Source organism: Melozone crissalis, unplaced genomic scaffold (genome assembly GCF_028551555.1).
Source record: "Melozone crissalis strain CALT ecotype California unplaced genomic scaffold, PUWL_Pcris_2 ptg000061l_1, whole genome shotgun sequence".
In the NCBI taxonomy this organism is placed as follows: Eukaryota; Metazoa; Chordata; class Aves; order Passeriformes; family Passerellidae; genus Melozone; species Melozone crissalis.
Window position 1 is genome coordinate 323,722 of NW_026535839.1, and position 278,287 is coordinate 602,008.

At 54.1% G+C, this 278,287-nt stretch overlaps 7 protein-coding genes across 11 annotated transcripts; 3 read left to right on the plus strand and 4 right to left on the minus strand.

Annotated features, from left to right (window-relative positions):
- Positions 1–6,103: 6,103 nt before the first annotated feature.
- PPP2R2B (protein phosphatase 2 regulatory subunit Bbeta) lies at positions 6,104–46,617 on the plus strand. The gene is made up of 9 exons (XM_054287943.1): positions 6,104–6,276; positions 35,211–35,308; positions 36,576–36,741; positions 38,186–38,298; positions 42,457–42,634; positions 43,617–43,781; positions 44,994–45,163; positions 45,636–45,727; positions 46,240–46,617. The coding sequence occupies exons 1-9, from the start codon at positions 6,207–6,209 to the stop codon at positions 46,517–46,519; spliced, it is 1,332 nt and encodes a 443-aa protein (XP_054143918.1). The 5' UTR covers positions 6,104–6,206; the 3' UTR covers positions 46,520–46,617.
- Positions 46,618–49,630: 3,013 nt separating this feature from the next.
- On the minus strand, positions 49,631–77,776 carry TCERG1 (transcription elongation regulator 1). Of its 3 annotated transcripts, none has more exons than XM_054287675.1 (20): positions 77,552–77,776; positions 75,086–75,238; positions 74,347–74,584; positions 71,569–71,811; positions 67,975–68,037; positions 66,545–66,742; positions 65,204–65,319; positions 64,006–64,091; positions 63,540–63,700; positions 62,687–62,753; positions 62,118–62,253; positions 61,134–61,223; positions 60,293–60,411; positions 58,195–58,345; positions 53,998–54,162; positions 53,123–53,305; positions 52,394–52,573; positions 51,481–51,564; positions 51,128–51,228; positions 49,631–50,811 (listed from the first exon to the last, which is right to left on the minus strand). In XM_054287675.1, exons 1-20 carry the CDS (start codon positions 77,774–77,776, stop codon positions 50,610–50,612), a joined length of 2,961 nt encoding a protein of 986 aa, XP_054143650.1. In that variant the 3' UTR covers positions 49,631–50,609. The 3 variants fall into 3 exon arrangements, with proteins under 3 accessions (XP_054143650.1, XP_054143649.1, XP_054143652.1); XM_054287674.1 differs by having other exon boundaries at positions 64,006–64,094; XM_054287677.1 differs by lacking the exon at positions 67,975–68,037 and having other exon boundaries at positions 64,006–64,094.
- A 9,833-nt stretch (positions 77,777–87,609) lies between these two features.
- POU4F3 (POU class 4 homeobox 3) lies at positions 87,610–88,858 on the minus strand. The gene is made up of 2 exons (XM_054288134.1): positions 88,739–88,858; positions 87,610–88,470 (listed from the first exon to the last, which is right to left on the minus strand). The coding sequence occupies exons 1-2, from the start codon at positions 88,856–88,858 to the stop codon at positions 87,610–87,612; spliced, it is 981 nt and encodes a 326-aa protein (XP_054144109.1).
- Positions 88,859–97,305: 8,447 nt separating this feature from the next.
- Positions 97,306–117,469, minus strand: RBM27 (RNA binding motif protein 27). 3 transcript variants are annotated; one of them, XM_054288066.1, is made up of 22 exons: positions 117,360–117,469; positions 114,645–114,763; positions 113,787–113,911; positions 111,891–111,997; positions 111,134–111,324; positions 110,634–110,717; positions 110,064–110,327; positions 109,288–109,521; positions 108,043–108,177; positions 105,935–106,084; positions 104,014–104,161; positions 103,578–103,731; positions 102,781–103,038; positions 102,572–102,700; positions 101,630–101,752; positions 101,019–101,093; positions 100,746–100,910; positions 100,222–100,326; positions 99,944–100,135; positions 99,607–99,693; positions 99,046–99,156; positions 97,306–98,456 (listed from the first exon to the last, which is right to left on the minus strand). In XM_054288066.1, the coding sequence occupies exons 1-22, from the start codon at positions 117,416–117,418 to the stop codon at positions 98,370–98,372; spliced, it is 3,102 nt and encodes a 1,033-aa protein (XP_054144041.1). In that variant the 5' UTR covers positions 117,419–117,469; the 3' UTR covers positions 97,306–98,369. The 3 variants fall into 3 exon arrangements, with proteins under 3 accessions (XP_054144041.1, XP_054144039.1, XP_054144040.1); XM_054288064.1 differs by lacking the exon at positions 110,634–110,717; XM_054288065.1 differs by lacking the exons at positions 105,935–106,084; positions 110,634–110,717.
- A 415-nt stretch (positions 117,470–117,884) lies between these two features.
- On the plus strand, positions 117,885–142,665 carry LARS1 (leucyl-tRNA synthetase 1). Its single transcript, XM_054287895.1, has 32 exons — positions 117,885–117,922; positions 118,796–118,914; positions 120,337–120,424; positions 121,222–121,302; positions 121,733–121,873; positions 122,981–123,142; positions 123,800–123,912; positions 124,311–124,374; positions 124,905–124,972; positions 125,317–125,542; positions 126,616–126,703; positions 126,788–126,864; positions 127,511–127,564; positions 128,238–128,378; positions 129,105–129,182; positions 130,066–130,151; positions 130,234–130,299; positions 130,391–130,473; positions 131,428–131,566; positions 132,972–133,184; positions 134,080–134,137; positions 134,854–134,917; positions 135,521–135,704; positions 135,918–136,008; positions 136,822–136,962; positions 137,495–137,635; positions 137,713–137,823; positions 138,668–138,778; positions 140,791–140,895; positions 141,041–141,136; positions 141,512–141,644; positions 142,302–142,665. Exons 1-32 carry the CDS (start codon positions 117,917–117,919, stop codon positions 142,505–142,507), a joined length of 3,534 nt encoding a protein of 1,177 aa, XP_054143870.1. The 5' UTR covers positions 117,885–117,916; the 3' UTR covers positions 142,508–142,665.
- Positions 142,666–145,732: 3,067 nt separating this feature from the next.
- SH3RF2 (SH3 domain containing ring finger 2) lies at positions 145,733–170,491 on the minus strand. Its single transcript, XM_054287955.1, has 8 exons — positions 169,925–170,491; positions 156,963–157,220; positions 154,354–154,659; positions 150,519–150,601; positions 148,284–148,454; positions 147,880–148,085; positions 146,957–147,291; positions 145,733–146,169 (listed from the first exon to the last, which is right to left on the minus strand). The coding sequence occupies exons 1-8, from the start codon at positions 170,294–170,296 to the stop codon at positions 145,885–145,887; spliced, it is 2,016 nt and encodes a 671-aa protein (XP_054143930.1). The 5' UTR covers positions 170,297–170,491; the 3' UTR covers positions 145,733–145,884.
- Positions 170,492–180,570: 10,079 nt separating this feature from the next.
- Positions 180,571–184,010, plus strand: GRXCR2 (glutaredoxin and cysteine rich domain containing 2). Its single transcript, XM_054288225.1, has 3 exons — positions 180,571–180,915; positions 182,602–182,817; positions 183,831–184,010. Exons 1-3 carry the CDS (start codon positions 180,571–180,573, stop codon positions 184,008–184,010), a joined length of 741 nt encoding a protein of 246 aa, XP_054144200.1.
- Positions 184,011–278,287: the final 94,277 nt, after the last annotated feature.

Here is a 278,287-nt window from a genome sequence, read left to right on the forward strand (position 1 = left end):
GCTATGTCTGTGTGCTCCACTCTGCTGCTGGTGGGCGACATCTGAGGACAAGCACAATGATTTTTATGACATAGTAATCCCAGCATCAGGTTCCCAATGCTCTGAAACTTACTGTGTTTGTGCTGCAAGACATGGGCAGCCCTATTTTAATTTATAGCATGATTTCATTACTTTTTGATGTGGGACATACTCAATTAACTGAAGGCTGTGAAGTAATTGCAGTTTAGGAAATACAATTCACAGTGACCTGGATGTGTTTCATTGGTGAACATTCTTTCAAGTAAAATCCACCTTTGAGACCATATGAAATTTTGCATATTAATTGCTAATTTAAGAGAATAAATACTAAATATTCATTCTTGCAAATAATATCCCAGGATATGTGGGGAAGCATCTGAGTGTCCAATGTAAATACATTATATGACAAAGTTTTGCCTTTTCAGCACTCAGATTGATTCCAGTTTCTCTTTTGTTGGTTCTGATCATCAGCTGGTGGATTAACAGTTTGCAAATTGTTGTTTGTTTAATAGTTTTAAAGGTTACAGGTTTTTCATTTGTTTGTTTGTTTGTTTTATTACTGTGGTGTGTGATTGCCATCTCTGCTCTGTGGAGCTGGTTTTTGCCTTTGCCCTGGTGCCTGACGTGTTTGAGGCACAGGGTGGGGAAGGCAGAGCCACTGCCCTGATGCCCATGGGAGGGTCTGGCTGGGCTGTGAGGGGCTGGGCAGGGGCTCCCACAGACCCAGCTCGTGCCCAGGGCTCACACAGACCCAGCTCGTGCCCTGAAATGAGTTTCACTACAGACACCCTGTCCGTGCCTGTCAGTTTTGGCCTTCCACTGTCACCTGCGGTGGGGTTTGTCACTCCAGGTAAAACCCAAACCCAGAGGAGCAGACAGAACACAGGCTTGGACAAGCCTTGACTGCAGCATGGCTCAGAGTAGCTGTTTCCAAGAAAAAACTTCTTCCTCAGCATGGACTGTGCTGCACTGGCTCAGATGCTCCAGTGCTGAAGCATGTGGCCTTAATCTCCAGAAGTGGCAAATCCTATTTACTGTGTAAGTATTTAAGCTAATTATATCTCTGATGTGAGGAACATGTGACAAACTGTTCACACTGTATCCTTTAAAAGACATTGATGTCTCAGACCCTCATGAAATGTTGTGTGCCTCATTCCGTTCTCGGCATGTGGTATGTGCTCTGCAGTGTAATTAGCAATAGTATAACTTACTAATAATATAGAGGTAATAAGTATGTTATGGCTGGATCATCTGTAGAATAGAATAAGAAATAATTCATAGCAAGTTTTTTCCTGCAAGCACCATGTTTATGTTGCTGTTGCACAGGTGCATTATATTGTTGCTGTGCAGCTGTTGCATTATAGGAGAAATCTGAGGAACAGGAACACGTCTGGGCTTTTCCAGATCCTGGCATAAAATGCTTAGCAGGGAAAGACTGAACGTGAAGAAAGCTGCTAAAATGTGGCAGAAGCTGGTTGGTCCAATGCAGCAGGAGGGACAGCCCTTGGGGCCAGGCTGGTGTGGGCCAGAGCTCGTTAGTGGCACGCCGTTAATCACGCACAGCCTGTACCAGCACCTGTAACTGCACGGTCAAGGCCAAGCAGATCAATTTATCATTTGACCTTTGGGAAGCACAGGTCTTCACCTGCTTTGCATTCAATGAACTGATTCTTCCCTTTCTGCCCCGAGGCCCCGACTCTTGTTCTCCACCATATGGGAAGGGGAGGGCTGCAGCTTGTCCTCTGCATGCAACCTGGCTTCCCAATTTTCTTGATCTTGGTTTAATCTGGTAAATTATTTGCCTTCCTCCAGTCATGCTAATCAAGGTTCATATGATTGGGAGTTCATCACAGATGTGGGTTATGGCTTCCCCAGCTTGCTTATGTGACTTACAGGAGAAAATGTGAAAAACAAATTGGCTTAGTCAGTGAAATCCCAGTCAGGTCCTGCTGCAGGAGCATGAAGGTAGGGCTCCAGAGGAGCTATCCCTCAGTTCAACAACAGAAATAAATCTTACAAGTTTAAAAGAAATTTTGTTATCTATATTAACGGTTAAAGGATGAGGGTATTGTTCAAAGAGTAATTAGGAAAATAGATTGAGTGCTCATGGATGGGAGAGTAAAATAAATGCTGTGAAGGAAGTTCTGTACTGAGCATAAAATTGGAAGTTTGATTCAATTATTCTTCACACACTGTTAGATCCCACAGAAAGCTGAGCATGGAACTCTTCAGGCTCTCTAATTGAAGCAAAAATCATTGGAGTGAAAAGTGTCCTGGCTCTTGAGGAGATGTCAAAGTACAGAACATGGCAGGCACCTGGGGGTTTGGGAAATTGTGACAGCTACAAGCCGACCTTTGGCAAATTTAATCTGCAAATGGATTCCTGCTTAGGACAGCTAATGCTTTTAGTTATTGTAAAGGCTTGTTCCTGGATTTTAAAAAGCTGAGAATAAATGGATTTCATGATGCAGCTCCCATGCATGTTGCATAACAAACAGGTAACTTCTGGATCTGTTTAAATGATACACTGTACTGAAAAACTTTGCAGAACTTATGAATATGTAAGTAGAGTTCATGCACAATGGGGGAATGATTTTTGCTACTTAAAAAAGGAGAGGGGACTTGGCACTTGTTAAAATGAAAATACACTGAAGATGGTGCCTACTGAGAAGGAAGGGAAGGAGGTCACTGGTTGTGTTTATGATGTTCACGGGCCTTGCAGGGGCTTGTTACTCAGCTGGGCATTGCCTTTGGCATCTGGGGTCTGCTGGGAGGAGGTAATATGCTAACTATTGCTTATTCAAAGTCTGTCTTGATTTTCCTTGTCTGAAGCTGCTGTTGCCTCTTGCAGGACAGCTGCAGGTGAGTGTGGCTGGCAGGCAGTTCCTGGGGACAGTGCTGTGGTGCGGTTTTACCTTTCCTCTCCATCTCTCTCTTCCTGGGCAGGTCCCTGTCCTCCCCTGGGCACACAGGGCTCCCGGTGCCGCTCCCCTGCCCCGAGCTTTGGTCAGCATTTCTGTGCTGTGCTGTGCCATGGCCAGGGCCTGTGCCTTCCCACAGGGAGTGAATTCGCACTGGCCTGTGGCTCCCACCCACTGCAGCCAAGGGCAGCCTCAGCCTCAAATACAAGGTGTTTGCTTGACCTAAATGTGTGCCTGGTGATTACAGCAAGTAAATCACATTGCAGTAGAATTCAGTGGAGGCTTGGGCAGGGAGACTTCAGGCTTATACCTGTCTGATGAATGCTTCTGGCTTGTCACATTAGTAATCCCTGTATTAATGAGCGGCCTGTGACATGGTGTGGTTGACTGACAAATCCTGAACTTATATATGCATATGAGTAGTGAGTGCCGGAGTTCTCCAAGGTGCAGTTTTACAATGTCTTGTATCAGCCTCTGTGTGACAGAAAACATGTGGGGAGGCAGGCAGCTGTGGGCCTGGGAATTCACCTTTCCTCATAAGGCCACAATGGCTAGAACAAGATTTCCCTCTCTTGCCTCTTGTCTGAGAGTATCCACACACTCCTCCAAGGGACGTGAGGTGCCTGTGTGGCACAGGGGTGATGGGTGTGCAGCTGTGGATGTGCTGGGTGTGCAGCACAGGTGTGCTGGGTGTGTGGCACAGGTGTGGAACATGCTGTCCAAACGATGAACATGCTGTCCAAAAGATGAACATACTGGACGTACTGGAGTCCTTGAGTCCTCTTGTTCAGAGGTGCTCTCTCCTGTGCTTCCCCTAGAATAAGCAGCCCCCAAGCAGGCAGTGAATCTCAGCAGAATAATAGTAAATCTTGCACCTTCCCAATGAGCTTTTAATTATGATCCTACAGTTGGGAGAGGAAATCAAGCTGCAGTGCACCACTGTATTCACAATGTTATCCACCATCTCTGTCCGTTCCCTCTGCATCCTCCTGTTCCAGTAGCAATCACACTCCCCGCTGAGGTGGCCCTGGGCTGCCGAGCAGCTCCTGTGCCGAGCTCTGCTGTTCCCCCATGGTGTGGGGGTCTCCAGGGGTGCTGGCTGGGTGGGCACACAGTGGGAAGGTGCCATGGGCCTGTGCCCACGTGTGCCAGCTCGTGCTGCACCCGGCCAGTGCCAGCACCGGTGATATTCCCGTGCACAGTGAACCAGGACAGTGCTCAGGTGGGTCTGACAGCAGTGGGGTGCTGCGGGGTGCTGCAGGGTGCCGTGGGGTGCTGCGGGGTGCTGCGGGGTGCTCTGGGGTGCTGCGGGGTGCTGCAGGGTGCCGTGGGGTGCTGCGGGGTGCTGCGGGGTGCTCTGGGGTGCTGCGGGGTGCTGCAGGGTGCCGTGGGGTGCTGCGGGGTGCTGTGGGGTGCTGCGGGGTGGAGTGGGTTGCTGCGGGGTGCTGCGGGGTGCTGCGGGGTGCTGCGGGGTGCTCTGGGGTGCTGCGGGGTGCTGCGGGGTGCTGCGGGGTGCTGCAGGGTGCTGTGGGGTGCTGCGGGGTGCTGTGGGGTGCCGTGGGGTGGAGTGGGTTGCTGCGGGGTGCTGTGGGGTGCTGCGGGGTGCTGCAGGGTGCCGTGGGGTGCTGTGGGGTGCTGTGGGGTGCTGCGGGGTGCTGTGGGGTGCTGCGGGGTGCTGCGGGATGCAGGCCCCAGGCTGTGTCTCTGTGTGTCTGTGCCCGTTTCCCTTCAGCAGCTGTCTGAGGGTGACAGTGGGGGCCAGGAGGGACACTGTGGGTCAGGGTAAGAGTGGGGAGTAGTGGCTGTCCTCTCTCTGCTGCCCAGAGTGTGCACTGCTCCTGGCTGGGGATTTCTAGTGCCCTGATGCTGCGGTTGGATGTTACTTCCAAATTCAGGCGCTGGAGTTGAGGGAACTTTTCCCCTGAGAGTTTCCTCCCGGTGTCTGTCAGGGGCTCAGCCAGTGCCAAGGCTTCTTCCTGGACCCTGCCAAGACGCACAGCCCTTGCAGTGGGCCATTGCTTCCCTTTGGTGAGCACCAGATGATGAGTCCAGAGTACAGCCTGTGCTTTCACAGACGTGCCCTGAACAGGAAAGCCCTCCCTTCCCCCATAGCCCTTGGGTTCATTATCTTCTCTGGATGCCACCAGAGTCATAAATGGTCATAAATCACTGACCATTCCTATCCCTTCCAAAGTCAAGGCAGGGTGAGCCTGGACCAGCCGCCCGTGGGCACTGCTGGCACGGCCGCCTGCATGGTCCTTACTGCATCCCCTGTCCCGGGACTCCCACCGTTCGAATGCTCTAGCTCTGCCAAAAAAGGCTCTGCTGCCAGCCTGGGCTGGGACCTTGTGTTTGGGCAGGCGGGTCAGGGCGCGGCATTTCTTCTGCCTGAAGGCTGCAGGAGCTTCCCCATGGACAGGGGTGTCCAGCAGGGCCAGTGACGCCCCGGGCAGGAAGGAGCAATCCCCGGGACAGGTGCGTCACCGGGTGAGACAGCATCCCGCGGCAGGAGCGTCCTGGGCAGGAGCATCCCCGGGCAGGAGGGCGCGTCCCAGGGCAGGAGCATCCCCGAGCAGGAGCATCCCCCGGGCAGGAGCATTCACCGGGCAGGAGCATTCCCCGGGCAGGAGCATTCCCCGGACAGGAGCATTCCCCGGGCAGGAGCATCCCCGGGCAGGAGCATTCCCCGGGCAGGAGGGCGGGTCCCAGGGCAGCAGCATCCCCGAGCAGGAGCATCCCCGAGCAGGAGCATTCCCCGGACAGGAGCATTCCCCGGGCAGGAGCATCCCCGGGCAGGAGCATCCCCGGGCAGGAGCATTCCCCGGGCAGGAGGGCGGGTCCCAGGGCAGCAGCATCCCCGAGCAGGAGCATCCCCGAGCAGGAGCATTCCCCGGGCAGGAGCATCCCCGGGCAGGAGCATCCCCGAGCAGGAGCATTCCCCGGGCAGGAGCATCCCCGGGCAGGAGCATCCTCCGAGCAGGAGCATTCCCCGGGCAGGAGCATCCCCGGGCAGGAGCATCCCCGGGCAGCAGCATCCCCCGAGCAGGAGCGTCTCCGAGCAGGAGCAGCTTCGGGGCTGGGGCCGCGGCGCGCTCCGCCCGCCCGCGCGGTGCCGGTCGGTGCCGTATGGGAGGAGCCACCGGGCACCGCCGCCCCTGCGCCCCCCCCGCCGCATTTGGCGGCCGCCGCCGCGGAGCAGGGCGCGGGGGGGGATGATGGATCCGCGGCTGCGGCTGCTGACGCCCCGCGCCCGCCTGCCCGCCGTCAATGGAGGAGGACGCTGAGACCCGCAAGATCAGCAGCAGTTTCCTGCGAGACCACAGCTATGCCACGGAAGGTGAGCCCGGCCCGCGGCCCCCGGCCCGCCCGCAGCAGGTGAGGCCGCCCCGCAGCGGCCCCGGCCCCCGCTCCGCGCCCTCCCCGCGGCTGTCCCGGCACCGGCCCCGGCCCGGGCTGCTCGGCCCCGCGGCGGCGGCCCCGGGGCTCGCTGCGGGCGCGGCGGGGCCGCTGCGGTGACTCAGCAGCGCCGGTGCCCTGGGCGGGCTCCCGGGGCCGGCCGGTGCCCGGCGGAGCGGGGCCGCTGAGCCCGGGCCCCGAGAGCCGCCGCAGCAGCGCTCGGGACGCAGCCGCCCCCAGCCCCGCCGGGCCCCTCCGGGAGCTCCCGCTCCTCCTGATCCGGGAGAAAGGGGGTCCCGACCCCCACAGCCCTTCCCCGCCGGAGCGCGCCCGCGGGGCCGGGGCGATGCGGGCGGCGGCCGCGGCTCGGGAGCGGCTTCCCCGGCCCCCGAGGGCGTTCGCGGCGCTGCAGGTGGCTGAAGCCGCTGCGGGGTGCGGAATACGGCAAACGCTGGTGCAGATCTCGTCAATGGAGCAGTGGTTTCGGGGTTATTTTCAGTACAAACTGCTCCAGGAAGGTGTAGCGAAGTGCATCCCGACCGGTGCGTTGCAGATGCAAGGAGATGCCGAGGCTGTTGCACATGGATAATGTCACAGCCCCGGTGAGGCTCACGGTGCATTTGAAAGTGGCTTCCCATAATAGCTCAAGAGCAGAGAAGATGGTGTGGCCATGTTCGGTTCAGGCATCAGAACATGAGCTCAGCCTGCACATGCTGCTGCAGCCACCACAAAGGCAGCTCCGGCAGCGAGGGGTGAAGGAGGGATGGGGATGGAGCTGCTGTTGCCTCTGCTATCTTCCCTGGTAGCTGAAGAGCTGTCAACTTCACATCAGCTCTGCCATAACCTCCCTTTGCTCCCTGGCTTCAGGAGGAAAGTGCAGCTGATGTAAAGCAAAACTGAACCCCCACCCCTTCTGGTAGCACTGACACCTTCAATGAGGCTTCGAAAACCAGACTCCATACCAGAGCCTGAGCAGGCTTATTTGTAGCTTAATTAGTAGCCAAAGAGGCTTTCACTTATGGTGTCATCCTCATGAGACTTAGAGGAAGCCAGACTTTGGGAATTTTGTCACATGGCTAAAGGAGGGTTTATCTCGTGGAAAATCTTTGGCTTGATATAGTAATGGAAAGCTTTGAATACCTGATGAGCCAAAGAAATGTTTTTTGTGTTGCTTGTGTGTAGCTGGAATGCAAGCGCTCAGTGTGACAGCCCCCAGGTGCTGGGGAGGGCTTGTGCTGGGCATCCCTGGCTCTGCTGCTCTGCTCGGGAGCGCCACACGGTGGGCTGTGGGGTGCCCCATAGCAGGGCGTGCTGTGGGGCCGGCAGGATGGGCTGTGGGGTGCCCCATGGCAGGGCGTGCTGTGGAGCCGGCAGGGCGTGCTGTGGGGTGCCCCATGGCAGGGCGTGCTGTGGGTTGCCCCATAGCAGGACGGGCTGTGGGGTGCCCCATAGCAGGACGGGCTGTGGGGCCGGCAGGATGGGCTGTGGGGTGCCCCATAGCAGGGCGCGCTGTGGGGCCGGCAGGATGGGCTGTGGGGTGCCCCATAGCAGGGCGCGCTGTGGGGCCGGCAGGATGGGCTGTGGGGTGCCCCATAGCAGGGCGTGCTGTGGGGCTGTGGGTTGCCCCATAGCAGGGCGCGCTGTGGGGCCGGCAGGATGGGCTGTGGGGTGCCCCATAGCAGGGCGCGCTGTGGGGCCGGCAGGATGGGCTGTGGGGTGCCCCATAGCAGGGCGTGCTGTGGGTTGCCCCATAGCAGGGCGCGCTGTGGGGCCGGCAGGATGGGCTGTGGGGTGCCCCATAGCAGGGCGCGCTGTGGGGCCGGCAGGATGGGCTGTGGGGTGCCCCATAGCAGGACGGGCTGTGGGGTGCCCCATAGCAGGGCGCGCTGTGGGGCCGGCAGGATGGGCTGTGGGGTGTCCCATAGCAGGGCGTGCTGTGGGGCCGGCAGGGCGTGCTGTGGGGTCCCCCATGGCAGGGCGTGCTGTGGGGTGCCCCATAGCAGGGCGTGCTGTGGGGTGCCCCCTAGCAGGACGGGCTGTGGGGTGCCCCATAGCAGGGCGCGCTGTGGGGCGGAGCGGGCAGCCCTGCCCTGGCCCCACTGACGGCCCTGCGGAGGCCGCACCGCTGCCGCTGCCGCTGACAGGGGTGGCGGGGCCGGTGCTTGCAGGAGGATGCTGTGGCCCCGATGGGACCTCCGGGGTGTCTGGCTCACATCGCCATGTGCTGTGCTCTCTGGAGGATGATTTTGCTGTTGCTGCATTCCGAAAGGCAGCTGCAACAGCCAGCAAATGTGAAATGAGGCTACAGCTACCTTGTTGTGACCTGCTGAGAGCTCAGGTTTCCCGGTGGGGAAGGGTGGAGATGAGCCCGCAGTGATTTCTGCCGGTGATTTCTGGGGGTTTTCAGCGGTAAGATCCAGGATGTCTGCAATCTGTGGCCGCGTGCTGGCAGTTTCAGAAGGACCTTGTGCCAGGGAAGCACGGCAATCCTCTCGGTGGAAATGAAACACAGAGGCATTTGTGCAGCAGAGGACAGGAGCGGCCGGTGAGATCCGTGCTGCGGCGGCAGGGCAGGGGCCAGTGCAGGAGGGGATTTAATGGCTGTCTGCCAGCTGGGAGTTTTTCTTCCCTTCGTGCTGAATAGAACTCCTGACTCCATGCAGTGGTTCTGCTAGAGGGAGGCTGACTGCACGTTGAAATGGTAGATTCTGCTAAGATAAAAAATTTAGATAATTGAGTTTTATTTTTTCCTGCATGTGAAAGCAGCATATTCCTCTAACGGTCTGGTATCTGGTTTAAGAAGAAGCAAATCCTTCCAAATGCTGTGCAGCAAGTGCAGACTTGCTTTGGAAATGAAGGTGTCTCTGGTGTGTCAGCTGAGGGAAATAGCCGGTTATGTAATTTGCTTTAGTGAAGTGTCGTTGTCACTTAAATAGGTCTGGTATTTTCATGCAAATGTGAGGCGAGGATGGTATTTCACAAGCGCACATTTGAATGCCTTGTTCCTGTGCAGCTCGGAGCATTGCTGAGCAGAAGCGGGGCCCTTGTACCGATGGCCTCGGGTGCCAGGGCGGCGCTGGGCGCAGCCCCGGCCCCGGCTGTGCCACAGGGAGCGGGGCGAGCGGCTCCAGGGCAGCGCCAGCTCCGACCCCAGAGCGCCGCTGCACAACGGCAGATCTCACGGGAAAAGTGTCCAGAAAATATGCTAGATTTGTTCTTGTTTTGCTTAAATCTATCTTCATTGGCAATTCTGCTGAGCGCCCAGCCAAAAGTAGGACAAATTGAGACATTTGAATACAAACAACCATCGGAGCAGCTTCCACCTCTAGACGCGCTCGTTGCAGATGTGTCCTCGCGGGTCCTGGCGGGGAGGGGGCCCGGCCGGTGGCTCCGCTGTTGGAGGAGGGTCCCGGGGAGCGCTCGTGTCCCCGGCCCGCGGTGCGGGGCCCGTCCCTGGGGGTGTCCGTGTTTCCCAATGGCTCTGCCAAGGGACCTTCTCCCCTGCGGGCCCGGGCTGGCCCTGCTGGAGCTGCGTGGCCCTGGGGACGTGCCAGGGCTGGCCCTGCTGGGCAGGACAGTCACCACACCCTGCAGCCACCCATGGCTGCTCCCTGCACCCTTCCCTGGGCCTGGCTAATGCCCCTGCAGGTGTGTCATCTCCTGAGGGGGTGTTTCCCAAACCCAGTGGGTTTTGCTGTTGCAAAATCTATCACTAAGCCTTTATTTCCTTTTCCTGCTTTAATCTTGTTACTCCCTCTGTAAGAATCTGTCAGCATCTCAGTCATTCCCATCCTGCCCTGCCATGGTGCTGCAGGAAGGGGCCCTGATGCCAGGGAAGTTTGCCTCGAGCTCTCTGTGGTACAGTGATTGATTTTTTAAAAATCTGCAGGTAGTCTCCAGGAAAGCACCAAGTGAAGCATCTCCCAGTGCTGGTTTAGGGCAAGAGCTGTTGGGTATTTCTGTTGTTGCAAACGATGCAAGTTGTTGTTTGGAGCTCATCTGGGTTGAGATTTAGTTAATCTGGGAACCTCTGTGAAGTTGTTTTATCACATGAGTACTTTGGTTACGAAACACAGTCACATCCTTTGTGCTTTTTGTTTATACATGTGCACTGTGTTTAGACATCCCTTCCTGTTCCTGAGCCACAGACATGTGGGTCCATCCCTCATTCTGTCTCATATGGGATCTCTGCAGAAGCACAGCATAACTCAACTGTTTGCAGTGCTCTACGTCAAAGCCGATTTGGGGATGCTTTAATCTACAGATTAATGAGAGAATAGATGTGCCTAGGGACCCTGTAATCTAGAGATTACTGAGAGGACTGGGAGCAGGCAATGATGTGGCTGACCCACTGCAGATGGACTGTGAGGAGGGTGCCTGGTCACTGGTGATGCCTTGCATCTGCCTCTGTCCCCTCAGCTCTGTGCAAGAGCCAAGCTGCTGCCTCTCGGGGCTGGGGAAAGCTGGGGCACTTGCAGGAGACACCAACAGCACCCAGAGGGGTCTGGCCTCACAGCCTGGGGTTACCCTGGTCCCTGCTGCTGTGGGGTCTGCAGCTGCAGCAGGTCTGAACCCAGCCCTGGTCAGGCCCTCAGGCCCAGCACCCCGAACTATGCTGTGGGTGCTTGCAGGTGTCAGCAAGGACTGCCCCATCATCAGGTTTTACAATGGAATTGAGGGCCTCGGTGGAGTGGTCAAGATTTACTAAATGTAGAGAGACCACCTGTGGTTGAAGAGCCCCCTGAGCTGAACACTGCAGAGGGCAGGAGAATGTTAGTGGAAATGTTGCTGGTTGCTGTTTGTGTATCGCCTGCTGTCTGTTGGAGCCAGGATGCTGGGTGGGATATGCTCCTCATCTGACCCAGCAGGGCGCTCCTGTGGCTGCTGGTGGGAGCAGGAGCCTGCAGGGCTGTGCCAAAGCCCCGACGCCTCCTCCCAAAAGAGCTGCTGAGACCTGGTGCCTGGAATGTCGGTAGGTGGAAGGGTCTAATGCTGTGGCAGGCAAGGTGATCATCAGCTTCCCTAGCTCTGCGAGCTGGAGCAGAGCTGTACCCCTGCCAGCAGGCTTAGACCCATAGAATCATAGAATCATTAAGGTTGAAAAAGACCTCCGAGATTATTGAGTCCAGACTTGTTGTTAGTGATTGGCTGGGGCAATAAATGCTTGTGGAAAGAATCCTTTGAGAATACGCGTGCCAGCTGCTGGGTGGCCGGGAAGCGCCGCTGCCGGAGCCGGTGCCTCTCCGGGCACGGTGAGCGAGAGGTGCGTGTGGCGGTGCAGCGGGGCGAGCCCGCGGTGTGGCGGTGAAGCGGGGCGGGCCCGCGGTGTGGCGGTGCAGCGGGGCGGCGTGGCGGTGAAGCGGGGCGGGCCCGCGGTGTGGCGGTGAAGCGGGTGATCCCGCGGTGTGGCGGTGCAGCGGGGCGGTGTGGCGGTGCAGCGGGGCGGGCCCGCGGTGTGGCGGTGAAGCGGGGCGAGGGCGCGGTGTGGCGGTGAAGCGGGTGATCCCGCGGTGTGGCGGTGCAGCGGGGCGGTGTGGCGGTGAAGCGGGGCGAGGGCGCGGTGTGGCGGTGCAGCGGGGCGGGCCCGCGGTGTGGCGGTGAAGCGGGTGATCCCGCGGTGTGGCGGTGAAGCGGGGCGAGCCCGCGGTGTGGCGGTGAAGCGGGGCGAGGGCGCGGTGTGGCGGTGAAGCGGGTGATGCCGCGGTGTGGCGGTGAAGCGGGTGATCCCGCGGTGTGGCGGTGAAGCGGGTGATCCCGCGGTGTGGCGGTGAAGCGGGGCGAGCCCGCGGTGTGGCGGTGAAGCGGGGCGAGCCCGCGGTGTGGCGGTGAAGCGGGGCGAGGGCGCGGTGTGGCGGTGCAGCGGGGCGAGCCCGCGGTGTGGCGGTGAAGCGGGGCGGGCCCGCGGTGTGGCGGTGAAGCGGGGCGAGGGCGCGGTGTGGCGGTGAAGCGGGTGATGCCGCGGTGTGGCGGTGCGGGTGATCCCGCGGTGTGGCGGTGCAGCGGGGCGGTGTGGCGGTGCAGCGGGGCGGGCCCGCGGTGTGGCGGTGAAGCGGGTGATCCCGCGGTGTGGCGGTGAAGCGGGGCGGGCCCGCGGAGCCGCGCCCGGCCGGGCAGGACCCTGCTCAGGCGGCTCACAAACAGCGGCTGCCGCTCGCTGCTGCTCCCGGGGCGGCGCTCGCCGCGATGCGCTGAGCCGGCACAGCGCCCCAGCTGCGGGCACGGCCGGCCCGGGGCGCGGGCAGCGCGGGAGCGGCCGGGCAGCCCGGGGGGAGTGCCGGGCACGTACCGGGACACGTATCGAGCACGTACCGGGGGGCAGTACCGGGCACATACCGGGGGAGTGCCGGGCACGTACCGGGGGGCAGTACCGGGCACGACCGGGGGGCAGTACCGGGCACGTACCGCGCCTCCGGGCAGTGCCGGTGGGCACTCCGGGCTCCGGGCACGGCGGGGAGTGCCCAGGCAGCCCAGGCACGTCCCGGGGCTCCGCGCACAGGTGCTGGTGCAGCTGCGGCACAGCCGCTCTGCCTGGCGCTGACCAAAAGACCCCCGAGTTCTCAGCTCAGCATCCCTGTGCAGAGCTGCCCTGGGCAGCGGCCCCTGAGCTCTTTGCAGCCCTCCCCAGTCCCCATCGCCTGGGGAGCAGGCCATTGCCCTGCCCTGTGGAGGGGCACTTGAGGCACAGCAAAGCTGGAACTGGTCTGGCCTGACCCCAGCGCTCTGGGAAAGGCTGAGATGCCGCCGTGGCCACCTGCCCCAGCAGCTGGGCACCGGAGGCCAGATGTGCACATTGGTGTGTTGTGGTGTGATGTTTGTGAGCTGTTGGGAATGCTGCCCCCAGCTCGCCTCCCTGCCGTCCTCCCAGAACAGCTGTGACTGAGCTGTTGGAGGCAATGAGGGCAGCACAGGTTGTTGTTTTTCCCTGGTGCATTATGCACCTGATTTCTAGAGGGGAAAAGGTTGCCCTGTCTGGCCCAGGGGGTCCCAGGATGGGGCAGGTGGCTGTGTGGTTTGTCTGGAGTTTCTGTTGTTTTGGTTTTCAGCTTTTATCTGCTGAAGCCTCCAGAGCACAGTCCCCACTGCAGCTCAGCTCGCTGTTTCAGGGTCAGCTCACAGAGGGTGCTGTGGCCTTCTGGGGTGCTTTGGGAGGGAGCTGAGAAGCCAGGCGGGTCAGGAGCTCTGTGCTGCGGCACCCGGGCAGCTGCAGGGCCCCGAGGGCTCGGGGAGGGCAGGGTCGGCTCCTGAATGCCCAGAAGGATCCTGCTCCCCGGCAGTGCTGCCCGCCTGCATTGCACACAGCGCTTGTGCAGCCCGTTTGTTTCCTTCAAAGCCTGTTTCCTCACTTCCTCGGGTGCCACGAGTCAGCTGTTGGACCATCTCTTCTAATGTCATGCTAAGGCAGGGCCTGGGAATGGAAATGTAACCGGAATATAAACCAGAAACCAAAGCAGCCGATTAATCCCTCATTTTGATCTGCTCTGTCCTGCGTTTCAGCTGATTCCCTGGTGTGGTCATAAAACACAACCATTATCTCAGCTTCCCCAATGTGCAAACAAATTGCTGTGATTTTCCTATGCTTGGATCAGTCCATATCCATGTTCTCTGAACAACAATAAAACATTAATGGAGATAAAGACTGTTATCTCCCTCATGTCTATTTTGTCATTAGAATAACAACTTTAAATATTAAGAGTGCTGAGATTTATAATGCCAAGCCTGCTCAGCAAAAATAAATCACGTTTCATAGAGCACATTACCATTTATTGCTGCTGTATTATCTGAAGCCAAGAGTGGGTGTTAACCCTGTGATAACGTCCTCAAAGGGGATTTTAAATAATTTTGTAGTTTAATTTAAAAATTCTGTTGACTGCCTGGTTTGATCTGCAACTCATTTTAGTGCAAGGGGTATCAAAGCTGAACCTCTCCAAATGCTGATAACGAGCTTGCTGAGATGTGCAACAGTGGGGGAACCCCTGGACCCTAAAATGGCTCCTGGTTCATCTGTGGCCTCAGTGAACCCAGCCCAGAGCAGCCACACAAGCAGGGCTCCCTAAACGTGCTCACTTTCAAGGTGCTGTAGGCTTTGGAAGACCAATGGGTTTTTAAAGTTTCATCTCGGTGTTTTCGTTCTTGATATCTGGGTCCTCATCAGCTGATAGCAAGCTCATGGCAAGAGATGTGTGTCAGTTGTGATTTGATGTGTGACCTGAGCTGGTGTGGCTCCAGTCAGTGCCCTTGGGCTCCTGCCCTGCTCTCACCCTGCCCTGGCCCCCTGACTGCTGTTGGGGATGGGGCAATGCTGTGCCAGCAGTGCCCAGTGATGGTCAGCAATGCTGTGCCCACAGTGCCCAGTGATGGTCAGCAATGCTGTGCCCAGCAGTGCCCAGTGATGGTCAGCAGTGCTGTGCCCAGCAGTGCCCAGTGATGGTCAGCAATGCTGTGTGCCAGCAGTGCCCAGTGATGGTCAGCAATGCTGTGCCCACAGTGCCCAGTGATGATCAGCAATGCTGTGCCCACAGTGCCCAGTGATGGTCAGCAGTGCTGTGCCCAGCAATGCCCAGTGATGGTCAGCAGTGCTGTGCCCACAGTGCCCAGTGATGGTCAGCAGTGCTGTGCCCAGCAGTGCCCAGTGATGGTCAGCAATGCTGTGCCCAGCAGTGCCCAGTGATGGTCAGCAGTGCTGTGCCCAGCAATGCCCAGTGATGGTCAGCAGTGCTGTGCCCAGCAATGCCCAGTGATGGTCAGCAGTGCTGTGCCAACAGTGCCCAGTGATGGTCAGCAGTGCTGTGTGCCAACAGTGCCCAGTGATGGTCAGCAATGCTGTGCCCACAGTGCCCAGTGATGGTCAGCAGTGCTGTGCCAGCAATGCCCAGTGATGGTCAGCAATGCTGTGTGCCAGCAGTGCCCAGTGATGGTCAGCAATGCTGTGCCCACAGTGCCCAGTGATGGTCAGCAGTGCTGTGCCAGCAGTGCCCAGTGATGGTCAGCAATGCTATGCCCACAGTGCCCAGTGATGGTCAGCAGTGCTGTGTGCCAGCAGTGCCCAGTGATGGTCAGCAATGCTGTGCCCAGCAGTGCCCAGTGATGGTCAGCAGTGTTGTGTGCCAACAGTGCCCAGTGATGGTCAGCAATGCTGTGTGCCAGCAGTGCCCAGTGATGGTCAGCAATGCTGTGCCCACAGTGCCCAGTGATGGTCAGCAATGCTGTGTGCCAGCAGTGCCCAGTGATGGTCAGCAATGCTGTGCCCACAGTGCCCAGTGATGGTCAGCAGTGCTGTGTGCCAGCAGTGTCCAGTGATGGTCAGCAGTGCTGTGCCCAGCAGTGCCCAGTGATGGTCAGCAGTGCTGTGTGCCCACAGTGCCCAGTGATGGTCAGCAATGCTGTGCCCACAGTGCCCAGTGATGGTCAGCAGTGCTGTGCCCAGCAGTGCCCAGTGATGGTCAGCAGTGCTGTGCCCACAGTGCCCAGTGATGGTCAGCAATGCTGTGCCCACAGTGCCCAGTGATGGTCAGCAGTGCTGTGTGCCAGCAGTGCCCAGTGATGGTCAGCAGTGCTGTGCCCAGCAATGCCCAGTGATGGTCAGCAGTGCTGTGCCCAGCAGTGCCCAGTGATGGTCAGCAGTGCTGTGCCCAGCAATGCCCAGTGATGGTCAGCACAGGTGGAGGTTGCTCCAGCCACAAGCTGTCGGTGGAAATGTGCATCTCTGTGGGATCTGGGGAATGGAACAGAGAGAATCAGAGAGGCTGTTTTGGAGAGCCCTCCCTCACAATCCCTAAATAAACTTGGCCTCCGTTTCAGCAGGCTGACAGATTCTTAATTATAATAACAGCGTGAGCAGTGTTGCTTTGTACCTGGTTCCCCATTGAACGTTTCTGGCTGGCAGTGCTGTGTGCCAGATGTCTGCCTGCGATTGCCTCTGCTTGGGAAGATCTGTTCGGGCAGCGCTCTCAGCTGGAGGATTCGGCTCACGCGGGGATCCAGGGCAGGCTGCTCGTTTGCCTGATTTCTTGGCAGAAGCCAGAGTCCCACCAGAATCTCCACAAGCATCTCTGCAGCACTTTCCTCCTACAGAACTGCTCTGTTTGAAGGCCCCAGAGCAAACAGGGCCCTGCGCCTCCCAGCAGTGACAAACTGTTCGGTTTTGGCCAAGTTTTGGTGATGGTGTTTCTCCACCCCGGCCTCGGGTGAGGGCTCTGGTCTGGGGGTTCGTGCAGCCACCAGAGCCAGCATGATTTCCATCTGCAGGTCGTGGCCGGAGTGCAATGGGACCCTGCCTGTCCCTGGTGATGCCTGTGAGTGCCAGCAGCTTTGCTGGCTTTGCTCAGCAGTGCTGTGAGCTGTGAGCTGGGCTGCTGCTGTGTTCTGTGTGGAGAGCAGCCAGGGGATGGGCATGGGGCCGGAGCCGCAGTCAGTGTGGGGAGCCTCCGGACTCCTGCTAGCAAGTGTGTTAGGTGATGGAGCAGCCCCAGAGCGGCCGGGCTGTCACGCTGCTGGCATCCTGCAGGTATGAGGGGAGCCCTCTGCCCCTGCAGAGCTCAGCTCTGGCGCTCCTGCAGCAGATCCTGGCTATGGGTCCTGTTTCACACTGGCATTTGGCAACTCGATGCAATGTTTTTCATTAGGAGCCCTGCAATGTGCAGCAGCGAGGTGCTACTGATGGAGCAGCTCCAGCTACAACAGGGTATTCAGCTTTTTGATGGAAGTCATCAGGCAGAAAAACATTGGGCATAAAAGCAAAGCCAGCGGTCAGTACCCGTGGCACTAAATGGCTGAATTCACCCAAGATTCTGAGGATGATGCTGTGCAGAGATTGCCTTGCAGCTGCGGCTGTTCCTGGTGACAGCGAGGCCGGATCCACGTCTCCCGTGGATCTTTGGATGGTCAGAGTTCCTCACCATTGCCATCAGTGGCAGCATTTCCGCTGACAGGCTGGTTTGGAGGTCAGCCCGAGTCAGAGAATTCATCTGGGTGTAGCGTAGAAGGGAGAAGAGCAGCTCTTGGTTCTCATCCCACACACCTCCAGCAGCAGCTCTCAAAGCACTTCATAGACAGCATCTTACAGATGCCAGGCTGGGCATGGGCCTTGCTTTGAAGTTGGAGCTGAAGTCTGCTCTGTTTCCTCGTTTGCATGGGGCTCTGGGGAGGACACTGAAGTCTTGTCATATGTGGACATTTGATTGAATGTAAGGACTTTCTAATTAGGATGTTTATGAGTTAATCACATGTGACACTTCATTTGCTCCCTGCTGCAAGCGTGAGATGTGTGTGAGGATGTGGGGAAGTGGATCATCCTTTTTTTGGCTTTGTGTCACCCTAATGCATTATCTCCATCTGCTTGTCTCCTCCCTCCTTGTGTCCCTCAGCTGGAAGCGTGTACCAGTGGCTATTAATAGCTGAATCCTGCAACAGTCTGTTCCTGCAGATGGGACTCAGCTTCTGAAGCCTAAAACTCATTACAAATAAAGCAATACGCTGTGTGGTCCTTAATACAATTAGCCCTGCTCTGAGTTGGGCTCTCAGGGCCAAACGCTGCTGTCAGTTCCCATGTGAAGCTGCCTGGGCGTGTCACGGGCTGTGGATCCCATCCCAGAGGTTCCCTTGCCCTGGCTGATGATGGGCACACTGCTAAATGCAGCTCCAAACGTGCTCGTGTCTGGTGTGTTGGCCTTTCCCAGGGACCCAAGCAGCCTGGGCAACCAGAGGGGCTTTGGAGTACTGTTCTTAAAGGCTTTGTTTCTTTAATTAGCAGGGCTCTGCTTTCTCTTGAGAAGGAAGCTGCGAGGCTGTTTTCAGATCCATTTACTGCACCTTGCCTGTTCTGGAGGGCCTCATCTCAGCAGGAATGCTCATGTTCCCATGTGCAGGAGGTGTCTGTCCCTGTCAGGCCGGGTGCCTTGCCCTGTCTCAGCGTTTGCTGGGGACGGGCAAAGCACCTTGCCCCCTTGTTCAGTGTGTTCAAGCAGTTTGCCCCTTTGTTCAGTGTGTTTAAGCAGTTTGCCCCCTTGTTCAGTGTGTTCAAGCACCTTGCCCGCCTGTTCAGGGTGTGTTTGGGCTGTGGCTTGGCCCGGGCAGTGCCCACAGCAGTGAGTGGGTGGCAGTGCCAGCCCTCCTCCCCAAACAGGGCACTGCAGCACCAGCTCTGCTTTGCGGGGCACGTCCCACAGGGGCGCAGCAGCCAGGCTGAGCAGGAATGTGTGTGCTTTCCCTTCCCTGGCTGGGAGTGCCTTTCCTGGCCCCAGGGAGGAGCCGTGCCTGTTTGGAGGTACTGGGGTACAGCAGAATCCCAGATTGGGAGCCACCTTGTTCCTGATCTCCTGAGAGCTGCTGCTTCCCCAAACCTCTTTCTTTCCCTGCCATCTGCTTCTGACAATGTGCAAAGTTATTGATGAGGTGATGAAATCGAGGACAAGGGTTTGCCAGAAAAGGGTTTTTTCCTCTGCGTATGCAGTCTCAGGCCTCCAAATGAAAGCCCCCCCTGGAAAAGCTGTGTGTCAGGCTCAGGCAGCAGCTGATGGGCAGTGGGTCCAGCCGGGACCCTCTCAGTGCCCATCAGGGCTGGCAGGGCTGTGGGTGGAAACTGGCAGTGGAGAAACGCCCCATGGTGTCACCCTGGGGTGCTCAGTGTGGGCTCCCACATCACTGCCTCCCATGGGAGCCTGCTCACGGGCACCTGGGCTGCCTGGCTGGGTTTCTGTTAGCCCTTGGCAGTGCCCTTTGGAGGCTGCAGAGCTGCTTTAGGTATTTTTAATTACAGTTTTTTCTTGCTTAGTGAATTGCTGCAGTTATTGACATGCAGTGGAAAGGGTTACAGGAGGTGGCAAATATTCAAGGCATTCTTTTGTCCTGTCTTCCAAAAGACAGAGAAAACAGTTACATTTATCAGCAAGTGCTGTTTTCTGACTGTCAGAGTTTGCAAGCAGTTTTCTGTGCTTCTTTTACTTTTCAAAAGCCATTGATTTTTGCAGTGTTGCAACTAGAAAACAAGCATATAAACTGATGTATTCCTGCATTTTAAAATGGACTTTCAGTCTCCTGCTGCTTTTTCATTGGTTTCCCAGCCCTGCTGAATGTTGCTTAAGTCAGCATGTTGTAATTGGCCTGTGGAGATCCAGGTCTGGCTGGTGTCACTTAAAACCCAAATGGCTTTGCAATAATGTCAGTGTTTCTGGACTTGCTGCTCAGGAGCAAAGGTGCCCACTCCTGCACCGCTTGTGCTGCATCTCTATTGACTGGGGGCACTTGGCTAATCGCTTCCTGTAATTAAATTCTTCACTAAGAATAAAGTTAATCTTCTCAGAGCATATGAAACCCGACCCGCAGCCTGAGCAGGCAGAAGTGCTGCTCTTTATAGGCACCTTTATCCGAGTGTAAAGGGCCCATTCCCAAAGCAGAAGCAATTGCGATAATTAGATAATCCTTGTCCTGAGTCAGGGATATGTAATAATGAACTGGAAGTGATATGGTAGTTTTCTGCTTGGGATTCCATAGACTCTTGAGGTTGGGAGGGACCATTTTGCCCATTCCTCAGGACTCTGGTAAGACACCATGAGCCCTGGATATGTGATGGGGTCACAAGTTCTCCTTGTCAGGGTGCTGGGGCTGGCTGGGGCTTTGCTGGGTTTTAACGTTTCTTAGATTTGCATTTTCTCTGTTTGGTGATGCTCAATAAGTTTGGCAGAGAGAAATGGATGAGACTTTCCCCAACTTTTTTTCTCTTTGTTTACATAAACACATTAATAAACTAATTGCCCAAATCCTTGCTGGCTGGCAGAAGCATTAAGCTTGCTATAGGCCGCTGACTTAAACCATATGGTTTGGTCCCAAGGCTTCTTTGGGTTTTTAAAAGAGGTTTAAAAAGGGCCTGTTTGCACCATCTTGAAACATTAACATTCCAAGCACAAAGAGTTTTGCATAATTTATTACTCTCACAGTAGCTTTGCTCATACTCCCAAGTTCAACTTCAAAGTACTGCATCCTCACTCATCATTGCTTATGTACAGCAAAACAAAACAACATAAAGGGCCAACCAGGCATTGCTGTGTTTCATTGGATGGAGAAACTCAGACTTCTTCTGTGGCCGTATCATTTCTTGTTCCATTATTAAAAGCCAAATTGAGAAGGAAGGTGACATTTCCAGCATCCTTTCCTGGAATGCAGGAGTGCTGCTGGAGAGAAAGTGTGTGGTACCCAGAGGATGCCAGGCACTTGCCATCAGCTGCTCAGTTTGGACAATTACAGTACATTTGTCAGTTCCACTTCCGTTCAGAGTGAAATCCACTCGCCAGTTTTCACACTCATTTCAGTGCAGCAGTATTTCATCAACAAACAGTGTCAACGGTGCCCAATAGCACAGGGCTGATATCAATTCTCCTAGTTTATTTTGTGATACCCGTTATCTTTGCAGCAAATATTGTATCTGAAATCAGAAATGTGGGTGAAACATGCAGCCATGCCCCCGTGAGGAGAGCATTAGGGAGAACTCGAAAGCAGAACCTGCCCTGCTTCACTGTGAAAGCTGGTGGGGCAGCTGGGTTCCCCTGCCATCATGTGGGGTTCCCCTGCCCTCATCTGGGGTTCCTGCCCCTCAGCTCTGCCCCAGCTGATGGGCTGGCATGCAGAGGCTCTCATGGTCTGCATTCCTCCCATCGTTGTGCAGATATGGGTACCAGGAAGATGCCAGCCACTGCGCTAGATGGGGGCTGAATAAATCAGAGTGCACGGATCATTGAGCCTCTTTGTTGCAAAACAAATGGCCTGTGGTCAGTTAATCATATAAAGAAACATCTCCCAGACCTCATGGCATTATTCATAAGTACTAAATCCTCTTGCAGTTTCATAAACAGAATCTCTGTTAAAATATGGGGAAATTACAATCTGGAACAGCGTTCAGAGATGTGGCTGCCACACAGTGTGGGAAAAAGGAGCGAGAGATTTCTTTTTTCTTGCAGAGGTCTCGTCTCTCCCTGATCTGAACCATCCCTTTGCCTTCAGCTCACAGGTCTCCTTGTGCTGGACACCTGTGCTTGCCGTGTCTGCCCACCTTGTCAGGTGCTGTGGGAGCCCTGCAGGGGACAGCACGAGCCCTGGCTGCTGGGCCAGGGTGTCCCTGTCCCTGGCTGGTGGCAGGGGAGCCTTCAGTCCCCCAATGTCCCCTCCCTGTCCCTGGGTGGTGGCTGTGCAGCCTTCAGTCCCTCAGTGTCCCCTCCTTGTCCATTGATGGTGGCTGTGGAGCCTTCAGTCCCCTGTGTCCCCTCCTTGTCCCTGGCTGTGGAGCCTTTGGTCCCCTGTGTCCCAGGCCATGGTGGGATGCCCGTGGGCTCTCTGCCCTGTGGCCTGAGCGAGGGCTGCACAGCCTGGGCCCGTGTGCTCTGGTTTGTCTTGGCACTGCCCCTTCCCTGTGATGTGCCCATCCTGTACTGATAACTCCCCTTGGTTTCCTGCCCTCCCGTCTCCCTGCTGGAAGGGGAATGGGTGTGCTGGAAGGTTCCCTGTTCCGATGGTGACTCCCAAAGGCTGTCCCCCCTGTGCTTCAGTGCCGTCCCCACTGCTCTGCGGTGAGTGCCAGACAAGGGGGCGCAGTGCAAGGTCACAGATTCACTGTGTTGTGTTTATCCAGATTTACCTAATTCTGCATTAAATGGCTTTGGGGCAGCTCCCAGCCACGTGGAGCCGGGATCTCTGGGCCATGTCCAAAGGGGCAGCCACCTTCCCATAGCACCTCTCTGCCTGGCCTGTGCTCCCTGAACATCCCTTTCTTCTGCTGAAGGCCTGGAATCCATGTCCATTGGTTTTCCACCATGATTTAAAACAAACCCCCTAACTGTGGTGTCCCAATTTACAGTTGGTGTTTCAAGAAAGTGGCTCTTATGTGCTGCCAGCCCTCAGCACGTTCACTTGTTAAATTATGCACATGCTAATGAAGTGTGAAAATCAGCCAAATAACAACTCTCTGTAATCGCTTAATGTCCCCAGAGCATTGTGGCTTTTTTTATTATTATTATTTTATGATTTGTGACCCATTCTGAATAATGTTTCTGCAAGGCGTTCTTCCAACTGGGGTTAATTAGTATTTTCACTTTTCCCCCTTCCGAATGAAGCCCAAACTTGCTCACAGCCCAGAGTGCAGCTTGCTTTCTGTTTTGAATTAAGTTACGCCTAGATTTCCCTCAGAATGGGAAGCTGCTTTCCAGCAGAACTGTTAAAATCCACACCCTTACCCCCAGCACACCCCTGGGCACGGGGGCAGGGAGCGTGTCCTGCTGCGTGTGGCGCAGCTGCTCGTGCTGGGATGCTGTTGTGCAGCAGTGTGCTGCTGCTTGTGCCCTGGCAGCGCTCCCATCCCTGGGTGACGCCTGCCCTGGGACGTGCCATGGCAGGGGCAGTGGCAGTGGCAGCGGCAGCGGCAGCGGCAGCGGCATTGGCAGTGGCAGCAGCAGGGGCAGCGGCTGTGGCATTGGCATTGGCAATGGCATTGGCAGCAGCATTGGCAGTGGCATTGGCAGCGGCTGTGGCATTGGCAGCAGCATTGGCAGTGGCATTGGCAGTGGCAGCGGCTGTGGCAGTGGCAGTGGCATTGGCATTGGCAGCGGCTGTGGCATTGGCAGTGGCAGTGGCATTGGCAGTGGCAGTGGCAGTGGCAGTGGCAGTGGCAGCAGCAGGGGCAGCGGTTGTGGCATTGGCATTGGCAGCGGCAGGGGCAGCAGCAATGGCAGTGGCAGCGGCAATGGCAGTGGCAGTGGCAGCAGCAGGGGCAGCGGCTGTGGCATTGGCATTGGCAGCGGCAGGGGCAGCAGCAATGGCAGTGGCAGCGGCAACGGCAGTGGCAGTGGCAGCAGCAGGGGCAGTGGCTGTGGCATTGACATTGGCAATGGCATTGGCAGCAGCATTGGCACTGGCATTGGCATTGGCAGCGGCTGTGGCATTGGCAGCAGCATTGGCAGTGGCATTAGCAGTGGCAGCGGCTGTGGCAGTGGCAGTGGCATTGGCAGTGGCAGTGGCAGTGGCAGTGGCAGTGGCAGTGGCAGCAGCAGGGGCAGCGGCTGTGGCATTGGCAGTGGCAGTGGCAGTGGCAGTGGCAGTGGCAGCAGCAGGGGCAGCGGCTGTGGCATTGGCAGCGGCATTGGCAGTGGCAGTGGCAGTGGCAGTGGCAGCAGCAGGGGCAGCGGCTGTGGCATTGGCAGCGGCATTGGCAGTGGCAGTGGCATTGGCAGTGGCAGTGGCAGTGGCAGTGGCAGCAGCAGGGGCAGCGGCTGTGGCATTGGCATTGGCAGTGGCATTGGCAGCAGCATTGGCAGTGGCATTGGCATTGGCAGTGGCATTGGCAGCAGCATTGGCATTGGCATTGGCATTGGCATTGGCAGTGGCATTGGCAGCAGCATTGGCATTGGCATTGGCAGTGGCTGTGGCAGTGGCAGTGGCAGTGGCAGTGGCAGTGGCATTGGCAGTGGCAGCAGCAGGGGCAGCGGCTGTGGCATTGGCAGTGGCAGTGGCAGTGGCAGTGGCAGTGGCAGCAGCAGGGGCAGCGGCTGTGGCATTGGCATTGGCAGTGGCATTGGCAGCAGCATTGGCAGTGGCATTGGCATTGGCAGCGGCTGTGGCATTGGCAGCAGCATTGGCAGTGGCATTGGCATTGGCAGCGGCTGTGGCAGTGGCAGTGGCATTGGCAGTGGCAGTGGCAGTGGCAGTGGCAGTGGCAGCAGCAGGGGCAGCAGCTGTGGCATTGGCAGCGGCATTGGCAGTGGCAGCAGCATTGGCAGTGGCATTGGCAGTGGCAGCGAGTGGTGGAGGCCACGCAGCCGTGGCTGATCTGGCTGTACCCGTGTGGGGAGCGTGTTGCAGGGGCAGCATGTCCCTTGTCAGTGGAACTGCTGGAGCTGCTGCTCCACCTGCCTGGCGCAGCTGGTGTCAAATGCAGCGTGGGGATGCTGCTGTGCCGCCCGAGGGGGATGTGACCCTGGCACCGTGCCGTGGTGCTGACCCCTCTGGTAGCAGAGGTTGTCCCAAACGCCTCAGCGCTCCAGGACACCTGCAGGCTTGCAGAGCCCGGCTGGGCTGGCAGTGACAGTGAGAGTGCCTGGAGGTTGATGCGCATCAGGTGAGGCTGTGTTTGGGTGGGGAGCTTTGGGCTAAAGCTGGGTGTGACTGAGGCAGCTGAGATCAAACAGTGTGACTCGCTCCTGCTGAGCCCCAGCAGGCAGGAGCAGAGAGAGGAAGCCCAGTGCCTTGTCTTTGGGTAAGTATTGGGCAGACATGGAAGCAGCATTACCTAATGTCAGGTAACATCCAGTAACCTGCCTTCTCACTGACAAGGAGGAGGAAAAGAGATGAAGCACCCAGCTCTCACCTCGTTTTTAGAAGGTGAGGGCTGTAAGACAACATACTGTTTATCTCTGCAGCTTTTCAGTGGAAGTTGCTGGATGTTGTGTAGTTGTGTCTATTGGCTGCTGACCACCTGATGGGAAGAGGGTTCTCACTGGATCTAGTGACCGTCCACGCTTCTGTTTGGAAACCTCTGACATCCCAGAATTTATTCCCTGTAACAAACAAGGGTTTTGTTTCCACTAAAGATAGCTGTATTTACGAAGTTTGTTATTTTCCAAGCAGAAATGTTTGTTATTTACACTTGCAGTTTATGAACAAGTGTTCTTCACTCTCTGTAACTTACCAGCAGGAGCCAGGAATGCTGCCTTGCCCACAGAGACCCTGGGCCTACCCCGGGACTTGAGGCTTTTGGGTGCCTTCTGCACCCCAAGTGCAAAACTTGTAAAGTTCAAAGACAGGCTCATTTATAGCTGCAATCTGCTCCTTCAAGCTGCTGCACAAATCACTTTTAAGCAATTCATTTCAGCGGCTCAGGACATCACTTAATGAACCCAACTAAATTGAAAGAAAGAAAGTTTAATTAAAATACTGCAAGGAAAATGTCTCGAGACAAGCTCTTCCAGGAGCAGATTGAAAATGATGGCACAGACATCTGTCTTCCATGGGAAGAAATGTTAAAGTCGGCAGAAAATTTAGTTTGTGATGGGTTTCAGAGGGAGCAGTGTGTTGTGGTGTGGCCCATGCAGGGCTCTGGGTTCCCCTGAGCTCTTGCAGAGCCTCGTGGAGGGTTTGTGCCCCAGCAAGGAGGGCTGGCAGTGGCTGGCAGTGGCCTTGGGCCACGTGTGGAGGCAGCACCCGGCAGTGCCCACCTGCCACGGGCACCCGACTGTGCCCACCTGCCATGGGCACCCGGCAGTGCCCACCTGCCATGGGCACCCGACTGTGCCCACCTGCCACGGGCACCCGGCAGTGCCCACCTGCCATGGGCACCCGACTGTGCCCACCTGCCACGGGCACCCGGCAGTGCCCACCTGCCATGGGCACCCGGCAGTGCCCACGTGCCACGGGCACCCGACTGTGCCCACCTGCCACGGGCACCCGGCAGTGCCCACCTGCCATGGGCACCCGACTGTGCCCACCTGCCATGGGCACCCGGCAGTGCCCACGTGCCACGGGCACCCGACTGTGCCCACCTGCCACGGGCACCCGGCAGTGCCCACCTGCCATGGGCACCTGGCAGTGCCCACCTGCCACGGGCACCTTTGGCACTCTGGGAACGGGGCACGTCCCGGAGGGAGGGCCCTGAGTGGCACCAGCTCCTGAAGGCACCAGGAGGGCAATGGGGAGTGCCAACAGGCCGTGCCACCTCCCAGAGAGGGTCTGTGGGCTCTGGGACTGGCTGCACACAGGCAGGGGAAATGCTGCTGGGAGCACTGGTGTCAGTGTGAAATATCCTGTCTGTCCAGACACGGGCACTGAGGGGGGCTGGCACAGCCCAGGGCTCTGGGTGGCACTGCCTGCCCCAGCCCCATTGTGCTGCCGTCTTAGGACAGCCCCAGATGCTGGATTAAGCCATCTTGGGCTGATTAAATTCAAATCTGTGCAGCACATGCCAGGGACTGCCTGCACGGTGTTGGTGCGTTTGCTTTCCTGTAGAACTGGAATTGGAGCGTTAAGAACATTTTTCAAATGCCGCCAGCGTGCCGGGCGTGGCTGCTGTGGGTGCTCCCTGCAGAGAGGGGCGTCATGGCACAGAGTTTCCCATGCAGAAGGTGTTCCTGTTCCATCAGCCGCATTCCCTTTTGCCCTCCCCATCGCCCTTCATGTGCCCTTTGTGGCTGACCCAGCTGTGTTCCTGTGCTGGTGCTGCCCGAGGCTGGCCCACCGAGGCAGCTCGTTCAGCCCCCCGTGCCCATCCCTGCTTCCCCGGTGTGCCATGTGCTTTGTGATCCTCTCTCTGGCACCAGGGCCCGGCTCCTGTCAGAAGCTCCTGTGGCAGAAGTGCATGTGGTGCCTCCCATGTTCAGCCAAGGGCTTGTTCCAGGGGCACCAAACTGGAATAATGTGACAGAGAATGACATCAGAGCAAGATGGTAACAAAACTGGGCTGTAAGCTGAAAATAGCTGCTCTACATGAGAGCAGAGATTGCTGCTTCTGAATTTCACTCGCTTAGCTGACATTTGGGTACTTCTAATTAAAATTTTTCAACAGTCAATAGTTTTTGCTGATCAGCTAACAGATGGCTGCAGCAAGATGACCAGAAAGACAGACTGCATGGCACATGAAGAGTGTTGGAAAGCATCCATCCCATGTCTGCATCCGAGCCCTGGTCTGTGAGAGCAGTCGGATGCAGGGCGTGCCCTGAGAGCCCCTGGGCCTGCAGGCAGCCCCCAGGACACCGGGCTGTGCTGAGGGTCACACCTGCTGCTGCAGGGCTCAGCACAGGTCAGCTCTTGGGAAAAGCAGCTTTTGTGCTCCTGTTGCAGACAAAGATCCTGTAAATAGTAAGAGCTCCGTATTGTTACCGTCTGTGAGTATCTTCCTCTGTCAGATGTTCAGGTTTTCAGCAACCAGTGATGTCCCTGGAAATCATAGGTTTTCAGAAGCTATTTTGGAACCAGGGCACTTTTTGGGTTGCTGATGCCTTTATGCCCAAGCACGAGAAGTGCCCAGACAGTTTTGTGGCAGAAATCATCGGAGTTTTTAAAGATTTTAATGTGGAAAGGGTGGAGGACTTGATCAATGCTCAGCTGGTTTTTACAAAGTCTCATTATTTTAAGGGTGTATTTTGCAGATGGGCTCGGATTTTCCATCACTATTCCTAAGCCCAAATCAGCCATTTTGAGGAGGCTGTGTCTGCTGTGCAGCTAAGCCTCTTGGCACAGGGATGGCGGCTGGATCCTGCCGTGAGCCGAGGGACAGAGCGGTGGGATGGGCTGCCTGCAACGCTCCGGCAGTGTGAGGGTGTGGGGGCAGCCCAGCACAGGGCAGGCTGTGCCAGCCTGGGTCACTGCCCAGTGCTGCCCCTGACCCCAGCCTGGCACACTGGGGAGTCACTGAGGGCTGCCCTGGTGTGCCCGAGTGTGTGTGCAAGATGAATAATGTAGAAAAGAATAGTAAATAGAGAAAAACAATAATTCAGGAAACGGTGGGTTTCGGTAACTGCCCAGCTCTCAGTCAGTTTGCTTTTAAGCCCCTAAGGTTAGCTCTGTTGGTTAGAGCATGGTGCAAATATTGCCAATTGTGAGTTCAATCTCTGTATGGGACAGTCACGTGAGTGATGGACTCAATGACCCTTGCAGATCCCTTCCAACTCAGAACATTCTGTGATTCCTTAGAAGAAGCTGCCGTGCTCTGCAGACCATGGTTTGTGGTTATCTCGGGTGTATGAGCAGAGGGTTTCTGTCCTGCCACAGCCTGGGCTGTAGCTGAGGGAGCCCCTGAGACCCTCTCGCAGAGCTGGGCTGGGTGGGGCTGCCTGCTGGGGCGCCTTGGCTCTCAGCAGGGCGTTCTGGGCACCCAGGGCAGCTGCTGGTTTTCCTCACAAGGCCGGGGTTATTTGCACTGGCAGAGAGATCTTTGAGTCCCGGGCTAATTGTCTTCATTTACATGCGGTTCTGCCACCACAGGTGTGATGTGTAACAGCTTAATAAGGTGTTCATAGCCTGACAAATTAAAAATTGCCATTAATCCAAGAGCTAATGAGTTGTGCATCTTGGTGCAGATGGAAGCGTTTTGTGTTGCGTGCACAGCCAGGAGCCAGCAGCACGGGTGGGCAGGGATGGGCGCTGGGTGTGCCAGGGCAGCTGGGCCAAAGGCAGCTCTGCTGCTCTGCCTCCCTCTGCCCACCTGCTCAGGTGGGCTCGGTTGTGGCTGTGCCTGAAATCTGCCCTGCCCTTTCCTTTCTGTTTGATTGTTCTGCTCGTGTCCGTGACCCAGCCCATGCAGGGTCTCTGCTGCTGCGCTGGGCTCTGGAGCAGCGCCTGCCCCCCTCCTTCCATGTCCTGGCCCTGGGCACCTGGGGCTGTGAGAGCCTCTGTGCTGAGCCCTTCCTGACGTTGTTTCCTCCTGAACTCTCCTTTCCAGCAGTTCCAGTAAATCACACCTGGCCAGGATGGTGGGGTGGTGTAAATTCACACTCTTGCACGCAGGCATTCTGGAATGGGTGCTTTGGTTTGCTGGGGGATGCTGAGTGACACGGGGGCTGCTGCCAGATGGGAGTTTCTGTCGTCTAGGTTGGGTAGCATGAAATTCCTCTTTGCTGCAACAAGGGCAGGGAAATTTGGAATGTGCCAGTATTTTTAGCTGCTCAGTCTAGGAGTGTTTTTCCATTTTGGGAAGAGAAGCAGCAGCATGTTGTTGTGAGGAGCGGCACAGCAGAGCTCCAAGGTGCTGGGGTCCTGTGTGAGCCTGACCCAGCCTGGTCCCTGCAGGAATGGGCAGAGGGACGGGCAGAGGGACGGGCACAGGGACGGGCAGAGGGATGGGCACAGGGACGGGCAGAGGGACGGGCAGAGGGATGGGCAGAGGGACGGGCAGAGGGATGGGCACAGGGATGGGCACAGGGACGGGCAGAGGGACGGGCACAGGGACGGGCAGAGGGATGGGCACAGGGACGGGCAGAGGGACGGGCAGAGGGACGGGCACAGGGACGGGCAGAGGGATGGGCACAGGGACGGGCAGAGGGACGGGCACAGGGACGGGCAGAGGGACGGGCAGAGGGACGGGCAGAGGGATGGGCACAGGGACGGGCAGAGGGATGGGCAGAGGGATGGGCACAGGAACGGGCAGAGGGATGAGCACAGGGATGGACAGAGGGACGGGCACAGGGACGGGCAGAGGGACGGGCACAGGGACGGGCAGAGGGATGAGCACAGGGATGGACAGAGGGACGGGCACAGGGACGGGCACAGGGACGGGCACAGGGACGGGCAGAGGGACGGGCAGAGGGATGGGCACAGGGACGGGCCTGGGAGCTCCTCAGGCACGGTGCTCTTCCACTAAACCCATCCCTCCCTCCCCACAGCCCTGCCTGACTGGGATGGAAGGAGTTGGGCAGGTGCCGTGCCATGCCGTGCCATGCCGTGCCATGCTGTGCCAAGCTGTGCCATGCCATGCCATGCCGTGCCAATGCCGTGCCATGCCATGTCATATCGTGCCATGCCATGGCTTGCTGTGCTTCAATCGGTGGTGTCAGCAAGCTGTGGTGTTTCAGGGCACTTTGCTGATGCTCCAGACCCTTACTGGGCTTAATGCAGTGGAATTGATTTCTGTTTCCCGGGCTGTGATTCCCCTCGGCAGGGGATAATCAATGCCAATCAATCACATGTGATTTTGCATGCCATTAGATTGCAGTTTAACCTCTGCTGTCCCCTGGCCTCCCGCCTCACCCCCGGTTTGGGGCAGGACTGATGGCCCAGGCTGCCCACACCAGCTGCACGCTGTGCCCAGCCCTGCTCTGGTGGCACCTGGGTGTCTGTTCCTTGTCCCCCTCAGACCCACAGCCTGTCACTGAGGGTCACACCTGGGAGTCCTCCTTCAGAGGCTGAGGATTGGGCTGCGTTAGTCAGTTGTAATTTTAATGTTTGTGTCCTCAAACCCCTTTCTGAGCTCAGGGCCCATCTCCTGCATGGTGGGATGCACTGAGACCTCCACAGGGGATCTATGGCTGGATTTGTGCTCTGGCTCTCCCATTACCAGACACTTCCTCCACAAGCCTCCTAATTTTTCATTGCCTCTTTGCTTTTCTTCACTCTGAGTGGTTTCAGATGGAGGTGTTGTCCTCAGTTATGGGACCCGTTGTTGTCCCACTGGCTTTCTCCCTGGTGGGCAGGCAGAGTCAGGAGCGGCCACTGAGCCACTGGTTGTGCCCCAGTCAGGGTCCCCTCCCCATCCCCCTGGCAGAGCCCCCACTCCCCCGAGGGCTCCAGTGGGGGATGAGGGAGGAGGCTGTGCTGAGTTATTGCCCCACACTTATCAGTATTAAACTCCATTTGGCAACTCATAGCCTGGGATTTGAATGACCTAAATCCTTCCTTTGGCAGCCTGGTTTGCTGTTATTTATGGTGCTTCCCAATTTATTATCATCTGCAGTCGGAGGCTTTGTGTGTGGTGCTGTGCACGCAGTGATTTACACACACAGGGAAGAGAGCAGAGCATCCAGAGCATCCAGAGCCCAAACCCCTCCTGTCCCCTGTCCCCAGCCCTGGGGGCAGAGCTGAGCGGGCAGGGGTTTGAGCCCAGGGGTTTGAGCCCAGGGGTTTGAGCCCAGGGTGTCCCTGCCATGCCCAGGGTGTCCCTGCCACCCCAGAGTGGCTGCGCTGCTGTGGGCAGGGGCACCACCCCGTGTCCATGGGGCGATGGGTGCTCCTGGCACAGGTGCTGGCACAGGTGTGCTGTCTGTGTGTCCCGTGGCCTCCCCGCACGACAGGCGGGACCAGGGCCCTTTGCACGGAGCTGTGCTGCAGCTGGGGCAGACGGGATGTGCCAGGAGTGGGGTGATGTGCCGGGGCGCTCTGGGAGGAGGGCAGTGCCCGGGATGTGCCAGGGGCGGGGATGGCACCCGGCCCCTGCAGAAGGGCACAAGCAGAGGGGTGCAGTGTGGGCAGTGCCAGGGATGTGCCAGGGGCGGGGATGGCACCCGGCCCCTGCAGAAGGGCACAAGCAGAGGGGTGCAGTGTGGGCAGTGCCAGGGATGTGCCAGGAGCGGGGATGGCACCCGGCCCCTGCAGAAGGGCACAAGGAGAGGGATGCGGTGTGGGCAGTGCCAGGGATGTGCCAGGGGCGGGGATGGCACCCGGCCCCTGCAGAAGGGCACAAGCAGAGGGATGCGGTGTGGGCAGCTCCCTGCTGCAGACCGGGCTGCTCAGGGAGCCAGGGCTCAGCGCCGGCTGCAGCTTCCCCGGTTTATCTTCTTTCTTTTCAATACCAGATTCATTCCCCGCTGCTGGCAGAGAGCATGCCTTCCTCCACGCTGCGAGAGGGGGAGGGGGGTGTTGTAAATTTGCCATTTTTCTGATAAAACTGTATCGCTACGGCGGAAATCAAATCCCATCTTGGATATTTTTAGCATGAGAGCACGAAGGCTCAGCGATGCCGAGGGAAGGGAGGATGGGAGCGGAGGGAGGACGGCGGGCTGGGTCTCCATGGAAACTGTTTGCTTTAAATTCCCGCATTGGGGCACTGAGTGTGTAGGAGGTGATGAAGGAAATGAAAAAGCAAAAAAGAGGCAAGGTTTTTTCCTTTCTGTTGTCACAAAACCGCTGAAGGAACCTTAGGAGAAAGGGGCATCAATTATCGATCACCTCAACAGGAATGCGTGTGCGTTTTCACTGGTGACCACCCTGCCTGTCCCTCGAGGGCAGCAGGCGCGGTGTCAGCGCCTGGCACACCTCAGTCTGTGCAGGGCACCTCTGGGCAGGAGCTGCTGCCCCTGCTGGGCTGGCACCTCCCCAGCTGCCCCTGGGTGCCCTGCTGTGCCAGGCTGCTGCTGCCCCTGGGTGCCCTGCTGTGCCAGGCTGCTGCTGCTGCTGCCCCTGGGTGCCCTGCTGTGCCAGGCTGCTGCTGCTGCCCCTGGGCGCCCTGCTGTGCCAGGCTGCTGCTGCCCCTGGGCGCCCTGCTGTGCCAGGCTGCTGCTGCTGCCCCTGGGCGCTCTGCTGTGCCAGGCTGCTGCTGCTGCTGCCCCTGGGTGCCCTGCTGTGCCAGGCTGCTGCTGCCCAGCACAGCAGGGAGAGGCAGTGCCCAGGCCGTGGGGAATGATGCTTCTGCCAGCTGGGCTGGGTTTGGGCGTGCCTTGGATGCTCACAGGAGGGTTTTTGACTGTTTAGGGCGTTTTTGTAACCTGTGCAAGGCGTAGCCAGCCGGGCTCTGTTGGTGTCCTTGTCTCAGTCCTGGTGATGGGCTGAGCCAGCAGCAGCTCTGGGGGTCCGTGCCGTGGGAGCCCCTTCCCTGCGGGGCAGTGGGAGTGGGGCTGGGCCGGGGGGCACAGGGGGGTCTGTGGGGCCCGGCCCTGCTGTCAGAGCACAGCCCTGCCCACGGGCTGGGGCATTGGATCGTGTCTGGGAAACGCCTCGCTGCAGCACACAAAGTTATTTTAATTCATTGAAAAGGGAATGACCTAAAACCGGCAGCTGGTAATGGAGAGGATTAAATAGAGCAAAACAGGTACATTTTCAATTGAGTAATTTTAGCAGGAAGCAGCACGTCTTATGACGAGGTGCACGTTGGCACTGCCCAGGCACAGGCACTGAGTGCCCAGCTGCTGCCAGTCTGTTCCCAGAGCCATCCCCTGACACCTGGGGACACCTGGGGACACCTGGGGACACCTGGGGACACAGCTCAGCCCCTGGCTCCACAGTGATGCTCCCCAGGCTGGGGTCACCTGCTGCAGCACTGAAACCTCTGTGAGAGCCAGGGCTGAGCTGGGGCTGCTGGGCACACTTGGTGCCAGATAGAGGTCCCTTGCCCAGCTGGGATGCTGTCTGGGGCACACAGGTGCTGTCTGGGGCACAGAGGTGCTGTCTGGGGCACACAGGTGCTGTTGTGGGGCACACAGGTGCTTTTGTGGGGCACAGAGGTGCTGTCTGGGGCACACAGGTGCTGTTGTGGGGCACTGAGGTGCTATTTGGTGCACACAGGTGCTGCTGTGGGGCACACAGGTGCTGTTGTGGGGCACACACATGCTGTCTGGGGCACACAGGTGCTGTTGTGGGGCACTGAGGTGCTGCTGTGGGGCACACAGGTGCTGTTGTGGGGCAGCCCACAGGTGTAAGGGGCTCTCAGGGGCCCTCTCTGGGTCATGCTGCAGCATGGTGTGGGTTTGGTGGGTGCTGTCTGGGCTGCCATCCTGGAAGACAAAGCCTCAGTGCTGCTTGAGCTGCACCAGGAGCTTGGGCCACTTGCTGCATTTTGTCTTGTCTCGTTTGCTGAGGTAGCATTCCAGTCAGTGTCTGGGATGGAACTCCTGGGGAGGGAGGGGACACAGCTCAGTTGTGTTTCCGAGGCTTTCTCTGCTGCACACACCAGAGCTAATGTGCAGGAGGAACCAGAGCAGTGCCCACAGGGCTCTGAGTGCTGGTGGGCACAGCCCGGGCAGTGCCATGGCCTGAGGGCACAGCCAGTGTTTGACCCGTGCCAGCCCCCAGCCCTGCCTGAGCCCTGGGCTGCACCCTGGGCTGCAATCCTGGGCTGCAATCCTGGGCTGTTCTGCAGCAGTGAGGAGGGCAGGAGTGCCCATTCAGCCCTGGGCTGGCAGCTGTCGTGGCCAAGTGCTGTTCACTGCAGATCCACCCTGCCCCATGCTGTTCACTGCAGATCCACCCTGCTCCAGTGCTGTTCACTGCAGATCCATCCATTGCAGATCCACCCTGCCCCAGTGCCTTCACTGCAGATCCACCCTGCCCCAGTGCTGTTCACTGCAGATCCACCCTGCCCCATGCTGTTCACTGCAGATCCATCCATTGCAGATCCACCCTGCCCCATGCTGTTCATTGCAGATCCATCCATTGCAGATCCACCCTGCCCCAGTGCCGAGGCTCCAGTGCTGCAGCCATGCTCCCAGTCCCAGCCTCTGCTGCTGGAGCCTGGCTCCCAGGCACTGGGTGAGCACCAGTTGGGCACTGATTGCTGTGCAATTAACCTCTGACATTCTTCTAACAATAGGCCAAATAAATCCAACCATTAGCAGCTCTGCCTGCGCTGCCTCGAGGGTAAACGCTGCAGATTAAAGCAGTCACAGGTCCCTGTGTGTCCCCTGGCCTCTGCCACCGAGCCCCGACCCTGGAGATGGCTCCTGGTTTGTGGGGAAGGGCAGTGGGGTGAGCGCAGCGGCTTCTCAGCCGATGGAGGGCTGAAAGGCAGCGCCTTAATTTTCCTTGGTGGGTGATGGTGGGTCCAGCGATGTGCGGGGGAAAGCAGCGATGGAGATGCGGTCACCTGGGCTGTTCTGGCTGAGGGGCTCAGGGACAGAGCACAGAGGGGTCCGTGTTTGTGCGCTCCCTCTGCTGCGCGGGTGAAGGCAAAGCAGCGCCCAGGCAGGGGGGCACAGGGCCGGGGCACCGAGCTCTGCCCGGGGCTGGGGTGAGACGGGCACCGAGCTCTGCCCGGGGCTGGGGTGAGACGGGCACCACTGGCACCAGGCCCTCCCCAGGTCCCAGGGATTGATTGGGTCACCCCAAATGGGGTGGGCAGCTCCCCAGGTCATGAGGGGAGTCTGCCGTGCCATGCCATGCCGTGCCATGCCGTACCATGCTGTGCCATGCTGTGCTGCCCAGCCCTGCGCCCTGCTGCTGACAGGAGTCCTCAGGCTGCATTTAGCACAGGCACAGCCCCTGGAAATCCCTCTGGAACCGGGGCTGGGGCACAGGCCAGGGCAGGGGGCCATGGCAGCATAATGCCCAGCCTGTTTAGTGTTGAAGATGGTAGAAAAGCAGGGATTTATGGAGGTGCCACAGGGTACCAACGGGGCATGCCACTGTGCGGGGCACGGTGCTCCCTGGATGCCTGTGGAAGTCAGGCTGCAGTGACTGAAATTGTCTTTGTCTCCCCTTTGCCAGCTGACATCATCTCCACAGTCGAGTTCAACCACACTGGGGAGCTGCTGGCCACAGGGGACAAGGGCGGCCGCGTGGTGATATTCCAGCGTGAGCAGGAGGTGAGTGCCACGCACGCACAGTGCCCGCTTTATCCTTCAGCGCAGCGTCCTGCTGCTCCCTAACCCGCCCGTGTCATCCCGAGCTCGGGGCTGCCCTGGCATTCTACAAACTGAGGAGCAGCTATTGACATCGGCAGGGCCAGATTCCCTCCTGCCAAACTCCTCCCAGAGGTCCCACTGCCTGCATTCTCCTGCTCCAGGTGTAACAGGGCTCAGGCAGCACACCTGAGTGTGTGGCCAGTGCCCACCTGGGAGATGGCACCACGCCAAGAACCCCTCACACCGCCAAAATTCTGGAAAGTGTACATGGATGCAACAATTAAATTTCCCTTGTAAAACCTTGCTCAGGAGGTGCTAGCAAATGCTTTGTTGGAACCTGGAGGTTGTGCCTGCTGGGGAAGCGTGTTTGGCCCTCAGCATGGCCCTGCACTGGGGGCACCCTGCCAGCCTGGCTGGGGCAGCTGTGCCAACCCCTGCACCTGGGATGGCCCCACCATTTCCAGAGCCGTCCCCGTGAGCTGCTCTGCTCTGAGACATGGGACCTGTCCTCAGCTGTGCTGGAAGGAATGCATCAGACCTGGGCATGACACAGGTCATTGTCCAATGGTGGTTTTACATTTTTCTCAAAGTTAAGGCTTTAAAATAATTTCTACATACACTGAAGAGAGCTCAGTGGTTAACCATCACATGTGCAGACACCTCATCAGCCTTTCCAGCACTAGTTCATTTCTCCTTTTACTCTCATTTCATTATTCTAATGCTTCTCCTGAACTTTCCAGCATCATTCTGAAAGTATCCACTGAGCTCCTGTTGAAGGGGACATGTGGGGCTTCACCCACCCACCCAAACCAAGGCTGCCCATCCTGGTGCTTGTGGCTGCTGCCAGCAGCTCTTCTGTGCTGGGTTCGGCGCCTGGCAGGAGCTGGCACTCGGTCCCAGCCGTTCACTGGGGACACACTGTGGGGTGGGATCCATCCCTGGTACGTTCCCTCTCATTCCACTCTGTTTCCACTCCGTTCCCTCTCCATTTCCTCTCCATCCCCACTGTGTTCCCATTCCATCCCCTCTCCATTGCCACTCCATCCTTGCTCTGTTTCTGCTTCATTCCCTCTCATTCCCTCTCCGTTTCCCCTCCATCCCTGCTCCCTTCCCTCCGAGCACACCTGGAGCCCAGGTGCCAGCCTGGCTGTGCCCGGGCACTCAGCCCTGCCCTTGCTGCCCCAGCCCGGAGCCGCTGCCCACCCTTGCTCCCGCTCTGTCCCTGCAGAGCAAGAACCAGCCCCACCGCAGGGGAGAGTACAATGTCTACAGCACCTTCCAGAGCCACGAGCCCGAGTTCGATTACCTGAAGAGCCTGGAGATCGAGGAGAAGATCAACAAGATCCGATGGCTGCCGCAGCAGAACGCGGCCTATTTCCTGCTCTCCACCAACGGTACGTGCCATGCTGAGGCCCTGGGCTCCCTCTGCCAGCTGTGCCCTCTCTGTGCTGTGTGCTCGGGGAAATACCTACCAAAAACGCTCCCTGCAGGGCAGCACAGCGTCCTGGGGAATGGCTCGGGCAGAGCTCAGTCCCCGTGCACCGGGTGAATTTCACACAGCCCCTCCCTTTGAGGGCTTCTGCCCTGACAACAACTTGTGGCTTTTATTCTCAGGATCACGGGAATTTTATTTATTGTTTTTTTAAGACAAACTGCAGGTGTTTAGTTTCAATGTTGGGCTCAGCAGTTCCATGTTACGTTCTGATAAATATCATGAGGATCTAGGAATATTACTTGGGATGAATGGAACCTTAAGATGGATGTGACTTAATTACTTCAGGGGAAAGGGAGGGGTCTAATTATATTCCATAACCAACTTACTTTGTGTTATAGAATTGACTCTATTGATCATTGTAATAAAATTCAAAGACTTATTAAACTCATTTGGGGGAGAATCATTGAAATGAAATGAAGATTAATTATACAGCATAATGTTCTGTTAATTGAGTTTTTAAATAGTTTTTTGATTAACAGGGATATTACACCTTCCATTTGGGTTGTGTTCCATATGCAGACAGGTTATCAAAACATTAGTTTGGAAAAACTCCTGTTTTATTCTGTTTCTTTTTGTTCTTACTGTTATACTAACATTTTATAGTGAACCCCCCCACCAAAATAGAGCATGTTAATAAAAACAAAATTAATTGGCACTGCTTTGAAGTTGCTGTGTAAGAGAGAAAATGAAGATGGATGATGGGGTTTTCTATGAAACCTGGTGGAAGTGATGATAAACTATGGATGGAGTCCCTGCCAGGAGGGAGCGAAGAAAACACCATTATTCAGAACAACCCCAGGTGTTCCTGGTGTTCTTTCTGCGTGGGGTTTTGTGGCACAGGGGGCAGGATGCTGGGAGGAGACAGGGAGCTGATGGGCTGGGAGCTGATGGGCTGGGAGCTGATGGGGTGGGAGCTGCCCTCAGTGCTGTGAGTGCTGGGCTCTGCACAGCTCTGATGGGGAAGGTCAGTGTGGCCCAGGGTGAGCCACAGCCACCCTGGCACTGTGGATGGACAGACACCCTGGCACTCTGTGTTAGCCACAGCCACCCTGGCACTGTGGAGAGCCACAGCCACCCTGGCACTGTGGACGGACAGACACCCTGGCACTGTGGACGGACAGACACCCCACCACAACTCAGGGGCACATCCAGGGCTGGGGTGCCCTGCAAGGCTGCGTTCCTGCTCAGGGCTCTGCACCAGCAGCCCGCTGTGGGCACAGGTGCCTCCATCACCATTTCCAGCAGTGGCACTGGGGGCACAGGAGGTTTTTCCAGCCTTGGTGCATCCATCAGCGGGTGGCTCAGGGAGCAGCCGCCTTGATGCTGTCCCCTCTCCTCCCCAGATAAGACAGTGAAGCTATGGAAGGTCAGCGAGCGGGACAAGAGGCCGGAGGGATACAACCTCAAGGACGAGGATGGCCGGCTGCGAGACCCCTCCATGATCACCGTGCTGCGGGTGAGTGTGGGGGCACCAGGGTGGCTGAGGATGTGGGGCCTTGGATGGAAAGTGCTGCTGGTGTCAGCTGTGTGCCGTGTCCCCTGTGTGCCCTGGGACCTGTGTGCCATGTCCCCTGTGTGCTGTGTCCCCTGTGTACCCTGGCACCTGCAGTGCCCCATGCCACACTTGGGGGTGTCCAGGGCCATCCTGGCGCCCTGGCACTGTGGCTGGTGCCCGGGCAGGGCAGTGGGCAAGGGAGCTGCCAGGGGTGTCTGGGCTGTGCTGGTGCTGGGCAGAGGTGCTGCCAGTGCCGTGTGTGCCCCTGTCTGGCGCCCCGGTGCCACAGGGTGCTGTGCTGTGCTGCCCCACGGGCCGGGCCCATCCCAGTGAGGAGCCGGGGCAGAAGCTCTCCCAGCTTGGAGCGTTCCCAAATGTGGCTGCTGCTGCAGGAGCACAAGTGCTTCCTCCAAATGAGTTTTCCTCCTGGTCATGACCTTAATCAGACCAGCTTGTAATTTATTAACACCCTGTCAGAATTTGCATTTTGAGTACTTGTGGGTTTTCTATTTATACATATGAGATTATTACTATGATTGTGCTTGCCTCACTTTATGGGTCCCAGTTCCGTTGTGCATGAAGCCGCTGAGAACCCTGGGCAGGCAGTTAATTCTTGTCTCTGCACGGGGTTGCTCCTGGGGACTGGCAGCGTTTTTCTTCACAGAACCAGGGAGCATTCATTTCATGTAGATGTGTGTCTGCTGTTCTGTCTCAGGCAGCATTTCCAGCCTAACCTGGTGGTACCTGGCAGCCCGTGGGAGAGGTTTGCTCGGTGCCTGGCTGTCAGAGCTGGGGCTGTCAGCCCTTGGCGGGCTGGGAGGCAGGATTTGAGAGGCAGCAGTGTGAAGGGTGTTATCCCAGGTGGTGCTTCCTCTCTCCCCTGTAAAAAGTCATGCTGAAATATCAGAGAACCCAACAGGGTTGGAGTCCATTCACTGCCGTGAAAGCTTCAGCCTCTGTTTTACTCTCAGCCCTGCACTCGTGGCAGCAGCTCAGTGCTGTGTGGCTGGAGGAGCTGCTCCTTGGGGTCTCCACTGCCCTGGGGCCGGTTTGGGGTCTGCCCCTGCTCCGGGGCCGGGCACTCCATTCCTGCCCAGGGAGTTCTGCCCTGGCGAGGGGCTGGCAGAGGCACTGCGAGGGCAAACACGTCTCAGGTGCTCGGTGTGATGCTTATTGGTACCTGCTGTGCAGTGCCTCTGGTCCCTGAGGACAGAAGACTGAGGAGTCTTCCAGCAGCCCTATTTTATCTAATGTTTTGATGATTTTACTTAGACAGATATTTACAATAGCTGTAACCGTTTTGCTGCAGCTTGGTGTAAATCTGATGTGTAATTGTCCTGTGATGGGTATGCTTTAAATTAAAGCCACATCCATCCATGGTTTATTTTCAACCACAGATAAGTGAAAAAAGGATTTTAATGCACTTTGCTGCCATAATTTCTCATCCATTTGGCTAAATGGTTTAAATGCATTTGATGAGCATCATCCTCTGAGGAATTTCTAACCCACACAGTGCAAAAGGAATATTTAACTCTGCTCAGGCTGTGTAGTGAGGTGTTTGCAGTCATCAGAAGAGCTCTGGTGATTTGAATCACCCCAGTCTAATAGCTGCAGCCTCTGACCTTGTGTGGCTGCCTTGGTGTGCGCTGAGCAGCACTCTGTACCTGAGCCTTGGGACATGCTAGGAGATAATTAATTAACAAGTGATATCCAGGGCTCAAAGCTTTCCAAAGAGGGATGTGTTGGCTTTGGTAGCTCCCAGCACGGGGCACTCTGGGGTGACAGGTGCTGGGTGCTGTGGGTGCTGTGGGTGCTCTGGGTGCTGTGGGTGCTCTGGGTGCTCTGGGTGCCGTGGGTGCTGTGGGTGCCATGGGTGCTGGGTGCTGCGGGTGCTGCGGGAGCATTCCAGCGCGTCTGCCTCAGCCAAGGGATCTGCCTCTTCTCCTGGTGCACGTTCTGCAGAGCATTCCGGGAACAAGGCAGGGCCCAGAGATGGGAGCAGCAGCTCCATCAGCTGCGTGGAGGAGCAGTGAGCAGCAGCTTTGTCCTCCTGCAGGAGGGTCCCTTCTGCATGTCACAGGGCAGGTCAAACGGGACACAATTCTGTTGTCACTTCACTCTGTGAATCTTGCCATGAAAACAGAGTTTGGTGCTCATTTTGTCGGCAAAATGTCGGGGTGGCATTGGGCAGTCACATAATGTAACTAATGTAGGTAGGAAATGAATTCTGGGGGTGTGCCTGGAGGAGCTGGGCCTCTGTGGCAGGTGGAAACCTCACTGGATTTATCCCTGAGCACCTCCCTGCTCCCTGATTTGCCAGGGACCGGATTACGGCTTCCTTCTCGGAGACTCGAGGCTGGGGTCAATCCGAGCTTCAGCTTGGCTAATCCCCCGGAGCAAATCCTGTGCAGCTCCCTGAGCTGGGCTGGAGGGGAGCAGGGGCTGGGCTGGCACTGCTGCTCCCCTTGGCTGCAGGATCCCTGTGCTGCTGCTGGGGAATGAACTCACTGCTCCCAGCGAGCTCCTGACTGCTCCTGCCTCAAAGTTTCAGTGCTTTCAGGGTTAAATCCTTATTGCTGATCCCTTAAGCAGGAGTTTGCAGCATGTGGGCACGCTGGCTTCCATATTTCTGTGCAGATTCTTGCCACTGTAGCAGATAAAAATCCCTGCTTTAGCAAACCACTCATGTATAACCAGGTTTGTCCCTCTTGTGGGATTTTACCTGGTTTTACCTGGTGACAGGCCAAGTCCCAGACAGAAAAAAGCGTCCCCAGGACTTGGCTCTGAAGTAATGTGTGGAGAATGTTCTTGGCTTAAGAATTTGTTGTAGCTCTCTGGTTGAGAGTGGCTGCAAGGCAGGAACGAGCAGGGAATTGTGCTGGGGCACCGGGAGCTGCAGGTGCCAGCCTGGGTGCCAGCCCAGCCTGGGGACAGGAGCTGGCCCGGGGTCTGGCTGCGGGCTGTGCTGCCACAGAGTCCTCTCACCGAGCAGAACCCACTGCCCAAGCCCTCGCTGGGCTTGTTTGCATGGCCAGGCAGGCCCAGGGCAGTCAGGGAACCCTTTCCCTTTGCACAGCCCCCGTGCTCTCCCAGCGTGCTGACAGCCAGTCCCTGTGGTCCCTGTGGTCCCTGTGGTCCCCGTGGCCCCCATGGTCCCTTGGGCCCTGTGATCCCCATGCTCCCCATGGTCCCTTGGGCCCTGTGGTCCCTGTTGTCTGGGTGCTCCCCGTGCTCCCTGTCCCCGTCCCAGCTGTCTGAGCAGGACCTGGCAGTGCGCACGATGCCTCTTTGCCCACGTCAGGTGCAATTAGCTGCAGGCTCGTCGCGGGCTCAGCTCTGAGCTGGCAGCACCAGCGCTCTGCGTCACTCGAGCTGGCTGTCACTGCCCTGCCCACCTCTGCAGCCAGGGGAATCTCTTCAGGCAGCACTCACACGGTACAAGAAACGGAGCAGCTGGTGAATCACCCCCCTGGTGAGCAGGAGCACGGGCTGGCACATTCCTGGTGTGCTGAGTTGCCTCCAGAGCCCTGTGTCCAGAGTTATCACTGACCCCACTCCTCACACACACAGTCCCCTCTGCATCCCCCCCTCCCCGATGGGTTATGCTGATCTATCTAAAGGCAAACACCCACAGCTCTGTTCCTGGTCCTTCCCTCTGTCCCGTCTCATCTCTTGCCTCCATCACTTCATTGTGAGACAAATGCAAAAACGTTTAAAGAAAAAATGTTCTGGCCTGGCTCTATCAAGCAAGGTATTTCTGTCAGAAATGCTCCAGGAATTTCAGAAACTGGCTAACAGTGACAAAATGAGGCAGAAGAGGTTCTTTGGTTGTTTTTTTGTTTCAGAGCTGGAACATTTGCTGCAGCAAGATCAGAGCCGGGTTTACTGGGCTCTCACTGCTTCACTATGCTCTAAGCATCCTGGAAAGTATCTCAACATCAGATGGCTTTTGGGTCTGCTTGTCCCTCTGTCATATCATCCACATGGAAGGCATTAGTTTTCCCTGGAGGAGCCCGTTGGGAGGGAGAGGAGGAAGCCCTGGCAGCTCAGAGGGCCCCGTGGGGCCGCCCCCGTGCCAGGCCCTGTGCCCGGCTGCTGACGCTCTGTGCTCGCCCGCAGGTGCCCGTGCTGCGGCCCATGGACCTGATGGTGGAGGCCACTCCCCGCAGGGTGTTTGCCAACGCGCACACCTACCACATCAACTCCATCTCCGTCAACAGCGACTACGAGACCTACATGTCGGCGGATGACCTGAGGATAAACCTGTGGAACTTTGAAATCACAAATCAAAGTTTTAGTATCCTTTGCTGTGTGTGGCTCTGGCGACGGCCCTGGGCCCCAGTGAGGAGCAGCCCCAGGGGAAGCAGCCGGGCTGTGCCCATGCCTATGGGAATGGGGACAGAGCGTGCAGTGCTGCAGCTCCTCCACTGCTGCTGTCCCCTGATGTGTGGGTGGCACGTTTCTGAATTGCCTGCAGGGATGGTGGGGCAGGCAGAGGGGGGTGGTCTGCAGGTGATGGAGGAGACAGATGCCTTGGGGAGGATGGAAGCAGTGATGGTGCCCTGGGGAGGATGGAAGCAGTGATGTTGTGGTCCCGTTGCACCCTGCAGCGGGTGACAGGCTGCCAGTCACTGCTCTACAAATGAGGTTGTGGCAGTCACGCTTGTAACAGCCACACTGGAAATAATAAACAGGGCACGAATCATTGATGGTATTTATATGGTGTTTCCTGCTGAGAAATCCCTGGGGCATGATTTAGGCAGATGGAGAGGATTTTGGCAGTCACAGGGATGTGGCTATGGGAGCTCTGAGCAGCTGCAGGAGAGTAGGGCTGTGGTGCCTGCTTATTTGCAAGGATGAGGGTGAGCAGTACTGAATCTGTGACAAACCTCAGGGAGTTATCATGGCCCAGGGGACTTACACAGGGGGTTTCTGTTGGTTGTTGTGCCCCGGGCTTTGCTGCCATTGCTGTTTTCAGTATGGTTACTCACCATGGCGGAATGTTGCGCTAAAGGACATTTACTGAGGCCTGGCGTGGGCGGGCAGATCAGGTCTCGTGTGCCACAGAGGGTCTCCAGGCTGTGGTACCAGGGCTGGGGTTCCCAGCTGGATCTCGGCCTTCCCCTGCTGGGGTGGCTGGTCCCACTCTGTGCTGCAGCTTTGCCCTGCGATGGCGGTGCCTGCCCAGAGCACACGCTTGGCACGGCTGAGGGGAGGCCCCGGTGCCCAGGGGCACCAGCACGGTCCGGGCTCGTGGGCTCCTTGACTGGCCCTGCCAGACATCGTGGACATCAAGCCGGCCAACATGGAGGAGCTGACGGAGGTGATCACGGCGGCCGAGTTCCACCCGCACCACTGCAACACCTTCGTGTACAGCAGCAGCAAGGGCACCATCCGCCTGTGCGACATGCGCACCGCGGCGCTCTGCGACCGCCACGCCAAGTGTGAGTGAGCGCTGAAACGGGGCAGGAGAGGGACAGGAGAGGGACAGGAAAGGGACAGGAGAGGGACAGGAGAGGGACAGGAGAGGGACAGGAGAGGCACCGCAGAGCCCCCGGGCTGGGCTCTGCCCCGGCGCCCCATTGCCTTCCCCCTGGTGTCCCCAAGGCCGCTCACACTGCCCTCAGGGCCGCCCCGGGCTCACCTGCTCCCCGGGGACAGCGAGCTGCGGAGGAGCTGGTGCGGGCAGGGCAGCACCTCTCGGTGCCAGAGAAAGTAGGTTTGTTGTGTAAGAGGGAATTAGTGCTCAGAAATCCTTTCCATGAGCTCAGCAGCCCAGATCTGCTTCTGCAGCAGGAGCAACGCCACACAAAAGCCTTCAGCCCAAAGCAAAAATAGCTGGCCCGAGCCCCAGGCCTGCCCGGCCACTGGCTTTGGGTCACAGACACACTCAGGGGCTGGGCAGCACCAGCGGCGGGCTGGGACCCCCATCCTGGCATCTATCTCCCCTGTGTGTGTGCGCTGGGGGCCCCATCCTGGCATCCCCTCTGTGTGTGCTGGGACCCCTGTCCTGGAATCCCCTGTGTGTGTGTGTGCTGGGGGGCCCATCCCCACCCTGGCATCCCCTCTGTGTGTCTGTGTGTGCTGGGAGCCCGGTCCTGGCCCTGCCCGTGTGCCAGGAGCCTGGTGCCAGCGCAGCCCCTGCTGCTGCCAGTGCGGGCACCGAGCAGGGGCCACATGTCCCCCAGCAGAGCTGTGGCCATGGCCCTGTGCCCATTCCCCGAGCCCTCACAGGGAGACCAGGGCATCATGACTGACCCGCTGTGAGCAAGAGACACGTCCTGGGTTCAGCTGCTTTCTGCCTGCCTGAGCTCTTTGCTTTTTCTTGTTGCTACCACTTTTTATATGGAAAAAGGCTCCAGGTTTCTGCTGGTGGTGAAAGGCTGTAGCCCTGCGTCCTGCTGTGGGCAGTGCCTTTTCTGCATTGTAGAGATCATTTATATGGGCACTTCAGACATTCTTCCCACTGTAGTGGAGCTCCAGGGCTTGGTGGGGGGGTGATAAACCTAAGCACGTGTGGGTGCTGGGCACAGCATCATGCAAGGACTCTCCCAGAAGCTTCCTGTGGTGCCAGGACAGGGTGGCAGCTCCCTGATGAGGGCCTGAGATGAGGGACCTCCCGCCTCAGCTAATGCTTGTTCTTTCCTCCTGCACAGTTTTTGAAGAGCCCGAGGACCCAAGTAACCGGTCGTTTTTTTCTGAGATCATCTCCTCAATCTCTGATGTCAAATTCAGCCACAGTGGAAGGTACATCATGACCCGGGACTACCTCACTGTCAAGGTGTGGGACCTGAACATGGAGAACCGGCCCATCGAGACCTACCAGGTGAGCGTGGCGCGGCCAGGTGCATGCAGCAGTGGGGCACCCAGAGCTCCTTCCCGAGCCACGCTCTGGGCCAGTGTTGTGTGGGAGCTTTATGCCCGCAGATGGTGGAAAGCAGGGTGGTTAAATGTGGGCTCAGGTGGCCTGGTGAGTTGTCACAGTGTCCCCAGGCTGGGGGCGGGTGAGGAGAGAAAGCTCAGGTGCTGGCAGCTGGGAGAGCCATGTGGGAGGCCTGGTGCAGAGCAGTAGCCCTGTCACTGGCGCTGCCTGGGGGTGCCCAAGCCGTGTGCAGAGTGTGGCTGGAGGTGCTTGGAGAAGAAGGGTGGCTGTGGGAGGGCACAGGATGCCAGGCAGTGCCCAACGCTGCCAGCTGGGCTGTGGTGAGTGTGGGGCACCCCCTGTGAGCCAGGCTGAGCGTGCCAGCCCTGGGCTGCGTGGCCACCGTGGGGGCTCATCCTGTCCCTCCCACCCGCAGGTCCACGACTACCTGCGGAGCAAGCTGTGCTCGCTCTACGAGAACGACTGCATCTTCGACAAGTTTGAGTGCGTCTGGAACGGCTCTGACAGGTGAGCACAGGCTGGGGTGCCTGCCTGCAGCCCCGGCAGGCTGGCTCTGGTTTGGCACAAGGGCTCCACGGCCCCTTGGCAGCCCCTTCCCTTTGGCTGGGTGCGGGGTCTGGGCAGGGGCAGCGGGAGCCACCTACACCTGCAGCCTGTGCGCAGGTGGGGATGTCTGAGGGTCCCACTCTCTCCTGGACAGATCGGTCCCACCTCTCCGTCACCCACGGCTGGAGGAAGGTGGTGAGGGGTTTAGCTTCAGATTGCCACAATGTGGGGATAATGAGCATCTGGGTGTGACTTACACCCAGCTAGGTGGCAGGAAGTGTGTGAGCCCCTGGCAGGGCTGTCATGGTTTTTGTCTGAGCCACCAGAGTGAGCTGACAAAGCACAGCTGGGCCCGAGACAAATTCCAATGCTTACCCAAATCTCATTATGCCTCTGAATGTTCAGTCTTGCTCTGGTCACCAGCAGTTTGCCTCTAAAAAGGTGTGAAAATCACCTGTCCTTCCCCGTTGCAGTGTCATCATGACCGGCTCCTACAATAACTTCTTCCGCATGTTCGACCGCAACACCAAGCGCGACGTGACGCTGGAGGCGTCGCGGGAGAACAGCAAACCCCGCGCCATCCTCAAACCCCGCAAGGTCTGCGTGGGTGGGAAGCGCAGGAAAGACGAGATCAGTGTGGACAGTCTGGACTTTAGCAAAAAGATCCTGCACACAGCTTGGCACCCCTCCGAGAACATCATCGCTGTGGCAGCCACGAACAACCTGTACATATTCCAGGATAAGGTTAACTAGGAGGACCAGGTCTTCTTTAGGAGTCTCATGTACTGGTACCAGTAAACACAACGTTGCAACTGTTCCTTTTCTCTTTCTTTCTTTCTTTCTTTCTCTCTCTCTCTTTCTCTCTCTCTCTTTCTCTCTTTCTTTCTCTCTTTGTTTTTCCTTTCCCTCCTGTTCTTGGTTCAGTTCCTGCTCTGCAGATCGCGGTTGTGCAGAGGAGCGCTGGGCCACTCCGGCCCAGGGGCCACTGGGGGCACCCCCAGACACCAGATTTACACAGGGAGAGCTGAGACTTCTCACAGGGCAGAGTGAGGATGCCAGGCCTGGCTGTCCCCGTCCCCAGGCATGTCCCCATGCAGTGCTGGGGTGGCAGCAGCAGTGATGGGGAGGGGGCTGTCAGCTGGGAAGGGATTGATGGGGTAACACACCAGGGGCTCTGGCCAGCTCTGGTGGCAGTGGTCCCACTCCAATTGCTTTCAACCTGATCCCAGAAATATTCCACCTGTTGTGTGGAAGATTGGAATGTTGCCTCCCTTTGCCATTTTCCACATTTGTCTTTTTATTACAAATATTTTGTTTTACTAACAGAGACAGCAAAACCAAACGTAAAATGGAAAAGTTCAGTTTTGCAAAGGACAAGCTTCAGGGGCAGGGGGATGTGCTGCACCTCCAGCTGCGTCTGCTCCAGCCAGGTTGCGCCCCCAGCCCCAGAACCCTCCTGAGGATTTGGCTTTGTAGATACTGTGGTGCCTTCTTTGGTATATGAAATACCTTTATAAATGATGCTTCCGACCTGCATTGATCGCAAACCAAACCAACCCTGGGCTCTGCTGCAGTTCTGGGCTTTGCTTTGGTCATTTTTCTCATTCTGTTGTGAGCTCTTGCATGTTGTGACTGACTGTCTCTCTCTCTCTTTCTCTCTCTCTTTCTCTCTTTTTTAATTAATTTATTTATTTATTCAATTTTTTTAAGATAAAGTATAAGTTGCTAATTTATGACCTAAAAAAAAAAATCCAACTGTATATTGCTGTTAGCCCCTGACTGTGTCAGAGAGAGGCTGTCTGCAGTCCTACATTATAATAACAATGATAATAATAATAAAACCGGTAACTCTTTCTCTTTGCATGGCGAGGCTGCCTCTTTCTACTCAACAGATTGGTCAGGTCCCTCTTTACTTGAGCAACTGTTCAATAAAAAGAGATTGACTGGATTTTCTGTAAATCTGAAAACTGCTCCCGCAGCAAGAAACAAACGAAGTCAATTACAAAATCCAACACCGTCACTTTGGCAGTGGCGCCCCAAGGGTGACCCTGTTGCCATCCTCCTGAGGGGGCACCTGGCACCCCCAGCACCCAAGGCCTTCAGGGATCGGACACGAGGCACCAAGGCCAGGTGTGCCCGGGACAGCCTCTCTGCGGGCACCGTGAGGATCACAGCACGCCCCGACCAGGGAGAGGGACTCTGCACACCCACAGAGCTCATGGACTGCACGGAACACCTGGAGCTGCTTGGAGACAGGGCCCCCAGGCGCCACTGTCAGAGGAGCCATTCCAAGGGAAGAACAAAGTGCACTGGCTTATGAATTTATTCCAAGGGATGGCTTTCAGGAGTAACTTTTTTTTAAAATGAAATGGTAAAATAAAATAGCAAGTAAATGCACCATTTTATAAGAAAATGCTCCTTTTTGGTTGTGTAAGGAAAGCCTGCGCTGCAGTGTCAGAAGTAAAGTTGTCCCAAACGTGTCTGTGTGCAGTCCGTGCTGTTGTGCCTCTCGTGCGGCGGGACGCGGCTCCGCGGGTGCCCAGGGCTGTGCTGAGAGGGGGGAGCAGGGGACCCCCAATCCCCAGGGCTGGGCTGAGGGGTGAGAGGGGATCCCCAAAAACGCCCAGGGCTGGGCTGAGAGGGGTGGGTGAGCAGGGGACCCCAAAAACGCCCAGGGCTGTGCTGAGAGGGGTGGGTGAGCAGGGGAGGATCCCCAAGCCCCCGAGGATCCCGGGTCCCCCCGAGGATGCAGGACAGTGGGGCACTGTGCAATGTGGGAGTGGGAGCACTTGCAGGTGCCCCACTGCACAGGAACCCCGGTACTGGGTACAGCCCCTCCCCTAATTCTGGGCTGCTGCTGGTGATGAATTCAAACAGCAGCCCTTAATGAGCAGCTGCAGGGCACGGACTGTGCAGTCAGGGAGATGTTCCTCAGACACTCCTGTACCTTCACATTAGCTGCAGGACCTTAATCAGCTGAAGCAGGAGGAACCCAGCCCTGGCTCTGCTCCCTCATCTACAGCACGTTCTGGGTTGCTGGATCTGGCTGCTCCACAAGGCAGAACTCAGTTCAGCTTTTTTCAAAGTGGAGTTTCTTTCTCTTTCTTAAGCTTGCTTGGATTTAAGCTCTGCCCTGCTGTGAGTGCTTGGCCACAGAGGGCAGGGCCAGCCAGGGGACCTCCTGGGCTACCACAGGAATGGTGCTAGGGAAGATGTCAGCATCCCTCAAATCCAACCCTCTCTCTGGATGAGGATTCCATGGGCTGTCACCTCTGGGGAAACTGGGGACTCTGCCTAAGGGGCTGCCAGGGGGGACCAGCTCCCTGGGCCACCAGCAGCACCCCCAGCCAGGAGCCCTGCACATGGGCATGATCGTGATTTTATCCACAGAATAAGCAAATAAATAAATCTTTATGAACATCTGGTCTCCATAAACCAGATCAATTAAAATTAATAGCCATCTTATGTAATAAACAAGTTCACGATATTCTAAACCAGCCATAACAAACACATGGCTTCCCGCTGGGCTGTGCTGAGCAAGAGGACCCCTCTTCTCTTGAGACTCAGCCTGCAAGTTCTGGCCCTGGCCGCCACCACCACCAACTGCTGACAAGAAGTCACTTGTCAGGATGAGGGAAGAAGAGACTTCTTCCCCAGCCCTCCTCTAAGAGCAAGAGACACGTGTAAACACAACCAGCAGAAACAAACCGGCTCTGCAAGCACTGCCAGCTGATGTTTAAGCAACAGACAAAAGAGCTAAACTGGAAAATCATTCTGCTCACCCCCCTGGCCCACATGCTGACCCCACACTGCTCAATGCCACAGGCCCTGTTCTGCCCAGCACAGCCAAGAATGTAGGCAGTATCACTTCAGTCACTTGCTTTACTCAGAAATTCACAAATCCAGCAAAATCCAACACAAATTGGGATTAGGCCTGTACAATCCATATATAAAAAGGGTTGGTTTATTGTAGTTCAAATACATAAACTGAACAATCCCAACATTTCAAAATTAAACTTTAGAAACACAAGTTTAACATTCAAAACAGGAGTATAGTTTACAAGAATTGCCCAGAGGGGGTATGCACAGTCTAATCCAGAAGTATGTAAAGATCACTTTATCGTAAATAAAAATGTGTTTATACAACCGTCCTGGCCCGCTCGGTCACCTCTGGGATTTCCAGCTTCGAGCAAAACTCATTAGACAGAACTTCACTTGGGCAGAGCAACCTGACTGCTGCAAATCAATGGCTGGGGGCAGGAACAGAGCAGCCTGTGAATAAACCTGGTCTGGTCTCCAAGTCCCTGCTCTCCGCTCAGCTCTAACCCTGGCTCTAGCAGATTTCGTTCCATTCCCAAGGGTGGAAGCAGAGAGCTGGGCCTGGGGCTCCCAGAGCGGGCTGTCAGTGATCAGCAATGTGAGCGTGTCCCCTCCTCCTGCCCGGGCTGCGGGCACCAGGAGGCAGCTGGTGGCACTCGTGCAGGACACGCTCAAACCGCAGCACCGCCACCCTCGGGGCTCACGCGGAGGACACTGCTGAGAGGAGAGCCCCAGGTGCCAGACTCACACCTCACACACACACACCACTCTGAGACCCACAGCCACCAGACAGCCCACACCTTGGGATTTGTCACTCGTGCTCCAATTAACTCATAAATATTTTTAATGTGAGTTTTTGCGGTTGGTTTTCCCCCCGGAGATCATTCTACGTTCACTAAAGCTGCTTCTGCCTCTGCTCCTCAGATGTTTGGATATATTCACGGCAATGGATGTGTGTAACCTGACGGATGGCTCATGCAAGCGTTTGGATTTACCAGACACCCGTGGCGAGGAGCCCTCGAGGCTATTTGGTGGTTCTGCGCGTGGGCTCGGAGGCCGTGGGCGGCGGCGGCGGCCCGCGCCGGTCCAGGTCATCCACGTAGGACACGATCAGCTTGCGCCGCTCCTCGGGCACGCAGTCCAGCACCAGGTACCGCTTGTCGTTCTGCAGGATCTTCTCCACGTCCTTCAGGTGCTGGTCCGACTCCTGGATCAGCTTTTTGGATCTGAAAGCAAGGGTGAAACAGCGCTGCGGCGGGCTGGAGGCAGGGAGCCCCGGGAAAGCTGCCCCACGGACAGGGCGCAGGGCTGGGCCGTGCCCTGAGCAAGGAGGATGGCACACCAGCTGGGGACTGGGCACGGAACAGTGCTCCGGGCACAGAACACACAGGCTCCTTGCCTACACTGGTGCTGTGCTAATTAAGCACCGTTAAAGATTTCAGCAGCAGACATCAACTAGGAAAAAACAGACATCGGTTTGCTGCTGTTTGGATGGCAAAGTAGAATAAAAGCCACGTCCTGCACTAGCATGGCAGTGCCCACCTGTAAGTGATGAATTTGGTCTCTTTGAGCAGCGTCCGGAAGTCGGCTTTGGCAGTGATGTATTTGTCTCGGATGTACTCCTCAAACTCCCTCTGCTTTTTCTGAAAGACCAAAGATAAACACAAATCACTGGGCGCAGCTCCAGTACTTGCTGCAACTGGACACACTGAACACCAGCAGCAATTACATGTTAATTATACTTTTCCTTACCTTCTACATTTTTAACCTTATTTAATATTTAATTACTAACACCTGTGTCCACACAGAGGTGAACCCATTGCAGCAACCCCCAAGTCGCTTCTCTGTACCCTGCACCAGACTGGAAGTTGGCAAGAGCAAGGCAAACCACTCACCCTGTCGCTCGAAGAGAACTTAATGCACCTTGGATCTTCTTTAATGATTTTTTTCACTTCCTTCCATGTTGATGTTAAGGTTATCTTTCAAAATAAGCAAAAACAGTTAAATTAAAAGTAAATTAGACTCTATGAATAAGCAATGCAAACACTACTAACCTCTGAAGCCTTTCAATATATCCCAAGTCCACTGATGAACTTGCTGGGTTCTCATTACTTATCCTATTACAGTTGTATTTCTAAAATGAGTTGATTTTCCATAGCAACTCTTCTTTCACATTTTGAGATGGCATTTTCAGATCAAGGTCCTCCAAATACAATTTACTTTCCAAAGTCTTTTTCTAGTACATTAAAAACTACCTGCAGAAAGCTTGCCTCTAAACTAAAATAACTAATGCATTAAAAATCAGGTTAAAACCTCCAGTTTAAATGAAAGCTGTCTGAAGCTGGCAGAGAACTAAAAAAGAGGAAACCTGACTAAAACCCCAATACACAGAATCAGGGATGCATTCCACAGCACGAGCAGAGTAAAAGTTCAGGTTCAGCAGGAGAACAACAGAACAGGTGAACTGGGTAAGACCACACTGGTGGCCATTAAGGCAAACACCCTGCATATCTGAAGAAGCCAGACAGTGAAGAGTATCAAATAACTCAGTACTGAAGAAATAACAAGAAGATTAAAAGATCACTGATTCAAAGTTTATATGCAAATTAACTGTATGTTCAATCAAAGTAAAACTCCAGATAAACAGGTAAGGAAACATAAGGCACAAATTTTGCTATGAAGGAGAAAAGAGAGCAATGCAGCAAAAAGGCCCTGAAAATAAAACCAAACCAATCAGACTGTGGGACAGAAAAACAGAAACGCCAGTGGGCTGCAAAGATTGTCAACTTGAACATCAACAGCTCTCACCGCTGAAGTTTCATCCAGAAGTTGCCTGAAATGTTCCCTCTTCTTTTTGGTAAGTGCCTCAATGTGTTCATTAAAGAGCTTCTCCTTCTCCTCTCTCTCGAGCAGGGACCCCGACTCCCAGCGGTGATCTTTGCGCAGGGTCCTCCTGGTGTCGGACCAGGACACATCTGAGGAACGCACCTGAGACAAAGATGATTTGCTTTAAACCAGCTTTTCCACAGCTCACTGATAATAATGCTTATTTTTTCATCTCATTTGAAGTTAAGGTTGAAATAAAACAGAAACCCTCAGCTTTTAAGAAGAGACTGTAGCAGGTTCCCCACACACACTGAACAGGCAGTGGCAGAAGGAATCCCTCTGCATTGGTTCAGAGCAGATGGAGATGTCCCACTGACCCAGCTGAGCATTCCCAAAACCAGAAAACCCAAGCACCCTCCTTTCCTTCCTGTAACACGCTGCGTTCACCAGAGTGCTTGGAAAGGCAGCCTGGAGATCATTATTTCCAGAGACACCAGGAGCTCTGCAGAGTTTCCAGAGCCCTGTTTCCAGCCTGGAGAGCACCCTCTGCATGAGACCTCTAAATGCACAGCCTTCTCTTCCAACCAAGGCAAAACTCTCAGCGGGATTTCACCTCTTTGGAGCCGAACTCCAAGGGCGCAGAGGCTTTGAGAGGGCGCAGGCAGCAGCTCAGCCTGCCCCGAGGAGCCGAGGCCGCTGTCAGTGCCTCACCATGTCCGAGAGCAGCGCTTTGAAGTTCTGGATGGCCTCCTCCCGCTTGTGCTGCTCCCGCTCGCGGTCGATCTCCTTGGTCTGCTCCGAGCGCGCCTTCTGCACCTCGCGCTCGCGCTCCCGCAGGCTCGCCTCGATGCGCGCCTGCCGCTCCAGCTCCTTCTCCTTCTCCGAGTCCAGGTTCTGCAAGGCAGCACACCCTCGTCTCAGTGAAAGCAACACTGCTCATTAGAACGAGAATTAAAGGGCTATCAAACTAAAGGCAGCTCAGAACAAAAGACTTTCAAGGGATTTGGGTTCTATGATTACAAAATTTTGCTTAAAGAGCCACGCTGAAGCATTACAGGGTTACAGCATTGGGAGAGAGACAAATTTGGTCACAGATCAACTATTCCCAGGAGCTGTGTGCAGTGACAGACTCTGAAAAAGGGACGCCAAGGGGATCACTGTTTGTTGGCCCAGTTTCACATTCTGAACCATTAACTGCCTGGAAGAGAAAGGCAGTAATATTGGATTAAGAAAGGAGCACCACTGAAGGAACTGGGTATGAACACACATCCCTGAAGGAAGCTCAGCTGACAGGGAAAATCACAGCAAAGGAAATGCAGCCCATCCTAGGAGGAAGTAATCAATATGGTGTCTGTATCTGCTGCAGTTTTACCACCAGTGATTTCATAGGAATCTCTGAGGCATACGTTCTCCCAGATATCATGTGTGTGCCTGCACACAAATCTCACAAACATCCCACCAAGGACAGAACTTCTAAGTTCCAAGCTGCTATTCTGGGGTACTCCTACAGCAGCTCTGGTATGGAATTCTCTTCAGCACAGACCAGTCTACCCTCAGCACACCCGCAGCCACTGCTCCCCGCCCACCTTGGCTATTTTCTCAATGTACTGCTTGAACAGGTCCTCCCTCTGTGAGGAGCTGTCCACCGCCTTGTACCGTGGGTCAGTCTCCACTTTGTCCTTCACTTTGCTCCAGCGAGACTGACTATCCAGGTGGTGGTTTGCCAGCAGCTCAAAGAAGTCCATTTTGATCTGTTATACAGACAGAAACAGAAAGACAACACTTGAGAAAGACACCTTAATATTCCACAGTTTGCTCTATGACAAAAGGAGTCAACTTACCTTCATCAGAGGGATCACATTAACATTACATACCATTGCAATTTAAAACAATCACCAAAACTCTGAATTTAGTCATAACTGCAGCCCAAATTCACTGTTCCTTGAGACAATTTTGCCAAAGCAGATACATTTACACCATCTGCTACAACTAAGATGAACTCTATAAAGAATGATCCACCAATACACTCTTTATTATTTTACTCCAATTTAAGCTTATTTTTTAGTTTTTACCTATGTCAAATTAACAAGTTACTGTTGCTGCATGATAGCATTTTGCCTATCAGTACTCCAGAAGCCATGCAGCTTGAAACAAGGTTCTAGAGGAATCAGGTGCTTATGGATTCATCCTTCAGGTGTACAATTAGCAGAAGTAAATGCTTGGATCTGCTAACAAAGACTGATGTCTTAAGATGGATGTAACCAATAAAGAATTATGCACATATGGCAATTAAGTAAACTATATTTAGGATGGACATGCACATTTACGACACAATTGAAAGAAAATGTTTTAGTCTACTTTTTCAGTTGGAAATGGCATGTCATGTTTCTGTCGGTAGCAACAGCCGCTGCAAGGGCTGGCAGAGGATCCATCAGAGCAGTTTTATTTCAATACAACTAGCAACATGTTTTCATCCAACGTCCCAGAACCAGCAGCGGTAAGGGCAACTACTGTGCCTTTATTAGATAGTTGATTTCTGGGGAAGGTGATCTCCCAGCTCCTGCTGCACTTTGGCTCTTGGGTCACCATCCACTCCTGGCAGGCTGGCTGGCCTTTCAGCCTCCCCTCCCAAAGCAGAGGCGAGGGGCTGGGGCAAAGGGCTCTGCCTCCACAGCACCCCACACCCTGCCGGGCCACAAACAACACAGCTTTATGGCACATGGATTAAAAACACAAAATCCAGGAGGAGGACTGCTGTTCCTTGCTACTTATCTCCCCTCCCCATCCCTTAAAAAAGGGAAACGAGGAGAAGCAGTTTAGCTGCAGAGCACTGAGGTTCCTCAGGGAAGGGAGCAGATGGACAGAGCAGGCTCCAGCTTGCCAGAGACCTGGCACATCCTTTTCCTCTAAAATGTGCTCAGTTTGTGCTCAGAACGCAAGAATGGAATGAAGATCAGCACCAACATTCTGCAACCTTGCCCACCAATAATTTTAGTTCTTCAAAATATTAACATATAAACATAAAAGGCTCTATAGGCTTTCTTTACTATATACCAAAGGAGACTAAGACAGTAAAGCAGAGATCAGAAACCAGCCCCTTAGTGCCAGTGGGATGTTGTGCTACAGCTACAGCACTACTGCTTTATCTTAAAGGAGCTCAACAAAATGCTAGGCAAACTGTTTATTCATTCTAAAATTACGAATGTTGTTTCAAAACATCATAATAAAACATGCATGCAGTTTCAAAATATGAAGCTTTCTAAGCCATGGCATTTGAAATATTTGTTAGAAACCGAACAGTTCCCAGCTGTTACTACAGAAGTCTCTAAGGTAAGGGTATCCCCAAGCTCTTGCTCAAATCACCCGTGTGTGTATTCCAGAGGATGAGGTGCCACACACAGCTCCACCCGAGGCCACCACCAGGGCCTGCAGGAAGGTGCCCCTGCGGAGCTGCCTGTGGCACCCGTGCCCAGCTGTGGGGCTGCCAACAGAGCCCTCACTCCCTGAACGCCCTGAGCTCCTGCCCAGCCGTGCAGGGGGCAGTGCGACCAGCTGCAGCCTTGCCAGCTCCCACGGGCAGGAGACAGGAGGGCACAGCCAATTCCCTCCCAGGGATAACAATGGCACTTCAAGCCTTGGCGCTCTAAAGCAGTTTTCACTTCACTCGGGTGCCCTGTACACAGCACAGGTGTTGCCAGCTCATTTTAAATTTTAAAAAGATGAAAATGCCGCAAATAATTGAGTCTGAAGCATCTCACCAAGGAGTAATGTTTTCAGATGCCAGCTGTGGATGGTGATTTCACGTGTCTGCACACAGGGACTGCTCTGGGCTGGGGACAGCCAGCAGCACGAGGGGCAGGGCACCTGCAGCCCAACAGCCAGCCAGGCCGTGTCACTGGGACAGCTCACACACTCACCCCAGGGACACGGCACAGGGAGCAGCTAGGGCACCCCGACATCCTTAACCCCTGCTACTCCTCTCTGCCATCTGAGAAGCACGGCATGGCATGGATTTTACTCACTGAAAATGGGATTTACTCACTGAAATCAGGCACAGGAATAAAACTAGCCATTGGAGAAGCTGGCTCTTCCATCCCCATCCCATAAGCCATAATCAAACATTATATATATAAAATCTAAAACCCTTACGTTAAAGATTTCTGTAAAGTTGATTCTCCCTAAGTAAAGATTTTGGACAGACTGAGAAAGCTTCAGGTTAAATGCCTTAAATTTTCTTTTGTTTTAAGCACTTTCAAAGTCAAAGGAAAATAAGGCTGAAAACATTTCAGGTGTATTTAGAAGTCTTTTTTTTTTGGCAGTTAACACATTGCAGGTACAAGTCTCATCACTTCACAAGGAAAAAAACTAAAAAAATGTAAAGTACCGGAACTGCGGGAGGCTAAAGTCACCACACAGAGATACCAATGCTTTCCTCACTAGGGAATCCCATAATATTTGCGTGTCAGTGATTGACAGCTGTCAGACTGAACTGATTGACAGGCCGCACAGCACATAACTGTAAAGTCTATCCACTTGTTATAAAACAGAATACATAAAATGGTTACAAAAGGCTTTTGGAGAAAAAAAAAACATTATTTAAAGCAAACAAATACAATCTCTTCTTTTAACTTTTCAACTTTAGAACAATCATGCAACAACAAAACCAGTATTCATTCTTTAAAGTCTTCAACTGCACTATTAAGATGCAAAAATGCTTTAAAATTCCATATTCACAATCAAACTGCAGTATGTAAATTCTAGTCTTGAACTACATCAGTTCCCCTCTGAAAGCACAATCATTTATGGAAAACAGTAGCAATAAGGCAATGTTTGAGAAAATCAAGTACAGAATCAAATTATATCAGATCACCCAGATTTTAAAAATACGCTTCTCAAAGAATGAAATTGTCTCCAAATCTGACCTGCCCCCCAGCCTTTCTCTCTCCTGCAAGCATTCCAGGCAGGGAAACCTGCAATAACTTCATACTTCATAATGAAAATAGCAGACTTGCACATGTCCAAAATGATTGGCTTCAGAGGTGACCTTCTCCACTCTCACACACACAGGGACGTGGCAGTAAGTGGCCCCAGGTTTTGGTGGCCCCAGGTTTTGGTGGCCCCAGGTTTTGGTGGCCCTGTCTGAAGTCCCATCCCCACGGGGGAGAGCTGCTCCCCACCACTGGCAGGGCAGGCACGTGACACTGGGAGTTCATTAATCTCTAAAAGCTGACCTTTAAATCTAATAAGTAGCAGTTTACACATAAGATCTACTTATTCAAAGCTTAATAAGTCCCTCCCTAAGTGCCTGCTTTGAGATGGAAAGGAACTGTTTGAAATTTGAAGAGACTGTCCTCAGGGAACTGCAAGTCCTGCCCGCCCCTAGTGAGGGAACAGAGAGGTAATGACCAGCTTTGGGGCTCCAGCCAAACAGGGTAAGACTCCTTTGCCATTTCATGCATCAAGAACTTAATAAAAAAAAAAAAATTAAGCATTACTTCAGTTAAGAAGATAATGTTACTGCTTGGTGAATTAAAGAAACTAATGCTTAAGCAAACTCAGCTTCACAGGTAAACACAATTCAGTTCTAAATATTCTAAAAGTTAGTAAACCGCAAACTTGAAATTGTTCAGGAAGACCAGGGGGACACTCCCGAAGGGTTTGGCTGTAACAGCCCTAGGAAAGTGCAGGCCTGTGTCTTGGGGAAGGCTCAGGGAAGCCAAGCACTGGCTCTGTCCCATCTCACTCACACCACTCACACTGCTGGAACTCAAGAGTCCCCTTACCTTCTCTCCCCTGGTCTTCGAGTCTTCCTTCTCCTTCTTTCTTGCCGCTGTGATAAACTCATTAAACAAGGCCTCTCGATCTTTCATCTTTTCAATTGCCTTGAACCTCGAGTCTTTAGCATGCTTGGCTGCAAATTCACTAAAAGTAGTTCTGCAACAAAATGGCAAGTGAACTCATTTGGCAGAGCTGTCTGGGCTGTGAGGCAGGTTCAGCAGGGAGGTATTTCCTCTGCTGCAATACATGCCAGAGCACAACTGACAAAAACCCAAAAGGCAAATCTTATGGTCTCACTATAGAGCTGCTGGACCAATGAACTCTATAAAAAGAGTCAGCACTCACACAAGAGGTGTTTGTCAGAGACTTACAAGGGTGGGTCGGTTTGTTCAGATACAGCCACCTGCAGAAGGGGCAGGTGTAGAGAGAGACTACAGAGCAACCAAGGAGAAGAAATGAAAAAAAATCTCAGTTGTCTACAAAACTCTTCTTTTCTTTTCTGTGAGTTAGCAGTTCAGCCACCAGTCTGTCCAGGTATTTCACAGCTGTGAAACTGAAAATCTCAGGTGCATTCACTTGCAGCCAAACCATGCTAAGAGGTCACCAAGAAAGCCAGCCTTTGGCAGGAGTCCCCAGAGAACGCTGGCTGTACCAGCTCTTCCCCCTGCAGTGCACATTGCAGAGCCTGAGCTAAAACCAACAGGGCTGAAACCCCTTCAAACACTCTGGGCAGAGGCAGCAACGCTGAGCTTTCAACCCCTCATCCCACAGCGTTTCCCTGACCGTTCTCTCACCTCCAGGGCCAGATTCCAACCTGTGCAGTAGGTACATTACTGCCACTTACCTCGGAAAAAAATCACTACTGTGCTTTTTCCAAGCTCTGATGCAAATCTGGCCCCAAGAATACGTGAGACACTTATAATCATACGAATGTTTTCATCACAGCATGGAAATAATTAGACTTGGAAAATCCAGCCTACTGTTGCTGTAGGGTAAATTGAAACAAGAAGAGAATTTGGTAGCTTATTCAAAAGGATTAGAAAGTGAATGTACAGCTAGATTGAAGAACAAGAGCTGCTCAAGTGAAGTGGAACACAAACTCTTGAGCATGTTGGACTGAGATAGATGATAAAAAACCAGTCTGGCACTCACAGAAGTACAGCAATATCTTTAGACAAACACTGAAACCAGAAGACAAAGGATAAGATTAAACAAGACAGTATTTCAGCTGGAATTCTCTTTCCCACCCCAGCCCGTAATCAGGTAAAGAATGAGTCCCAACATGACATACTGAAGATATGCTGAAAGCTGAGGATATTAAAGCTAACATAACTGTTTCTTAAGGCATTTCCATGCCTCCAGCCTTCCAGCCTACTACTGAGTTCTTAGTCAGATTTGAAGCAATTCAAAAGTTACCACAGCACCGTCACCAAATTTCCAAAGTGAGTCACTGAAAAAAACTGAGCTGAAGTGAAACAAATGAGCTGTTATTTCACTGGGAAAGAATTAATGCCAGATGAGCCAAGAGATGCTGAAAGAGGACAGTTTGGAGCTTATCTGGTGACATAAGCATGAATCTCATGACCTCTATGTGTGGGAGCTGTGAAACAAATAATGCCAGCAGTGAAATCTTGAATGTACATTCACCGTCACCCCCTCGCTCTTACTGCTGCCAGTGGTCTGAATGTGAGGGGGGTGTAATCAGTGCTCTATTAAAGCAACCAGAACATTTTATCATAGCATCATTCACATAGTTTGTAACAAGAAAAGCATCCCTTCATCCCCCTCCAAACCCAAGAAATCTCCCTAGTACTTCTCAAAGACTTATTAAGAAGAAACTAGGTTATTAAAGAAACTTGTGGTGGATCCGAGGAGGTTCTCACAATCCAGGGAGCATGCTGGGTATTTCTTCAACTTGAAATATGTCAATTACAAGTTCTATTTTTTAATGGATTAGGTGACAGGCAAACAAAGGAAGATTTCAACATTATCTCATGATTTTTCTCCTCTTTGCCCATTTTGAAAAGATTAATCAACCCAATACCACCCAACACACTGCACCCTAGCAGAGCTTACGCACATGAACCACAAAGAAACTCCTACCTTGGGTTAATCTTTGCTTCTTCCATCATTTTCTTGAAATCCTCCTTGGCCTGCATTATTTTATTTTTCTTCTCCTTGCGCTCTTCCTCTGCTCGGGTTTTCACATACTGATCAAACACCTACAGAAACACCAGTCACCCACAGCAAACACACAAGTGACACACAGAAGCTCTAGGGATAAGGGAGGAAAAGTCCCACTTCTTTCCTTCGCTCCTTTCCTTTCCTCTCACCACAAAATCAACACAGAGGAGGCAGAAATCTTAGAGACACTTTGCATTTCCATATGGAATTGATCCAAGCTGCTGCACATGCAGGGTGCTGTACCTAACACACCATCTGAGACTTGGGAAGAAGTTCCTTACACATTCCAGTTAACATTTTCCTGGGTCCCATGTTTCAGACACTTCCCAAGTTCTTGAAGCTTTCCATTTCCCTACATTCACTTGAAGAAAAGCTGCTGAAGTGAGAACTTGCTGAACAATAAAAATGCACTTTAGATTTACCCCCAAACGCTTTTTTAAAAGAAAATAGCTAGATTACTTATTATGCCAATACTTTGACAAGATACTGATGACTCTCACTATTTCATTCAGGTTTCAGCAGTGACCTGTAGACATACAACTTCCACTGTGTCAAAATACGAGACCTTCCAACCACAGGAAATAAAGCAACTATCAACACTTTCCCTTGCTGGTTTCTTCCATTTCCAGGCAAACCCGAATCGTGATAAAAATCCCTTGCAGCACTTATTAGTCTGAAAGGTTTGCAGAAACAAAGACTGAGGATTCAGATAAACCTGTAGTAGCTGTGTCTGGATGGGAAGTGAATTTAACTTTTTTACCTGTTTCCTTTCTTTTGGGTTGAGCAGCAAGTAACGAGGATCAAAAACAATCTTGTGCAGCTCTTTCTCCCATGTTGAAAAGGCAGAGACCTTTAATTAAATGAAGATGAATATACAAACTATACAGAAGTTGTAGAGTTTTCCTTGAAAACACTAAGATGTGATGAAAAGAGGGAACCAAACTCATCCTGCAGTTCTCATCACTAATGGATGACAGAGGCTGTCATATAAAGTTTCAACATCAATTTCCTCTGCAAACTTCTAAAGAATAATACACACTACTGCTGAGTGACATTAAAAATAAAAAGTATATTGAAAGAAAGCCTTGAGAAGCTGTGTTCCATAGACAGCTGGAACCACTTCCATTTTTCAGTTACTATCCAAATTTATACTCAACTAGTTTAATTTATCAAAACTGATTGGCATCAAGTACATTTCTTTAGTTAACTAAAAGCAAAGAGTCTCCCATTTAAGGAGAAGTCTGTACAGACTAGAGTGAGAGCTGCTGCTTTTCTCAGTAGAACATTTCCGAAAACATTAAGGACGTGTCCACTCTGTGTGTCCTATTCATCTTCAATGGCAATTTCCACTTATGTAATTACTTAATTTGGGGGAAAAACAGGAGGAGGGGGGAGGAAATTATCTGTCTTGACCCTGTCATTTCAGTTACAAAATCTTTGCTGTAATTGTAAGTTTCTTTGAAATCTGGAGTTCTGTACCAAGACCATTCATTGATCAGAGGAAGGATGAGATTGTTTCCACAGACAAAGTGCCACAGATTTGGAATTCACCAAGAACTCAGGAGGCTCTGCATGAGCCTCCCTCTCTCCCTCTCACACACACACACATACACCCAGTTCTGATCTGAGCCTCCCTCTCTCCCTCTCACACACACCCAGTTCTGAGCTGAGCCTCCCTCTCACACACACACACAGAGCTCTGATCTGAGCCTCCCCCTCCCTCCCACACACACAGGCTGCTGACCCCTCTTTCCAGCAGCATGTCCTTGAACTGCTTCATCCGAGCCTCCAGCGGGACGATGGCTCTCTCTCGAGCAGCTTTAATCTCAGCCTCCATAGCAGCCTCCTTCTCAGAATCAATGTCTTTGATATCATCTTTCCTGAAAAAAAACAAAGTGTAAGTTGAGAAGTAAAATGTCAGCCCTAACGGTCAGAACCTGAACCACATCAGGCCAGGGCAGATATCACTGATCATACCAGAAGAACAGGCTTACAATCCATAAAAGCCATTCTCAGAGGTGGACATGAATAGTTTCACACCCAGCGCTCAGGAGCCAAGGTATTCCAAGTAACTTCAGTGCCATTTCCATTTCAACTTCCAAAACACATGCTATTTACTCTCTGCACAGGTTTCAGCTATCTCAGGAAAATATCAAATACCTGATCTGCTGAGCAACAGAAAGCTGATGACCCTTTTCACCAACCCTCTCCATTCCAATTATACTCTGCTGGACACAACATACATGGCTCAAGTAACAAACTTCAGTTGTTTTACCACACAGATCACGTGGTATTGAAAAAGCAAAAACTTACTTGCGCTTTTTTATTTTAATAGGCTCATCTTCATTTGCTTCCTCTGCAGCTTCATGCTCTTCTCTAACTGTAACAGATTTCAGTAAGACTTTAGGCTTTATATTGATGAAAATGTTTATACTTATGAGTGAAACCTCATGCACAAACCAAGGACAACATGTGCAGCAATTGTGTTCTGACAAAGGGAGAAGACACGTGGTTCCTCAGTCACTGTCAGAGTCACAGTATGGGAATCTGGAGACAGGACCAGTGGACTTTAGCCAACTTGAAATTCAAAATGACAAACACTGAGCTCTTATTTTTAGGGGAAAACAACTCAGGCTTAACAGTCTAATGAAGCACACTTGGATCTACCTGATTGCCTGCACTTTGCTCTCCTCCAACTACAAAGCCAACATGCCATCCCAGGACCATTTCCCAGAACTCAGGCCAGAGAGAAATCTCATCTCAGCAGCCTTTTGAATGCTCTCTCTCTCAGCAGCTATTTCCAAACTCTTTTCGAACTGATGATCTCAAAGTTAACTCATCTTCTGTGAGAGCCCGTTCGTACATTATGATTAATCTTTTCTGGTCTCTTTCTTATAAAACAAACACAATCCCTTTTTTTAGTCAATAAAAACTGTGGGGATTTTTCAACTTGTTGGCATTTAGCAAAACAATTAAGCTTGTTAGTATCTACTTTCTCCAACAGGTTATCTTTTCTCAAAAAGACTCCATAATCTGCATTTCACATTTATACACCTTTTCAGTAGATCTTTACATTTCTGTCACTTATTTAAACGTGACAAGCTTTGGAAAGCAAAGTATTAAGTTGTATTTATGCTTCCGAAGAAGGCAGTAAGACTGCTCTTACTAAGTTTTTTTCCTTCGTCCATTCCCTTTTTGTGAGGAGGTTCTTGAATGATTTTGTCCACATCAGCTCTCCCGATGAGGTCGTCGGGTCGGTCCCACATGGAGAGCCGCGTGGTGGGGTTGTAGAAGAACACCCGTTCATCACCAGTCCACACCACGCACCTGGGGATGGAAGGAAGGCTTGGGTTACCCTCACCCAGGGGCCCTGCTGTGTGCTCACAGCCTGCAGCACCTGGTCACGCACACAGAGCCAGCTCCCACTGACTGCACAGCTGCCAGACACTGCTGCTGCCCAGCTCTGACCCTGAACGGCCGCTTTTCTCTGCTGCAGATTTGACAATGCAGCGATTGGATTTGAAACTGAGATATTGAAAATGCAGCACACTAAGAGCACGCTCTCCACACGCTGCCACTTGCTCTAACTCCCCAGCACCAGCCATGCCAGTCCCACAGCAGCAGCTACCTACCATGGGGTGCCTGGAATGGGGGTGGTGGCCACTGGCTTGGCCTTCTGAGCTGCCTTCTCTTCCTCCGTCATTTCTTCCTCTTTTGGCTCCTCAAGGAAAAAACAGGTTTGAGGATCAGGCAATGACAACTGGCTAAGTATTTATTACACAGTAACCAACTTGTTTTACTGAAACCATGCTGACAAGCAGCTCAAAATGACACTTCATCAATGCCTAGAACAGAAGCACTGGAATTGCAACAGCAGCTGCTATTCCAAAAATCTAAACTCCAAAACCTCTAAGCATTTAATTAACTTTTGACTTTGACAAAACCTTACTTAAATACCTTCCTAGATCTGTATGAATCCTGGAAATCTGGGAGCGCCTGGATACAGGTGTAAGGGTGCATTTTCGGACAAAGGAATTTTCATTTGTTCGTAAAATTAGTTTGTTTGATAATGAGACACACAGTAGGAAACAGTGAAAACCTGAAATAACCTCTGTAGCAGAAATCAGCAAACTGGTAACTACCTCAGAAATAAAGAGGGCGGCTTGGCAGCACAACCCAGTAACTGAATTCTGTGGTTGTGTCTATTAAACTACATTGAAGTTCACAGAAATCAGGATAAAAGCTTTAATTTTTATTTAAACACCCTTTACTATCCTCAAAAACTATGCCGTTTAGCACAGCTATATGCCTCCAAAAGGAAAAGTTACTTTTGTTTACTGGAAACACTACAGCCCTTTCTAGGACACGTGCTCCTAACAGCCTAAACTTAGCAGTTACAGCACAGGGTGAACATGTGAGCTTTGTGTCAAACTGCTAAAAATAATGAAGCAAAAGAAATAGAGAAAAAAACTATGAAATATTAAGTATTTCAAACATTCAGGACAAGTTCCATTTTCTGAGTACCACAAAATCAGTCAGAGGTTAGCTTATTACACCACATCTGTGTAATAAGCTAACCTCTCTCCCATGCTCTAACTTCTTAATTGACATATTATATATGTTTCTTTTGAATGTTAATTTTTCCTTATGTAAAGACATTAACAGAAGAAAGAAAAATCTGAATCCAAAAATGGAGGCTTTCAAATCCCCTCAGGAATTTAAGAACTCGAATCACTAACCATGGCTCCTGACAACCTGCCTGGGCTAAGATGCAGCCACAGCTGTGGGATGTGAGACTTCAGACTGGCTTTTGGGTTCAAGGCCTTTTACCTCCTTTATCAGTTCTTTTATAGGTTCTTCTTTAGACTCTTCTTCTTCTGTCTCCATTGGTAAAGGCTCCTCTGAGGGTTCTTTAATTGGCTCCTTGACCTTCTCCTCCATTTTTTCTAAATAAAGGTAAGAGTCTTCTTGAGCATTATTAAGAAACAACTACAGAACCATAATTATCAGTATAATTTTCCAAATACAATATGAACCCAAACCTTCTTTTCAATATATTCTCACCACTTTCTGTCTCTTTTGGGCTTTACAGTGTCTGCTTATGAAGTTGTAGTTACCTCCTGTGCCAAGATACTACTTGGTACTGGAAAATGAAATATCATGATGCAGCTATTACACTAAAAGGCTGGCTAGAGGGTACTAACAGAAATGCTAAACCAATAATAATTCCCAACCAACAGTGAACACTGAAGACCAATTTCACATTTTAAATGTTGCGGACAAAAACATAAAAATCAATGCAGAAACACCTGGGAATTTCTAAGTACACAATTTTTTAATTTACAAAAACTATAGAACATATAATCTTCTCTCAGCAAAATTAGTATTTGCTGTGTCAGATACTGTCATCTCAGTAAAAAGACCTACTATTTAACCTGATTCATTAGGAAGATGGGCATTAATGAACCAGCAGTGTAAGTGTCCTGCATTTGTCTAAACAAAGACTTCTTGTAACTAAAAATTCAGGAGACAATAAAAGGCACAACTGTTTGGATTTGCTTTCTTAAAACACTTCATGAACTGAGTAAGAGCCACGGGACATTTTCCCCTTCCTCCTTATTTATTATACAAGAGCAATTGTATCCACCCATGGATCTAACGTGCATTTACATGAACACGATGTAGAGATGTGACCACAGGGAGGTGACATTATTTTACTTCATACTCCAAATCTATTTATACTTTATCTTTATATACTTTATATTTTTTTTTTAAAGATCTGAAATTCAGCACAATGATCTTCATTTTGTCCTAGTCTACAGCCCTTGGTATGACTGACTTTTCCCCTCAATTCCCCTCACTTTCTGTCTGCAACTGGAACCTTCTCCAACGTGTGCAGGGGAGGTACTCACTTTCTGCTGGCACAGGAACACGCATTGGCCCTAGGCACAAGATTTGGGAGCAGCTCTAGAACCAAACACTCTTACAGTACAGTGGGAAACAACTTTCAGACTGAAGACCACCTCATATGGATCCTTATAATCAGAACTCCAAAGTATTCTCAAGGGAGATCAGGGATTAGAAATACACCCGCTCACACTGTCCAACACAACCAGCGGCGGTCTGAGCCACGCTCCCAGTACAAAGCTGCAGTAAAAAAGCCCAAAGTACCTTTGTCCTTCAGCTCCTGGGGCTTTTCCCACGTGGACTCCAGAGTCCTGTTGTTGTAGTAGTAGGTCTTCCCGTCGGCCGTCTTGTACTCCGTCCACTCGGAGACGGCGGCCCCGGCCAGGGAGGCGGGCGAGGCGGCGATGGCCACCTGCGGGTGGATCATGGGCACGATGGGCGGCGCCATGCCCGGCAGCACTCCTGGCAGGGAACAAGCAACAGGCACAGGGCACAGTGAGTGCCGAGGCAGGGCCCGAGCACCAACACCTAGCACGGCACTGACTTCACTCACAAATGTCCAACCCATAGGAAGAAACACAAGGATTGTTTTCAAAGTGAAATTGGAAAGCAAGGCATTGTTACCAAATTTCTTTCCTGTGTTCTGCAATCAGTAATGCCCACTCCCAGGCAAATTGGATTTTAATTAATTTGTTTAATTCTGCGAAGCACAAAGCTTGTTAGCTTTTAGGCATTTATTCTATTTTAAAATAAGGTTCTCTATTTATTAGAAGAGTCTTTATCAGAATGCCTGCAGCAAATAATTTGGGTTAAGTGTACTCCACAGCTTAATTATGCTGCTGGTGTACAAGATACTCCTATTGCTCTTAAAAAAGGCAAGATTGGATTGAATTTGAGCCATAGAACATAGAACAGAACTCTGATAAATCTTAAATACTGGCATTAATTCATAGCCTTGGATAAAACCTGATGAGAATGAAACAGCATCAGATTGTTGGGTTTGTTTAATACTGCAAACTGATTGAAAAAAACCAACATTTTATTGAAATCCTAAAGCAAAATGGCAAGTAAATATCCAAAGATAAGAAAGCCAGAATGCTGCAGTGTCCCATTATCTCTCCACTCATCCCAACAAACTGAGGATAATGAATAGATTTGGAATGACAAGTTCTAGAACAACCAATTGGATAGGATTGGAACTTCATAAATTTGAGCCTTTAACACTGAGGAAGTCTCACTTTAAATAACGGAAATCACACATTACACACTGCCATAACGTGTTTTCAGCGAGTGAGTATTCATAAATCCACAATTGAAATATGAAAGTTCACACTCAGACACACAGACACACACACAACATGCGAGCACAGCCAGCCACTGCACATGTGGAGCAGGAAAACAAAAACCCACACAAGAAACTAGGAACTAAGTATGGGCATGAGAGTCACAGTCATTACAGAACTCAATGGTTACAGAAAACTGTACAGAGTTTGGGTACAGAATAAGCTGACACTAACAGTTATTTGGGGAAGTTATCTCCTGACCAAATACGATATTTCATTTATACTGGTTTTGAAAATAAAGTATATGTAATCATTGAAGTGGGGAAGCAAATAAAGAAATAAAAGAAACAACCACATTCACTACCATGCCAACTTACAGACAAAACGAACTAGGATGGGTTTGGAAATTACCGGTCTTGGTGGTAGCGACTGTCTTTACATACGGGCAGCTGACTATTTGCATCATTGCTACACCTGCAAAACGGATAGGAAGCATGTTGGAAAGCTGCCATGGGACGTCAGCTACCACGGGCTGCTACGGACTGCCTGCCACAATTTGGAATGCCACTTGCAGCTGGCAGAGAAGAAGCCTTCCAGCAAGAAAATGGGAACTACTTTTGCTTCAATGCTTTATGCCAGATCAAATATAAAACTAATTTTAACCTGCAGCAACAGTCTCTGCCTATGTTAAACCAGCTGCTCGGCAAGTTATTGGGACGTCATTAAAAAGAAAAAACGTATTTCAATGAAGACTCAGGGGTTTAAGTTCATCCAAGGGGGAATGCGGCTCCCCTTGTAGGGCAGCACCACAAGAAAACATCCCACTATGGGGCTGCTGGCACAGGCAGCCTCTGCTGGGACAGACAAAACAAAACGGGCTGTGAGGTTCCCAGCCTGCTGCTGCAGCTAGAGAGCAGAGTAAGGGCAGAAGGACAGGTCTGAACTAGTCAGAGCAGCAAAGCAGGGCAGGGTGGACAGCCAAGTGCAACCCAGAGGGAAAGCTGAGGGTGGGAGGGTCACTGCAGCAAGGCTGCAGGTGAAAGAGAGGGACTAAAAGAAATCAAAGCAATGAAGCTGCAGACAGAGGTACACAGAGCTGCACTAGGTCAGGGACATTTCCTTTATTTGTCATTATCAAGAATGGCATGAGCTGAAAATGCTTTAAAAGCCAAAACTCGCCCTGAAAGAGGTGGCACCATGCGCTAGTCAGCTCTCCAGCTGAGTAAGAAATGACACAAAAAGGCACAAAAAGGCGAGCAGCTCATCCTCTTTGATCAGATCAAAATCAGTGGGAAATCAGACAAGGCTGAGGAGAATGCATTTCCAAAACCTCCATTCTGGGTGTAGAAGGCAACTGTAGAAGTGCTCTCTGGCTGGTCCAGTCTGGATGCTCAGAAACTGAAACACTTCCCTTCAAAAGTTCAAATTCATCATGTGAGGTGGGAAATGCTCCAGTGGAAAGTGAAATTAAACCCCTGTTTAAACCAAAGTAGTTTCTGGATTTGGTCATTAGAGATCTAGTATGCAGAGCATACATAAATACTGCCAATTATTTGAAAATAAACTTGTGAGAAGACAGAATTGTAATGTTTTTTAAAAATAATTTCAATGAGAGAATTGCAACTAGTTTTCTTTTTAAAAGTATTGAACTGAGACATGAAAACATTGACTCAAACAGCACTGATTGAAGTGTTTGCCTAAACTGCAAGGGTGGTCATGTTATATACTTGACAATGGACCTGAAAATTCGTTTTGTTAAGGAAGTTACAGCATGTCTCCAACACGAGTCAGTACAAATAACACTATCTGGGGATTGCTGAAGTTAGGGATGCTGCAGCACAGATTAGACTGAGCAAACACCCAAGCTGTTTCTGCTGCCAAGGTCATTCCCAAACATAAAACTGACTTAAAACATAGGAATTGAGAGAAAGCAGACTTACTTTTTAAGATCTGAGATATCACTAACAAACTCTTCCATTTCTCCTTCTTACTACAGTTTAACGCAGGGATTAACTCTGAAATCACCTGACATTGGTATTGTTCAGCTCTGTCCCTGTGACTTCAAATCCTCTGGCTGGTATCATACCTGGTGTTGAAAGCCTCAAACATCTGCAGCCTGACCTTCATATGACCTTCTGACTTCACCTGATACTGTTTTGAAGTAATTTGTCTTCTCTTCTGTTTCTTGTTATTGTAAAATATTTTACAGTTTTCCTTTTCTTTAACAGCGCTTAGAAACCATCCCAACCAACTCAAGCCAAAATTAGCTGAAAGAAGCTGACAGATTTCATTCTGTAACTAAGCAAACTGATAAATCAGATCCATTACTGGAAGCAGCACTTTGCTGCCAGGAGTCCTTCCTACATGCTATGGGTTCCACCTGCAGCCCAGCTCACAGGAAAAACTGGTCAGAGCAAAGACCTCTTACCAGGGAAGTGCTGAAAAAAATAACTTTCAAAAATGAGTTTCAGGAGATTGATGTTCCTACTCTGTCTTTGCTCCTGTACTGCACTACTCTCAAAACTTTTTTGAGTGAGTGCTCACAATAAAGGCCATTGTGGGCACACACTCAGGATCTCCATTTCCACTGGCACATTTCTACACTGTCCTGACCATCCCATTTTACCCCACAGGTCACACCAGCATAGATCATATCCCTCACAGTGTGTAAGGGCCCTTTATTCCATGCTGGTCCCTTGCTGGCAAGGTTAGAAATGGCAGTTGAGAGCACTCAGCTGATCATCTTTGAGGCTGAACTGCTTTTATTATTCCTGCAAACCTCATCAATAAAGAGACTTCTTTCTCCTACCCTTTATTCATTTGTTGTTCAGCCTGGAATATCACATTCAGAATAGTATTTGTTTCCTGGTTTAATCCAAAGAGTACTACACTGCAATTTCTTTTTCAGCCCAATACAGATTAAAGTAGCTTTGCCCAGTTATTTTAGAAGACTATTCTAAAAACAGAGGCAGCTAAAAGCTGGTGCTCTCTTCTAGTCAGCACTTTAACTACTTTCAGGCTTTTGTTCTCTCATCAAAGGAGTGAAGGGCTACTTTTCTGAAGGGTTACTTTCCATCCATGCAATTCAGTGGGGAGGTGAAGGCCTCCCTCCACATCCACTGGCTGGCTGCATTAGGACAGCAGCAAAGCCACCTCACTCAGCTTGTACAGAGGCAGAAATATGAAGATGCTGCTCAGAGCTGCTTCTTTTGTCTTTTTAAATCTGAAACTAACTTCGATCTAACACAACTGCAGTCTCCTACCTCCCTCTGCAACGCACAATCAGGAGTTCCTGGTGTATGCTTAGTGCCACTGTGCACTGAAACGCATCAATTTTTTATCAGAACAGGAACTCAGCGGTATTCATGAAATGAAAGGTGGTGTGTAAGTGCTAAGTGTCATTAGTGATCTCCTGGGAGGCCTCTGCAACAACTACAGGCTGAGTGTCCAACATTTCGTCAGCCTAAAATTCCTTCCTTAGGTATTTAAGTACTTCATAAAAATTTAAGAAACTATGATATATCCAGAAGAAGTGTGCTGCCATGCAAGATTCCTTCTCTATGTTCTTTGAACCTAAAGCCTGTGAATAACAGCACACTGGCACCCTAAATGCCTCATTATGGTCCTCAGGTCACACCTCAACACTCAGCATCCTACCAATGGCTGCAGCCTAAGAAAACTAGGAACACCTGATATCACTGGGGTCATGATTTCCATGGCAATTCTTCCTGCTCATCCATGTCCTAGTGAATATTTATGCACAAGACTTCAGGTCTAAATCAAGTCAGTAGAAAAAAATTAAAGCAATATTGCAATTAGTAAAATATAGTGCTCAAAAAGATACGTTCTTTGTTAATTAAAAAGTCTGTCTGCTAACCCTGAATTCTTTCAGAGATACTCTGAGGAGAGGATCCAGGCAAGTTCTGTACACAGTGGACACATGAGTGCAAACAACTGACAACATGGACATGTAGCAGACAAGACAATTACAGTTTGCCAATTTACCTGGAAGTGGAATAGGCATGCCAGGAAGGGGGACACGAAATGGAGGTACCATTACTGGTGGAAAAGCAGGAATTGCTGCAGTTGGTTGAGGTACTGCATGAGGAACTGCAGGAGGCAATGTCTGTGGGACTGGCTGGGGTACAGTCTGCACAGGTGTAGCAGAAGGAGCAGAGGTTGAAACACTGACTGATGGTGTGGCAACTGAAACACCCGAACTCGGGGTCTGGTCTTGTGTGGTAGGTGCTGATAAAAGAACACAAAGAACACCTTGTATCTTAGACACTGCAATATACTGCTGCACACATACTGGCGCTCTGTTTCCCGGCACACAGCAGCTATGCTCAGATACAACCGGCAGGAAGACACTCCTGCACAAAAAATACTTTGCCTTCTCTGGAACATTAAATATTCACAAAGAAAGTCAATTTCCAATTACAATTTGTCCCGTTCTTTACACTTAACATGTCTCTACAGCAGAAGCAGGGCTGTATTAGAGGACAAACACGGGCAGAAATGAGGTTCTATTCTGTTCACAGAAACAGAACATTGCAGTAAGTTTCCAATGGCAACAGGCTGTCCTTGTGTTACACGAACACAGGTTCTGCTTTTAACAGCAGCAGCATGTGCATGACAGCAGTCTGCCTTAAACTATGCTGGGCTGCACCCCAGAGCAAGAAAATAGCAATAAAAATGTGTAAATAAGTAAGGAAAAGGAAAATACTTTTCTTCAAGAGCTGCAAGAACTTTCTTAGTCTTCAGTGCCTCCCAGCTGGAAGACACACAACTGGCATTGTGTGTTCTATAATCCTTGCAGCATGACTGGTTTCAATTTCAAATTGTTTTAATTGGGAGCAAACAGTCTCAGAGCACAGGCCAACAGGAACTTGAGACAAGTCTGCTTAAACTTGTAAACTCACTCTGCAAGACTTGGTGCAGAGGTGAAGGGAAAAAGAAAAAAAAATAAAGAAACCACACCAATTTACAGCCATATTCCAATGGGCACACCGTGCATTTTCTATTACTACCAGAAACATTCCAAACAATATACCAGCATTAGCATATTTAAATAATGATTTTTGATCTTTTGATAAGCGTTTCAGAAAGGGTGAAAGTTCTCAGCAGTGCCTAGCATTTAGGGAAACAGAGCAGACAGTCAGTATGTGATTTGTAAGACCTGGTTCAAATCAGTACAAGGCAAGAATGAAGCTCAGCCAGAAGTCCCAGGGTTTTTTTTACAGGTCAAGTCTAAGAGTTATAAAATTATTTTAAATTATAAAATTTCATCACCTAGGCACAGACACCAACAGTAACAGTTCTTGGAAGCAAAGACAAAGTTTAGCAGATAGAACAGGTAGAAGTGGAACAGATTGTCAGCATTCAACATCAGGAAATTCAGCTTCAGAGAAGATGCATCAAGTGCTGCCCCCAAAGCACGGCTAGCTCTCCCCAGCCTGCCACTGGGTCAGGAGCTGACACTGACCTCCCACCTGGCTTGTCACTCAGCACAACAATTAGAGCAGACCATAGTTCAACACAGTCAATTACATCATTCTGAGTTACCCTTCAAATTAAAAGAAGCCCTAAAATGCCTTGAGCAATACAAGTTCTCTGCTGCTCTAGTGACGTGTCCTTCCTCCAGCCTTAATGAAAGCAGAATTGAAGGGTTACCTAAATCTGACTCCCTTTCACACACAGATTCTGAAGTTCGGGTTAAATGGTGAGTTCAGCTGACTTGTCTCGCCTGTTACAGGAAAAAGACGAATTCCAGAGGATGCAACTCTACCCCACAGCAGGAGCTGGAACAGTTCCCCTCCTGCACACTCTCTGGCCTGGCTCAGTGCACACCTCTGAGCCAGTGCAGCTACAACACCCAAGGTCCAGCGCCAGATTCCTGCTCAGCACCAATGCCGTCTGTCTGTAGCCCTGCATGCAAGACAGGACACTCTGAGCTGCTCCTTGCCCTGCTCACCTGGCTCTGGGCACGGGGACTGACCTCGCTCACAGCAAACAGACCCTCAGTACTCAACACCCACCTCTATGCCACACCGAGGCACCTGGGCAGCACACACGTGCCAAAGGGCAGTGCAAACCATGCTGGTGTGTGCACAGCCATGCATTTATGTGCATGCTGCATCATTCAGTCCCCTTTCCTTACTTGGAAAACCCCTACAAGCAAAGGCTCAGTCCATGGAAGCAGCAATAATCTCCAGACTATCATTCAAAGGTCACAAATGAACAAAAATGCCTCCAAGGACTTTCTTTTTCCTCTTTGTGGAACTCTACAAAATAGGAACTGAGAATGCTTAGGCAGAGGAGTAATGCTAATAAAACTAATACAACAAAGAAACTCTATTCTGTAATCAACCAATGCTCACAGAGCAGCAGCTCTGAAACCCAGCCTACAGGAACAGATGCCATGGAGAAAACGAGGAAATTGCTGCAACTAAACTCCTACCTCAGATCAACATTTCTTGTGAAACGCTTTAAAAAACAATTTAGCTCTATCTGTAGTCAAAAGGAAACAGATGTGTAATAGCTCTGAGATGATGTGATAACAGCAGAAGAAAAATATACAAAGACCTGAAGAATTCTCTGAGACTGGGGAGAAAGAAGTTTGCATGCAAGGTTCTTCTGGACTAAACACTGTACTTTAAATTCACATTCCATGCTGAAACAACTTTGTCCTGAATACCCATGCTTTGCTGCAGCAGTTCCCCATGCAGCGACCCCAGCACCAGCTCCCAGCACGGCGAGGCCGAGGCACGCCCAGGTACTCACTGGAGTTGGTCTGGGACACCGAGGTGGCCGTGGTGGTGGTGGAGGTGGTGGAGGACTGCGTGCTGGAGGAGGTGGATGGCGACGCTGCAGATGCAGGGCTGCTGGTGGTGGGGGTGGAGGCCCCCACGGCCTGGGCCTGGGCCGCCAGCATGGGCGTCAGCTCTGACTGCTGGATCACCTTGACGCCGTCCGGTTTGCTCCACGCCGACTCGCGCGTGCGGGCGTTGTAGAAATAGACCTGGGGAGAGCATCCGCCCTGTGAGCCACAGCCCTGCAGGACAGCCACGGGGCACCCCGACCCTGCCCCAGCCCGCTGCAGGACAGCCACCGGGGCACCCGACCCTGCCCCGGGCTAGAAATAGACCTGGGAGAGCATCAGCCCTGTGAGCCACAGCCCTGCAGGACAGCCCCCAGGGCACCCTGACCCTGCCCCAGCCCTGTGAGCCACAGCCCTGCAGGACAGCCACCGGGGCACCCGACCCTGCCCCAGCCCTGTGAGCCACAGCCCGCTGCAGGACAGCCACCGGGGCACCCGACCCTGCCCCAGCCCTGTGAGCCACAGCCCTGCAGGACAGCCCCCAGGGCACCCCGACCCTGCCCCAGCCCTGTGAGCCACAGCCCTGCAGGACGGCCCCCAGGGCACCCGACCCTGCCCCAGCCCTGTGAGCCACAGCCCTGCAGGACAGCCACCAGGGCACCCCGACCCTGCCCCGGGCCCCCGGCACGGCACCCAGCTCACCTTCCCGTCTGGAGTTTTGTTCTCCACCCAGATCTCCTCGGCTGGGGGCATTGCTGGTGTTCCCGGCGCAGACACCGGCGGCATTCCTGGAGGGAACATCATACCAGGAGGTGGTGGCATGCTACCCATGGGAGGAGGCATAAATGGTGGTCTCTAAAGGCATATAATAACAATAATGATGATAATGATAACAAAAATATAATATCAAGCAATTTTCCTTTCTTAGAGAAATAGCACACGCTACAACAACAGTAAGGACAGCTGTGCCAGGCTTGGAAGCTTCCCTAACAATCCAGTGCTCCCAGATCAGGGAATGTGCTTCCAGCCAGCCCCCCACCCGTGGCAGAACAGCTGAAGCCATCACTTCTGAGATACAAACATCCAGGCACCTAAAAAAGCTGGAATGAACAGAAACGTGCTCAAAGTCTCAGAGTCCTCTCCTGGAACGGAAAAAATACTTCAAGGGAAGCAAGAGAAAGAATGGAAGAGCTGTTCCCAAATAGCTGCTGCTCAGACATCACCATCTGTGAACCAAATATCCCAGAAACTCAACGACCCTCCCAGGAAAGATATGTTAAAAAAACCTAAATTACAAGTAAGCATCCGGTTTGCCAGTACAGCTGAGCAGTGGGCTTAATTAAAATTCATTACACTCCTAAATTTCCCACTAACTAAAATTCTAGCTAGTGTCAATTAAAACAAAAATATGGTGAAATTACATGTTCATTATTGCATGATAAGAAATCCTGACCTGTCCTGCACACAGTTACCTGAAAGCCTGAACACTTGTTTGTAATTCAAAGTACATTCAGGTCTTTCATTTTACTTATTTACTTGTACTGTTAGAAATTCCCTATATGCAACAAGTACAGTGAACGCTTTCCTGTAAAACAGATGACAGAGCTCACAGAGTTCTCTGGCTTACTCTGCAAACACCTACAGCTGCCCTAATTGCACCCCTCACTCCAGCTCTGAGCGCCACCCCGAGCCTGGCACTGGGACACCCGGGGCTCCTGTGCCATAGGGAGGGGGTGGCCCGGTGACCAGCTGCACCCACAGCTGCAGCTGCACCCCTGGCAGCTGCCAGTGCTGCCACGGCCTTGGCCTCTCTTGGGAGCTGCCCTGAGATCGGCGTTTTAAACTGCTCTTTAAATCCACTTACCAAACTAGTAACAATTGTTTGCATTAAATACTACTAGAAAAGGAAGCCAAGAGTGCGTGGATGGCATTCTACACAAACAAAAAAAGCCCTCAATTCAAGCGCAACCTGCATTCTCTCCCTTGTTCCTCCCCAACAGCTCCTGCACCTGCTTCACCATGAGCTTCCTCTTTCTTGCTGTTACAGCTGTATGAAGAATCTCATCTTCCACCTGCTACATCTCCTTTCCCCACCCCAGGAGTAAAAGCACGTGGGCATTTGGTGCCAGGTGTGCAGCCAGGGTCCCAGCACAGCCTGAGCCCTGAGCACAGCTCCTCCCATTGTGACCAGGGGCTGTCACCATCCCGTCTGGCTGGGCACGGGGCAGGGAGTGCAGCCAGCCCTGGGCAGAGCCCAGTGCCAGCCCAGCTCACACACCCAGCCACGGCCGGTGCTGCTGAGGAGCTGCAGAGCTCACGGCCTGTGTGACAGCTGGGAGCAGCAGCATGCCCTGGGTGGAAATCAGGCACAGGAGACACCCACAGCCAGGCCTGGGATCCAAAGTAAGGCTGCTGGGTTCTCCAAACTGCAATTAAAGTAGTGGATTTAATCCATAACAGCACGTGGGACCACTCAGCTCCTCAGCCTGCCCACGGCCCACACAGCACTTACACTGCCCTAATGGGAGGGCATCCCCACAAAGCAATTAAATATCAGCACAAGGCAATTAAAACAATCAATTTCTCATTCACAAAGGTGCCGTCCCTTGCAAACTGTTCAGGCCTCAGAAAATCAGACACGAGACCTTAAAGCATCCATCAGTTGAGCAGCAGAGGAGCTGAGCAGAAGCTGTATTTGCACACCACAGGTATGCAGCGGTGTGTAACACCACACCTGAGCCCTGTGTTCTCATCTTGCCTTGCTGTTTCCTTCACCCATTTCCATTCTCATACTATTTCCACACAATCACAGCATCAATTACATTGGAAAAGAGTTCCCAGCCCATTGAGTGTAACCTGTGCCCAATGCCCACCTTGTCACCCAGCCCAGAGCACTGAGGGCCACGTCCCATTGTTCCCTGGACACCTCCAGGGATGGGGACTCCAGCATCACCCTGAGCCCCTTTCTGTCCAGGCTGAGCCCCCCCTGGACCCCTCAGCTGCTCTCATCAGACTTGTGCTCCAGACTCTCCACCAGCTTTACTGCCCTTCTCTGGACACACTCCATGTGCTTCCTGAAACTGAGGGGCCCAGAGCTGGACACTTCCACGTGTGAAAACAAACAAAAAATCCCTAAATCCACTTAACCGGCCCAGGAGAATTCCTTACCTGCAGGTGCGGAGGCCCCATGGGCGGGGGGATCCCGCCCGGCGGCGGCATCGGGGGCATGCTGGGGTCGAAGGGGGGCCGGCCGAAGGGGGGCCGGGGCGGCGGAGGAGGGCCCCGCATCATGCCGAAGGGCGGGGGCGGCCGCAGGAGGGGCGGGGGGCCCCGCAGCACCGCGCTGGGCGGCGGCGCGGGGCCGCGGAACCGCAGCGCCTGCTGCTGAGCCATCCTGGGGAGAGAGGCACGGGAACACGGTCACTGCCGCGGCCGGGGCACAATCCGCTGGGACGGCCCGGGACACCCGGGCGGCACCAGCAGCAGAGCACGGCGTGCCGCGGTTAGTGGGTAAAGCCAAGCGTGACACTAGCTCGAAATGCGCTTCTGCTACACCGCTCAGGGTTATCGGTCCTCACTGCGCATTTCCCCCGTGTTAATGGACACCCAGAGCGGGATGGGGCACGCAGCCACTGGCAAGCGGATCCTTCCTTATCGGCCGCAGCGCCCCGAGCGCGGCCGGGGCTCCGGCTCCTGCTGCCGGCCCGTCCCGAGCCGCGGCAGCCGGCGGGGCCCGGCGGGCCGGCTCTGTCAGGGGCTGCGGGGCTCCCTGCAGGCGGGGCCTGGCCCTCGCGCGGGCTCTCGGAGCCCTCGGCCCTAAGAGGCGGGCAGGGTGGCTTCGGAGCGGCTCCCCCGGGGCCCGGGGCGGCTTCAGCCGCCCCTGAGCGCACTGCGGTACCACGGGCGCACGAGGAACACACCCGAGAGAATCCAAGGTTATCAGACGGAGGGCCGCGCCAGACACGGTGCGTCCGCGCTTTGCGGGCCCCGCCGGCCCCCGCCCGGGAGCGGCCCCGACCCGGCGAGCGGGAACAGGGCCCGTCCCGCCGCACGCGGGGCCGGGAATGGAGGAGGCGGGAGAGCCCCCGCCGGCCCGCCCCGCCGCACCCGGCCCCGCGCGGCAGAGCAGATCGGCCCCGGCCCGGCCTGGCCCAGCCGTACCGGAGGTCGGTGCCGAAGCGCTCGCCCGCCGCTGCCGCCGCCTCCCCGTCGCCGCCGCCGCCGCCCCGCTCCGCCATGGCCGCCACCGTCGCGCGCACCCGTCCCGCCCCGCGCGGGCCCCGCCGCGTCCCATTGGCCGTCCCGCCCGCCCGTCAGCGCGCGCGGGGCCGAGCCCGCCCCGCCATTGGCCGCCGCGCCCGCCGGCTTTGAATGGGGGGAGCCGGGCGCGCCGCGATTGGCCCGCGCCCCTCGCGCCTGGGGTCACGTGAGGCGTGACCTGGGGAGGCAACCGGAAGTGACTCTTACGCCGTAAGGCAAGGGGAGGAGCAGCATCCAATCAGCGGTGGGAACCGCGTGCGCCAATCACCGCCCGCAGCCGGCGGTGCGCGCCCCCCCCACAGCCAAATAGGGAATGTCCCGCCCCGTGACGTCACGGGGGCACGGAGCCAATGAACGATCCTGGAGGGGGACCCGGCGGCCGCTAGGGGGCGCCGTGCGCACGGGGCCTCCGGGGGGGCTCCGAGGGATGCGGAGGGTCCGGGGGATGTGGGGGATCCGCGGAGTCTGGGGGTCCAGGAGAGCTCCGAGGGATGCGGAGGGTCCGGGGGATCCGGGGGGCTCGGGGGATCCGGGAGGTCCGAGGGGTCCAGGGGAATCCGGGGGTCCGCGGGGTCTCGGGGGTCCGGGCGATGCCGGGGGCTCCGAGGGACGTGGCGAGTCCGTCCGGGAGCCCGGCACGTGGGACCGGGACGCGAACGGGGCGGCGGGGGAGGCACCGCCCGCCTGCACCCGCCCTGTCCCGGGTGCCCGTGACCCGCGCCCTGGCACGGGACAGCAGAGCGGCTCCTCCCGGGGACGCTGGGCAGGGACACCGGGATAGCCCAGAGTTACGGGTGAGCCGTGCGGGGAGCGCTGCCGGCACCGGGAGCGTGCGGCACGGAGGGGACATCGCGCACTGCCGGCACCGGGAGCGTGCGGCACCGGGAGCGCTCGGCACGGAGGGGACATCAGCGGGGCAGCTGCAGCGCTCGGTGCGAAGGAGCCCCCGGATGGCCGAGCCCGGGCCGCGTTCCCGGACACAGTCCGGTGGTGACCGTCCGCCAGGCCCTTCCGTCCACAGCCCGTTCTGCGATCCCGCATTTCCCGTTCCTCTCCTGCTCTCAATAAAAGGATCTGTCTTTGCTTAGACCGTGACAATAAGGAATTGCTGCGGGGCCTTTTGGCCGTGCTGAGGCACAGAGACTTTTGCACGCTCTGAGTTCGCTGCGGGGCCTTTATTCGTGTGCTTTGCCTGAGGCTGCTGCCCCGCTGAGGATGTGGGGCGGGTCAGGGGGTGCTGGGGCTCCGCGGGAGCCCGGCGTCCTGCTCGGGGTGCGGGTGGCACAGCCGGGGCTCAGGGCCCGGGGGATGCGGGGCTCGGTGCCCGCTCGGGGCAGGGGATGCAAGGCTCGGTGCCCGCTCCCTGTGCCCAGGCAGGGGATGCAGGGCTCGGTGCCCCCTCGCTGTGCCGGGGCAGGGGATGCAAGGCTCGGTGCCCGCTCCCTGTGCCCAGGCAGGGGATGCAGGGCTCGGTGCCCCCTCGCTGTGCCGGGGCAGGGGATGCAAGGCTCGGTGCCCCCTCGCTGTGCCGGGGCAGGGGATGCAGGGCTCGGTGCCCGCTCGCTGTGCCGGGGCAGGGGATGCAGGGCTCGGTGCCCGCTCGGGGCAGGGGATGCAGGGCTCGGTGCCCCCTCGCTGTGCCGGGGCAGGGGATGCAGGGCTCGGTGCCCGCTCGCTCTGCCGGGGCAGGGGATGCAGGGCTCGGTGCCCGCTCGGGGCAGGGGATGCAGGGCTCGGTGCCCGCTCCCTGTGCCCAGGCAGGGGATGCAGCCGGGTGTCCCTCCCGCCCCGTCCCCACCGCATCCCCCCCACCGGCCCTTTCTGATGGCAGGCTTTAAAACCCGTTTTGCCCACGAGTGCTCAAATCCCCCGCACACAGTGGGGCCGCCTGTCTTCCACGCGTCTTTCATCTTCTTTTATCTCCCCGCTCGCGGTTGTCTCCATCTTTTATTGATGTCAAGCTAGCAGGAGCAGCTGCAGGGCCCTCTCGCAGGTTCGGGGGGGCTGGAGCTGCTGCCGTACGCCAGCCCCTCGCCTCTGTGTTCTCACAGCATTCCAGTCAGGAACCGTCGGGCTGCAGCTCCTTCAGGAGCAGGTTGTTAACGGTGAGCTGCAAAACACGAGTCACTTTGACGAATCTGCTGGCAGCTCCCCGTGCTGCAGGACGCGGCTCCTGGCAGCAGAACCATTTACTCCGATTGATACGCACTCCCCTGGGTTTCACTGAAACCAAGAATTCCAGTGGCTCAGCTCGCTGTTTGCCTGGACACCCTCCCCGGCTCCCGTGGGCTCTGGGGAGCCAGGGGACTGACCAGAGGCTCTGTTAATCCCTCAGGAAGCCACGGCAGTGCTCCCGGAGCTGGGGGGACATCGCTGGCCGTGCCCCTTGGGCAATGGGGCTGTGGCAAGCACTGGAGCTGGGGAAATCTCTCTGGGGGAATCCCAAACCCAAGCAGAGCCAGTGGATCTGCTGATGGAATCCTGCTAATGGCTGTGGGTACGCTGGGTGTCCGGGTCTTTCAGAGGAGTCTGCAGCCCTGGTTCCCCTGTCTGTGCTGTGCTGCCCTCCCCAGAGCCGTTGTTCCCTGGCTGGAAAGCTGCTGGCTGTGCTGTGCCAGATTCCAGCGCAGAGCTGCTGTGCTGCTGCTGCTGCTGCCCCAGAAATTGTTCCCAGGGAGGTTTTAAACCGGGAACTTTCTCAAGTATTTGGATTTCTGTAGTTTTTTTGTGGCACGGTCTGACTTCTCTGCCAGGCACATGGGAAGGAGTCCTGAAAGCCCCCAGGATGGGTGTTCCCCCTCAAACCTACCCATGTTCTTGTGTTCCCTTGGTCCCAGGTGAGTGCTGTTCTTCATGCCCGTTGCAGCTCTGTGCCATGGGCTGGTTCCTGCTCCGAGGCTCCCTCTGGCTCAGTGTGGCAGCCCCCGAGCCGCTGTGGCTCCCACTGCTGGCACCGGCCCCCGCCGTGGGGCTGCAGCAGCTGTGGGGCTGCGTCGTCTCGGAGACGCCAACATCCTGCCATTCTTTTTTAATTTTTTCAGGTTGAAGTGTGATGACAAATTAAAAATTTTGCCCTGGGCTGTCTGCAGGGCCTCTGTGCTGCTGCGGTGCCGGCATCTGCCGGGGAGAGCCCAGATCCCCCCGTGCTGGGCGGCAGGGGGAGGCTCCTGCTGGCACCGGGGTGCTCCCGCTCCCCCGGCCCCCTCACCGCTCACTGCTGGGCTGGGGGTGAGGCCATTGGGGGTCCCCCCGTCCCCTCCAGCCGTGGGGACCTGGGGGCCATGGCTGCTGTGCCCCTGCTCGGCCTTGGGGCTGGGCTGGCCCGTTCTGAGGGCATGTGAGGCATCATCTGGGCATTGTGGGCAGCAAGTGGGTCAGAGCATTACTGAAATTTAACAGGGCACCTCCCTGTCCGTGGGCAGAGCACGGCTCGGTGCGCTGCACCCAGGCTCTGGGCACGGAGCTCCCGGGTCTGGTCCCAGGCTTGCCCTGAATTTACCCGAAAACATCTCATTTTTCTCTACATATGGAGCCTGCAGATTCCCTTCTACACGGAGAAATGGGGTGCAGGCTCGGCCATGCTCAGAGCAGCAGACGGGCAGGGGGTCTGGGAGGTGCCAGCCAGAGCAGGGCTCAGCCCGAACGAGCTCGCTGGAGGCGATGGCTGCAAAGAGCCCAGCAGGGCAGAGCCAGCCCGGCTGCGGCAGCACAGCGCCTCTCGCCGCTCCTTGGGGACAGCGGGGACAGCGGGGACGGTGCCGCTGGCCCTGCGAGCCCTCTGGCAGCATGGGAGCCCCGTGACTGCACCAGCCCGGGCCGAGCGGGAGCAGAGCCGGGCCGGGAGAGCGCTCCGCCACACCCCGAAACTCTGGGAGCATCCGGGGAAAGCTCTCCTGTCTGAAAGCAGCCGCAGAGCTGACGCTAATAGAAAAAGACCACTAAAAAGCTGTGCGATATTCTGCTCTGCTCCCGGTCCCTCTCTCCCTCTGTTGCTGCTGGCATTTTATGAAATATTGATGCGCCTGGGTGCTGCCGCTCTCCCGTGCTCGCCGCGCCGCTGCCGCGGCCACGCCGGCCCGGGGACGGGCACGGGACGGGACACGGGGGGGACACGGGGCGGGACACAGGGGGGGACACGGGACGGGACACAGGGGGGGACACGGAACGGGACACGGGGCGGGCACGGAACGGGACACGGGGCGGGCACGGGACGGGACACAGGGGGGACACGGAACGGGACACGGGGCGGGACACGGGATGGGACACAGGGCGGGCACGGAATGGGACACGGGGCGGGCACGGAACGGGACACGGGGCGGGCACGGGGCGGGACACGGGGCGGGCACGGGACGGGCTCAGAGCCGGGTCCCTCGGCGGAGCCGAGCAGCTCGGTCCTGCGGCTGGGGCTCCTGGCCGGAGCAGGCGGGGGCTTCCCATGGGCTTGGAGATGCCGCGCTCGCTTCCCTTCTCATGCCAGGCTCTTCTCCGGCTCCTGACCACGGGTTCTGGTCCCCCCGAGCGCCCTCCTCCAGCCCGTCCTGCAGCGGGCTTCTACTCCGGGCTGCGGGAGCTCCGTCCCCCGGAGCTCTGGGCACACCCGGTCCGGACGGGGCTGGCCGGGCTCCCCCGGTCCGGACGGGGCTGGCCGGGCTCCCCCGGTCCGGCTGGGGGCTGGCCGGGCTCCCCCGGTCCGGCTGGGGGCTGGCCGGGCTCCCCCGGTCCGGACGGGGCTGGCCGGGCTCCCCCGGTCCGGCTGGGGGCTGGCCGGGCTCCCCCGGTCCGGACGGGGCTGGCCGGGCTCCCCCGGTCTGGACGGGGCTGGCCGGGCTCCCGGAGCGGCGTTCCCCGCAGCAGGGGCGGCCGTGGGCAGCGGCGCAGGGCGGGCTGCGGGGACAGCCGGGGCTCCCCCGTGTCCCCTCCCCACGGACGCGCGGGTTGTGCCAGCGCGACAGGGGAAGGGCACGGCGCTCGGAGCGCTGCGGCCGCGCCTCCTGCCCCGGGAGAGCCGGCGGGCCCGACTGGCGGTGAATATTTCATGAGGCCCAGGGCTGGCTCCGAGCCGCGGCCAGACGCGCTCCCGCTGCCGTTCCCGGGCGGGCCGGGGGCTCGCAGGGCCCGGGGCGCCGGCGCTGCGGCCGGTGGCGGCTCCGTGCTGCCCGGGACTGCGGCGAACCGGAGCCAAACCGCCCCTCAGGCCCCGGCTCGGCTGTCCTGTCTGAGGAACGGCATCGGTGTGAAATCCCAGGGTGCCTCATCTCACGGCCGATTCGCTCCGGTTTCCTCGGCGGGGGCTAATGTGTTTTCCATGTTAACGTGCCCGCACGTGGCGTCCGGCCTGAGTGCAGCGCGGAGCCGCTAATCCTGCGTGACTGGCACACATGCCACCCTGGCACACATGCCCGCTGGCAGGGACGGGGCTGCGTGCGCCGCTCCTCCGGGGGCTGCGGCCTGGGCTGACCCCGGAGCGGCTCGCCTGCCCGGCGGGAGCACCCGCCCAAACGCAGGGATGCAGGAACTGCACCAGCATGATCCCACTGAAACCAAAACCTCTGCACTCCGAACAGGGACCGAGTCATTCACTTCCCTGGCTGAGCTCCGAACGCTGAGCTCTGATGGAGGGTGGTGCCTTGGTTCCCCTCCCAGCTGTCCGGAGTAAATGCGGAGATCTCCCTCCTGCAGCGCTTACCAACAGCGACCACACCGGGCTCGGGCAGCGCTGCCGGGGCAGTGCCAGGGTCTGGGCCCGGTGTTCCGGCCGCAGCACCTGCTGCTCTCCCATCCCGCAGCCCCAGCACCTGCTGCTCTGCTCTCCCATCCCGCAGCCCCAGCTCTCCCAGCTGCAGACCGTGGGGACCGCAGCTCCCAGCCCGGGGCCCGGAGCAAAGCCTGGGCAGCAGCAGAAACCTCTGTCCTAAGGAACATTTTTCATCTCAAACTGAATGTGTCTCCTTGGGAGGACAAAGGTCCTTGAAAACCCAGGAGAAGGGAAACACCGAGGGCAGAATGTGAGAAGGAAAAGGGGACTGGAAGTTTGGGATTTTGCAGCTGAAAATCAGTTTTCTCTGGGAAAGCAGCATGGCTGCAGCTCCAGCTCCAGCTCTCCTTGCCAGTGGCTGCTTCTTGGACCATCATGAGCATGGGCCTGGCTCTACACCAAGCCAGGACCCTCAGCAGCAGGTCCTGCTGCTCCCACAGGACATTGGTGGCTGATGGGGACATGCACACAGCCACTCACGCGTATGTGCACACGTATGTGCACACACACACACACACACACACACACACCTGCCCCGCAGCACCTGCTGCCTTGCTCCCGAGCCCCCCAAGCCCCTGAGCCCTCTCTTCTCTCCCCCTCCTCCTCACACATGCTTTTGTACATCTAGGAGCTCCCCCCAGCCCCCTCGTGTAATCAGATGTGCTGCTATTGATTTCCTCCCTGCATTTGTTTTTGTTATTCATTATTAATGGGATCATTTTTCCATCCTTTGTGCATGAAGGCAAATTTTGTGTAAAAATCAATTGAGTGAGCAGCGCCAATGGCTTGTTTGGTTTTCTGTGCTTTCATCTCCTGTGCACAGGTCCCGGGAGACAGAGAGCAGGATATTAAGGAACAAGCATGGGAAAAAAATAATAAATCAATTGTTAGTGGTTCAGAAACCATAGACAGGGAGTTTGCTGCTGAGTGTCTCACACGCGTACTGGGTATTTCCTATTTCAGCAGGTTTCCCTTTCCCCTTTATCTGGGCTGGCACTGAAAGGGAATTCCCTTTCTCAGCAAATTTCACCGGCATTTTTCATTTCACCCGTGGGAGATGGGTTTGTGCATGGGGTGTGTTTTGAAGAATCAAGCGGATCCCACAGACCTGCCACCCAGGACAAGGAGCCCCAGCCCCAAGAGAATCCTGATCCCCGGGCACCTGGAGAGGGAGACGGGGCAGCGGGGAGAGGGGGCTGTGATGTGGCGGCCGCTTCCCACAGACCCGCAATTGGAGCCCCGGCTCCGTCCCGCCCCCATCCCCTGCTGGTGATGCTTGCTGGCCCCGGGGCTGCTCGTTATCCTGAGGGAGAGCCCGGGCAGCTCCTTCGTGGCCCTGCAGCATCAAACAGCGGTTCCGAGCTCTTCCGCGAGGCTGAGAGGAGTTCATGCGCAGCTCCAGGAAGATCAAATCCCTTCCTGTATCGCTGTGGGTTTACCCCAGAGCACCAGAGCTTTGGGAGCCAAACCCAGGGGCAGACTAAGGCACAGTGGTGACCAACCTGACCTCCAGAGTGAATCTCAAACGAAGGGATCGGGTCCTGTGTGTGAAATCTGGGCAGAGCCCCCCGTCCAGAGCCCTGCCCGGAGCAAAGGAGCCGGGAGGGAGGGAGGGTGAGCTAAAACGTCAAGGGGCTTAAGGTGTCCCGGGTGAGCCTGTTGGAGGTGAGCAGGAGCTCAGAGGAGCAGCTCTGTGGGACAGTAGCTGCGGGTTCGGGAAAGTTCGTTTAGGATTTGTTTTGCATCTTTAAGGCACTCTCCGGAGCTGTGCGAAAGGGACAAGCACGGAAACGTCCAAACCCACAAAGCTGGGCAGCCCTAGAACAGCCCCAAGAGAGACAGCGGTGACGCCCTTGCCGTGGTGGGGACAAGCCCGGTCCGGTGTCCGTCTGCAGGAGCGCAGGACAGAGGTGGGGCCGTGAGCCGTGAGTGAGGGTGTTCGGCACCGCCGGATGGGAGCGGGCTCGGCGGGGCTCGGACCGGGCTTGACCCGGCCCGGGGGGACGCGGATCCCTCCGAGAGCGGCGCCAGCGGTGATTTCTGCTGCAACACTTGAGGCGTGAGGCTGCGGGGCCCCGGGCAGCGGCACCGCCGGCATCTGGGCTGGATCTCCGTTCCCGTGCCAGGAAAGGCTCCCGGCCCCGCTCCCGCCGCCGGCCCCGGCCCCGGCCCGACACGGCCGTGCCCGCTCCTCCGGCGGGGCCGGTCCCAGCCCGGGGCAAGGCGGGGGCAGCTCCCAGACACGCACGAGAACGAGAGAAGAGATAAAGGCACATCCTACCTGTAAAAACACGGGCCTGGAGCCCGCAGCTGCGGGGGAAGGTGCCGTCGGAGCTGCCTTCCTTATAGTGTGGAAGGCAATTAATATTGCGCCGCCCTTATTCTAAATTTTCAGAGCCCACAATATAATGTAATGTCATAAGGGCATTTTTTGTTAAAGGACATTTGATTGGGGAAAAATCGCTGAGGATGATTGGGAAAACGCGATGCGAGGAAGAGAGCTACCCGCGAGGAAAAGGAGAATTCGTGAGATCGTTTCCTGGCGGGGGAGGAGGATGAGACCCAGTTCTCAAGTTCGATGTTTGTCACTCATTGAAATGCTAAAGTGGAATATCCAGGGGAGGCTCACGCTTCGAACATTAATCTTTAATCGTTAAGGTGCTTCTGGGAATCTCAAATAAAAGCTCCTTCCCCCTTCTGAACACATTCAGAAGGTTTTGGCCGGGGGATGTTTCGGTTTTCCGGGGCCGGGGGCGGAGCGGGGCCCGGCGGGGAGAAGCCGGTCCCGTGTCCCGCCGAGGGGCGTTTATTAGGGTGCGATTGCTCTTGCAGGTCATTTCGGGTATTCCCGTCGGCGCTGCGGCGCGGGGCGGCGAGGAACGACACGTCCCGGAGGGTTGAAAAATAAAGCTTTATTGGGGAGGGGGCGCGGGGCTCGCCCGCAGCGGCGGGACGGGCGGGACGGCGGGCGCGGGGGGAGCGACTCTGCCCGGGCCGCGCCCCGGAGGCCTCGCCCGCCGCCAGCGCCGTCCGGGGACCCGCGGGATGCCGGCCCCGCCGCGGCGCCCCCCGGTCCGCGCCCCCCGGGCTTCTGTCCTGGCCGGCTCTGTGGGCAGGGCCGGGCCGGGAGCGCTCAGGGCGGTCCGTCCCGTCCCGTCCCATCCGGTCCCGGCTCCAGGGCCGCGCCGCCGGGGCGGTCGGGCCGGGGCCGTCAGTGCACCGCCGAGTACTTCATGCGCTTCTGCTTCTGGCGCTGGTTGCAGAACCAGACGCGCACCACGTTCTTCTTGAGGTCCAGCTTCTCGGCGATGGCCGCGATCTTCTCGGCCGAGGGCCGGGGCTGCAGCGCGAAATACGCCTCCAGCGAGCGCCGCTCGGGCGCGGCGATCGAGGTCCGCCGGCGCTTGCGCTCGGCGCCGGGCGGCGGGTCGGGGCCGGCGGGGCGGGCGCGCCGGGCGGCCTCGGCGCCCTCCAGCCAGGCCTGGAGCACCGGCCGCAGCGCCGTCATGTTGTTGTGCGACAGCGTCAGCGACTCGAAGCGGCAGATCGTGCTCTGGCTGAGCGAGCCCACGCCCGGCAGCTTCAGCGCCGCCAGCGCCGCCCCCACGTCGGCCTGGGTCACCCCCAGCCGCACCCGGCGCTGCTTGAAGCGCTCGGCGAACGCCTCCAGCTCCCGCGGGTCCGCGGCGGGCGCGGGAGCCCCCGGGGCGCCCACGGGCACGGGCAGGGGCCCCGCGGCGGCGGCGGGCAGCGGCGGCGGCGGCAGCGGCGCGGGCAGCGCGGGGGGCTCGGCCAGCCCCGCCGCGGCCAGCGACGGCGAGAGGTGCTCCAGCAGGTCGCCGCCGTCCAGCGCCGGGTGCGGCAGCGGGTGCGGGTGCGCGGCCAGGGCGGCGGGGTGCGGGAGGGCGGCGGCGGCGCAGGGGACGCCGCTCATGGCGTGGAAGGCGGCGTCCGGCTTGAAGTGAGGGTGCAGGTGGTGGCCCTTGGCGTGGGGGGCGAGGTCCGCGGCCGCCAGCGCCTCGGCGCGGGCCAGCAGGCTCTCATCGAAGCTCCCGAATATATTGCCCTGCAGCTGCGAGCGAGAGTACGCGTGGCGAGGTCAGTGGGGAATTCTGTCATCTCCGCATGAAAAACCGGCCCCGGCACCGCGGGTCCTCCCCGGAGCTCAGGTCATAAAAATTAATAGGAATTCAGCGGCCCCGCTCCGCATGGCGCGGATCAGGGGCGGCGCGGGGGGGGGCGCGGAGCCGCGACGCGCGACGGTGCTGCCGACATGAAAAAAACATTAACCCCTGTCAGAAAACGCGGCTCGGAGCGGGAATTGCGCCGCATCCACGTACCTGCGGGGCCGGGAGGCAAACTCTGCGCATCGCCTCGCTGCCGGCGTGCAGGCTGGGGAACTTGGGCTCCTGGAGGGCGGCGGGCACGGCGAAGGGCTGCTTGGCGTCCATGGCCATCATCGCGGCGCGGCCCGCGGGCGGCGGGCCCCGGGCACGGGCGCGGGGCTGCGTCTGCCCGCGGCACTGCCCGAGCCGGCGGTGTTGGGTGGCGGAGCTCCGCCGGCGCCCGCCCCGCCCGCGCTCCCGCGCTCATCTTACACCGGCCGCGCACGCGTGATGCGCCCGGGCAGCACCGGCGGGCACGGGCCGAGAGACCCTCCGGTGCCCCGGGCCCGCCGCCCTCAGCCCCCGCCTCGCAGCCCCGGCCGCTCCCGCTGGAATCCCGCCCTTCCCTCGGCCGGCAGGTCCCGGGGGACAGGGGAGGAGCGGGCGCTTCTCCGTGGGCTAAACCCGCGGGCTGGCGCTCGGAGCAGAGGGGCCGTGCCCACTCCCAGCCCCGGGAAAGCGGCTCTGGAGTTGGCGTTGTTCTACTGCTGAGCGGCCCTTCCATTTTTGCTCTCCCAGTCTTCACACTTCTTCAGACATTTCTGTACTTTGAGGCACCAGAGATGCAAGTATTTTGCAAAATTCGAAGTTCTTAAGCAAAAATAAAACCTAGTCCGAGATTTAAAGTTTCCAAGTCCTATAAGCCTCGGTAAATACGGACCAGGAGCGGAAGGAGCTGCGGTCTGGTTTCTGACAAACTGATCGCGGGCAGAGAAAAGAAGCGGTGCTGCTGTGGTGAAACGGGTTCCTTTGGGAAACGCGCACCGAGCCCAGAGCGCAGGACCAAGGACGGCTCGGGTTGGAAGGGGCTCCCAGGGCGGCTCGGTCCGTCCGTGCGGGAGCGGCGGCGGCGGGACGGGTGCGCGGGGAGCGCGGGGAGCAGCACCGCGGACAGCGCCGGCGGCGGGGCCGCGCTGCTCCCGACTTGTTCCGCTCCCGGCCCCCTCCGCTCCCGGCCCGCTCCGCTCCGCTCCCGCCCTGCTCCGTCCCGTTCCGCCCCACCCGGGGTCCGCCGCCGGGCCGGGCCGAGCCGAACCGGGCCGGGCCGGGCCGGGCTAGCGGCTCCCTCCCACCGGAGGAAACCGGCGCGTGGTGGCGAAGCTGCCTGCCCTGATTTATGATAAAACATTTAAAGGAAATCATTTATATTTCAGAGGCCCTAAATAGCTGCATGAAAGTTTTATCTGAAGTGGCACCGCTTTAAAGGCGGCCCTGCTTGCTGGAAGTAATTAATAGAGGGATAAATTTCAGGCCTTTGTTTTGTTTTGGTTTTAACCCTCCCTTTGTTTAGGGCTGCCTGTTGACGCCAGCACACAAGAAGATGCGGAGGGCGGATGCAGAGCCCGACTCCCCGGGCCCGGCCCGAGGGTGCTCGCACAGGACCGGCAGCTCGCTTTCCCCGTCTCTCGGCTGTTGCTTCATCCTCTCCCCGGTGCGGAGAAGCCGCCGGGACCCCGCACGCTCCTCCTGCCGGTGCCGCTGTCGCTGCCACACCGAGCGCGGCCTGCGCGACCCCAGCGCCGCTGCCACAGCCCGAGGGTCCCTGTCCCTGTCCCTGTCCCTGTCCCTGCCCGTGCCAGGACAGCTCTCCTGGCCTTAAGCACGGCCCTCCCTCCCCTCCCACAGCGCTGGGCCCGCAGCTGCTCAGCTCCCTTTAATTAATGCTGTAAAATATTGATGCTCCTGGCCCTGTCTGCTGCCGTTACACCTTACAGCCGGGGGAGAGGAGTCCAAAGGATAAACAACAACAAGTTAAAGGAGCCCAGATGGTTTGCCATCAGAAACTGTCTGCAGACTCAGAGGTGTCACTGCAATAGATTTCAGAGATCATTCACCTACTGGTAAATAATTAATGACATTTCTGGAAGAAAAAACCCAAACGCATACTCTGATGAAACGTTGCTGGTGACTCACTGGAAATCTGAAGGCAAAAGTCAGATTAAAAGCATGTGCTATTTTATCTTTTGTCACAGCTCATGGATTGTTATCAATTTTCCTAACGCATCAAAATATTCTGTTCTTATTTAGATTTTAATTCAAAGCTCATCACAGAGTAGTGCCAATAATTTCTAGGTTTCATTGTATGAACTTCAAGTCGTTTAAAAAATATGCAGTACATACTGATACAGGAGTGATGTCCTGTGAACGTTTCCTGGGAAGTTTGAAATAAAACCACGAGTTCTTTAATCCACAATTCATGCTGGTACCCTCTCTGCCACGGGCTGGGAGCAGCACGATGTGTCACAGTCACAAAGCTGACAGAGCTCGAATCTTTAAATGTTCAGGACAGCCCCAGGATGTGCTGCACGCCCAGCCCCTCTGGAGGAGGCAGCTGCAGTGTCTGCCTGTGAGGAGCTGAAGCACACACAGGGACAGCTCCCTGCACCTTCTGCCCTGCTGCTCCTGCCTTGGAGCCTTTGCTCCCCTCCCCAGCTCCCCTCGAGGCCTGCCCAGCTCTCACTGTCCTGCCCTTGTGTTTATCTTCAATGTGGGTCTGGAAAACAAATCCTGAGTCAAGGTTTATGTCATAAAATAACTTCCGTTGCTAAAATGCAGCCAGTTACCAAAATCGCAGAATCAGGGGATGGTTTGGGTTGGAAGGGATCATCCCTGGGCTTTGCTGAACCTCAGGAGGTTCCACTGCTGGAGCTCATGTGCCTGGTCCGTGTGGAGGAGGACTGGAGCTGACTCTGGAGGTTCCTCTTGTGAGCTGCAGAGCCCATTTCCAGCACCCAGAGCTGTGAGCCATGCTGCACCCCGCATGATGCAGTTGTTCCACCGCACAATCTGATTGAGGAAATATCTCCAGTTACCCAGACAGTCAATTATTCATCAGCTAAATGGCCAAGCATCAATTACCTGGCCTGATTCTCTTATTCATTAAGGAGATTGAAGAACCCACCTCAACAGAGCAAAGGAAAAGTTGCTAAGTTACAGGAGCTGTCTGGCCGAGGCAGTGCTGGGCTCCCAAGGAAAGGGCTGGCACTGGGGCTGCCCTGGGGCTGCAGGGTGTCCTCCAGAGCCCCAGCTGGTGTGGGGCCAGAATGGGCTCAGGGAGAGCAGCTCGGGGGCAGACTGTGCCTTGGGTGGGACCGTGGAGCCCTAAAGGGAATTTGCAGAACTTGGAGGTTAAAGGGAGGGACCAGGGCAGGAACTCCATGGCTCTGGGAAGTTTTTCATGCAGCTGGGGATGGAATGGAAAGTGCTTCAAAGAGCACAGCTGCATCACAGCCAGGATGGGCTTCCTCTGCAGACAGGGAGCCCTTGCAGCTCTGCACAGTGGGGCCACCCCACACAAACCACCAGAGAGAGCCCCGAGGGACTGAGCACCGGCCAATTGCTGAGCTGCCTTCCAAGGAGAGGCAAGGGGAGCCATCTGGGGCCTGTGCATTGCTTCAGATTAAGTTAGGAGCGCTTTCCTGTTCTGTAGTCAAAATCCAAGCAGAGCTTCGCTGGCTGCAGAGGGGCTCCTGCCAAGCAAAGCCTTGGGCACGTCCTTGGCCCCAGGCAGTGGCACAGGTGGCTCCAGGGCTGTTGGGTGGGTGCGATCCCAGAGCAAACCCCAAAGCCTTGGCATTAGCAGAGCATTGTGGCCCCACCAGGGCACGAGAAGTGCTGAAGCTGTGCTGGGTGACAGGGGCAGCACAAACAGCCTTGTCCAGCAGCAGCAGGTGGAAAGTTCAGCAACTTAGTTTTGAATTTTTCAGGAAGCAAGGTTTTGATTTGAGATTCCAGGAAAACAGGTGGCCACTGTCTTGGGAGTGGCATCCTTTATTCACTTGTAGTGTACATGAATTATAGAATTTTTACATGGATCATTCACTGTAATTAAAACTGCAATAAAGGATGCATCAGTCCTTGATCAGAACAAGCTCTCCCCTTCCTGCCAGAGAGGATGGGAGCAATGGGGCTTTCCACGGGTGGAACAGACCACTCAGCTGCCAGGCATCTGGTTATATTTGCTCCTAATTCTAGAAATACATCTAAATGCTTCTAACAGGACTCTGCCACAAGAAGTTAATGAGGAACAAACATTAATTATACATGCCCTGAAACAGTAGGTCTCCTAATGTTTTTGCTAATCAACAAGTGAAACAGCTGTATGTTCTCAGGGCAATCCTGGGGGGACAGAAGCGCAACACGGGCACGTTGGGCTGCCCCCAGAGTCTCACCCTCTCACTCAGTGAGGGTGTTTGCTGCCAGCCCAGCACAAGTGTGGGAGCACGAGCAGCCCCGGCCCTGCACGGCCCTGGAGCAGCAGCTCTGCATCCTCACGGCTGCTGCTCCACGGGACACGGGCGGCGTTGGCCGGGGGGCCCGGAGGGAAGGGGCAGACTGCTCCCCAGGCCAGGGGCAGCCCGGGCTGGTCAAACCAGAGGCGGCTCCCTCCGGGTGCCGACACTGGAGCAGTGAGGGTGTGCCAAGAGCTCCCTCGCTGTCCTCGGCCCGCAGGTGACCCAGAGCCTCGAGAAGCGGCTGAAGGAAGAGCGGATGGAAGCGTTGTCTGACAGGGCCTTCACCACGAGAGAGCACACGGAGAGAGCTACGTGATGTTGAGTTGACTTCAAATAATTTTCGCATGAATTACTAAAGGAATGTATAATTTATCAGCGTTTAAATAAATCACTGGCAGGAGTGCTTTAAGGTTGCCGGCGCAGGACGGGCTATAATTAACTCGCGCGTCACGGAGCGCAGGCTGCTCCGGCAGCGCCCCGCACACCGCCGGGCTCGGGAGAGGCGGCACAGACGGAACCCGGCTCCTGGAAATGGGGTGGACTACGGCAGAGCGACCACAGCCCGGGCGGGGGGCGATGCATGGGATGAACGACAGCGGAGCGGCCGCAGCCCGGGCGGGGGCGATGCCGGTGTCCCCGCGGTCCGAGCTGCTCCCAGTCCTGGAGGTCCGGGCCTGTGCCCGGGCTCCGGGGCAGGGTCCGGGCATCCCCCGGAGCTGCCCCAGCAGCGCCCAGCCCGGGCTCCCGGCAGCGAGAGCCGGCCCCGGCTGAGCCCGGCTCCCAAAGCCTTTGGCATTAGCAGAGCATTGTGGAAAAGCGACCCCGGTGCGGGCTCTGGTCCCTGAGCCCCTTAGCTGGCACAGGGCCGCTGCTGGGGGACCCGCTGTACTGAGCGGGGTCCCCTCTGGCCTTGGCCACTCGCCTCTGCCCCTGTCATGGGTTCTATTTGGGCTGAAGTCTCTTGATCAGGTAAAACATATTTTTGAACTTCAAATCCAAGAGATGTTTCTGACAAAAACCGTGTTTTCCGGATGCTATGAAAACGTAGTGAAAAAACCTGGATTTTTTGGTGGGAAAAAGGGGAAGCTGCAGGTGAAGGAGGCATCTGGCAGCATGGCACACGAGGCCTTACCCTGCTCGGCCTGCCTGGCTCCCTGCACACAGCACCCCTCAGGGATCAGCCTACCTGAGACTACCACTGGAAACTGTCGGTGCAATGATCCTGGTGAGAAAGTGCTCTAGTTAATGAATTTAGGTTTTGATCATCACAGTTGTAAGTCTGTTGTGGAATAAAGTGGTGGCAGCATATGAAAACCTCCAGAGAAACATCAGACAAACTTATTTTTCCCTTTTGAAAGTCCCTTGTATCAGTGATCTCATCAGTAAAGGCCCAGACATGTTACACAACCTGCTCCAGAGGACAGAACTGGGTCCCCCGTTTCCAGAGCTGAGTTAAAATTAGATTGCCACCGTTGGGAACCCTCTCCAGAAGTTAGCGCTGTATTCCATACAGCCTCAGCTGGAGACAACAAAGAGATTCTTGGCCTGGCAATTACACCAACACTGTACCTTCATGTGACTGTTCCCCCCAAATAGCTCCTGTAGACATCTGCTTCCTTCCAAGGGGCTCCTGGCAGGATTGTGGCCCAGGGCTGTGGGAAGAGCTGTCCCACCCTGCTGAACGCTGCTGCTGTGCTCAGGGAACTCTCAGATCACCTTTGGAATGGCTGGGGAAAAGTACATCCAAAGCCACACACACACGAATGCTACTCCCCTTCCAACTCCTTGTACACCCTTTTCCATTAAAATGAATTTTAACGGTACAGGAAGCAGCAAGAGCTTTGCCCACTGAAGCTCTCCTGCTGCTTCAGGATCTGTCTCCTAAAGGACCTCGCTGCTTCCTGCAGAACGGGGCTGGTTGGGCAGGGACAGGGCTGGGGCAGGGTGCAGATTTAACTGCTGGCACTGAGGCGTCTCAAAGGCACCGTTTGTCATGGAGAGGCTCCTCTGCAGCACAGAAGAGAAACCCAGGCTTTGTACGACCCTGCAGCACCTGGACACAGCAGGTACAGGGAGGGGCTGCAGGAGGGAATAACAGGAACTGGGGAAAGGGCCAAAGACCAGAAATAAAGGTAATAATAGAACACATTTGTTTTCACCCCAATCTACAAAGGAGCCAGAACCGGCAGGTGTGTCCTGCCAGGATTTGTGTCCAACAGAACACTGCAAACCTGGAAGGGACTGGGGACCCAGCCCAGGCTGCACAGCTTCCTCCAGCTGCTGTTAAACTGAGCCCCCACAGCTGCCCAACAGCCTTGACTGGCCCCCATCTCCTCCCACACCCAGTTACCTGCTCAGTGCATTCTGTCCCAGAGCACTGGGGCACTTGGAAGAGTTCTCTCTCAGCTCTGACCTAAACCAAACCTGCACACACATTACACACACATGAATCCCCCTTCACACACCCACTTCCCCCCAGAGAAGTGATAATGCTCTTTTTCTGAGAGTTGTCATTTTTTTGAATGGCTCTCCTTCCAATTTATTTCAGTTAGAATTTTGTCTTTTCTAAATCTTGAACCATTCCATACTATAACTTTATTGCAAAAAAAGTCAACATGCATCTTAGAAATTTGGCTTGTAATCAATAAAACAAACATTACATATATGAATTTTAATGTGTAAACAATTAAAAATTCAACAATATCTGCTATTATCCTATTACACAAGTTCACAATCTGTAAAAACTATAGTACAAGGTTACTATACACCAAGAGGAACTTTGTTCCTTTTCACATGATTTTGCTAAGTGGTGCTTTCCTAAGCAGGTGCCTGGTTCTGTATTAGAGGTGGGTTTTTTTATTTTTGCTCAGGTTAATTCAGCACAGAAAGGGAGGGAATTCTTTGCAGTGACTTCCTTTCCCCATCCCCTCATCCTTCAGTGTCCGGCCCTAGCTCAGGCTGGTACACGTGGCTGGGGCACACAGGTAGCCCCAGGGCTGTTTTGTACACAGGTGAATTTCCCAGTAAAGCATCGCCATGAAATGAACTCAGTTGTCCTGCCCTGGGGCCTCTGGAAACACAGAAATCCAAGCCAAAGCACCCCAAGACAGGCCCAGCATGCCCTGCAATACAGGGGGTGCATAAGCTTTGGCAGCAGGCAGGCCAGTGCCACAGAGCTCCTCTCCTCCTCCTCCTCTGCCCCGGGCACGGCCAGGCTGGGGCACTGCCAGCCCTGGGGTGGCACCTGGCACTGCGGCACCTGCCAGGGGCACTGGGAGGGCACACTGCAATGGGATGCAGCTCTCAGAGATGGCCCTCGCTGCCTCACCTGACACAGGTGCCACCCCAGTGTCACTTAGAGCTAAAACCATATGAAAAGGAATCCATTCTGTGTGTGTCGAAGGCTATCGCAATTTCTCTTACAGCTTAATTAATCCACTGTAAATTTCATTTTCCAAATACAAAAATACAACAATTCTTATTGAAATCTATACGCCGGTAATTTTAGTACACAAAAAAGCAAAATATTTACAAAATTATACAGTTTAAGAAAAAACTCTGTACAAAAAAATATATAAATCCTTTTGATCCCTCTCTCCTTTTTTAAGTTGTCAGGACTCAGACATGTTTGCTGCAATGGACTTCTCAAGATACACACTGTGCCACAGACATTAAAACCCCTGGAGGTGATGGGAGAAGAGCAAGACATTCTTGTAAGTTCATGGGGTGGGTTTCTCCTCCAATTCTTCACGCCTGGAATTTAGTCTCAGCCTTAGCAGGACACTCCTAATTCTAGGAAGAGGAGAGGTTTGGAAAGAGACAGAACACTGGAGACATCCCCTTCAGTTGACAAGAAACAGGACATGACACAAGTTGGACACCTCACCTCACCACAAGGACAGAGTCAGCAGGGCTGAGCCCGAAGGGTGCTCACACCTGCCCTGGCCACACTCAGAGCCACGGGCAGGCAGAGGGTTTGGGAGATGCTGTCCCTCAGCCAGGAGTTACGGGGCCTACGCTGGCAGCCATTCAAGAGACAGGAGCGCTGTGCACGGCCACGGTGCTGGTTTTGTGTGGAAATGCACAAAAGAGGGGTCGAGGAGCGGCCAGGGCGAGGGGGCAGTCAGGGCAGGTGCTGCTGGGTGCCCCAGCCACAAGGCACAGAGCCCAGAGGCAGCCCAGCCCCAGAGGCAGCACACACCCTGCTGGGTGACAGGGACAGCACAGAGGCACCGAGAGGGGACAGGGACACCCAGCGCACAGGCAGCTCTGAGCAGTCCTGGGACAGCACAGAGACACTGACAGGGGACACAGGGACACCCACAGCACGGCCAGCTCTGAGCAGCCCTGGGACACCGGACCCTGCTGTGGGGCTGGCTAAGCAGCACACCCCAGTGCTGTGGGCTGAACCCCACCCTGCTCTCACCCACCCTGCTCTGAAGCCCAGGGCTCTGCCTGGAACACAGCTGGGAACAGCCAGAGGAGAGTTGCTCCTGGCTGGGAGACAGGGGCCAGTGCAGCTGCTTTTGAGGAAGACTGGAACTCCTTCCATTCTCGCTCACAAATACTGAAATGCAATAAACAGCCTGACCTACACTGAGCCTTACACTGAAATGACAGAAGGAAATCAAGAAGGAGTGAAAATCCACTCCAGTGTGTGCTCCCGCTGATGTTTTCTGCGAAGCAGAATTTGGAGAAACAGAGTGAACCGGACAATGTTATAACAATATCCTGTTAAATTGTTTCTTCCACCTCCTCTCACAAAAAGCAGCACAACAAAGAGATAGCGTGGCTGTCACACATACTGAAGTAAATGATTTAAGAATCTAACCACAAATAATTCTCATACAACATGAGACTCCACAGGAAATAAAATGCTCCCTTTTTTCAACGAGCAAATGAGGCCAGTTTTTCTTTCATAATATTTAATGAAAGTTTGTCTTTCCCCTAACCTCGTAATATTGCTAAATAAAACCTGTAATATCTTTTCAATTATAAACTAACAAACCAATCACATTATAAAAAACCCAAAACAAGGTAATACAGGTGACACAAAAAGAGGAAAAGAAAATACTGATTTCCAACCCCCTCCCCCCTTTTTATCCTTCTTAAATAGAAAAAAATCACCACCCTGGTGAGCTTGATAATCCTGTAAGAAGTTCCTGGGCCTTTGGCTAGCTCAGTCTCACAGCTCTGTGTCCCAAATGTTTTCATACCAAACTGCTCATGGTAAATTTTGTGGTTTGAAAAGAAAGTAAAGCTCTTTTTGGCTCATCAACTTCCTTAAATAAACGTTTAAAAGATGTAGTTTGAACTATATTCCTAAAATTATACATTTCGAACATCAAGTTTCATCTTCTCCAAGAACGGGATTCATCCTCATCTTCATCATCATCATCATCATCTTCGTGCAAAAATAAATCTGAGGTTTCAGTCTCCTGGAGGAAGAAAAAAATGAACCTTCAGACACAAGTTGCAAGCTCTGCCCAGGGACGCACCCCAGCTCACAGCTGCACTGGTGCGTGGTGCGGGTGTCAGCGCGTCTCTATCAAACTCACACAGTTACATCCAAACAGTTTAGGGGAAGAACAGCAGCCTTGTGTCAGGAAAGAGAGCAAAGCTTCGGAGGAAGCAGGAATAAACCACCTCTCACCCTCTCCCAAACAACAAAATAACCTTTAAAAGCTTAAGGTGTTAAGGTGAATTACTGGGAAGAACACACAGCATCTCCTAGAGTAGAGCATGAAGAGTAAGATGTAAAAGGCTCTGCAGCCTGCACATACAGAACCTGAGGCTTGTCTGCATCACTGACAAATTAACAGCCCATCCACAAAGTGTCTTTTCTTCTCCCCATTTTCTCTGTTTTAAAATGTGGGAAGTGTACCTGACTATTCAAAACCCGTTCAGTTCCTGGTTTGTACAAACATCTTTTACAAAGTTTCTTCAGCACACAGGAAACTGTATGCTAAGAGCTCTCAGCTAGTAGGTTCCAGCAAGAATGACCAGGTTATTAAGAGATTTCCATACCTCTTCCTTGGGCTCCTCTTCCTCGACTTCTGTGGACACAGAGGGTACCTTGGGTTTGTGCCACGAGATCTGGAGCCGCCGGTCCTTGAAGCGGGATCCCTGGTTAGCAGCCTGAGTCGAGTTCAAACACACAGATTCTCAGAGGACGGACCAAGCAAAGAACTTCTAACATCAGCAACAGCCAGACCCACAGCATGTGGCACAGAGGCACGTTTGAAGATCTCAAATATATAAATCACAATCATCCACTTCAGTGTTCCAAGAGTAACTTCAGCCACACCCAAATCTGCCAAATCCTGCTCCTGCCCCGGCAGTGAGAGGATGAGCAGAGCCCTGAACTGCCAGGGACAGGCAGCTTTGTCAGGGAAAGCCCTGTGTCGCTGCTCAGACCACCAGGAGGTACTTCCCTTTCAGCAGCACTACCTGCAGCAGCACCAAGCACTATCAAGCTCAAACTGGGGGATCAAAGCCTCTGACATTTTAAAATACAAAGGTAGACAAAAGTAGTTAAAAACTCTTATTTTAGATATGTGAAAAAAATATATTCATGATTCTACTTACATTCTCAGCTTCTGAGCGGGACTTAAAAGTTACAACAACACTTAATGGGGAATCCTCTTCCTGAAGATCTTCGATATCTCCAAATTTCTGTGAGGAAAAGTTCATTAGGACCAGCAGTAACGTTCTCCTCCACTTCCATAATCATGGTACAATTGTAGTTACTGAAATCTGAGTTTTTGGACAGAAAAGTGAGAGCCAGAGGACTCCCAGCTGCATCGGCCATCACTATTGTAGCAGTTGTATTTTTGGGCAAAAGCTCAGATTTATCGCTATTCTAAGACAAGCTTGCTTTTACAGCAGTAAAGGAAAGGTGCATTAATTTACTGGCCACACTTACAGAGAAGTGCTGTAACAATTCATCCTTCTCCTCCTCCACGAAGCCTCCCACGGTGAGGGCCTTGGGCCGGTGATCCACCACCATGTGGTTCAGCACGCCCCGGCCTCGGCCCCCACGGCCCCGGCCCCGGCCCCGGCCCGGGGCTGCCGCCGCCTTCCCTCGGCCGGCGGGCAGGATGCCTAAGCGGGCAGCCTGGGGGAGGAACAGAGCCCCGGTGAGAGCAGCTGACGCACCCAGCACACACACACTCACTGACAGCAGCGGCCAGAGCGGCTCACCTCCACTTGTAGCTGATTGAGCTTTTTGCGCAGCTCGGTCGTGTCCTCTCCGGAGGACAGTCTCTTATGGAAGTCCAGCTCTGCATCCAACAGTTCCTTCTGTGCCTGGCAGAAAGAGGTGGGAACAGAAAACAGAAGGAAAGGGCAGAACTGTAAGGCACAGTTGTAACGTTTTATTCCACTTCAGCAGCACATTCATGCAAATGACACAGACAGATCAGGACACAATAGCCATACTTGTCTCTAAATTCAGTTTTGTTTTAATTGCCTCTGTGTGTGTGTGGTGCCCCCCATTTTTTGAAGGACCCAGAATTCTTTGATTTAGAACTAGAACAAACATGAATGAGCTACAAGCAAAACTAGGTCGTGGGAGTTCCTTCAACCATGGCATGTTTGTCCATGGTTATCACTCACATTAAAATGCTGCTTGCAAGTGTTTTGATCTAATGCTGTTGCATTTTTAAGACACATTAATAGAAATAGTTACAAAAACCAAGGAGGCAAGTGTGTCGCACAAGAAATACCTCTGTTTTGGACTTCAATTTAGATGGTGTGGAGGCTGTAGATGAAGTTTTCAATTCATCCTTTAACTGAGATATTTTTCCTGTTAGTTCTTTTAAAGTCTTCATAATTTCTGCTCTCTCTTCTGGTTTCATGGCCTTGTTTTTCTCCAGCTTGGATATCAACATCTATACAATAATAAAAGAACAGGAACATAAAATTCCAGGAAAAACAGCCCTCAACAGACAGGTATGTACAAAATCAGGATGTATTTACTAGCCACATTCCAGACTTACCTTCTGGCATTCTATTTGTTTTTCTAACATCTCCTGCTTCTTTTTCCTCATATCTTGCTGGAGTTTCATTGCCTCCTATAAAAGGAGAAAACTCTTTCCATCAGTAAAAAGCAGTCTAGCATTGTATGCACTCATAGAGTTCATGTATGTACTCAAAGGGATCATATTGTCCCCTTCAAACTATGGAAGTGAAATCCACAACCAAAAGTACTGTCTGCAAAAAGCACAAGCATGAAGTGCAGCTGATTCAATAAATAAAAAATAAATAACATCCTAATTTCCTGCTGCAAGGTACTTTAGTAACATTTTCCCCTTTCAGACACCTCTTAAGAAACATTCTGTGTGCACTGTCCTGCAAGTGTCTCACACCTGCAGAGATTAAATCCAGAAAACCCAAGCAAACTCAGAAAACCCAGCATGGCCAAGAGCATCAAGTAAGACAACCCAAAAGGACACTCCACAGATGATTACCCCAGGTGTGTTTGCAAGACCACCCCATAACCCACATATAAAGCTGTTGAGGACTGGTTGAGGTTTCAGGTGCCCATCAAACCTTGCATTCAAAGCACTTTGCTCCTTACCCTGTCAGGCAGCCATCAAGCATTAAGTACCTGTTTTTTTTTAAGGGCTTCTTGCACGTCATGAGGCTTAGATCCTGCACCAGACTTCAGAGTTGTCTTCAAGTTTGGAGAACTGTAAACCATTTTTGAGTGGCTTGTAGAAGTAGGAAATATCTGAAACAGTAAAAAACACCAAGTAAAATATGGAATATTTCAAAGTGACCATGATATACCAGCAGGGAACTTCAGATGATCATATTCCCTGCAACCTCAACTCAGATGTTCAGATTTGTGCAAGGAGGCAGAAAGACCAAGGCAAATAAAACACATGAATAAAGATAGCAGTCCAGTTAAACGGATTTCTGAAAAAGAAATCCTTTCTTGCTCCATGGCAGACTCCTTTTGCATCCCGATTCCCACCAGGACACCACTGAAGGTGATGAGCAGCCCATGCCTCAGTTTCAGCTCCACAGGCGCAGCCCAACATCCCCCTTTCCGATCAAGTAAGGCAGCAAAAGCCACTCCATACTTCCTTTCTTAAAAGGACTTCCCCACGGCCCAAAACACATGCTGCACTATGGTATCAGTGTGAAGTGAACACTAATTGGTTTGAACTCTGGGTACAAATACTCTCTAAGCTTCTAGCACTGCTGTTAAGGCACAGTGAAAGCTCAAAAATTACTGGGAGAGCCATTAGATTTGTCAACAAAAGGCTGGTCTCACAGGTTCTCAGACTTGTTTACTATCAAGCACTGCTAATAATATTTTATGCTATTTACAATACTGGTAGTGTTGTAGTTGATAGTTCCTAAAGTCATTGTCCCTATTCCATACAAACAGTTGATGAAACGAGGAAGAAGTGACTGACCATGGCTGCACAAAACATTACTGAAAAGGAACAGAACAACACACAAGTTCTCTCTGCTTGTTCCTTCCTGGCTGACAAGCTACAGCCGTACCTGAGAGCACGACCACGGTCCGCTCTGAACATACCTGAGACTCCTCCACGCCAGCCCCGGGCTGGCTGAGCTCAGGCTGGCTCCCACCCGCTGCTCCAAGGCGCCTTTTCACCGGGACTTTGTTAAGGACGTAGGCACCGGATGCCAGGGGTTTGTTCATCACCTGCGTACGCACAGACATGAAAACATCAGGCTCGGACACAGCAGCCTTGGGAAGGCTGCCGGGCGCCGGGCAGCACGCACCTTGGCCAGGCTGCCGTGCGCGGTGACGGCGGGCGGCGCGGCCAGCGCCTGCTGCTGCTGCAGGTGCTGCAGCGCCTGCGGGGCGGGCGGCGCCTGCGGCTGCTGCAGCGCCGGGGGCTGCTGCTCGCTCTCCCTGTGCCACAGCACCCGGATGAAGCGATTGCTCAGCACCGCCTCCGTGCTGGAAATGGCCTTCCTCGCCTCGTCGTTGGTCAGGTACTGAATGAGAGCGGCTTCGGGATCGTTCTGGAAAGCCACCTAAAGCAAAAGGTCACAAATGCGTTATTTCTCAAGGAAGCAAACGTTTCAATCATCAGCAAATCCATCTACAAATAATGTGCAATGATGAGTTGAGTATCCACTGTATTAACAGCTCCAAACTCTGGTAAGACACTATGTATTTAAAGCAAAGTAGTTTTTGGCAAACTTTACATGTACTTGCAGTAAAGTCTATACACATTCAAATACATAGATGAATGACTGTCATATAAGACACTGTCAGATCATCTCCTTCAAAAGTTATACACAAGTTGCTCAAAAACCTGAGTTGGTTTAGACACTGTTAAATCTGCCAGCCTTTCAAATGTACTTAGTCATCATGAAGGCTAAAACCAATATGTTTTACAGTATTAAGATAATAATACACAGCAGACCAAGAAAAGGTTTCTCTGAACTTGATTACCTCCTCTCCCAACTTGTCTCCACGTAGATTTCTCAAAGAAACTATGCAGTATTCAAACAGGCTTCAAGGAAAATAAAATACCCAGACACAGACATAAAAGTGACTGGTTTTTTACCTGAATGTTTACAATAGTTCCAAATTTGCTGAAGTGTTCATTGAGCTGTGTAATATTGTTCAATTCTGGTGGAATTTTTCGAACTTCTAATTTTGTATTAGTATACTGATTCTTCTTCAAAAATCCTGGCTTATTCTGATTGTTATTCACTTGCCTAGAGAAAAGGAGAACAGGAAGAGTTCAGATAAGTACAAAAGTGCCTAATTAAGGCAGCAAATGTTAGCGTACATCTAAATGGCATTTTTCCTCTAAAGAGTACACCCTCTAGCCACTAACAAACGAGAGCTTCCACTGACCCCATGTTCAGTCTCCATCTTATGGGGACACAGACTTTGTGACCCAACCATCCCAAAAGACAGAGACTGGTGAGTAGCAATGTTCACAGTACTGACAGCAATCTAGTACATTTAAATTAACATGTGTAGCTAACTCTTACTTTCCCAACCAGGGTTTCTTCAATGGTGGACACTCCATGCTGCTTGGAGATCTCTTCCTGCTGTCTGGTTCCAGGACAACTCTAGTGACATTGCTGCTGTTATTTGTAATGGGAATGGGAGGTTCAGTTTGGATGATAATGTTGGCAGCTGGAGGGAAGGAAAAAGGCCTGTGTTATTCCACCACACATGGAAAAGCTTTCACACAGCAAAACAAAACTGAGATTAAAAAACATAAACATCAGGATGACTTTATCAAATTGGTCAGTTTTGTTTCTGAACAAAATCCTTCAGATCATTTCCTAGCTTAACTAAACATCCTGAGAGAAACACACATGGTCCAGCTGGGAGGGATGGGTTTTGACCTTTAAGGTTGGTACTAGCTTGAAGAAACAAAGCTAAAATTTCATTTTTCAGGTATTAAAAGCTCAGATTCTGCAGGAAAGGGAGAGAAAGAAAAAAGAAAACCCCAAATCCCAACAAAACTGAAAAGGAGGAAAAGAACCCATGGGTGGATCCCCAGACTTTAAGTCAGAGCTCTGCAATGGGAAGGGGCTGAATTAATAACCAGCTTGCCCTGTAGGAACCCTTGACAGAGCAAAAGCAACCAAGAACCCATTCTTTCCACTGCTATCCCACTGCCAGCCCTCCAGCCAGGTTTCGGGAACAAACTGTTAACCAAGCATAACTATTACACTCTTTTAAGGCATTAGATTGTAAGTTTGAAGCAAATTCTACCAACACAAAGTTGGCTAGAAATCTATTTGCAACCTTTTCAAGATTATGCCCTTTGTGTTAGTCTCCTGTGAATGCCAAATATTCAACCCCTAAAATGAAGTCTGAGCTACACAGCAACTTCTGGTTACACTGGTGAGAACAGAGACTGGGCATTTTGGGCATGGCATCCTCACTTTGGAGGATGATCTGAGAGCAAACCTTTCACACCTGTGATAAAGACAGTAAAACATGTTGAGTGAGGCCCTACCACTGAGCACTCATCCCTGCCTTACCCCTGGGATGGGCTCTCAATGAAGCCCCAACCCTGCCTCTGTGACAGTCATTCAGACGCAAACAGCAACAGCAATTTCTACAATAATATTTAGCCATATTCCTTAAAAGATGAATCATGGAAGGAAATACTTGGGAAAAAAATCTTTGTTATCTACCGAGTAAGAAATACTGAAGTAGAACAATAAAACCCAAAACTTAACATCTATGGTTTTAAGAGTCAGGGCAGGAAAACACAAGGGAGAAAGGAAGTTTTGCTACTACAACTAAACTTTGAAGAGCCTTGACCTGTGCCCTTCCCTAAAAGATGGTGTGTGCACATCACCATTAAGAGAGAGCAGCCACATCCATTCAGGCAGGGGCTAGGAATTATGTAAGTACAGACTGGGATTCCCAGGAGCTGGGGAATTGGAATGATACCTGCGATGTTCATTTCAGAGAGAACACCTGGCTGACAGAGTCAGAGCATGAAGCACCAAAACTTGCCATGGCAGCTCCCTTCTTCACTACCATCACAACAGCCAAGGCAAGGAGCTTGGATCATCACCTCTGTGCCCTCGGCTGATCAAAAGCAGTCTGCAGACTGTGCTGCTAAATCCACTTTTAGGCACCATTTTTCTTTCTAGGAGCTACCAGTACCTGGAAAATACCTTCACAGGTTTAAGAGGAATAAAACCCCAACCAACCAACAAAACCCTTGTATCATTCCCAAGCAAGTGGTTATTTTTAATCAAAAAGGCTGCTTTGACTTTAATATGGGCATGTTAGCACTTAAAAAAGGCAGAAATGTCAAAAAAAAAAAGCTCTGAAACACTAGATCAGTGAGAAAAACTAATGCTTTCATCCTGAAAAGAGGGAAAAGTGTTGATGGTCTTGGACAAAAATAGCAACAGCAATGACCAGAACCCTTCCTACCTCGAGGGTTTGTATCCATCTCCCCAGATGTTAGGCCAATTAGATTTGGACGCTGCATTTGTGCTCTTGTAAAGAACTGCCGATACTGAGATCTACCAGCACTGGTAATACTAGGAGCTTCAGGGTTATAGCCATCTGGCTCATATGTATCTACAAAAAAAGGAGAGAAACGACAGAATTTTTCAAGTGAGTTTAAGACTCGGGGTTAGTTTTCCTTCAAGGAAGTGCACAGATGTCCAAGAGTCAGAGGCTGCCTTGGATGAAGAGAAGAGGTGGTACAGCCAACCTGTGCAGCCATTGCAAACCCTCACCTGGATTCCAGGCCTAGCCTATCTAAACACATTCTCTTTTGGTTTTTATTCTGGTACTGCTTGTCCAAAGCACACAGGTCACAATACAGAGCACTGCTGATCCACTGCCTGGAAAGCCTGAGGTGTCTGTGTGACAGCATGCACAATGTCTGGCAGTGTTTTGGCTTCAGCATTTATACTGTAGAGTCTAAGATGCAAAGAAATTTTCAGCCTTTGCTGCCCAACAGTCTGGGTCTCTTCAGAAAAGAATTTTAGGTGAAGAACATAGTTAAATGATTTCAAAGAAAGCTGAGAAATGAGGCAATGGAACCAATACTTACCTACTGAACTTTCTTTATGCAAGAGTGAGATCACCTGCCTAGCTCAGGTAAAGCACTAATGATTATTTCCATTAGAAGTGGTCACCACAAGAATACAAGATGACAATTGACTCCTATTTTTCCTCCAGCCCAAGGTCCAAATTGAGGATAACACATTTTTTAACCTTAAAAAGGAAAAGCTGTACAAGAACTGGAATGAATGAAGGCTGTGAAGAGCCTCCACAGGAACAGAACAAACGCCTGCACAAGGGAACCTGATAAACATGAATGCCTCAAAAATCTCAGCTCCTTATTCTGCAGCAACAAAGACAACTGTACAGTTAAAATCAGATGCCCCACAATATCCACATTGAGAGCAGTGCCTGACACTGTAAAACAAGAACTTTCTCTAACCTTGAAGGAGCAGAACTACAAGCTCCTCTTCCCTTATTTAGAACATGATTGACTGCAAGAGGGCAACCAGCAGCTGTTACCACAACAGCCCGAGAACAGGACATGAGAATCTCCACAGAGGTTCTGGAGAACAGAATTACTGTGAAGCCCTGTGAGCTCCCACAGGCAGAATCAGCCATTAGAAGTTCTGGAGCTGAAAGGATCAGATGGTGACACCTGAACACTCAGCAGGACTTGGGGATAACTGAACAGGTTATCTAATAAGAAATCTGAGTGTCTCAAGTTCTGAAAAGCACAGAAGTTACAAATAAAATGACATGGATCATGAACTGAACTATACCCTCTCTTTGAATAAAATTCAGAATATTTATGCTAAAAAACCCCAGATGAGAATATTATAAAACATAACATTTAATTATCTATTTTGGTCATAGAGAATATGGGAATGACATTAATCCTTTAATTATCAAAGAAATTAATTTTGTTGCATTTAAATTGAGCAATCTAGGACTTTTCAGGTATTTTGCTATATTTTTCCCTTGTGAAAAGATACTTTTAAAAATTTTGAGCTCAGTTAAGGAAGAGGGACGTGTCCAGTGAAAGCTAACAGCCTTTAGAAAGCTAGAATCGGGGTGATTCTGGAAAAAGAACAGAAAAAGCACTGATGTCTATGAAGACTGTACAGACTATTGTGACATATAGCTGGAAAAAAAGCTCTCATCTGTATTAGTCCAAAGTGGAGAGGAATAAAACCTAAGTTAAACAGCAATTACAGGTTTGCAGATCCATGTTTCACCTACTAATATACTACTGAATGGCTTGAAGATGAACATTTCTTATACAACAATTGGATTGCTGCAAGCACATGAAACCCAGAGCTCTCCACAGTGCTCCTCCTCAGACCAGGGCACTGCTGCCACTCCATCCCAGAATGGATGATGGGCTGAGCCAGGGAGAGCCATCAGACTTCTTTTTAGATTTGTATAAATTGGAGGAAGACAGACCATAACCCCTAATCACACATCAACAGAGAAAACGCAAAATGTTTCCATCAAACAGACTGAAAGCAAAGGCATTTGCTTACGTTCTGACACTGTATAGAGCAGGTTCTGAGGCAGAGGAGGAGGCAGCCTCGCTCCCACGGGCGCAAGGCTGGGCACTGCGCTTGTCCCCGGCTGGTCACGACTGTTGATCAGGCTGGACTGCGTTAAAGGTGGGCCTGCAACAACAGCAGCAACACATCACACGCTGACAGCTCAAAGGCACAGCGTGCCAACAATTCAGTGCTGTGTTTATGCCTTGCTTTGAGCAAGGTCAGGGTGGCAAACACGTCCAGTTCCACTACAGCAACAGTAAATCAAGAAGCCTGTTCAGGTAAGCTACTCTGATTCCAACACCTTTTCTCTTTCTCAGGAGAGACAAAGCTTTAAGGGAAAAGAAAGAAGTGTCTTTTCTTCCCCAGTGGTTTGTTAGTGCTAGAGATGCCTTAACCAGAGCAGCTCCTCCCTCAGCTCTACCATGGAGAGACAGGGCTTGCTCAGAGCAAGAGATCGTTTCACCAGCATTCACACCACAGCTCTGAAATAAGAACTGCAGGGCAAGAGGCATTCCCAGACAAGGAATTTCTCTAGCTGGTTGTGCTTTGGTTTCCCCAGTACCATACAGACAATGTTACTGACTGCATGATCAAAAAGGACCGCAAGTGACACCACACAGCCCATCCTGAGCACTGTCTGTTCTCTCACAGCAAGTCACTTCTGCCTGCTAAAGGCTTCATGCAAAGTTTAGGGTTAATCCTGTATCAAATTATTCCTCATCCCAAAATTGCTCCTGTTGGACACAATTATCACAGCGTTTATTTTGTCCCTGGAATAGACACTGAAACAGAGTAAGCGTGCCCCTAATATGCTATTTCTTCAAAGAGTTCATAAGATGCAGTAGGGTAACACAAAAGGCTCAACATCTCAGATCACTGCTGAGCTAAGAAAGCTCTTAAATGTGTCAATAATATATTGCCTTCTAGTGGTAGATAATGTAGCACCAACACTAGATCTTTATTAGAACCTCTAGGAAACTGAATCACAACATTTCTTGCATTACAGCAGGGAAAAACCTGGCTAGTGAGTGTCAGTGACCAATCCAATCACCACCAACTACCACTGAGGTGAGCTGAAAGATCCCCAGCTCCACTCCTCTGTGCAATTTAGTTCAGTTTGCAGGGCTTGGAACATCATGGTTTGGCCAGCTGAATATTCAGAATTTTTTGGGCATTGCTCTGGACAGCACGCTGCCAGCCGAGGAGCCGCAGCGGATCCCCGCCCTGACTCACGCGGGACGGGCAGCACGACGGGCGGCGGGGGCTGCGGGTGCGGCTGCGGCACCGGCAGGCGCAGCCCGCGCACCGGCCCCGGCAGCGGCGGCAGCAGCAGTCCCGGCGGCGGCGGCAGCCCCGGCGGCGGCGGCGGGAACGGGATCATGCTGGGCAAGGAGACTTCATCTACCACCAAAGGATCGTTTCCGTGATCAAACTGGCAGAGATCGCCCAGGACGCAATAGCCTCGCTCTGCAAAACACGACGTTTCAACTCGTGTTAGAAAACACACGCTGTCGTTCTCATAGTTTGTAACATTTCAGGTTTTCATGGAATTTCTTACTAAAGAAAACATGCATCCACTGATACATTATTATATTGTAAGGTAAGGTTTCACTAAATAATTGAAATTAGAACAATCTTTCATAAAAGCATACAAACTTACATGCATTCATCATAAAAGCCATGGAAAAAAAGTCAGAAGTACTGTGGTTTATTTTAAACATACACACACTGCAATCTGCACCAGGACTGCCAGTGGTTGAGGTATTTGTCTAGCACATAGAGAACTGTGAAACAACTCCATATGTTCCTACCCAGCAACTGCCACAGCATACGCAAACCGCTTGCGGTAAGATTAGTTATTTCTCCAGTACAACAAAGGGCATCTCTGCATCTGTTACATACAAGGTACACATCACATGCTGCTGCAGCATGACTTGCTGCTCACATTCGGTGAATACCTAAAAACAAAAGTCACATAAACATTGAAATAAGGCATGAAACTGCCTTACCGTCATAGTCTTGACATCTTCTTTTAGGAGGAGGGTTTCTGCCAAATGAACTGGGATTACTGTGATTGTTGAAGTAATTTGACCAGCTCTCCGTGGTGCCTTCAAGGTGGTGCGCAGGTGCAACTACAGTTACAGCACTGGGAATAGCTTGTGCAGACGAATACTGTTCAGAGGATTTACTGGGAGTCGCGGACACCGGATTATATGAGCTTTCAACATCATTTTTTTCACTCTTGTATTTTGATCTCTCTCTCTCTCGGTGCTCTGTTTAAAAAAAAATAAAGCTGAGTAAAGCCTTCATGTTTTGCTCTGTACATCAGAGCCATGAGTAAGAGACAATAACACCTTCTCTGAAATACTCAGCACTCTGCACATTGAACTGTTCTAGAAGGAGCTTGGTCTTACCAATGGAGTAATAACTAAATATAATGTAAACAGGGGTTTAACTTCAGAAATATCCAAGTTTTCTTTGCAAAATGCACATTCATTCCTCTACTACTTATTTCACTCTGACTTACAGCTCTCTTTTAAAGGAGAAAGAAGGGCAAAAGCCTGAAACAACAAACCTACCTCTGCCCTTAACTAACGCGGTCTCAAGGTGCGTGGAATGCTGTAATCTGTGCCACTTACTTTTCCGACAGACCTGAACTAGCCCTAAAAGAACAATCATATGGTAACCACCTGCAACTGCAAAGAAGCCTTCTCTAAAAAATACACAGTAACAAAACGAAAAAGGGAAACACTGCTTTGCAAAAAGTTCAGTCCTTAAGAGGAACAAAGAATAAAATCAACAGCTTTGTCAGAACACACAGCACAAAAATATGAGCTACTGCTATCTACAAGAATACACCTGTAGATAAATTAAGAGGTTAGCAAAGAAGAAAACAAACCCCTTAATTGTTCTACTCTGAAGAACAGCATCTTAATTAATAATTTCAAGAACACAAAGCTATCAGAATTTCCTCCAACTTCTCAAGGGCATCTCCTGCCCGCTAGCTCATGCAGAACGCACAAGTGCCAGCTGCCACTGCAGCAGGATGCTGCGCTGGAGCAGCACCCTGGGCACTCACCGCTCCTGCTGCCATCCCGGTCCTTGCTGCGGCCCCGGCTGCGGCTGCGGCTCCGGCTCAGCCCTCTGCTCTTGCTGCGGCTCTTGCTCCTGCCCCGGCGCCAGCCAGACTTCTCCCTGTACAAGTCACTCCTATCATAGTACCTGTCATAGTCCCTCCACTTCCCATCGTCCCGCTTTTTCTCTCTGGTTCTAGGAAAAACAGATGTAGACCGTGTCAATGAAAAGAGAAACAAAATAAAAAAAGGAGCTTGCAACATGGAGAGATACTGTTCACCCTTCCCATCCATTTGGGCAGCGAAACACTCCAGTCAGAATGTCACAAATTACACAGAGAACTACTGAATCTTAAAGCTGATTCACTGGTCTGTAGAAAGCAGGGGTAGGAACTGGCAAGGTGAGATAGTTGTGATGCTCAAACCAGAACAGGCTTTAGAAGTGACGCTGACACGGTGTGAACAACTGCCCCCAGAAACTACAGACCCCAAAAACGTTGTTCATTTATATAACAAGGGCAACAATGGAACTGATGACACTCCTAGGAATTGTAATTTGAAGAATATTTGGCCTCTTGTGCAAGAGGCAAACTTCTTGTGGAGACTTCTCATGCATGTGATCAGCATATGCACGATGCATCACAGTCAAAGGAAGGAGAAAATCCCTATTTTTCACAAAAATCACTACCTACAAGATAAAAAACAGTCAAAGATTGACAGCAAATACAGAAAAATTTCTTAACGTTGTGGCTCAAAGCTAACCTTTGCTCACTGGAATCTGTACGGCTCCTCTGGGGACTGGAATACTTCTTCTTCCTGCTCTCCCGCTCTTCTTCAACAGACTCTTGAAAATTCTGTTTAACACACAACTACCAAACAAGGACGAGTATCACTTTTTTAAATTAAGGAAATTACACCAAAATGTAGTTCAAGTTACAGACAGCAACGCAAAGGAAACAATACTCAAGTATTACTTGCCCAGAGTACTGAAGCACTACAAGTAATCAAGCACTAGAGTCTGTTGAAGAGGTTTGGTCTCAAAATTTGCTTTTTTTTTTCTGCAGAAGAGATGCCCCTAAATAAAACCACTTTGATGTTTTGTTTCTAAACAGGATTCATGAAGGACAAGATCTCTCTCCACTCTACTTCCTTATTTAGCATAAGCAATTCTACAAGTGAGGTATTTCCTGAAGCTTTAAACACAAAGTCTGCAGTAACCTCTCCAGGTAGAGAAGTCACTAGCTGACATTTTAAATAACTGCTTCAGGGCAAAAACCCGCTCCCATAGTGGAACTGGTCACACTTCTTGCTCACCTCCACTACAGCAGGTTCAGAAGTCTGCCAGCTGCACCATTACTGCAAACCACCGACCTACTGAGCATTTCTGCTGCCATTTCACACTGCTTACAAGTTACTGTAAATTTTGGTGGAAAAGCTTACATGCACTAATTTTTAAAAGACTTTTCTTACCAATTGAAACCAAAAGGAAGGCTATCTGCATCCTTCCAAAACAGGATTATCTGGGGAGAACTGGCAGAAATACTCAAGACTTGGCTTGACAGGGCTCTGGAGAGCTCCACCTGCAGTCCTGCTCCCAGCACAAGGGGTATCACACAGCACCTGGGGTCCCCTCCAGCCCTGACCTCACTGACATTCCATGTGTGGTTTATTTTGTGGCCTCTGTGTGCAGGAATCACACCATACACTGAGCTTCATAACACATCACAAAGGCCTTGCTGATGTCAAAGTAACTAATTAATGTCCTGAATTCTGTAACGTTGTCCCATAAAGCTGTCCTAGATATCTTCTTTTGCTTATTGCCACTCCCCTCCAGCCCCTCAAACCTCCTCCTCTGCCCCCACCAGAGCACTGGTAAAGTCAACTGAAGGTAGTTCTATGGGACCTTCTATAAACTACGGCAGCACTTTGAGAACAGAGGGGAAAGTTCTTACAGTGAAAGTCTTGTTCAAATTATGAACTGCCATAAGCAAAACTACTTCCATAAGTTGTCATAACTCTGCATCACATCCTTGGGTAAAAAAGGACATCAGAGAAAAGGAAAAAAAAAGTATAAAGCAACTTTCATCTAAATCAGTTGATGAACCACAGTCAAGTAAATATGAACCTGCATTTGTGTGGGCTGACCTGTGTTTTGCTGACTGACAATTTCTGCAATTATTTGTCACCTTCTCTGAAAATTTGATTGCTTTCAATTTTGCCAACAGAACTTAAAATCAAGGTAAAACTCTTCGCAAACCAATCCTACCTGACTTTCCAAAGTAATTATTACAATACAGAGGCTGACATCTTTCAGTGATTTTAAGCATCACAGAAAACATTTTAAAGTAATTTTCATTCCTCACAGAATATACAAAATTGGAAATGTTTTGGAATGTTTTTGTAGCTTCCCCCTCTCAAACCCTTCCAAGTAATCATCCACTGGTATTACCAGAGCTGTGAACAGGATTTCTGAGTGCTTAATCAAAGGTAGGCTCTACAAAGGGATATAAAATGTTCTTGTCTGAATAGTCATCTTCCACGGTTCTTTGGACACAGAGATCATTATTCACAATGGAGTACATTTTTCTGTCACATTTTGCCTCACAAATGTAGGACAGCTATTTGAAAATAAAAGGCATGCAGAATAAATAACATTACCTCCTCCTTGACTTCTTCTTTCTCCTGCCCTGCAGGCTTTGCCTCTGCCTTTGTGGGCTCAGCAGAAGGAAGGTAACTTTTGGTGTACAGACTTTCAAAGAGTTTATCTACAAACCCTGAAGTTTCTGAGGATAAAGAACACAAGAAAATACTGTTACATATGCATTTAAGTGCATGCTTACGTTTACCAGAGAAGACTCTGAAAACAGTCAGCCAGGTGGGCTGCTTGCAGCAGCAGCACCTCAGATTAATGAGCATTAGCTCCACTGAAGGAGCTGGAATTACATTTGTGGACTTGAGGCTGTTCATTTAGAGAAAGAAATTCCTCAGTTATATCACAGACAGCAACAGACTCTCCTGTTCTAAGGGGCAAGCACGATTGGTGCCTGTGATCAAGGAGCAAGTCCACAGCTATCCACAAGTTCCATCAGCTACACTCAGCAGCAGTGCAACATCACAAGAAATGCACAAGAACCTTCCCAGTGAGTGTCAGACTTTCAGGTGTTTAAAACCTTGACTACGAAGCTAATTGCCACATGTGAAGGTCCTAGCAGTCTGGAGGAGTAACATGGACCAGGTTTTCAAAAGTTATCAAACACCTGTCAGAGAAACTTCTGGCAACATGACTGACACCTTAAATTAAATTGCTTTTATTTAAGAACATCTCTTCCTACCCACTGTTAAAAGTCCAAGCTGCATGACTTCATCTTATGATTACTATTTTTTTAATCATACAATTCCTTCAAACTCTGTATGGAATATTTATGGCTACCAAGAAAGATTTTGAAGGCAGCAGTGGTGCCTCCCTCCCTTCTGCCACCCAGAGCCCAAGCCCCCAGCCAGCCGTGGCCACCACACCTTTCTGCAGGAACACGTCCAGCTGGTCAGCACAGAAAGCCTTCAGCTCCTTCTCGGGCTTGTCCTTCTTGACTAATGCCACCACATAGTTGGCCAAGGCTGAGGGGTCAGCATCACATCTAGTGAGAGAGAGAAGTGCGCTTGGCAGCTGCACCACGGGGGCACGGGCACTGCAGAGCCCCCAGGAGCTGCTGCAACACCCCTGGGCTCACATGCAGCACCAGCACAGCTGCACTGGGGCCATGCAGCCTGCAAAGGGCTTTCTGCAACCACAGCCCACTCCTTCAGTGCCTCGTGAACCCCCCAACCACACCTGGCCAAGGCCCCCCTTCTCTGCTCCTGCTGAGCTCTGCTGGGGGAAAAGCACCTCTCCTTTGCCCAGACAGACCCACTGCTGCTGAACCTGAACCTGGCCCGGCAAGCACACCTCCAGCGGCTCCACAGGCACAGCACAGCACGGGCCAGGGCAGGCACTGCACCAGGACTGATGAAACTGCGTTTAAAAATTAAAACATTGCTATAAAGGAGTGCAGAAGACGTCACAGAGGTCCATATTCAATACACACACAGACATGTTCTGCACAGCTTCAGTGACTGTCCTGCTGTGCTGGGGTTTCCTCCTCGAGGACACCTCCATGCCATATTTCACAGTAACCCTTTAATGCTGGTACAACATCTAAAGGGGAGCAACTACTGACCCAGCTTCTCTCCTCATGCTCCCTCACCTGTGTCTGGTCCACAAAGACCAAAGTTCCCAACTGCGTGCAGTGATACTTCACTTTAAACTGGATATTGCTTTAGATCCCATTATTCAACCACTAGGAGCACCTCAGGTATGAAACAGAGTAAGAGTGTGACTAAATTACAGCTCCTTGTTTGGCCTCTCAGAGTGTGCAGATGCCAGATATCAGGTGGGGGCAGAAACCTAAAACACTCAAAAGAATTTTTTTTTTTTTACGAACATTTAAAGAGGTGATTGTATATTTTCCAGTAACTCTGGAAAGGGAGGGAAAAATTCTGAAGTATATATACCACAAATAATCTCAAGTAAGAAAAACAACCAGAAAACGAGCAAAAGGCAAAAAGCCAAGCAGAGGGCAACAGGTGAAAGAAATAAAAATCCTCAATGAGCAGCAATCAAGTAGCTCTGCTCTCATATAGCCTCCAACAACATCCAACCTCCACTGAAAGCCAGGGTAAATGGAGCAATTAAGAACAAAGAAACCACAAATTGACAGATTTTACAATTCCTACACACACAGAAATAACCTGTATGTGATGCATTCACTGTGTGTGATGTACTGGGGCTCTCACTCACTGACTATAAATGTTCAATTTCAAACAGAGGAAGCTATCTCCCACTTCACAACCACTGCCTTTCCTTCCTCCATACGTCAGACCCTCCCAAGCACCCCGTCCCACCATGCAGTCCAGGAGCACACAGGGTCAGTGCCCTCCTCCAGGCAAGCCAGTCTGTATTGTCACTCTAGTGCCACTACAGAGTCTGTGACTGTCAGGGCCCACCGGCCAATTCCTTGATGTCCTGCCTCCCATTGCACAGAGCAGCTCAAATGCCCAAGGAATGCTGGACACTGACTGGAGCTGGCAGGGAAGGTGCAGGAGCAGGAGTCGTGCTCCAGCCTAGAGACTTTCAGCAGGGTTTGACCAAACACCAGAGAAACCCATTGTAACAAGGGAAAAAGAAAGCCGTGAAGGACTTCCAAAAGCCCAGTACTTAATGATGGCAAGTGAGCGGACCTAGGGCCTATTTAAAATCCTTCCCACAGGCCTCGGTCGTACATCACGGGAGTCCCAAGCCTGGCCAGGCACTGACAAGCAGCTTCCCCCGGTGAGACCCATGGCCCCTCGCTGTGCCGGCACCACCAGCACCAGCTGTGCTCAGGCCCTGCAGAGCTCGGGACCAGCACAAACCCAACCCCTCTGCAGCCGGTTATCAGAGGCCACACAATGCACGACACGGCCTGGATCCGTGCTGACTCCATCCCAGTCCCACTCCCCGTGCAAGCAGCAGCAGGATGCAAATTCAGAGTTCCCACAGTTTCAGCGTTATTCCTGGTTTTGTCAGCTCCTGCAGCAGCCCCTGGCTCTGCTCCGAGATGACACAGCTGGGACTGAAATCGACAGCACAGCCGGGGCAGTATTTGGGAGCACACAGAATCACAGATTGGAAAAGCGCTCTCAGACCACCAAATTCAATCTATCCCCACCTCGTCGCCAGCCCAGAGCACTTAGTGCCACGGCCAGTCCTTCCTTGGACACCTCCAGGGATGGGCACTCCCAGCACCGGAGCCCCCTTTCCCTGGGGAAATTCCTGCTGTGCCCACCCTGAGCCTGCCCTGGCCCAGCCTGAGGCCGTTCCCTCTGCTCCTGTCCCTGTTCCTGGAGCACAGCCCGACTCCCCGGCTGTGCCCTCCTGTCAGGAGCTGTGCAGAGCCACAAGGCCCCCTGAGCCTCCTTTGCTCCAGGCTGAGCCCCTTTCCCAGCTGCTCCTCATCAGACCTGTGCTCCAAGCCCCTCTCCAGCTCCGCTGCACGCTGTAGGGCAGAAGGCCGCCGGCAGCTCCCCGGGCCCGGGCTGTCCCGCACTCCGGGTGCGCCGGGCCCGGGCCGGGGGCAGGGCCGTAACGCCTGGGCCGGGCCCGGCCCTCGGGAAGCGCGGTCCGCCGCTGCGCCCGGCCCGCCCGCCCGCACTCACATGGGCTCCAGCAGCTTGGCCAGCCAGGACTTGAGCGCGTCTACGCTCTCGATGATCATGGTGGCCCCGCGCCGCCCGCTCCCAGCTACACTACCGCCGCCATGGCCGCGACCTGCCCGGCACCGCCCGCAGCGCAGCCTGCTGGGCATGGCCGGGGCGGGGCCGCGCCATCCCACCAATCAGAAGCTGCCGCTCCGCGCTGCCAACCAATGGCAGCCGCCCGGATCCCGAGCCGAGGGTCAGGGAGAACCAGCAAGTTCGGTAGAGCGAGCACATGAACCCGCGGCGACATCTTGGGGGGGGCGCTCTTAAAGGGACAGCGTGCCGGCGGGCTCACCCCTCGGCCCGGCGCACCGGGCTCGTTTCTCCCTCCCCAGCCGGGACGAGTGCCCGCAGTGACCGCTCCGCTCGCTCTCCCTGCCGCTCTCCTTCTCTCCCCTCCCCGCACTCTAAAAAGCGCCCGGTGTCCCCCCGCCCGCTGCCTTGGTACGGCCTGGGCTCCCCAGCGCGCTGCCGCGGTTGGCACGGCCCGAGCGGGCCCCGTCAGGCGCGGCAACATGGCGGTGAGTCCGGGAGCCGGGCCGGGGCTCCGGCTTTGGGGCTCTGCGCGGGCTCGGGGCGCTCCTGGGCTCCTCACCCGCTCCTCAGGGTCACTCCTCGGCGCCGCGCTCTCCGGAACGAGGGTCCTATAGCGGCGTGCGCGGGGCCTTTGGCCGGCGGCTGCGGCCCCGTGGTGTAAAGGTCTTAGGCGTGTCTTGGTTTTGATGGGCAAAAACGACATCCTCAGCCTTTATGAGTGCAGAATGCGTGTGTCCGTAATGCGTGTGTCCTTTAGCAATTCCTGTGTGTTATATGGCGAAAGAATAAGATCCTTTAATACTTGCCATATGTTATGTGATAAAAGAATGAGAGGAAGGGCTACTGAGCACGGATTTAATGAAAATCGCTTGGAATGCTTTACCTGAAGAACTCCGTGAACTACACTTAGAGCTGTTACCTGCCCCCTTCCTGGCATAGGGAGTGCTGTGCCCACTTTATGTACGTCAAGAGGGGGATGCACCACATGGCTTTATGGAGAGTCTGGAATAAAACCAGAGTTCTGTAGGGGTTTTCACTTATGATTTATATCCTCTTCTACCTCCCCAGATCAGAGATCTCTGAGTTTGTTCTTTGTTGGCAAGATGGCCAGTGTGTATGTGTGTGTCCTGGCTACTGTAGCGTCCTTTGCTGTGGGAAATGGTTGTTGGTGCTTTCCTTGCAGATCTTGGCTCCAGTTTCAGAGGGCTGGATCTCGGGCTGGCAGAGCCACCGCTGCTGCAGGGACCTGGGGCAGTGCTTCCCCTGCCCAAGGAGATCAGGGTGGTCTGTGATGGGTTACAGTCCTGTTATTTCTTACCCTGTTCAGCCAGACCTCTCTTCCTTTCTCTGCTGAACAGGAGCGTAAAGGAACAGCGAAAGTGGATTTCCTGAAGAAGATTGAAAGAGAGGTCCAGCAGAAGTGGGAGCGTGATCGAGTGTTTGAGGTCAATGCTGCAGACAGGAGGGACCAGAGGAGGTATGGTTGTACTGGGTTTGTCACTGCTTGAAATGTCTTTTCCTTCAAGATCTGCTGGGGGGAAAAGTGGCCCCATTGTAATGTGCAGTATTCACGGCTCGGCTGGAGGGACTTGCTCACACGTTGTTGGCATTTCTGTAGCCGATGACATAAAGCTGGGTGCATGTGTGGCTGAGTTCCAGCAGGATGAGAGAAGCTTTCTCATTCCCTGGCAGTGTCAGTGCCCTCTGTGGGCTGAACACCAGTTCTCTTTGGTGACTCGTGCCCTTTGGCGTGGAGGAGGCTCCGCAGTGGGTGCCTGAGCCCTCTGCCTGGGGAGGTTTCACGCTGAGGGAAGGTGTGTCCTGCTCTGCCTCACAGGACACAGCAGTGCTGCGCAGACCCCGGGTGTGCTGTGGAGCAGCCTCCTGTCCTTGTGTGGAGCTGGGGCAGGGTCCTGGGTGAGCCCCCCTGGTCACCCCAGCCCCAGCCCCAGCAGGGATGGAGGGAGAGCCTTGCACAGTGCAGAGAGTGCTCTGCACTCTGGGGAACACCATGGCACTCTTGCTCTTGTTTCTGCCCCAGGGTGAGCCCTGAGAGACTTGTCTGTCCTCTGGGAATGTGGAGCGTGCCTGGAAGCACAGTTCCTTTGGAATTGGTGGGATCCACGCTCCTCACAGGTGTGGGGGGCTGTGGGGGAGCAGCATTAATCCTGTGGAAGGTCCCTGGCTGGAAAAGCAGTGACCTTGGCACCATGAGGTTAATATTTGGTGTGTGGGAAAGTCAGACTAAACCAAGATAGTAACTGAAGTGGTGTAACAGGTGTCAGGTTCTTAACTTGTAGATTTTGCAGGCAAACAAATGACTTGGCCTTTATTCCTTCATGGTAGTGGATCGAGGGAGTGTGTGAAGGGGAGAGACAAGGCGTGAAGTACAAAGGTGGAGGTAGAAATTCAGTGTGCTAAATGTAAATATTTTCTTGGCTGCTTTGAGAGCTCGGGTTCCAACAACGTAATACATCTTTGAAACACCCTGCAACAATATATCCCTGTGAAAGGAGTGATTGCTTGCAGCGTGCCCTTAAAATCTGAACTCACACAGTGGGAGATTAAATAAATTACTTTAAACCTTTGCTGTAATTAATTTGCAGAAGCAGAATTATAATTTGTTACCTTTGGGAGCATGCTGTATCAGTTCCAATGTTTCTATGTGATGCCAGTTCTCTGTGGGTCTTTACTTTTGTGTTTATTTTTTAAGGTGATAAAGCCTGTTAGTGTATCAGCTGCTTTAAATTAAAGACTCATGTCACTGGCAAGGAAAATATTTTAACATCACTGTGGGCTGATAATAGCTGAACATACCAGTTACCTGTTTTGCTGTGTATTGTCTGATGGTCATTTACAAAGCTCATTATGTGTTTTAATCCTTTGACTTTCTTCTCAGCAAAGAGAAGTACTTTGTTACCTTTCCTTACCCTTACATGAATGGCCGCCTGCATCTGGGACACACGTTTTCCTTATCTAAATGTGAGGTAAGAATTCTCCTTTGCTGACACCTTTAAGTACTATTCTAGAACAAATGCTGATTTTGTAGTTCAGTTTTGAGCTAATAGGATGCCATGTCAATTCCTTTGTAGCTTTAGTAATGACTTATTAAACTTCCCTTTTTCCCCACATTTTCAGTAGGAATATTGGTAGCTGAAGTGAAATTCTATTAATGTAATTTTTAATTTGATGAGATGGGGCTCAGGTGTTTCCCCAGTTTGTTCTTTGAAATGAGATTTTTAGGAGGTGCTGCTGAATGGCTCAAGCTTCACGGGAGACCTGTCCCTTTTGTTGGTGGTTGCTGTGCTCTGTGTGGGAGCAGGTTTTGAGTGACTGTGTGCCTGTGTGGGGGCAGGTTTTGGGTGCTGGGATTCCAGAGCAGCCCCCTGTGCCCCCGTGGGTCTCTGGTGCAGCCAGCCTGGCAGCCTGGCACGCCTGTGCCTGGGCAGCCGCAGGGCAGGCCTGGACACAAGCTCAGCACGGCTGCCCCCAGCTCTGTCCCCTGCCCTGGCTGTGCTGCAGAAGGGGTCCCAGCTGTGTGTGAGCAGGAGCTGGCCCAGCCCGGCCCTTTCTGCTGCCCCAGCTCTGTCCCCTGCCCTGGCTGTGCTGCAGAAGGGGTCCCAGCTGTGTGTGAGCAGGAGCTGGCCCAGCCCGGCCCTTTCTGCTGCCCCAGCTCTGTCCCCTGCCCTGGCTGTGCTGCAGAAGGGGTCCCAGCTGTGTGTGAGCAGGAGCTGGCCCAGCCCTGCCGTTCCTGGCTCAGCTGTTCCCTTTTCCCTGCCTGCAGTTTGCTGTCGGGTACCAGAGGCTGAAGGGGAGGAGCTGCCTGTTTCCCTTTGGGCTGCACTGCACGGGGATGCCCATCAAGGTGAGACCTTGCCAGTTGCTGGGGGGTTGTTTCTGATGGGGTTTTTATCCCTAAGGCTGCTCGGGGCCTTGCTTACTGTCCATCCCCAACAGCACCTTAGTTTATTTAAAAACTCACCAAGACAGTGTAATTTGGAACCTGAATTTGTAATAAACCTGTGTTGTGCTTGAGCTATAACATCCCTTTAAAAGACACAGTGCTGGAAAACTGAATTTTACCTGTTGTATGTTTTCCTTTGCAAGAAAATCCTTACAGTAAACCTCTTCCTGCCCTGGAAGGTGTTCTGAAAGTGGCAGGATCTCCTAGAACTTAATGCAAGGTCCAAAAAAAGTTTAAAGCGTGTAATGCAACATGTCATCAGTAAAACCCACTCCTTGGCTGTGGATGCAGCTGGTACCCTGGCTGACACACTCCCAATAACTCTGTTCAGGCTTGTGCAGATAAGCTGAAAAGAGAAATGGAGTTGTATGGTTGCCCACCGGAATTTCCTGATGAGGAGGAGGAAGAGGAAGAAAATTCTGGTAAAAAAGAGGAAGAAATTATCATCAAAGATAAAGCAAAAGGCAAAAAGGTAAAGTTTAAACCAAGCCTTCTTGGACTGAGAGCTGTACTGTCAAAATTTCAGTGTGCGCATTGTAGGCTTTTCCTCCTTTGGGCTCACAGAAACCTCAATACAAAGATTTTTTTTGTTTTTTCCAAGGTAGCTGAGTTAGCTTTAGGGTGGACTTGAAAAAATGCATTAGCTGCATGGTTCCAGAGATACCATGTTAATGCATGGACCCTTATTGGTAAGCTAATGCGCTGCCTAATAGTTTTCTGAGAAAGAATCCAGAGTAATGCTCTCATTTTTTTCTCTTTTTTTTTTTTTAATCCATTCATGGAACATTCCTAAGCAGGTTGTAGGAATTAGCCCTGCTTTCTCAGAGGTAAAGCATGTGTGTTCCTGCTGTTCTAGTTATTGTTTTTTAAGTTGGTGTCTAACCTGTTCTGTCTAGATAGGCTCAGTAAAATCGTCCAAACTATTTTCACTTACCAGGTTTTTAAATGAGATTTAGGATTTTGGGAGTATTCCAAAGCAAGGCAAAGAATCAAGTCTGGGAAAAGACTCTTAGAGATGCACTGTGTGTTGTTTATCTATGCCCTAGAGATTGTCCCACTGGAGCTGCTGGGTTTGGGGTTCTGGCTGCTCTACAGGACAGAAGGTGTCACCTTGCCTGGGTCACTGCTGGGGAGGGACAGGAGATTCTCAAGGGACAGCAGCTGAGAAAAGTACAATGAGCAAAGTGACAGCAGCAAAGGCTTTTGGTACAGGGGTGCAGGGCTGTCCACCTTTCCATGGTGCAAAAACCCACGGGTTTGAGCAGGGCCTCGACAACAGGCAGTTCCTTGCCAGGCTGTTGTGGCAGAGCCTCTGCAGGTGTTTTGGGCATTGGCATGGGGCAGTTGGGAACAGGAGGGCTAGAGAATGAACTGTGAACACAAGGCATGGTAGAATGGAAACCTGTAAATACAGGGTGTGGAATGGAAACTCTAATCAATTACTCTCACTCTTAGAGGGAGGATGCGAGAATATTTGTATTAACTTGTGTATCTGGAATCAGAAACCATAACATTAACAGAGGCAAATGCTCTTGTGACAAGACTGTGGGCTTCTTCCTAATCCCAGTTGTTCTTTCAGAGCAAGGCTGCTGCCAAGACTGGCTCTTCCAAATACCAGTGGGGGATCATGAAGTCCTTGGGTCTGTCTGATGAAGAAGTGGTCAGTTTTTCTGAAGCTGAGCACTGGCTGGATTATTTCCCTCCCCTTGCTGTCCAGGATCTGAAGAGCATGGGATTGAAGGTGACTCTGGGTGATCCCAACCTCAGTTAGGCAGGCAGCCATACCTGTATTGTTACTGTGCTGGTGAATGTGCTGCTTCTCCTTAAGATTTTCTGAGCAATACCAGCGTAATTCCAGGAATGTTTCTGATATCTATGGAATTAGTCATTTAACATTAAATGGTCTTGGGTGATAATTAAGTGCTTTCTTATATAGAGCTTGTACCCTGCACAATGCTCGCAGCTGGAAATGAGTCCAATAAAGACATTACGACTTATGGCTCCCATGTGAGATAACTTATCAGTAGTCAGTATTGACAGTAGTTCTATTTGACATCTCAGCATTCTTCTTCCTAAAAGTACTTGTTCTGCTGACAACAGATTTTTGTAAATGGAGAGAAATAAAGGTGATGAAACAAGGCAGTGCTGAAATGCAGCTCGAATGGCTGGTTTAAACTACTACAAAACCTCTGAATTTCTCAGTCAGTGGAGGGACCTCAAGTCTTCGACATCTCTGCTCAGATGTGTATTTGAGCTTACACCCTTTATGGGATATGTGCTTGCATTGTCGTTTTGGAGAGAAAGCTCTTTTTATTTTTAAGGTAATAGTTATGGTATTATGAGATTCCTTTGATTTCTTGATTATGCTTACTTACTGGAGCCTCTTGCCCATTTTCAGGTGGACTGGAGGCGTTCCTTCATTACAACAGATGTCAATCCCTACTATGATTCCTTTGTGCGATGGCAATTCCTGACTCTAAAGGAAAGAAATAAGATTAAGTTTGGCAAACGGTAAGCTGCCACTCAGCTCTGAGTTTTTGGGAGCGTGGATAAGCTCAGCTGTGCCAGAGACAGAGCCCTGTGACACGTCTCGAGAGTGTGCTTTTAACTCACCAGAAACCAGAATTGTTCCTTGCTGGTGCTCTGCCTGATGCAGTGAAGTGTAGTTGTTGTGCTAGCAAAGCATGTGAGATTTGTCTTCCAGATTAAGTTTTCCCTTGGGTACCAACTCCAAACAAAAACCAGTCAATTCTGAAAGCTCTTGTGAAAACTGAACATTAGCACTGATGGAAACAGATCCAAACAAAATTTGAAAATGCCATTAAGAGGTCTTTTTTTCCCAGAGACCTATACTTTTTTCTTGCTCTATACACTATTTTACTCACTGCTAAATGAAAATCTTTTTCTAGATATACAATTTATTCTCCTAAAGATGGACAGCCTTGCATGGATCATGACAGGCAAACAGGAGAGGTAATGTTTTAACTTGACATTTTCATGCATTGCTTATGATCTTAAATACTAAATGGAATGTAAGTTATGTCTTACAGCAAAGCATAGTTTGGATGTGTACAGTCACTGGCTCTCAGCTGTCAGTGCATGTGAAAATTGAATGAACTCCTCTCTTGAGCAGATTTTTCTGGAACTATGGATAGTATTTTACATTGTAGCTGGTTTCTGTGATTGTTTGGCAATCTGTGCCAGCAGCATTACCCCATTGTGTTATCTGTTGAAACTGAATAGACAAGCTGTTGTTAACTTAGATGTTGCTGAGACGGTGTCTGGGACTAGTAAGTTTTTGGCTGTAGGAGCACAGTATAACCTCTCTGCAGTCTGCATTTTAGTGAACAGCCTTTCATACTAATGGAAGTAGGATTTACTCTGTGGAAAGCATCAGTACCTTAAATAGTGTTTGGATTAGGCTCCTACAGGATTTGTTTTCTTTCCTGCTCAAGTGAGTTTCACTTATTAATTGTGGAATTCATTTTCTGTGGGTCTTTTAGGGTGTTGGGCCTCAAGAATACACGCTGATAAAAATGAAGGTGTTGGATCCTTACCCTGCGAAATTGAGGTAAGTCTTGACTTTCTAGTGGCAGATGGGCTCTATCTCCTGGCCAGAACTGACCATTGAATTAAACACTAATGCAGAATTTAATTTTACCTGGTTATTTCCATCACTTCAAAGACCTGGTCAGAACTTTGACCAGCTCTATTTGCTGTGTCTGTGTGGACCTCAAGGAGGAATTAAAAAAACATAAATAAAAAGGAAAAAAAAAGGAAAACCCACAATGAACTAATGACCCACTTCTGTCTCTTAGGAAACGTTGCTTGGAAGTTGATGTCAGTGTGAAAGCCTGTTCTGTGCGAGCCACGATGGTTTTATTTTGTAACTTACCCAGTACCTTTTCCCCCCAGCGGCTTGAGGGGGAAGAACATCTTCCTGGTGGCTGCCACGCTGAGGCCAGAGACCATGTTTGGGCAGACCAACTGCTGGCTGCGCCCGGACATGAAGTACATCGGCTTCGAGACGGGCGGCGGGGACATCTTCATCTGCACGCAGCGCGCCGCGCGCAACATGTCCTACCAGGGCTTCACCCGGGACGGCGGCGTGCTGCCCGTGGTCAAGGAGCTCATGGGAGAGGTGAGCTCCCTGCAGCCTGCAGCCGGGCCCTGCTGCCCCTCTGGGCCTCACAGGGCCATGGTGCCGTTCTGATGGGAAAGGAAACACAGGAGGGATTGCAGGAACTTTGGGGTGACTGAAATCTTTAGTGACACGCAGTGCGAGCAGCAGGCAGCTTCCTTGCAGCTAAGCCAGAGCTGCTGCTGGGAGAATAACCTGGTGCACTTAGCTGGGGACAGATGCATTCCTATTCCCTCAGCATGATGTGCTGAAAGGGTAGTGTTAAGGAAAGCTTTTGTGCTTGCTGGGAAGATTAAATGGAAAGGGAGGGGGAATAGCAATAGCTAGAAAGGGTTATGTGGAAAGCTTTTGTTGGTACTGACATTTCCAGTACATCTGTGTGAATGAAGCTTTCTTAGCTGAGTAGTGAATGGCAGTGATTTTGGGGTTTGCTGTCCTTAACTTGTGTGCTTTGTGCAAATGTCATCAGTGGTGTTCATTCATCCTGATACAAAGCACCTTCAGCTGTTTGTATCCCTTGACCTCCATTCACTACAACTTGTCACCATCTTTCTTGATCTTGCCTTGAAGAATGAAGTAGAAAATACATGTTTCTTTCCTTTGTTAGTAGACATGATGTGAATTCAAGCAAATTAGTGAGGTAGAAGACGACTGCTACATCTTGACTGCCTCCTGTCAGTGTGTGACTATCTTGACAATATGCTTTCTTTGTTTAATGTCACTTTTGACACTGGCTTCCTGAGCCACTTCTGCCTCAGTGCTGTTGTGCTTCAGATACTTGGAAGCAAACTGTCCTCCTGCTTCCTATGCTTTTCCAATTCTACATACTTGTAGTTTAAGTTTCTTGGTATTTGACTTTCCTACCATTATATAACCTATATCCTGTCTCAAATAGTACTACACATTTTCATATGTACATCCTCCTTGTCCATCTGTATATAAAATGTATTTAGTTTGTTTGTAATGTGTCAGGAAAATGTACAGAAAATTTGAAGAATATCATCCAGGAGAGCTTACTCTACTAGGCTGAAAGCCCCTGATTTACTGTAATGCTGTTCCTTTGTCCTGCTCAGGAGATTCTGGGTGCTGCACTTTCAGCACCCCTCAGCACCTACAAGGTCATTTATGCCCTGCCCATGCTCACCATCAAGGAGGATAAAGGTAATTCTGCAGCAGAGCCTGTTGGATGGGCACTGGCATTCAGTGTGTGGGGCCTAATCCTTTCATCTGTTTATCTTTGCCAAGGAACTGGAGTGGTGACAAGTGTTCCCTCTGACTCTCCAGATGACTTTGCAGCACTGAGAGACTTGAAAAAGAAGCAGGTCAGTCTGTTAGCTGAATTGTTTCTGTTTCCTTTCCCTAGTGAAAAGGGTCAAAAGTGAATATCCAGTCACAAAAATGAAACTTGCTTTTAATTGGCATTTTGGCATCTCTAACTTGAAATCAAAGCAGTTAAAAATAAATGAAGTTTAAACCTGGACTAGGACAGATGGGGTTTTCTTCAGACTTCGGGTCTGAGTTTTGAATGAGAATCATGTGACTTGTGGTGCATGTTAAGGTAGAGAAGAGCACCAGGGAAACAGAAATGAGTTCCTGTTGTGGAATGACTTCCAAAAATGAGATTAAGATTCTCTATCAATTTCAAATGAGACTGAAAGTGCTTGTTACTAACTGCAGGAGTACCTCAGTGTCTGAACAGCTATCCCTGGCTACTGAATTTCTGCCCACTCATTTCAGGGTAGAGCAATATCAGTTTTTCCCCTTTTAAAAAATGTAGATGATTTGGCAAGGAATCACCTGGAAATGAGATGAGGATTGAGCTCAGGTGTCAGAAATGGTGAGAAGGCAGGGAAGTGGCTTTGTCTGATTTGTAATAAAGCATTATGTAAAAAAAACCCACTATGAGTGGATAAAAACCTTTGCATCTAGAAGACTTCTATCTATTGCTTTTTTCTTCCAACTTTCAAGGCTTTGAGGGTGAAGTATGGCATCAGAGATGAAATGGTCCTGCCCTTTGAGCCGGTGAGTGCACCCAGACGTGTCCATCTGCAGCACACAGCATGTTATGTTCACTGATGAGAAACAAACCAGGAGCTGTGCTAACCCTTCCAGAGTTTCTGTTTAAAGTCCTTCTCAGCTGAAAGTTGAAAAATGTAAAGTTTTCATCCTTTCCTGTAGTTGCAACATTTGGTCTGTTAAGGGTTGCAACCAAGATTTGTTGTTCTATGCTGTATTTCAGAGAGAAAGGAAAGTATCCATTTTTATAGGAGTTACTGTTGTGGGAAGTGGAATGCATCATTATCGTGATAACCTGCTGGCTGATGAAAACTTAATGCACTCATGGTCAGATTAGTAGGGGATCTGTTCAATGCAAAAAGCTGAAGTGCCTCACTGTTAGCACAGCCTCGAGGCAGAGGCAGTTTTCATGAGGAAATGCAGGTTACAGGTAAAGCCAGCCCAGTACCCCTGGTTCCACAGGCCAGCTCCAGTCCTGGCACAGCTCTGTGTGGTGCCATGTCATGGGGCACACCTGGGCAGCTCAGGGGGCACACTGGGGGCTGCCAGAACTTCTGGGTCATGAGTGCAATTGCAGCCATCTGTTGTAAGCCCTGTGTAACTTGTGTTGGATGCTGTGAATGTATGCAGTGAGTGCTGGGGTGCAGGAGGGGTTTGACAGCCCTCTGTTAATTCTCAGGTGCCCATCATTGAAATCCCGGGCTATGGCAGCCTTTGTGCTCCATTTGTCTGTGATGAGCTCAAAATCCAGAGCCAGAATGACAGAGAGAAGCTTGCAGAGGCCAAGGAGAGAGTGTACCTGAAAGGATTCTATGAAGGAGTAAGTAATACAAGATTTTGGTAAGTGGTTTCTTGGTGAGTTCAACTAGAAGGGAAAAAAAGGCAGGTAAAGAATTAAAAAAAAAAAATCTCAAGATGGAGGGGCAGTGTCCTGTTTTCCCAAAATGGTCTCAAAGGACTTTTCATTTAGACTCTTCTTGCAGTAGGGTTCTGCAGTTGAAGGAGTGATGTAGAATTGGAGAAAGTTTCCACTCACACATTGCTGTGTTTTCTGAGCATTGTAACCTGGTTTCTGAAAAAGAGATCATCTTCTGGGGAGCTGGTCCATTTTGTTGCAAGTATAGATAGGGAAACTGATATAAAATGAGAAGGTGTTATTAGTTGCAGGTTTTTTGGTTTGTTTTTGGGTTGGTGTGTTTTTTTTTTTTTGAGTGGTTTTTTTTGTTTGTTTGTTTGTTTTGTTTTTCTTTCTTTTTTCTCCTGTCTTTACCATGTGTATTTCTCAGCTGTTCTTTTGTAAGCAAGCAATAGTTTTTATTTCTGACTCTTTACAGTCTGTCATCTGTGTGGATGCTAACATGTGTACAAACTGTTTTTGGGTAAAGATGACTGCACATAATGAAAAAAACCTAATACCTGTAATCTTATTATTTTGCATGTCAAAGATTGCAGCACCTGCTACTTCCTTATATTGATTTGAACACCTATGGCACCTGTTTCTTGCTAAATTTTGAAAAAAATTATCTCCTGGGACCCATCTTTGCAGGTGATGTTGGTGGATGAATTCAAAGGACAAAAAGTTCAAGATGTCAAGAAACAGATTCAGAAGCTGATGTTGGATAAGGTAAGTGGCAGTGTGCACACAGCTGCTCCTGAACTGTCTGCTTTGTCCTTTTCACAGGGCTGAGTCACCAGAGGAACCCCTGGTGTGGTTCTGCAGCCCTCAGGGTGCTTTGGGTCACTGCAGAGAGAGGGACCTGGTGTTCTTGGGCTGAGTGGGCTGAGCAGCTTCATTAGTTCTCTTGTTCCCTGCCTTATTCTGTCACCCTCCCTAGGACATGTTCTGGTGGTCCAATTAATTCTTTAGCATAGCTGGGAGGATACTGAAGTGTAGGACCTGGGCTGTCAAGTCTCTGTCAAGGCCAGTGAAGGAGACGTGTTTGTGCAAATGCCCCCTTGCTGGGCTCCTGGTTCAGAAAACAGCAGTAAACAAACAATGACTGTGGCATCCCTCTAATGAGCCTCCCTGATGAGGATTGGGAGTGAGAGGAGGCTTCAGGCATTTAGTCATCATTCCCTTGTTGTTGTGGCATTGTTGTGTCCAGATAATAATGCATCTGCACGCATGATGTGTGCGGTAGATTTGAAGCTCAGCATCTCATTTTCCTTTGGCTTTTCCCCTCCCTCTGTCCTCCAGAGTTTCCTAGGAGCTGTTTCAGTCAGGGGGCATAGTTGGTGGGGAGTATTTTGTGCTTATGTCCTCCTTTTCCTCGTGCATTTTGTACAAAGTGCTGTGAGCTGGTGCCTTAGTGAAGTTACAGAGTCAAGCCTTGCCTCATTTTACCAGAGGGAATACTGAGGCAGAGAGCTTGGGCAGTGGTGAGAGCTGTGCAGTAAATGCTATGAACCAAATTAGAATGGAGGGGGTGCTTTTTAGTAAGTTGTCAGGATTTTCAGTACTTTGGTAAGTCCTTAAATCTCAGCTTCCATTGCCCTTTCCATCTTAGGGTGAAGCCATGATTTATATGGAACCTGAGAAACAGGTTATATCGAGATCTGCTGATGAGTGTGTTGTGGCCCTTTGTGACCAGTGGTGAGTGGAACAAAGCTGCAGTTACCAAGTTGCTCCAATTGTACACCATTGCTTTGTTACAATAAACCTCTCCTGACTGTAGGTATTTAGATTATGGTGACGCAAGCTGGAAGAAACAGACGTCAGAGTGTTTGCAACATCTGGAGACGTGAGTTATGAATGTGCCTGTAAAGGAGAGTGACTTTGCTGCTCTTGGGGGTCTGAGAGGGCAGAAGGCAGTAAGAGCTTCTTTCTTACAGGTTCTGTGAAGAGACTAGGAGAAATTTTGAAGCTACCTTAGGTTGGCTACAAGAGCATGCGTGCTCCAGGACGTATGGCTTAGGTAGGTAAAACATTCCTTTCTCAGCTGGTTTTTTGTAAGGATGGTGCTCCTCATTTCATTTGGAAGGCTTAAGTGCTATGTAACATAGCCAGTGATACAGGGAACTGTGGGAGCAACATTGTCCAACTGGTATCTTGGCCCAGCATCCCAGAGAAGGCGTGCTTTGTTGGAAGTGCATGGGGCTGGTAATATTTGCACTGCTACAGGTAGTCTTTGTAACATCTTTGTAGCTTTCTGCCTGGGCCATTGATTTGGAAGGGACCTCAGAAGAGGGAGCCTATACCATTTCTTGAGTTTTCTCCTCGAGTCCTGATTAGCCTTTATCTTGTGTAGCCTGACATGGGCCAGCTGCTAAGTGTGCACTGTAACCCACAGCAGATGTTCTTGAGCTGAGCTGTGTCAGGAAAGAGGTTGAAAATCAGCAACTGTTTGCCCTTGAGTAAAATTTTCAAATGCATAGTTTAATTTTTAAACCAAATATTTTTTAAACCCATTAGCGTGAGTACTAATGTATGTACTAATGTATGTGTATGTGTTCCACTGGAAATGATCATCAGCTGCTGTGTGTGAGGGGATTCAGGGTGGTGCTGGGTGCCTGACACAGCCTTCCCCTGATGTATGTATGTATGTATGTTTATGTCACCATCACTGCTGTGTGTGGTTCAGGGTGGTGCTGGGTGCCTGACACAGCCTTCCCCTGATGTATGTATGTATGTTTATGTCACCATCACTGCTGTGTGTGGGGGGATTCAGGGTGGTGCTGGGTGCCTGACACAGCCTTCCCCTGATGTATGTATGTATGTTTATGTCACCATCACTGCTGTGTGTGGTTCAGGGTGGTGCTGGGTGCCTGACACAGCCTTCCCCTGATGTATGTATGTATGTTTATGTCACCATCACTGCTGTGTGTGGTTCAGGGTGGTGCTGGGTGCCTGACACAGCCTTCCCCTGCAGGGACCCGCTTACCCTGGGATGAGCAGTGGCTGATTGAGTCCCTGTCTGACTCCACCATCTACATGGCCTATTACACTGTGGCTCACCTGCTGCAGGGGGGGAACCTCAGGGGCCAAGGAGAGTCTCCTCTGGGCATCAGGTAAGGAGAGTGAACCATTAAGTTCTCTTGTTTAATTAGGTGTGCTTATCTCCTGAATTGCTATGCAGAAAGACTTGCCAAGGAGGCTGAGTCTTTGCTTTTGTGTGTAAAAAGTGTCTTTATTAAACTTAACCTGCCATGAGCTGAGTTGGAACAGGTTTGCAGAGGGGCAGTAAGGAAAGAGAGGACTGTGACAGGCAGTGAGAGGAAGAGAGTTGAAAAATGCTTCTGAAAGCACCTCTGAAAGAACTGCGTGGAGAGTAAATCATCTTTTTCAATACTTGTTTGACTTGCCTTGAAATGGGCCTTGGCAGGTTTTTGGGTGATTGGCTGCTTAGGTGTCTGCTTGCTGAGACTGCTGTGCACCACAATAAATTGGAGGCTCCAGTGTACAGAGGGAGTAGGATTTAGCTCTTGGTTTTTGTCACTGTCACTCTCCTGGATGCTCAGAACCATCTTTTATCCACAGCTTGTCTGTGGAAGTCTTCAGAGCAAGGGGGAAGAGGCATGTGGCCTCTTGGTTGGAGTGGCTTTTGAAGCATGGTGATAGGGGTCAGAGAGATGAGATAGTACAGCTCTGTCTGGAGTTGAAAAAACACTTCAGATTGTGCCTTGAATCATCTGCTCTAATTCTGTGTGGTTTATGGACTAGTTTCTGGAGTAGTTTACGTATTGGAATGGAAACTTTTCTTACTTTATGTTATAACTAATCTGAAAACCATTTCCAGAATAAAATTCTTACAGAAATACCTCTGAGACTGGGCAAGGCTGTCATTTGGGCTGAAACCTCTCTAATTACAGAGAAGCTATGCACGAGCTAGTTGTGTCTAGAAACAAGCTTTGAAGTGAGCATCCTGGTCCCTGAATTACAGATTTGATGTAATTAAGCATGTACAATTAGAGTGCTCTCCTATGCAAGTAGATAACATCTAGCAGCTTTGGAAAATGCTTTTTACTGATACTTGCTCTGCGGTGTGAAGGAAAAGGGGATTTATGGCCCATCCTTTCAGTCACCTTCAGTTACAATGAATTTGGCACCAAACACAAGCCCAGTCACAGCACAGGAATTTAAAGCATGGAACAAGAGCTGCCAGAACCAAGCCAGCAAACCTGTGCCTGTAGGATTTTTTCTGGATGGTAGTACAGATCACCATCTGAGGTGTTTTTTAATGTGTTCTGGAAGTATTTGGGGTCCAGAATGCGTTTCCTCTCTGCATAGCACAGAGCTATCACCTGGACTCAGGTAAAGGCCCTGGGCACTCTCTCTGTGTTTGCTGCTCAGGTGGACTGTGCTGTGAGAATGGAGCCACAGGTTTAAGCTGCCTTACAGAAAGTGCTAGAATGTGCAATGTTACTGACTGTTAATGTGTTACTGACTGTGCAATGTGGGACTGATTCTGTGCAGGGCGCATCAAATGAGCAAAGAGGTTTGGGATTACATCTTCTTCAAGACAGCTCCGTTCCCGAAAACTGAGATTCCAAAGGAAAAGTTGGATAAGCTGAAGGAGGAGTTTGAGTTTTGGTATCCTGTGGATCTCAGAGTTTCTGGCAAAGATCTTGTTCCAAATCACCTGTCGTACTACCTCTACAATCATGTGGCCATGTGGTCAGAGCAAAGGTGAGTTGGGATGTGAGGCAGGTAAGGCTGGAGACTTTGCAGTTCTGTTACATTTGCTAATGGCCTTTGGACTCTACGACATTTAGAATTGTGTTGAAAATGTATTCTTTCATATTGCAGCTTTAATACAGTTGTCTATAGCAAAAATTATTGAAATGGAAAGTGTATTATTATTATACACTTCTATAACAGAAGTGATTGAAATGGAAAGGTGTTCTACCATTATTTCCCCTAGTTTTTCTGCATTATCTCCTCCTATGCATTTCCCAGTGTTGAGTTGCATTCCTGCACTGGAATTTATTTGGCATTATTATTAAGTCTCCTTAATTCCTTCTCAAGGATGGTTAAAAGAGCCATGTATACTCCCATGGGCTGTGCAGGACTGGTTGAGAGTCTTTGCCCATTGCATGATGCTTTTATGGTGAAGATACTGTTTGCATTCCCTTGAATTTTGGTTTAGGGCTTCTATAAAACTGTACATAGGAAAAGTGTGTTTCTGATGTATAGTAAAGATAATTGTGGATAGTTCAATATCTCCTTCCTTCATGGGTAGAAATGTGGGCCCAGCACTGTTGTGTGCTCTTGGGCAGTGCCAATCACTGGCCTTTAAATTAAAAATATCTGAACAGAGGAGGGTGATGTAAATGAACTGTAATTGCAAGTGCACTGCTCCCTGCCCTGTGTTTCAGCAATGATAATCCTTAGCCTTTACACTGTAGTTCTTTTCATCTTCAGACACACTCCTTAATATATTTAAGACAACCCTTAGGTATTTTTTTTGAAGATTCCACTCAAGGCATTCATCTCAAACTGGAATATAAAATGTTTGTTCCTATTTTTAAAAAGAGAAAATGTATTTACTTGGCCAAAAGATTTGTATCTTGCCTTTGAACAGGGAAAAATGGCCAGTAGCTGTGAGAGCCAATGGACATCTGCTCCTCAATTCTGAAAAGGTACGGTGAGGTTTTGTGTGACAGGCTTTTGTGTTGTCAAAATAGGCATTTGCTAGCCACACTGGAAACTTCTTCTTGGGATGTAAGCAGGGGAAATAGTGACATTTCTTCATTAGTGCTCTCCGGTTTTTCATTCATTAAAGACCTGCCTTTTCTGTGATTTTAGGTAGCACTTTCTCTTAAGTCAGCTCTTGTGTGGGCTCACCAATTTAGTGAAAAGTTCAGTGAAGATTTCTGTTAAGTTTTAGAGTAATACAGAATATTTATTTATTTAAGTGAAGTTTACATTTTTAGAGCATTGGAGTAGGTGCAGTGAAAGGAAAAAGTTTTGGGCAATAGCTTGCTAATATGTGCAAGTTCTGACACTGAATTCAGGTGCCTGAACCCAGGAATTAGGCCTTGGGGACTGTCTGTATGAATCCAAAAACCCCAAATAAACCCTAGTGGAGTTCTTCTTGAAAAATCAATACGTGGTGATCTGAAGCTGCCAGTTTTAAAGTGATATTTAAGTTTAACTTAGGGAATTTCTGGGATTATATTTTGTTGCTGAGTGCATGCAGAGTTCAGTCTGCTTTTGCTGCGAGACCTCATTCAGATTTACTTTTTTGCTGTGATTCATGAGAAAATTGTTTGCCCAAACCCTTGCTGGGTCTGTCTTGCTTATCCACCAACACAGGGGATGTGTGAGAAAACAAACACTCTTATCTTTCTTTCAGATGTCTAAATCGACAGGCAACTTCCTCACCCTCACTCAAGCTGTTGACAAGTTTTCTGCAGATGGTGAGTGCGTTCTGACCCGCATCTGATTGTCAATTATGCCAAAACGACTAAAATTAGTGTTTTGCTCTCAAGGGAGTTTATTGGAGTATTGAATGGCAATAAATCTGCCGCTTGCCACCTGTTCTTGTGGAAAAGCTGAACTCCACATGGAAGACTGGGATGTGTGTTAGCACACCTGGTTCAGCCAGGAGCTGCCCCTGGGGCTGAGCTCTCCAGGAGCAGCGTGCTTGAGCTCTCTGCATTCACTGGGGGGGTCAGAGCACGGGACATGCTGCTGGTGTGCACGGGCTGTGTGCGTATCTGTGCCCTGTGCATCCACGTGTGCCGTGCTCCTGCCATGCCCCTGTGCTCTGGGCAGGGGCCGTGCTGGGCTCCTGGTTCCGGTGTCTGTCTGTCCCCTCCCACGGAGGGCAGTGTTCCTCTCCCAGGGGAAGTGCCTCCTCTGGGGCATCTCTGGCTGGCCAGGCAGTTTGTGACCAATTCAAACAAATTGCAGTTGTTACCCAGCTGAAGGGAGCTGGCACAGGGCAGGAGGCACAGCCCTCCGTGGGTATCGGCCAGCTGGTGGCACCCAGCCCTGGCAGCTGATCCCCTGTTCTTCAGGCATGCGTTTGGCCTTGGCTGATGCTGGAGACACGGTTGAAGATGCCAACTTTGTGGAAGCCATGGCAGATGCTGGTATTCTTCGTCTCTACACGTGGGTGGAGTGGGTGAAGGAGATGATTGCAAACAGAGACAGCCTGAGGAGTGGCCCAGCCAGCACCTTCAATGACAGAGTCTTTGCCAGGTGTGGTATGAAGGTTAATAGTACTGTTTGGACCAGGTTTTTCCTTGCAAGGAGGAATCCTGTAGTTATTTTTTCTAAAAATTAATGGATTTCATAAAACAGAGCTCATTCCTGAATGGGTTATGGGGTTTGGCTGCATTGCTGACAGTTTTACAGTGTTGCCATTACGTGGGGCAGACTATGCTGTATTGATGTTGTCACTTCCCTCCCCAGCGAGATGAATGCAGGCATAATGAAGACAGACCAAAATTATGAGAAGATGATGTTTAAGGAAGCTCTGAAAACTGGCTTCTTTGAGTTTCAGGTAGGAGATGTAAGAAAATGACACCTGGTATTTGTCACTTAGTGGATTTCTTTTAATCCTTCTTTCTCTGGTCCTTAATCATACAACTGAATTGGAATCAGAATTGTGTCAAGAAACAAGAGTACTTCAAGGGAATAAATGTGGAATCGTAGAGGTTTGCTTGTGTCAGTTTACAAAGGTCCAGAGGAAAGCAAATGCAATTCTGCAAAATAGTCCTGATATCTAATATGAGCAAGAAGCTGCTTTAAAAAAGACACTATTAAAAATAGTGTTGCCTTTATATCTTTCATGATAAAGGACTCTTCATAAGAAAGCCAGGAAATGCATCAACAAAATTGTTTGGAAGCATATGCTTTTTGATATCCTCCATAAACCATGTCTCCAGAGTGTCTGCAGAGCCATGCTGCTCCATTTAATGAATTACACAGACTCCTTCATGTGGCTGCTTTGAGATACTCAGGAGTAGGGTTAAATAGGCTGAATTATGTGTAATGATAGATCATATTCATTGCCTTTTTCTTAGTTCTTATTAGTATGTAAGTTATTTGGGATGACAGCACCTGATGCACAGCTGTGGATGTTTTTGTCTTTTATGTTTGTGCCAATAAACAGTTTTTCAAAGTACCACATAAATGCAAAAATCCAATGGCTGACTGGCAGAGTCACATGTGGGTGCTTCAGGAAAGTACAGTTCCTAGAACTCAGAAATGGATTACGACAAGCTGCTGACATTCTGAAGGCATGCTGGAGCCTGCAGGTGTGTGTGTGTGTGTCCCTGGCAGCAGAGGGCTGAGGGCTGTGCTGTTGTTGCAGGCAGCCAAGGACAAGTACCGGGAGCTGGCCATCGAGGGCATGCACAGGGAGCTGGTGTTCCAGTTCATCGAGGTGCAGACTCTGCTGCTGGCTCCCATCTGCCCCCACCTGTGTGAGCACATCTGGTCCCTGCTGGGGAAGGTACTGGCGTTTCAGTTCTGTCATTGATTCACATCTGAGCTTCTGTGGATTTCAGTAACACCCATGTCAGGCTGGCAGATATTTGTGTACGAGTAGAAAGGATATGTCAGAACACAAGAAGTCATACTGGCTCGTTGTTCCTGGGACGGTGACTGCAGGGAGCTGGCCTGTTGCTGTGATGATGTGTGCAACATTAATAACAGTCACTATCATTGTCTGCTTACAAGGAGGTCTAAAATTTAGTGTAACAATGCAATAGTCTTACACTTCTGCATAAAGCTTAGTTTTGATGTTTTTTAAGCCCTCTGCTGTTAGGTGGCATTCCATAGGCACGTGGTAGTTGTGATTGTGTGTACAGTCCTGAAGGCGCTGGCAGTGCTTGTTGTCTGTGTGCCCCCTCCCTTGGGCTGTCGTGGGTGGGTGCTCACTGAGTCCGCACTGGCTGAACTCTTTTGCAATGAAGCTGCGCTGGCTGGGAGCCCAGCAGCCCAGGTGTGTTCCCTCAGTGCACTGCTGTCTGCTCTGCCCCAAGGCTGAGTCCATCATGGCGGCCTCGTGGCCAGCAGCAGGGCCCGTGGACGAGGTGCTGATCCGCTCCTCGCAGTACCTGATGGAGGCGGCCCACGAGCTGCGCCTGCGCCTCAAGAGCTACATGGCCCCTGTGAGGGGAAAGGTGAGGCTGCTGCTGTGTGCACGTGCTGATTCTCTATTGCCTAGGGACCCCTTCCTGATTGTTTTCTGTTTCCTCAGAAAAGTACAAAAGAGCCTTCCCAGAAGCCTTCCCACTGTACCATCTACGTGGCAAGGAGCTACCCGCCCTGGCAGCACACCACGCTGTCCGTCCTGCGCAAGCACTTCCAGGTGCTCCTCCTCCCCTCCTCTGCCCTCCAGCTGCTTGCCAGCTGTTTGGGAGCTCATCTGTAGAAAGTTTATAAGCTGCACCTTGTTACCAAATTATTTCAGTAGATTAATTTTCTTCATGCTTTTACAACTGTCCAGTAAGTTTTGATGCTTAATGAAAATGTCCCAAGGACTGTCATTGGTTTGACAGTTGCATTTCATTGGTTTTGACAATCTGAGTAAAAAGCATGCCTGTGCTCTGTTGTTTCTTGCAATTGTAAGTGGTTAGCTTTTAAATATTCTTTACAAGTATGTTTTTGTGGAAACGTGGTTGACTGACAGACTACTGCTGCCTTCTCTGCAAGTGGGCTTAGAAGCTTTGTTCTAGTCCTTGAGTAAGTGTAAACCACTCAGCAGTGTCACAAGAAATAGCTGAAATGGAATAAGTCAGTATAAGAAGAAATATATTAAGAAAACAGAAGGATTATGTTTCTGACATGGGGAAACTGCTGAGAGTGGCTTTTGGGATCCTGATGAACCATCCTCAGCTTGAACACACCAGGGTTGTAGCTGATAGATTCAGGAGTCCTGACTATTCCAGCTTGTGGCAATGAGATAAACCAACATTCCTCGTGTGGGATTTGTTCTTGGGGGTATTTTCACCTTTGGGCATTGTGTAGGCTTTTTTTCTGTATTAGTGTTAAGTGCTCTTTGGGTTTCAGAAGGATGAGAAAACTATCTGTGGAATCAATGTTGCTGACAAACCTTGCTGGTATTTGTGGAAAAGCAGGACAGGTACATGATATTGAAAGGCAAGTTTTTCATGATAGCTGTTCTCCTTAATGTTTGTTCATCCCTGTTTTAGGGCAGTGGAGGTCAGCTGCCAGATAATAAAGTAATTGCCAGTGAGCTGAACACCTTGCCAGAGCTGAAGAAGTATATGAAGAAGGTGATGCCCTTTGTTGCCATGGTTAAGGTAGGTGTCAGAGGGGCAATTCTGCTACAGGAAAGGCTGTTGTGATTGTAGTGTCTTCCCCTTGCCCTCTGCTTAGTTGTCATCTTCCAGGGTTTGTTTATAAACATCTTCTACATCTCTAGAAGAGCTGCATAATAAAAATTTCTGTGTGAATTAGCCCAGGTGAGCTCTGGATCTGGTTGAGGCTTGGTGCTTTCTGTGCTTTGTGGGTGGTGCAATCTGTACTCCAAACATGCCTGGATCCCTCTGTATCTGAAATTTATCCTATTTGACTTCTCCAGTTTTTCATGCTGAAATGAGTCAAGTGTTGCTTTGGAGACATAGAAACTGGAAGCTGAGAATAAGGCCAAGAGTTGTTTGATTGCAGTATGTGTAAGGGAGGAAACAATGGACTGTTCTGAGCCTTGACTGGAAATATGAAATTTGTGTGTAATTCTTATGTTTATCACTTGATATGCTGATAGTCCATTATTTTCCCTGAGTCATGCAAGCCTATGAAAGTCTTGGCTTCCATTTCTTTAAAGAAACTTTCTTTTGCTTGCTGTTGCAGATGAAAATTCAATACAACAACTAGGGAGAGCCAAGAAGCAAAGAATTAACAAATTTTTTTGTTAAAAATGAGGGTGGGGGTTGCAGTGTATGATTTAAAACCTTTTTAATAACTTTTCGTGATCTGTAGAAATTGAGAGGGATTACTAATGGAAAAAAATCTTAACGATTGTAAAAAAAAAATTTTTGTCCTTAAGCTTTAGCTTGATTTTTGAAATGCACATAATAATTATTTCTCTTTGTAAGCTTTGTCATGAGGAGTGCAACTGTTCTTTGCTCTCTCTGTGGGGTTGTTCTGATTGTTCCTTTTCATGGGAGCTTGGAAATCTTCAGAGGAGCAGAGAGCACAGAGCAGTTCTGGAGCTTCCTGGCTAAGTTTGTAAGAACAGTGGGACGTGTTAGATCCACTGATCCAGCCGGGAAAGGTCAGACAAGCTCTCAGTGCCACGAGTTCGGGCTGAAACCTTGCTGTGCTTTGGTGTCTTTAGTCTGGCAGCAGTGAGGGATCGCGGGGCGAGTGGGGAAGGAGCTGAGGCTTACCTCAAATCCATCTTTTTGCTTCCAAAGAGCAGCAGCCTATTTCCCACAGAGACATGGAAACACCTGAGCTCAGACTCCCCTGAGCAGTGTCTTTCTCTGAAACCAATTATTCATCAATTCCAGGGTACAAGGAGCATCTCTGCTTGTGCTTCCTACTCATCAGAGCAGGCCTGAAATGTAGGAGCACCTCTGTGATTTACAAAGGGAAGCAGTTCCATGTTAAAAGGGAATCTTTCACATTAAACTGATGAGGAAACCAGGAAACCACAACCATGCTGAGGCTGACAAAGCAGAGCTTCAAAGGAGACAGCTGGCTCAGCATGTGAGAGCCAGGCAGGGACAGATTAAACTCCAAAGAGGAAGTTCTGTTTTAGTTAAAAAAAAAAATTGTGTGGTTTTTATACTGCCTTTAATACTGTGTCTCTTGTGACTGTTGCTGCTGGCTTTCTGGACTAATTAAGTTACTTTTATGTTAACGTACAAAGTGGTTGTTATTTCCCTGCAGAGAACTCGCTGTGAGCACGTCCAGGTGTTGTGGGCTCGTCCTTTATTTTAAACTGGGTCATAAGCCTGAGTTTCCTGCTGTGAAATACCACTGAAATGCTGACTGATTTTGTGAATTCTCAACCTGCACATTAAGTAGGGATTTAAATAACTGTGAATGTCAAACACCTTTTCAGTTCTATATTAAAAATGTGTTCTAATTGCTCTTACTCCTCCCATCAGTGTCACCAGCTCCCTGTAGAAGAAGCAGCCCTGTTACAAGAAAATTATTGCTCCAGTGTTAATGTTGTGCCAGCAGAGAGCTCTTGGATTTACAAGCCTATTCTTTTCATGACTAATGTGGATAGTTTGCCATTTTGAAGCATCATTTTGCTTGCAGCCTTTGGAGGGTTTTAATACTTTTTCCCTCCCCCCCACAGGAAAACTTGGAGAAAAATGGTTCTCGTGTTCTTGATCTCGAGCTGGAGTTTGATGAGCGTGCAGTGCTCATGGAGAACATTGTCTATTTGACAAATTCCCTGGAGGTTGGTACAGACTTGGCACCTACTGCTTGGCATTTATTGGGATGGCTGGAGCAGCAGCTGTTTGATGGGGCTGTAGCCTCTGCTGCTCCCTCTAAAGCAAATAAACTCCTGCTTATTCCCTCCTCCCCGATTTTTTCTTTTACAGCTGGATCACATTGAGGTGAAGTTTGCTTCTGAAGCAGAAGATAAAATCAAAGAAGAGTGCTGTCCTGGGAAACCATTTTCTGTATTCAGAACTGAGGTAAAATCAGAAATTCAGATATTGAAAATCTGAAAACTTAATTAAAAAACTTAAATTGAAACTTTACTTTTGTCTGGGTTTTTTAAAATATGCCATTTAAAAACTTTGATCAGACATGAATGTTTATCATGTATGAATATTTCTACTTGCAAAGTGAAAATGTCATTCCCTAAAGATGTCTTAAACAATTGTTTCACTTTGGGCTGCATTTTAGAGTTGGGGCAGTGCTGGTGTCCAGCATGGCCAGGAGGGTCCTAAAGGGGTTTGATTCCTCTGGAAGATTCATGAACAGCAGAAGGTTGTTTGGTGTAGTTGCACGTTTCTCCTGAGGGATCAGAGCACGTTCTCCTCTGAGGTCTGTGTTGTGTCTCACAGCCTGGCGTGCCCGTGTTCCTGGTGAACCCTCAGCCCTGCAACGGCCACTTCTCCACCAGAATGGACATCAGGCAGGGGGACAGCAGAGAGACCATCGTCAGGCGCCTGATGAAGATGGACAGGGGCATCAAAGGTAGCCTGCAGTGCAGGGCACGGCTGTGCCGGTGCTGGGGGTGCTCACAGGTGGGACAGACGTGGGACAGCCCTGTGTGTGCAGGGGGGGAGTCACTGCCCGCTCCTGGGTGCAGCTTTGGGAGTGAGGGAGGGGAAACAGGGACTCCTCTGTCTCCAGGAGGTGTCAGTGTGCTGGGAGCACAGGGCTGGGAGGCTGCACTTGCAGGAAGGCTCAGCTGAAGGGTCTCAGGCTTCTTGGTCTGCTTAGCAGTCTTACCAGTCTGCCTTTTGATGGGGAGTTGTACTGAAATCAATTCTCACCCTCCTCTTCCTCCCAGTCTCTGCAGTTCATTCCTCAGAAAATGAGGAATAACTGTGCAGTTACTCAGACCTGTTCTGAGCCAGATAAAGCAAGTTCAGGGCTTGGAATGTGGTATTAGGAGCTGGTGTTTCTGTGTGGTTTATCCCCATTTCTGTTGGTAACTCGCTGTGTAACCCCTGAAGGACATTGTTATATTGGCGTAAACCTTAGCAGGACAGGTATTCCCACGAGAATACGTTTCCTTGGAGCAGGTGGGAAGTTCCAAGGGCTCAGCACTGCTGTGGGTTTTAACTCTGTGGGTGCTGTGGCCTGTGTGCAGCTCCCAGGGCCTGAGCAGCTGCTGTCTCTGTGCAGATCTCTCCAAAGTGAAGCTGATGAGGTTTGATGATCCCGTGCTTGGGCCCCGCCGCGTTCCAGTGCTCGGCAAAGAGGAAGCAGGGAAATCTCCAATCCTGGAGCAAGCCATCTTCCACATTGACCTGGCCCAGAGGCACGTCTGTGTCACTGAGAACGGCCTGACAAGGGACATTGGGGACACCATTGTTTACCTGGTCCATTGAACTGCCGCGTATCCAGTGAGAAGGGTCATGGAGGGACTTGGAAGCATTTGTATTAAACAAAGGGCAGAATTTGTTCTGTAAAACAATAAAGCCCACCCAAACCAACCTGAGTTCACATGTGAGTTGCCCCTGCTCTATTAAACAGGGATTTAATAAAATTATTTTCCTGTGGTGCTTTGGCTTCTCTTTGAAAGAAAGTTACCCTGGAGACCCTGCTTTTCCAGCTGTGGGCAGGGTCTTCAGGAACAAATTGTGCTTAGAATTGCACTCCTTGCTCCAGGGAGCTGTGCTGCTTCTTGGCTGCATTCAGCTCCCTCCAAAGCTGATTGAGCCAAAGGCTTTAACTGCAGAGCCTGGGGCTGCCTGGGTGGGGAGAGGGGTGGCCCTGGCAGGTGGGAGCTGGTGTGACACAAGGCACGGACCAGGATGGTGTCACCTGTGCTGCCTCTAAGTCCTTCTGACACATGGGATGTCATCATGGTTTATTCTCCCCTGGGTACTGCCTCAGGATGCTTTTGTTCCAGTTCATACCCACAGTCAGTGGCCCTCTCACCCTCCCCTTGCCCTCTGTTCCCAACAGGCAAACCCTGAAATAAGAAAGGGAAAATAAACATGCTTTCATGCAAAAAGTTTTAATGGTGCCACAGCAGCTCCCACAGGCTGGTGTCTCACACGGTGGGTGCCAAATCTTTCCTGAGCCCCATTTTCCCCAGTGCACCCCCCAGTGCATGAGGGGCTGTAATCCATGTAATCCATCTGGCCCCAATTAACTTAATTATCTACAGGCTACAGAGCTAAGCATTAGTGCTATAAACTTAGATGAATAAACTTCTGAAAACTTAAAAGGTCTTTAAACCATTGCTTTTTTTTTTTACAGAAATACAAAATAAATAGCCTGAGGATTAATACAAAACAGGAAACTAATATCTTCTTGTTTATTGACTTTTCTCCCAAATAGTACCTTAAATTGAAAAAACCTTTTTAAAAAATGAACTTCGCCTCATGGAAAAAATATTCAGCATCCCTGAATTTGTACAAGTGTCTCTGAACAATAAACTAAACATTATTTGTTCTTCCTATCCATCACCAACTAAGCAAATGTTATACATCCTACTGTTTCTAAGATATATAATGTAAAAATAGTAATTTATGATTTCTCGCTTGGTGGTGACGTGGCTGTAACATTTCATTGGAGCATTCCCTGGGCTGGATGCAGAAAGTAGGCAGTGGAACTCCCTGCTAGGTCATGTGAAGGATTAGGGAATTTTTGTTGACCCCTCCTGCCCGTAGGCTCCGTTCTGGCTGTACCTTCGGTGTGGATGGATCATTTCCCCCTCCAGCCCTCCCCAGCCTGGCTCGGGGTCCCTTGTGTGCTGTCCCCAGGCAGGCTCGGATCCATCAGTGCTTCCCATTGGGAACACTGCAAAGGGATCAGCCTGGGGAGCTCCCACGGGCTGCACGGACAGTTTGGGGTTCTGAACACTGATCTTGTGAATATTTGGAAGTGTTGCTTTTTAAATGGGACAGATGCTGAAGTTTGTAACAACCTGAGAAGTCTTCAGCTGTGATTGCACTTCAAATACTCATTTCACAAATTAACTGCAATGACTGTCGGGCAGTGAATAAACCTCCTAAGAATGACAAAGCAGAGATTTTACACAGTCCCAGGCTGCTCTGGGGTTTCCAACTGAAACGTTTGGAGCCAGTGCTTGCATTCTTAGCTCCCAGAAGGAGAGAGGGGCTGATGGGTTAGTGCAATTGTGTTCATTTCTGGCTGTGCTGGGATGTGGGGATGTGTCTCAGAGCCAGCTGCTTTCTGGCTCAGCTCTAGGAGGATGTCAGGAGTCCCGAGCGCAGAGCCAGCACGTCTCCCCGAGGCATTCAGCTGTCTGAGGTGCCATGGCTGAGCCGGACTCACCCTCATTTTGCAGCTGCTGCCACCTTTCACACCAGGACACAGCGCATGCTTTCAGCTTGCCGGGGGTTTCTGCAGGAATGCTGGCAGAGGGCACAGAGTGAGGGCAGCTCTGCGCCTTGGAGGTCGCTGTGCCACTGAAAATCCCCGCAGGCAGGCCCGGCTTTCCTGCTCCACACACAGGAAGCCTGGAGGAGGGAAGGTCCAGGGGCTGCGGCACAGTGAATTGTTTTATCCATTCCCTTTGTGCGGTTTTAGGAAAAATGTCCTTCTCTGAGGAGTCTCCATTGACCAGTGGAGTTCCTTCCCCGCGTTTGTCTGCAGGGAAGCGAGGATGGGACTTCAGGGCAGGTTTGGAGGGAGCACAGCTCCTCCTGTCAGGAGGGGGCGGCCGGTGCCTGCAGCTGGGCTGGGAACCGCCCGTGGATAAACCAGCAATGGAAACTAAGCGTGAAAACCGAACTCTGCTGTGCAGATTGACACAGAGCAGGCACAGCTGGAGCCAGCAGAGCTCTGCTGGCCTCGCTGGGATTCACAGGAGAGCGCTTGGGCTGGGGTGAGCTGCAGACCAGAGCTGGGGCTGCTGGGGCAGAGCGGTGAGCTCCGAGTTCTGCTCTCTGTTACATAGACAGTGTTTCATGCATCTGAAACCCATGAATCCCACTTGAGATATTTACAACAGCCACATCTGAGTGGGCGGGTGGTGGGAAGGGCTGGAAGGAGCTCAGGGGCAGGAGGTAGCTGACAGGTGACCAGAGGAAAACAAGCATTGAGGAGAAGGGAGATTCAGTGCCCTCACTGCAGGGCCTGGGTGACTGCAGCGATGGCAAAGCCCCTTCCGTTGGCTCTTTGCCTTCCAAATCACCTTTTAGGCTTCTGTGTTAAAATTCCTGGGCTAAAACCAATGAGAAAAGCAAGCAAGCAACCACCCTAACAAAAAATCTGAGCGACCCCGTCCCCTCAAAGGCAGCATGAACCATCAGCCAGGAGCTGACTGATTCTGATTTATGGTTTCTTTATCCTGAGGCAGGCAGGTAACGAGCCGGTGTTTGATCTCTGTGGGCTTCCTGCAGCCCTGAGGAGACCAAAGCAAGTGTAACTCCCTCCGATACCTGCACGCTTCCCGCCCTGCCGCTGCTCCGGTGCTGCAGCGCGGGCAGAGACCTGGGGAGCGTCGGTTCTGCGGGGGCCGCGGTGCCGGGCACCTCTGCCCTTGCTCGGGCCGCGGAGCCGGGCAGCCCTGGGGCTCGGGCACCTCTCCCGCGCTCGGGCACCTCTGCCCTTGCTCGGGCAGCCCTGGGTTGCGGGGTCCCCCCGAGGTGCCCCAGCCCCCGAGGCGCCGGCGGTGCGGGAGCAGCGGGCCCTGCCCCGGGAGCTGGGGCGGGATGCGGGGCCGGGCGCCGAGGGAGAGGAGCGGCAGCGGGGAGGAAGGCGGGCGGGCAGGCAGGCGCGCGTTGCCCGCTCAGTTTGCCGAGATGCTGCTGTAGCTCTTCTTGATGGGGAAGGTCAGCTGCCCCGAGAGATCCAGCGACAGCGCCTTGGGGTGCAGCGCCCGGCGCGGGTGCAGCGGGCTGGAGCCCAGGCGCGGCGAGTACAGCACCAGCAGCTCGGGGCCCAGGCGGGGCTCGGGCAGCAGCGCCTCGGGGCCGGGCTCTGTCCTGCTGCGGGCCAGCCTCGGCGAGGGCTGCAGGCTGTGCCGCTTGGGCGGCGGCGGGCTGTGGTTCTGGAACCTCACCGTCTTCACTTGCTGCAGCGAGAAGGGGCCAGAGTCAGGTGGGCACTGCAGAGCCCGCCCTGCCCTGCCCTGCCCTGCCCCTGCAGAACCGGGGGATGCTCGGGGGGCGGCCGGGCCCCGCGGGGCTCAGCAGAGCGGCCCAGGGCGATGCTTTGGCGGCAGAGAGCCCCGGGGAGCAGCGCAGCGGTGCCGGCAGCCCCGCAGACCCAGGAGAGCTGCTCTGGGAGCACCGGGAGCTGCGGCCCCTCCTGCCCTGGCACAGCCGCGGGCTCCCTCAGCTGATGCTGATGCTGATGCTGAGCTGCCCGGGAGCCCTGAGGCTGGCTGGGCTTTTGGGGGCATGTGGAACGATTTGGGCACGGCTCTGGGTACTATGGGAGAGGGAAGCTTTATGACATTTATCTCTGGCTGCCAAATGGGAAAGAAATTCCCATTCCAAATGGCTCAGCCCGAGTGACATGAGGGAGATGGGGGAGTTCTGCAAAGCTCTGCCTGACAGCAGTTCTGTGGCGCTGCTCCCAAACTCACAGATTTTTGCTCAATTTATGACCTCAGAAAAGTCTCGAGATTTGCTTGTGACTGAGCTGGGTGACAGGGACAGAGCGCCTGCCTTTCCTCAGGGCCTAATCTGAGCAGCAGCACCAAACCCCGATTTCCTAAGGCGTGTGTCAATCCCCTCGATTTCTATCGGAAGAAATTGGTGAGGATGGAGCAGAGCCCTCCGGGATTTGGCCCTGGCTGGTTGTGGCAGCTGCTGCGGTTCCGGGGAATGCTCTGGGGCAGGGGGGGGGTTCTGTACCTTCTCGGCGCTGTTGCGGGACGTTTCTGGTTTCACCAGGATGGACGGCGGGGCTGACGCCGGCGGCTTTGGAGCGGCCTCGCTCTTCACCGAGGGCTCTTTGGCGTCCAGGATCACCGAGCTGCACACCGAGGGGCTCCGGCTCTCCCCTGCCCTGACCAGCAGCGCCGGGGCAGCCTCATAGGAGGGGTTCGGCCTCGCTGTCTCGTCCGTGCCGGGGACGCCGTGCGGGTACAGCTGCAAGTGCTGAGCTCGGCCCGCAGCCGAGGGGCGCCGCAGGGAGCCGGTGATCGGCACGGGGGTGCCCGCCTGGCCCGGCCTCTGCAGGGATCCGTCTGCGGAGCAAGGACCGCGGAAAGGCGTTCAGTCAGGAGCCCAGAATGTGCAGAGAGAGCAGCGGGTATAACCAGCCCCGCACCGACAGCCCCGCTCGCGGCATCCTGCGGGGCCGCAGCCTCCAGGGATCGCCCCGTGCCCGCCCCTGTGCCCCGGGACCCATTTCGGGTGTGAAAGCTCTGACAGCGGCCCCAGCCGGGGCACTGCTGCCTGCGGGAGCTGCTCTGCTGCCAGAGCTGGGAACGCACACCCGGCTCCCCAAATACTCGGAAGTGTATTACAAAACCTTGCTGCCTCCTTGTAGAGAATATAACCACCGAGCTCTGCACAAAGCTTTGCAGGAATTTCTCCGTGCTGAGTCACACCCCTGGAATTCCCGAATTCCCCAGAGTCGGGGCCAGGCGGGGCTGAGGGACCATGAACCGCAGCACTGGTGTCCTCTGGGGGATGTATCCCCTGCTCCCCCCCCGAGCCCTCTCACTCACTCACTCACTCACTCACTCACTCCTCCTGGAGAATGTGACCCTGTTCCCCCCGCTCCCCCTCACTCACTGCCGGGGGATGTGACCCTGTTCCCCCTCACTCACTCCTCCTGGCGCTGCCGCGGCCGCGGCGCAGCGGGGCCGGGGCCCGGCCGGGGCACGGGATGGGCACGGGCAGCAGCAGCGGCCGCAGGGCCCGGCTCTGCCGCGGGCCGCCCTCGGACGCGCTGCCCTGCGAGGACAGCGAGGACGTGGACAGGGTCCAGGAGGTGTACAGGGAAGGCATCTTCGAGTCGGTGAGACTGGATTTCCTGTTGGAAAAGAAGGGCGAGGGCTGCCGGGTGCCATCCCACCTGGCCAGGGACCGCAGGCCCTGCTCAGTCCTGGGGGGTCCCTAGCCAGAACTGGGGAATGCATTGCCACGGGCTCTCCGCGGAAACAAGAAGACCCCAAGTTCTCTGTTACCCCCTTCCCTCTCCCCGTTTATTTTCATGTAAGAAGCGCCAGACCTGAAGAGGGGGCTGACGTAGTTGCTGGGGAAGAGGCCGACCCTGCCGGTGACCAGGGACATGCCCCGCAGCCACCCGTCCTGCTCCTTGCCGAACACGCGGACCCCTTCTCCCTTCTGCAGCTCCAGCTCGTCCGGTCCGTGCGCCGCGTACGAGTGCAGAGCCACGCACCTGGGGAGAGAGGCCGTGAGGGGAGGGAGAGCGGCCCGGCAGGGCGGCTGCAGCGCCCCGGAGCCCTGTGGTTAAACGGGCTGGCGAGAGGCTGCTGCTGTGCCTGGAGCACCCCGGAGCCCCACGGGTTAACTGGGCAGGGGAGAGGCTGCTGGCTGTGCCCAGAGCACCCCAGAGCTCTGTGTGTGCTTTAACGGGCAGGGGAGAGGCTGCTGCTGGGCCTGGAGCATCCCGCAGCTCTGTGCTTTAACAGTACAGGGGAGGAGGCTGCTGCTGTGCCAGAGCTCCACAGTTTAACAGTGCAGGGGAAGGAAGCCCTGGCTGTGCTCTGAGCCCTTCAGCCAGGGCTTCCTCGAGCGTTTCTGGAGAGAACTCGCACGGAGGAAAGCGCTTGTCACCTCAGGCCAAAGGGGATGTGGATAAGAGAAGAGCCAGCAGGAATGCAGAACAAAGCAGCTCATGAGGACAGTTTCTCTCCCAGAAGTGCCAGCCCAGGGTGACAAGTGCTGGGGAGGAGGAAACTGCTGCTCTGCACCTCACACAGCGAGTGCTCCATCAGAAACACGGATCAGGGCCTGACAAGTACCTGTCCTAAGGCAAAGCTCTTGAAAGAGCACAGTTATGGTGCCGTGTTCAAGATAGCATCAGGCAGTTCTGCCTTTGAAACCAGAGGCCTCGATCTGCTTGCCTGGAGCATCAGCAGGAGGTGTTGGAGGCCCAGGGAAGAGCACGACTCCTGCCCTGCCTTCCTTCCTCCCTTCCTCCTCCTCCTTGCCTGGAGCACAAGGACAGCAGTGGCAGCCACTGGAGGCCACGGAGAATGGACAGAGCACATGGCCCCACTCCAGGATAGTGAGGAAATCAGACTAGAAATTATTCTGAAATCCCCCCCTAGATCTCTCTTTTGTAATTCTGGGATTGGGACCAGGAACTGAAGCTTCATTCTTCCCTCTGACCCACGTGTGAGCACAAAGCAAAACAGCAGCAAAAGAAAACGGTGCATTTTTCAAAACTTTTCCCTATCTGTTCCTTAAAGAACTTGAATTTGTCTCCAGTGTAACACATTTAATTGCACTGTTGTTTTTTTCAAGGGGAATGTGATCTGCTCCAAGAATCAATGAGTTGCAGCCCAACACCACAAGTATCAGGTGTTATTTACAAAACAAACAATGGATGGGGTGTTGGGATAGTCAGGGCTGCCCCAGGGCTCTCAGAGGGTTTCTCTCTCTCTCCCTGCAGTTCAGCACAAGCACCTGAAGGCGTGCCCTGCTGGGGCAGCGAGTGTGGGGCGGCTCCGTGGGGCTGGCACGGCCCGGGTGGGCTCTGGGTGTGCTCAGGAGCTGCCCAGGCTGTCAGAGTCACTGGAGGGGAGGCCCTGCAGGGCTGCCCTGGCACTGCCCCTGTGCGCACCAGGCAGCTGGCGCCACGCTCTCACACCATCCTTCTGCAAATTGTTTTAAGGTCTTGGGCGTTCTCTTGTCCCTTGGATTATTGTGTGCTGGAGTCCTGGCTGACTGATGGTGGTGTGTGTGGGTCCCAGCACAGCACTGAGCTGTGGGTGCTGCTCTGGGCACCAGCATTCCCATGGCCTGGCCTGCACCAGGTGCTGTGTAAACAGCGTGTTGTGATGCTGCTGTTATTTCAGATGCCTTACTAAATGCCAGGGTGGTGACTCTTACCTTGATGTAATGATCATAGAGCGTTATCTGCAAATTTTAACTCTGTGAAAGTTTTCAGAAATTGGATTGTTCAAAACACCAGTGGCCATGAAGGTTTCAGGATAAATAACTAGAGGCACTTAAGGAGTAATTAGTTTCTTTACACTTGAATTAAATTGTATTGTCAGCAAGCAGGCAGAACCGTTTCTCCACTGAACCTGCAGTGAGGCAGGAAGATGCACTCAGCTCTGGAATCTCTGCCACCCCGGCTTAGAGCAGCCAGGGCCATTCCCACATGGGTCTGCCCTGGATCCCAGCCGTGCTCCGGGCTGTCTGCACCTCCTGCCTGAGGCTCCAGCTGAGGCCACAGCAAATGGCACCCAAATACCCCAGCTCCCCTACGTACAGGTAGGCTGGCCCGTGGTGCTGCAGGTGGGGAAGGGTCACGATGGCTGCCGGGGGCCCCAGTGCTCCTGGCGTGGGGTAGACCTGTGGGAGAAAGGAAACAGAGAACACAAAGCATTAATCTGGTTATCGGCTTCTTTCAGCCCCTGGAGGAGCAGTAACACTTGACTGGCTTCACCCACCCTTCAAAAAACCACCAGAGACATTTCAGGAAATGGAAGAGTCTGGAGCATTTGACTTAGAAAAGGACCAGGCAGCAAGAGGAAGACTCAGAATCATGGAATCGTTTAGTCTGGAAGAGACCTCCAGGATCATGGAGACCCTGCGATGGATCCTGGTCCTTTCCCCGCTGTCATTTTGCATCTGCAGGGTGGTACCATCTGCCACAGTGTCCCCTCCGGCCTCTCTCAGGGTCTCTGGTGTTCCAGGGAGGAATTGCAGCCCCAGTTCTGGGATAACTGTGCCTTGAGCTGCGCCAGAGGGTGGCTCCTTGTCCCTGCTCTGCCCCTGAGGCCACGAGCAGCGCTGGGCTGGTCCCTCTCCCTGTCCCTCCTCATCTCCCTGCTGGGCTGATGGTGATGTCCCTTCTGTCCCTTCTGTCCCTTCTGTCCCTTCTGTCCCTTCTGCCGGGCTGTCCCTCCCGCAGCTCAAAGCATCCCCGGGCTGAGCAGCACCAGCAGCGGCTCCTTCCCGTCCGGACCAACCCTGCCCTCGCTCAAGGCGACACCGCGTCGCCAGGACACTGGCCGTGCCCTGCTGGGCCCTGGGCCCTGGTGGCAGCAGCAGCAGCACCGTGGCCCTGTCCGGGACCGAGCTCCGAGCCCTGGCGGCAGCAGCAGCACCGTGGCCCTGTCCGGGATAGAGCTCCGAGCCCTGGTGACAGCAGCAGCACCGTGGCCCTGTCCGGGACGGAGCTCCGAGCCCTGGTGACAGCAGCAGCACCGTGGCCCTGTCCGGGATAGAGCTCCGAGCCCTGGTGACAGCAGCAGCACCGTGGCCCTGTCCGGGACGGAGCTCCGAGCCCTGGTGACAGCAGCAGCACCGTGGCCCTGTCCGGGATGGAGCTCCGAGCCCTGGCGGCAGCAGCAGCACCGTGGCCCTGTCCGGGATAGAACTCCGAGCCCTGGCGGCAGCAGCAGCACCGTGGCCCTGTCCGGGATGGAGCTCCGAGCCCTGGTGTCAGCAGCAGCACCGTGGCCCTGTCCGGGATGGAGCTCCGAGCCCTGGTGTCAGCAGCAGCACCGTGGCCCTGTCCGGGACGGAGCTCCGAGCCCTGGTGACAGCAGCAGCACCGAGCCCTGGCGGCAGCAGCAGCACCGTGGCCCTGTCCAGGACGGAGCTCCGAGCCCTGGTGACAGCAGCGGCTCCCCGGGCAGCTCCGGGCAGCGGAACGCGCCGCGCTTGGATGTGGCGGCAGCTGCGCTCTCCAGCAGCCACCACAGGACCTTCATGATGCAAGCTGGGGCTTTAATCTCATGTTCGTTTCAAATCTAATTTCTAGTGGTCATGTCTGTAATGCGGTGCTGGAGCACTGCCTTGGCAGGGACCTAGGGAAAAAGTAAAGTGACTCACCCGCCCTGGTGCTCTCCAGTAAATTAAATTAATTAAAACACCCCAGCAACTCCAGCTTCTGTCTCGGACCTGGAGTAGCAGGTCAGCTTCAAACCTTCTCTGCATTCCTCATTTTCTAGTCCAGGCAGGATTGGACCAGGTGCTCATAAAGTTGACTGGAAATTATAATCCTGTTTTATTAATTACCATAATCAAAATGTTTGAAATTTGGATATTTGGAGTTTGTTTTTTTCTGCATTGGAACAAAATGACAGCCTTTTGCTGGTTTTCCTGATGGAACTGTGTTGAAATGTCCCATTCTGTGTGGAAAGCTCCATGCTTTCAATCTCCGTGTTCCCCTGTGTCCAGAAGCAGTCATCACTTAGAGCATCCTCAAAGCTGCCTTTGCATTTGCAACACACAGGGGGGAAAAAAGATTGGGAGAAATGTTTTCAAGTCACGTATAACTGATTTCAGCACTCACTTTTGCTGATCTCCCACGAGTACCTTGCAAGCCCTTGTAAGTACAAAGGGTTTAATTCCCTGCCTCTCCTGAAATCCCTCTCTCTCTCCATCTCCCTTTCTAGCACGTCACCAATGTGACCCCGGCACTGCTGACACAGGCAAGGCCCTGCTGGGACTCTCCTGGCGGGGAGGGGAGCCCTGCCCATCCCAGCACGGGGCTCTGGGCACCGCCAGCTCCACATTTGTCACTCAGGAAAGCCGGGTGTGCAGGAGGCAGCTGTGGGTCCATCAGCTGTGGGTCCATCAGCTCCCTCCCCGAGCTCAGGGCACAGCAGAGCTCTGGGTCACACCCGGCACTGCCAGCACAGGGAATCAGCTCTGGGCTGTGCTGGGAGGAGATTCCAGCGGGGAGAGCAGGGCGTGGGTGCCCCGCTGCCCTCGCCCCACGGCCGCTTGCACAAGAGGCACATGCACAGGCACGGCCGCCGCAGCCCTGCAGACCGGTTCTGGCTCCAGCTGAGCTTGGCAGCCGAGGGGAAGCGGGAGCCGGGGGAGGAGCTGGGGCAGCGCTGGGAATTCCCTTTTATGGGCCGAGAGGAGCCCGAGCTGCTGCTGGCGCCGGCAGTGCCAGGCGGGCGGGTCCTGCGGCGGGAGCCCTGCAGCTGGCACGGCCCCTGTGCCCGGCCTTGCCCCGCTGCTGCTGGCACGGCCCCCGTGCCCGGCCTTGCCCCGCTGCAGCTGGCACGGCCCCTGTGCCCGGCCTTGCCCCGCTGCTGCTGGCACGGCCCCCGTGCCCGGCCTTGCCCCGCTGCTGCTGGCACGGCCCCTGTGCCCGGCCTTGCCCCGCTGCTTCTGACACGGCCCCCGTGCCCGGCCTTGCCCCGCTGCTGCTGGCACGGCCCCCGTGCCCGGCCTTGCCCCGCTGCTGCTGGCACGGCCCCCGTGCCCGGCCTTGCCCCGCTGCTGCTGGCTGTGCTGGGGTGCAGCCCCTCTCCCTCGGCTCCCAGCCACCCTGGCAGCGCCCACCTGGGCTGGGGAAGGGATCTCAGCACTGCAGCTCAGTCACTGCAGCCCAAACCCAGGGATGGAAAAGGAAAGCGGGATCCTGCGCAGCCCCGGAAACGGCAGGGTCCCTGCAAACCTCTGGGAGCAGCGCTGCAGACTGGAAACAAGAGATTTCCAACCCTGCTGAGGCCAAACCATAACATGGCCCCTCTCTCATTTCGCTCCTGGCAGTGGTTCACACTGGGACTTTTGGGTGAGATCCTTTTGGGGTGTGAGAGAGGATACAGTTCCAGTTGAATTAAGGAACTCCTGTAGGGTTCCATTTCCCCTCTGTAACCCAGGATATCACATCCCAGCTCTCTGCAGGCTGGTGCTCAGGACAAAGTGCCCGCTGGGTGTTCCTGCCTGGACACGGACTGCCAGGGGCTGGGTGACTGCTCTAAAAGGGTGGGAGCAACCTTCACTATGAAAGATGTCATATAAATGTAAAACCCTTCCTCTCCCATATCAGATATCTGTGAAGCCTCTGTGCTCAGATCTTCAGTCAGAGTGGGAAGAAGGATTGAGACTGGAGTGGCTGAATTCCAGAGGGTCAGTCTGGCTGTGAGCTCAGCCCAGGCTCCCTGTGCCCAGGCTCAGCTGGATTCCAGAGGGTCAGTCTGGGTGCCCAGCTCAGCCGCAGCTCCCCGTGCCCAGGCTCAGCCCCGGCTCCCTGTGCCCAGGCTCAGCTGGATTCCAGAGGGTCAGTCTGGGTGCCCAGCTCAGCCCAGGCTCCCCGTGCCCAGGCTCAGCCCGGTTCGGCCGCGCTGCCTCACCTGGAGCGGGGTGCCGCAGGGCAGCTCGGCGCTCTCGCAGCTCTGGGTGGGCACGCTGGGGTTGCTGGAGCTGATGAGCACGGGGGGGCTGATGTGCAGCGCGGGGCGCTCGGCGTGCACCATGCGGTTCAGCGTGTTGAGGGCCGTGGTGAGCGAGAACTGCCGCAGGCTCTTCCTGCGCGCCTCGGGCGCCTTGGGCAGCGCCGCCGGCTCTGCGGGGGCCTTGGCCGGGCGCAGGGACGCGGCCCGGGGCGGCGGCGACCAGTGGCCCTTGGTGGCCTGCAGGAGCTGCTGGGCCGTGCTGGGCTGCAAGAGACAACAGCGGGTACGGGGGTGCAGGGGTTACAGCCAGCACTGCCCCCAGTGCCAGCACTGCCCCGGTGCCCAGCACTGCCCCCAGTGCCAGCACTGCCCCGGTGCCCAGCACTGCCCCGGTGCCCAGCACTGCCCCCAGTGCCAGCACTGCCCCCAGTGCCAGCACTGCCCCGGTGCCCGGCACTGCCCCCGGTGCCCAGCACTGCCCCCGGTGCCCGGCACTGCCCCGGTGCCCAGCACTGCCCCGGTGCCCAGCACTGCCCCCGGTGCCCAGCACTGCCCCCAGTGCCCGGCACTGCCCCCAGTGCCAGCACTGCCCCCAGGGCCAGCACTGCCCCGGTGCCCAGCACTGCCCCCAGTGCCAGCACTGCCCCCGGTGCCCAGCACTGCCCCCAGTGCCAGCACTGCCCCCGGTGCCCAGCACTGCCCCCAGGGCCAGCACTGCCCCCAGTGCCAGCACTGCCCCGGTGCCCAGCACTGCCCCCAGTGCCAGCACTGCCCCGGTGCCCAGCACTGCCCCGGTGCCCAGCACTGCCCCCAGTGCCAGCACTGCCCCGGTGCCCAGCACTGCCCCCGGTGCCCAGCACTGCCCCCAGGGCCAGCACTGCCCCCAGTGCCAGCACTGCCCCCGGTGCCCAGCACTGCCCCGGTGCCCAGCACTGCCCCCGGTGCCCGGCACTGCCCCCAGGGCTCTGCTCCCCTCCCTCTGGCAGCCGGGGCTCCGATGGCGTTACCTTTACCAGGCTACCTTTAACACCTTGGGGCTCTGTCATTTCTCTCAGCTGGTGTCACTGACAAACTCGGGGTGTAAAACTCCCGATTCGAAGCTGACAGCAAAACTAAAATTGGTTTTTAAAATTTGTGCTAGGACACAGGGGGTTGTGAGTATGAGTGCTCCCCCTGACACACTCATTGTCCAGAGCTTTGGCTGGCAGAGGTACTGGGAGAGCTGTACTCAATAACTAGCTCTGAATTAGAAGGGATGTTTGGCCTCGTCACCCTTTCCCTGTCTGTGCTGGCACACGGGGGTGCATCTTGCAGCTGAGGGGATGGCACGGGCTCAGTGCCCTCACTGATGGTGGCATTCCCAGCAGGATTACATCCACCCAGTTCCACCTCTGCCAGCCTGAACATTCATGGCTCGGTGCTGCCTCCATTGAAAAACTCCCGGCTTGTCAAGGGCTGGGGTTGACGAGGGAGAGGCAGGCCCTGAGTTTGCATACGGGCAGTGCTCACACAGTACTTCTTGGAAACTGCTGATCAGGGTGTTGGTAGCAAAGGGCATGTGGTGACAGCCCTTTCACCACCATGGGTGCCAGAGGAATTAATCATGATTTACTGCTGACATGAATGAATTGCAAAACTTGAGATTCTCACCCACTCGTGGCAGGCACTGCGCTCGATGCCTGGGATGGACAGGGAGACCATGCAGGGGAGGTACAGATGGCTCCCAGGTAGTGACATTTACAACAGGGGTGGTCTTCTCATTTTCCCTCTCCAAAATAAGGCTTAAAGCCCACAGTGTGTGTGTAGGTACACATGGCCATCCTGCCATTTCTGTGTGTGAGCAAACTGGAAATGTTTTTCTGTCCAAGTCCCAGAAGACATGACAAAATGGGGCACAAACTGCATGTCAGAGCCAGGAGAGCCTCGTGTTTCCCACAGTAGCCCTACCTTTGCCTTCTCTAGAATTAATTTCTAATTCCTTGGTGGCTGTATGTGTCCCTTAACTAACTTGTGTCTCTCAATGCCAGACTTGAATAAGTCATTACTGAAGCTCAAATGATTTCATTAAATGAAAAGGCATTAAAAAAAGTATATTAGAACTCCAAATAAGATGTTTTGCTTGCGTCCTCCTGTAAAACAGCCACAAAGCAGAGCTTGCTGTAATTATGGGCATTACAAGTATTAATTTTATTTCTAGGAACTGGTGCCGGTGCCATGTACACCCTGCATCTCCAGCTGAAGTGCACAACACAATTAATGTCTAGACCAGTGCTGACAGAATTCTGCCAGGGAGGGGAGGCTGGAAGGAAATTCTGCCAGGGAGGGGGGGCTGGAAGGAAATTCTGCCAGGGAGGGGGGGCTGGAAGGTCTCTGGAGCCGCGGCCCCGAGCGCGGGGCTGGCACCCTCCGGGGCCACCGTCCCTGTCCGGAGCTGTGCCACTCTGCGTGCCCTGGGGGTTGGCAGGGCAGGGCAGCTGCAGGGGGCTGGGGACCCTCAGAGAGGGGCTCCCATGGCCGGGGAGCTGCGGAGCCCGGCGGTGCCGGTGTCCCGGTGTCCCGGGCGGTACCTTGGGGAAGGTGAGGATGTCCTTGCCGCCCGCCTTGTCCCGGCCCCGCAGCTCCAGGCCGTAGAGCGGGCGCGGCAGGGGCAGCTGCTTGATGACCTGCACGGAGCTGGCCGGGAAGACGCCGCTGGCGCCGTTCAGCTCGCCCAGGTACCAGTCGTCGTCCAGCTGGCGCAGCAGCGCGATGGTGTCGCCCTTGTTGAAGCGCAGCTCGCCCGGGTTGTGCCCGCGGTACGAGTACAGAGCCCTGGCCCGTGGCACCTGGGGACCAGAAACAGCCCCTGACGTTCATCCCGCACAGACAGAGCTCCCCAAGAGCATTCGTAATTAGTGAGGAAAAAATGCAGAGGTCTAAGGCTCAAGCATGCATTTATTAGGATTAACTACCCACATCCTTCCTTGATGGGTTTTACTAATGAAGACAAGCTCCCAAATACTAATGCTAAGTTTGTATCAAGATGAAAAGCAGGCTGAACTTGTTTAAGAATATTAAGAAACAGTTAAGGCCTTAAACTGCTCTTCCCACGGGATCTTATTGCCTGCTGTAAGGGCTCCTGCAGCACAATATCTACTTTAATGGCCCAGGTATTTCTATTTCAGAAGGGCTGGAGGTCACAGCCATCATCCAGCCCAGCTGGTGGCTGTCACCTGCCAGGAGAAGGCAGCAGAGCGAGGTGAGTGCAGGTTCTGTGCTCCCCTGGCTCCATCCCTGCTGTAACACGTGTGACTGTGGGATTAACCAGCCTTGTCCTGGCTTTGGGAAGGGAGGGTTCATGGTGTCATTGCTGCAGAGTAATGTGACATAGAAGAGACACGGCAAACCCAGAAGGGAAGCAGGCACGCTGTGATCTTGACTGTGACCCAGATGACATGACCAAGTTGCTCTAAGAGAGCGGCTGTGCTGAGCCCTGCCTGTCCCTGAGCCCTGCGTGGGGCTGTGCCTCCCTGCAGCCCCCACCTTAGGGGATACCCCAAATTCTGAGCCCCCACCTTAGGGGATACCCTAAATTCTGAGCCCCCACCTTAGGGGATACTCCAAATTCTGAGCCCCCACCTCAGGGAATAACCCAAATTCTGTGCCCCCACCTTAGGGGATACCCCAAATTCTGAGCCCCCACCTTAGGGGATACCCCAAATTCTGAGCCCCCACCTCAGGGAATAACCCAAATTCTGTGCCCCCACCTTAGGGGATACCCCAAATTCTGAGTCCCCACCTCAGGGGATACCCAAAAGCTGAGCCCCCACCTCAGGGGATACCCAAAAGCTGAGCCCCCACCTCAGGGGATAACCCAAAAGCTGCGCCCCCACCTTAGGGGATAACCCAAAAGCTGAGCCCTCACTTTAGGGGCTAATCCAAATGCTGAACCCCCCACCTTAGGGGACACCCCAAATTCTGAGCCCCCACCTCAGGGGATAACCCAAAAGCTGCGCCCCCACCTTAGGGGATAACCCAAAAGCTGAGCCCTCACTTTAGGGGCTAATCCAAATGCTGAACCCCCCACCTTAGGGGATACCCCAAATTCTGAGCCCCCATCTTAGGGGATACCCCAAATTCTGAGCCCCCACCTCAGGGGATACCCAAAAGCTGCGCCCCCCACTTTAGGGGCTAACCCAAAAGCTGGCCTCCATCCTGCCCTCTCAGCTGGGGCACACTGTGATCTCCGCTCTGGCAAGCTGGGAGCTGGGGCTGTCCCCAGCTCTGGAGCCTTGGGCAGCTGCAAGCTGAGGTGGCAGTGCCCAGGGACAACAGGATGCTCAGCTCTTCCTCACGGGGCTCTGCAGGTCTGGATTGTCCTTCTCCTGTCTTTGGAGGCTGCCAGGTGCTGGGGCATGGTGAGGACAGTGCCTGCAGCTTCTCCAAGCCACGGTCACCCCCTCCCAGCCATCTCACAGGTCACTTCTGTACCAGCGAAACATCCCTGATTTCCTGCCTTTTTCTGTGCATTTCCCCAAATCCACCCCTGTCTGTGACCAGGCTCAGGCAGGAATCCTGCAGGGCTCCCTCTCTCTCAGCCACTTCTCAGAGGTCAGGAAGGTACAAACAAGAATCTCAACGTTAGTTCCCAGAAGTGTGGAAAAGATCAAATTGCCTATAGAAATAGTTAAGTTTTGGAAAGAGGGCGTCTTCCAGCATCCCCAAACCCTGATGCCTGCTAGGGAAAAGGAACCAAGAAGAGAAAAATTTCATGTACTGCTTTTACTTCAAAGTCTTTGAAATGGGAAGCAATTAGTTTAATGTTTAGTTCTAATTAAGTCATTCTCCCTCTTAATTTATGCTCAGAGTAAACACATGTGCTTGGCTCAGCGACACCAACAGCACATCTCTGGGAGAAAGGAAACGGGGAAGGGAGGGCTTGGGCCAGGGCTGCTCTCATCAGAACAGCGGGGAAAACCTCTGTGGGGCCATGGGGACTCCCTGCAAACACACACCTGGGCAGGTGAGCATGCCTTGAGGAGAACAGGCTGGGGACAGCAGCTCTCCTTTATAACCATGCTGGGACCAACACACACCTGGGCAGGTGAGCATGCCTTGAGGAGAACAGGCTGGGGACAGCAGCTCTCCTTTATAACCATGCTGGGATCCAACACACACCTGGGCAGGTGAGGATGGCAGGAGGAGAACAGGCTGGGGACAGCAGCTCTCCTCCAGAACCACGCTGGGACCACTGGCACGAGGAGCACAGGGCTGGGGCTGCCTCAGGAGCAACCAGAACACAAATGGGACCTTCACACAGGGGAAGAACAGGGCTTGGGAAGGAGGAGCAGCAACGTCTGGGATGTGAGGGAACGGCAGGATACAGCAAAACATTAAAGGCAGCATGAACGAGTTATGGAAATGTATCACAAAGAAGAGAAACTCTGAAATGAAATGCATACCTGGTGCTGACTGGGAACAGGGAGCAAGCAACACAGGGCTGAGAGTCTGGAATATTCTGAGCTGTGCTGAGCCTCTCTCAGCTCGGGCTGGCTCCTGCCCACTCCAGCTGTCCCAGATCCTCTGCAAGGGATCTTTTGTGCTTTATTTAAAGTAGGTTAATTGCAAAGGCAGAAACTGGCGTGCTAATTAACCTGTGATAAAGCCAAGGAGTGCCTGAGGGCAGAGGGAGAGGCTGTCCAGGCCAGAGCTGGCCCTGGCAGGGGACAGGGGAGCAGGACCTGCTCTGCTCTGCTCTGCTCTGGAGGAGCCTTCTCCGCTAGCATGGCCAGCTGCTTTTTGTTAGCCCAAAGCAGCATTTCATTTTAGCAGGGTGGCAGAGCCAGCAAAATGCTCAGCCCAGGATTGCACACAGGGTCGGGTCCCTTGGGCACCCTTGGCATCTGTCTGACAGCCCAGAGAGAAAACTCTGGGATCTTCACTTTGTGAAAACTCAGCTGAAGGTGCTGTGGGTTTGTGTACAACATGGCTGCCCAGCAGAGAGAGAGAAACTGCAGCAAAGAAACCCATTTTGGCGGTGCCTGTTACTTTTCCAATGCTGCCTCACTTTTCCTGCTTTTCCCCTCTGTTTTCCCCTCTGTTTTCCCCTCCACCATGCCTGAGTGAGACCCAGGAGCTGCTTCAGGCTCTCAGAGCAGCCAAGCCCCAGGTGCTCCTTGCCTTGGGGTGCCTGGAGAGAGCGTGGGGCAGCCCTGGGGAGAGAGGGCAGCAGGGAATGCCAGGAGTGGAGCAGAACCCCCTTGCCTCAGCACCATCTCTGGGAGACATGCTTCTCTGTCCTTGGCCCCTCTGCCAGCAGGGATGGTCATGGCAGGTGCACTTCATCTCCTTGCCCCCATTCTCAATGGATTTGAGGCCAATAAGGGAGAAAAGATTTCATTTTTTTCACTATTTTTGGCATTTGGCATCAGCTGCGCTGGGCAACCATCCAATGCCTTTGAGTCTCCCTCTGCACCAAACAAAGATTAAAAATACGTATATGTGTGTGAGGAAGCAATGTGGGGCATCTCCTCCTAGCAGAGAAATGCACCCTGCGATTGTCTGAGATGGGCTGAAGCAACTCCTCAGCACTGGCAGCAGGGCACTCATGAATGCCCAGAGGAATGGGCTCAGAGGGGCTTGCACTGGTGTGTGCCAGCTGTGACTTTCCATGCCGTGCAGGGAATGCCCTGGGGCAGCTGCACCTGCGCCTGTGCCCAGTGAATCGCACGGGGCTGATCCCAGTCTGGGTGCCACGGGAGCTGCCCACGGGGAGGGTCTCTGTGCAGGGACAGGGCAGGGGGAGCTGCCCACGGGGAGGGTCTCTGTGCAGGGACAGGGCAGGGGGAGCTGCCCACGGGGAGGGTCTCTGCAGGGACAGGGCAGGGGGAGCTGCCCACGGGGAGGGTCTCTGTGCAGGGACAGGGCAGGGGGAGCTGCCCATGGGGAGGGTCTCTGTGCAGGGCCAGGACAGCTCTGGGTGCCATGGGAGCTGCCCATGGGGAGGATCCCTGTGCAGGACAGCTCTGGGCAGGGGGAAGGTCTCCCCCTGGGACAGCCAGTGTTTCCACTGGCCAGCAGTTGCCACTGAGGAGGACGACAGAGAGGAGGATAGAAGCTGGGGTGACCTCACAGGAGATTGTTTGAGCCACCACCCGTAGCGCCCCAATCAGGGCGTGTTTTGAATTGGAAGCTCAGCCTGACCGTAGGATGGAGTACGCTGCTAAGCTCGACATGGCTGATAGGAGGAGTAGGCCTAGCTGAGTTCTGCTAAGGAAAATGGAAGGGGCAATGGGGTTCAGATGGAGATCACCAGGAGCAGGGCTAGCATTGGGGTTGTGATGATCAGCACAGACCTGAGGGCGCAGGCCCTGGTCCTGGGGAGCTGTGACTGACACTGAGCACTGGAGCTGGCTGTTGTACCCCATGACACCAAAGGACGTGCACACACTGCCTTTCCATGGAGCTGATCACGGACATCTCCATCCACCCTGACTCCTGGGAGCTGCCTCCAACATCCTGCCACGCTGCCCATGCCTCCATGGCATGAATGAGCCCCATCACCTGCTCGTGTGCTCAGCTAGCACCGTTCAGGGCTCTGCAGGATCCAGGTGGATGAAAAGAGCTATTTGAATGTAAATTAATTGCCATTACAATTCTGTTTTTCTGCATTTCGGCAGAGGAGATAACTTCAGCCTTGTCACAGAGAACAAAACCTTCAAAAGTGAACTTGTCATTTCAATCTCTTCACATAATTACATTCTGAGGATTCAGACAGTTGGGTGGTTTCTGCATTATTTCTTCCCTGAGGAGGACTGTTCCTGTGTTCCAAGCACACGTAGACTGTGCACCAGGAGAACAGAGCCAGTCCCTCCTGCTCACGTCAGCCCTGGAGCTGCCCCACTCCCCCAAATGGGAGGCCAGCCCTGGCCATGGCCCATGCTGGTGGCCACCAGCTCCCGAGACAGCTGGCCATCATGGAGAGATGCTGGGGACGGGAATCGAGTGGATTCAGCTGCTTCTGTGCTGCTCCATCTGCACCGTGGCTGGGGTGGTGGCAGAGGGACTGGCAGCTCCTACCCCTGTGCCCACTCACAGCCCTGGGTACCACAGCATCAAGGCCAGGTCACTTCTGAACGTGGCCTGGCTCTGGAATGCAAAGGTGCCTTGGAAAATGGGGGAAATGATTAAAGAGAACACAGAGCAGCTTCTGTGATGGGGAGGATGAGAGAGGCTGGGGCAGCACTGCTGGCACCCAGCCCCAAGGCGAACGCCTGGCCCTGTGCTGGGGATGCCCCAGGGCTGCCCAGGAGGGGACACACACGGGCTGCCCCGGCCCGGGTGAGCCATGGGGACACCCAGGAGGGGACACACACGGGCTGCCCCGGCCCGGGTGAGCCATGGGGACACCCAGGAGGGGACACACACGGGCTGCCCCGGCCCGGGTGAGCCATGGGGACACCCAGGAGGGGACACACACGGGCTGCCCCGGCCCGGGTGAGCCATGGGGACACCCAGGAGGGGACACACACGGGCTGCCCCGGCCCAGGTGAGCCATGGGGACACCCAGGAGGGGACATGGGCTGCCCTGGCCCGGGTGAGCCATGGGGACACCCAGGAGGGGACACACACGGGCTGCCCCGGCCCAGGTGAGCCATGGGGACACCCAGGAGGGGACACACACGGGCTGCCCCGGCCCGGGTGAGCCATGGGGACACCCAGGTGAGCAGGAGCAGGAGCTGAGAGTGGCTTGGCTCGCTGAGGGCAGCGCTGCAGGCGCAGGGACGGCAGGGACAGCAGGGACAGGACACAGGGACGTGGCAGGGGTGTGCACAGCTGGGTCCCAGTGCTGTGGCTGCAGAGGGTGCAGGGAGCCCTCGCAGGCCCTGGCTGGCCGCTGCAGGACCAGATGAGCCCTGCTGCTGTCAGCAGGCCCGGGCAGTGGCTGCGCTGCGTGTCATGGGTGTGAGCTGCACACAACAAACTGTGTCAGCCCTCGGCGTGCCCAGTCATGATGCTCTGCCTCGGCAGCACTCTCAGACGAGGCTGTTTGTTGTGCAGGGAGCAAACCTGCATCCTGCTCCCTGCTGCTGCTGCTCCCGAGCCCTCTCCCCGCTGCCTCTGTGCCCTCCTGCGCTGGGAAAGGGAGCCCTGATGTGGCTGCTCAGCCAGCAGTGTCAGCCCTGGGCACCGTGGGCACCTCTGCCAGTGGGCACCGGGCCTGGCCACTCTGCAGGCCAGTGCTGGCAGCAGGGACAGCTGTCCCGTCCCTCAGTGGGGACACTGCTGCCCCCAGCCCTGCAGAGCTCACGGAGGCACGGTGCCTCCTCCCCACCCTCCCTCCAGAGGGAAAACCCAAACTTAGGCCAGTGACCAGCCCAGGGACACAGGACAGCGGCCAGCGAGCAGCAGGGTGTGACAGAGGGACCCAGACCCTGGGGCTGCTGGCTGACCCCGGCACTGTGCAGGTGAGCTGCAGAGGAGCCCTGCTGTGCTATTCCTGACTCGCCATCTGAGCCTGACTCATTGCCTTGGAAACAAATTAAAACACTTTTATGTGTTTGCAGCTTGGTACGTAATTTTGTAAAACCAGGGAAACTGGCTCCTGCTGCTGGCTGTGGAGGTCTTCGGGTTTCCAGAGCCAGAGGTACCACCAGGGGTGCCCTGTGCTGCCTCTGGTGCTCACTCAGCTTCTGGGGTGTGCGGTGTCCATCGGCCCACACTGACCTCACTCTCTTTGTAGTAGACAAAAGTGCTAGAACTACATGCAGAGGGAGGAAACACACCAAAGCCTGGCACAAGGTGCCACCAGCACTGTGGGAGCAGCTCCTTGTTCTGCTGGAACGAGACAAACCCAGATGGGACATGGCACTGGAGGAGACCTGGGACAGATCCTTCCTCCAGAAAGGCTGTAAGGGCACACAGAACTGTGCAGCCAAATGAAGCATCCCTGTGCCCAGAACTGTGCAGCCAAATGAAGCATCCCTGTGCCCAGCTGAGGGGCTCTGTGGCACAACCCCACCACCCCAGCAGGTGCGAGGATGCTCTGGGGGGAAGGAGCCAGCAGCACCACGTCAGGCAGAGCCTGAGGCAGCACCTGTGGGTGTGTGACATCCCCAGAGCGCCTGGCCAGCCCAGGGGATGGGACACGGGTTTGGGGTCACTGCTGGGACTGCACAGGAACTGCTGGGGTCTGGGAGGGTGGGAAGGGTCTTGGCCCAGTGAGGGGGCCAGGGAACTCGCTTGCCTCTGCCAGGTGCAAACATGGAGTTTGCTTTGAACGAGAAGCTCCAGCAATCCAAGCCCTGTCTGTCAGAGGCAGAAAGGAGCTGGAGATGACTCTGGAGGAGAAGAAAATACCAAGACGCAGGCACTATCTATAGACGTCCGTGTGAAGGTGGGACGTTGGAGTGCAGGGTATTTTTATCCCAATAGAGGTGTTATCTGTCTATCTCCCATGAAATGCTGGAAGGGGGTGTTGAGCACTCAGTTCATGCAAAGAGAAAATAGCCCGAGTCACAGTTAAATCTGCGTGGTCCGTGTTTTCCTGAGGCAAGCTGTCACACGGGGAACTTTTTCCTCTGGCTCAGTGTCCCATGTTTGCTGCATGACCAGGTTCAGCACCCCAGCAGCTGCCAGCGCCTGGATGGGTTTGCAGGGTGCAGCGGGGCCATCCTGCCCCCTGAAAGGGCGTGGGAGGCCCCTGCACACCTCAGCACACGCTCTGCTTGCTCACCAGCTGAGGAGGAGCTCAGCACAGGCTGTGACCACACCTGGCACATGCCAAGGGCGGCTCCTCGGAGTTCAAAGGCTCCAGCGTGGCTCATTTACGCATACACCTCCCAGCAAGTCCCTTTATTCTTAAATTCCAGACAGTTTCTTATGCGGAGATTCGGAAAATCCAAAGTCGTCCCTGCAGTGCTGTTGGAGATCTGAAGGCCTGGCCAGGAGCAGCAGGGGCAGAGCGGGGCAGAGCAGGGCACAGCAGGGCTCAGGGCAGAGCAGGGCACAGCAGGGCTCAGGGCTCAGGGCAGAGCAGGGCACAGCAGGGCTCAGGGCACAGCAGGGCACAGCAGGGCACAGGGCTCAGCAGGGCACAGCAGGGCTCAGCAGGGCACAGCAGGGCACAGGGCACAGCAGGGCACAGCAGGGCTCAGGGCTCAGGGCACAGCAGGGCAGAGCAGGGCTCAGCAGGGCTCAGGGCAGAGCAGGGCACAGCAGGGCTCAGCAGGGCACAGCAGGGCACAGCAGGGCTCAGGGCTCAGGGCACAGCAGGGCAGAGCAGGGCTCAGCAGGGCTCAGGGCAGAGCAGGGCACAGCAGGGCTCAGCAGGGCACAGCAGGGCTCAGGGCTCAGGGCACAGCAGGGCACAGCAGGGCACAGGGCACAGCAGGGCAGAGCAGGGCACAGCAGGGCTCAGGGCACAGCAGGGCTCAGCAGGGCACAGCAGGGCTCAGGGCAGAGCAGGGCACAGCAGGGCTCAGGGCACAGCAGGGCTCAGGGCACAGCAGGGCTCAGCAGGGCACAGCAGGGCACAGCAGGGCTCAGGGCTCAGCAGGGCACAGCAGGGCACAGCAGGGCTCAGGGCTCAGGGCTCAGCAGGGCACAGCAGGGCTCAGGGCTCAGGGCTCAGGGCACAGCAGGGCACAGCAGGGCTCAGGGCACAGCAGGGCTCAGGGCACAGCAGGGCACAGCAGGGCTCAGCAGGGCTCAGGGCAGAGCAGGGCACAGCAGGGCTCAGCAGGGCACAGCAGGGCTCAGGGCTCAGGGCACAGCAGGGCACAGCAGGGCACAGGGCACAGCAGGGCAGAGCAGGGCACAGCAGGGCTCAGGGCACAGCAGGGCTCAGCAGGGCACAGCAGGGCTCAGGGCAGAGCAGGGCACAGCAGGGCTCAGGGCACAGCAGGGCTCAGGGCACAGCAGGGCTCAGCAGGGCACAGCAGGGCACAGCAGGGCTCAGGGCTCAGCAGGGCACAGCAGGGCACAGCAGGGCTCAGGGCTCAGGGCTCAGCAGGGCACAGCAGGGCTCAGGGCTCAGGGCTCAGCAGGGCACAGCAGGGCACAGCAGGGCACAGCAGGGCACAGCAGGGCACAGGGCTCAGGGCTCAGCAGGGCACAGGGCACAGCAGGGCACAGGGCTCAGGGCTCAGCAGGGCACAGCAGGGCACAGCAGGGCTCAGCAGGGCTCAGCAGGGCACAGCAGGGCTCAGGGCACAGCAGGGCTCAGCAGGGCTCAGCAGGGCACAGCAGGGCACAGCAGGGCACAGGGCTCAGGGCTCAGGGCACAGCAGGGCACAGCAGGGCTCAGGGCACAGCAGGGCTCAGCAGGGCTCAGCAGGGCTCAGCAGGGCACAGCAGGGCTCAGGGCTCAGGGCACAGCAGGGCACAGCAGGGCACAGCAGGGCTCAGCAGGGCACAGCAGGGCACAGGGCACAGCAGGGCACAGCAGGGCACAGCAGGGCTCAGGGCACAGCAGGGCACAGCAGGGCACAGCAGGGCACAGGGCTCAGGGCTCAGCAGGGCACAGCAGGGCTCAGGGCACAGCAGGGCACAGCAGGGCTCAGGGCTCAGGGCACAGCAGGGCACAGCAGGGCAGAGCAGGGCACAGCAGGGCTCAGGGCTCAGGGCACAGCAGGGCACAGCAGGGCTCAGGGCTCAGCAGGGCACAGCAGGGCACAGCAGGGCACAGCAGGGCTCAGCAGGGCACAGCAGGGCACAGGGCTCAGGGCAGAGCAGGGCACAGGGCACAGCAGGGCTCAGCAGGGCACAGCAGGGCACAGCAGGGCTCAGCAGGGCACAGCAGGGCACAGCAGGGCACAGCAGGGCTCAGGGCCGTGGCACACACGGACGGCTCCACGTGCACACAGCCAGCACGTGCCCACACCACGGCTGCTCTGCTCGTAGGAAGCGCGTTCAAAAGGGATTTAAATGCCAGCAAATAAATCCCTTGGGATGGGCCGCAATTAGAAAATTCCCTGTTTTTTAACAGCTGGCTCTGGGAAATTGCTGCCCGCAAAGCAGGGCCGTGCCTGTGCTAACCCAGCAGCTCCGTGGGGGCCTGCTGGCTCCTCCTGCTCGGGAGATGAGCTCTTGGCTCGCTGGCTGATGAGGGATTGAGTTTATTTTTTGCCTTCATGGATGAGCATGAAGAGCAAAGAGCTGGCAAGGAAACCTCCCTGCTGAGAGAGAAACTTTGATCAAACTTGCGATGTTCTCAGCTCCAGGGAGTAAAGGAAGTTTATTTATAGAGCTGCCTTGGTGAAACCAAAGGCTGGCCCCGTGCTGCTGGGTGGTGGCTCTGGCTGCAGAGCCGTGTGAGGCACGCCAGCTGTGTTTGCTGCGTGGCACAGGGCGGTGGGCAGCGCTGGGCTGATCAGCAGCCCCTGCAGGCGGGGCAGGCTGCTCTGGGGAGCTGTGCCCTCTGCTGCAGCAGCACATGGACACTGCAGCTCCAGCACCCAGGGAGAGCTGTGGTGGGGCGAGCAGCGCTGCTCTCACTGTGATTCCTGGCAGAAAGAATCTGCTCTGAGTTCACAGGATCTGCAGCTCTCTGCTTACCCAGATTCCTTCAGGTGACCCTGGAACTCAAGCATCCATGGTAGGGTGGTGACAAGTCACCCTCAGCACTGTCTCATCTTTGCATTGCAATGTGTCCCTGCTGTGCTGGGTGACACGCTGCTGTCACCGAGTGCCAGCTCAGGGGAGGCTCCCAATCCATTAACATCCCACTGGAGTACCCAAAGCAATGTCTGGTCCTGAATGCAGGTACTTAAAACCACTAAAGCCAAAATGTGACTAATACCTTGCATTCTTCACCTCGCAGCAGAGGATTCCAAAGGATTTTATAATTAAGTACCTAATTAAGTCTAAGAGTATTTCGGTGTAATGTATTTTATATCCCTTCCCAGAGAGGCACAGGAGCTCAGAGGGTTGTCCCAGTGCCAGGGAGCCAGCCACAGCTCCCCCAGTGCTCACTGGCTCTGCTGATTCCAAGGGGTTTGGTCTTAAGTTGGTCTTAAAAGCTTTTGGGAGCTATGGATGGATGGATGTTGCCATTTTATACCAGCAGCAAGTTCCTACCTGTCCCGAGAACCAGTTCAAGAAACGTGAAATGAGTGAGAGAGAAGAAAGCCAGACAAGGGCATTTGTGCTCTTTTATCCAGGGCCAGGAGAGTCCAGTTGGAAAATCTACAACCCTCTCCTTGTCAGCTGGAATGCTGCCCGGGGTGGCAGTGACTGAAAGCTGTCACTGTTGGATGGTTTGTCCCCTGCACGAGGGTTTGTCCCCCGGCAGCTCCTGCAGGGCTGGGGGCTCCCAGCAAGGGTGTGACCCCGAGCAGGGCCCTGTGGAGGGAGCCCCCAGCCCGAGGACCTGCTCCATTCTGCCCCCGGCCCTGGCTGTGCTGGGCCAGGCTGTGCTCCCAGGATGGTGCCCCGGGCTCAGGCTGCACAGAGGGAACACCAGGGACAGGAGCTCCCGCGGGATGCCTGGTTTGGTGTGAGATCCATCAGATCCCTCACCAGCACCACAGAGATTCCCCGGGACACACGTGCCAGCTCACACCACAGGTTTGGTGTGAGATCCATCAGATCCCTCAGGTTTGGTGTGAGATCCATCAGATCCCTCACCAGCACCACAGAGATTCCCCGGGACACACGTGCCAGCTCACACCACAGGACACAGCAGCACTGCATGGCTCCATGGGCACCACATCTGTGTTGTGCCCCCCTGATCTCTACAGCTCTGAGCAGGCTCTGGGGCTCAGCTGCCCTTTCAGCCAACCTGCTGAGTGCTATTAAAAGGCTTTAGAGGCAATGTACAGAGCAGCTGAGGTGAGAGAAATGGAAATCCAGGAATATAATGTGGGAAAGGTGAAGCCACAAGTCTCTTCCCTAAATTCCAACTGAGCCAAGCTCTTTTAACAGGTCTAATATCCGGTCCTCATTATTCAAGAAAAGCTTTTGTATTGTTAAAGAAAATGATGGAAAGAACTTAGAATTTTAAAATTAGCCTAGTAAATCATCCCTAGGTACAGTCATAAGTGAGTCAAATTTAAAATCCTTAACTAGTGAACTTCCAAGAACTTTGATAGAACAGCAGCAGCTGCATTGGGCACCCCCCCTTCTTTTCCAGTGCAGGGAAACTGAGGTGCAGCTATGGGAATACCTTCTCCACCACTAACAGTTACAGCTCTGCAATTACTGACTTAATTGTTATCAGTCAAAAGCAGTGTACTGCCTGAAAGTCCAAGCACCTGAAATGCCCTCAAAAGCCAGGAAGCATCTGAAAACTCTGGGAGCAAAGAGCTGCTGGGAAGTTTTTGTAAGAGGGGCAGGCTGGCTTTGTCTCAGCCTGGGAGTCAGTTTCTGCTGTAGTGAGCTGGAAACAGTCAAATATCACACTGAAACAGCAGCCAAATCTGCACACAAACCACTCAGTCTCACTTCAGCACTCTGCAGTGCTGCTGACAGAGAAGGTTCCTGGCTCTGGGCACGCAGCAGGAACCTTTCTATGCTCATGGGCAGAAGAAAGAAGTAAGAGCCTCCTTACCCCCTCCATGTGGATCCGGGGATTGGTGGCCAGCCGGTGCTGGTGCAGCTGCAGCCCCCTGGGGACCCTCCTGATGGAGGCGGGGGACGACAGGACCCCCGACCTCTGCACCGAGCCGAACCTGCCGGCGTTCTGTCCGCACCGGACTCCATCCAGGAGGCGAATGAGGAGCAGGTTGGAGGGCAGCTGCTCAATGCTGCCCAGGACGAGGGTCCTGCACTCGGGGCACCGCAGCTCCTTCTGCGATTTCAGGATCCTCTGCAGACAGGGCTTGCAGAAGGTGTGCTGGCACGGCAGCACCTTTGCCGAGGCGTCGAGCTTCTCAAAGCACACGGGACACTCCAAGAGGTCAAGGAGAGCCAAGTCATCCATCTTCAGCGCAGAACCCCTTCGGGAGCGGGGCCGGGGCCGTCCGCAGCCCGCATCCAGCGGAGCCGCCTGAGACGCCCTCCCGCGAGAAGCAGAGCCCGGGCTCAGGCAGCGATCCTGACGGAGGGCGAGGAGGAGGAGGGAGCACGGAGCAGAGCTGCGCCGCCGGAGCGCGTAACGCAGCCACCTACATCCAGAGCTGCGCTCCCAGCCAATCTGGAGCGCACTCGCTGCGCCCGCAGCCCGGCTCCGAATGAGTCACCCCTGAGTCAGCTGGAGCGAGGGGACGGCTCCGGGCTGCGGCCGGGGCTCGGCGCCGGAGCCCGGGGGCTGCTGGCCGGGCAGGGGCTCCCGGAGCCGGGCCGGGGCGGCGGGGCGCGGGGCAGGCTGCAGCGCTCTCGCTGCGCGCAGCAGGACCGGCACGGCACGGGAAAATGCGCAGCTCGGGAGATGAGAGTCCGAGATAAGCATCAGCCCCGACCGGCGGTGCGGGGCTCCGGCTGCGGCGGCGCTCCCGGCACACCCGGGGCACACCCCGCGCACACCTGCACGCCTGCACACCTGCACGCCGTACGCTCCGCACACCCCGGGTACACCCCGCGCACACCCCGCGCACACCCCGCGCACTCCGCACACCTGCACACTCTGCACACCTACACGCCGCACACTCCGCGTACACTCTGCACACCTGCGGCACACCTGCACACCGCACACTCCACACACCCCGCGCACACCTGCACGCCGCACACCTGCACGCCGCCCCGCCGCGGCTCTGGAAAAGCCCTTCAGACGGCAGCGCCGGCCGGCGGTACCCGGCGGGGGCACGGCCGGCTCCGCGGTGCCATCCCCGCCCGGTTTGGCCGCCTCGGCTCGCTGAATCAACCCCGAGCGATTATTCCTCCCACGGCCCGGAGCCGCCCAACCTGTTCGGCTCCGGCTGCGGGGCCGCGGCCGCGCTCGGAGCGGCTCAAGCCCGGGCCTGCAGCTCCCGCAGCTCGGCCGCGGTGTGCCGAGGGCACGGGGGGCAGCCTTGGCACCCTGTGCGGGCTGGCACGGGCCTGCTGCGGGAGCAGCTCAGCCGCGCTGTGCTGAGGACACGGGGCAGCCCTGGCACCCTGTGGGCCTGGCACGGGCCTGGCACCCTGTGCGGCCTGGCACGGGCTTGGCACACTGTGCGGCCTCGCACGGGCCTGCTGCAGGTGCCGGCCCGGCCCGGCCCCGGCTGCCCGCCCCCGGTGCGATCGCTCCTGTCGCGTTCGGGGGATGCTCACCCCGGCCCGCCCCTGGCACCGGGGCACCGGGACAGGGCCAGGCTGACCCTCGGAGCGCCTTCTGGTGCTCTGAGCACCGGAGCTCCAGCACTGCCAGCGCTCCCGGCTCCAGGCTGGCCGGCCGGGCGCTGGTGCCCGGGCAAGGGGGCACAACCGGTGCTGAGCACGGCCAGCCCCTCTCCCTGCGGGCAGGGCCCGGGTGCGAGCCCAGCCCAGCGGGACCGAGCCGGGCACAGCCAGAGGGGCCCGAGGGGCCCCTTCCTGCCCTGCTGGCTTCGGCACGGGAGGCCAGGCACCTCTCGGTACCTGCAATTTGCATTCCCTTTATCAGCTGAATTCCTATCTCGGGACTGCCTGCTCGAACATCCTGATGGATTGCCTAAGGAGAGCAGGAGGGGCAGTTAAGGCCCAAGACCACTCTCCTTACAAACCTTGCTATGTTTCAGCCCTGTGTTTTCAAAGTAAGAGTACTACAAATCTTAGAGAACAAGACTGTAAATCTGAGGATGTCTCCGATAATGCCATCAGGCTGCAGCCACCCCTGCCCTACTCTCAGGATTCTTCAGAAGTACAGTGTGGAAAGGGTTAATGTGTTTTTTCAAAAGTTGCCCCCCCCAGATCATGATTATGTCAAAACAAAATATTTCTGTATTTCTGTAGTCTAGTGGCCATTTAGCTAAACTAAAATGTTGACCAACATCTTCAGGACAATGCCAGGAGCCAGTGACCGCACTCTGTTTCATCTCCAGTTTCCTTGCGCTTGGTGCTGCTTTGCAGCCTGGGCTGGGCTGCCGGGGCTCACGCTGGCAATGAGGGATGCTGCAAGCAGCCTCAGCTCCTCTGCCAGTGGTTCAAAATGACTTAAGCTTTACTGAAGGCAAAGGTGGTGAGTGTTGTTTTTCTTTTTTATGAATTCTTCCCTATTTGTGCTCTGTGATTAGCACTCAGTTTGTATTTTCATCTGATTAGATTAGGAAGGAAACAGAACTGTGAATGGATCCAATGGATCCCAAAGCAAAGTGGAACAGCTTTGTCCTCATCATCCCCAGGAGCTGCAGGGCACAGGGCTGGGGTTCAGTGGCCTCTGCAGCCCTGCTGAGTGTCCATGAGGGTTCAGTGGTCTCTGCAGCCCTGCTGAGTGTGCCAGGAGGGGCTCAGTGGCCTCTGCAGCCCTGCTGAGTGTCCATGAGGGTTCAGTGGCCTCTGCAGCCCTGCTGAGTGTCCATGAGGGTTCAGTGGTCTCTGCAGCCCTGCTGAGTGTCCATGAGGGTTCAGTGGCCTCTGCAGCCCTGCTGAGTGTGCCAGGAGGGGCTCAGTGGCCTCTGCAGCCCTGCTGAGTGTGCCAGGAGGGGCTCAGTGGCCTCTGCAGCCCTGCTGAGTGTCCATGAGGGTTCAGTGGTCTCTGCAGCCCTGCTGAGTGTCCATGAGGGTTCAGTGGCCTCTCCAGCCCTGCTGAGTGTCCATGAGGGTTCAGTGGCCTCTGCAGCCCTGCTGAGTGTCCATGAGGGTTCAGTGGCCTCTGCAGCCCTGCTGAGTGTCCATGAGGGTTCAGTGGCCTCTGCAGCAGCCCTGCTGAGTGTCCATGAGGGTTCAGTGGCCCCTGCAGCAGCCAGGGCTGAGTGTGCCACGAGGGCACAGAACGGCAGCACCTCCAGAGCACATAAAAGCCTCAGCCACTCTGCGCCAGGCAAGTGGATGCCACATGCCTCCTTCCCGGGGGAAGAGGGACCTTCAGACTGTTTTTAGCTCCTGGAGGGCAGGGAGAGGGGGTGCCTCTTACAAGCTGCTACAGATTATAGATCTGAGCTGGCAGCTCACCCTCCCACCCACCCACGAGCACGGCGCCCAGCGCTGCTGCTGAAAGGGGCCAATGCGGCCCTGCCTGAGTCTGCAGACCCCAAGGCCAGGGTGGGAGTGCCCTCCTGGCACGGGATGGATGCCCACCGCTCCTGGGGGCAGTGCCCGCTGGCCGTGGGCTCTGAGCGCACTGCGGTGCCCGCGGCAGAACCCTGCACTCTCAGTAAATAACTTGTGTTTGCCTCAAGACATAATTAGGCCAGCGTGACTCTGCAGGGATGTGCAGGCTGTGGGGACCTGCAGCCAGCAGAGAAAGAGCCACTCTGAAATGTTCCACCTCTCAAACCGATGCTGGTGTCCTGTGCTGGGCAGCAGCAGCGGGCACCACTGCCCTGCTCCATGCCCACCCCACAGGGACAGACCCCGGGGCAGCTGCATGGCTCAGGCTTTCTTTTCCTTTTTCCCCTTCATGAGGTACATACACACCAGCTGGAGGGTGGAGGCCAACACTGAGACCCCATCTACACTTCATAAAGAGGAGGGGTGAGGGGAGCTGCTTATTAAGCTCACAGAGGGTTGGATGCTGTGTTTTGCCATTACAGTCTTGTGCAGTCTGGCTGTTGGGCACTGTTCAGCTGATTCTGAAGTAGCTGGAGCAGAGTGGTGCCTACCCAGAAATAGAAAAGTATTTTTAAATTAAATTTATTCACTGATTTTCATGAAGACAGATTGTTGTGTGTTTGTTGAAGTGTCATTAGGAGTAGTTGGCGGTGGAACCAGGCTGAGCAGCAGTGAGAGGATGGACGTGTCCTTCCTGTGACTGGGGAGGTCACCCAGGCCACCTGCTTCTGCTCCGCCTCCTCTTCCTCCTGCTGCTGCCTGGTCCCTGCACCTGGCAGGAATGGAGCGGGGTGATTGAGGCTGTGAGCCCGTGGGGCAGACACAAAACCGGCTCTGATACCTCTGAGCAGCACGGCCCAGGGCTGGAGCCTCCCCACAGGGACAGCCCAGGAGCTGCCTGTGAGCCCTGGCCCTCAGCAGGCAGTGCCCAGTGCCCCCACCAGCCCTGGGCCTTCTGCCACACTGCTCCTTTTCCCTGCAGTGCAGAGAGAGCCACGGAACACCAAGCACAGCATCCCGCTTCTCTGGGATCTGCTCATCAGCGCTGAACTTGCAGGGATGCAGCTCAAGTTCAATTCTCCGAGACAAGAAGTAGCATGGACCTGAGCACAGGCCTCCAGAAGCTGCTCTCCGTGTAGGTTTGACAGCAGAAAACAGCAGGCTCCAGTTACCTAATTAAACACATGGAAATGGCCCTGCTGCTTGCAAGGCTGCGTCACTCCAGGGCCCCCAGGTGCTTGTGGCCACCAGTGAGTGCTGCGGGCAGGAGCAGCTATAAATCCTGCTGCCCTGCAGGCCCCGGCCCCAGGAGGGGATGGTGCAGAGCAGGAGGGGCGGCTTGGAGAGGTGAGCACTGGCCAAAGCACGGCAGGTGCTGCTGCTTTACTGCTGGGGGACAGGCTGGTTCAGCTGCTGGCTCTGGGTGCACTGTGAGCTCTGGGGGCTCAGCCTGAGTGGGCTTCTCCCACAGCTCTGGCTTGCGGAGTAGGGCTGCCTGTGGGAGGAGGTCTGGGAGCAGCACCAGGCTGCTCCTGAGCCACTGAGAGCACACAGGGGGCCCGGGCCCTTGTGGTGGAGATGCCCTGTGCTGGCAGAGCAGGGTCCTGCCGTGTCTGCAGGGCAGAGCAGCGCTCTGGGGGCTCACTTCCATCACCAGGTGGGTTTGTCCGGCAAAGGGCCGTTTCCCTGCCCGTGTGCTCCGGGTGGGCAGTGCCCCTGTGCCCTGGCCAGTGCCCGGGCTCTTCCTTGCCCACTGCACACCTGTTCTCTGGGCTTGGTCCCAGGCTGTGCTGCTGCTCTCAGGAGAAGCCCAGGCAGAGTTGTGTCTGTAGATAAAAGTCAGCACCTGGGAATTTCCCTCTTTGAAGCTCTTTTTCCTGTTTTCCCCTTTGTTTCTTTGTGACCTCAGGAATTTTGTGCTTACCTGGGTAGGGGCAGAGTGAGCTGGCTGCCATCCCGAGCCTGCGGCTCTCCCGGCCGTGCTGGGTGTCTCCGCTCCCGCTGACTCCAGCCTGCAGGAATGTGCAGCGGGCCCTGCCTTCTGCGGGCACGGGAAACTCCTGAGCTCCCAGGGCTCCTGGCCACGGACTCCCGTGGGCTCACGGTGAGTGTGAGGGTGTGTGCGTGCAGCTCTGCCTCTGTGCACCCTCACGAGTTGTGAATGCAGCTCACGGGAGGGTTAAACTATCCAGAACTTAAAATAACCTCTGACATTGGCAATTTGTGAAAACAGCAGGCTGAGCACAAAAGGAAGCCCTGTCAGCTCCTGCGTGAGGGCAGGTGATGCAGCATGACATCACTCCTTAGTTCAGCTCTATTTAGGCGCTCAGGACTCCCGAGGAGGTGTTGGATGTTTGCATCAAAGGCTCAGCCCGTGCTGGCCGTGCCTGCGGCGTGCAGGGGCTGCTGCTCTCCGCAGCCCTGCTGCTCCATTCCTGCCGTGTCCCGGCCCCGATGGCAGGCTGGGGGTGCTCTGATGGCAGGCCAGAGCCCTCTTTGGAGCAAGGATTTGGATGCAGGAAGGATGTTTGGGAACGCTTGTGATGGGGGTTGCTGACTCAGGGCTGACAGTGAGCAGTCAGCTTCTGCTTGCCTTTGATGGCTGCAGGAGCTCAGAGTGATCTCTCGGGAGGGGAACACATCGAGCCCCCAGCCCTGAGACCGGGCTGCTGGGCTGTGCCCACCCACCCACCCTCTGCAGGAGCCGGGGCTGTGCTCTGACTGGGAGGGAGGACAACTCCCGCTTCAGCTCCTTGGATTTTCACAGGATCTGTGCCTGCTCCTGTATTTCCCAGCAGGAACCACCCACCTGGCCAGCACTTCCAGCATGTCTGTGTAAGTCCCTGGCAGAGGATGATGGTGGCCAGGAATGCCAAAAATGCTCGGTGTGGGTCAGGTTGCTGGAGACAGACTTTAGTGCCTCCTGATCTGAACATCAGAGCTCACCCTGAGCCAGTCCTGCAAGGTCTTCCATGATTTGGAAACAGTGGTGTTAGGACAGTGAGTGCCAGGGCTGCTTGGCAGGTGCCACGCACCGCAGCTCCTGTGTGCTGCTCTTTTGTGCCTGTTTTCTGCTAATCCAAACAAATCCAGTGCATCTCTGTAGGGGCTGCAACAACGACCAGGCTGATTTGGGGGAGTGCATCAGGTAGCTCTGAGGTCCCTCCTACCCTGGGGATCCCAAACCAAACCCTGCACATGGCACAGCCAGCCCTGAGCGCTGTATCACCTGTCAGGTCTGGCTGGGCAGCTCATATTTTAAAACTTCAACACCATTTAAAAATTGTTCATTTAAAAATGTGTTGTTTAATGTCAGATAAAAGATTACAGGTGTTCTGAGCTGCTGGCAGATATCAATTGGAGACAGCTGGAAGCAGGCCTTGGCTCATGTGGACAGGTTTGTACAAAAGAGTGCCAGCTGAGACTGTCTCAGTGCTGCTGAATAGGAAACTCCCGAGCAGTAGTTAGCAGAATACTTGTGTTTTTTGAGGTTCACTTCTACCTGCAGATGCCAGTATCTTCTGGCACAAGGGATGATGAAATGCAGGTGCAGGCTGCCAGGCCAGAGGGAGGGGTGGCTGTGCTAGCTGTCTGTGACCGCCCTCCCATGCTCTTGGTGTCACATGGGGTGTTGGGACATGTCCTTGGTGTGCTGGCACCTGGCTCTTGGCTGCTGTGTGCTTGTGGAGATGTGAGCAGGGCTCTGCTGCAGCTGAGAGCTCGATGCTCATCCCTGTCCTGCTCCCTGTGCAGGGCAAGGAGGGCAGCAGGGCCTGCTCTGAGGGAGCACAGCACAACAAAGCCTTTTCCAGCAAAGCTTGTAGGTGGAAACACGCCTTCAAAGCGCAGCTGCCTGTGGCTCCTCTCTGGGCCCAGCTTTGGTGATCCAGTGCTGCAGTGCTCCAGTGCTGTGCTGCTCAGGGCAAGGGCTGGCTCTGTGCTCTGCAGTGGCTCCTCTCTGGGCCCAGCTTTGCTGCAGTGCTCCAGTGCTGTGCTGCTCGGGGCAAGGGCTGGCTCTGTGCTCTGCAGAGCCCCCAGCTGCCCCATCCTTCCTCCCCTGCTGCGGGGGGAGCACGGGCCCCACGCTCGGGAGACACATGTCATTGAAATGCACTGGAACGGAGTCTGAAGTCAAATATAGTGCTGTGATCATCTAGGTCGTGCAGCTTAATGACTTCACTGTTGAATGCTAAATTATTTTTGTTGCATTTTTAGTAAGGCTCGTGCGGGCTGTGGGAAACAAACCCCCGCTGGCCCCGGAGCTGCGGGGCCGTGTGGGCGGCGGGGGCTCCCGCGGCCGCCCGTGCCGGGGCTCCCCCCGCATCCCGCCCGTGCCGGGGCTCCCGCACCTCGCACCCCGCGGCCGCCCGTGCCGGGGCTCCCGCACCCCGCATCCCGCCCGTGCCGGGGCTCCCGCACCTCGCACCCCGCGGCCGCCCGTGCCGGGGCTCCCCCCGCATCCCGCCCGTGCCGGGGCTCCCGCACCCCGCATCCCGCCCGTGCCGGGGCTCCCCCCGCATCCCGCCCGTGCCGGGGCTCCCCCCGCATCCCGCCCGTGCCGGGGCTCCCGCACCCCGCACCCGCCCGTGCCGGGGCTCCCCCCGCATCCCGCACCCGCCCGTGCCAGCCCCGCACGCTGCGGGCTCCGGGGGTCGCGGGTGGTGCTGGGGATGGCCTCATCAAACACCACCCGGGAAATCCCCGTTTGGATATTTAATGTGGGAGTACTGACTCGGGATGTTGAGAACAGCTCAGAAATGTGGAATGGCCCCTTAGGGAACTTCTCTTTTCAGGAGTCACCAGCGCACAGGCACAAAGGAGCGAGGGGTGACACAGCCAGCTCTGTGTCCCGGCCCTGGGGTGGCACGGGCAGCAGTTGGCACGGGCTGGCCGTGCCCGGCCGAGTCCTGCGGGGCAGGGGCTGTGCCAGCAGCACAGTCTGGACTGAGCTGGGGCAGCACCTGTGGATAACTGTACTGCCACCGTGGCTCTGCTCGGCTCGCAGCGGTGCTCCCGCTCTGTTCTCTCACTGCTGCTTTGAACTGCCTTTCCTGCCTCATTGTTCCCTCAATCAAAGGAAAATGAGCTCCAATTGAGGTATCTCACAGCGCGATTTGTGTCGGGCTGTGGCCGCTGGGGACCCTTTGAAGAGCAGCAATTCCGAGGCTGGATTCGGCGGGTTCACAGGGGAAGGGCTGGATCCGCCTTCCAAGGGAATCGGCAGGAGCCCGGTGCGGCTCATGCAAATCCGAGTTTCTATACAAAGCGGGGTTGTGGGGTGGGAAGGAGCCTGGCGGCAGCGCTGCAGCGCGGCTGAGGCCATGCAAATCCCAGGTTTCATACCAAGCGGGGTGGGAGGGAGCCTGGCTGCAGTGGGGCTGAGGCCATGCAAATCCCAGGTTTCATACCAAGCGGGGTGGGAGGGAGCCTGGCTGCAGTGGGGCTGAGGCCATGCAAATCCCAGGTTTCATACCAAGCGGGGTGGGAGGGAGCCTGGCTGCAGTGGGGCTGAGGCCATGCAAATCCCAGGTTTCATACCAAGCGGGGTGGGAGGGAGCCTGGCTGCAGTGGGGCTGAGGCCATGCAAATCCCAGGTTTCATACCAAGCGGGGTGGGAAGGAGCCTGGCAGCAGTGGGGCTGAGGCCATGCAAATCCCAGGTTTCATACCAAGCGGGGTGGGAGGGAGCCTGGCTGCAGTGGGGCTGAGGCCATGCCAAGGGCGGCTCCAGGGCCAGGAGCTCTCCCAGGCGTGCTCAGACCTGCTCTCTTGGGGCAGGGAACATCTTATACTGTCCTTGTGCTGAGGCTTCCCGCAGCCCAGGGGACCCTCAGGGCGGGTCTGTAGTGACAGAAACTGCTCGTGGTGGCTCTTTGGTCTGTGGAAGGGCTGTGCAGTGGAATTATTAGCAGGCACCTTCTAAAGTGTCATCCTAGGATTTCATTAATAAACTTTTAAAAGATAATGAATTAACCTATTGAGAGCATTAAGCTTTAACAGTGCTGGGTTTGAGCTGAAAGAAGTTAAATGAAGCCTCTGCCTACATCCTGCCAAGGATGAGTCCCTCTGGATATGTAGTGGTGGATATGCACTAAAATCTTGTAACTCAAAAAAAAAAAAAAAGGAGATTCTAACTCCTGTTGGGGACCTACGTGATTCAAGTAGGTGTTGGGAGATGTTTAAAGCCCAGACAGCAGTTACCTGGAGATGTGTTTGTACCACACGTGCTCTTTATTTTACCCCCTAGAGGTCAGAGGAGCTCGAGGTGCCCAGGCAGGGATGGGCACAGGACCCAAACCCTCAGTGACAGAGACCAGGCCAGTGAGGCCCCACTCTGGGTGACAGGGGCATCTCTGAGGATGGGCTGTCCTGGGATGGGTCTGGGTCCCAGGCTGCCTGGACACGGAGGTTTGGCAGTGCTGGGGAAAGGAAGATGCATGAGTGACAGTCTCCTAAAATTGAGAACCAAACCCAGAATGGTCCAAAAGGCCCTAAAAGGCATCAAGAATTACAAATAGGGATTGCGCATTAACGAGAGAATATCTTAATTAGATCTCGCAACCTGTAGAGGAATGCATTAGATGAAAATGAAACTGAGCTTTGTGCTCTCAGGGTTTCATTGTGAGAATGGGAGAGGAATTATTCACATTTGCAATTTGTGAGGCTGGATTGCTTTTTCTCTGAACTTGTCTTTTTAACTTTTTACCTTGTCAGAGAATTATGAAATGCTACTGGGATGATGTATTTGGGGTAGTTCTTATCACAGCACGTGGCAGAAGCATTTCCATGGTTTCAGAAACATGGGTAGAGTTTCCCATTTAATCCTCTCCTCCCAGGTTAACTCCTTTCTTGCTGCGGTGTCCAGCCTGGCCCCCACTCACCAACCTGCTTTTGACTTCACTACCAGTGATATTTTCTCTTTGTGGGTTTCCATCAATATTTAATGCAGCGGTGTCGGTTTTGCCGTAAGATGAGAGGATCTACTAGAGACCTTGAATTATACATCCCGTGTGGGGGGAGGCTGGAAGCGTTTTCTTTTGGGCCCGGGCTCTTGGCGCCGATCCGCAGGAGCCGCAGCCGGAACCCAGAGATGGAGGAGCCCCAGCAGCAGCAGCCCGAGGAGGAGCGGCCCCGCAGGGTGAGGTTCCGCATCTCCTCGGCCGGCAGCGGCCGGCTGCTCAAGCAGGTGTACGAGGACGGGCAGGAGCTGGAGCCGCCGGCCGAGGAGCGCTCGCGGCGCTTCCTGCGCCACAGCTTCGAGCCCGAGGAGCCGCTGTGCGGGCCCGGGGAGCTGCCGGGGAGCGCCGAGAGCCTGTGCTGGCCCACGGCCCTGACGGCGCGCAGGATCAGCGTGCTGAGGGAGAGCCAGCACCAGGGCCTGCTGGGGAGCGCGGGCCTGCTCCGCGACTGCCGCCCGGGCAGCGGCCTGTGCGAGGTGAGTGCTGTCCTCGGTGTCCCTGACAGCCTCTGTGGGGTGAGTGCTGTACCCCTGACTGACCCTGTGGGGTAAATACTGCCCTTGGGTGTCCCCTGCCAGCCTCTGCGGGGTGAGTGATGTCCCCTGACCCTGTGGGGTGAGTGCTGCTGTGCCCCTGACACCCTGTGCAGGGCAAATAGTGCCCACAGTGTCCCTCTGCCAGCCCCTGCAGTGTGAGTGCAAGTGCTGCCCGTGGCTGTGCTGTCCCCCTGCCAGCCCTGCAGGGTAAGTGCTGCCCGTGGCTGTCCCCCTCTGGGCTCAGCTCTGGGGTAAATCCTGCTTGGAGCCTCACACCGCAGCCTCATTCACACAAAACTCTTCTGTCAGGCCAGGACTTGAAAAGGGTGCTTGTGAATCTCCAGCCACTGTTCCAGGAATTCTGTGTGCTGAATATGCCACGTGTGGCAGGATCCTCAGGGTCTGCAGGAGGGAACAGCATCTGCCAGCTGTGCTCTGGCTTCTCCTGGTCCTGATCTGCATGTGTCCATTGGGTAGAGTAAAAGACAAAATTTCCTTACCTATTGATATCTGTACTTGGGAATCCTACTGCATCTAGATCAGTCAAATGTAAGGAGGATGTTAAATTAATGAGATAGATTTAAAATATTAAAGTTGTGTGACTTTGGCTGGCAGGAAGCCAGTGCTGCCATCAGAGTGCCAGGTGTCTGCATGCCCTGGCAGCCAGAATTCCTCCTTGGCTACTTTGACAATCCCAGCTTAGTTTCACTGGCTATTTTCTTAACATATGACTTATGCCACTGATAGAGAAGTGCTTCTTTAGTCCTTATAAAGGGGCAGTACCTGCACAATATGTGTAAATACTTTTTATGGATTTGAACACACTGAGAGTCTGTTAATTCCTGGTGCTCATCAAAGCTGTGCGTGGGAAACCCAGGTGGCTGCGATTTGACACACTGGACATGCAGTTTGCCTGCAAACATCAGACCACGATGAATCTCTCCTGCCCGAGCACAGTGCACTGCTGTGATCTTATCCAGCCCGTTCATTTGTTTTGCATTCCTGGGTAATGCTCCTGTTCCTCCCCAGTGTCCCCAGCCACAGATACCTGGGGTGACCACGCTGTCCAGTGGCAGCTTGTGCTGCACCCACATGCACTTGGTGCTTGCAGACACCGTGTCTGTGACACACACGAGGCTCTCCCCTCTGCAGGTGGGCAGGACTTGTGCTCACCTGCCTCCCCCTCGTGCTCCTCCCCACGGGGAGCAGGAGCCCCAGTGCCAGGAGAGCACAGCCACCGCAGCAGCTGGTGTGGCTCAGGGCATTTTGTAGGAGAACGTCTCCTTCTGCGTGGCCTCCTGACACAGACACTTAGAGTGCCTGTGAAATATGAAGAGGGTGTAAAACAATAGGCCCCAGTAACTCCATATGACACCAGGGAGGAGGGACCAGGTCAGCAAAGTGCTGCTCTCAGGGGAATGTTTGACCAAGTTTAGCTTTAAAATGACTAGAAAAAAAAATACAAATTCACCCAGTTGGGCTGTACCTCCACCAATTTGCTGGATGCTCTGGGGGTGGTCAGGGCAGCTGGCCTGGTGCAGGGGACGCTCTGCTGGAAGCTCAGGGACCACCAGTGTTTGCAGAGTGCATTTATACTGGAGAGACGCTGACAACTTCCTTCTTCAGGCTTCCCCAGTTGTAGATTTTGGCAAGATCATCATCTACACCAATAACCTGAAAATCATCCGTGCACCGATGGACGAGAAGGAGCTCATGAGAAGAATGATCCAGACTGAGGGAATAAATGACTGGACGTTCGTGTACCGGGAGAAGAAAGAGCGACTTGGTGGTGGGCATAAAGCAGATGTGGAGAATATGGTCACGTGCAACCAGCATGTGCTGGTAAGAGAAAGTGGAAAGTGCTTTTTCCCCACAACCCTGCTCCAACCACCCAAGCCCCATCCATTTCTGTATCTGGCTCCCAGCTAAGTTTGGATAAAAAGCAGCACTCTGTTTCCCTCAGGAGATAACGACCAACACTGCGCTGAGATCCTGCTCTGGGGACAGTGCTGGCTCCAGGTGCTCATGTCTCCCTCTGATTTCTTCCCCTGGAGATGGCTGGCATTTACAGGGCTTGGCTGGGCTCCATCCCTGGTCACCCCTCCCAGTGGGATAAGAGCAGGCCAGAGTTTCTCCAGCCTGACAAGGCTAAACACAGCTGCTCTGTGGCTGAGACTGCTTCAGGCTAAAATTTTAGTATCAGCTGAAATAAGGTTGTGCCTTACATTTGCTTTCTCACGGGGGAGACTTTGTTGGTCAGAATCCCAATTAGTCTGACCATGATTTGATCCCACAAAACCTAATGCTGTCATGTGGAGCTGATAGAGTTTCATGGAACTGAGCGTGGGTCACTGCGGTCCTTCTGCTGCCAGGAACTTCAAGGCGGGATTTGAAAGAGGGTGCCTGGCACAGTGGGAGAGAGGCAGGCACAAAGCACAGCTCAAAAGAAAGTGTGCGTGGTGATGATGAGGGATTTGGGCAGAGAGGGTGACGAGCAATCCCTGAAGAAATGAAGTGTGGCTCAAACCTGAGGCTACAGAGTGAAATGGTGCGATAAGAAATGGCAGGAGGATGGGTGGAGCTGTGCAGAGGAGAAAGATGAGTTTGGAGTATTGTGTTATAAGCCCAGTCACACTAACTGCTCATTTTCTAGCAGCAGCCACAAATTGTCCCCAAGCACGTGGAAGCCTTTTTCTCCAAGTCCTTGCTGTGGAGAACTGATTGTCATGGCCAGAGTGGTGTGTCAGGAGCAACCGTGATGGCAAAGGCTGGGAGAGAGAACTTCCCTCTTCCAACAACGTCCCCGACTTTGGTATCTCCCACCCACTAACAAGGTTTTTCTGTGTCTGCTGCAGGAGGGCTATGCTGAACACTGCTGCTCCCAGTGCAGAGGCTCGGGCTGTGCTCCCTGCTCGCTGTGCCACGGCAGCAAGTTCTCCATGCTGGCAAACCGATTCCGGGAGTCCTACCGGGCGCTGCGCTGTCCGGCGTGCGACGAGAGCGGGCTGCAGCCGTGCTGGGTGTGCGCTGCCTGAGCCGGCCCGGGCCGCCCGCCCGCGGGGGGACGGGGTTAACGGGGGGGAAGGTGCTCTGGACATGGGGGAAGGTGCTCTGGACACGGGGAAAGGTGCTCTGTACATAGGGAGCACTCTGGACATGGGGAAAGGCGCTCTGTACATAGGGAGCACTCTGGACATGGGGAAAGGCGCTCTGGACGTGGGGGACACTGTCCATGGGGGAAAGGTGCTCTGGACGTGTCTCACTGTGGGTGTGAAGCTGCTCCTCCGAGCAGGAGAGGGACAGCGTCAGCGCCTGTCAGGTGTGCAGGTGGTACCTGTGCAGGTGCGGCCAGTACTGGGACCAGACTGTACCAGTGCAGGTGCACAGTCACTGCTGGTGCCAGTGCAGGTGTGCAGGTGGTACCTGTGCAGGTGCGGCCAGTACTGGGACCAGACTGTACCAGTGCAGGTGCACAGTCACTGCTGGTGCCAGTGCAGGTGTGCAGGTGGTACTAATACAAGCGGTACCAGTGCAGGTGTGCAGGTGGTACCTGTGCAAGTGCGGCCAGTACTGGGACCAGACTGTACCAGTGCAGGTGCACAGTCACTGCTGGTGCCAGTGCAGGTGTGCAGGTGGTACCTGTGCAGGTGCGGCCAGTACTGGGACCAGACTGTACCAGTGCAGGTGCACAGTCACTGCTGGTGCCAGTGCAGGTGTGCAGGTGGTACTAATACAAGCGGTACCAGTGCAGGTGTGCAGGTGGTACCTGTGCAAGTGCGGCCAGTACTGGGACCAGACTGTACCAGTGCAGGTGCACAGTCACTGCTGGTGCCAGTGCAGGTGTGCAGGTGGTACCTGTGCAGGTGCGGCCAGTACTGGGACCAGACTGTACCAGTGCAGGTGCACAGTCACTGCTGGTGCCAGTGCAGGTGTGCAGGTGGTACTAATACAAGCGGTACCAGTGCAGGTGTGCAGGTGGTACCAGTGCAGCTGCAGTCAGTACTGGGACCAGACTGTACCAGTGCAGGTGCACAGTCACTGCTGGTGCCAGTGCAGGTGTGCAGGTGGTACCAGTGCAGCTGCAGTCAGTACTGGGACCAGACTGTACCAGTGCAGGTGCACAGTCACTGCTGGTGCCAGCTGGTACCAGTGCAGGTGCCCAGGGGTGCTGGTACCAGTGGAGTCCAGCCCGGGTCTGTGCCCCGTTTGTCCCAGCAGTGCCTCTCTGCGTTTAACCTGCTGGACACCAACAGTGGCACTGCCATTGCAGTTCTGCCTCTGTGCCCTGCAGGGTCACAAGCATTTCCCGAGGTTTTGCTGATTTTGCTGATCTGACACCTGCTTCAGTGACACAGGGGTTCCTTTGGGGTCTTGATTTATGGTGGGAATTGAAAATCCTTCCCAAACCTGGAGATATAAAAAAAAATGTATGTGAATTTATTATTCTAAATAGAAGTTGTTAAGTTTTAGCCGCCCTACAAGGAAGAGCTGAATTAAATCTCTCCTGAATGCTGCTCAGCATTTCTCAGGACCAGGCTGAGGGTGAGCAGCACAGCTCTTGCTTAATGCTAATCCCATGTTGTAATCTGCAGCAGGTAAACTCTAATTAGTGAGATGAAGCAACGATGGGGATCCTTTGCAGGCTGCCACTGGTGCACAGAGCACAGGGGCTGTGCTGTGGGAGCCTGAGGCAAACAGGGAAAATGCTATTTTTTCTCTAAAGCATTAACTTATTACTTATTACTATTATATTCAGGAGTGATGTCAGTGCAGCCTTAACTCCCGTATTACCTCTGAGACCCTGATGAGTTAGAGGCTGCTCACACGTGCTTCACGCTGAGGCTGCAAGCCCAGGCAGGGTCATTTATGGCCGAGTGTCTCTTCTCCTGTGGTAGGTTACAAGGTTTCTCTACAATACTGAAATTATTCAAAATAATTCTGTTCTAGCTCCTACACTTCCATGTGTCTTCTGCTGAAATTGTGCTGTGGGTACTGAGGGTTTCTTTTTTTAAAGTGCATCAATCTACAGGAGATACTCGATTGGCCTCATTCATCATACCAGTATCTGCAATGTCAAAAAATGTTGTCCTTGGGGTATCAGTGAGGGCAGGTGAGCCTTCCCAAATCAGAAATTGCTGTCAGGCAGATCCCTTCTCTCAAATGCAACCTGTTTGATCTCAGTTTGTTGGGCTTGCTGGAGAGTTTGCTGGCCTAAGATAACAAAAAAGTAACCAGGCAAAATCGCTGGATGGTGTTTACAAAAAAACTAGACACAAATATGCACTTATAAAATCAATATTTATTGTTCTTTGGTGATTATGATGTTTCTCAACCGCTGTCACTCCTCCTGGCTGTGTCAGCAGTTCCCATCGTGTGGGCATGCCGCAGGGGTGATGCCTGCAGCCAGGAGCTGAGCTCTGCCCCTGCTCAGGCCTATCCCACAGGTTCCAGTGTCCTGGGGACCAAGCAGAGCAGGGATTTGCTTCCCCAGCCTCCAGTGTGCTCCTTTCATTTTTGGTAATACGCTGGCTTGATTTACCCAATAAATGCTCTTATTTCACATGGCAGAAGTTTGAACTGTCCTGCAGCATCCTGGTGGGCTGACTGCCGAGGCAATGAGCTACTTGTCACGTGCTGCTGCTGTTATTTCTGCTGCATTCAGAGCCCCCCATGCCTCCCTCCGTGCCTCCCCTCTGGGCTGGCGGCACGGGGAGGAGGGCACAAGCTGAGCCCCAGCACTGCCCTGCTCCACAGCCTGGTCCTGTCACCAGCTCAGCAGCACAGATCAGCACAGCCTGGCCCTGGCCATGGCCCAGCCCTGATGGGCACAGCTGGGGCCCCCTTGGGCAGCGCCCAGGGCTCCGAGTGATGGGCAGTGCCCCTGGCCTGCCCCGGGCAGCCTGGCTCCTGCTGCTGCCATCCCAGCTGGACCTCAGTTCTGCTGGGTGTCCTTCTATCAAAAATGGTCAGATCTTTACAAACGGATTACTTTACGGGTCGGGGCAGGAGTGCAGGATGACGAGTTGCGCTTCTGCTGAAAAATAACAAGTTTTTCCTGTTTGCTGAAAGCCTGGGAAGATGACATGGGACTTGCTGAGCTCACCAGGCTTCCGCATGTGCTCTCAGCAGGGTCAGCTGAAGTGTCTTTGATGAGAGTGGTGGAGGAAGTACAGGAATCTCTAAAAAATGTGGGTTTGGTTTAATTGAACACCTGTTTTTTTCCTGGTGTTTAATGGCTCAATAATAGAAGCAGACCCCTGGAGTGGTGGTGTGCCAAAACCCAAACTACCCTGTACGTGATATTGTTTTACAAAGGAAAAACCCAAGTATCCCTGCAGCTACCAGGACTTTGAACAGTAAATACAGGCAAAGATGCTTAGTCTGGAGTATATTTCTCATGTTTTTTGTTAACTTTCTACAGCTCGTTTTACCTTAGAACTTCTACAGTTCTTGTTTTGCCTTAGAGCAGGAGCACACGAAAAGGAATTTAAGGGTTTGTCTAAAGAAATAACAAACCCAAGAGCAAAAAGCAACCATTCCTTCTCTTGCCCTGCTGCAGAGCTCCAGACTGTGTCTCTGGCAGTCGGGCAGCCTCACTCACTGACTGTTGTTGGCTGCCACACCATGGCCAAGCGATGGAGGTGCTCTGCACGGCGCGGGGAAACCGGGAGCAAACTCGGGAGAGAGAAGCCAGGGCCTCCTCCTGCTGGCTCTCCTGAGTGCCTGGCAGTGCAGGGTGACAGGAGAAGCAGAGCTGGTGCTCTCTGTGCTGGAGGGTTTGGGCCAAAGCAGGAGTGCAAAGGGAATTGTTTCCGTGTTCCACATCTGTGTGACCCAGGAGGGGCGGCTGGAGCTGACAGGGGGGCTGGCAGCAGCAGGGTGCAGAACTGGGAGGTGAAATGGTTAAATCATCCTGTTTGGAGGTGCTGCAGGGCTCTAACCCAGAGCGCAGTGGCATTGGAGAGGTGATTCCCAGAGTTCCTAATAAATGCCTTGGTTAAAGCTGACTCCTGCTCCTGCCCTGGTTCTGTGTTGGGACTCTGCAGGTGGAGCCCTGGAATGTGGCTGTGCTGCAAATCAGGCGGGGAAGGTGTGACCAGACAAGCTCCCAGAGACACCAGAGCCAAGGCTGCTGGGCTTCTTCAAGGCCGTATTGGTGCCAGGACACCTCCTGGCCCACAGAAATGCCACCTGTGGCCCCAGCTGGGATTTTGTGGATCAGCTGCACCTTGTGCTCCATGGGGATGGAGCACAGAGTCCCTTGGACAGTGGAAAGCACCACTGTGGGGTTTGGGGTTTTTTGCGCAGCCTTGAATTGATTGCAGGGGTTGTTTTAAAGTGAGCAGGACCAAAGCACTTTGTTCAGGTGTGTTGAATTGATCTGTATTTGAAATATGTGCGTCCATATGTGAAAGGGTTTTGTATTTATCAATCTTTATCACAGGGACTAATCTGTGCAGTGGGTTTTTAATTTACATTCATTCACAGCCACCACCCTGCCCAAGCAGAAAACAAGTAGAGGAATCTGGAAAGCTTTAGCTGAATTTGCAATATCACTGCCTTATTCCCCTGCAGTTAAAAAAGAAAAATTGGAATATTTATGAGTTTAAACATTATTATTTTTGCAAGTCTTTGAGGCTGTCATTTTTATTTATGTGAGCTACATTTGATCTACATGCAAAGCCAGCCCTTCATTGCTTTGAAATCTTTTGATTTTATACAAACTGCTCTGTGTGAGCTGCAGTGATGTCTCTGTGCAGCCCGGTGATTCCCCTGCAACAACTTCTGAGAAATGCTGTGGTACCTTCTGGAAAGGATGGCACAGGTTCCAGCCAGCACAGGTACGTGGGGTTGGAGCTCCCTGCATTCGGAATAGTGGCCAATGTGACCCATTCTGCTGCGTGCTGTTAGTGGGAAACTGTCCATGCATTTGCTGGGCGATGGATGAGGGCACAGCAATTCTTGGTGTAGTTTTATTTGCTGGGTTTTGGAGCAATGTAAGGGGTGGCTCTGGAACCGCTGGGACTCCCAGGCCGATGTGCTGAGGGATTCTGGAAACACTCAAAGCCAGCAGTGGAGTGGGGAAAATAATTCGGATTTCTGGGTGGGTTACAGGCAAAGTCAGCTTTGTGGTTGCTCTAGGTCCAGTCAGTGTGATGGAGGAGACAATTCCTTGGAATAAGCAAATCATTCTGGAAAGAAATTTATTACAGGAGCTCGTTAACGATTTTAGGAGAAGTGTGTTCGCAGTGTGGGGCTGCCTGTCCCTGTTTGCCAAGCTTTGGCATTCTGAGGGGTGGTGTTCGGGGCTGGACACTGCTGAGGGCTGGGTCTCTCTCCCTCCCCAGGTGTCTCTCCCCAGGTGTTTCTCTCTCCCTCCCCAGGTGTCTCCAGGCGTCTTTCCCGGTCCCTCTCCCGGTCCCCCGCGGGCCCTGGGGATGGCCACACGGTGGCGCCACTGCCCTGGAGCTGCCGGGGGACCAGGGGAAGGACAGAGGGACACCGGGGACAGAGGGACACGAGGAGCCCGGGGCCAGCGGGGTGCGGAGGGCCGGGGCCGGGCCGGGGTGAGCGGGCCCCGGGGGCTCCGCGGTCCGGCTGCCCCAGCGCCCGTGCCCGGCCAGCCCCGCGGGGCGAGCGGCACCGGCACCGGCTGGGGACGGGGCTGTGCTGCCCTCGGAGCGCCCGGGACCGGGGGGACCGCGGGGACAGTCCATCCCCCCGGGAACGGGACCTCGCAGGGGCTGTGCCTGGCTGCACGCTCAGGAATGGGACAATGCCGTGGCTGTGCCTGGCTGCACGCTCGGGTTCTGGGACAGTCCATCCCACGGGGACAGGGACCGTGCAGTGGCTGTGCCTCGCTGCACGCTCAGGAACCGGGACAATGCAGTGGCTGTGCCTGGCTGCACGCTCAGGAACCGGGACAATGCAGTGGCTGTGCCTGGCTGCACACTCAGGAACGGGACAATGCCGTGGCTGTGCCTGGCTGCACGCTCGGGTTCTGGGACAGTCCATCCCCTCGGGGAACGGGACAATGCAGAGGCTGTGCCTCGCTGCACACTCAGGAATAGGACAATGCAGTGGCTGTGCCTGGCTGCACACTCAGGAACGGGACAATGCAGTGGCTGTGCCTCGCTGCACACTCAGGTTCTGGAGCTCTTCTCCTCTCCCAGTCATTATTACAGCTGCTTGCAGACTTGCAATGCTATTGCTCTCACAGTTACGTGTGGGAAATTGAGTCTATTTCTGTTTAAATACTGCGTAATAGAACCTGCTATTTAGTGAAAGATTTATGTAAATGGCTCTTTGTTTCACACGATTGGGCCTCGGAGAGTGCAAGTTACATCGATAATGTAATTATGCCACTACTGCCATTTCAAAGCAGCACGCACTGGAGAAGCCTCCAATTTTGGTATAGAACAGGCCTTGAAAACCTCCTGCTTTTTCAATCAACTTGTATTCTGCAGCAGGAAAAACCAGAAGGGCTAGGTTTATTGAAGTTTTTTTCTGGAGTTGTCAACCTTTTCAGCTTAGAACACGAGATTCCTTTTACATCAGAATTTTGTTATATCAGAGTTTTGGAGCACGTGTGATTGCACATCATAATTGTACCACGTAACTGTGTTTGCCTTAAAATGCAATTTCCCTAAAGCTTTGTGTTCTCTTTCATGCCAGGCTGATGGCAGTATTTCTTCAGCCTGGCACTTGTATTAGTATGGGAGCCACAGTAATGTTGTGGTACTATCTGGGATCACTAAATTATCTTGTGCTTTACAGTGCAGTTTGTCATCCAGGGGAATGTTGATTGCCTTTTGCGATGGGGAGCCAGGTCCCTCCTGTGTCTCATTCCTAGCCAGGGTTTTGTACCCTCCCGAGCAGAGTGCTCTTCCTCAGAAGCGCTGTTGTGTGCCTGCTTTCCTTACACAGGATGGTGCCCTCCAGCAGCCTGTACTGCACCTAGGATGAATTAACAGTTGTGGCACCACGTGGGAAACAGTGCTGTAGGACCTGGGGGGAAACAGCCCGCCTCCTTCCTCCCACAGGAACTGCAATCAAATGCTCATTTCGGATGAAACAGCAACTCTCAGGCATTATATTTTTAGTCCCCAGTGCTTTAATCCCCAGAGTTTTAGCCCCTCAATTCTTTGCCGCGTATTTAGAGGTGCCTTTTGGTTTGGTGGTGGTTTCTGGTGCCAGGTTTGTGCTGTGTGTGGCTGTCAGTGAGGTGCTGAGAGCCCCGCGCCAGTGCCGCCCTCTCTGCAGGGCCGGGAGCTGCTGCTCCTTTCCTGGCGCTCCTCTGCGCTCTGCTCGTGGGGAGGCTCCGTGCCATCCACGGGGTGTGCTTGTTCCCGTTCAGAATCCAGACCCCACCGAAGGCAGCTGTTCCAGAAGGTGCTCCCTGATCCCAGAGAACTCTTTCCCCTGGGCTGCCTGCCAGCTGGCTGCTCCTCCGGGAGCGTTCTGTTCTTGATCTGGGTCATTAAATATTAAAAGGCAAAGCGATTCTAAAAGCCAGCCGTTTTTTAGAAGTACTAAATAACTGTAATTTGTTTCCTAATAGATAGTTTTGTCCTTGTCACCGAGTCCAACTCAATAGAGAAAAGTGTGTGATGAGACAGGGCTGCCGTGTAAATCCTGCGCACAGCGTGTTTGCCTGCCCGGAGAGCGGGCTGGGAGCGGCAGCTGGTGTGGGGCAGGATGGAGCCAAAGCTCAGCGTGTGCCGGGGTCCCTGAGCGCCTCTGCCCCAGCCATTGCCCACCCAGCTCTGCCAGGTGTGCCAGGGTCCCTGAGCGCCTCTGCCCCAGCCATTGCCCACCCAGCTCTGCCAGGTGTGCCAGGGCCCCTGAGCGCCTCTGCCCCAGCCATTGCCCACCCAGCTCTGCCAGGTGTGCCAGGGTCCCTGAGCGCCTCTGCCCCAGCCATTGCCCACCCAGCTCTGCCAGGTGTGCCAGGGTCCCTGAGCGCCTCTGCCCCAGCCATTGCCCACCCAGCTCTGCCACGAGCAGGGGGTCTGGGGGCCCCTCCAGAGCCTGCCCGGGCTGAGGGAGGGTCCTGTCCCCATGGGGCTGGCAGTGCCACCTGTGTCCCCTCACTGTGGGCAGGGTCCTGTCCCCATGGGGCTGGCAGTGCCACCTGTGTCCCCTCACTGTGTGGGGGTCCTGTCCCCACGGGGCTGGCAGTGCCACCTGTGTCCCCTCACTGTGTGGGGGTCCTGTCCCCACGGGGCTGGCAGTGCTGTGTTTGTCCCCTCACTGTGTGGGGGTCCTGTCCCCATGGGGCTGTCAGTGCCACCTGTGTCCCCTCACTGTGGGAGGGTCCTGTCCCCATGGGGCTGTCAGTGCCACCTGTGTCCCCTCACTGTGGGCAGGGTCCTGTCCCCACGGGGCTGGCAGTGCCACCTGTGTCCCCTCACTGTGGGAGGGTCCTGTCCCCATGGGGCTGTCAGTGCCACCTGTGTCCCCTCACTGTGGGCAGGGTCCTGTCCCCACGGGGCTGGCAGTGCCACCTCTGTCCCCTCACTGTGTGGGGGTCCTGTCCCCACAGGGCTGGCAGTGCTGTGTTTGTCCCCTCACTGTGGGAGGGTCCTGACCCCACGGGGCTGGCAGTGCCACCTGTGTCCCCCGGGCTCCGTGGGGCCCTGGCTGGCAGTGCTGGGTGCTGGGTGCAGGTGCCCTCCTGATCCCCATGGCAGCCCCGTCACAACCCGCTGGCAAAGCAGCACCAGCACTGGGTTATGCTTAAAAAAAAAAAAAAATCTTCCCCAAGTGCTCTGTAATTTGCCAGCATTTCTGCTTGTGCATTTGCTGTGCTGTAAAGTCTTCCAATTCTTTGTTTTTATTTAAAAAATGGTAATATATGCTGCTGTGACTCTTCCCTTCTGATTCTCCTCTCTCATCAGGTTTGCATTTGGGGATTACTTATGGAGACTTGCAACGTGCCAGAATGTAATTTCTGAAATTGTAAGAGAGGTAATTTAGTCAAGTTGTAAAACCTTCATGCTTTGCTGTGGTTTGTCGTGTTCCAAAGGATCCCATTTCCTCAGATGGCTTTTATAAAGAATTAGAGAAGCTGCTGGGCAGGAGAATTCGGGGCGCTTCCCTGGTGCCTGCTCAGGTGGGTGGTGCTGCCTCGCAGGTGACTCTGGAATGGCTCCTGTGACCCTCCGTGCTGGGCTGCCGGGTCTGGGGGGCTGCAGGGGCTGGGGGGCTGCAGGGGCTGGGGGGGCTGCCGGGTCTGGGGGGGCTGCAGGGGCTGGGGGGCTGCAGGGGCTGGGCAGCTCCCCAAGCCTGGGGGTTTGCGTGGCCCTTGGGAGGGCTGAGGGCTCTCCTTTGGGATAACTGGGCTGATGTGCCCTCCAGAGCCCTCAGTCCTGCCTCTGAGGCCAGTAAGGCTGCCCAAACACTGAGAACTGAGTCTACCTTATCTTGTTTGTTTGTTTGTTTTGTTTTGTTTAGAGCTATAATTCATCCATTCCCCAGATCAGGCTGTTAACCTAACCCTAACCTGGCACCTACTTGGAAGAAGAATCTTAGGAGAAAAGAAATGCAGCTCTGCAAACTCCCAGTGTGGCATGGACACAGGCTGTGTCCTGTGCAAGTGAGGGCTCTGTGAGGCTGGGGGAGCTGGGAGCCCCAGCCTGGGCAGTGCTGGGCACGGGGCAGCCCCTGTGCCTGCTCAGGGCTGCTGCTGCAGGCCCAGACCCTCAGAATTGGCTTTTTGCTGCTTTTTGAGTGCTTGGAGGGACAGGGGTTTAATTAAGATTTCTTGGGCCCTTGAATGCATTGGCAGCACAGCTGTGCACGTCCTGGAGCTCTCCTCTGGCTGCTTCACGCACCAGGTGGGGTTCTTTGGCCAGAACACAAATAATTGCTGGAAATTAATTTTGTGTGCAGCTCTGCAGCCGGAGCAGGCTGCCTGCTGCTCTGCACAGCAGGTGAGGCAGAGCCTCTGCCGTGCTCCCGTGTCCACCAGCAGATGCTTGCACAGAAGCTTCAAAATGATCAGCTCCCTGCTGCTTGCCAGCCCCTGGCAGGGAGCGTGCTCCTCCCCAGACCATTCCCTTCCTCTCCTCTGTGGGTGTCTGCTGTGCCCCAGAGCTGTGAGCTGGGCCTGGAGACCGTGCCCGCTGCAGAGGGGACACAGAAATGTCTGCTTGCACGTCTATGGCAGGATCAGAGTGGAATCTCTGATCCCTGTAGCTTCGAAATGAGCAGGTATGTGATACGTGTGACTGTCCTTAAGGAAAAAGATTTATTTCCAGCTGATGTCAACCCCATTAATTCCTACTTTGTTCTGGCGTCTCTTGTAATTCGTCGTTGCCTTGCCTGGTGCTGCTCCTGGGAGTGTGGCAGGGCTGTCCTGCAAGGTCCACGTGACTCCAGGAAGCTCTGAGGGTGTTAAAGACAAACCCAGCAACTTCAGAAAGCATTAAATCCCCGTGGCTCAGGCGTTTCTGAACGCCCACATTGGGATGCTGGACACACTCCCCTGGCTTTTAAACCGCTTTGTTTCAGAAGTTTGCTGGGACCCTGTGTCCTCCCTGGCTCCCAGAGCTGCACTGCAGCTGTGAATGCTGGGGCTGCTGTGTGGAATGTGAAACCCTGCAGCTGGCCAGGCTCGTGCCCTGTGTCCTGGGTGCTCCCGTGGGGCAGGTCCCTGTCCCTGTCCCTGCTGTCACTGTCCTGCAGGTGTCACCTGCACAGGGATGGGCAGGGGCTGCTGGCTGTGGCTGCAGCTCCCACACCTGCAGGCCCAGGTGCCTCCAGAGCTGCCCTGGGCACCGGGGGCACTCACCTGCCCTGCCCAGGTGGTTCAGGGATGGCCAGGTGTGCTCAGCACAGCGCTGTCACCTCCCCAGGAGCCCCTGGAGCTACCTGGATCCAGCACTGGATCCAGCTAACTGTGTACCTGCTGGCTGGACAACAGGGCTGAGATTTCAGCCTGGAGCCATGCACAGTGACCCTCACGTGTGGGGGGATGGACGGATGGATGGACGGATGGATGGATGCAGGGATACAGGGATGGATGGATGGATGGATGGATGGATGCAGGGATGGATGGATGGATGGATGGATGCAGGGATACAGGGATGGATGGATGGATGGATGGATGGATGGATGGATGGACGCAGGGATACAGGGATGGATGGATGGATGGATGGATGGATGGATGGATGGATGGATGGATGCAGGGATACAGGGATGGATGGATGGATGGATGGATGGATGGATGGATGGATGGACGCAGGGATACAGGGATGGATGGATGGATGGATGGATGGATGCAGGGATGCAGGGATACAGGGATGGATGGATGTGGCATCAGCAGCACACGGCTGTGCGATGGCACTGGAGAGAAACAAGGGGGCTGGCACCCACAGGAACCCCGAGCCTGCAGCTGCCTGGGGTCCGGGCTGTGCTCCTGCCCTTGCAGACCAAAGCACTGAAAATCAAACTGCTGATCCCATCCCATCCCGTCCTGTCCCTGCAGGGACACCTGGCTGTGGCACTGGGCACAGCCTCACCCGTGGGTATGGGCAGTTTATCCAGTTTAAGCTGACAGTCACAGCCTTGGTTATTTTCAGCCAGAGAGCTGCAAATCAGGGAGGGGAGCCTGCGACCTTCCTGCTGTCCCTGATGCAACTGGGGCAATTGAAGTGACACTTGCTTGGTCCCAAACACTCAATTTAACCACAGCACAGCCCTTCCTCTTTGTGGCAGGTGCTATTTTGTCCTAAATAAACGTGTATGTGGTGCTGCCAACTGCTCCATATTCTAGCAAAGAGTTCTTCTGCTTCCAAGCAGGGCATATAAATGTCTGGAAATACCTAATAGCGAGTAGACATTACCATAAATAAATGATAAGCCATGGAAAAGGCATGATGAGGCATATCTGGAGGCCAGGGAGCACCGGTGTTCCTGTCTTGGCTGAGATCCTGTCTGCCCCAGTGTTCTCCAGGCTGCTCCTGGCTGCAATACCCAGCCAGGCTGTGTCCTGCCAGCTGCTCCTGCCTGAGTCTGGGTGAGTTTCTGGGGCAATGCACCTGAGTGTGCCCCAAACAGGGGTGCTGTGCTAGGGACGAGCTCACCTGGGCAGGTCCGTGGTGCAGGGAGGGCTCTGGGAAGAGCTCTCAGCCCCAAGCTGTGCTGTGGCTGCCTGGGTCTGTGCTGAGGTTGTGTCCTGGCACATTCCCGTGTGTCTGGGCAGGTGATACCTGTCTTTCTGCAGTGGGGAATCGTGTGCAATCTGAATCTCTGGTGTCATTTGATGTCCCTCCGTGTTTGGTTTGGTTTGGCTGCTTTCCCCCTCCTCGCTGGGAGCCCTCCCTCACCTTTCACTGTGCATTCCCCCATTCCCTCACATTCCCATTGCTGCCCAGCCCCTCCCTGGCTCTCCTGGCCCGCAGCACGGAGGGTGCAGCCTGAGATGGGGAGAGGCGGCTCAGGAGCAGGACTTGTGTTAGCTGGAGCTGGGAATTCACTGGGAATTAAAGTGCTCTCCCACACAAAAGCTCCCTCTTTTGAAGAGCTTTGCATTGGATGTAACTTTTAATTTGGTTTCGAAAGCCGGGCAGGCTTTGGAAACTCTCCCTGACACTATCTGAACAAGGATATTGCTAGACTTTTTACACAAAAGACACTTTAATTAAACTCCCATCATGAAAACAATTAGACCAAATTTGCAGTACTTAACTAGTCAATAATTTAGTAGTTGGAGCTCATTAATAGACTTCTCCCTGTGCCTGTGCTGTGCTGCTGTGGCCCTGCCAGCTGCCTGCCCGGGGATCAATGTGGGGTCAATACCTTCCCTGAGCCTCCCTGCTCTGTGCCCTGCCACGGCGGCATGAGGACTGGATAAACAAACAAACAAACAAACAAACAAACGAGCTGCTGGCAGGGCTGGGTGCAGAGCTGGGTGTGCTGTGCTGTGCTGCTGTCCTTATGGGCTTGGGGAGCTGCTCCCCTCCTGAGCCCCGTGAGCTGCCCTGGGCCACCTTTGGGGAGTCCCTTCTCAGCCCTGTCCCCTGCCACCGTGTGCCCTCTCTCCATGTCCCCTCTCTCTGCCCTGTCCCCTCTCTCTGTGTCCCCTCTCTCCGTGTCCCCTGCTGGACCTTGGGCAGTGCTGGCTCTGGAGGGGCCATCGCAGCCCCTCGTTGCACCGATGTTCCTCTGTGTCCTCGTGTTTGCCTCTGGGGTTGTCACACAAAATACCTGAAGAGATGAACGCCCTGCTCAGGGATGGAACCCCAGCTGTGTAACTCAGAGTTTGCCCAGTCTTTACCAAGCAGGCAGAAGAGGAAAGGGTGCTCTGCTCCGTCCCTGTTTCTTAGGACAGGCTCCTCACAGACTGCGTGTTGGAAACTCTCACTGGCAGTTTTGGAAACAGGTGTGATGAAGGTAAGTCATTTATTACTTGAATTTCTTCCCTGAATTAAATTCTATTTTTTTTTAATCACCAGATTATCTGCACTCGAAATTAAATTGATGTTTTGAGTCCTGATTCTTTATGTCTTTTAATTGATGAAAAGAATGTTTGACCCTTTCTTTTGTCTACGGAGAATAAGCAGAACAGAAATGGATTTACTTTTATTATGGTAATCGTTTTGTTTCAAATACATTTCAGAACGGGGCATGTATAACTGTATCAGTTTCTGTAATTCATTCTCATTCCTGATTTCCCCCAGGCACTGAGGCAGTTCTTCTTCCTAATGCCTCGTTGTGCCAGCTAATGCTGTAATAACAATTTGTGCTTCTAGAGCACCTTTACACTGGAATAGTCACAAGCAGGCCCTGGCAGTTTATATCGTGCCACTCATCTTCCTGCAGCCCTGGATGGTTTCTGCAGCTGGAGGCTTTCGCAGCAGCCACGGCCTCTTCCCCTGAGCAGTTCTGGCACTTGGGGAGCTGTGGTGAGCCGGGATTGGGGACAGGGATAAAAGCTCTGCAGTGGAGCATCCCCAGGGAGCAGCATCCCGAGGGACTCCAAACCAGCATCCCAAGGCTCTCCAGGGCATTCCAAACCAGCATCCCAAGGCTCTCCAGGGCATTCCAAACCAGCATTCCAAAGCCTTTCCTTCCAGGGAGCCTGTGCTAGTGACAGACCAGCCCTGATCCCTGCTCACCTCCTGGTCCTGCCAGCACCACACAGAGCTTGGAGACCAGGGAGCCAGGAGCAGCAGAGTGAGGGGCAGGGATGGAGCAGGAATGAGCTGCTTGATGAGCAGGGGAAAGTGCTGCATGAATATTAAATGTTGTGCATGGCTATGGTAAAGCTCATGTGTTTACACAGTCCAGATTAAATATCTGTATTTTATAGAAAGAGAGGGAGAAGTTATGCTTCGTAAAACTCTTCAAGGACACCAAAGGCACCCATTTATTTAATCATTATTTTTGTAACTGAGACATGAGCCTATTCTGTGGGTAGGGTGAGGGATTTTTAATGCCAATGGATTGCCAGTGTCATTTCACAACTCCTCGTATTTGTCACATTTCTCTTACTTTATTCCAACTCTGAATAAAAATATATGAGAAAAAGTTGTCCTGCCCCACTTTGGGGTTTTCTGGTATAAGTCATAGTGCACTTGGGTGGAAATTACAGCATTTATATTTATTTTTTATTGCTTGCTCAGGAAAGGTGCTAATGAGTGATGCGCACCCACATTATTGCCCCAAACTTTCCTTGTGAATAATTTGTGAGTCTGAGCAGAAATGTCAGTAAATGCAGCTGCACCGGAGCCCAGCCTGGCCCCGCTGGTGGGAGCGTCCCTCCCTGCAGGGGCAGGGGGCTCTGGGGTCTGCAGGCACAGCCTGGGCACAGCTCCCAGCCCGGGAGGGGCAGTGGGGGATTTTAAAACCTGATCCCAGCGTGGCTGCATTAAGCTGTCCGTGCCCAGGGCAGGAGCTCCCTGCCAGGTGGGGCAGCCAGGTGAGAAGCTGTGAGAGCAGTTCTGAGCCAAGGTAAGGACACACCATAAAGAACGCCTCTGTAGGAGGAAAGTCCTGCTACGTTGATCCATTATTTACCCCTGTAAGTGCTCCTGCATTTCTACCATTTGCACTTGCTTTCCTTTTCAAGTTCCTCTTGCTTGACTTGAACACATGGAGGAGGCAACTGACTGCAGGATCGGTGTTTGAGCTCAAACAGTGAGCGCTGAGCTGAGCAGGGCTGTGTCCTGGTTACAAGGAGAAGGCAAGGTGCTGTGTGCTCTGTGCAGGGACAGCACAGAGGGCTCTGCTGGCCTGGGGGTGCAGGTGGGGTGATGAGGGTGCCCCATGCCCCACTGCCAGCCCAGGCTGCTCTGCTGGCCCTGAGCCCCCTCCCCTGAGCTGAGACCCCTCAGGGCTCACAGGAGCTGTGGGTGTGGGCACTGCCCCTGCCCCTGGGAGCCAGCCCAGCCCCTGGCAGGGATTCCAGCTCAGATGGGGCTGCTCAGGGGGCCAGCGCTGCTGGGAGCTCTGGGGCTGCTGCTCTGGGTTCCCTTTGTGCTCCTGTCACCCTGGGCAGTGCCAGCCCTCACTGTGGGCTCACCTGGGCCCTGTGTCAGTGCCAGCCCTCACCCTGGGGCTCACCTGGGCCCTGTGTCAGTGCCAGCCCTCACTCTGGGCTCACCTGGGCCCTGTGTCAGTGCCAGCCCTCACTCTGGGCCCTGTGTCAGTGCCAGCCCTCACTGTGGGCTCACCTGGGCACTGTGTCAGTGCCAGCCCTCACTCTGGGGCTCACCTGGGCCCTGTGTCAGTGCCAGCCCTCACTCTGGGCCCTGTGTCAGTGCCAGCCCTCACTCTGGGCTCACCTGGGCCCTGTGTCAGTGCCAGCCCTCACTCTGGGCACTGTGTCAGTGCCAGCCCTCACTGTGGGCTCACCTGGGCCCTGTGTCAGTGCCAGCCCTCACTGTGGGCTCACCTGGGCACTGTGTCAGTGCCAGCCCTCACCCTGGGGCTCACCTGGGCCCTGTGTCAGTGCCAGCCCTCACTGTGGGCTCACCTGGGAACTGTGTCAGTGCCAGCCCTCACCCTGGGGCTCACCTGGAGCCGCTCCTGCACTGGGGCCATGTGGGGTGTCCCAGCAGTGGGGACACGGTGGCAGGATGGCTCTGCAGGGCCCGAGTGCCCCCCGGGGCTCTGCCCCAAGCCCTGGCCCTCAGGGCAGCTCTCAGCCGTGGAGGGCAGGGTTCAATGGGCAGGTGAGGCTGGCTCTGCCCTGCAGGTGCATCCCTGCCCTGTGAGCAGGGTAAATTCAGCTGCCTCCAGCCTGCCCTCCTGGGGCTGGGATCTGTGCTTGAACTTTCCTTGAAAGGAATATATTGATCCGGCTTTGATTGAGCCGTTCCTTGCTGAAAAGGCACCAGGTAATGACTTTACCTGCCCTTTCCTGTTTTATTCCCTTAATGGAGTCCCTCCTTCCCCTTTGCCTCCTGGAGACCATTTGGCTTGGGAGTCTCAGCACTGTCGCAAGAAATGGAACAAAAAGCAGGAGCAGTCACCCTGCCAACGTGACTGACCCATGGGTGACTGCCCTGGCACGCCTGGGAGCCTCCCTGATGCCAGGGAGTGCTTGATCCTGCACACCTGGAGGGGCACCTGAGGGGGACTGAGGGACCCAGGCACTGCTTGTGCCTTCAGAGCAGGTGTGGTGCTGTGCAGGTGTGTTGGAGATGTACAGGTGTGTTGGTGATGTACAGGTGTTTGTATTGGTGCTGCACAGGTGTGTTGGTGATGTACAGGTGTGTTGGTGATGTACAGGTGTTTGTATTGGTGCTGCACAGGTGTGTTGGTGATGTACAGGTGTATTGGTGCTGTGCAGGTGTGTTGGTGATGTACAGGTGTGTTGGTGCTGTACAGGTGTATTGGTGATGTACAGGTGTGTTGGTGATGTACAGGTGTTTGTATTGGTGCTGCACAGGTGTGTTGGTGATGTACAGGTGTGTTGGTGCTGTACAGGTGTATTGGTGCTGTACAGGTGTCTGTATTGGTGCTGTACAGGTGTGTTGGTGCTGCACAGGTGTATTGGTGCTGTACAGGTGTGTTGGTGCTGTACAGGTGTTTGTATTGGTGCTGTACAGGTGTGTGTGTGGTGCCGTACAGGTGTGTTGGTGCTGCACAGGTGTTTGTATTGGTGCTGCACAGGTGTTTGTATTGGTGCTGCACAGGTGTGTTGGTGCTGTACAGGTGTTTGTGGTGCTGTACAGGTGTTTGTATTGGTGCTGTACAGGCGTGTTGCTGATGTACAGGTGTGTGTGTGGTGCTGCACAGGTGTTTGTATTGGTGCCGTGCAGGTGTGTTGGTGCTGTACAGGTGTATTGGTGCTGCACAGGTGTATTGGTGCTGTACAGGTGTGTTGGTGCTGTACAGGTGTGTGTGTGGTGCCATACAGGTGTGTTGGTGCTGCACAGGTGTTTGTATTGGTGCTGCACAGGTGTGTGTGTGGTGCTGTACAGGTGTATTGGTGCCGTACAGGTGTGTTGGTGCTGTACAGGTGTGTTGGTGCTGCACAGGTGTTTGTATTGGTGCTGCACAGGTGTATTGGTGCCGTGCAGGTGTGTTGGTGCTGTACAGGTGTGTGTGTGGTGCCATACAGGTGTGTTGGTGCTGCACAGGTGTTTGTATTGGTGCTGCACAGGTGTGCTGGTGCTGTACAGGTGTGTGTGTGGTGCCGTACAGGTGTGTTGGTGCTGCACAGGTGTTTGTATTGGTGCTGTACAGGTGTATTGGTGCTGCACAGGTGTCTGTATTGGTGCCGCACAGGTGTGTGTGTGGTGCCGTACAGGTGTGCTGGTGCTGCACAGGTGTTTGTATTGGTGCCGTGCAGGTGTGTTGGTGCTGCACAGGTGTTTGTATTGGTGCTGCACAGGTGTTTGTATTGGTGCTGCACAGGTGTGCTGGTGCTGTACAGGTGTGTGTGTGGTGCCGTACAGGTGTGTTGGTGCTGCACAGGTGTTTGTATTGGTGCTGCACAGGTGTGCTGGTGCTGCACAGGTGTATTGGTGCTGTACAGGTGTGTTGGTGCTGTACAGGTGTGTGTGTGGTGCCGTACAGGTGTGTTGGTGCTGCACAGGTGTTTGTATTGGTGCTGTACAGGTGTATTGGTGCTGCACAGGTGTGCTGGTGCTGTACAGGTGTGTGTGTGGTGCCGTACAGGTGTGTTGGTGCTGCACAGGTGTTTGTATTGGTGCTGTACAGGTGTATTGGTGCTGCACAGGTGTGCTGGTGCTGCACAGGTGCCACCCCCAGGGCAGGACATGCCTGACCTGGCTGTGCTGGGCTCCCTGTGAGCCCCTGCAGGGTCTGTAGGAATGGGCCCAGCACAGCCCAAGGCTTCCCTTCCCTTCCAGCCTCGGCTGGTGCCTGATGCCTGTGAGCTGGGACTCTGAATGCTGAGCAGTAAATATTTACGAAATGTAATGGCCAAGACTAAATACATTCATTAGCATATTTATTCTTATTGAGTTGCTGCTTTGTGTGCCTGAGGAAATGATCAAATTGCTTCTATTTGAACTGCTATGTATAATTTTGGGACTGGCATTTTTAGTCTCGCATCACTCTGGATTTGGGAATTAGGGTGAGGAAGCATTTGTATCCGCCCCCAGCCCCAAAGTGAGTTTGTGAATAGTAAAAGCTCAGTAAATCCATCCTGTTCTGCAGAGCCCAGGTTACCCCTGTGCTTGGGGAGGAACAGGAGCTGGGTGGGTGCCCCAGGTGGGGACCAGGACCTGTGTGAGGCCGGGCCTGGCCTGGCAGTGCTGCAGAGTTCTGCAGGTCCCGGCACAGGGGCACCCAGAGTTCTGCAGCTCCCGGCACAGGGGCACCCAGATTCTGCAGCTCCCGGCACAGGGGCACCCAGAGTTCTGCTGCTCCCGGCACAGGGGCACCCAGATTCTGCAGCTCCCGGCACAGGGGCACCCAGATTCTGCAGCTCCCGGCACAGGGGCACCCAGAGTTCTGCAGGTCCTGGTACAGTGGCACCCAGAGTTCTGCTGCTCTCGGCACAGGGGCACCCAGAGTTCTGCAGGTCCCGGCACAGGGGCACCCAGAGTTCTGCAGGTCCCGGCACAGTGGCACCCAGAGTTCTGCTGCTCTCGGCACAGGGGCACCCAGAGTTCTGCTGCTCTCGGCACAGGGGCACCCAGAGTTCTGCTGCTCTCGGCACAGGGGCACCCAGAGTTCTGCTGCTCCCGGCACAGGGGCACCCAGAGTTCTGCTGCTCTCGGCACAGGGGCACCCAGAGTTCTGCAGGTCCCGGCACAGGGGCACCCAGAGTTCTGCTGCTCCCGGCACAGGGGCACCCAGAGTTCTGCAGATCCCGGCACAGGGGCATCCAGAGTTCTGCAGGTCCCGGCACAGTCTGCAGGTCCCAGCAAAGCCCTGCTGGAGCTTTGCCCTCCTCAGCCCTGCTGCTCCTTCCCACCCTGGCAGCAGCTGGCAGCTCCATTAATGCACCAACTAATGCAGTTCAGGGGAGCTGTGCTGTGAGCTGAACCCAGCATTCATTCACCCTCCTTGTTCCCAGCTCTCAGCTCCATGATTTTTGCTGTGTTTATTTAGTTTATTTGTTGTTTTGTAAATAATTTCCTGTCTTGCTAATGGGACAAACATTCCAGTAGGAGGGGCAGGACTGGGGCATTACCTGCTTTCATATTTACCAGCTGCAGGACTGGGGCATTACCTGCTTTCATACTGATCGGCTGCTGGGTTTGAAGCAGTGCCAGGGCCCTGGGGAGCTGCAGTCCCAGTTCCCTTGGGAGCCAGGAGAGCCCCTGGCCTGGGAGCCCGGGATCTGTGTCTGCTGGCCAGGGGATGGAAGGGTTTGGGGATGGGAGCAGGGTCTGGGGGCCACGGGGACAGCAGGGTCCAGCCCTGGGAGCCCAGGACGTGTGTGTGCTGGCCAGGGAGAGGCACCAGGCAGCCCTGGGGCCAGACCCTGCTCTCCCTTGCTGTCACCGTCACCAGAGGCACAGCCTGGGCCCCTCTGCCACCTCAGCCCCGTGCAGATGAGGCTGGGGCTGTGAAGGTGCCAGGGCTTCACACGGGTGACACCACGGGAGAGACCCTGCAACCCCAGTGCTCTGCCTTGATTGATCCCTCCTCGTTACAGCCCTGAGTTATTTGCAGAGGGAAATGACAAGGCTTTATTTTCTCACGGTGCTTCATCTTCCTACAAAACGCATCCAGTGAAGCTGCTAATGGAAAAGCTTTTAACCCGGGGTGAGGGCACTGCCTGGCCTGGGAGAGGTGGGATGGGATGGGATGGGATGTGCTGCTGAGGGATGCTCTGGGCTAAACAGCCTGCTGCCACCTTTACACTGTGCCCAGCACTGCTGCCACTGTCACAGCCATCCCCAGGCACTGCTGCCACCCTCACGCTGTCCCCAAGCACCCTGACACTGTCCCCAGCACTGGCAGAGGGGCACACAGCCCGCAGTGGCTGGCACACAGTGAGGATGAGCTGTTTTCTCCAGACCCTGAGGAGAGCAGAGAGGACAGGCTGGTTTCCCTGCTCTGGAGGGAAGGCAGGGATGCCCACGGCGTGTCCTGTTCCACCAGGGGCTCAAACAGCCCAGGCAGCCTGGGGTGGTGCTGGCTGTGCTCCATGGCAAAATAAACCCACATTGCTGGGGGCACGGGAGGAATTATGGGGCAAAGCTTCCCTCCCAGCCAGGCAGAGCCCAGGGGAGCTGGGATGGGGCACTTGCACTGCATCCTGAGCCAGCCGTGCTTCTCCTCCTGTTACATCTTGTTGGGTTTGACTTTTTAAGCCTGCAGCGTTTGCTAATGATGAAAAAGCAGGCCGGGCATGTGGGGAGAGAGATGCAGCTCTGAGGAAAAAGATAAAGAGCTCCTGCAAATATTTATGTACAGAAAATCGAAGGGATGGCAACGAACCTCCCTTCCAGGGGAGCTGGGGGTGTTTGTGTGGCTGGAGCGGGGCAGGACGGGCAGGGGCACGATGGGCAGGGGCACGATGGGCAGGAAGGGGCAGGGGCAGGACGGGCAGGGGCAGGAAGGAGCAGGGGCAGGAAGGGGAAGGGGCAGGATGGGACAGGGGCAGGAAGGAGCAGGGGCAGGAAGGGGAAGGGGCAGGATGGGACAGGGGCAGGAAGGGGAAGGGGCAGGATGGGACAGGAAGGGGCAGGAAGGGGCAGGAAGGGACAGCTGCTCCCCAGCCTGAGCTGGGCCAGGGACACGCCGTGACTCTCTGGAGGTGAGGGCAGAGGGTTTGTGCTGCTCCCTCCCGCCGCAGGCTCCCAGGGCAGTGTTCGATGCTCTCAGGTGCCTCTCGTGGCCATCAGCCCCTCCCAGCCCTGCCCACCCCCCAATTTAACCCTCTGCAGGGGCTGGCGAGGAGCAGCTGCCCATTCCAGCCCAGCCTGGCAGGAGGGAGCAGAGCTCGGGTTGGGCTCTCCCAGCCCCAGGTAGGAGCCTCTGCCCTGGGGAGGACTGGGGGGGCTCCCTGCCATGGCCGGGGAGGGGTGCAGGGCTGGGGGCCGTGTCCCACCCTGGGGATGGGGGGGTGCAGGGCTGGGGGCCGTGTCCCACCCTGGGGATGGGGGGGTGCAGGGCTGGGGGCCGTGTCCCACCCTGGGGATGGGGGGGTGCAGGGCTGGGGGCCGTGTCCCCCCCTGTGCTGCACAGGGGATGGGGTGAGGCTCAGGGGTCTCCAGGTTTCCTTGCACCCCTCTGGGGCTGGGGTGGGGCAGCTCCAGGAGCAGGGGGGGCTCCCTAAAGCCGGGGGCCCGCAGCTGGGTTTCATGTTTTAAATGACCCTGAGCCCATTTGCACCCACAGTGTAAATTTGTTCCCTCCGGTGTTTCCACTAAAAGGTGCAAATATCTGGGAAATTCCATGTTGTGCAGTGACCTACTTTACAGCTTTTTTTTTTTTTTTTTTTTTGAGTGCTGGGAAAACTGCCAGAAAGTCAAGTCTTAATTTTCCTGAGGCTGGGCCCTGGCTGCTGCCTGTGTGCAGGAGCAGCACGGGGTGAATGCAGCCTGAGCCTGGTGTCCCCCGGGAGCACAGAGCAGCCCTGGCAGCCTGGAGCCTGCCCAGCTCTCCAGCAGCAGCTCCTGGGGATAAACCCAAACCCACCCTGCTCCCTGCTGCTGCTGCTCAGAGCTGTGTGCCCTGGGGGGCACCGGGGGGCTGGGCTCTGTGCTGTGCCATCCCCTGCAGGCTGGCTCTGTGCTGTGCCACCCCCTCCAGGCTGGCTCTGTCCTGTGCCACCCCCTCAGGCTGGGCTCTGTGCTGTGCCATCCCCTGCAGGCTGGGCTCTGTGCTGTGCCACCCCCTCCAGGCTGGCTCTGTGCTGTGCCATCCCCTCCAGGCTGGCTCTGTGCTGTGCCATCCCCTCCAGGCTGGGCTCTGTGCTGTGCCATCCCCTCCAGGCTGGCTCTGTCCTGTGCCACCCCCTGCAGGCTGGGCTCTGTCCTGTGCCATCCCCTCCAGGCTGGCTCTGTCCTGTGCCATCCCCTGCAGGCTGGGCTCTGTCCTGTGCCATCCCCTCCAGGCTGGCTCTGTGCTGTGCCATCCCCTCCAGGCTGGGCTCTGTGCTGTGCCATCCCCTCCAGGCTGGCTCTGTCCTGTGCCATCCCCTGCAGGCTGGGCTCTGTCCTGTGCCATCCCCTCCATCCTGGGCTGCCCATCCCCTCCAGGCTGGCTTTCCTCTGTCACTGCAGGCTTTGACCCCTTGGAAGCAGACACAAGCTGGGCTCATCAGTCCCATTAATTTTTCCTGGGTGTGTGTGGTTATTTGGTTTAGAAGGAAGGGAGAGAATTCAACTGAACGTGCAAGGAGTCAGAGTTGTTTTCCATAACCCATCCTGAGTCCTGCTGGAGACATAAACACGGATGGGAGAGGCTGAGGGGCTGCAGTTCCAGTCAGGGGCCATCTGCTCGGTCCATGGGCTGCAGGTGATTTGCACGGAGCTGTCTCAGGGCTGGGGAGGGAAGGAGGTCAGTGCTTACCTGGATTCTGCCTGCCATTGGCTGCGCCGCTCGCTGTTTCTGCAAGGCATCGTTTAAAAACAATTTTCCTGAATTGCACCATCTGGAGGGAGGAGGAAAATGGATGGAGCGTTTACATTTGGCTGGGCACTGTCCCCAGCCTGGGCCCTGCTGTTCTCAGGTGAGAGCTGGGCAGGAGCTGGGGCTGAGGGGAGCAGGAGCCCAGGCTGGGCTGTGCCAGCTGCTCCGGGCTCACCTGAGCTGCACTCTTGGCTTCCTCAGCTGCACCTCAGAGGGTTATTGGCCCTTGCTCAGCTCCTTGGGATCAGCTGCTGTCCTGACAGTGCTCAGTGGCTTTTTCAGGCAAACGAGGCTCAAGAGCTTCCTCCCAGTCAAAGGGATGGGGCGCTCCTGGCCTCATGAGGGCAAACCTGGTGGCAGGAGATGCTCAACAGTGTAAAGCCTGGTGGCAGGAGATGCTGGGGTGGGGCTGAGGCTGCTTTGGTGACAGTGGAGGCCACAGTGCATCATTTTGTCATTGAGAAAGTGCCCAGCTCTGCAGGTTCCTTGTGCTGCTCTGTGCCTGAGGGGGCTGCTGGGTGCTTTGAAACCATTTCAGCCACCACCACAATACCACTGCTGCTTGTTGTCTGGATTTCAGTTGTGCTGGAGACAAACCGAAGGTGGACAAAGGGAGGATTTGAGGGAGGCCAAGCCCAGCTTTGCCTCTGCTGCCTCCCAGCAGTGTCTGAGACCAGCTGGCAAACCTGCACGCAGGACCCTGCAGCCCTAATTGTCCTTGTGAGAGCCCATGCCCGGGCCGGGGAATCGCTGTGAGCTGCACCCTGACGCCAGCCCAGGGTGGCACAGCTTGTGCTCCTGTGCCCCAGCCCGTGCTGTGTCCCCAGGCCAGCCCCACCTTCCCTGGAGCATCCCGGCGTGGATCCACAGGGCAGCAGCTCTGGGAGCAGTGACACGCAAACTGGGGAGCAGTGACACGCAAACTGGGACAGATAGACTGTGACACGCAAACTGGGGAGCAGTGACACGCAAACTGGGACAGATAGACTGTGACATGCAAACTGGGGCAGCCAAGGCAGCTGCCTTGCCCCCTCACCGGGCACTGCCCACAGCAGGGACTGTCCCTGCCCTTTGGTTTCTGGCAGAATGTGGATGTGGCACTTGGGGACACGGCTCAGTGCTGGCATTGCTGGGGAATGGCTGCTCTGAGAGGGCTTTCCCAGCCTGCTGCTGTGATTCCAGACTGAATATTCTGCTTTTTGGTGTCACTGTAGCTGGGACAGCAATTCCTCTGCCCTTTTGCCATCGTCCAGCCCTGGCTCAGGCCGGGTGCTCAGAGCTGGCCCTGCCAGGGCAGGGGGGGCTCAGGGCAGGGGGGGGGCTCAGGGCATGGGGGGGGCTCAGGGCAGGGGGGGGGCTCAGGGCATGGGGGGGGCTCAGGGCAGGGGGGGGGCTCAGGGCATGGGGGGGGCTCAGGGCAGGGGGGGGGCTCAGGGCATGGGGGGGCTCAGGGCAGGGGGGGCTCAGCCCAGCAGCCCCAGGAGCTGCCCCAGCCCCACTCCCGGGGCAGCCAGGGCTGCAGGCAGGATAAATGCTCCCCCTTGGTTTCACTCACAGGGAAATGTCCCCAGGAAGGAACGGCCTGGCCTGCTCGGTGCTACCTGTGCTTTTCAGCTGATTGAATTTCATTGACCAGGTTAATATTGAGCCCTTGTGCAATTACTGGCAGAGAATGGAATATCATTTTTTCTGCCTTGCTTTTGAGCTGTGGAAGGAAGGTTTATATTTCAAATGTTCTTTTAATCGTGCAAGCAGGCTCTTGAAAAAGTCCCTTTAATTTAGGGCAGGCTGCAAGAGTGCAGCTCATGAGGTTTTTCCCCAAGTAAAACTTTTTAATTTGTTTTTAATGCTGAACTATAGCTAGAGAAGCATTAATCTTCATTACAGAATAAGCTTGATGTGAACCTGTGTGGCCTCTGTGACCAAAGCAGCCTCACTGCCTAGCTCAGGGAGCAGGATTGGGATAGCTGGTGGCTGTATGTAGCTTTGGTTTGGGTTCTTTTTCATTGTCGGCTTTATGGCTGTTCAAAATCTCACTGCACAGGTGCAGTTTTTATTTTTAAATGGAAATAATCCCTTCCTTCAGGTCTGAGCTGCAGCAAGAGAGTGTTGGCAGGCGGAGGGCAGGCTGGGCCTGCACAGGGCAGGGGTTTGTGGAGGGCACAGGTGGCACCAAGCAGGGAAGGTGTTACTGAGGTTTCTGTTTCTGGGAACTCCCAAAAAGGGTCTCACACAGGGTCCAAACCTGCTGCTTTGGCTTGACATTTAAACGTTGAATTGAAGTGAAATTCTGAACATCTGAGATAAACTGGAGTATTTTCTGTGCTGAATCCGTTGCATTAAAAATAACAACAAACGCGGAAATGGCAAGCGATGGGAGGCCTGTTCTGACACCTGTGACGGTGTTTAATGACACGCTGGCAATGGATGGGTTGGACGTGGCTGGAATGCAGCCCCAGCCCCCAGGGAGAGCGGGGCCGGGCGGTGCCCGGGGTGCGAGGGGATGCAGGGGGGATGCAGGAGCCGGGGATGGTGCAGGGGGGATGCTGCAGGAGCCTGGGATGATGCTGGGGTGCTGTAGGAGCCAGGGGTGCTGCTGCAGGGGTGCTGCTGGGGTGCTGCTGCAGGGGTGCTGCAGGAGCCCGGGATGCTGCAGGGCTGCACCCAGGGATGCTGTACCGGCTGTGAGATTTGTCCCACAGTTCCCCGGCGCCTGTGGCACCCCGAGCCCCGAGTGTCGGTGCTTCCACCCTCGGCTCCCTCCTGCCTTTCCCTCCCTGCAGCCCAGGTCTCTGCCGCCACCGGCATTTGCGAGCATTTGTGAGTCAGAGCAGCGAGGCAGAGCCCCGAGCGGAGCGGTAGTAAACAGGATCCTGCAGGCTGGGAGGGAAGACTGCTGACTTGGAGAACGCGGCGCTTCCAGCTCCCAGAAAAGCACCGCTAATAAGTTTGTTTTCGTGTTGTCTATACGTGGTTGTGGCTGATGAATCACGGCAGGTTCAGCCCTGAAAATCACATTCAAACACATGCGCTCGTCCCAGTCCAGGAATCTTCACTATCCAGGCTGCCTGAGCTTGGCTCCTGGTGTTTTAGCATTAACTTGTGTTTGCCTGAACGAGATTTGGGCAGCCCTGCAATTGAGTAAATAGGTTTTTGCAATTCCACAGCGTTAACACCACTGGTACTTGTACTTGCAGATCTGTAGAGTCAAGAGCAGAGCTCACCTGGGAGCGCTGCCTCTCCACCCTGGGCACAGCCCTTTCCTTCCCGCACGTCCGTCTGTCCCTTCCGCAGCGTTTGCTCCATTTGGGCTGGCACTGCTCACACAACAGCTCGCTGTGGCCTGCAGCGCTCCGGGGCAGGCTCGGGTTTACCTGAGCAAGCAGCCAGAGCTGTGTGGGGCTGGGGCAGCTCGGGGTGGGAGCTGGAACAGGGATGGATAGCACAGAGCTCGGGGTGTAACACAGGATACCAGAGAGCTCTGGGTGTAACAGGGATGGATAGCACAGAGCTCTGGGTGTAACAGGGATGGATAGCACAGAGCTCTGGGTGTAACAGGGATACCCCAGAGCTCTGGGTGTAACACAGGGTACCACAGAGCTCTGGGTGCAAGGTGTAAGGTGAGGATACCCCAGAGCTCTGGGTGTAACAGGGATAGCACAGAGCTCTGGGTGTACCAGGGATACCCCAGAGCTCTGGGTGTAACAGGGATAGCACAGAGCTCTGGGCGTACCAGGGATAGCACAGAGCTCTGGGTGTAACAGGGATAGCACAGAGCTCTGGGTGTAACAGGGATGGATACCCCAGAGCTCTGGGTGTAACAGGGATACCCCAGAGCTCTGGGTGTAACAGGGATAGCACAGAGCTCTGGGTGTAACAGAGATATCACAGAGCTCTGGGTGTACCAGGGATACCCCAGAGCTCTGGGCGTACCAGGGATAGCACAGAGCTCTGGGTGTAACAGGGATGGATAGCACAGCTCTGGGCGTACCAGGGATACCCCAGAGCTCTGGGTGTAACAGGGATAGCACAGAGCTCTGGGTGGAACAGGGATAGCACAGAGCTCTGGGTGGGAGCTGTAACAGAGATGTCACAGAGCTGGCTGCAATGCTTCTCTGCTGTGGGTGCTTAGGGAGAATTACTCCAGAGCTGGGGCTCTGCTTACAAAAGATGTGTTAAAGAGCTTGTCTGAACTCCAGGAACTGGCCTGCTGGTCAGTGAGCTTCCTTCCATCAGCCCCTCTTTAATGGCTTTGCCTGCTCGCTGGAAACACCCAGCAGGGCAGTTGGGCACCTTGAAATGCAGGGAAAGGAATGAAACCTGGTTGTGGTAATTTGCCTTGACAATGTTTAATTGTAAAACTGGGACAGGTTGGAATTTATCAGCACTGAGTCATCTTCCATTAATTCCACCTGAGGTCTGATGAACTTTGGGGTGCATCAAAGCTGTGCCTGTTTTCCAGTCGATTCCTGCAATGTTTGAGAGCTGTTGTGGCACCGAAGGCTTTGGGCACCAGGCCGTTCCTCCTGTTTCTTAGTCCTGACTTAGTGATCTGTCCCTTTGCCACCTATGCTGGGTTTTTGTAAAGGCAAAGCCAAAGCCAGCTAAGGCCGGGTTATGCACAGCAGTTCCTGGCAGTGGGAATGTGGAGGGTTAAAAATGCACGATAAATAACAGCAGCACAGTCCTGGCTCTGATGTATTCTGCCAAGCGTCCGTGCTGTGTTCAGCCTCATGCAGCTGGCAGTTTTGTGCTTCCAATATCTTAGAAAGTGGAGCCATAGAATTTCAATCACCTTCCATCTTACCAGGAGCCTGACTCCTCCTGAATAACTCAGAGGGATTGACTCAACCATATTTTTCATGTTTCCCAAATGAGAGTGGAAATCAGGAAACAGGCAGCAGGGCCATCTCCATCTGAGTAGATGAAGGTCAGAGACACCTTCATTCTTCTCATTCTTCTCGGCGTTTTCCCTCCCAAATGAGTTGTGAGAATGAGCACCGTGCAGGCAGTTAATTGTGGAGAAAGCCAATTCTTGAGGCGTGTGAAGGATGGAGAGCAGGTTCCTCTGATGGAGGCTCTGTGTGTGGTGCTGTCCCCTCCTGCTGAGCCTCAGCCCTCACACTGATCTGCACGAGAGGCACCGCATTGAGATGGCTTTGTGCATGCCTGGCCCCCGTGGTGTAACCTGTGCTTTTCCCCCTGTGTGGTGTGCTCTGCAGCTTCCCCGTCCCTCGGTGTCCCCCGGTGTCCCTTGCTGTCCCCTGGCACTCCCTGCCCCTGCTTTGCCCATCCTCCCTGCCCAGTGCCCTGTGCCAGAGCTGGAAATGCCCTGGACCAGCTGCCATCTCCCGTTCTGCTCCCTATACAGCGTTTGTTCTTTTGTGTGCAGGGCAGGTAAACAATCCTCAGATTACTCACAACTCTTAAATTTCGGTGTGTGTTGGGGTCAGTCAGGGAATTGCTCCTGTGTTAGCCACAGCAAACAACTCCCCCTCTCCTACACCGAGGGCCAGACCTGCAGAGCCTTGGCTTTGCCACCTGTGATAAAAACTGCTGCTTTTCTTCAATGGAACCTTCACCTGTGCTTGCGGCACCCCTTTGCTTTGCACACTCACTGTCTAGAGAACTCCTCACTGCTTCATGCTGTCTGAAATAATACCAATGATTGCCTGAAAACAAATGAAACCCCACCTTCACCTCTCGGTACCAAAGTTCCAGGGTAGATTTAACCCAGGCCAGTTTCTGTGTGCTGTGCTTTTTATCTTCACCTGGTTCTCACGGGTGCTTGTGTTTGTGCTGGGTAGCCACAGTACAGCAATTTCTGGATGCTAAATCCCACGGCTTTAGTCTGTCCTTTGCTTTCAGCCCAAGGAATAATCACAGCAAAAAGCAGGATGGGTGATGGGGTGGAACACAAACAGCTTGAAGGGATGCTCAGGGGCTGGGGGATGCTCAGGGGTGCTGTGGCACAACCTGAATTGAGTCCCGGGCTGGGCAAGTGCTACCGAGCTACTGCCAGGCAGAAATGGCCTTTGTGAAATGTTTTCTTTATCAAGAGCTTCAAAGAACCTTTTTAGTTGTGGTTGCAAGTCAGATCTCCAGTTTTATTATTCTGAAAGGTTGAAAATCAGCTGAATTGTAATGTTCTTTCTTTGGGGTCATTGTGCAGTGCTCAGCCTGGAAAGGAGGGAGATGCTTTTCATCTCTTCTGAGGCTGAAGCTGGACTTCTTTTGTAGCAGAAACACAACCACGATAGCAATGCAATGAATTTTATTAAGAGCCCAAACCAATGTATTTACATACGGCAAGTATATTCTACCTGCTCCATCTATTGCAGTGTTTGCTGGGCTGCTGTTATTAGAAATGGGCAGAAATTTATAAGGACTTTGTCTGTTTAAAGCATGGAAAAAAAACCCCTGAATATCAATTTACGGCATGGGATTTTTTTTCAACTGTAGTTGATGGAAACTGTTTACTGAGTTTTGTGTGAAAACCTTCAACCTGTGAATTTCAATTTCATAGTTCATTCGTACGTGGGAAGTTAATTTGAGCTGTGAGCAGCTCTGATCTGATTAGCAGGGCAGGCGCTCAGGCTGGCTCTGTGTGGTGGGCTCAGGGTCCCTCCCCAGGAGTGTCTGTCTGTCTGTCTGTCTGTCTGTCTGTCTGCTGTGCTGCTGCTTCTCTCAGAGCTCCTCTGGGGTGCAGGGGCACAGAGCAGCCCACAGAGCACACAGGGGTTTGGGCTGGAGGGGATCCATCCCAGAGCTCATCCTGCTCCAGCCCTGCCCTGGTGCCCCAAGCCCGCCCAGCCTGGCCCGGGATGGGGGTGGGGGTGGGGATGGGGGTGGGGGTGGGGATGGGGGTGGGGGTGGGGATGGGGATGGGGGTGGGGGTGGGGATGGGGGTGGGGGTGGGGATGGGGGTGGGGATGGGGATGGGGGTGGGGGTGGGGGTGGGGATGGGGGTGCTCCTCCTGCCTCGGGACAGGCTGTGAGACCCCTGCAGCCGCCTCCCTCCACATTCACACCCCGGAATTCTCACTTGGGTTCTGAGTTTCTGCCAGGAGCCTCCATCCCCTGTGTCCCCACCTAGCACAGAGCAGAAAATGCCTTTTCATGTTCATTGCCCAGACACTTGCCCTGGTGTCCGGGATTTTATCCGAAGTGACTCGCTCCAGCCTGGTGGAAGTGGCAGTGATGGAAGATGCATCAGCAGTTTTCAGGTTTATTTTGTTTCCAGGGGTGCCCATCAGTTGCTCAGCAGCGCAGAGCGTCAGCTCACAGGGCTCCTCTGCCGCTCCCTGCAAGGTTTTGCTCAATGAGACAGGTGGGAGAGAGGCAAGGTGAAACAAAGTTTACCTCCTTTCATACGTGTCTAACAGGATACGATTAAATATTAAAACTATACAGTTAATTCTGCTGTATTTACCAAAAGGAGATTTTCTGAGGAGTGGTTGTTATGGAAACAGTAGCCCTCTGTCCTTCCACTTGGAAAGGATTTATTTTAAGGGAGCTAAAACCCTTTAAATATTCAGCAAGTATAAAAAGGTGAGATCATAATATTCATCTTACGTATTCTCTGCAAAGCTTCAAAAACTTCCCTGACACTGAGAGGAGGAAAGGCTCCAGAGCCTGTCCTGACTGTGGAACAGGGAAGGGACCCAAAATGAGGGAACGGGGATGTGGGCAAAGGGAAGGGACCCAAAATGAGGGAACGGGGATGTGGGCAAAGGGAAGGGACCCAAAATGAGGGAACGGGGATGTGGGCAAAGGGAAGGGACCCAAAATGAGGGAACGGGGATGTGGGCAAAGGGAAGGGACCCAAAATGAGGGAACGGGGATGTGGGCAAAGGGAAGAGACCCAAAATGAGGGAACGGGGATGTGGGCAAAGGGAAGGGACCCAAAATGAGGGAACGGGGATGTGGGCAAAGGGAAGGGACCCAAAATGAGGGAACGGGGATGTGGGCAAAGGGAAGGGACCCAAAATGAGGGAACGGGGATGTGGGCAAAGGGAAGGGAAGAGACGCGTGGGTGTGCAGAGACCCTGCTGGGCACTGCCCTTCCCTTGGGGACTGCACCCCGTGCCCCTCTGGCACTGCTCTGACTTGGTGTGAGGGTGTCCCCCGTGTGTAGGGGTTCAGTGGGACACCCCCCATTTGCAAGGGTTCAGTAGGAACCCATTTTTAGGGTTTTTTTGGGAACATCCCCTGTTTGTAGGGGCTCAGTGGGGACACTCCCCAGATTGCTGTTTGTAGGGGTACTATGTGGAAATGTGCCATTTGTAGGGATGCTGTGGGACACCCCCATTTCTAGGGGCTCTTTGCTATTTCTGGGGGCTCAGTGGGAACAGTGCCATTTGTAGGGGCTCAGTGGGACACCCCCAGTTTATAGGGACTCAGGGCTGGGCTCTGGGCGCTCTCTCAGCCTCTCCTCACACCGTGCAGCAGCTCAGAGCGGCTCTCTGTGGGGTGTGGAGGGAATTTTGTGTTCGGTGAACCAGAAATCAGCACCGGGGTGGCTGGGATGGCAGCTGCAAACACTGTAATTTGCTGAACAATCACAGGAGTTAAAAAACCCAACAAACCAGTTCCTGGGCTAATGGCAAAATAACCCACCTGAAGCTGCGGCAGGAAAATTGTTCCCTCAAGTATTTTCAAACTGAAAATCAAGCTTCAGCTTTGCTGCATTCCCGTTTCTTTTGTGCTTGCTTTCAAAAAAAAAAAAAACGTTTAGAGCTCAACTATAGGTTAGAGAATTTTTTTTTCCACTGAAAATGAATTATAAATATACCTTGAATTGGAATTTTCTATTTCTTAACCTTTCTTTGGCTACAGTACACATACTGGTGCGTTGTGTTTCTGACACTTTCCTGGCTGGGATTTCTTCCTACAGTAGTTATTTTCAGGTCACCCCACGGATGTGGTGAATCTGAGCATTATAATGGGGTGTATTATATATATATAATATATAAATGGCAGCCCCCCATCCCTGGCAGCCCCTGGGGCTCTGTTCCACGGGCTCACCACCAGCCCTGGCAGCACATGCCAAGCACAGTCCTCTCCTATGCAGGCATTTTGATTTTAATTAGGAAAGGCAGTGCTCGCAAACTCCCGTCTGAATTCAGCTGGCAATATTTCATTGTGTGCCAGGAAGAGTTTATTGAGCCTCCACATCAAGCAGGAGCTGACCAAGGGATGGGAAATCAATGCTGCTTTAATAAATATTTTGCATTTGAGAAGAGGACAAGGGGAGCATCGCTTTCAGTGGGAAAAGTTGGAATTCGCCCTCTGCCTGAGCTGGGCTGGGTTCTGCCCCTCGGGATGCTGGCACTGGCCCTGTTCCCTCCTGCAGGAATTGCAGGATGGTTTTGGCATCAGGGTGCGGGGGCTTCTCACCCAACACCTGATCCAGCCCCCTTTGCTTTATGGGGTCTGACAGGAGCCCACATAAAACCCGATGGCTTCAGGCAGGTGATTAGTGTAGGCACTGTGCATAATTAGTGAAGATGTTTATCGTGCAAATTAATGGAAATGAAGGCTTTACTTGTGCACATTAAATTGAAGTGTCTGTGTGGGTATAGATGTGCAATGAATTCTCTTTTATATGTATGTGGAGTGGATTCTGCTTTTCTTATTTATATATATATGCGTGTGTGTAATGGATTCAATTTATATATATGTATAAAATGTGCAATGAATTCAATTCATATATATATATATAAATATAATATATATTATATCTATAATGTGCAATGAATTCAATTTATATATAAAAATATAATATATATATTATACCTATAATGTGCAATGAATTCAATTCATATATATATATATAGTGTATATATATATATATATATATATATAATATAAATAAATATAAAATATAATCTGTATATATAAGTGCAATGAGTTGCAGTATTTCCTGGCTGCCCCGGCTGTGGCTGTGCATCCTCCCTGCAGTGCTGCCCGTGCTGTGAGGGTGGCAGTGCATTTGCAGCCTGTGGTGGTGATGCTGTCCCCGAGCCCGTCCTCCCTGGGTGAGCATCTCACACCCAGGCCAGGCTGTGTGATAAGGCAGCCCAGCAGCACGCCCTGCTCCTCCACTCGGGGATTAAACTCCCAAGCGTGCTTAAAGCTATTCCTGTATTTTATCTTATTTTGTATTGAAAACTGGGTGGGGGAAGGGAATTTGGAGAAACTTGAGTGTTTATAATCCATTCAGTGTTGACCCTTCTTATCTTGCACACGCTTTGCCTGGGGAGTCAAGAATATTTTATTAGTTCTTAGGGTTTTATGCACTTCCAAATAAAGTCCCCATACTGGAAAGCTGCTGTCCAAGCACCCTGCTTATATCATCTCCATGAATGCTGCTCCAGAAAAGGAATGCACTGAAAAAATGAAATTCAGAATGAAATGTGAGACGTGGCAATAAACTCCTTGACCAGAAAAGAAGTTATTTTTTAATTCCTTCATTCCCTGGTGGTAAAGTCATACCCAAAATAACTGCTCCAGACAGAATTTTGGCTGTGACTCAGAGAACTGCAGGGAACTCTCTGAAAAGTTGTGAGCATGTAGTTATTTCTGTTGCTTTGAGTGGGGATGGACTTGGAATACACCGTGGCAGAGTTGGATAAATAACTGAAAAAACTTTTGGCAGAGTTTGGCACAGAATTCTAAACCCGTGAGTCCAGTCTGTGTCCAATTGGTCTTTCCTCTCTGTTCCTTCTCCTCCTGGGAACCCTGAGTGCTCCTCTCTGCATCCTGATTTCCTTTGGTTCTGTGTCCAGCCTCTGTTTTCCAGTGGCTGTGCTTTTACTTGCTTCTTAATTTTTGCATTTGGGTTGTTTGTTTCCTTTTTAAATTTTTCTTTCTTTTTTTTTTTTTTTTTTTTTTTGCTGGTCTACCTTGAAGCACAGCAGAAGGATGCTTAGGGGGGGAAGAGCGTGAAGGTGCCTTGTTGCAGACTTCAAACAAACTCTGCCACGAGTGAATCCATATCAAATTCACATAAAATTGGTTGGCTGGGATGCTTTTGATGTGCTTGAGTTGGGGTGCAGAGAGCTCTCAGCAGAGATTTTCTGTGAGGATTCGGGGGTCAGTCGGGTGCTGGTGTGGGCAAACCCAGGTGTGGGCAAATCCAGCCGTTTGCTCTGGGTGTGCCCAGGTAAGGGCAGCCCCCTCTGCCCCCCTTGGCTGTGCCACTCCTGTCCCTGGTGCTGGGATCCCCAGCCTGGCTGGGGCATTGCCCCCTTTGGGCACCTGGGCCGTTCCTGCTCCCTGGCAGAGCTGCTGGGTGTGCAGGGGGAGAGGAGCCTGCTCTGGCTGAGCTGGAGGTGCCGCACTGTTTGTGTGAGCTGTTTGTGTTCTGAGCCCTTTGCTTACTGCTCCACTGAAGTAAAGAGCAATAGGAGGGTGCAAGGGTTTTTCATTATTTGTATTTTGAAAGGAGAATTAAGGCAATGTTGTTTTTTTCATGGTTTTTCTGGTGTTCTGTGGGAACTGTGGGGCTCCTGCTCCACTGGCTGCTCCTGGAGCTGCTGCTTTTGCAGCTGGTTGCCCAGGGGAGGAGCCCAGTGGATCAGGCTGGACTGGGATCCCCTCATTCTGTGAGCCTTTATCCTGTATTTCCCCTCTGACAGCCACCCCCGGGCACAGGGGAGGAGCCCAGTGGATCAGGCTGGACTGGGATCCCCTCATTCTGTGAGCCTTTATCCCACATTTCCCCTCTGACAGCCACCCCCGGGCCCAGGGGAGGAGCCCAGTGGATCAGGCTGGACTGGGATCCCCTCATTCTGTGAGCCTTTATCCCACATTTCCCCTCTGAGAGCCACCCCCGGGCACAGGCTGGCACAGCGTTCCCCAGCTCGGGGCACAGCGGCACAGAGCTGTGCTGAGCCCGGGGGTCTCTGACCCTCAGAGAGCGCCCTGGGGCTGCCCCTGCAGCTGGAGCTGCTCCGTCTCACCAAGCACAGCTGCAGCTGGCACGGATTGGGGCTCTGGGTCCTCGGTCAGTGCGGGCGCCCCGTTGGAGCCAGAGCTGGTGTGACCCCGCCGGCTGGGCCGAGCCGTGCCCCTGCAGTGCCAGTGCCAGTGCCAGCGCCATCCCCAGCACGGGGCTCAGCTGGTGCGGGTGGGAGCTGGCGCTGGCCCCGCCGGGGTCCCCTGGGCGCTGGGATGGGATGTTTTCCACCAGGCTGCACTGCCCTTGCTCTATTACATGCTCCCTTGCCTCTCAGCTCGAGTTATTGCCTACATGCATGGCTAGAGCCTTCGGAAAAAAACTAAGCATGTAATTAAGAGAGTCAGTGTGTTTTACGGGGATAGCCACTAAAGGAAACAGCTTTTCACTTTAGGATTTGTGAGCGCCTGTCAGAAGCGATTTGTGGCGGAGGGAGGTCAGTCGGGAGGGAGCGGCTGCCTGCGGAGCGCCGCTTCCCCAGCGGCTGCAGCGGTGTCCGGGCCCGCGGCGCCTCCTCACGGCTGCTCCGTGTGCCGGGGCTGCCCGAGCGGGACCGGGACCGGGACCGAGCCCCGAGCGGGACCGGGACCGGGACCGAGCCCCGAGCGGCGCCCCGGGACCGGGACCGGGCAGCAGCGGGGATCTGCCTGCGGAGCGCCGCTTCCCCGAGCGGCTGCAGCGGTGTCCGGGCCCGGGATGGCTCCTTCCTTCCAGCTGCTCTGTGTGCGGGTGAGCTCCGTGTCCCCATGGGACAGAGAGGTGTCCCCATAACGCACAAGGGTGTCCCCACGGGACAGAGGGATGTGCCCATGGGACAGAGAGTGTCCCCATGGGACAGTGGGATGTCCCTGTAGCACAGAGGGTGTGCCCATGGGACAGTGGGATGTCCCTGTAGCACAGAGGGATGTGCCCATGGGACAGAGGATGTCCCTGTAGCACAGAGGGTGTGCCCATGGGACAGAGGGATGTGCCCATGGGACAGAGGGATGTGCCCATGGGACAGAGAGTGTCCCCATGGGACAGTGGGATGTCCCTGTAGCACAGAGGGTGTGCCCATGGGACAGAGGGATGTGCCCATGGGACAGAGAGTGTCCCCATGGGACAGTGGGATGTCCCTGTAGCACAGAGAGTGTCCCCATGGGACAGTGGGATGTCCCTGTAGCACAGAGGGTGTGCCCATGGGACAGAGGGATGTGCCCATGGGACAGAGGGATGTGCCCATGGGACAGAGAGTGTCCCCATGGGACAGTGGGATGTCCCTGTAGCACAGAGGGTGTGCCCATGGGACAGTGGGATGTCCCTGTAGCACAGAGGGTGTCCCCACGGGACAGAGGGGTGTGCCCATGGGACAGAGAGTGTCCCCATGGGACAGTGGGATGTCCCTGTAGCACAGAGGGTGTGCCCATGGGACAGAGGGATGTGCCCATGGGACAGAGGATGTCCCTGTAGCACAGAGGGATGTGCCCATGGGACAGTGGGATGTCCCTGTAGCACAGAGAGTGTCCCCATGGGACAGAGGATGTCCCTGTAGCACAGAGGGTGTCCCCATGGGACAGTGGGATGTCCCTGTAGCACAGAGGGTGTGCCCATGGGACAGTGGGATGTCCCTGTAGCACAGAGGGTGTCCCCACGGGACAGAGGGATGTGCTGTGGCACTGGGGACGCTGTGGCAGGGCCACCCCACCCCGGGACAAGCAGGGGACAGGCAGGGCATCGCTCGGTTCAGGGCAGGGAGGAACCAGCGATCTGTGCCACACCGTTCCCCTGTCCCCTGGCACAGAGACATCCCCCAGCTGCTGCCGCAGCACCGGCCCGGCCCTGCCCTCCCTCCGTGGTGCTTTCCCCAAAATGCCCGAGGAGTTTCCACAGGGGGATGTCACATCAGAGCAGGGCTGGGACGGAGCTGGTGTCGCCAGCTGCTCCTGGCAGCCTGCTGTGCTTTGGGATCTGCAACAGCTCCTGGCTCTGGGCTTGGTTTTTCCGAGCCTGGCACTGATTTTCTCTCCTTCAGTTCATTAACAAGGGCTGTGAGGTCGTCAGGCCTTCGGATTTGCCTTAAACAAACAGATTGGCTAATTTAGCAGTGAAGGAGGAGAAGGGACTTTGAGGCCCTCTTGTGAAAGCCACGTGGAAACAAGCAGCAGTGACTGGATTAGACAAAAAAAATGGTTTATTTTTGAGTGGATTTGCTGACATCTATAAACAATGGCAAGGGCAGACACACAGATACACAGATAAATAAAGACAAGGTAAAATAAGGAGGGTGCTGAATATTTAGGTGGTTGTGCTCTGCAAATACCTAAAGAAATGGCATATTAATGTATCTTACTTGTTTTCCAGTAAGTCATTAGTCGCTTAAGTGAAGTTGCTCATGCCATTTTTCCTTTTCATTAAATATTCATGTTTACTAATGGAAATTGTCTTGACAAATTGGTCAAACTGAGCAGCTTATGAATTTATGCCATGGACTAAAAAAAGTTGTTTTGAAACTCTGAGTGAGCTGAAGTAATTCTTAAAATCATTAACACTTCATTGATTTTATAATTAAAAAAAAAATCCCTAGAAAAAATAGAGCATCTTTTAAATGTAGCATGGCAGTTTATCTCAGTGCTTAGGATTAATATTACATTTTTTTTCCCTGAAAATATCCATGAACTTCTAAAGATGGTGTTTATTGCCAAGCCTTAGGATTCACTCCTCCCCAGCAGCTCTTGCTGGGGCTGTTGCTGTCACTGTCTCTAAGGGGCTCTTTGTTGTTGGGTGAGTGCCAGGGAGCTGCAGGTAATCTGGGTGCAGCCAGGAGCTGCCCTGCAGAGTGACCCAGAGCTGTGGGACAGGGCCCTGGGGGTGACAGAGCCAACCTGGGCACAGGTGTGACCCCTCAGGGTCCTGAGCCCTGTCACTGTGTGAGGGGACAGGCAGGGAAGGGGGCAGGACAGGCTGGGGGTGATGGAGCTCACCTGGGCACAGGTGTGACCCCTCAGGGTCCTGAGCCCTGTCACTGTGTGAGGGGACAGGCAGGGAAGGGGGCAGGACAGGCTGGGGGTGACAGAGCTCACCTGGGCACAGGTGTGACCCCTCAGGGTCCTGAGCCCTGTCACTGTGTGAGGGGACAGGCAGGGAAGGGGGCAGGACAGGCTGGGGGTGATGGAGCTCACCTGGGCACAGGCAGGGGGAAATGAAGGGTCCTGCCCTAAAATGGCCCAGACTGTCCCTAAATGAGCCTTAGGTAACAGCAGGAACTCTGCCTGGGGCTGGGGGGCTGTGGGAGCCCTGGGGTGGGGCAGGAGCATTCCATGGGGTGAATTCCCTGGGGATCCAGCTGCTGGAGCTCAGGTGGAAGGCGCGCCACCCCAGGCAGCAGTAACGAGCACTAATTAATGGATCTCTGTCTCCTCAGAGCACTAATTAATGGATCTCTGTCTCCTCAGAGCGTGTGGCCAAAGGCTCATGATAAAGCCAAGTGGGTGATTTTTCACGGAGACTAATTGAGCCCATTAGCCAACAGCCCATAACTGGTTTACAGAGACTAACACTGCGATTCTCTGCCCAAGGCATGGCTCCTGGGGTGTCTGCAGGAGGGGTGAGAACTTTCCAGCACACCCGCTGCTCTTCCTCTGCTTGCATTTCCAGCTGACGCCGTTTGGTGTAACCGCTGCTAAACCCGAGCAATCAGATGGGTCCCGAGCCCTGCGGTGTGGTGTGGTGTGTGGGGGCACAGAAAGGCTGCAGCCCTGTGTGTGCCCAGCGAGGGCACCCTGTGCCCATGGGGTGTCCTGGCAAGGGGGTGGAGAGTGATGCCCATGAGGTGCCCTGGGGAGGAAGAGGAGGGCGATGCCCATGAGGTGCCCTGGGGAGGAAGAGGAGGGCGATGCCTGGGCTCCTGCTGGGCCCGGGGGGCTGCAGCTCAGCTCTGGCAGCAGCAGCTGCTGGGACCCTCCTTGCACGGAGCCCAGAATGACAAATGCAGGATTTTCAGTCCTGCAGAGCAAGCAGCGCTCTGGCCCTGCCCTGTGCCCACCCGGCTCTGCGCTCAAAGCGGCCGAGCAGCCCCAGCAGTGCGAGGGCAGAATGTGTTTAATTCCTCAGCTCCGGGCTCCCTGGGATAACGAGTGCCTTTTGGCACCTTGGTATCCATCTATTTCCTGATTGGTTTTCATCTGCCTGCAGATGAGGCTCCAGGGGAAACGTGGAGCAGCCGCTGGAGCAAACATCACACACTGTTCGAACAGCCCTGCTGCCTTCAGCTGGCCAGCCTGACACAGGCGGAACCTGCTGCTGTGTGGGAGGATTGCACCTCCAGCTGCCCAAACAGCCACGGGATTAACAGCTCATGGCCAGGACGCTGTTTGTGAAAAACAAACATTATTTACATTCTCTGTAACACATGATGAGAGGACAAAGCACTCTGCAGTACAGGGACAAACCTTGTTTAAAATGTATTCCTGAGTATTGGATGGAATGGAAAACGTGAACTGGTTTAACTGGCATGTGGTATTTTCTAGGGGTGCTTGGTTTGTTTGTTTTCCATGTGGATTACATTTTCCTTCAGACACTCCCATCTAGACTGGTTGATGAAGATCTCATGGAGGTTCACAGCTTTTCCAAGGTTGCTGTCTCTGGCTATCCAGCCTACCTTGGAAGGCTTCCAAGGCAAAAATGTCAAAATTAAGCTCAGCATTAGGCTTTCATTTCTGGTATTTTATATTTGGGTTCATCAGGATTTAGCCAGGAGTCTCAGGATCCCATAGGGCTCAATATGATCTTGCTAACCAAATACTCATCAGTGTTCTATTCCTACATATCCTCCATGATCCCATGATTTGTCTTTGCTTCTGTCTTTCTACAGCTTCTGTGGATCTTTAGAGAAAGCTCTTTGCTGAGCTTAGTTTAACAAAAACAAACATTACATACAATTTGTTCTGGATAGAAATGTGCCCCGATTCCAACTCCAGGAAGATTTTATCTAGACTTTCTCCTTTGCACTTTTTCCTTCGAGAAGAAGGAGATTGTTCCTGGGAAGAGCTGGATAATCAAACCGGAGACTGCACACCTTGGAGGAGCCCGTGGGGGAACCTGAAGGGGTTGGAGCGGTGGAGCTGGATGAGGGTCTGCCCTTCAGGGTGACATGACACAGGTGATCATGTCCTGTCCTGAGTGACAGAGGTGACACAGGTGATCAGAGAGCTCCTGTCCTGTCCTCAGTGCCTTCTCCTCATGGCCACAGGAGTTAATCCACCTCAACAGTGACAAAATCAGCATTTAACTTGAAATCTTTAAAATGAAAAAATGGCACAGGAGTACAGGACAAAGGAAGGGGAATTTCTCCCTGGCTCGAGACACAAAATGTCAGAGTTATGTAAGAACTTTGTCTGGAGAGAATCAGGACAGGAGTGATATGAAATGTCTGAAATGCCATCTGCTTTCAGCTCAGTCAGCGCTGCTGAGCCCTGGCACTGTGGGTGAGGAGCTGGGGGGCTCAGTCAGGGCTGGGGCTGGGCACAGGGGGCTCAGCCCAGAGGGACTGTGGGGGTGGCTCTGAGGCTGTGGGATGTGATTCTCCATGGGTTTTATTTGGTATTGTCTGATGTCACTCACTGTTTTATATTTTAAAGTGATAAAATGGTCTTCTGTTTGCTAAGAGCAGGTGGCAACCTGAGCAACCTGGTCTAGTGGAGGAGTCCTTGGCCACGGCACGGGTGAGATTTAAGGTTCCTTCCCACCCAAACCATCCTGGGTTTTGTGATGGTGATTTTGTGATTTTTGGGATTTGTGATGCAGAGCTGTGCCCGTGTGTGAGTGGTTGGCACTCCCTGGGCAGCTCCATTGCTGTGACTGCCGGGTGCTGATGGGGGTCCCCCAGTCTGTTCTGTCCCCCAAAGCTCCATCCCAGGCATGGCAGGGACACCCCAGGACACCCCAGCTATGGCAGGGACACCCCAGGCTGCTGCAGGGACACCCCAGCTATGGCAGGGCCTGGATTTATGGCAGGGACACCCCAGGCTGCTGCAGGGCTGCCTCTCCCCGTGCTCAGGGATCATTATGTGCTGCTCTTTCAGCCAGCAGAACTTTCATGTCTTGCAAATTAAATTCTCGGGCAAAATAATTACATGGAAATGCTGCTGGGCTGTTATTCACAAGGGGCCAATTTTGTAGCCATTTGCTGGCATTTGAAAAGTCAAATTTCTCGCGCTGTAACATATGCAACATATAATTCAAAAACAGAACATGAAAGGCTGCAATCCAGTCAGCAGATGTAAATTGTGCAGAGAGCTGGACATCAGAGAAGAAATGAATTCCCCAAGTTAAGGGGAATGAGCACTTGATTTCAGCTGAGCTTTGTGCCCCGAGTGCTGCTGGCTCCAAGTCTCTGCTCCACTCTGACCAGTGCTTTTCTGGATGTTTTTCCACCTGGGATCCTGCTGTGCAGCTGGTTCAGGGGCTGGGGCTCCCTCCCTGCCCTCCCCAGGGATGCTCTGCCAGCCCCATGTTGAAGGTAAGGAATCATTTCCCACCCGGGTTTGCATCCATAAGGATCACGATTGGCAATAACTCTGTACTGAGAGCAGCAGTGAAGAGCCTGAGCCGTGTCTCCCTTGCTGTGGGGAGTTCCATGGGTACAGACTCAGTTCTCCAGGTATCTGGATTGGAATTTTGCACAAACTCCTCAGGAACAACAACACCAACACCTTTCAGTGAGAACTCTGCTGTTCTTGTTACTGTGGGCATCCCCAGGAAAGGCCAACTGCTGCCCAGTCTGGATGTTATTTAATTTTAAACTATTCCTTTCTGCCCCATGCAAAGGAAAGCTTTAGAGATGCACAGGGAGCTGGCAGAACGTGCTTGTCACCATTACCACAATGGAATTTTGTTAGCACACGTGTGGTGTGTGGTATTTCTGCACGGTTTCAGTTTTCCCTGCGTGAACACAGAATGACTCCCCTGTGTGTGTGACCTGCAGAGGCTGCCAGCAGTGGGACCCTGCAGCAATCAATGTTCTGCCCCTGAGGGTGCCAGCTTGGCCTTCACTGTGCCCCGAGGCTGTTGTGGAGCCTTTGCCCCCCAGCCCTCACCTGCTGCCATCTCCCTGAGAAGTTTCTGTTATCAGGGTCCCCACCCTCTCTCGTTGTCTCCACCGGTGCCCCTGCGGCACCAATGGATCCCAGCCCCGTTCTGTCTGTGTGTGTTAGGGCACTAACCAGCATTGCTGCCCAGCCCCACAGGAGGCTCAGTGCAGGAGGGGCTGAGGATTATCCAGCTCCCTGTCCCTGGGAGGTGTTATTGTGGGAAATTAATTAGCTCGGAACTATTGGGAATATAGCAGGAGAGCTGAGGATTGGTGGGGCAGAGACAGAGCAGTGTGTTTGGTAAAAATGGTAAAGACTGAGTGAATGGTGTAGTTTTAAGTTAAAATTGCTTCTTCCTCCTGTGGGACTGTATTGTTCTGAATATGAAGCTGTGCAGTGAGGCTTTTGAAGGCAGACAGCTCTGTTCTGTTCTCCTCATGACCGAGGCACGTGCAGGGATGGGGAGGTGACCGTGTGCCATTGCTGGCTGCTCTGGGTGGGCAGTGGCACAGGGAGCAGCCAGGGCCCCCCGTGTCCCCCAGACACCCCCAGCCGGTGTCAGCCCTTTAAACCCGCACAGCATTCAGGTCCCAAAGGATTTCCCCTCCTTTGTGTTGGTCCAGCTCCCTTTGCTCCTGTTTAATGTGAAATCTGACTGCTCTGTGTTGGATGGGCTGGAACAGAGCGTTTGTTGTGTTTGCTGCAGAGCTCAGGGGGTGACTGGGTGGGTCCAGCCCTGCTGCCCTCGACCCTCATTGCACCCTGCATGTTGGAAATGATCCACACTGGGGGGACAGGAGAGGGGATGGGTGTGGGATCCCTCCGTGGTGTCCTGATGGGAGAGGCTGTTCATGAATCCAGCTTGGTTTTGTGCTTTGTGCAGCCAATTCCCGTCTCCCTGCTTTAAACTTGGAGCAGAACTTGGGCAAATGTAAATCGTGGCTGGATGAGGTGCCCATGCCCTGCTCTGAGAGCAGCTATGCCAGGAAAATAACAGGCTTTGGGGTTGTTTGTGTCTGTAGGAGATTTAGCAGCACACTCAGGAGGGGTTTATCTCAGCAAGGGGGGACATAGGGCCTGAAATGGATTTTCATGCTCGGAGCTTCCAAACACAAGCACTGTGCAGCTTTCTGTTTGTTTTGCAAATCCTTATCATCCCACAGTTATTGCTTGTGAAGTGGAGCAAAAAATGAAAGGCAGAGAGGGCTGATGGCAGGAGTGTGCTCTGTGCTGGCTTAGCGGCGTGCTCTGGAGGAGCAGAGTGTGCCCAGAGCTCGCAGCCAGGGATCTCACTGAGCCAGCAGCTCACACGGGGCTCGGGGAGCTCCTGTGCTCTGCTTGTGCCCAGCCTGGGGTGTTTGCAGACAGCTCCTGTCTGGGGCTCTTGGAACGACTGCATGGCTCAGTATTCTATCTATGCAGTGACTGAATTCTCATTGAGTCCCAGAATGGGTGGGGTTGGAAGGGCCCCTAAAGCCCACCCAGTGCCACCCTGCCATGGCAGGGACACCTCACATTATCCTCCCACCTTCCCAGGTGCTCCAAATCCATCCAGCCTGGCCTTGGGCACTGCCAGGGATGCAGGGGCAGCCACAGCTGCTCTGGGCACCAGTGCCAGGGCCTGACACCTTCACAGCCAGGAATTTCCTGCCAATGTCCCACCTATCCCTGCCTGTTTCTGCCTGTTTTTGATTTCCTTTCGTTTTAAGGCAGAAGAGGAAGAAGCAGAATTGCACTGCTGATGAAATGTCCCACCTGAGGTCACCTGGGGAGGCTGAGCTGGGGTTGGAGGGAGGTGGGGTTGGAGTGTCAATGAGGGGAATTTGCTGTCCCATTAATTACAAACAACCACATGAGACCAATCACAGATGCACCTGGTGCATTCCACAGCAGCAGATAACCATTGTTTGCATTTTGTTCCTGAGGCCTCTCAGCTTCTCAGGAGGAAGAATCCTAAGGAAAGGATTTTCATAAAATACGTCTGTGACAGAGCTGCCCCTTCCCTCCCTTTGCCCTATGCAGGCAGCAGAGAGGGCAGGGAAAGCCCTGCAGAGCCCAGCCAGGCTGTGCCAGCTCCCATCCCAGCTCTACAGATAAATCAACAGGGGAACCAGGAATGCTCACATTCCAGGTGAACACTGGATCAGCATGGGTTTTGGGTTTTGTGTTTCCCAGAATGTGTATTTTGTTGTTTCTTAGATGTTTTGAAGTAGAACTTTTTATGGGTAATTGAATGATAACACATAATAACAGCACAATTTTACCAGCAGCTTAAGTTCCTTTGTAGCATCGTTATTGTCTGCAAATGTGCCTGCACATTTCCTTCCCATGCCACCCTGTTGGGTGGTTTCTGCCTGCTCAGGGTGGCCAGGGCCTTCCTCCAGCTCAGCTCCTCTTCATGGCCCTGGGGACACACAGCACCGCTAGAGTTGTTCTAACAATACTGATTATCAGAGAGGTTAGAACATCCATTTGTGTGCAGTGCATGGGGGCTGGAACAGGATCCTTCAGCAGCGTTAGAGAAGGGAGTTTGTGCTCTCTCGGCTGCCAGGGCTGCAGCCCTCGTTAGAGAGAGCAATGCTGAAGTTCAGATGCAATTCCAAAGCTTTGGTGCTGGGGATGGGAGCTCCAACAGCAGCAGCAAAGCTGTCCCAGCTGTGCTGATGTGGAGTGAAGGCTGGTTGCTGTGTCTGTGGGAGGCTGTGGGGGACAGAGGAGCCTGTGCCCGTGGGGCTGAGAGGAGCTGGGGTGCTGTTCCTCAGTGGAACAATTCCTGTGCAGGGTGAGAGGCATTTCTGGTTTCCCAATAACGCTTTCATTTGTCTGACCAAGGTAAAGGCCATTGTGTGTGCAGAGTGACTCAGGGCACCCACAGAGTGTGTGTGTGTGTGTCTGTGTGTGTGTGTCTGTGTGTGTGTGTGTGTGTGTGTGAATTGGCTGGCAAGGAGGGCAGGAGGCTCTGCGGGGCACTGGTGATGTGCCAGGGCGTGAGTTCAGCCCAGAGCTGGGCTGGAGAGCAGCACGGGCTCCTCGTGATCACCCTGCTTCCATCTCACCCAGCTGCTGGGGCTGGGAGGGCTCAATTAGAGGCAGAAACTGTGGAGAGCACCAGCCCGGAGTGCTGCTGGTGCTGCTGGTGCTCTGGCCAGCCCTCCCTCCCTGCCGTGTGCCCACTGCTGTGTGCTGGTGTGGCTGCCTGCACAAAGGTGTGGGGCTGGGGAGGCTGTGGGCAGATGGCTGGGACACTCGGGGCCCTGGTGTCACACCCCGGGGACAGTCGGGGCTCTGGGCACAGAGTGGGGACACTCGGGGCCCTGGTGTCACACCCCGGGGACAGTCGGGGCTCTGGGCACAGAGTGGGGACACTCGGGGCCCTGGTGTCACACTCTGGAGACACTGCTGGATGGGGGCTCTGCCAGCTGTGACAGAACTGGCAGAGACATCCCAGCTGGATGCAGGCACCCCAGCCCAGGCTCCGGCCCTTGCCAATGCCAGGGCAGCTGTGGTTATTCCCTGCGTGTTACAGCTGTTATTCCCTGCGTGTTGCCCTCTGCTGCAGGTGTTTCTGCCAGGGGTTTTTGCTCCCAGGCTGTGCCAGAGCTGCCCCCTGGTTCAGGTGTTTCTGCCAGGATTGCTGGTGGAGGTCCCTGAGCCAGGCAGGAGCTGGGCAGGGGATGGCACCAGGGGCTCTGAGCCAGGGGATGGCAGCAGGGGATGGCACCGAGGGCATGGCACCGAGGGGATGGCAGCAGAGGATGGCAGCAGGGGCTCTGAGCCAGGGGATGGCAGCAGGGGATGGCACCGAGGGCATGGCGCCAGGGGATGGCACCAGGGGGTGGCACCAGGGGGTGGCACCAGGGGTGGCAGCGGGCAGGCAGGGAACAGCAGCCTGGTGACAAGCAGCAGCTGGAACTCAGGAGGATTTCTTTCAGACGTGGGGAAGATGAAAAGTGCGCAGGGATGAAAGGCTGGGAAGAAGTGAGACTCCTCCAGCAGCAGCAGTGTTCTCTCAAAGTGCCTGAGACAGAAAAGCATCTCCACCCACCCCTTTTCCCCTCCTCTGGCAGCAGCAGGCAGTAAATTACCCTGCTCATCCTAGCGCTGGTTATTGAGTGGTTGGGCAAGATGGAGTCAAATTATTTGCATGTTCAAAGAGAGAAGATAAAACCAGACTGCAGCATATTTTATGGCTTTTATAAAATGTTGATGTATGTTGTTGGAGTAGATGGAAAGGCAGCACCGGTGCTCGAGGGCAGAGCTCCTCTCTGGGAACCTGCTGCTGAATTAATGTGAGCAGAGTCAGGAGAAGGCAGGAAAATGCAGGAAAGTTGGAAAAAATAAATGTTTTATATTTGGGCTGTGTAGTAAGAAAGATACCTGAAAAAATCTGATTCCAGCTCAGGCTTAAGGTTGTATATTTAGCATTTATAACTCAAATTTGGGCAGTGGCTCATTAGAAACCAGGAAAATGGAAAGAGCAGGACAGGGAAGGAAAACAAACAGTTCAGACAGTGTGGGGTTTGAGTATGTTTATGGATTTTTAAGCTAAAGTTTTAAATGTGTTTTTCAAAGGACAGGCTCTGCTGTGGGACTGGCACCTTCTCGGTGTGGCTGTCAGCTGTCAGCTGCGATTATTTCATGTGTCCATCTGCTGCAGGGCTGGTTTGTGCGTGCGCTGGGACTGCAGCTCCTGCAGGAGCAGCCGGCCCTGCCTGCACAGCCTGGGACCCCGGCTCTGCTCAAGGAGCCAGGGAAAGCAAAGATCCCAAATTCCCCTGGGAGAGGCCCCAGATGGAGGATGGAGCGCGTGGCTGTCCCCTGGTGACTCCTGTCCCTGCAGGGCCGCTCTGGGCTGGTGGGGCTCCTGTTCTGCCCTGCCTGGGGCTGGTGGCTCCTGCTGAGCCCTGGGTGACAGGGCAGGGAGGGCAGGCTTTATAATTAACACAGGTATGTATTAATATATTGTTAATTACAATATAATTGCCATTGTACAGGCACACACGTGCAGCTGCTTGGCTGTACGTACAAGTGGGTTCTGTGATCGTGTGTGCCTGTGAATTTGTGACAGGTTTCCGGTTTGGCTGGTTTCAGGGCAGAAGAACTGGAGTTTAAATGCTGGAGAAAATGGAAATGCCAGAGCAACGGGAAGAACTCAAAGTGCTTTGCAGGCTGGAAACAGGTAAGAGCCCGTGGTGCCTCTCTCACCCAGGCACACGCAGGAGCCAGCCAAGCAGCTCTGCAGGAATTGCTAAGAGAAACCCCTCCTGTTTTGTTTCCAGCTGTAAACTAACAACCTGCCCATTTGCATACCTAAATTGTCTGGTGGTGCTGCAGCAGGAGAGTGGCTGCTGCCATGGGAGGCTGCTGTGAACTGCTGGGGATCTGCCACATGGAATTAGGCATTTTGCTGTTGTTTTGGTGAATAAATTCCAGAGATTGCAGTCAGTAATTAGCTGCGGTATGGCGCCTGGGGAGCAGTGGGGAGACACTAACTGGGTGTGAAGGACTCATGTGCAGAGCTCCCAGAACCACAGCCCAGTCTCACACACACTGCAGGGAATCCTTGGCAGGGTTCAGCGAGTTATTTGCCAGAAAGGTTCCTCTGGAAGATGGAAATGAATTAGAAATGTGGGGATTCACTGTGATACACCTGCCACAGGTAGGTAGTCTGGGGATGGCCTTGGGTTTGAGTCGATGAAAAAACCCCAAGCATATGTTAAACTGTTCTCCACGTGAGGATGTCTCTAATTTCATCATTACATTTCTAACAAACCTGGCAGCCTCTCCCTTCACCAGTGACATCTTCATTTGGTTGTTTCCTAGGGGTGCAGAGTCTGTCCTGGCCTGGAGGGCTCCTGGTTCCAGGTGTGGGAGGTGGAGCCAGCCCAGGGTGTGAGGATGCTGCAGGGCCCAGAGAGCAGCTGTGCACACGGACTGTCTGTCTGTCTGTCTGTCTGTCTGCACAGGGCCAGCTCTGAGGTACGTGCACTCCTGCAGCTGTGGGAGCACACAGACATGGCTTTCCTGAAGCATTTCTGAGTGTGCCACCATTATCCCATCCCTCCGGACTAAAACACACATACTCTTCTGGGTGGCGTACTTTAAATCTGAGTTTTAGAAAGCAAACTATTCAAACTATTCTGTGGGGTCTGTTCACTGTCATGAGAGGTGAGAGGTGAACCCTGGCGGCAGGGGCTGGCCCCGTGGGGTACAGGGCTGGCGCTGCTGTGCTGGCCCTGCAGTGCTGGCCTGGCACAGCAATGCCCCCGGTGCCGGCGCCTCCTCACCCTCCAGGGTGTTCCCGTGGGTTTCCCTCCTGACCCAGAGGCCATGGAGCAGAGAGGCCGGTGCTGAGGAAAGCAGGGTGTGCCTTTGGCTGAGCTTTGGGCCTGGAGTGCTGCTGGCTGCCCTGCCGGTCTGTGCCCGCTGTGCCAGGGCTGCAGCTGGCACCGGTGCCCTGCGAGGGCTGCAGCTGGCACCAGTGCCCTCCCTGAGCCCAGCAGTGATCCCTGTGATGCACACCCTGCCCGCCGTGCCCGGGCCCAGCAGTGATCCCTGTGATGCACACCCTGCCCGCCGTGCCAGGGCCCAGCAGTGATCCCTGTGATGCACACCCTGCCCGCCGTGCCCGGGCCCAGCAGTGATCCCTGTGATGCACACCCTGCCCGCCGTGCCCGGGCCCAGCAGTGATCCCTGTGATGCACACCCTGCCCGCCGTGCCCGGGCCCAGCAGTGATCCCTGTGATGGCACACCCTGCCCGCCGTGCCAGGGCCCAGCAGTGATCCCTGTGATGGCACAGCCTGCCCGCCGTGCCCGGGCCCAGCAGTGATCCCTGTGATGGCACACCCTGCCCGCCGTGCCCGGGCCCAGCAGTGATCCCTGTGATGCACACCCTGCCCGCCGTGCCCGGGCCCAGCAGTGATCCCTGTGATGGCACACCCTGCCCGCCGTGCCCGGGCCCTGCAGTGATCCCTGTGATGGCACAGCCTGCCCGCCGTGCCCGGGCCCAGCAGTGATCCCTGTGATGGCACACCCTGCCCGCCGTGCCCGGGCCCTGCAGTGATCCCTGTGATGGCACACCCTGCCCGCCGTGCCCGGGCCCAGCAGTGATCCCTGTGATGGCACACCCTGCCCGCCGTGCCCGGGCCCTGCAGTGATCCCTGTGATGGCACACCCTGCCCGCCGTGCCCGGGCCCAGCAGTGATCCCTGTGATGCACACCCTGCCCGCCGTGCCCGGGCCCAGCAGTGATCCCTGTGATGGCACACCCTGCCCGCCGTGCCCGGGCCCTGCAGTGATCCCTGTGATGGCACACCCTGCCCGCCGTGCCCGGGCCCAGCAGTGATCCCTGTGATGCACACCCTGCCCGCCGTGCCCGGGCCGCAGCCCCAGGGCAGCACTGCAGAGCTGGTGTGGGTGCAGCACAGGCAGTTCTGGGGTGAGGGCCCGTCCCTGGTGCCCATCAGCCTGCCCACGGTCCCTGGTGCCCATCAGCCTGCCCACGGTCCCTGCTGTGCCCACAGCTCAGAGCTGCTGTGTGAGCCGTCCCCAGGGTGCAGAGTGATTTTCCTCCCCAGCTCCTCCATGACCCAGTTCCCGCTCAGCACATGCACGCAGCCACGGGAGAGAAGAACACATTCCTGTCTGAATGAGAAGAGTCGATTACTATTTTAAGCCCCTTATCACGTAAAAGCGTTTCGAGCTCATCTCTAGCTGTGAGGTAACCATGAAGGCTTCTCCCTCCTCATCCCCGGTTTGACAGCCCCGGAGCTGCAGGAATTAAATCCCTCGGTGTCTCTGCTGTGGTCGCTGTGCTCTCAGCCCCTGCTCACCCCTGGAACAGCCACTCACCCTGCCTGGAGGAGGCTCTGGGGGCTGTTTTACCCAGCTGGTGCAAGGTGGGTGTTTCAGATGGGTTAATTGATTTTATTCAGTGCCAGCTGATTCACTGCCTTGCTGTGGGACAGAGGCAAGGAAAGCCCCAGGGCCAGTGTGTGGTGCAGATAAAATGCTGATTCTTTTCCCTGTCCTTCAGAGGGGAGCTGCAGCTTTTCCCTTTTTGACCCTTGGGGCAGTGATAATCCCCATGCTGACCCTCAGGGCTGGGTGCTGACCCTTGGGACAGTGATAATCCCATGCTGACCCTCAGGGCTGGGTGCTGACCCTCAGGGCTGGGTGCTGACCCTTGGGGCAGTGATAATCCCCATGCTGACCCTCAGGGCTGGGTGCTGCCCAGCACAGCGCAGTCCCAGGCAGCCTCACTGCTCTCAGGGGATGTCCCTGCCCGCGGGGTTGGGGACAGCCAGGTGACACAGGGACGCTGTCTCAGGGACAGGCAGCAGCTGGGGGCACTTTAACAAAGGATCTGTGCCAAGGACACGAGGGAGAGGCCCCTCAGCCCCACAGCTCTGCTCCCATTGCCCTCCGTGTTCCCAGAGAAGCAGAGCGGTTCCCAGTTGCTCCTGCTGTCCCCAGGGTGCTGCTGGGGACGTTTCTGACTGAGTGGACGCGTTCTCCCCTGCAGCCTCTGTGTGTGTCTGTTCTCCCACAGCTGCACATCTGCTCTGTGGTGTGTGCAGCCCTGCAGCAGCGCTGTCACTGTCACTGTGCCCCGTCACAGCAGAGGGGGAGAGAGGACCCTGCTCCTGGAGGAGGTACACGGCATTTTTGGCACGGTGGCACTGCCAGGAATGGCCTGGGAGCTAGGACACACTCCACAAAACGTGCCAGGGAATGAAAGGTGTTTGTTCCTTTCCCAGAGCTCCCACCTGATAGGGCAGCACCTCTCCAGCGCCACTCCATGGCCCCATTGTGGGGACCCCCTGACCCCTGTGCTGTCCCGGGGCAGGGCAGGGGCTGTGCCTGGAGAGGAGGGAGCTCTGTGCCTGTGCCAGCGTGTGGCACTCAGCATGTGACAGCAGGAACAGCCGGGCTGTGCTGGGCGTGCTTTGGAACTGTGCACAGATCCAAATCAGCCAGAGCTACGGGCACAGGTGCGCAGCACTAATTCTATATTGCAATTTCATTCAGATAAATTACTCCTGTGAGTTCCTAATAAAAGCACATGTTGGCTCGTGTCAGAATTAGCGAACAGCTCCGATAACAGGAGCAGCTATTTTTAGTTTGGTGTTATCCTAGTTCAGCCTCCCATCAAGCTGTATTAAATGTGGAAGATACAAATTGGATCCACGCTGGGTGCTCATTTCCTTCAAAGCCTTCCGAAGGCATCTCCTGTGCGTGGCAGGGTGGGAGGGATGAGGGGGTGGCTGGAGCAGGTGATTTGTCAGCCCTCAAGCAGCGCTGTCACTGTGCTGGAGCTGCTGGGGGAGCGTTAATTGGGGAGTGAGCTGTGCCCAGTAACGAGCACAGCAACGGCACCGGAGATGGGCATGGGGTGGGATGGGATGGGAGTGTTCCCCAGTGCCAGGGGCTGGCAGGGCAGGCATTCCCTGGGTGCACATCCCCTGGGGCTGGCAGGGCACACAGGGCACACAGGGCACACAAAGCAGGCATTCCCTGGGTGCACATCCCCTGGGGCTGGCAGGGCACACAGGGCACACAGGGCACACAAAGCAGGCATTCCCTGGGTGCACATCCCCTGGGGCTGGCAGGGCACACAGGGCACACAGGGCACACAAAGCAGGCATTCCCTGGGTGCACATCCCCTGGGGCTGGCAGGGCACACAAAGCAGGCATTCCCTGGGTGCACATCCCCTGGGGCTGGCAGGGCACACAGGGCACACAGGGCACACAAAGCAGGCATTCCCTGGGTGCACATCCCCTGGGGCAGGCAGGGCACACAGGGCACACAGGGCACACAAAGCAGGCATTCCCTGGGTGCACATCCCCTGGGGCTGGCAGGGCAGTGCCAGGGGCACACAGGGCACACAAAGCAGGCATTCCCTGGGTGCACATCCCCTGGAGCAGGCAGGGCAGTGCCAGGGGCACACAGGGCACACAAAGCAGGCATTCCCTGGGTGCACATCCCCTGGGGCTGGCAGGGCACACAGGGCACACAAAGCAGGCATTCCCTGGGTGCACATCCCCTGGGGCTGGCAGGGCACACAGGGCAGGCATTCCCTGGGTGCACACCCTCTGGCACACACAGGGCGGTAGGACGGTGAGGGATGGGCAGCAGGGATGGTGCCAGGGGCACAGCAGGGCCTGTGCTCTTCCCAGCTGGCACACAATGCCAGCTTGGGCTGGCAGGGCCCCAGAGCCCCCCCAGTGCCCCCTGCCATGGCAGGCGCAGCTCCCACTGCCCCAGGTGCCCCCAGCCCCATCCAGCCTGGCCTGGGCACTGCCAGGGAGCGGGCAGCCATGCCCTTGTCCTCCCTGTGTGCTCACTGTGTATTTGGATTTATTCCATGCCATCCCAAGCCTTTCCAAGGGGACCTTTCTGGGCTGGTGGCATTTGGGATGCTGGCTGGGAAGCACAGCTTATCCAGTGAGGTCCTGATCTGTTCCTACAGCAGCTTTTTGGAGATTTCATTTAATAATCTCAGTGGTTACCATTTGGAATTATATAATGTAAAGTTTCATTTTCTCCCAAAGCAACTTAAGTGAGGGGAAATGCAATGCAAACACAGAAAAACCATTTCCCCCTTGGTTTAGAGCACAGAGAATGAGCTTTATAATGATTCTTGAGTTCAATTTCACTCACTCCCCTTTCCAAAATTTTAGATTTTATTGACTAATAGTTGCTTTGACATTAGGGTGCTGCTGCAAAGAACTCAATCTATTTCTACCAATTTTTCTTTGTGGAAAAATTTTATTTCAGCACCTCATTATTTGAAAGTGATTTGCGGAAAAAGTGCTATTAGGAAAATGAGGCTGATGGCACTTGGGGTGAGTTGAACACGCTGTTAAGCAAATCAGAAATTAGTGCAAGTTTCTTTCATTTGGCTTCATTTGCTGTGGATCAAGTTTGATACTAATGATAAAAACCAGATCAAGCTTTTAAAAATATTGAGTAGTTTCTGTGCCATGAAACTGAAATGGAGAAACAAAACTTTGGATACTTTATTTTTCTGATCTAAATTGGAATAATTTTAGTAATTCTATTGTCAAGCCAAAGTGTGGTGTTGTCTGAGAAGAGATGTCAGAAGCTGCTGCTGACTGGCACGATAGCAATAAATATATAATACAGAAGGAGGAGAGGGCAAAAGTTTGGCAGATGCTGGAGTGCCCAGGAATGTTCCTGAAACTGCTTGGATGCTCCTCAAAGGGTTTGGCTGCAGCAGGAACGTCCAGTGGAGCACTTCTGCCTCAGAAACCAATGCAGTGTTTACAGGGCTGAGGATCATTTCATGTTCTCTCAGAAGCTGTGCAGTGCAGGAGTGAGCATTGAGTGGTGTCGGGAGCCTGTGCTGAGGCACATCTGGCTCAGACAGGGCTGCAGTGGGCACAGGGAGGCACAGCTGGCTCAAACGGGGCTGCAGTGAGCGCAGGGCTGCAGTGGGCACAGCTGGCTCAGACAGGGCTGCAGTGAGCGCAGGGCTGCAGTGGGCACAGCTGGCTCAGACAGGGCTGCAGTGGGCACAGGGCTGCAGTGGGCACAGGGAGGCACAGCTGGCTCAGACAGGGCTGCAGTGGGCACAGCTGGCTCAGGCACAGCTGGCTCAAATGGGGCTGCAGTGGGCACAGCTGGCTCAGGGCTGCAGTGGGCACAGGACCAGGCTCACGCTCACACTCCTCACCCAGGACGGCCCCGTGCTGAGGAGCTGCTTTGCCTTGGTTTCCTTCCCAGCCTTCTGTCGCATGTATGGGACAGGAATTCTTCCATCTCCTCCCTCAGAGTAAAACAAAATGTACTTTGATTTGAGAATGGGATGTAATTTTAACCAGAGTAGTGGAAAGCATGTCACTAGTGTAACAGCTGTAAAATTAGAAGGAAAGAAAACCCCTAAGAGACAGGAAAATAGCTGCTATTAAAGTGATAGAATAATCTTAGCCTGTGATGGAGTTCTGCAGCTTGGAGCTGCTCTCTTCAGCTGGTGTCTATCAAACCCTGTCAGGACGGAAGGTGACATTATGGAGTCTCCAGATGTATTTTCATGTCATTTAGCTGATTTGTGTCATTTGATGGGTTTCATGTTTGGAAAATCAATGTTCCTCACCGCGTGCCCTCCTGTGCTTTGCCAGCACTGAGCTCTGTGCTGGAGGCAGCGGCAGAGGTTGGTGGGAGCGGTGCCTTGATGGGAGCCCCCGTGCCCTGTGGCAGCCCCTGCGGCAGCCCTGCTCTCTGCCCAGCGTGGAAATCAGTGGGATCCGTGAAGGTGAGCCTGCAGTGTGGTGTGCTGACACCTCTGTGCTCCAGAGCACGAGGTGAGCAGGACAATGAGGTGCTGGGAGGGCTCAGGTGCCAGGGGCAGGGCTCAGCCAGGGCTGGCAGTGCCAGGGCAGCTCCCAGCCCTGTCCCCAGCCCTGCCCTTGCCCCCAGTGTTTCCCCCAGCCCTGTCCCCAGCCCTGTCCCACCCCAGTGCTCCCCCCAGCCCAGTCCCCAGCCCTGCCCTTGCCCCCAGTGCTCCCCTGTCCCTGCTGGGCACAGGCCCTGGCTCCAGGGGATGCTCAGCACTGCTGGCCTGACCCACAGCTGCTCTGTGTGCTCCAGGCACTGCAGTGCACTGCCAGGGGCCATTTGATGCTGGCAGCTCAATGCCATCATTGGTCCTGTGAAGGCTTAAATAAGTTTGTACAAAAAGCTGACTTGGAGAGGAATTTTTAAGAGCTCTGTTTAGCTCCAGGTGCAAAGTTCAATGGCTTCCCTGATGGCCCAACTTAATGCCTGACTTGTTTAGTAAAAAAGTCCCCACAGAAATGCCATTTAAAAGTGAATTCCTAAGTACTTGTATCAGGAATGGTGTTTGATCACAGATAACATGTATTAAGTAATAACAGTGTGCAGCTCTGGGCTGGCTGATTTTCAACACACCAGTGGTGGGTGGAGGATTTCAACAGCATCACTTGAGCTGTGCTTCACAGCCAGGACCACATCCACTGAAGAAAATGTGCTCCATTTAAATAGTCCAAATGAATAGATTTGGTCCCTTATTGTAATTTAACTGAAGTTTTGAAATGTGTCTTTGTTACTCCGAAAAGGGAGCACGGTATCAATAGCTCAGAAATGTGACATTGCATAATTAAGCGTATTTCTGGCAGTATCCATCTATCTAGCTGTCTATCAAAGCCCTCAGCTTTCCTTCCCTGGCACAGCAGAAGGCTGCCAGTGCTTTCCACGCCAACGTGCTGGAAGCCTTGGCTGGGCCCCTGCCATCCTCAGCTGCTGGGTGGGAGGGAAGGCACAACAAGTTTGGTGCCGCGGCTTTGCTGCCAGGGAACTGCGGGAGATGAAGTTTGTCAGCCCACTTTGGGGGAAAATAACCTGCAGATAGTTAGGAGAAGCGGGTTAAAATTCATCCTCCTCTTGCAGGGAGGTGTTTCCCATCCCTGGGGCTGAGCTCCCCCAGCAGCTGCTGCCCTGGAGGGGGCAGAGGGGGACAGAGAGGGGCAGAGATGGACAGGGAGGGGCAGAGAGGGGCAGAGCTGCCCCGCTGCCCTCGCTGGAGCTGCAGCACCACGGGTGTAAATCACATCCTTTTGGTAAGGGAGCGCCACGTGGGGAACGCCCACTCCCAGGGAGGCTTTGTGGCAGGTTGGACTCTGTTTCTGAGGCTGAGTGGGATGGAAGCACAGCCGGGTGCTGGGTCACAGGGGCTGGGTGCAGAGCAGCTGCAGTGGCTTCTCCTCGAGCATCCCTTGCCAGCCTCTGCTGGGGTGGGGATGGTTCAAGGGGCTGCTGGAATGGTCACAGTGAGCTGGGTTTATGAGGAAATAGGAAGGAATGAAGTGTGTGCTGCCTGGCTGAAGGATGACTTTAGGGGCAGTGTGACTCTTTCTGAGCATCTCGAGGCTACAGACACCAAGGAGGGTCCGTGCAGCACGTTGCAGGCAGAACTGCTGACAGCAACATGATGATACTTGGAAAAAGGAAATTTCAAATGCCACTTGGTCAGGGTTAGGTGTGAAGGAAAACCCAGCTCTAACAGCCTGGAGATGGCAGGGATGTCTGAGACCTGTGGAGACCCTTCTTTGATCCCCAGAGTTCTGATTCCCTGAGCTTTGCATGGAGAGCTTCCCCTCTCAGAAAGGGCCAGCTCTGCCTTCCCTGGTGGAACAGGAGTTCTGAGTTGGATCCACTGAAGGAAACGGTGATTAGGCTGAAAGGCTGTAGTGGATTTAGTCTGGGTGTTTTTCTGAAGCCAACGGGATTTTTCCATTGCATTCCAGGGCTCTGGAATTGGGGCCCTGCCTTAAGCAGTTTGTATTTCTCCCTTCTTTACCCTTAAATCTCTCCAGCCCCCAGTGAGCCTTGCTGCACCTTTCCCACACCCCTTTCCCCGTGTGCAGGTGCTCAGAGGTGCAGGATTGCCCCTGGGTTGGTGCCAGGGCTGTGGGCAGTGCCAGCAGTGCCCTGGCTGCCAGCCTGGGCCAGCAGAGGGGCTGGGCAGGAGCAGCCCAGCTGTGGGTGCTGGGAGCAGCTCTGCACAGCTGGAACCGGGGGTGTTGTCTGAAATTGGGGGTGTTTCTGTGAGCTGTTCTGCAGCTCCCAGCAGCAATCCTGCCCCTGAACAGAGCTCTCAGCAGCTCACTTTGTTCCGGGGTTTGGTGCCATGTTCCCTGAGCTGTCCTTGGGATGAGCAGTGAATCTCTCTGTGCCCAGTGCAGGTGCTGAGACCCAGATCTGCCCTGGGAGCCGTCTCTGGCAGCAGCAGCCCTGATGGGGGCAGAGCTGGGGAATGGGAGCCCGTGCTGATGGAGCTCTGCGTCCTGCACAGCCCCTGACCCCGCTGCCGCCCACCCTCATTGCCTCCTGTCAGATGTTCAGTGACTCTGACAGGGGCCCCAATCCCCAGAGATCTCTGTTTAGTCTCAGAAGATTAAAGGGTGGCAACTATTTTCAATATGATTATCATCATTATCTCTGGGAGATTTTATACTTCAGAAGTCAAAGTCATAATAGCCCAACTCACTGCAATTATTTGCAAATTGCCTTAATGTATTTTCCAGAAGCTCTTTTGGCACTTTGTAATTTATTTATTTGCTAAGCCAATAACACATTAAAATGCTGAAATGTCTCAGAACCTCTTTGAAGGCAGTGTGGTGGGGGCTTGCATGGACATTGCCAGCAGCCCCTGTACCCACTCTGTTTTTGTTAAAATACCTCTTGGTGCTCTCTCTGATAACACACCTTGAAGCACTCCAACTTTTTTGCTTGAAATTAAAGGGAATTTGTTAATCTTGCAGCAATTCTCCATGCTAATGGAAATGCTTATGAAGACATAGACTTAGACAGAAAAAATATTCAGACAAAAAATTGCGCAGTTTCTCATAAAATGTGATTTTTTTTTTCTAGATGCGTGTTTTAAAGAGGAATTCTCGATGTGCCAAGGGCTGGAATGCTGCAGCACCAGCAAGGGCTGACTGTCCAGTGTCCCCCTGCAGCAGCCCCGGGCAGCGCTGGGCACAGCTGGGCACAGCTGGGCAACGAGGCCCTTTGCATCCCAGCCCCATCTGGTCCCTTTCTTCTCATCCCTAATGGTGAGCAGAGTGCCCCGTGCAGCTCACTGAAACCAGCCCAGAGAGCTCCTGGAGCACGCTCAGCCAATTGTTCCAGAGTAATTTACAGAGCGAGAGTTAGGGAGCAATAATTGTGAGTAATGAGGAGCCACGGCAAAAAGGGTAAATAGCTTGCAGACATTTTGGGAACAGAAAATGAGGCTAAATTCATTGAATAAATTAATTGCTATGGATTATTCTCTTAGCTTTAATCTGCAGCCTGCTGAAGGAAGGCTGAGTAAATGGCAAAGCTGGTGCACAGCTTTCATGTAGAAATGGGGCTGCTGAACAGAAGAGAAGAGAGGCTGGAAGGGAATTTGCTGGGTTATAAAAGTGTATCTGGCTTGTATTGCAGTGTTCACCTTCCCAGTTTACTTGGCCTTTGGGAGGGGGCAGTTTTATAATCCCATTTTATTGGTGAGCAGCAGATGGAGGTCCTGCAGGGAGGAGAGGTGGTTTTTCCCAAGGCCACTTTGTCTCTGGCAGAATCCAAGTTGCAGCTTGGGATTTTGCAGTTCCTGGATGATGCTTGTGATGTTTTTCTCTTTGAAGATTTCCCCTTTCTGCAGCAACATCTGTACTGGGGGCTGAACAAAACAACCCAGAGCAGATTTGAGACGTTACCAGCGAAAATGTGGAGAAAAAGAAGGAATGAGGAACCACATCCCCCAGCCTGTTTTAGAAGATCAGTTCTAGTAAAGAGGAATTATATTTTAAGAAGCAGACAGATTGTCTCAGATTTACTATCTTGGAGGCCAGCAGTGAAGGTGAAGTATTTTTCTGTCAGGATTACGATTGCCTGACAGGGGCTTACCGTTACCAGGAGAAATGACCCTGATTTGGGAAAGATCTGTTCATTTGTAAGCAGCTGTTGCTTTTTATAGCACAGCTCTTTCTTACAGCTATTAGTAGTAATAAAAATAAAACTGAGGCCTGTATCTTTACTTGCATGAAATTTGTGATTCAAAATTAAGCTCAGAGAGCCTTGTAGATCAATCCTGGGATTTTATAAGCTGCTGGTGGTGATTTATGTGGGTGGAGACCACAAAACCTACCCCAGTTCTGTGCACAAGCCGTTTGTCAGGTTTTAGCTTCTGGCAGCTTTTTTATTTTGTCCCTCCTGGTGCCTGCAGCAGCATCTTGGAGCCTGCAGGGTCTGGTGCAGCCCTGCAGGGTCTGGTGCAGCCCTGCAGGGTCTGGTGCAGCCCAGGACGAGCTCTGTGCCGCTCTGGGGCTGGGGCAGTGTCCTGGCTCAGGTCTGTGCATGAACAGCCCTGCAGGGTCTGGTGCAGCCCTGCAGGGTCTGGTGCAGCCCTGCAGGGTCTGGTGCAGCCCAGGACGAGCTCTGTGCCGCTCTGGGGCTGGGGCAGTGTCCTGGCTCAGGCCTGTGCATGAACAGCCCTGCAGGGAGGCTGCAGCTCCCTGGCACCCCCAGCTCTGCTATCTGGAGCTCAGCTCCAGGGGCTGGGCAGCTCCAGGGGCTCTCCCCGTTTGCCCAGCCCCAGGTGAGCTGCAGAGGAGCTGCAGAGGAGCTGCAGGAGCTGCTGCCGGGGCTGTGCTGAATGGAGCACTCCCGCCCCAGCTGGCTCCATCACATCCGCTCAGTTTATCCACATGGATTTTTCCCCTCCATTTGAGGGGGTTTAATAGAGCAGAACAAACGTGCAGATGTTAACTCTGCCCAGGAGGTGGGCAGCAGGAGCTGCAGTTACCTGGGCACAGCAGCAGCCCAGGCTTGGCTGCCCAGGTGACCCCGAGGGTGCCCGGGCACACCTGAGCCCTGCTGTGCCAGGGGCACCTCCCACCTGGGGCAGGTGAGGGGTTGGGGTCTGCACTTACAGGGGACAGGTGAGGGATTGGGGTGAGGAGTTGGGGTCTCCTCTCACAGGGGGCGCCTCATTCTCCTGTTCTGTTTTCAGCATTGACAGAGACTCAAACTCCCTGCCTTCCCTTGAAATGACGCCAGCACAGAGAAATCAAAATCCATGTCTTTTCAGGACGTGCCCCAGGCCATAAAAAGGGTTGGATGCAAAATCAGACCAGATAAATCAGCGTCCTTTTCTCCACGTTTGGGAAGGTTAAACCTCCAGCAGCAATGGCAGCAACACATCGTGCTCCGTTTTGCAGACATAATGTCAGTCTTTTATTTTAATGTACAATGCGGTTCACCCTAAATTACATTTTCTTCTTTTAATTTATTTTCATGAAAACGATAGCATGGCATAAATCATCTTGTGGAGGTTGCTGGGTTATTTGCATTTCAGAGGTTGATTTTAACTTTGTGTTAGAAAGGAATTTGCCACCGAGAAGCTCTGGGAGGCATTCACTTGGTGGTTCTCCAAAGGTGATGAATGACGTTCATTTGGCTTAGGACAAACAGCCTCCAGTTCGTGCCTTTCTGAAAAAACCTGTCAGAGACAAAGAGTGAAGGGCAGTGAGCGATGCTTTCATCTCTGGAATGGATCTCTCCTGGAAAGGAAGGGTGTTTGGGGAAAGGCTGCTCAGCACAGCTCCTGCAGTGAGCCTCTGCCCATGCAGGGGTCACTGGCTCTGTGCCCCCCAAAAGGAGGGGCTGGAGAAGTTCATGGACAGGGGGCTGAGGGGTTGGAGAGGTTCATAGATGGGGGGCTGAGGGGTTGGGGGGCTGCCCCTGCTCCACACAGGGGGGTCCCGCTCTGCCTGTGCAGCTCTTCCTTACAGCACTTGTTTAATGCCACCTGACAGAGGGCAACTGGAAGCCTGGAAGACTTTAATGAGTCTTCAGATGTCTATTTTCTGCTAAGGAACGTGGCAAGAAGCTCTATCTTAAATTCAATATAGCATGGAATGCTCAGGGAATGAAAGAGCGGAGTAAAATGTATTTTATTAGCGATGAACTGGGGCTGCACATGAAAGAACCCTTTAAATATCTGACATGTTAAATGCATTATTTTCCCTTCAGGAGAGAAGGAGTCAAAGGGACGGGGCTGATGAACTGTGCTCATTAACCTGAGTGATGGGAATGGTATCGAGCTGGGGCTGTGCAGACTTCAAACGCAGCTCCTGCTGCCTGGGCTGGAGCCCTGCTTGGAAAAGGGGAATTGTTCAGCCTCTGGTGCAGGGAGAGCCTCATCTGCAGTGGGTCAGGGGTGCAGCCGGGTCAGAGCTGAGAGCAAAGCACTGAAACACACCCAGAGCCGGGCTGGGAGTGTCAGAGCCAGCCCCAGCCCTGCTGCAGGGGAATGAGTCCCTGTGCTCCTGCACGGGGACACATCCACAGCTCCCTAAAACATGGGGAATTCACTCCTGCTCCATTAGCATGAAATCATGGAATGGTTTGGGTTGGGAATGGCTTTAAATCCCATCCCATTATCCCATCCCATCCCATCCCATCCCATTATCCCATCCCATCCCATCCCATTATCCCATCCCATCCCATTATCCCATCCCATCCCACCCCTGCCATGGCAGGGACACCTTCCCCTGTCCCAGGGGCTCCCAGCCCTGTCCAGCCTGGCCTTGGGCACTGCCAGGGATGCAGGGGCAGCCCCAGCTGTGCCGGGGGTTTGGATCAGAGATGTTTTTGTTGATGTTTGTTACAGGAGTGTCGTTGCCCGTGCTAAGCAAGAGCAGGCACATTACCTCCAGAGCTGCAGGAGAGCTCAAAGCTCAGGAGCTCAGCACTATCTGAATGCACTGCCCATATTCTAGACAAAAACATCATCTTCTAACATGTCTTAACATCCTACGTACCATTGGCTGCCTCTAAAATCGATTCCCGAGGCTGTCCCAGAGGAAAGGATTCTGAGATCTGTAGGAGATGAACCCGTGTACATCCCTGAGGGAAGCACAGCAGTGAGTGCCAGTGTCAGCCCCGCTGTGCCCGTGGCCAGGGGGGTCAGGGCACTTCAGCTCACCCCACAAACCAGTGCCCCCTCTGTCCTGGCACAGCCACATCGCTCACAGCTTACTGCAGAGCATTCACAGAGACGCAGGTGTCATTTTCCTATTTTTCTAATTTATTTTTAAGTAAATTAATATGCACTGAGTTGCCGTAGATGCAGTTTTGTACTTTCTGCTGCCTGGGGCTGTTGCACTTGAGTCTTTGATGTGCTCAGCTCCTGCAGGCTCAGCTGGTGCAGGCTGGTCAGTGCTCGGGGTTCCACAGGCGTTGGTGTTGCTGTGAGCAGTGGTTTGTGCTGAGGGTGGCGCTCGGTGCCACCAGCAGTGCCAGGGAAGGGCCCTGCTCCATCCCGGGCTGCGTGAGGCGCTGCGGGATTCCCTGCAGGCCCAGGATGGGCTCCTGGCCAGCCTCGGGGAGGATCAGCCCTGCGTCTGACCTGAGAGAACCTGCAGGTGCTGTCCCTGTCCCTGTCCCTGCAGGTGCTGTCCCTGTCCCTGCCGGTGCTGTCCCTGTCCCTGCAGGTGCTGTCCCTGTCCCTGCAGGTGCTGTCCCTGTCCCTGTCCCTGCAGGTGCTGTCCCTGTCCCTGCAGGTGCTGTCCCTGTCCCTGTCCCTGCCGGTGCTGTCCCTGTCCCTGCAGGTGCTGTCCCTGTCCCTGTCCCTGCAGGTGCTGTCCCTGTCCCTGCCGTGTCCCTGGTGCTGTCCCTGTCCCTGCTGGTGCTGTCCCTGTCCCTGCAGGTGCTGTCCCTGTCCCTGCCGTGTCACTGGTGCTGTCCCTGTCCCTGTCCCTGCTGGTGCTGTCCCTGTCCCTGCAGGTGCTGTCCCTGTCACTGCCGTGTCCCTGGTGCTGTCCCTGTCCCTGTCCCTGCAGGTGCTGTCCCTGTCCCTGCCGTGTCCCTGGTGCTGTCCCTGTCCCTGTCCCTGCTGGTGCTGTCCCTGTCCCTGCCGTGTCCCTGCCGTGTCCCTGGCGCTGTCCCTGCCGTGTCCCTGCCGTGTCCCTGGTGCTGTCCCTGTCCCTGCTGATGCTGGCGCTGTCCCTGCCGTGTCCCTGCCGTGTCCCTGGTGCTGTCCCTGTCCCTGCTGATGCTGTCCCTGTCCCTGCAGGTGCTGTCCCTGTCCCTGCTGGTGCTGTCCCTGTCCCTGCCGTGTCCCTGCCGTGTCCCTGGCGCTGTCCCTGGCCAGTCCTGCTGTGACACTGAGTTAGAGCGGGCTGGGGGAACAACAAATGTCTTCTCAGCCAGAGAGGCAGCAAAGTGCTGACACGAGCAGAAACCAGCCCAAAATGTTTATCAGCGCACGTGGCGCAGCTTCTCTGAAGCCTCTGAAGTTTGTTTTGGTAGCAGGGCTGGAATGTTGCCTTTGTCTCTTTCCCCCTTCATCCCTTAACGGCCTCCTTAATTAGGGAAACAGAAGTTTCAAAGACAAGACTCTTTCCTTGCCAAGGCATTCTTCACACCTGCAGGATTGTCCCCCTTTCGATAGAACCCTAATTTTTATTTCTTTTTCAGATTGTGTTCCAGCTGCAATTGCTGCCTAATCTCCAGAGGAGTGAGGGTAGAGTTGAAGAGGAAATCTCTGCAGTAACAGGGAGAAACACAACCTGATAACTGCTGACAGATTGATGGCTTCTTCCCTCACCTAAATCTTTATAGATTAGCACGTCCATTTCCTTTTCATGGATATGTTTGTTAGCGCTGCATGATGTAGCCTAATCTGTGTGGGAAGTTATTTATCCAAGGGCTGTGGGGCATTTATACCATTCACTTGTCACCAAGAATAATGGAGAGGACAGGTAAGATAATTCCAGCTGTATTAAGGGCTGAGAGATGACTGTTTGTGTTTTGATAATGGGACACTCAGAGTGAAGGATCTGAAATGGTTTTGTAACATATTTGCTGAAAGCACCCATTCTAAATGTATTTCATTCCTTCCATTCCTCTGTTTCACAGGGTGCCTGGGGTTGCTCTGGGACGAGGAGGCATCAATTGCCACTCAGGGGTGGCCAGGAGAGGGAAGATGGGAGTGCCTGGCAGTGCCCTGCTCTGTGGTGGGCTCCAAGCAGCCCCAAAGGGTGGGTGCACAGTCCCTCTGCTGTGATGGGGGCATTGGGCAGGGGGGTGTCCCTGGGCAGGGGGGTGTCACTGGGCAGGGGTGACATCCTTGGGCAGGGGTGACATCCTTGGGCAGGGGGGTGTCCCTGGGCAGGGGGGTGTCACTGGGCAGGGGGGTGTCACTGGGCAGGGGGGTGTCCCTGGGCAGGGGTGACATCCTTGGGCAGGGGTGACATCCTTGGGCAGGGGGGTGTCCCTGGGCAGGGGGGTGTCACTGGGCAGGGGGGGCATTGGGCAGGGGGGTGTCACTGGGCAGGGGGGTGTCCCTGGGCACGGCCAGCACCGGGGGCTGTTCCCAGGGGCACAGCTGGCTGGCAGCTGGGCAGGGGCTCATTGCCAGCCCTCAGAAGTGGCCCTGCCCTCGTCCTTGTCCTGTGGCTGCCCCCTGGCAGGCCAGGCTCTGTTTCAGAGCTGCTGTTTCCTACCAGGCACCAAAGGAGCCTTTCCTGCCGTCCTGCTGCTTGGCCAGATGTTCTCCATTTGCTGCCTGTGCAGTGATTTCCCCTCTCTAGGATCCTGTAAGTGCCTTCATCTCCCTGATTTCACAGCACTCCCGCAGCATCGAGAGCACTTTGAATTGTGCTCCCGTGCTGCAGAGCCCTCCCAATCACTGCCAGCCTCCTGTCACCCACAAATGCCACCAGCACCTCCTGTGCTGCAGCCTGGAGGGGGCAGGAGCTCCCTGAGCCCCCCTGACCCTCACAGGGTGCCCAGTGCCCATCCTTATGCTGGTGACATTCAGGGGGCTCCATTCTGGCCGTGTGAGGCCTTACCCGGGCTGTGCTCTCTGGGATTCCCTGTGGCAGTGTCTGAGCAGCGCTTGCTGACCGTGGCACACCGTGTGTCACACTCCCTTGGTGACAGTCACCTACTCCCCAGGCCCTCCGCTTCCTGAGCAAGCCCTCCTTGAGCTGCATTTTAGTTTTTATTATTTATTCTCGAGAAATTGATAAACTTCTGCTGGCTCTGTCTCCTGGGCCACCATCTAATCTTCCAGGTGATGACAACTTGATTGGTGAATAATGGATTCCAGGCTCTCCCCAGCTGCTGAATGGAGCTGTAATTTCTAAATGCATCCTTGAAGAGGGAACAGAGCTTGTCCTTCTCCAGGGGTTGGTCTTTAATCAGCCCAGTTGTCTTTTCAGTATTGAAAACTTTTCATTGTAATATGCAAAAAGCTCCAAACCTGGAAATGAGCCGTTTACCTTGTATTAGTGCGTAGATGAGAGGCCCAATGTTTTGGGTGCTGCAGAAATCCTATAAGTGATCTGGAAAACTTTTAATATTAAGCAGGCAAGGTAAGCAACTGAAAGGACTGAAAACAGACACCAGGGGATTGAATGAATTGCTGGGGCACAGATCAGTGTCACAATGGAGATTAAGAGTCAGTCTCTCTGAAACCCAGAACAAAACTTTGCTGTGGCTCTGATGGCTTTTTTTTTTTGGGCTGTGGAAATTACAGGAAAATGAAACTGGTCCCTTGAAAACATTCCAGGTTGAAGAATAACATGAAATGTGATTTTTATGATTTCTAATGTGGAAATTTAAAAAATTCACTAAAATCCCAATAAGACACGGCCTGAGGACGGGGCTGGGATGGGCTGGCCAGGCTGGGCTGTGCAGGAGGAGCAGCCACAGCTCCATTTCTGCCTCTCCCATCCCTCCTCTCAGGCTGCCATCCTCCAGCTGACATCCACCTTTTCTGTGGAAAAAGGGCATTCACTTGACAAGCCAATTTGCCATTGAAAAAAAAAAGTCCTGACCTTAAAAAATTAATTAGTCTTGTAGGTTTGCTGAAAGTTCTTCCCTAAGTCCTGCACTGGCTGAATCCACTGGGAGCCTTCCCTTGACTTGAGCAGGAGTTCAAGCAAATCTTCTGTCACAAAAATAACTGGAATCAATACTCAGACTTCATCCTCGAGAATGGGAAGTGTGATCATGTGGTAACTGCAGTTTTCACTCCTGATCTGCTTTTTACATTGTCAGAACTGATGAAGCATTTTATGGGAGGAAAGAAAAACCAACAAATCAGGGAGTATTCCCCTAGGCTGATGAGTGCATGTGGTGTGATAAACTGCTGTTATTAATCTCAGTTGGGGGCAAATAATGGCTTCAGATTAGAAAAAAAGGCCACGAAAACAGCCCCCAACCTCTTGGAAAAATTTCTTGAACATAAAAGCAAAATAATGGCAGTTCTTCCATGAGGCTTTGTGTGTAATGGTCCAAAATACTCCCAGACACAGAATGAGGGCTTGGGTGCAATTCCTGCTGCATATTGAAACCAGAAATCAGTACCAAAGCATTGCATGGCACTATTTACAGGGGTAACAGGGTGCTCATGTTGGAATGAAGGTTTGGGTGCAATTCCTGCTGCATATTGAAACCAGCACTGGGTACCAAAGCATCCCATGGCAATATTTACAGGGGTAACAGGGTGTTCATGTGTGGGCCTGGGCTGGAGAGTGGCTCAGGCCGGCCAGGACAGGCCTTTGAGGGGCTCTGGCTGCACATGTATAATTCATTAAATCTTAAATCAATTTACAGTATCAATAATGAAGCACTTCTTAATGGGCTTTCGACTGGTGCAGCGTCAGGGCAGATTGTGCGGCCTGGGGGGAGAGGAGAGGAGCAGCTCCTGCTTGGGTGAGCTCCTTGTAGGTCATGAATAATCCATTCTCTCTGGCTGGCAACTCCTTCACACTGCCCTAAGATTTCTGAAGTACCTTCTTCTAATTTAACTTGTGCCTGAACTTCCAAAGCAGCCTCAACTTCCAAAGAAACAGCACCTAATTTGTGTGCTGCGCTTAGCTTTTGTTCCAGGAGCAGAATAGCAGAAACAGGGAATGTGGAACTGTGGAATCCTTTGGGCTGGAAGGGATTCGGAGGCTGCAGTGCAGGTGTCACCCCTGGGGCTGTGCACAGCCTGGCTGGGGCTGTCTGAGGGCTCTCATTCCCCTTCCCAGCTGAGCTCCCACTGCATTTCAAGGCCACGGCAAAATGGCTTTCGCTGCTCCTTGCATTTCATATTCATTCATCATTTCCATATGGTAACTGCACAGAGTTGTGCCATGTGTTATTCAGCACAGCCACACAGAAAGCTGCTAAAGATAAAAATCGATTTTTTTCTCAGAACCAGAAACCAGGAGCTGTTTCTTGTCACGCTTCAGGAGAGTGAAAAGTAGCACTGGCTCAGACCTGTGGGCTGCAGTTTTCCCATTCCTCATATGTCCTTGAGACATCAGAAAGTTTTCTTGCTCATACTGGATTGAAAGTGGGTGCTCTTGAAGATTTTCTTGGGAAAACAAAACAAAAATTGACGGTCGGTGTAGAGCCAGTGACTCAATGTGAGGTCATGAGCACGTTTTTTGCAAATTGGTTCTGTTTTGGTGTAGTAGCACCAGCCTGGGTGTCAGGAGCTGTGGGACACTGGGACCATGTGGGGAAGGTCTGGCTGGGGTTGGCAGGTCCCTGCTGCCAGCCCTGGGCTCCAGCAGGGAAAGGGAGCTGGGCTGGGCTGGGCTGAGCTGGGGCTGAGCTGGGCTGGGCTGGGCTGAGCTGGGCTGAGCTGGGCTGAGCTGGGCTGGGCTGGGGCTGAGCTGGGGCTGAGCTGGGGCTGAGCTGGGCTGAGCTGGGCTGAGCTGGGGCTGAGCTGGGGCTGAGCTGGGCTGGGGCTGAGCTGGGGCTGAGCTGGGGCTGAGCTGGGCTGAGCTGGGGCTGAGCTGGGCTGGGCTGGGCTGGGCTGGGGCTGTGTGTGCTGAGCTGGGCTGAGCTGGCTGCAGGCACCTCTGACAGGTCTGTGCTGGCTGCAGACACCACTGAGGGGTCTCTGCTGTCCTCACCCGTGACCAGGTGTCTTCTTGAGCTGTGTGTGCTCCTCCTGCCTGGAGGGAAAGCACCTGCAGCCCCCAAACATGAGGCTTTGGGGTGTCTTTGCTCAGTTAAGAAGTTTGGTTTTTTCCCCAGGTGTCTCTGCCAGCTGAGCCGGATCCTGGCTCCTCTCGGTGCTTCCTGCAGAGAAAGGGAGCCAGGAGCAGGGTTGGGGTTTGGGTGTGGGTGGAGCAGCTCTGTCACTGCCAGGACTGGCACGTGCAGCTGCCATTGCCCTGCTCTGGGGCTGCCCACGAGGAGCTCTCCTGGCTCCCAGGGCTCTGTGGAGCAGCTCCATGCAGTGGGGCAGTGAGTCTGGGTGATGCTCTGTGGAAATGCCTCCCCTCAAAGGCTGTCCCTGCTCCTGGGCAGCCCCCAGCCGTCCCCAGGGGCTGGATCAGCTGCAGGGAGCTCTCTGTGAGCAGCAGGAGTGGCTGCTGAGGTGGGGCTGGCCCCAGGGCTGCACCAGCCCGTGCTGGGCAGGGGAGGGTGGCCTGGGCACCCGGGCGGTGCTGGTGTCACCATCAGCCCCACACCTGGGCCTGGGCTGCTGCCAGGAGGGGCTGGGCCAGAGCCAGGCTGGAGGGGAGCCCAGGGCTGCCTGCAGTGGCACCAGCTGCAGGGATGTGCTTGCCCATCTCAGTGCGGTCTATGGGGTTTAACCAGCTGCAGGGATGTGCTTGCCCATCTCAGTGCGGTCTATGGGGTTTAACCAGCTGCAGGGATGTGCTTGCCCATCTCAGTGTGCTCTGTGGGGTTTAACCAGCTGCAGGGATGTGCTTGCCCATCTCAGTGCGGTCTATGGGGTTTAACCAGCTGCAGGGATGTGCTTGCCCATCTCAGTGTGCTCTGTGGGGTTTAACCAGCTGCAGGGATGTGCTTGCCCATCTCAGTGTGCTCTGTGGGGTTTAACCAGCTGCAGGGATGTGCTTGCCCATCTCAGTGCGGTCTGTGAGGTTTAACCAGCTGCAGGGATGTGCTTGCCCATCTCAGTGTGCTCTGTGGGGTTTAACCAGCTGCAGGGATGTGCTTGCCCATCTCAGTGTGCTCTGTGGGGTTTAACCAGCTGCAGGGATGTGCTTGCCCATCTCAGTGTGCTCTGTGGGGTTTAACCAGCTGCAGGGATGTGCTTGCCCATCTCAGTGTGCTCTGTGGGGTTTAACCAGCTGCAGGGATGTGCTTGCCCATCTCAGTGTGCTCTGTGGGGTTTAACCAGCTGCAGGGATGTGCTTGCCCATCTCAGTGTGCTCTGTGGGGTTTAACCAGCTGCAGGGATGTGCTTGCCCATCTCAGTGCGGTCTGTGAGGTTTAACCAGCTGCAGGGATGTGCTTGCCCATCTCAGTGCGGTCTGTGGGGTTTAACCAGCTGCAGGGATGTGCTTGCCCATCTCAGTGTGCTCTGTGGGGTTTAACCAGCTGCAGGGATGTGCTTGCCCATCTCAGTGTGCTCTGTGGGGTTTAACCAGCTGCAGGGATGTGCTTGCCCATCTCAGTGTGCTCTGTGGGGTTTAACCAGCTGCAGGGATGTGCTTGCCCATCTCAGTGTGCTCTGTGGGGTTTAACCAGCTGCAGGGATGTGCTTGCCCATCTCAGTGTGCTCTGTGAGGTTTAACCAGCTGCAGGGATGTGCTTGCCCATCTCAGTGTGCTCTGTGGGGTTTAACCAGCTGCAGGGATGTGCTTGCCCATCTCAGTGTGCTCTGTGGGGTTTAACCAGCTGCAGGGATGTGCTTGCCCATCTCAGTGTGCTCTGTGAGGTTTAACCAGCTGCAGGGATGTGCTTGCCCATCTCAGTGCGGTCTGTGGGGTTTAACCAGCTGCAGGGATGTGCTTGCCCATCTCAGCGTGGTCTGTGGGTTGATCAGGAGGTTTAGAGGCACATTTTTTCTGAAGAAGAGGAACGGGAATGAAGGTGGGGAGCGGTGACGACAGCAGGTGGGTGGTGAGTGCTGCTCATGGGTTTCCAGCACAGCCAGTTTCCCCTGCTCTGGGGCTCCAACAGGAACAGCTGAGGCTGCTGCTGGGGAGGAGGATGAGGAGGGGTGGGCTTGGCACCGCTGCTTTCACGGTTGGATCCTTCATCCCAAAGGACCTTTCCAGTGAAAATGGTTGTGTGATCTGTCCGTCCGTGCCCAGGGAGGGCCCTGGCAGCCCCAGGCTCTCCCTCTGCAAACCAGGAGCTGTCTCAGGCTGGGGTGGGAGCTCAGCTCCCCCAGGGCTCCCTCTGGGGCGCTCTGGGACTGGCACCCTGTGAGAACAGCCTGCAGCACACTCACACAGCAGAGCTGCCACGGGCCCAGCAGGGCGACAAATGCTCTGCAAAACACAGAGAAGCAAAGGCAGAAGATGTGGAGGAAAAAAGAACATTTACATTTTTTACTTGGAGGAGTAAAATAAACATGGGAACGTTTCCCAGGAGAAGAGCTTGTTGTGGTGTCGCTGCAAGGCTGCAGTTGCTGCCTGTGAGGTATTTGCAGAAACATGTCGGTCTTCCCTGCTGTGGATTGCTGGGCACCCAGGCCCAGCTGTCCCACACTGGCCCAGGATTTCACCTTTTTCTCACCTTTTATGGTCAAGAAAGATCAAAAAGGGAAAACCAGGTTTCTGTTCCTTGGTTATTCTTTTGCTGATATCTCTACCAAAAATATAACATCCATGAGACTACTGGAAAAGCAATATATGGTGTTTCCAGTGCAGCAGCACTCTGCTGTGCAGGATGGCTCTTTGTGCTGCCAAGGCACCCCAGGTGGGCACCATGGGCAGCAGCTCCATCCGTGCCAGGTGGGCACCATGGGCAGCTGCTCCATTCATGGGCTGGGCACCATGGGCAGCAGCTCCATCCGTGCCAGGTGAGCTCCTGTGCTGAGGGCTCAGCACTCAGTCCTGCACTGCTGTGTCCTATTTTCGTTTGTTGCAGCTGTGCTTCTTCATGCAGTTATTCAATACAGGTAATTATGGGAATAATAACTTGGGAAAGGTTGAACTTGGTGAGCTGGGGATGGCTTTTGGCACTGACCTGACGAGCGTGGTGCTGACACTCTCTGGCAGGAAACCTGCAGATCCCGTACATTTGAATCCAAAGCACATTTCTGTCTCACAGCAGCTCTTTGATTAGTGCTGCTCACCTCGGGGTCGGAATGTGGACAGAGAAATCATCAGTGAGAGGCTGAGCTGGGGCACTGCTGGGGCTGCTGTGGGCAGGCAGGGAGGATGATGAGGGAGGAGGGGATCCAGGGCTGCCCTGGTGCCACCTCATTGCCCAGGCAGTGAGGAGGAGCCTGTGAAGTGCCACAGACTGCTGGAGGGGCTGGTTCATGTGCTCTGGTCTGTGGGGCACACACACCAAGGAGCTGCTGGAGGGGCTGGTTCATGTGCTCTGGTCTGTGGGGCACACACACCAAGGAGCTGCTGGAGGGGCTGCTTGGTTTGCTCTGGTCTGTGGGGCACACACACCAAGGAGCTGCTGGAGGGGCTGGTTCATGTGCTCTGGTCTGTGGGCACACACCAAGGAGCTGCTGGAGGGGCTGGTTCATGTGCTCTGGTCTGTGGGGCACACACACCAAGGAGCTGCTGGAGGGGCTGGTTCATGTGCTCTGGTCTGTGGGCACACACACCAAGGAGCTGCTGGAGGGGCTGGTTCATGTGCTCTGGTCTGTGGGCACACACCAAGGAGCTGCTGGAGGGGCTGGTTCATGTGCTCTGTTCTCTGGGGCACACACACCAAGGAGCTGCTGGAGGGGCTGGTTCATGTGCTCTGGTCTGTGGGGCACACACACCAAGGAGCTGCTGGAGGGGCTGGTTCATGTGCTCTGGTCTGTGGGCACACACACCAAGGAGCTGCTGGAGGGGCTGGTTCATGTGCTCTGGTCTCTGGGGCACACACACCAAGGAGCTGCTGGAGGGGCTGGTTCATGTGCTCTGGTCTGTGGGGCACACACCAAGGAGCTGCTGGAGGGGCTGGTTCATGTGCTCTGGTCTGTGGGGCACACACCAAGGAGCTGCTGGAGGGGCTGCTTGGTTTGCTCTGGTCTGTGGGGCACACACACCAAGGAGCTGGTGGAGGGGCTGGTTGGTTTGCTCTGGTCTGTGGGGCACACACACCAAGGAGCTGGTGGAGGGGCTGCTTGGTTTGCTCTGGTCTGTGGGGCACACACACCAAGGAGCTGGTGGAGGGGCTGCTTGGTTTGCTCTGGTCTGTGGGGCACACACACCAAGGAGCTGCTGGAGGGGCTGGTTCATGTGCTCTGGTCTCTGGGGCACACACACCAAGGAGCTGCTGGAGGGGCTGGTTCATGTGCTCTGGTCTCTGGGGCACACACACCAAGGAGCTGCTGGAGGGGCTGGTTCATGTGCTCTGGTCTCTGGGGCACACACACCAAGGAGCTGCTGGGTCTGGCATCCTGTAGTGCCCACTTGGTGATGGCACCAAAGCTGCTGGGGCCAGCTGGTGGGAAATGGAGCTCCCATGAGGGATGGGAGCGGGGAGCAGCAGGAACTGTCCCAGGCTCTGCTCTCAGGCCCTGGGGAACTCCAGGAGAGACAAAAGGAGCTGCTGGCCTGGGAAAGGCTGGTGCTGTCTGTGCATTCCTGGTCTCTGCGGTCAGGCAGACTCCACAGAGCAGCAATTCCTGGGAACTGCTCCTGAGCACCCTGTGCCATCCCAGACACTTGCTGTGTGTCCTGCACTGACCCAGTTAAACTCTGTACCCTGCTGAGGCTGCCCTATAGATCCTATAGAGGAACGAGGGTTTTGTGATAAGAGGAAATGCCATCATTCTCTGGTCTGTTCTTGACCATGCCAATTCCCTGTGGAATTGAGATCAGTTCTTTAAACTCTGGTTTGAAGAGGTGGGACGATAACTCTCACTTTAGGGGGTTATTGTAAATTGTAATTTATTTTTATTTCCAAAGCGTTTTTGCATCTTCAGAGGGCTCTGCCTTAAAATTATTCATTTTTATTGCATAAGCAATGCAGAGAATAATACAAAATATTATTTATTGATGCATTTTTTCCTACTCACCTTTACTCTGCTATTCCTAATTTTACAGAGTTCATCAATCCCTCCCCACTGTACACAGAAAATGATGATCTACAGCTCACATGGCTTTAGCATGTGATAAGCCATCAACTGTTAAAAAAGAAAACCATGCCCATAAGCTCTAGCATCAAACAATCCCCAGCTGAAGAATGCAGGAGATTTGCACTGACTCCAGCTATTGTGGGCAAACGGCTGAGCCTCGGGGCAGATTCACACCTGCAATTACAGAAATCGATCTCCCGAGTGCAGGGGGGTTGGAAAAACAAAGAGCAGCCCTCGGTGTGCCCGGCAGGCTGTGCCAGTGCCCGTGCCCAGGGCAGGGCTGGTCCTGGGCATCCCTGCCACGCCACAGGAGGAAATGGGCAGCACCGACCGTCATTAACACGAAATAACTAATTGGGGAGGAAATGGGCAGCGCTGACCGTCATTAACACGAAATAACTAATTGGGGAGGAAATGGGCAGCGCTGACCGTCATTAACACGAAATAACTAATTGGAGCAGACCTCTGGAGGGAGAGGTAAGGACCGGAGACAAGAGAAGCACAAAGCTTTGTGTTTGTTCTTTCCGAGCGCGGGACTCCCGGCGATGGAATCCTCCCCATTGGTATTCCAGGTGGGCCCTTCCCTCTGCTGTTCTTCACGGACACTTAAAGGGTGACCTTTCAAGGCACTTGGTGGCTGTGCCACGTACCCAAACATCAATTGTTCTGCTAATGAAACATCGTTCTGTGTGTTTGCCTTCTGGGAACGGGTGTTAGAGCTGCTGGAGGCTGCCAGCTCTTCCTGCCATGAGCCCTGGGCAGCACGGCTGGGCTGGGGACGCTGCAGGGACACGGAGCTGGGCTGGGGACGCTGCAGGAATGGCACAGCTGGGCTGGGGACACTGCAGGGACACGGAGCTGGGCTGGGGACACTGCAGGGACAGCTCAGCACAGCTGGGGACACTGCAGGAGCAGCACAGCTGGGCTGGGCACACTGCAGGGACAGCACAGCACAGCTGGGGACACTGCAGGGACAGCACAGCTGGGCTGGGGACACTGCAGGAGCAGCACAGCTGGGCTGGGGACACTGTAGGAACAGCTCAGCACAGCCAGGGACACTGCAGGGACACGGAGCTGGGCTGGGGACACTGCAGGAGCAGCACAGCTGGCCTGGGGACACTGCAGGGACAGCACAGCTGGGCTGGGGACACTGCAGGGACACGGAGCTGGGCTGGGGACACTGCAGGGACAGCACAGCACAGCTGGGGACACTGCAGGAGCAGCACAGCTGGCCTGGGGACACTGCAGGGACAGCACAGCTGGGCTGGGGACACTGCAGGAAGAGCTCCGCACAGCTGGGGACACTGCAGGAACACAGAGCTGGCAGTGCTGGTCACTCCCAGCTCTGGCTGTGAGGAATATTCAGGGGTTGCTGAAGCCCTTCAGCCTCAGAGGATAAAGCATTTCAGCCTCCCTGATCACAGAGAACATCTCTAGTTACCAACCAGAGAAATACTCTTCAAACAAAACCGTGTGTTTACTCCAAAGGTGAGAAGCTCAGGTGGTGGGAGAGTAAGAGCTATTCTTTAGGTTTTTTTTTCCCTGGAAAATGGAACAGCCCATTTGTACATTGATTTATCAAGCTTATCCCAACTGTCTTCCAGCCAGGATCCACAATCCCGGCTTTTTGTTTCTCTGCATGCTCCAGCACACAGATATGGCTTTCAGAGCGGAAATCAATACATCTGCAGGACGCCTCTGGTGCTAGCAGAGTCCACAGCTTCTTTGATTAAGCTCCACTAAAGCATAATTATCTGGAACGCCTTGCCATTTCCTTGGCACTGCTCACACAGCTTTCCTAGCAGGCAGCGTTTTCTCAGGAGCCCCACGCAGCACGTGCTGCAGAGAGCAAAGGACCCTCCTGGGCACCAGGAAAGGTTCCTGTAACGCTGGGGCAGAGCGGCACAGTCACACAGAACTGCAGTGTGCCATTCTGCCCTGGCACAGTAAATGCAGTGTGCCATTGTGCCCTGGCACAGTCACAGAACAGCAGTGTGCCACTGTGCCCTGGCACAGTAAATGCAGTGTGCCATTCTGCCCTGGCACAGTCACACAGAACTGCAGTGTGCCATTGTGCCCTGGCACAGTCACAGAACTGCAGTGTGCCATTCTGCCCTGGCACAGTCACACAGAACTGCAGTGTGCCATTGTGCCCTGGCACAGTCACAGAACTGCAGTGTGCCATTCTGCCCTGGCACAGTAAATGCAGTGTGCCATTGTGCCCTGGCACAGTCACACAGAACTGCAGTGTGCCATTGTGCCCTGGCACAGTCACAGAACTGCAGTGTGCCATTCTGCCCTGGCACAGTAAACGCAGTGTGCCATTGTGCCCTGGCACAGTTAATGAACTACAGTGTGCCATTCTGCCCTGGCACAGTAAACGCAGTGTGCCACTGTGCCCTGGCACAGTTAATGAACTACAGTGTGCCATTCTCCAGCAGGAGAACTGTCACGTTAACATTTCAGCTGAGTCCAGCCTCCCCCTGCTCTCCTCTGCTCCAAGGCTGGGTGTAAAATCCACCTCCTCTCCTGCAGTGCCAGATGAAGCTGTGCTGTGCCCAGCTTTGCTCTCCTGTGCTGTGCCCAGCCCTGCTCCCCTCCATCTGTGCTGCACCTTCCTCGTGTCCCTGCAGCTGCAGAGGCAGCCAGGGAGCTCGGGGAGTGCCCTGCATCGTCCCTGCTCTGCCCTGCATCCTCCCTGCTCTGCCCTGCATCCTCCCTGCTCCTGCCCTGCATCCTCCCTGCTCTGCCCTGCACCATCCCTGCTCTGCCCTGCATCGTCCCTGCTCTGCCCTGCACCATCCCTGCTCCTGCCCTGCACCATCCCTGCTCTGCCCTGCATCCTCCCTGCTCCTGCCCTGCATCCTCCCTGCTCTGCCCTGCACCATCCCTGCTCTGCCCTGCACCATCCCTGCTCTGCCCTGCACCATCCCTGCTCCTGCCCTGCACCATCCCTGCTCTGCCCTGCATCCTCCCTGCTCCTGCCCTGCATCCTCCCTGCTCTGCCCTGCACCATCCCTGCTCTGCCCTGCATCATCCCTGCTCTGCCCTGCATCCTCCCTGCTCCTGCCCTGCATCCTCCCTGCTCCTGCCCTGCACCATCCCTGCTCCTGCCCTGCACCATCCCTGCTCTGCCCTGCATCCTCCCTGCTCTGCCCTGCACCATCCCTGCTCTGCCCTGCACCATCCCTGCTCCTGCCCTGCACCATCCCTGCTCTGCCCTGCATCATCCCTGCTCTGCCCTGCATCCTCCCTGCTCCTGCCCTGCATCCTCCCTGCTCCTGCCCTGCACCATCCCTGCTCCTGCCCTGCACCATCCCTGCTCTGCCCTGCATCCTCCCTGCTCTGCCCTGCACCATCCCTGCTCCTGCCCTGCACCATCCCTGCTCTGCCCTGCACCATCCCTGCTCCTGCCCTGCATCCTCCCTGCTCCTGCCCTGCATCCTCCCTGCTCTGCCCTGCACCATCCCTGCTCTGCCCTGCATCATCCCTGCTCCTGCCCCGCAGCCCTGTCCATGGCCCTGTTTGTTGTGTGTGCAGACATTTCCCAGGGTGGCGCTTGGTTTCCAAAGCTCCTCACTGCAGGGCTTGGGAAGCCCTTTCCTTTGTCCCAGGAGCTGGGTTTGGATGTGAATGCTGGGACTGAACCCCAATTGGGCTCCCTGAGCCCTGTGCTGTGGAACTGCCCTGGCAGCAGCAGGCAGGGGTCTCTGTGCTGGGCACATCCTCGCTGCAGCTGTGCCGGGGAGTTCCCTGCCCAGCTGCAGGTCATGAGAGCCTCACTCACCGACCCCTCCATCCAGGAGCAGAGACACCCTTTAAATGGCCCGAGGCAAGGGAGCTTTGGTTGTTTGCCCCCGGTGCTGCTCAGTGCAGGGGCAGCCCTGGGGCAGAGCTGGACCAGCAGCAAGGTCAGCACTGGGGCTGCACTGGACCAGCAGCAAGGTCAGCATTGGGCTGCACTGGGGCAGAGCTGGACCAGCAGCAAGGTCAGCACGGGGGCTGCACTGGACCAGCAGCAAGGTCAGCATTGGGCTGCACTGGGGCTGCACTGGACCAGCAGCAAGGTCAGCACTGGGGCTGCACTGGACCAGCAGCAAGGTCAGCATTGGGTTGCACTGGGGCAGAGCTGGACCAGCAGCAAGGTCAGCACGGGGGCTGCACTGGACCAGCAGCAAGGTCAGCACGGGGGCTGCACTGGGGCTGCACTGGACCAGCAGCAAGGTCAGCATTGGGCTGCACTGGGGCTGCACTGGACCAGCAGCAAGGTCAGCACGGGGGCTGCACTGGGGCTGCTCAGCTCAGCTCAGCTCAGCTGTTCTCTCTGAGCCCACCCAGAATGAAAGCTGTCTCTGTGCCAGCTGGTCCTTGCACATGCAGAGCAGCCAGAGAGGAGCACCAGGAGCCTGAGGATGATCTCCAGCAGCCCCTGGTGAAGGTATGTGCAGCAGACAGGAAAGAATTCCATAGAACTGCTGGTGGAAGGGAGGGTTTACTCTGGTGTGAGGCTGGAAGAGCCAAGGGCCCAGTTCAATAACCCATGCTCCTGTTGGGAGGGTCTGTGTCTGCAGTCAGAGATAGCAGGGGCTGGGCAGTGGGTTAGCCCAGCCCAGCCGAGCTCAGGGAGCAGGTCCTGTGTGTCCCCGTGTGCTGTGGGTCTCCAGGGGATGCTGCTGGCCCTGCCACAGCCTGGTGCTGCTGTTCCCTCCCCTCCGGGACAGCCCAAGCCCTCTGAAGCTGTTCCTGCCTTCTGAGTGTGCCTTTAGAAGATGTTCCTGTCTCTTCCCCTGACTAAAGTGCTCATCATTTTAGGGAACATTAGGTTGTGTTTGGGATATTCAGAGCTTTAGTAGTTTCCTTCTTGACCTTTTCCTCGACCCTTTTCTCTTGGGTGAGCGTTATGCAGGGAGAAATGCCATTTCCCTTTTCACAATTTCTCTGGCTGTAAACACAGTAAATGGCAACAAGCTCTGGTAATTCTTGTTAAAAGCCCTGGAGTCCTGCAGTGAGCCCCCAGACAAGAGATTGAAAAGGCAACAATTAGGGGAGAGGAGAGAGGGACAAAAGGGAAGCAAACAGGTCCCTGCTGCAGAAGCAGCCACTGAAAGCATCACAGGAGCATGGGTTCAAGAGGCTGCAGGTTTCTGGATGTTTTTGAAATATAAGCTTAATAAATATTAGAAATTATCTCTAGCCACATGCTAGGTTTCTCCACTCCGTTATTTTTTGACATTGGATCTTGGCCCAGATCCTTCATTCAAAGCAAGACAAACTCTGCTAATCCTTGTTTATAGCTTGGGAGAGACAGTACTTTGTGGTGGTTATATTTGTGAGGGATTATTGGTTTGGTCTGTGTGCTTTCAGATGCTGTTCTTTGCTCCTTACAGGCAGCCAGGGACGATTACAGCAGTGAAATGCTCACAGCAGCTATTTCCAAAGTCTTTCCATTTGCCAGTGCTTAACTTTCCCATGGCCAAGTAAAACTCTTTGAAGGAGAACCAAGAAGTGTTTTACAGTTCCATTTGCAATAGCAAAAGCTGTCAGTAGCTGAAGCTGAGGGTGTTTTAGACAGAAATGCAGATTGTCTTAGGGCCCTAGAGCAGCTGCTGGCACCTGGGGGTGCCCTGGTGCTGCTGGGGGATCGTGTGGTGTCCCTGGGCAGCAGCTGCTCCTTGGTCCCCATGCCCTATTTCCAACACTGCATCTCCTCCTGCACCCTGGGCAGTTCACATCCATGTACCAGCTCACAGCCATAGCCCAGGATGCGTTTTGGACAAAAACACACCTGGGGAGCAAATGCAGGGAGGGACGTGGGGACCCACCTGGCTGAGCCACTCCTCCCCTCAGGGGCTGTAAAGCTCTGGTTGTGCCACAGAAACTCAGCACACAGGGATTGCAAAACAATTCTGTGGCTCTGGAAGGAAACAGAAGCCGTTCCTGCTCTTAGAGCCCTTCTCTCTGGCAGTGTTTGGGTTCGTGGGCTCTGACCGCTGGGCCAGACCTGGACAAGGAAGGGACAGAACTGGTGTGTGGTGGCAGAAATGTGTCATTTTTCAGAGGTAAAACTCTGTACTCCTGAGGGTCTCTCAGGTCTGTTTTTGCCACTTGTTCTGGGACAGCCTGTGAGCAGTTAAATGGCTCCTGAGGGCAGGAACCAGCAGTACCACACAATGTCCCTCGTGGTTCTGGGCACAGCTCTGCCCGCCCAGTGATTCCTCAGGAGGCTTGAGGGACTGGGCACCCCAGGCTGGGCACGAGCCTGCAGAGCAAAGGGTGCTTGGCCACTTTGTGCTGCCATCCAGCTGGGGGAAAGGCAGAGCTGGGTCCAGTGGAAATCCTTTCATGCAAGGACTGTGCTTTTGTATTGATTTTGTAAAGCACCAGTTAGTACAGGAATAATAGCTGGGTGTTTATTCTTAAAAGGGCCAGACTGTTCTGCCAGGAAAACTAGGATTCGCAACAGCCTTGAGATATTTTTCTCATTTTGTTCACAATATCAATGATATTTGAATTAATATTCATGTTGGAATAAAATCTGAGGGGGCCTTGGTAGTAAACCAGTAAACAAAGCAAGGAAAAATGGCTTTTTGTGGTTGCATAAAGATGCAAAATGACAGGGGGATCGGGAGCTTGTTTTCTTCTGTCGCATCTCCCGAGAAAGCAGAGCAAGTGTTGTGTGCCTGTGTTTTGTTTTGCCTTTGCCCAGGGACATTAATTATCCTCCTGCAGCGCAGGGGTGGCAGAGCTGCGTGTCCCCACATGGAGCAGGGACGCTGGCAGGGCAAGGAGCCCGTGCCAGGCAGAGCCAGGCACGCCCTGACCCGGGCTGGCATTGGCTGTGGGGCTGGCAGAGCGTGGGCCGTGCTGCTGGGCAGGGTGGGGTGGTGCCCAGGGCATGGGGATACTGCCTGCACTGCCTGGGGATGGTGCCCAGGGCATGGGGATACTGCCTGCACTGCCTGGGGATGGTGCCCAGGGCATGGGGATACTGCCTGCACTGCCTGGGGATGGTGCCCAGGGCATGGGGATACTGCCTGCACTGCTTGGGGATGGTGCCCAGGGCACGGGGATACTGCCTGCACTGCCTGGGGATGGTGCCCAGGGCATGGGGATACTGCCTGCACTGCCTGGGGATGGTGCCCAGGGCATGGGGATACTGCCTGCACTGCTTGGGGATGGTGCCCAGGGCATGGGGATACTGCCTGCACTGCTTGGGGATGGTGCCCAGGGCATGGGGATACTGCCTGCACTGCCTGGGGATGGTGCCCAGGGCATGGGGATACTGCCTGCACTGCTTGGGGATGGTGCCCAGGGCATGGGGATACTGCCTGCACTGCCTGGGGATGGTGCCCAGGGCATGGGGATACTGCCTGCACTGCCTGGGGATGGTGCCCAGGGCATGGGGATACTGCCTGCACTGCTTGGGGATGGTGCCCAGGGCATGGGGATACTGCCTGCACTGCCTGGGGATGGTGCCCAGGGCATGGGGATACTGCCTGCACTGCCTGGGGATGGTGCCCAGGGCACGGGACAGTCCCTGCTGTGGGCACAGTCCCTGCACTGCCTGGGGATGGTGCAGGGACATGGGGACAGTCTCTGCCCTGCCTGGGGTTGGTGTCCAGGGCACGGGACAGTCCCTGCTGTGGGCACAGTCCCTGCACTGCCTGGGGATGGTGCAGGGACATGGGGACAGTCTCTGCCCTGCCTGGGGTTGGTGTCCAGGGCACGGGACAGTCCCTGCACTGCCTGGGGACACTGCCTGCCACCTCCTGGCCTTTGCTCTCCCAGGTTTGAGGCTTTCCTTTCTCCTGAATCACACCAGGGAGTGCCCCTGCTTTATCCTGAGCCCAGGAGAATTCCTGGGAAGTTGCCCCAGCTGGCAGGAGCTGCTCTCTATGAACTGAGTTGATGAGTGCCCACCTCCCATTCCATTGTCAAAATAAGGGATGAACCCAGATTAATTCCAACAGAGCTCGTTTGTGCAGAGCAAACAGCTCTGAGGAGCCCTGGATTTGCTGTTGAAGCAAATCCTTACCAAGGAAGGCATTTTACAGCAATTAATGCAAGCTGAACAAGGATTGTTCTTCCAGCTGGTCAGTAACTACCACAAACGACTGCACCTTGTTGTTGTTGTTATCCCGCTTCCTTCAGGTAGTTCTGTGCACTGACAGAATCCCACATTGCTTTGGGCTTGGGAGGGACCTCAAATCCCACCCAGAGCCACCCTGCCATGGCAGGGACATCTCCCCCTGTCCCGGGTGCTCCCAGCCTTGTCCAGCCTGGCTCTGGGCACTGCCAGGGATCCAGGGGCAGCCACAGCTGCCCTGGCACCCTGTTAAATCTGTTATCCCTCTGTCCTGTGCCTCCTGGCTGCCTTCTGCATGTGCCCAAGGCCATCTGCTCCCTCTGCTTGCCCAGAGGAGAAATCAGCTCGTGAATTCCAGCATTGCTGTTTGTGTTCCAGATTGTACCTGCGGGAGAAGGGAGGAGACAAAAAAGTGATGGAGCAGGTTTGTTCTGAAGGACATCATCCTGCTTGTCTTCTGCACTTTTTGGGGTTAATGAAGATGACCATATGCAATGTTAGATTGGAAAAGGTGACCTGGAGGACTGGGAGGAACAGGCCATTCCCTGTTTCTCCATCTCTATTTGCTCTCCCTTAGGGGTCTCTTTATGAGGTGGAACTGGGCTAGGAACAAGAATCCAGGGTTATGCCATCTGTGCACAGCTCTCATGGGATTCAGATGATTTTGCTCATTCACAAAGTTAAAAACACCCTAAACCCTTTCCTTGCCTTTTCTTGCTTCTGCATTGAGGTATTGCCCCAGTGCCTCGTTCTTTCTTCCCTGCACTTGGGAGCCAATTAACATACCCCCAGGAAAAAATGGAAATAAGAACTGCAGCCCAGATGAATCTACCCATAGAGCTAATAACAGGTCTGGTTGCTGCTTTTCATCTGCTTTGAAGAAGAAGAAGGACACTGAAGGAGTTTGTCATGAGGCCGCAGCAGAAACCTCCAGAGACCTTATGGAGAGGAAGCAGCTGAAGATGCTGGTACAGGGATGGAGCCACTTGTGCTCCACACAAACCTGACAGGGGCTTTCATGGGTGCACTGACAGGCTCAGCCAAAAGCTACACTTGCCATTAATTCCAGCTCATAAACTGCAGAGCTGCTGCACACTGTGCTGCGGAACAAAGCTGCTTCGGGGGCTTCAAGGAAAGTAGTAATGGCCAGAAAAGCAGAAAACAGTTGTAACTGCCAGGAAACGATGAAGCATCAACATCAAGCTGCATCAGAGCACAGAGTCAGTCGCTCACTAACTCCCTTGGCACATGCCGAGGGTGGTTAATGCTGGAGAGGTGCCACCCCAGCTGGCCCTGGCTGTCAGCAGCAGCAGGCTGCCCTGGGACTCTGGGGCACTGGCAGCTCTGGGTGCTGTGCTCTGGGACACCCTGGGGCTGGGATCTGTGCCTGGGGCTGGGCATGGGGCAGGGGCCTCTCCTGTGGTGCTGCTGGGAGCCCCCAGGGCCTGAGCCCATCTGGGTTCTGCACTCATTTGGGCCTCCAGCTGCACACAGGCTGGGGGGACATTGCCCACTGGCTTCCAGGCGGCACATCTGTGCTTGCAGAGCTCCTTAGGGCTGTTCCTGACCCTCTGCTGCAGTGTCCTGCTGGGGCAGTGCCCGTGGGATTGCCCCGGGTGCCTGCAGGGCCCTGCTCTGCTGGGACATTTCCATAACCTGGTTCTTGGGTTCCAGACCACGACTGGGAGCTCTGCACCTCAGGGGTGATGCTGACAGACTTCTGCAGTACAGGAGCTGAAGCTTCCCACAAAACTGTGCCATAATGGACAGCGAGAGCTGCCCCAAAATGCCAAAGCCTTGTTCCTGCCCCTGAGGATGTGCTCTCTGTAGCTGGCTTTAGCAGTGACCCCTTTGCATGGTTGTGGCACTGCTCACTGAGGGCAGGAGGCAGCATCCTTTCCTGCTGCCCTTGCGCTCAGTGCAAGGTTATTGTTGCTGAACAGGGTGAGGAAAGGCTTCCCAAAGGCAGGGAAAGAATCCCTGGGATTTGCGGGGGGGGGGCAAGCAAAGCAAACATTACCTTCGTGGCAGCTGTTCATGTAACTGCTCTGAAATTTGCTTGTTTTCATCTTGTGGGATTTCCAATTTCAGAATTAATTCCCCAGTGTACAGTCTCAGCTGTCAGAAGCTGGGGTAGAAGAAAAACACAGGGGAAAAAACATAGGGTTTTTTCATAGGGGAAAAAACCCTACTGACTACCGAAAATCTGACTGCCAGTGCTGTCTAGTCTGCTCAGAGTTAATATTTTTTCACCTTATTTCCTCAGAAATATGACTGTTATTTTTTCCCCTGGTTTCATGAAACCAATTTGCATCTGAGATGCATTTTCTGGGACCTCGGCAGTGATGGGCCTGGCATTGCCTCTCTAAACAGAGCACCATATGCTTCCTTCTGTGTGTGTTTGTGCCTGCAGAACCCTCGCAGATAATCTCCCCGGCTGAGTACATGACACAGTACCAGAAAGGCGTTAGCACACAAATGCTGACACTCCTACAAAAGGGGAGAAGTGATAAATGCTTTCCCGTGTAGAGGAAAAGATAAGGATGTATTTTTGGGAACCAAGCTGATGGTTGCAATACCTGTGAGTATTTTTAAATGGAGATTGGGAATGTAGGGAAGGTAGATAGAGGCTATCATTAAATCTGCATTGGTTTATTTGAAAAACAAACACTGTATGTTTCTTTCAAAGCGTCTCTTATCAGAGATGCAAAGGAATTGCATTGGGCTTTTCAAATGCATCTGAAGGGCCTTATTTCCTTCCACATGAACTTAGCACGAGTTACTCCCAGATCCGACCTGGGGCTTTTCCTCTTAGAAGTGGAAATTCTTGTTTTTCAGTCAAGCAAATAACACCAATTTCAGAGAATACACATTACTCAGCCACGCAGGAAAAGCCCACCACACCTGAGGAATGGCTTAGTAAGAAAAGTGTTGCTTTTCAGAAACCTGCCTGGCTGCGTTGGTCCCAGTTCTGAGGTTTTAGGACCGTGTGTCCTTTGGGGAGTGCTGTGTGGCTTTGGTGATGTTTGTGTGGCTCTCCTGCCTGCCAGCACCGGCTGGAAATGAGATGTGAGCACACATTGTGATCGGCTTTGGTTTAACGGGAGCAGCTGCTGCAGGGACACTCTCGGTGCAGCCCCTGGCCAGGACGGGGACAGCAGCTGCTCCTGGCCCGGGGACAGCGGCTGCTCCTGGCCCGCAGCCTCGGGCAGCTTCTCTCAGAGCCCGAGAAAAGTCTGTCGGAGCCAGGAGCAGCAGTGAGAGCAGTGCTGGGGGATGAACCCTGTTCTGTCCATCCCTCCTGGCCAGGAGCAGCAGTGAGAGCAGTGCTGCGGGATGAACCCTGTTCTGCCCATCCCTCCTGGCCAGGAGCAGCAGTGAGAGCAGTCCTTGGGGATGAACCCTGTTCTGCCATCCCTCCTGGCCAGGAGCAGCAGTGAGAGCATGCTGGGGGATGAACCCTGTTCTGCCATCCCTCCTGGCCAGGAGCAGCAGTGAGAGCAGTGCTGGGGGATGAACCCTGTTCTGCCATCCCTCCTGGCCAGGAGCAGCAGTGAGAGCAGTGCTGGGGGATGAACCCTGTTCTGCCCATCCCTCCTGGCCAGGAGCAGCAGTGAGAGCATGCTGGGGGATGAACCCTGTTCTGCCATCCCTCCTGGCCAGGAGCAGCAGTGAGAGCATGCTGGGGGATGAACCATGTTCTGCCATCCCTCCTGGCCAGGAGCAGCAGTGAGAGCAGTGCTGGGGGATGAACCCTGTTCTGCCCATCCCTCCTGGCCAGGAGCAGCAGTGAGAGCAGTCCTTGGGGATGAACCCTGTTCTGCCATCCCTCCTGGCCAGGAGCAGCAGTGAGAGCAGTCCTTGGGGATGAACCCTGTTCTGCCATCCCTCCTGGCCAGGAGCAGCAGTGAGAGCATGCTGGGGGATGAACCCTGTTCTGCCATCCCTCCTGGCCAGGAGCAGCAGTGAGAGCAGTGCTGCGGGATGAACCCTGTTCTGCCATCCCTCCTGGCCAGGAGCAGCAGTGAGAGCAGTGCTGCGGGATGAACCCTGTTCTGCCCATCCCTCCTGGCCAGGAGCAGCAGTGAGAGCAGTCCTTGGGGATGAACCCTGTTCTGCCATCCCTCCTGGCCAGGAGCAGCAGTGAGAGCAGTCCTTGGGGATGAACCCTGTTCTGTCCATCCCTCCTGGCCAGGAGCAGCAGTGAGAGCAGTCCTTGGGGATGAACCCTGTTCTGCCATCCCTCCTGGCCAGGAGCAGCAGTGAGAGCATGCTGGGGGATGAACCCTGTTCTGCCCATCCCTCCTGGCCAGGAGCAGCAGTGAGAGCAGTGCTGGGGGATGAACCCTGTTCTGCCATCCCTCCTGGCCAGGAGCAGCAGTGAGAGCAGTGCTGGGGGATGAACCCTGTTCTGCCATCCCTCCTGGCCAGGAGCAGCAGTGAGAGCATGCTGCGGGATGAACCCTGTTCTGCCCATCCCTCCCGGCTGCCCGGAGGGTGGGGGCCCGCTGAGCAGGGCAGCGAGTGATGATGAATGACCCTTGTGCCCCCCTGGGAAGGTGCACAATGCTCATTGACCCTCGGTGAACGCTCTGCTTCCCGTGCAGGGTTAATGATCACACTCCCAGCTCCCGGGTCAGTCACGGGCTGGGCTGTCAGCAGCAGCAGCAGAGGGGAAAGGCTCCTCACAGGAGGCGTTATTGCTTTGTCAGATCTGCTAAAGGAAGAGACATCACCTGGGTTTTGGCAGGCTACCACGAAGAACGGTCGGTGTTAATCTCCACGGGCAGCAGGTAGGGGTGTACCGGCGCTGCTGCTCTCCTGCCCAGTCAGTCCTTTGCTAATTATCCAAGCACAGAGCTTCCCTCCCTCGTTCATTCTGCTCAGCTTCTCCCATCAGGATCGTTTATCTCTCACAGAAACACTCCCGGTGCCTGTTAAGAGCAAGGGCTGCAGTTTTACATTTGTAATCCGTGAGCTCTCGCTCCCAATTTGCCTCCTGCCGCCGCTCATTACCGAGGCTGTGTTCATGGAGGGACCCAAGGTAACAACGCTGCCCTACAGCTCTTCCTGGGAGCCTGCAGCCTCAAACAGCCTGCTTCTGAGGTGTGCACCAGCCTCATTCCACCAGCCTGCTTCTGGGTGTCCACCAGCCTCATTCCACCAGCCTGCTTCTGGGTGTCCACCAGCCCTGCTGCAGCCTCATTCCACCAGCCTGCTTCTGTGGTGTCCACCAGCCCTCGTGAGCTGCTGACATGCTGGGGATCATCTGTGGGTGCAGGTGCCATAGAATCATGGAACTGTTTAGGTGGGAAATCCCTCTAAGATCTCTGAGTCCAGCTGTCTCCCAGCACAGCCAAGGCCACCACTAATCCGCGTCCCCAGTGCCACATCCACTGGTCTGTCACAGCCCTCCAGGGATGGGGCTTCCATCAGTGCCCCGGGCAGCTGTGCCAGGGCTGGGCAGCCTCTCCTTGAAGGAAACTCTCCCAGTGCTGGGTTGGAGCCGTCCATCTGTGCACACTTGGGCACAGATAGGATCACCCTGGAAACCTGAACAGCTCCAGCTGCCAGGAAGGCAAATGTCTGAGCTGCACTGCCAGTTCTGGTGGGCAGAGCAAACAGCTGCTGTGTGAGAGCTGGAAGCAAAGTGGGAACATGGTTTAGGAATGCTCCCGTGGCTCCTGTTCCACCCCTGGCTCCTGCCAGCCTGTGCGGGCAGCCCTGCCCAGCTGCCAGCCCCGGGTCCCTGCAGGTGCCCCTGCAGCCACAGGGCCATTCCTGGGGGCTGTTTCTGTGGCAGGAACATCACAGCAGCGAGGAGAGAACAGTCATGTTCTTAGAAGTAGACAATTATGTGAGATGCTTCTGTTTCCATGAAAGACAGCAGCAGCTTAGCCAGGAGCTGTAAAACTTCTTGAGTTCAGAAGTTGCTTCATTAGCGAATAGCCCCAAAACCTCCCTGAGAAGAAAGTAATTTGGGCTTCAGACGAAGCATTCAAGTAATTTGAAATACTTTCATTTTGAAATTAATTTTATTGTAATTTTGGAAGGGTCAAGATGCACGGACTTACCCAAGTACAATTTTCTTGAAACGAAACACTCTGGAGAGTTTAAACAGGGGTTTTACAGTCACAGCAATCCTGTTGTCTGTAAGCACCAGGCATACTAATGAGGCAAAAATTCCCTGAAACAACAGCTTGATGTAACTACAAACTTGAAAATTCTGAGGGTGTGGAGCATAATCTGCCCTGAGTGCAGGGGGAGCAGATGAATGGGCTCTGCTGTGCAGTGCCTGAGTGGGGAGCCGGGCTCTGCTGCCCTGTGCTGGGTGTGAGCCCAGTGCAGCTGCCCTGGGGCTGGGAGAGCTCCTCTTCCTTGGGAGGGAACTGCCTGCAAAGCCTCAGGCCAGAGCTGCCTGCAGAGCTTTGGGATGCAGCTCTGTGCTTCTGCTCCCCAGGGCATGTGAGCCTCCAGAGGCTGGGACTGGAAAAGGTGCTGCCCTAAACCTCTGCAAGGCTTTTCCTCTGCTGTGCTGCGCAGTGATGGTGAGTAAACTGCCCTGCAAAGGTGCAAGTGCTGTGTGAGGCACAGGCTGCCCACATGGACCTGTCCCTTCCCTGCAGGGAGCTGCCAGTGCCTGGCAGTGCCTGTGGGCTCCTGCTCAGGCTGGTGGCCCTGGCTCTGCCTTCATGGGGACAGTTCTGAGAGCCCAGCCCGTGGATCCAGCCCAGAGGCTCACCCAGGGCAGAGCAGGCACACTGCTGGTGCTGGGCTGTGGCAGGAGGATGCTCTGTGTGCCACTGCTGCCCAGGGGCAGCTGCAGCACCTGCACCCCTGCCCTGTCCCAGTGAGGGCTGTTCCTCAGGGAGCAGAGCTGTCCTGGTAACTGTGTGTGTGTGTCTGTGTGTGTGTCTGTGTGTGCGCGTCACTGCTGTTCTGATAACCGTGTGTGTGTGCCACTGCTGCCCAGGGGCAGCTGCAGCACCTGCACCCCTGCCCTGTCCCAGTGAGGGCTGTTCCTCAGGGAGCAGAGCTGTCCTGGTAACTGCGTGTGTGTGTCTGTGTGTGTGTGTGTCACTGCTGTCCTGATAACTGTGTGTGTATGTGTGTGTGTGTGTGTGTCACTGCTGTCCTGATAACTGTGTGTGTGTGTGTGTGTGTGTGTGTCACTGCTGTCCTGATAACTGTGTGTGTGTGTGTGTGTGTGTGTCACTGCTGTCCTGATAACTGTGTGTGTGTGTGTGTGTGTCACTGCTGTCCTGATAACTGTGTGTGTGTGTGTGTGTGTGTGTGTGTCACTGCTGTCCTGATAACTGTGTGTGTGTGTGTGTGTGTGTGCGCGCATCACTGCTGTTCTGATAACCGTGTGTGTGTGCCACTGCTGCCCAGGGGCAGCTGCAGCACCTGCACCCTGGCCCTGTCCCAGTGAGGGCCGTTCCTCAGGGAGCAGAGCTGTCCTGGTAACTGTGTGTGTGTGTGTGTGTGTGTGTGTGTCACTGCTGTCCTGATAACTGTGTGTGTGTGTGTGTGTGTGTGTCACTGCTGTCCTGATAACTGTGTGTGTGTGCCACCCCTGCCCTGTCCCAGTGAGGGCCGTTCCTCAGGGAGCAGAGCTGTCCTGGTAACTGTGTGTGTGTGTGTGTGTGTGTGTCACTGCTGTCCTGATAACTGTGTGTCTGTGTGTGTGTGTGTGTGTCACTGCTGTCCTGATAACTGTGTGTGTGTGTGTGTGTGTGTGTCACTGCTGTCCTGATAACTGTGTGTGTGTGCCACTCCTGCCCTGTCCCAGTGAGGGCCGTTCCTCAGGGAGCAGAGCTGTCCTGGTAAGTGTGTGTGTGTCTGTGTGTGTGTCTGTGTGTGTGTGTCACTGCTGTCCTGGTAACTGTGTGTGTGTGTGTGTGTGTCACTGCTGTCCTGGTAACTGTGTGTGTGTGTGTGTGTGTGTGTGTGTGCGCATCACTGCTGTTCTGATAACCGTGTGTGTGTGCCACTGCTGCCCAGGGGCAGCTGCAGCACCTGCACCCTGGCCCTGTCCCAGTGAGGGCCGTTCCTCAGGGAGCAGAGCTGTCCTGGTAACTGTGTGTGTGTGTGTGTGTGTGTGTCACTGCTGTCCTGATAACCGTGTGTGTGTGTGTGTGTGTGTGTGTGTGTCACTGCTGTCCTGATAACTGTGTGTGTGTGTGTGTGCGTGTCACTGCTGTCCTGATAACTCTGTGTGTGTGTGTGTGTGTGCGTGTCACTGCTGTCCTGATAACCGTGTGTGTGTGTGTGTGTGTGTGTGTCACTGCTGTCCTGATAACTGTGTGTGTGTGTGTGTGTGTGTCACTGCTGTCCTGATAACTGTGTGTGTATGCCACCCCTGCCCTGTCCCAGTGAGGGCCGTTCCTCAGGGAGCAGAGCTGTCCTGGTAAGTGTGTGTGTGTCTGTGTGTGTGTGTGTCACTGCTGTCCTGATAACTGTGTGTGTGTGTGTGTGTGTGTGTGTGTGTGTGTCACTGCTGTCCTGATAACTGTGTGTGTGTGCCACTCCTGCCCTGTCCCAGTGAGGGCTGTTCCTCAGGGAGCAGAGCTGTCCTGGTTAACTGCAGCCTCTCCACTGGAGCTGCTGGCAAGCACTGAGTGGGGGACAATGAGGACCAACTGGTGGCATTTTCTCTCCTAATTCTGGGTTTCTGACAGCTGCTTTCATGCTCAACTCCTCCTTAAAGCTGACCTTTCTACTCCAGACTCCTCCATCCGTTTTTCTGATGGTGCTTGTCTGATTGAGCTGTTGCTGACAAATGTCAGTGGGAAAAAAAAGAAAACTACCAGAGCTCTTCCATGTCTTGCCTGCTTGAAGCTCCTAGAAGCCCCACTCAGTGCATTTGTTTTGTTATGATGATCAAGGGTTGGTTTTTTAGGGAAAAAAACCCTCGGTGTCCTCAATGTCACTGTTTTGGTCTCGGGGTCACTGTGCTGCTGTTGGGATGCTGCTGGAAGCACAGGGAGGCATCTTTGGGAGCTTGCAGGGCTGCACAGGGATGTGCCTGGGGATGGGGTGTGTTAAATCTGCCCCTTGGCACAGCCTGCACAGGGCTGCAGCCCCTCAGTCCTTGGAGCATTTACCCAAGGACAGACATGAGTCACGGTCGCTTCCTCTGGCACAAGGACATTTAGGAAGATAATAGGTGGGAAAAATAACAGTTGATCCTGAGGCTGAAACTGGAAGCTGTTTCTGAATATAAATTAGAATGTGACCTCAAACTGTCCTGGTTCCTGTCTGCTTGGCAGTCTCTCCTTGCCCGAGTCCAGCCTTTGTTTTTCCTTTGTCCCTCTGTCACTGCCATATTGGAACCTCGGTATTTGTCCTGTGACTGGCACAAACCCGGGCTTGCACAAACCTGTGCCTACACGTGCAGGACAGTGCAGCCTGTGTGGGTACAGGTGCTGTCCATCCTGCTCTGTGTGACAGGAAATTCCCTTGTTAATGCTGCAGGGTTGGCACTGGCCTTCCCTCTGTTTGCCATGGGCGTGGCTGGTCTGTGTCTGTAATGGAGGCCCTGAAACCTCTCCTGAGGCAGGAAAACAGAACTTTTCAAGAACGGGAGGTGTTGCAGCCTCTGCCAGCTCCCTGCTGGTGCAGCCATTCCCTGGCACTGCCTGAGGAGGCCGTGGGCCTGGGCAGGGTGGGCACGGGGGCTGGCAGTGCCAGTGACACTGCTGGTCCTTCACCTGCAGCAGCAGGAGGGGTTTGCTCTGTGCACACAACCCCTGGGCAGGCCCTGGGAATGGAGGGGAAGGCAGGGCTGGCTGAGGAGCCTGGCGAGGCCTGGGCCCGCTCTGCTTGCTGAGGCCATGGAGGGCGGCACGAGGGTGGCAGTGCCATGGAGGGCCTGGGCTGGCCTTGGCAATCTTGGTGCCATGGATGGTCTGGAGAGGGTCTGGGCTGGCCTTGGCAATCTTGGTGCCATGGAGGGCCTGGGCTGGCCTTGGCAATCGTCATGTCACAGATTGTCTGGGGAGGGCCTGGGCTGGCCTTGGCAATCCTTGTGTCACAGAGTATGTGGGGAAGGTCTGGGCTGGCCTTGGCACTCCTCGTGCCATGGAGGGCCTGGGCTGGCCTTGTCTCGTGTCACCGAGTGTCTGGGCTGGGTCCGGGCTGGCCTTGCCAGTCCTTGTGTCGCTGAGTGTTTGGGGAGGTTTGGGCTGGCCTTGTCTGGTGTCACCAAGTGTCTGGGGTGGTTTGGGCTGGCCTTGCCCATCCTCATGTCACCGAGTGTCTGGGGAGGTCTGGGTTGGGTCTGGGCTGGCCTTGTCTGGTGTCACCAAGTGTCTGGGGTGGTTTGGGCTGGCCTTGCCCATCCTCATGTCACCGAGTGTCTGGGGAGGTCTGGGTTGGGTCTGGGCTGGCCTTGTCTGGTGTCACCGAGTGTTTGGGAGCACAGCCCGGTTCCCCCCGCTCCTGTCACTGGGCATCAGCAGGGATTTCCATGAGCTCCTTGTGCTGCTGCAGTACAAGCAGAGTGTCACTGCAATCAAACAGTCACCACAGCCCTGCTTAATCAGAGTGTACAGTTTATTTTCCTACATAGTAAATTTGCTATGATCTAGGTCAGTGCTTGCGACACCAAATTCCCCTTCCAGAACTGTTTGTTACGCTTTAAAACCCCCACAAAAGCCCAACTTACAAGGGCTTGCAGACTTCCAGGTTGTAGAGTGGCCCTTGCTGGGTTTTGGCACTGGGCTCTCCAGGGGAAAAGTCTGGGTTCCTTTTTCTGCTTTACACTGACTGTCCTTTGTTTTGCCAAGCTCAGAGTACCAAATTTGCTTTTCCCCCCACAATTTCATTAATCATGAACTAGCTCTCGTTTCAAATAAGAGAGATGCGAGGAGAGCAGTGGTCAATAAGCACAGGCCAAAGGAGTAACTAGGAATATTGATTGGGATGAAGGCCTGAGGTAATAAACTGCTGTCTGGAAGGAAGGAAGGCTAAACGCACACGGAGGGCCTGGGTTGCTCTTCCCACAGGCTGCTAGAACATTTAGAATTTTTTTTCTTTTTAATTTTCTTTTAGTTTAATCACTTTGTGGTAAGGAATTACCAAATTTTCTGTCATTGCAATGCTCATTCTCCAAAAGTAGGACTTGGCATTTTTGTGCTCCCTGAGGCTTGGTTCAGAGCGGTAGCCTGGTGTGCTCACGTGCTGCTGCTTGTCCTCGCCCACTTTCATCCTAATGTGATGTGTCACCATAAAAATGGGGTGACTGAACAGCTCCAGCTCTTGGCAACCTGGATTTAATGGAGTTGGTGAGCAAAGCAAGCAGTAAAATTTGTTTCCTTCAGCAAGAGTTGGTGTGGCCCCTGCTTTGTCAGCTTGGATTTCTCAGTGCCGTGTCACATCGGGGGACGCTGAGCTGTGGGACACGGGAGCAGGGCTGAGCTGTGGCTGCAGGACAGGACACTGGGGCAGGGCTGCGCTGCAGGACACTGGGGAAGGGCTGAGCTGTGGCTGTGGGACACTGGAGATGCAGAGCCCCAGCCGCTCTGCCTGAATTCCCAATGTGGTGAGTGTCTCTGCTCACAGGGCTGCACTTGCTGGTGGCTGGGAATGCTCCCATGGGCTCCTCTGCCCTGGGCTCAGCTCTCTGCAAGGACCCTCCTTCTGAGGAGACTGGGAGAGGATCCCCTTAATCCAAACATCTCCAAGGGCTGGCTGAGGATGGTGCCAGACCCTGCTCATGGTGCCAGTGACAGGACAAGGAGCATTAAACTCAAACACAACGAGTTCCACCTCAACATGAAGAAGAACTTCCTTCCATGGAGGGTGGCAGGCACTGGAGCAGCTGCCCAGGAGGGGCTGGAGCTGTCCTGTGGTGCAGGACCAGGTCCTGCACTCAGCAGGGCTGTCTCACACCCACACCCCATCCTGGAACAGCCCAAGGCCAGCACCCATGGGATGGTTGCTTACTAGTATTATTATTCCATTTTCTGTCTATTTGAGCAATTTTTCCAAAAAGGTGTTGTGGCAGTGAGGTACCATCTCAAATTCCAGTGGCTTCTCTATTTTACTGCAAAATCATACAGCACCTTTTTGCTAATGAGTGTTATGAATAATTAAAACTAAATTGCAGCTCTCAAAAGAGGCAAGCAGAGCAGAGGGAGTGAGCATCTCTCCTTGCTTCCGTGGCATAGAAGTGCCAGAGCTTCACTGTCCATCTCACCGTTCTTCTACAGAAAAGGATTTTAAAGGCTCATGGGCAGAGTTTCAGGAGCCATCAGAGTCAGGGCACTGAGGGCCTCCATTACTGTTGTGTTCTCAGGGCTGATCTATTATTACAGCTTCTTGCACTTTGTGCAAACCAATTAAAATGAATAAGTGTACTCTGATCTAATATCCAAGTCACTTTTTGGCACACAATCATTCATCATAAATGCACATAAAAACTAGAATTCAATTAATCAGCTCATACAAAGAGCCCGTCTCTTGCTATTTTTTCCTAATACAATTTTTTTCTTTGAATAAAAATGTAATTGTCAGTGCAAAATATCAAACCAGAGCCACATAACAAATAACTATGGATTTGTAATTAAGCCAAATAAAGCCTAAGATGGAATATAAAAGGCAGAGAGCTCAAATCCAATTAAAACTTATTATGAGAAATACAATGCCAGGATTTTTTTCAGGCGGAGAGCAGCATACTGTGGTCTGTAAGAGAGCCCTGGTATTGGTTTGATAATGAAACCCAAGCTCTGGTGAGTGTGCAGCAAAGCACAAATGGCAGGAGGAGCCAGGGGCAGAGGAGGGAGCCTGGAGGGGCCCTCTCAGTTATCTGCTCTGTAATCAGAGTGGGCCCTGGCCCTGTCCCCCTCCAGGGCTGCACTGGGCTCAAGGAGCAGAAATTAATGCTGGTTACCCAGGCTGGAGCTGGTCCCACTGGTGTCTGTGCTCAGGTGAGCAGGGAGGCTCATTCTCCAGGAGTGTGGCATTAGTGCAGCTCAAGGAGCAGAAATTAATGCTGGTTACCCAGGCTGGAGCTGGTCCCACTGGTGTCTGTGCTCAGGTGAGCAGGGAGGCTCGTTCTCCAGGAGTGTGGCATTAGTGCAGCTCAAGGAGCAGAAATTAATGCTGGTTACCCAGGCTGGAGCTGGTCTCACTGGTGTCTGTGCTCAGGTGAGGAGGAGGCTCGTTCTCCAGGAGTGTGGCATTAGTGCAGCACACCCAGACAGGGCACGAGGGCTGGGCTGGCAGGGACACCTGCAGGGACAAGGACAAGGTGGCAGCTCCTCGTGATGATGAGGAGTTTGATCCCCCAGCCCTCGCTGCCAGCCTTCATCCCTCATCCTCCTGCAGTGCTTGGCCGGGCATTGGGCTGGGCAGGGATTGGCACCATCGCTGCTGCCTCTGGGAAAGGGGGAGAATAAAAACCCTTCAGCCTTGTCTGTGACTGACTTCACACACTGGCCTGACTAATCCTTATTTCTCAAACAGAAAGGGTTACAAATATAAATTCGTTGGTGAGGTCGTTTTTCTTTCACTTTTTCCCAGTCAGAAAGCCTCTTAGACATGGAAAATAAATGTGTGAAGTTAGCTTAGGCTGAAAGCAACTGGACTCGGTGCTTAAAATGAAGAAAAAATAGATTAG

What these genes read in the sequence shown, in the direction of transcription:
- POU4F3 (XM_054288134.1), bottom strand. Translation starts at nt 88,858, where the DNA reads ATGATGGCCATGGACGCCAAGCAGCCCTTCGCCGTGCCCGCCGCCCTC. An exon ending in TTTGCCTCCCGGCCCCGCAG is followed by an intron (nt 88,471 to 88,738) that starts GTACGTGGATGC and finishes TCTCGCTCGCAG; the next exon opens with CTGCAGGGCAATATATTCGG.
- TCERG1 (XM_054287674.1), bottom strand. Translation starts at nt 77,776, where the DNA reads ATGGCTCAGCAGCAGGCGCTGCGGTTCCGCGGCCCCGCGCCGCCGCCC. An exon ending in GAAGCAAAGATTAACCCAAG is followed by an intron (nt 58,346 to 60,292) that starts GTAGGAGTTTCT and finishes ATTTTGTTGCAG; the next exon opens with AACTACTTTTAGTGAATTTG. An exon ending in ACCAAATTCATCACTTACAG is followed by an intron (nt 50,812 to 51,127) that starts GTGGGCACTGCC and finishes CCTTGCTTTCAG; the next exon opens with ATCCAAAAAGCTGATCCAGG.
- GRXCR2 (XM_054288225.1), top strand. Translation starts at nt 180,571, where the DNA reads ATGGAGGAGCCCCAGCAGCAGCAGCCCGAGGAGGAGCGGCCCCGCAGG. An exon ending in CGGGCAGCGGCCTGTGCGAG is followed by an intron (nt 180,916 to 182,601) that starts GTGAGTGCTGTC and finishes TTCCTTCTTCAG; the next exon opens with GCTTCCCCAGTTGTAGATTT. An exon ending in CGTGCAACCAGCATGTGCTG is followed by an intron (nt 182,818 to 183,830) that starts GTAAGAGAAAGT and finishes TGTCTGCTGCAG; the next exon opens with GAGGGCTATGCTGAACACTG.
- RBM27 (XM_054288066.1), bottom strand. Translation starts at nt 117,418, where the DNA reads ATGATCATCGAGAGCGTAGACGCGCTCAAGTCCTGGCTGGCCAAGCTG. An exon ending in GATGGATACAAACCCTCGAG is followed by an intron (nt 104,162 to 105,934) that starts GTAGGAAGGGTT and finishes CCTTCCCTCCAG; the next exon opens with CTGCCAACATTATCATCCAA. An exon ending in CCCGCTCAGAAGCTGAGAAT is followed by an intron (nt 99,157 to 99,606) that starts GTAAGTAGAATC and finishes AACTCGACTCAG; the next exon opens with GCTGCTAACCAGGGATCCCG.
- SH3RF2 (XM_054287955.1), bottom strand. Translation starts at nt 170,296, where the DNA reads ATGGATGACTTGGCTCTCCTTGACCTCTTGGAGTGTCCCGTGTGCTTT. An exon ending in TACGTCAGCCCCCTCTTCAG is followed by an intron (nt 148,086 to 148,283) that starts GTCTGGCGCTTC and finishes CTTTTCCAACAG; the next exon opens with GAAATCCAGTCTCACCGACT. An exon ending in CCGCGGCAGCGCCAGGAGGA is followed by an intron (nt 147,292 to 147,879) that starts GTGAGTGAGGGG and finishes CTTGCTCCGCAG; the next exon opens with ACGGATCCCTGCAGAGGCCG.
- PPP2R2B (XM_054287943.1), top strand. Translation starts at nt 6,207, where the DNA reads ATGGAGGAGGACGCTGAGACCCGCAAGATCAGCAGCAGTTTCCTGCGA. An exon ending in TTTCCTGCTCTCCACCAACG is followed by an intron (nt 36,742 to 38,185) that starts GTACGTGCCATG and finishes TCTCCTCCCCAG; the next exon opens with ATAAGACAGTGAAGCTATGG. An exon ending in CCATGATCACCGTGCTGCGG is followed by an intron (nt 38,299 to 42,456) that starts GTGAGTGTGGGG and finishes GCTCGCCCGCAG; the next exon opens with GTGCCCGTGCTGCGGCCCAT.
- LARS1 (XM_054287895.1), top strand. An exon ending in ATAAAGCAAAAGGCAAAAAG is followed by an intron (nt 121,874 to 122,980) that starts GTAAAGTTTAAA and finishes TTGTTCTTTCAG; the next exon opens with AGCAAGGCTGCTGCCAAGAC. An exon ending in TTTCTGTATTCAGAACTGAG is followed by an intron (nt 141,137 to 141,511) that starts GTAAAATCAGAA and finishes TGTGTCTCACAG; the next exon opens with CCTGGCGTGCCCGTGTTCCT.